Raw genomic sequence first — 249,869 nt, 5'->3', positions numbered from 1 at the left:
TGTATGGCTTGTATTTTTGGTATCATGTTTAAGAAATCCTTTGCTATACCAAGGTTATAAAGATATTGTTGCAAAAGTATTAAAGTTTGCTTTCCCCAAGTATGTCTTTAATCAATCTGTAATTGATTTCAATATATGGGATAAGGTAAGGATCAAACTTCATCTTTTTTCACATGAATCACTAATTGTTCCAGCAACATTTATTGAATATGTAATCCTATGTCTGTTATAGATTAAGTTCTCCAAAATGTATGGATCTGTTTCTGGGCTTATTTTGTCCTTTGTTGCATTTGTCTATCTCAGCATCAGTACCACACTAGTTTAGTTCTCATAGACTTATTCTAAGTTTGATGGCTATGGGGATAAGTCCCCTTCCTCATTCTTCTTCTTCAGGAATGTCTTGGCTCTTGTCAGCTCTTTATCTTTCATATGAATTTTAGGATAACCCTGCCATGTCCTTTGAAAAATCCTATAGGGATTTTGGTTGAAATTTTAATGAGTATATATTCATTTGGGAAGAAAAAGATGTTTTCATTATTTTGTATTTCTCATTATAAATATGATATATCCCTGCTTTTATTTATAGTTTATTTTATGTACATCAATAAAGTTTTTTATTTTTCCATACAAAGAATGCTTATCTTTTGTTAAACTTATTCCTAGAGATTTTTGTTGGTATCTGGTTTTGTTTCACACTTGTATTTCCTGATTCATTGATGCATGTTGATTGTGTATTTATAACTTTGATGAACTCTTAACAGTTTGAACAGTTCCAATGTAGACATTATCTGTGTTGCCTGTAAACATTTTAGTATTGCCTACTATCTGCAAACAACAGTTTGTTGTTTCTTTTTTTTTTTTGAGACAGAGTCTCGCTCAGTTGCCCAGGCTACAGTGCTGTGGCATCAAGCTCACAGCAACCTCAAACTCCTGGGCTTAAGCAATCCTTCTGCCTCAGCCTCCTGAGTAGCTGGGACTACAGGCATGTGCCACCATGCCCAGCTAATTTTTTTCTATATATTTTTAGCTGTCCATATAATTTCTTTCTATTTGTAGTAGAGACGGGGTCTCCCTCTTGCTCAGGCTGGTCTTAAACTCCTGAGCTCAAATGATCCGCCCTCCTGGGCCTCCCAGAGTGCTAGGATTACAGGCGCGAGCCACCGCACCCGGCCTGTTGTTTCTTTTCAATCTTCATTTCCCTCTCTCCTTCTTTTTCTTATGGCATTGGCAAGGACCTCCGGAACAATGTTAAATGGAGGCAGTAATAGAAGGCTTCCTTTTCTTGCTCTTCTCAAATGAAATGTTTCTACTGTTTTACCTTTAATTGTCAGGTTTGCTCTATATTGTAGGTAGATACATATAAGAGCAATTTTGAAGTTCTGGTTCAAGAAGAAAAACAAATAAAACATTCGGTATGAGCCACAAATTGTATATATTAACTTTGATTCTTTGAAGTTGGGAGAAATAGATATGAAATTCACAGGAAGCCCTAATATCTGGAAACAGCCCAGGTATCTAGGGGAACAAAACTCACCAAGGACTCTAACTATAAAGTATCAAATAAGTATTAATTCAAGTTGGTGAAGTTTGGGGATTAGAAGAAACTCTAGTGCAGAACACCAAAAAGAATCATGGAGAAAATTCTGAGAATTGTGTGTATTATATTTCAGAGTATTTATAACTGTTTTGGAAGTGTTATATAATCAAGGATATTTTATGGCTAGAGAAATTAAAAATAACTAGGGATGGCTTAGAAATTAGCCCTAATAAGAGAGAAGTGGGATGGCTTTCAAATCTCTGTAGATTTTTGGTGGTAAAATTTTTCCTGCACTTTTACAGACACCTTGGACATTTTGTAAAGTAGTTAAGTGATCATCTCCTAACTTCTTTCATATTGGCTCATTTTCTCCCTTTACTTTAGGTACCTACTTTTCGGTCTTTTGGTAATCTCTGACTTTTCAAAATTATCTTCCTGGTTTCTTATTTAGGCCTGTCTTTCCCCTTTAATTCAGCATGTCTCAAACTAGAAATTCTAAAGAAAAAAGAGGTTCCATAACTAAATGAGTTTGGGTAATACACTGTTAAGCAAAATCCAATAGCTTACTTCCCTGCAGGGCTTCCAGACCCTTCAGTTTTCTGATGTGCATTGTGAATCTCCAAAAAGGAAATATAGCTTGCCATGTTACCCCAAGTAATACAGAACGCTTTCTAATGAACACCTAATAACACCTCATGTAACCCAGTTCTTTAATCTTCAAATAGAAACTTCCAGTCCTTAGCAATTTTTTCTTAGTGGAAAACATGTTATGTGCTGTCTCATTACCAGATTGTAAACTCTTAGGGAAGTTACCTCAAAGTTACCCAATCTTGTCTATATATTGAGACTCAGGTTCCGCCTCTCTCCTAGGTCCTGGAATGGACACCCAAAAGTTCATGTTCGGCAGACTTGTGCTAAACAGTCTCATTTAGCCTTCAAGATCTTTTTACTACACCTCAATTCAACTACTTGTGATCATGTATATTTTTTATTTCACTGAAGTAGCAATGCTGGAGCTAAAAAGATGAGTAAGAACTAGTCTTTGGTAGATTTAATGGTAGTATCTGGGTGAGTTAAGATTTCGGGGTGTCAAAGAGGAAACTGGTAAGAAAAAAAGACGGGTGCAGATAGTAAATTAGTGAGCCAGGGGAATGAACTGTATGCAGTCGGGCTTTCACGGCAGCCCAGGACTAAAATTGGCACTGGTGTGCAAAGAAGAGTGAAACTCAAACAACTGAAAGGTTATTTTGAGGCCACCCACCAGGCCTTAGAAGCACTGTAACTTTTGGTGTGATGTTGAAAGGACTGCACCCTCCAGGCTGTGGAGATGGGCCTGGAGAAGCTGTGTGTTTGATGCTATTAAATTATTCTGTGACGTGGACTTTGAGGTCACTAGGGCGGGGGGAGAAACGTACCCTTGGCGTGGCAGAGCTTTCAGGTCTAAGCAAGCCGGCCTCTGCCGGGGAGTCAACAGAGGGAGCAGAGCAAAGCTTTGTTTTGCCGTGGCCAGGGTCCCGCCCAGGTTCCGTCTGCACGTCGCAGGAGACCACCTGGCGCCCGGGACGCCAACGGATGGGCCTCCCTTAGCCGCCGCGGCTTCAGCGCGCCCCCGATTCCCCGCAGGGCAGGGCTTTCCTTGGACGGCGGGCAGGGACGGGCCGCGGCGGTCGGCCCGGCAGCTGCGGGAGCTCGTTCTGCTCTTCCCCTTGCAGGTGCGCGAGTGGCGCGGGCGCCCGGGGCAGGCAGGACGCGGAGAAGGGAGGCGCCAGCCATGCCCGGCCCGCAGCTTCCCGCCCCGGCCTCCCGCCCGCCGCCCCCGCGGGACGGCCAGCCGCAGCCCCTGTGAGGAGGAAGAGGCGGCGGCGGCGGAGGAGGAGGCGCCGCCCCCTTGGCGAGCTCCCCGACCTGGCGGCCTCGGCAGGACCCATGGCGGACTCCTCGCCCGCGCGGTCCCTGCGGGAAGGCGGCCCCCGCGCCCCGCGGCCCTCGGCCCACTCGCCACCGCCGCGCTCGCGCTCCGGCTCCGAGTCCGAGGAGGCCGAGCTGTCGCTGAGCCTAGCCCGCACCAAGACCCGCTCGTACGGGAGCACGGCCAGCGTGCGGGCGCCGCTGGGCGCCGGCGTCATCGAGCGCCATGTGGAGCACCGGGTCCGCGCCGGCGACACTCTCCAGGGCATCGCGCTCAAGTACGGAGTCACGGTGAGCGGGGCGCGCCGCCGCGGCCCGAGCTGCCAGCTCCAGGGCGGGGGGGCGGCGCGGCTGGAGGAGGGGAGGGCAGGACTTGGGGTGTCGAGAAGGCAGCCGTCCGCCCCCCGGCGGCGCTGCTCCACGCGCTCGCTCGGCGCGCTGCGGGCGACTGCAACGGCCGCCAGAGCTGGTCCTGCGGCCAGAGGGGCGGGCCGCCAAGGCTCCCTCCCCAGGTAGCCGCGTCGAGTTCCCGGTGCCCTGCCCAGACTCAGACCAGATCTGTCGCGTGAGCAGGGCCAGGGAGGACTAGGGCTTTGGCACCACCAGGAGCCACAGTCACCTGATTTTGCAGTCCCGAGCATGCTACAGTGTATTTACTGAAAGCCAAACTGAGGTGAATTTTTTCCTCTGCATAAACAAGCTCTATGATGAGTCAGGAATGGTACAGTTGTACGTACTGGATGGTTCTGGTTCTATCGATTATGCTTTATTTAGAAGTGAAATTACACCCCTGGGCTCACTGGCAACCGTGAATGTGACACCTGTCGCTAAGCAGCAGCCAAGAACTGTGGTCTAGGTGAGCTGGAGGGCTGTGTTTATTACAAATTTATAAGTGTGTGTGTCTTGGGTGTATTTCATTACACCTTTAGGAAGAACATGGAAACCTGAGGGAACAAATTGTTTCATTAAAATTACTTATAATTAACTCCGAGCTATGTGATGGCCTTTTTACATTGGAGTTCTGTATCAGTTTTCAATGTTCTTTTCCTGAAGCACCTTAGACAGCAGTGGGAAGAAAGATGATCTTATCTATATCTTTCTCTTAAAGTGAAACTCTTTCTGGCCCTTTACCCAATGAGAGAGACCGAGATATCTATTTTGCATATTTGAGGGGGTGTATGTTTACCTATCAGGCCCTTCTATCATTTAAACGTTGTGAGAGCAGGAACGTTGCTGTGCAGTCATGTACTGACATTATCATGCCCTGGAGAGCCCCATTCTGCCCTCCTGGGAGTTCTCTAAATGTGAACAGAGCCCTACAGTTCTCCATGTGCATTAATGGGGCCTGATTTGGGTCAGAGCCAGAGGAAAGTAGAGTTGGGAAATATTAGTAGCTACCCTCTGCTGAATGCCTGCTGGGTGCCAGGCATCGCATTTGTCCTGTTTCATCTTGATCGTATTTAATTTGACTTTCACAATAAGCCTAGGAGATAGGTGTACTTAATCTTTTTACAGATGAGAAGGTGGATGAGAGGTGAGGATATTTTCCAAGTGTGATTATTTATTGAGACCATCTTGAGTGAACACAGTGATAAAGCATTTGCTTTTCTCTAGATATTACTTCTGATATCCACCCTTATTTTTATCCTGGTTACTGAAGAAGGAAGGTCTTTTCTGTTTTTCATGCATCATCCCTATTAGGCTGGGGTGCCTGTACCTAGGAATCTATGATATCCATAGGAGTGTTATTTCCCATTGTCTCTTCTTATGGCAAACTCTCTGCAACCCACAGCGTTCTGTGGTTTCACTTTAGTTGCCTATAGCTCCTAGACATCTGCTGCTGAAGACTAAAACTGCAAGATTTAGTTTGCGGCTAGTTCTCAAATCTCTAAAAGACAACTGCCTTTACTGGTGTGTGTTCCCTGCCCCCACCAGCAGTGGGTCTTTACACTGAATTTCATTTAGGTTTAGGGTTGGGCACCTCTATCATAGTAAGAGGCAGCTGAGGAAGTGAGTCTGGGAAACAAACTATTTGGGCTGAGTTGAGAAACTATTAAATAAATACAGTTCAAACCTCAAACATGAACTTGACTGGCTGGAGTTTCCCTGGCTGTGTTTATCTCCACTGAGACATTAAGGCCCCTTCCCTAGCTCTGTATTCAAGATTTAGCTATTGCTTTTTCAGTGATCCTGGCTACTCCCGGTTGGAATCACGCGTCTGGAGGAAAGCGACATGTTCCAGGCTGCCACTGTCAACTTTTTGTTTAGAAATCCTGGAAAAACCTCCAGAGAGCAGTAGAGGAACTGCAAGTGTGAAGGAGCCAGCCCAGTGGACTTTGCTGTGCATCAACTTTTTCTTTGTCTCTGCTTCTCCCAGACAGCTCACCTGTCCTCTCTCCTCTCCAGAGGCCACCTCACCCTCCCAGTACCCTCAGTTAGTTCCTATCCAGTTTTACTCCCAGGGTTTTCTCTTCCTCTTCCAATTAGCTGCTAAGCCAAGTTGTTGCTTTAACATTTCCCCTAACAAGTGATCTTGCTGAGAAAAGGTGAAATGATCACCATTTTTAGGAGAATGAGCATTGTGAGTTAGAAGCTGAAGTATTAACATATGTAAACCTTTAGTGTTTATAACTTTAGCCCCTGCTGCTGGTGGAGGTTGTTGACCCTTGCTAGGTCAAAGAGAAGAGAACTGTAAATAGTGCCACCGCAGGCGAGAGGTATGGTGAAGTAGACTTCGGTAATTTGGGGTTTTAGTAGATTCTCATGTATTCTTTTTTAAAAAAATAGCTTTATGGAGGTATAATTACAAAATTCACCCTGCTTAAGTGCATAATTCAATTATTTTTATTAAAGAGAGTTGAGACAGCTCTCTGAGTTGCACAACTCAATTTTAGAGAAGTTCCATCACCCTGAAAAAGGCCCTGTGTCCATCTCATTCCTCTCATTCTCTGTTCCCCACCTCAGTCCCAGGCAGCCACCAATCTCCTTTATCATTTATAGATTTGCCTTTTCTGGACTTTTCCTATAAGTGGAATCTCCTATACTCTTCTAAGACAGCACAGAAAAGGAAAAAAGCCTTTTTCCCATGAGCACATGGCAATGCTGAAGTGTGACTGCCACCAACATCTAGAACATAACAGGAGACAGATGTGGGGGTGAATCTTGGGAGAATCATTTAATTTTTTTTTCTGTAAAAATAATAATAGTCTGTTTTCTATAAAATAATAATCAAATGGGAGTTGTATGTGTATATGAAAATGTCCGTAAGCCACACAGTACTGTGAAAATGTTAGTTATCTTGAAATGTTTTTGGAAGGGCTTGTCTATTTTAAGGAATGGAGAGGAAGAAAAAGAAGTTTTGAATATTGTATTCACTGTTAGGTAGGTGAGCTAATGATGCTGGCCCAAGTGTCTTTTTTTGTTTTTTTCCTTAATAGCTACTCTTGTGAACCAGGTCTCCTTTGGGGGGAGTTCTCAGCCATGCCCAGTGGCTGGTGTTGAGATACCTTCTAGAGGGGAAGTTTTGCAAATTCCCTCCAAAGTAAATTCACCTTTACAAAAGTGTATTTACAGGGGAGTCATTTTCAATAAGTTGTTTTTAAATTATTGATGGCACTCATTCTGCCGGATTTTACCATGACTGACCTTGTGGCCATCTGTTAGCTTTCACTTTCCTTATTCAGTAATCTGTTTCTTAGTGACCAGAGAGTAAATTTGTATTTCAGTGAGTCATGCTGTTCAGTCCTGCTTAGCTGAGACTTGGAAATGAAAGCATGTGATTGATGCGGCCCCTACCCCTACTCCTCCGTCTCTAAGAAACAGAGGGTAGTTCTGCATCACTTTGAAAAGGGCACCCTTTCTAGTCTCAGCATTCACAGGACCTTAGGAAATATTGAACAGAGATAGGTAGGAAAGCTGTAGAGTTTTCCAGCTCTTCCTTGGTTTGGATCATGACTTTCCTTATCTTTATGTGAGGTGAAATTTCCAGAACAGTAGACACACCTATGGTCAGATAGAAGTATAAAACATTCCAAAGCAAAGGAAAATAACATTTCACCATTTTGGATCCTCCATGGTTTCTTGTCTGTGCTACCGCGGTTACCTCCATAAATGGGCTTCCTGTGTCCACTAATGCCTCTTGTTAATCCATTTTTCCGCACAGCTGCTGGAATGATCTTTAACTGTAATCAGATCATGTCACTCCCTTCCTTCATCCTCCAGTGGCTTCTCATCACATTTAAAATAAATTCCAAATTCCTTACCTTGGCATCCAAGGTCCTGCCTGGCCTGAAGTTTGCTAATTACTCTCTGTACTTCAGCCACATGTTTTTTTCCTGCTCTGGGCATTTGCTGCTGTTCTTTCTGGCTGAAATGCTTTTTTTTTTTTTTTTCCTGGCTCTTTGCACGTCTGGTTTCATACCATAACTTTAATAGAAGTAACAGAGTTTAGAGCCTATGCAGTTGGCCCAAGCCATTGCTTATGAAAAAGAACAAGTTAAGATCAAATTTATTACCTTTTGAAAAAACATTTCAAAACCTTTTGTCACAGGGCAATGACAACATATTATTTATCCGGGCTTGTTTATGTGAAATTTTCTTTATTTATTCTTAGTTTAGGGGAAAATTTTTATTTTTTTATTTTTTAGTTTTTTTGAGACAGGGTCTTGCTCTGTCACCCAGGCTGGAGTGCAGTGGCATTATCATAGCTCACTGCAACCTCAAATTCCTGGCCTTAAGTGATCTTCCTGCCTCAGCCTCCCAAAGTGCTGGGATTATAGGTGTGAGCCACTGCACATGGCCAAGAAAAAAATTTTAATGGGAGAAAATTCCTACTTCCTTCCTTCTCATTTGCTGAATACATGTTAGCATCTGCTCTTACTTGTTGTTTTCTTGCTTTTAACCAAACTTATAATAGTTGCTAACATTTTGGGGTACTTGTGTGCCATGTGTTGTTCTTAATACTTGACATGAATTAATGAATGTTCATATTGTGAGGAAGGAACTATTACCATCCTTACTTTATAGATAAGAAAACAGAGAATGATTAGAAAGTGGCAAAGTTAGGATATGAACCCAGAAAGTGTGGCCCCAGAGCCTGTTCTTTGAACTCCTACCTTATATTAAACTCTTTTACCTGTTTTCACCTTCAGACTCAAATCTTCCCTGTTCTCATATTGGTTCCCACCTTGATGGGAACAAGCTATGTCTCTATGTCCCTGGTCTCCTTGGTGCTACCATCCTGTGTGTCATCTTTGAATCCAGACCACGAGGGTCAACATATACCTGAAATGTTTACTAATGACGTTGAGATGAAGAAGATGTAGCCCCTGACTTTAGGAAGCTTGTGGACTGGGTAAAAGGGCAATCTGTAGTGAATCAACATGTAGTAGTAAGTACAAGAGCTCGGGGGAGCCCTGCCTGTGGAATCCCTGACCACACTCAGTTTCTGACTCAGTCAGCTTGTCTTTGCTCAGTATCTTTGGCCACTTGCCTGGCCTTAGTGGCCTGTCATGCTCTTCGTTCAGGGTCCCAGCAGGATGCAGATAGCACACTCAGAGGATGAGGCCGAACAGGGTTTAATGAAGGGACATTGACAGAGTGCGAGCAGGGTGTAGGGAACCAGCAAGGGATGGTGAAGTTCCCAGAGGCTAGCTATGGCAGGGAGATGTTACTCCTAGGCCTGAAGGCCAAGGGAAGACTGGCCAGATCTGGAACCTTGGATGCGGGGGTCCGGGGGGGGGGGTGCCTGACAGGAACCCTGGCCACCAGTCACAGTGAGGTCGTGCTGCTGCGGTTGGAATACCAAGTACAATCCCAAGGACAAGGGGCCTAGGGTAATGCAGTTCTTGTTATAAATGGTCAGCCTCCTAGGGTTTAGAAGCGGTTCAAAAAAGTGGGGAATGGGTTAGGAGGTGAAAGGAGGTTTAAAAAGAGAATAATCTGTCTTGAGTTTTCTGCAATTGATAAAAAAAAAGAAAAAGAAAAGGAGAATATACAGCCTAACAGACAATTTTTACTACCCATTTCTGGTTACTTCCCTGGGTTCATCTTCTATGCCTGTTCCTCTGGCCTGTTATTAATTGATCTATGTATCCGTCCAAAGCACTTAGTGTGTATAAGATCTTTGTCAGACCAGGCAGGCTATAGAAATAACCAGTTCTTGCTCTGAAGGAATTCGCAGTGTACTCTTGCTGTTCCCAGCCCTGCTCAGCAATTCAGATCCTAAGTGTTCCCATCTCTTTCTGCCCTCCATCATTATTCCCAGGAAACAATGACTATTAGCAATCACAGGCCCCTTCCAATAAGCATTTCAAAGGTCACTATGTCAGCAAGGACTCTTTCAGTTACAAGTGACACAAAACCTAACGCAAATTGGCCTGAGCAAAAAACAAAAAGAAAAAAAAACCCCAAACCCCAAATGGAGCTTATTTGCTCCCGGAACCAACCGAAAGGTCTGAGCGTATTCTGGCTCCAGGCTGTGATCCAGAGGTCCCCATGACTTCCTCCAAGCTAGCTTCATTATCAAGTTCCACACGGTGGCAGGATGACTGCCAGCATCTCCAGCCCACCTGCTTCCAGCAGAAAAAAATAGAGAACTTTGTCCCTGACAGACCCAGCAAAAGTCTCCTTGCATGTCTGAGTGGTTCTGAGATGGGACTGTGACCTATCACGAAAGCCAGGGTGCTGTGATGCTTCAAAGGGCAGGACTGAGTCACCTCTCACCTGGAGCCAGGGGAGCTCAGTGCCGTTGGAAGCTTGTGCAGCAGGAGAGGAGCTGGCTGCTGGCTGGAAGAACTAGGGGTGCCACAGGCAGAACGGATGGAATATATCTGAACTTGCTATGGGCAAAGCGTTCAAGCTGTTTAACCCTTTCAGGTCTAAACCTAAACTAGAGCAGAAATACTTGAGATTTTTAGATTTTAATTGAGTCTCTAAAATGCTACTGCCCATGTTTATGTTCTCTGTTTCTCACGCTGCCTTTTCTCCTTAAACTAGAACACAAAAGACCATCCCTTCTCTTTTCTTTAATGTAGTATCTGTTAAAGGAAAAAAGAAAGCTGCGTTTGTACTATTTGCATGGCTTCAGCTTATAATAAGGCAGGAGAAACAGGGCCCATTTATATGACTATTGGTCTTGCAGGCTTTTTGAAGTAGAAATATAATTTTTTTCACTCAGAATTAATTTGGCATTAAAGGTTCCTCATAATGTGGTTCCATTAGTCATGTGCTTTAATCTAAGTATTGTATGGATTTTAGAATCAGACAGAAATCTCAGTTCAAACATTTAAAGAGCCATATGTACTTTGTCAAATCAGTCATCTCTGTGGGCCTTGATTGTTTTATTGGAAAATGGAGAGTAGTAAGTATTATCCACTGCCAGGCACTCTTCTAACTACTTTCTTTCTCTCTCTTTCTGTATGTATATATATGTACACACACACACACACACACACACACACACACACACAGATATATGTACACACACACACGGACACACACACGTGCACACAATATTTTAATATTCTCTCTCTCTCTCTGTATATATATCTCCTCTATGTGAGTGTGTATATAAACTCTCATTTAATCCTCATGACAGCCCTGTGAAGGGTAGATGATATCTGTGTTACACATGAGAAAATAGGCTCTGTGAGTGACAAGCTCATGTTCATACAGTCTGTGTTGGTGGGGCTGGAATTTGAAGCAGACCTGTCAGATTCCAAAGCCTGTGTGTTTAGTTATTGCACGGCACTGTCTTGGTTACAGACTTTGCAAGAAGAAGTTGTGGTGGAAATTAGATGCTACAGCGCATGTAGAGTGCCTGGCTTGGTGCAGGTTCCAGGCTTGTACAGTGGAGAAGTCTGTAGACAGATTATAGTAGGGTGTGATGAATATCAAAGTAGACATTTCTCCAACAAACTCAGGACCAGCACAGTTTGGGTCCTGTCTTCACTGACTCGTGTTGTGGACTTAGGCATGCCCCTGAACTCTCTTGAGTCTCCGTTCCCTTATTTGTAAAAAGCGAGATGATAAGTATCTAGACGCAAAACTGTTATGAAGCTTAAGTGAGATAATGTATGTAAATTCTACTCCCTCTTTCACCCCCACTTCCCTTCCCCATCTCAGTGGTTTGGGGGAGGTATCCACAGGCTATAAAAGAGTTTGAAGTTATAAAAGCCGGTATTAAATTCTAGCTTCTTCATCAGCCAGTTGTATGATGAGTCCATGGTACATAATCTCTGTGAGCTTTGTTTCTTTTATTTGTGATGTGGATCTTCAAGTACCCAGTCTATAGGGTAGAAAGAATGAGACACTGTGTGTACAGTGCCTCCACCTGCTTTCTTTACCTGTCCCACATCTACCCATTCTTCAAGGCCCATCTGGAATCAACAGAATCAAATTAGAACCACCACCTTCTTTGTGAGGCCTTTCTTAATGCCTGCAGCCCTGCCTCCATCACTCTTCCAAATACTGGTACTTACGTCTCTGCCACCTCCTGTATCTGTTATATAGTCAGCCTTCTGTATCCACGGGTTCTGTGTCTGGGGATTCAGCCAACCTCAGAAAATATAGGTAGGCACACAGTGGTTGTGCCGGAACATGTACAGACTTTTTTTCTTGTCCTTATTTCCTATTCAATATAGTATGACAACTATTTATACAGCATTTACATTGTATCATGTATTATAACTCACTAGAAGTGGTTTAAAGTGTACAGGAGGATGTGCGTAGGTGATATGCAAATAATATGCCATTTTATATAAGGAACTTGAGCGTCCTTAGATTTTGTTATCCAAGGGAGATCCTGGGACCAATCCCCCACAGATACCCAGGGATGACTGTATTCGCCAAGCACAATTCTAGAGACATGGGAAGCACTCCATAAGTGAAATTGTAGCGATAATATTTGTTTTAAGTTATATAATAGAAATGTTAAGACAAGCATGGAATTTGCTAAGTAAGTGCTAAAAATTTTACATTTTTTAACTTCAGGGATTTAAGGCCACTGAGGTTAAAAGCTGCCTTGTTGGGGAAATAATGTAGTGTGGGAGATTAGTCTTTCCTTTTTTGAAATTGGGAAACAGTATTTCCTGACATCTCTTGAAATAACTAGGACTTTCTGGGGAGGTGACCACACTGGAATGAAGAATCTCAAATCCAGAGACAGTATTGATACATTTTACTCATAAATATTTGTAGTTCTGTGTTGTATAACAAACCCTACTCCTGGACTTGCTTATGTTAACTCTGTGTTTCCTTTTTTATATTTTAGATGGAGCAGATTAAAAGGGCCAATAAACTGTTTACCAATGATTGTATATTTCTGAAGAAAACTTTGAACATCCCAGTTATATCAGAGAAGCCTTTGTTGTTTAATGGACTTAACTCCATTGATTCTCCAGAAAATGAAACTGTTGATAGCAGTTTTTCTCATGAAGAAGAACCAGTGGTAGCTGGGGAAGACCTCCCTCCTCCCAGTCCTCAAGAATCTGATGTTCAGCCCTTACAGCCTGAGGAAGTATCAGCCAGAGATTTCCTGCAGAGACTCGATTTGCAGATTAAGTTATCAACACAGGCAGCCAAGAAACTAAAAGAAGAGAGCCGGTAAAAATACCCTGGTTCTAATGTCAGAGGCTAAATAAATTACTATTAATATGTCCTTGCTAGGCCAAATCATTCTGTCTTTCTTTTTTCCTTTCCTCCTTTCCTTCCTTTCCTTTCCTTTCCTTTCCTTTCCTTTCCTTTCCTTTCCTTTCCTTTCCTTTCCTTTCCTTTCCTTTCCTTTCCTTTCCTTTCCTTCCTTTCCTTCCTTCCTTCCTTTCCTTCCTTCCTTTCTTTCCTTTCTTTCTTTTTTGAAACAGAATCTTGCTCTGTCGCCCCAGCTGGAATGCAGTGGCGTCAGCCTAGCTCACAGCAACCACACACTCCTGGGCTCAAGTGATCCTCCTGCCTCAGCTCCCCAGATAGCTGGGACTATAGGCGTGCACCACTATGCTCTGCTTTTTTTCTATTTTTAGTAAAGATGGGGTCTCACTCTTGCTCACACTGGTCTCAAACTCCTGACCTCAAGCAATCCTCCTGCCTTGGCCCAAATCTTTCCTTACTTTCTTTCCTTTTTTGCTTTAAAATCTATGTTTTCATTCTAGAAAGACATTTTAAATATATGAAATCTACCAGAGGAACTGTTTGCACAAGGCTTTATCTGTTGCAGTGCTTTTGTCTCTGTTATTTATTATAAAAAGTTTGCTGCTTTGCTTTAATAGCATCACTATCCAGCTAGCAATTCTGGATAGCAGCCAAGTAAAAGCATCTCATTGACACCTTCAAGGGCAGTAGTGCCCTAGGAAATACTTGTAAAATACTGATTCTTAGAAAATTTGTCAGACCTTGTCTGTTATTTGTTACTGGGTAGTCCCTACTTAAGATCTCATGTGAGCTTTTTTGTTTTTTAATTTGGTACTAGGGCTAACCTTTCTCTCTCCTAAAAAATTGGTTTCCTTCTTCCATTAAGATTTCAAGAAGGCACAACCTACTGTGTTTTTCCTTTTTTGCCCTGGCTACTGAGAAGCTTGCAACTAAAATTGATACCCAGGTTCAACTACTGTAATATTTGTTATAGTTAATATATTGGTTTCCTTCTATTTTCCTTAGTCCTGATTTTTTATTTCTATTTTATTCATCTTGTTATTATATTTGTATGCAATTTGTTAGAGGTACCTCAAATCCTTTTGAGAAAGAGGTGGAATATAAAAACCATAAACAAATATAAATATGAATATAATGTAGTCTACATTTAATATATTTAGATATAATATAAACAAATTAGATATAATGAACAAATACCATTATTTTTTTCAGTAACTGAGACACCAGTAAAATGGAGACAATAAGGTATTCCTTATTGCATGAAACACCAAGCCTTAATAACTTTTTGTGTTCTGTACAACTTTGAAGGCATGCACAATATTCTAAGTTGATATACTCTTGCCTTTCTTTGGCAAGTGTAAACACTGATTGATGCTGTATTTCTTTTTTTCAGAAGTGAAGAAAGTCCCTATGCAACTTCCCTCTATCACAGTTAGGTGATTCGGGGGCATGACTCAAACCTGGATTAAGATATGGTTGGACCATGAAGGATGCAACAACTGAAGACTCAGAAGCATCCCTTCTGGATTCCCATAGTGTACATCTTAAAATCATAATTTACCTACTACAATTGCACTGAAGTGATTAGTTTCCTCTGGCTTTCTATAAATTTAAGTCTTTATTATGGCATGATGGCAAAATTGTATCCTCAAGCTCATCACTTTTGTAGGTGGTGGTAGTTTTTAGACTAGCTTTTGTAAATACTGGTTGACATAAAGCATCAAAGACTATTTATATATTTAAGCTAAAAACAATGTTTATCTCCTTATGAAATCCTAATTATGTGAAAAACATGGTTGCTGTTTAAGTGATGCTGAATTTGCTGTGTGTTTATAACTTAAGTGCTATAAATATATATTTCGATATGTATTACATATTCTGTATTAAAATAAAGAACCAAATTTTGTCTGCTATTTTGTAAAAATAAACTACAAAGGTCTGAATGAGAAAATAAACTATGTTTTCAAATTTGAGTCTTCATTTTTTTTGACAAATGGGAAAATAATATTGATTTTTAAATTATATATATTAAGTGGTGACAGCTTCTCCGCCACTGTAATGGTTTTTATTATTATAAATGCAATTTTGAAAAAAAGTTTTAATAATCTAAAAGTAAATCGTCAACAGAGTAGTGCCAGCTAGAAAATAATAATAAGAAATAAAATAAAATAAATTACAGTTGATTTGCTTTTAGATTATTAAAGCTTGGAATTTTAATTGACCTAATGTATTTCAGATATAGTCAAAACATGGAATAGGATCAAAAGGACAAATAAACAATACCATAATCTGACACATTGCTGAATTCTAGTTTAGATTTCATTGCCAAGTCATTTTATAGAGTGTTTTGTAGTCACTGTACTCATTTGAATTGAGAGTTAGATTTTTATTCACGTACTTTGTCTTGCCTTTATTATATGTATAGCTTACAGCAGTAAACTTTAAGCAATATATCATCTACAATTAAATATTTATGTGGTCTTGATTTCTGTTCAACTACTAAGATAAATAAATCTTTGGACTTCTACAAAAATTCCCCATATTTACCCCTTACCAACATCCCAAAAAGAGTCTGCTATCTGTGGGGCAAAAAGGACTTTTTTTTTCCTTTTTTCTTATTTTTTAGAGACGAGATCTTACTACATGCCCAGACTGGATTTGAACTCCTGAGCTCAAGTGATCCTCTCACTTCAGACTCCCGCGCCACTGTGCCTGGCTTCCCTCTTCCTGTTCTCCCTTTTTTCCTCTTTTCTCCTTCTCTTCTCTTCCTCTTCCTTCCTGTCTTGTTTTTCCAGGTCTTCCATTAAGCAGGAAACAAGTGCCCTTAGGTGTTAATACAGCAGAGCTTGCAGAACCAGAACTGCACACACCCAATCCTTGAGACTAACCAACAGGGGGTAGCTGTCTGTGTCTTGCTGATTTTTCTGTTTGTTCATAGCATAATCTCGAGTCTTTTTTTTCTCATGTTATTATAGCATCTTTGCAATGGGGTGCTCTCTTGATCATGCTTTGCTGCTTTCTTGTATGCACTACTACCTGAACTGTGGGGAGTTAGTTGGAAGAGGAGAAAACTAAAAGAAAAAAATAAATAAAGGAAGAAAAATAGTTATGTATTTAAGGCTCAAGCAAGCCTCTGCAGAGGCCTAGGAACTTTTAAAAATGTAGAGTTATCATGCTGTTTGCCATAAAATGATTGGAAATTTGAGAGTAATCCAGAAGATATAAATCCAAAGACACTATCCAAAAGATGTAACATAAGCTCAAATCTGAAATTACGACATCTCAATTTTTTTTTTTTTTTTGAGACACAGTCTCACTCTGTCCCCTGGGCTAGAGTGCCATGTCTTCAGCTTAGCTCACAGCAACCTCAAACTCTCCTGGGCTCAAGCAATCCTCCTGCCTCAGCCTCCCGAGTAGCTGGGAATATAGGCATGTGCCACCATGCCTGGCTAATTTTTTTTTTTTTTTCCATTTTAGTTGCCTGGCTAATTTCTGGCTAATTTCTTTCTGTTTTTAGTAAAGACGGGGTTCTGCTTTTGCTGAGGCTGATGTCAAACTCCTGATCTCAAGCAATCCTCCCACCTCAGCCTCACTGAGTGCTAGGATTACAGGTGTGAGCCACCACATCTGGCTCTCGAAAATTTTTTTCTGAGTGGTTTATTTTTGCCTAACGTCTCTCAGCAATTTCTAGCCAAAACATCACTCATCTTCTTTTTTTTTTTTTTTTTTTTTTTTTTTTTGAGACAGTGTCACTTTGTTGCCCGGGCTAGAGTGAGTGCCGTGGCATCAGCCTAGCTCACAGCAACCTCAGACTCCTGGGCTTAAGCGATCCTACTGCCTCAGCCTCCCGAGTAGCTGGGACTACAGGCATGAGCCACCATGCCCGGCTAATTTTTTTGTATATATATTTTTAGTTGGCCAGATAATTTCTTTCTATTTTTTTAGTAGAGACGGGGTCTCACTCTTGCTCAGGCTGGTCTCGAACTCCTGACCTCGAGCGATCCACCCGCCTCGGCCTCCCAGAGCTAGGATTACAGGCGTGAGCCACCGCGCCCGGCCTCATCTTCAAGGTATTATTGACTTCGAATTCTTTGTGGCCACAGCTGAACTGTACCAGACAAGAGTACTTCAGTCCCTACCTTGTGCAGAGAATCACTGTGGAGGGGGCTGAGAAACAAGAAACCTGGGTTCCAGTCCCAGCTTTACCACTTCCTGGCCACATGAGCTTGAACGTATCCTGTGCTCTTGTTCCGTTTGTGAACTGGTTTCTAAAACAGGACTGATCATCTTCCTTTCGTCTTGGTTATCGATAGAAGCTAATGAATGCCAATGTCCTTTGAAAGCAAGTAAACTCTCCAAATAAATTTCTTGTTTTTAAAAATATTGCATAGATATTTAGATACATTACAGGAAAGTGAACCAATAAAAAGCTTTAGTCAGAGTCAGTTTATTGTCTGATGGAGAAGCAGCCTGTTTGGACATGGCTGAAGTAGAGTTAGTCATGTTATCAAAGATGACTCATTAAAACAATCTGACTCACTGTGCTTTGGCAAGTGTTACTTGGGAGAAGGTGTTTTTAGTTCCCTCTCCCCACTCACCAATGGGCACTGACTTCTCTAGAACATACTGAGTTTAGTTTGGTGTGTCAGGCTTTGGTTTTTGTTTGTTTTTGCAACTCTTTGGAGAGGACAGAAAAGAGCAGCAGCAGTCCCCGACCTGTGAAAAATGACAGCCCTGTGAGTTCCCTGGTCCTTACCAAAGGTGCCGTAGCCTGGAAGGGCGTGCAAGACGGCAGTGTAGGTAGAAGGCTGTTTGAAGTAGTGACGGCTAATACACGGAGCAACATGTTATTTTTACTATTTTAAGCAAATACATAGAAAAATATTTATGTAATTAATTTACACTGAATAATCCATTTTCAAAGCATTCTTTGGTTTGGGAACAGTGACCGTTAACATTTCAAGAGGACCTCAGGCCACTGTGTGGTGTTTGCAGGGCCGAGTTTGTGGTGGTGGCTGAGGAAGAGGAGTTGCAGGGACCTGAAGTTCATTAACCTCTTCCTCCAGGGAAGCTCCTTTATCCACTTTGGTTCACAGGGAAAGAAATGATTTTTATCTCTTTCTACCCTACTGCCCGGCCCTTTGCTCTCTGTCGAGACACCTTCACTTGGGTCAAATCCAGTTTAGATGACGGAGATCCGGCATACATTTTTACCTTGCTTTATGTAGTGTTTATGACCTCACTTGTCTTCTTAGTACATAAATACCCTGTTTATAAGTAAACTCAATCTCTGGAAACTCACTAATAGGAAATTTTAAGAGCAGGGGGAAGTTGTTAATAAACCCAACACATCCTATGCCTATTTTTTAGGTCCCTTTGTGTGCCACTGGGCCTCATAAAGAGCTAGCTAAAAGGAACAGCCAAAAAAGCAGATGGCCCTGCTCATGCTATGAGGCTTTGCGTAAATGGGAATTTATTTCAACTCCCCAAAGGGATCTGCTAGTGGAAACATCTTGTTACAGCCATATTCTACAGGGTGCTTCAGTACCTGGCATGCTTTCAAAACAGAATTCTTCAGGGAGTGTGTGTGTGTGTGTGTGTGTGTGTGTGTGTGTGTGTGAGAGAGAGAGAGAGAGAGAGAGAGAGGGAAGAAGGTTTAGTTTTAAGTTCAGTCCATTGGAGGCTTTTCCAAAGCAACATATCTGATTATAAAATGTACATCTATGAGGAAATAAAGATTCTATATACAAAATCTCAGCTTGCATACAACTTTACTTTTCAGATAGTTTGTACGGCAAGAAAGCTATGTTTTAAACCACTTCTAAAAGGTTAACTACTGTAAATTCAGCACTTTCTACTGATCCTTGGGTCAAAAAAACTTTAATCACAGAATTAGAAGTGTTTTAAGCTATATTATGTTTTCTCAAACAGTCGAAAGACTCCTGGATCTGTTGCCATTTTTACAGGCTGCTGTAAATGCGCTTGATGGCCTTGGCTTCTTCCTTATCAAGAATGCCTTTCTCCACATACGCATCAGCTTGTTGGTTGATGAAGTCCCTCATCTTTGAAAGGTCATAATCTGGAAAATATTATTAGAATGTCAGGAGCAAAGATGAGGAAAGACCAGTCCCGTTACGGTGATTACCATTAACTGAGAGGCATTTTGTACGATAACACAATTACCATTCCTCGCCTTTCACACTGGAAAACACTTTAATTCTTGGCATCTACACTTTACAGTTTGGAATGATGTTTATGTGTATTATATTATCTCATCTGCTCTTCGTCACAACCCTGTGAGGTATTCAGGTGGGGAGTACCATCCATTTGACCAAAGAGGGAATCGGCTCATGATCAGGGCTTTGCAAACTTTAACGTTTACACCAATCACCTGGGGTTCTTGGGAAGTTGCAGATTCGTATTCAGTAGGTCTAGGGTGGGGGCCCGGGTTTTGCATTTTAAGCTCCCAGGAGATGCCAATGCTGCTGGTCCGGGAACCACACTTGGGGTAGCAAGATCCTAAAGCTTAAGTGCCTTGTTCAAAGTCACATAGGTAGTAAAAGTTATTATCAAAACCAGGTGTTCTGACTTCTCGAACTTGTTAACACCAGGTTAAGTACCTGTGGATGTGACAACCCACATTTTTTTTTTCCAAATTAAGAATTACCTTGATTACTTCATGTTGTTTGAATGGTATGCATAGAGCAAAACGCCAACTGTAACCTTTTAATGGCTTCTCTGTCCCACTTAAACAAAATCTATTTAAATCATCAAACCACCCACCCAAAGTAAAGAGATCCCCAAGTAAGGAGGCTGCCTCTGGCATCTTTCTGAAGGCTTAAAAAAACTCCACATCTTTGTTTGATTCTTTAAGTACTATATGATTATAATTGTAAAAGACCAGAACGGAGCCCTGCCTCAGTCAGTCTGTAAAGGGGAGAGAAAGGAGGGACGGTGGACATAAGAGCGCAGAGGGATTCGCAGGCACCGTTAGCCAGCCTCAGTGTAATCCGAACCTGGGTTGCTTGGGTATTTTTAAGTCCCTACACAAAAGGAAAAAAAGCATGAAGGACTCTCCACAAGCACTAAGTGTTTACTATATCAAGGTGAGCGAGGCTTAGAGAGAGCTCGTTCCCCTCAGCCAGCAGGGCACTTGCTCCCCATTAGGGCACGGCTATGATGACTTAAAGAGAGAACTCCCAGCATTGGGCACTTGACAACCATCATCTTATTTGCACCTTACAAAACCCCACGAGGTATTGTGACATTATGTTGGGGCACTTTAAGTCTCAGGTAACAGAATCTCTCTCTTTGACCTTCTCCTGCCCTCCTTTCACCTGCCCAAGGCAGGATCTCATCTGAGTGTGGGTCTGTGGGTCACAGGAGCCTCATCTCAGAAAGGGTCCTGCCCCAAAGTCTGGGGGAAGGAATGCTACACAGAGTCCAAGAAGAATCTGAACGGACAGGGCTTGGCGGGTTTATATTCTACCCTTTTTGTCCAATCACATTTCTACACGGTTATCAATTGCACCTTTTCAATGAAGTCTCCATAAAAGGCCCCAGAGGACAGGGTAAGGGAGCTTCCGGATAGCTGGATACGTGGAGGCTGCCAGGGAGGTGACTGAGAACTCATCCATGTGCCGGGAGGGTGGAGTGCCCCAACTCCACAGGGGGAGAAGCTCGCGTGCTCGGGACCCTTCCAGAGCTTGCCCTGCGTATCTCTTCATCTGGCTGTTTATTTTCATCCTTTAAAATATCCTTTGTAATAAACTGATGAACGTAAACTGACTTCTGTGAGCTGCTCTAGCAAATTAATCGAACTCAAACAAGGGGTCATGGGAACCCCAACTGGAAGCTGGTCGCTCAGACATTCTGGAGGCTCAGATTCGTGACTGGTATGAACAAAAGGGTGGTTTTGTGGGACTGAGCCCTCGACCTGTGGTTTCCGAGTCTACGTCCAGGTAGACAGTGTCAGAATTGCATTGAAATTGGAGAACACCCAGCTGGTGTCTGCTACCGAATTGATTGCTTGCTCGGTGTGTGGGGAGAAGCCCTCCCACGTTTGGTCACTGAAGTCCTCTGTGTCGAGTGTTGTTTTTTCCACACCCCCAGGTAAGCATTAGTATCCCCATTTCAGAGACAAAGAAACAGGACAGAGCGGGTAAGTCACTTGCCCAGGTCTGTCTGTAGTCCCTGCTTGCCCATTCTACGGCCTTGCAGTACTGAATGTTAACACTGGCTCTTCAGTAGTGGTTGCGGTGTCAACCAATTCTGGGACAAATAATGGGACAAAAGGTAAATTTCCAAGGATAGATGTGGAGAGGTACAGCAATTTGAATGGACAATCAGGCAAATATTTTGCTTTCTTTGGAAAGGAAAAACTGTATCTTTATAACATGGGGATTACTCTGTGCAGTGGGAAAATCTCTCAAAACAGATAAAGGCTGGGATTCATTTTTTTAAAAGCACGCTTTTTTGTAAAGGCTGCATAAAGATTTTATCATCCTTACTATCACATCACATGGACCTCCCTTTTCTGGGTTTGGGAAGGGGATTTAGGCCACCCAGACCCTGACAAACGAAGGTTATTAGCAGCACTTAAGAAAGGTCAGAACTGCTAGTAAGTCTTCCTGTTCCTACAGCTGCAGCTACTGAGCAGCCCCACGCCCTCGATCCCCACAGGCTTTGAGAGATGACCCAGGGTCCAGCAGAGCACGTATGAGGGCAGTGGGGAAAGAGCACCCTGGAATAATCTGGGGAGAAGAAATGCTGACACCAGAGCCCTGTCCCCAGAGTTTCTGATTTAGTGCTGCCGGGGTGCAACCTGGGCAGCGGGATATTTAGACGCTCCCCAGGTGACATGGGTGCACTTTATTGGGAAGCATTACTCATCTCATTTGAAAGCATCACTTTGCAGCTGCTCTGGCCACACACCTGGGAATCATGCCAGACTCCTCCCTCTCCATGGAGTTCTAGAGTCCCTCCCTTCTTCTTTATTTGCTCTGCCTTGCCTTGGTCTAAGCCCCACCATTTCTGCTCCAGATCTTTGCCTCCTTATCTTTCTCCTGCCTTCTGGAGGTTTCTCTTTTCAATCTGTAGTCCCACTGCTGCCAGATGGATTTCTCAGTTCTTAACCTAATTAGGCCCCCAATTAGGCTCCCCTGGCTATAACCAACCTCCTTTGCAGGGTGCACAAGGGTCTCCTGGTGTGGCCACTGCCCACTTCCCAGCCCTTTTGGCTGCTCCTCCCTGCAGACACCCAGGTTTTTTTGCAGAAATGAATGGCTCTGGTTCCCAGAACCACCCCTCTCTTTTGAGACTTCATGGGTACCCAGCGTTCCCTCTGCCTTCATCTCTCCTCACTGGGCACATTCCTCCTTTCCTTTTCCAGCTAAGGCCTTCCCGTGGCCCTTTCTCCCAACTCTCTCTGTCCTAGTAAGAAGATCCACCCCGTCCTCTTGCCTCTTTGGCACCACTACACCTATGCATGACAGCGCTGAGCAGGGCCAACCAGAGCTCTGCTGACACTGCGAGCGTCTTGGGCGGGCCGCACCTGTCATCCCTTGCATCTCTGATGCTCACAACAGGATTTGGTTCTGGGTTTCGTCTTATGTAAGTGAGCGACTGCTTTTGTGATTGCAGGGTACATTTAATATGTGCTCAGAAAATGTCATTGTTTAAAATATTCCAAGAAAACGGGGGTAGATAAAATAAGGCTGACAAAATGTCGATAATTATTGAAGATAGGCAATGGGCACATGGGGATTCATTATACTATTCATTCTACTTTTGCTTGACATTTTGCATAATAAAATGTAAACAGAAAAAAATGCCTTTGCTTGAAAGGCTGATTTGAATAATAAGAGAAATGGTGGTTCTGTTCCCCTCTGCATCTGAGAGGTGACTGGAGTCTTTTTGGGCTCCGAGGGGAGACTTTAGAACAGTCAATTTGATTGTGGGAATCTTTATATACAAAAGCCCCTGACAAATGGTGAAGTTTGCAGTGTACAACCACAGTAAGTCCCTACCTTCTTTATTTCCCTTTTTGTCATGTTTCTTCAGCCATTCAATATTCTTCCTGATGGCTTCCAAATAGGCTTCTGTTTTCCCTGGAAAAGGCAAGAGAACCATATCAAACACTCATAAAATAGCACTGCATCTCTTTCTAAAGACCACATTTATGTTCAAAACCACAAATACCGGACTTATGGAACACTTGCAAGGTGGTGTCCCTAACTGGGTAATGTGCATATTTGAATGTGTATATATATATGTGTGTGTGTGTGTGTGTGTGTGTGTTTGTCTGTGGGGGGTGTATGTGTCAAGGAGCATTATCCACACACACAAATAAATACAGTTTGATGTCCTGGCAGAGAAGAGTTTTGGTTCAGTTTACTAGATAGGTGGGTCCCTACAATTCTCAGATTGGTTCATTTCTGGTTAGGGATGGTTATTCCAAACCAAGGCGCGTTATCAGGTCAAGGACTGAACCAGAGTGGAAGATATTTAAAGACCCCATCGTTTCAGTTAAAAATCTAAATGTGTGGCTTTGTGTAAGCAGTTCTATAAGTCTTCTGCCCAATCCTAGGAGGGGATGTGTAAAAACTCAGATCAAGAAGTGATCAGGCCCTCACTTCAAGGTTTGGATGGTGAACTTTAGAACTGGTTTACTCCCTTGGATGTTAAACTCTCCAATGGGCCTCAAGCGTGGCTCGGGAATTCCCGGCATCACAGAAACACCTACTCTATGATGCCCTTTATCTGCTTGGTTGTCTGTAAGTGGAGATTATCATCAGCTTAGAAATGAGGAATCAGAGAGGCTAAGTGACTTGGCTAAGGTCACACAGGAAATAACAGCTGGAATTTGGACTCTGGTCTGCTTAGTTTCTCCTACCTACATTATTTGAAAGATAAGGCCCCATCTTCAGACATGGACACTAATGCCTTGTTCTTTATCAAAGAAATCAAACATCTACTTAACCAGGTGAATCCTTAAGGCTCAGAGTGTCAGTACCAAGAGATGTGGTCTAGGGAGTACAAGCTGGCTTTTAAAAAGAGGCTTGCAAAGTCCAGAGCCTCTGCAGAAGCAATGGCTGCGAAGCTCAGTGTGGTGACAACCCAGTCTGAGCCCCCCTTGAGCCCTGTTACCTGCAGTCTACTGCGCACGCTTCTTGGTTGAGCTACCTCTACTGTGTGCTCATTATGTGCCAGGGGCTGCACTTTGTGCTCCAAAATCTGTTATCTCTTTTATTCTTCACAACAACCTTTAGAGGCAGTCCTAATATTATTCCCATTTTACAGGTCAAGAAACTGAAGCACAGAGAGAGAAAGTAATATGCTGAAGATCACATAGTAGAGCCAGGCTTGAACCCGGGTGCATCTGACTACCGTCCATGTACAATAACACTGCTCTAACAGCTGTTGATGTTCCAGTTTCCATCATTGCATTTACTTTCCTGTGCATCTTTTTTCTAATCTTGAAGCCCATGCTTAGCTCACCACCAAGGGGCTCCATGTTATCTGGTCTCTAAAGAAGCACAGAGACTCTCTCCTAAGCGGAAAGGTATAAATGGATGACAGAAGTGATCCACAATGTTTATCCCCTATTCACTCCAATAGTCTGGGTGGAAACAGCCTTGATTTCAGTGGCTTGTTTTCAAGAATGTCAGAGCATGTGAAGAACAATATCCCCTGGCTGATGTTATGATATAACATTACAGCACAATCAGTATAGAGATTTTCATTGTCTATTGCCTGTTGCGGAGAAGATTAATTGGATTTGGTGACATAAAAACAGTGTTTTCTGTTTAAAATTAATTCATTTAGATAAGGCATTTTTAACATGCATTGTGGGTGGGGGAGGTGGGAGGGGAAGGTGGGGATGTGTAAATTCACACCTAATGTGTGAGGTGCATACTGTCTGGGGGGTGGGCACAATGTAGCTTTGACTCAGCCGTGCAAACGCAATTTATGTGATCATAGCGTTTGTACCCCTGTAATATTCTGAAATAAAAAAGTTAAATAAAGTCAAATTGCATTAACCTTTATAAAAAAGATAAAGCATTTTGAACAAGGAAAGAAATCATAGTGTAGACTATTTCTATATAATACAACTGCATTGTTTTTAAAGAGCTTAAAGCAAATTAGTGATCCTCATGGGGTTTGCTTTAATGAATAGATAATGATTTGTCACTAGCACATTAGGTAGTTAGGGCTTCTGACACTTTTGAGTATGTCTGAAAATAGTCTCCTTTAAATAATTTTAAGCATTTTTTCCACTATCTCATCCATGATATTGTATCACAACGTGATGAGCTTACTTGAGAAAAGCAAAAATACAGCTTAGTCTCTGTTAAAATACTGCATTAAAAATTCTGAATTAAGACACTAAAAAAAAATTATGAGGTTTTTATCATAGTGTAGCAGACATTCCTCACTGTCATGCCTCCCTCTCTCCAGATATGCTAATGATGGACATGCTCAACTGATGATGGATAAAATGGGTAGATCAGTGCATCAGCTTCCTTGTTCCTCAGGCGTGTTCTATCTTCAGTTCCCCAGAGGTCTTCAGTGGCATTGAGCTGAATGGCCCACAGCGGAAGCCTGCTCATTAACACATCTTACATTGGCTTCTTTCCTTTCCCCGTCTCATGTACCTACCCCGCAGTGGTACTTCCTGGGGTCACCTCCCAATTAAACTCCTTTAAATCCTTCTTTTAGGGTCTGCTTTGGAGGGAACTTGACATAAGCCAATTGGAAATAGAGGTCTCATCATTACCTTGTTAGGTTGCTTTGTGCTAAGGAACAAATTACGTATAAAAATGGTGTGGGATTTTAAAAATATGAAATGTATGAAAAGCAAATGTATTCACTATACTGACATTATCAACCCACAACAAAGAATGAGTTTACTACAGCTTAAAGAAAACTAGACTACAGTCCATTAAGAGACTAGTATCTTATGGGTCATAACACATGTGATAAGGACAGTCTCTCTGATTTTAAATGGAACACCTCATCACCCTCATCCTCCTTTTATGCTTTATTTTTATCCAAAAGAAGGTGATTTCTTATCACCTTCTACTGTATTATATAATTTGTTTATTAAGTTTATTGTCTTTATCCTTTAGAAATATCTTGTTTGCTAATGTACCCTCATGCCTAGAACTAGGACTGACACATAATAGGCCCTCAATAAATACTTATTGAATGAGTAAATGGATGAAGGCTTCCTATACAGAAGTCAAATTGTAATTAGAAGTATGCTCAGTGAGCATGGAATCCAAAGTTGGGAAATCTATGCCATTTATCTCTCTTTTTTCAATGAAAATGAATTGTTTATTGGAAAGACTTGAAATTTAATGGATTGTGAATCTAAGTAATATGTACATGAGAAACAATTTAAAACATAGATGTGGTAGACATACTATATCCACATGTCATTTATTCTTCATAGAACTCTCTGAAATAAGTATCATTGTTCCCATTGTCTTTTTCTTTCCTTTCCTTTTTTTCCTTTTTACCCCATCCCTGGTGGCAGGTAAACATTGTTCCTATTTTACTTATGAAGAAACTAAGGCTCAGAGAGGTTAAGTGACACATTCAAGTGGGCACAGCTAAGTAAGGGTCAGAGCCTGGTTTTGAACCAGATTGAATCTGGAGCCTCTAGTGACTAGAGCTGGGTCAAATTCATGTTTTAGACTAGAGGAATTTAGTGTCTGTTGTTATCAAACTGGCAAACAAGGAAGTGCTTATTAACCTTCACTGCACATTAAAATCACTTAGCCACATTTTAAAAAGTCCAATGTCCAGGTCGCTCCTCAGACCAATTAAATCAGACTATCTGGAGATAGGGACCAAGCATCAGTATTTTTTAACGATCCTGAGGTGATTCCCGTGTGCAGCAAAGTTTGGGAACAACTGCCACCAGTATTGAGACTTCCAGGTAGCTACAGCAGCACTCACTGGTAACAATGGGAATAACAGCAGGTGTTCCTCTGTGGCTTGGAGAGAAGCAGCTCGTTCCTATTTACTTTTCTCTAGAGCTGTAAAGCTAATCTTTTATTTACACATGTGCACTGAAAACTTATGAGTCTACTTTGGAAGGCTGGACTATTTTTTCCCTAATTTATTTCAGCTTCCTTTGGAAAAAAATAGCTCATGGCTGAAGTAATAGAGCACAAAAGCCTTAAAACATATGCCGAAGCAGATGGGAAGACAGCCAGAGTCGAGATGCAGCCCTGCTTTTCTGGCTGTTCTGCTTTTCTACATTGCAAGGGAAATATCCGTTTTTATACATAAATTTGTCCTGAACCTAATAGGTTGTTCTGACCACCCACCTCCCACTCCCCTGCAACAAAAGTGTACAAATCAATAGGATTAACCTATTGCATACTGGATATACTGAAGATATTAAATATTCTAAGAATATTTATAAAATTAAGTTTGATATAATGCTTAGAATTATTGTCAAGACTACATGATTACAGTTTTGAACTGCAGAAAGCAAAGCAACTGATACTGGCATTGTGGACACCAACATGGGCCACAGAGCCATTCAAGAATTTCTGTATAATGATGCCATTTCACATGCCTCTAAGATGCAGCATGGAATACTGGAATAGCACCCGATTGAGAGTCAGGGGACATGGGTTCAAGGCCCAGCTTTGTCACTCTTTGACCGTGAGATCTTGAGCAAGTTACTTCTTCTGGGCCTTGTTTTGCTGATTTATAAATTAAGGGGTGAATTCTAAAAAAGAGATTCATGGTTTGCACATATGGGAAGAAATTCTCCCTTGCTATTCTTGAAAAACCCTTGTCTTCCATGCCTGTGCTTAGCTTCCGGCCTACTCGCTGACTCCCAGGGGAGAAGACTGAACTCACTATTTTTGGACATTTCCAAGAATGCCTTGGGACTTGAATGGAAGCATAAATTTTCTTCTCTTATGTTGCTTAAAACATAAGAGCATTCACATGAGTTAGGTAATTTATTATCAATGTCTTAATGAAACAGGCTAACTTTTCTGGCTCCTGTAAAAAAAAGTGGGAGAATGATGGGATATTTACGTGAAAGTTATCTTAGAGATCTCCTTTTTCAACCTAACTGTATTATCTAGCCACAAACTTGACAAATGAGTCAATTTTCTGGCAGTGGAATAAGTTTATGAGTGTTATAATGTTTATCTCATCCCTTGGACAATTTTAAAAAAAGACTTTCAGTGACTCACAGAACAGACGTGAATGAGTAAATATCCAACTGGCAAAAAGAGCCACACTTAGATAATGGAATAGTTTTTCAGCAGAGATAGGATGATTAAAAACAAAAACAATAAAAAAAGGATAATGGAATAGTTTTAGTTTTACTGGGTCTCTAGAGAGCAATTTACTTGAAAAATTAAACAAACTTATAGATTTGGTTGGAATTAGAACAAATTGTATTTTGTTGGCATGTCTCTAAATTTAGGAATAATTATGGAATCATTCAAATAAATGCACCAATTAGAAATCAACATTTAAAAATATTATTCTTAATGTGAATCCCTATAGAAAGCAATAATTTAAAATAGTCTAAACTATATTCAAAGGTGAATTCAAAGGTGTCATTTTCCATCATTGGTAATGAAATTGTTTTTTTACATTAAGCCTGAAATGAGATGCATGTAGACATACTTTGTAAATTGAACATAGGGTAATGTTATTATTATTGTTTTACTATTGTTCCTATTTATATTCCTCACAGGACCCAGCACATGCTAGGCATGGTTAATAAATATTTGCTGTAATTAGATGAGGCCATCATCTCCTATCGCAAGACAAAATGAACTATCAACAGATATGTCTGCCAATGGGTCCTGCTTATAATTATTTCCTTAAATGGTTTTAGCTGGGCCATTACCTCATCCCTTGTTCTACTCTGTAATGTTCTCCAAGTTTCTCTCCTGGAGGGATCACATTCTACACACGCCTGGCTCATCAATAAGTGGGATGTGCCTGCACATATGTGGCCTGTGTTGTCCTTGGCTACACGGGAGTTAAGAACTATTCTCAGTCATTTCAAAGCTTGCTTGAGTCCTCAAAGGCAGGTATGGGTTCTTCTATTCCTTCTGCTGCTGCTTCCTGAGCACGGTGCCAGACATGCCATTGGAATAAATGTTTATCACTGAATAATGTCCCAGGAAACCCAGTCAACCCTGCCTTGGCCGGGTGTGGTGGCTCACGCCTATAATCCCAGCACTTTGGGAGGCTGAAGTGGGAGGATCATTTGAGGTCAGGAGTTTGAGACCAGCCTGGGCAACAGAGTAAGACCCCATCTCTACAAAAATTAGCCGGGCATGGTGGCATGCACCTGTAGTCCCAGCTACTCGGGAGGCTGAGGTAGGAGGATCCCTTGAGCCCAAGAGTTCCAGGCTGCAGTGGGCTAAGATCCATGCCACTGCTCTCCAGCCTCGGTGACAAAGTGAGACCCTGTCTCAAAACAAATAAACAAACAAACAAACAAAAAAAACCTACAACCCTGCCTTCACCCACATGGATGCTTTAATTTTTCTACCTAGAGAAAAATGGGCATTTCCTCACTGAGTTTTATAACAACAAAGCCCCTGAAAAAAGTGCAATAAAGCAACTGTGAATACAAAGATCTATGTCTTAGTATGTCCTTTTGGGGATTAATTTATTTTTTTCCAGAAATGTCAGTCCTTGGCTTAAGCTCAGTTTGTTTTTTTTCTAAACTGTATTAGAATCAGTTGTCCTTATCCCAGAGTAATGGGTCAGGGGTAATATGAATAAATTACATCTCTAAATAATCGGGGGACGGGATTAGTTTTAACCCCAAATTCCTACCCTCTTCCGGATGTTTCAGGAGATCCATCACAAAGAATAACACTAACTGGATAGAGTTTTACTCTTCTCTCTCCCCATTACTATCTGATGGAAATCCTAATGAAAAGTAAAAACCACACTTACCGTTAGTCTCCAAACACTCACATCCTAAACAGGCAATAGAGGAGTTACCAAGAATTACCTCCTTCATATTCCATTTTTTACATAATGTTTTTTAAAAGAAACAAAGAGACCTGTTAGTACCCATTCCTAGAGATCTTTGCACAGCTATGCAACAATATAACACGTTGTTTTAAGCACTGAGTATGCTGCCCCAGCAAGTAAAAGGACCTGGCGCATGGCTTGCTGTGTTCTGGGGAAACACCATCCTTACACGTGGGTTGCTCCCAGAGGGGACGCTTGAGGCATGCTGGGTTTCTGTTGCAGTGGGCTGTTGTGTTCTGTGCTGCCAGTTCCTGGTTCTCTGTCTCAGGCCACAGGCCACTCTTTGCCTGGTTAACTATTTTTAAAAAGCTTATCACTCATCCTACACTTCACATTCATTAGGACAAAACAAAACAAAACAAAAAACTCCACAAATAAGAAGTGTTGGCAAGAACATGGAGAAACTGGAACATTTGTGCACTACTGGTAGAAATTTAAAATGGTGCAGCTGCTATAGAAAACAGCACGGTGGTTCCTCAAAAAATTAAAAATAGAATTACCAAATGCTCCAGTAATTCTACTTCTGGATATATACACAAAAGAATTGAAAACAGGATATCAGAGAAATTTATATACCCATATTCATAGCAGCATTATTTACAATTGCCAAAATGTGGAAACAACCCAAGTGTCTATAGACAAATGAATGGATAAACAAAATATGGTATATACATACAATGGAGTATTATTCAGCCTTAGAAAGGAAGGAAATTCTGACACTTGCTACAACATGGATGAACATTAAGGACATTATGCTAAGTGAAATAAGCCAGTCATAAAGGACAAATATAATACTATACGATTCCACTTATGCGAGGTCCCTAGAGTAGTCAAATCCATAGAGACAGAAATTAGAATGATGACTGCCAGGAACTGGGGGGAAGAGGAATAGAAAATGATAATGGGTAAAGAATTTCAGTTTTTTTATTTTTGTGGGGGTGGGGAGACAGGGTCTTGCTTTGTCACCCAGGCTAGAGTACAGCGACATGATCATAGCTCACTGCAGCCTCCAACTCCTAGGCTCAAGGGATCCTCCTCCCTCAGCCTCCTGAGTAGCTGGGACTACAGGCACATGGCACCACACCCAGCTAATTTTTCTATTTTTTTTTGGTTTTGTTTTGTTTTGTTTTTTTCTTTTTTCTTTTTTTTGTTTATTCCTTTCTCCAATACCAGCTGCTTTGCTAAAATTTTTCTATTTTTTATAAGAGACAAGGTCTCACTGTTGCCCAGGCTGGTCTCAATCTTCTGGGTTCAAGTGATCCTCCCGCTTCGGCCTCCAAGAGTGCTAGGATTACAGGCATGAACGATGGTGCCCAGCCCAGAGTTTCAGTTTTTCAAGATGAAAAGAGTTCTAGAGTTGGATGGTGGTGATGGTAACACAATAATGTGAAGGTACTTAATGCACCCAAACTGTACATTTAAAAATAGTTAAGACGGTAAATTTTATGTTATGTGTATTTTACCACAACTTCAAAAAGAAGACATTAAAAAAACAGTTCACCATCCATCCAGAGTAAACCTACGGTTGAGTGGAACTATCAAAACAGCATGATGGGTCTATAGGGTCCCCAAACATGGTACATATGTCACCAGTTCTACCTTCCCTTGCTCATGACAAACATTATTAATTGATCATTCCATTACTCTTTCCTCCTTAGTCCAGATACAACATTATAACCTTTCTCAACATAGGCTACTGCCAAACAATTGGAGTGGATACGTCAGCTATGCCAGTGTAGGAGAAAATTGTGATGGTCTATGAAATCCATGCTAGAGAAAAGTCCAAACAATAAAAACTTCACAGGATAGGCAAAATCAGCATGGACTTGATATATTAAAGAAAAAATTCTTTTTTAGTCCTAATTCAAAAACGTTCCAATAGCTAAAATTGAAGCAGTGTCTGCCACTGCTATCACCACTCACTTGAACCCACATAACCCAGGTTCCGACCTAATTATATAAATATTCTCTATGAAAAGGAACCAGAACTCCTTGAGAGAGAATTGATTTCAAGTCTTGGGAAAGGAAAATTCAGAGTGGGTCTAGAATATCCTGTTGTTGCCAGAAACGAAAGATTATGTGTTAAAAGGACAAAACAGAAACTTAGGGAGCTCCTACTGCCAATTTAGACATAAAATCACCATCATCAACAACTGGAACAACTTAAACAACTGGAAAAAGTTAATGTAAAGTATTAACAAAGGTAGTAGCAATATAAAAGGGAAATATTTTGTAATTTTTTGCTATTATTGAATTTCAAGATATTAAATGCACAGCTAGTTTGTTTCTTTTCTACTTCATATACAGACATCGTTAATCATGGGTCTATTATCAAGTATGAATATGAACCTGCTTCTATTTGTGTAAGCAGGAGAGATTGGGTGGGGAAACTTTAAGTGGGCCAAGGAGTCCCTTCGAAATTAAGAGCTACACCATGAACAAGATCAGCCCTTATAGTCTCTTAACAAGAAATAAGCAAAGTTCATCCATTCATTGCCACCGATGGTTATACATAATAACCAATGAAAAGCACCCCTTCTCCCCCAAGAGAGCAATGACCCACTCCCTCAGCTCCCATGGAATAATCCCTGTGGATGAACTTACCAATGAGACACTGGTAAGACATAAGTAAGGTTCCAATTATTAATACATCAAAGAGGTCAATATATCATAATGACAGAAAAGCAAGGTAGGTTCAAGCCATCTATTCACAAATTCTGGTAAAGACACTGAGTTTCAGTAAAAGAATATCTATTTGAGACATAGGGATGTAAAATTTCCACACGTAACTAGCACAACTTTGTAATAAAAGGGGCTTGAACTACGGAACCACGTAACCAGACCCCACATTCTGACCTGAAATCAAAGGGTTAACAATTTAGAACTTACAGACTCATTGACAGTGAGTCTCTTTTTCTTTGGGGGTCTGGTAAATTTTCTAAAATCCTGGGAATATGTAAATCTTATATTGTGTAGATATATATAGGCTATTTAAGGAAATTTGATATATATAGTTGCAATCACTGGTTAAATAATTCAGGAAATAATTCAGGAAACTTGCTTTGTTAAATTCATAAATTTTGATGACCCTGCTGAATAAGTAGTATGTGACTATTCAGAGTGTTAAATAAGTTTAAAGAAATATTGCTTAATAAATTCTTAAGATTATAAATTATACATTAAACAACACACAAATGGTCATAAACATTCCTCCCCAAGCACAAAAGTCCATTGGACACTAAAGACCCTCAAAAGACGAAATCAGTTTGCCATCCCAGGAGACTCAAGACCATTAAAAAAGATGACTCTCCAAATAAAAGTACTACATGCCAAATCTTTTCTATACAGATCATGCTAATTTCTCAGATTTGGTGGGGCTTGCTCTTTGGATCACTGTAACTTGATTAGTGAAATCTTTTGCTTCACCAATTGCATTGCTAACCTAGAGCTGTCAAATTTGTACCTTTTGGTTCATCTGTCTTTCCTCCTGGGTTGGAGTTACCATCTTTTGTAGAATCCTTCAGGGTTCCATATTCTTTTTCCATCTTAGCAGCTTCTTCCTTGGTACTGTCTGTTTCTTCATGACTCTTTTCTGATGGTGCTGTAATCCAATTACAATGTTGTTATAACCCTATTTCCTATCTATTAATTAATTCCTCATGTAGAAATAAACTTTATCGAAAAGGTACAATTAGAGGTCAGATCATTTTTTTGAACTGAAAGGATTCTTAGTGATTATCTCTAGTCCAACCCTCTACCCCCACTACACAGAAGAGGAAACTGAGACCCAGAGAGGGGAAATGTGTGTATAAAGTCACCCACTGAGTTAAAAGAAAAGCTGGCCAACCCTCAGCTTTCTGGATTCTGACTTGGCGTTCTTTCCCTTCTCCCTTAGAGAGTGGCCGTCTATTACTCAGTAACAGTCTATTAGCACCTAAGGTTTGGGGCTATGGCAAGATTTCTTTCCTTCTGCCCCTTTCTTCACACTCTCTTAACCCTGGTAACTCTAAATGCAAAGAAGAGGCTTGGACACTTGCTGTCTGAAAGGGATAATGCTTGCTTACTTCCCACTTAAAAATAACGACATTTCCTTCTAGCAAATCATGTATTGAATTAAAAACCATAAACCTTGAAGTAGGTAACCACTTGAAAACAATTGTAATGCATCCCTGCAGCCAATAAAATATTTGGAATCTCAAGCAGTCAAATTGTTTTAATGTTTTTTTTTATTTTTGAGACCAGGTCTCATTGTCACCCAGGCTGGAGTGCAGTGGTGTGATCATAGCTCACTGTAGCCTCAAATTCCTGGGCTCCAGTGATCCTCCCATCTCAGCCTCCTGAGTAGCTGGGACTACAGGTGTGCACCACCACGCCTGGCTAATTTTTAAAATTTTTTCTAGAGATGGGGTCTTGCTATGTTGCCTAGGTTGGTCTCAAACTTCTGGCCTCAAGTGATCCTCCTGCCTCAGCCTCCCAAAGTGCTGGGAATACAGGAGTGAGCCACTGTGCCTAGTCTGTTTCTTTTTTTTTTATTATAGAAAAAACAAGAAAGAAGAAAGACAGAAATCAGTTATTATTTCATGAAAAACATCTATTAGTGTGCTGTGGTATATGTAGAGATGCATAATTTTTTTCACAGTTGTGGTATGAAATTTTGAAGAATGAAGAAATTTTGTTCTTTGCCTTTGTCATTAATATCATTATGGAAGGATGTTTGCAGGTTATTAAAAACTACTTGAAAACATATTTAAAGGGCCATATATTATATCACCAAGAATATGTACATAATTTCTGTGATAGGGACAAAAACTAAAGTATAAGAATTTGCAACTTGCAATCATTTCTCTTACTGCTCCATCCTCCACCTTGAAAGGAGGCTCCTTTGCACACCTCAGTTCCGTGGTGTTTGCTGTGCTGGGCAGGGTGATGGGTGCAGATGCAGAAGTGAAGAAACCAAGAGAAGGGGGTAAATCACACTACACTGGGGCACAGAGCATCCCAAACGAGAGAGAAGACTTGGGAGGGGAGAGCAGAAAGCAGGGGAAATGGGGTAGACAGATGACCAGGGACAATAGTCTGGAGAAGTGATGACCTAGGGAGAGAAGAAGATATCTAAAAGAGAATTTTAGGAAAGATTGCTCAGTTCATGATGTAGCCCTTTCTTTTTGACCTAAGACTCTTAGCTACTTCCTAAGACTCTTCCGTAAAGATCTACATTACTTTTCAGTGTTTTTTGGGGGTCAGATTTCTGTACTATGACTGGCCACAAAATAGCCAGTGTTACACCTAATTAATCCTATGTTGGATTTAAGATTTTAAAACTTTTTGAAATCTGTAACTCTTTATTAATGTTTATTGAAGTTCATTATTTATCACTCAAAAGGGTTATTCTTCTAAAAGCTAAAAAAATTAGTTAAATAATCAAGTTGACTGATGAAGAGCTAAAAATAAATAAATAAATACATACATTTTTAAATTAGTTAAATAAATCATACCTTGGAAAAGCTTACTTTTGTTATCAGTAGCATTTTTTTCTAGTTTGTTTTTAGTCTGAAGGGCAATCATTTCATCCAAGTTTTCTGAAGGAAGGAGGGAAAGAAGTATAATTTTATTCCCTGAGAGATAATATCAAACTTTTACTAAAAACATCTAAATCTCACCAGAAACATCACAATAGCAATTCCAAAATATTAACACTGCTAGTAAGATGCTTTGACCTTGGATTTTATCTCTCAGAATCATAGATTCTCGGAATGGAAAGGCATGTAATTTGAGATCCTCGAGTTCAGACTCCTACTCAGCTAATTGCAGAAGTCCCTTTTACATCTCTGTGGGCACTGCTGGAACACATTCAGGGTTGGGTCTTAGCATGGACACCTGTGGTTTTGGCCTACTCAACACCGTGTAGAAACTGCACCTCGATTTTCCTTTGGGAAACCCAGCCCTCTCGCACTCTCAGAACACGTGACTCCAGTGATGGCAGAGTAACGCAAGCCTGACCAATCAGGGTCTTCTATGAACCTGGGCTCTAGTGATTGGCTCAAAGAGGAGCATATGGCTCAGTCTAGGTCCATGAGACTCAGTGCTAGGACTATTGGTAGAAAGAGGCTCTCTTTCCACTGGGAGTGATGCACTGTGAGGATGCAAGATTGGGACTGCCCCACTATCTTGTTCCCACAAGGGGCAGCCTTTCTGGAATGAATCAATGTACAGAAGGTTAGAGCTGTGAGATAGGAAGAGATCAACTCCTTACACTGGTGGAATTCACAACCCCCCTGCGGACTTTTAGTTACATGAGGCAATAAATTCCCTTTTTGCTCAAGCCAAACAGTTGGAGTTCCGTCATTCAGGGCCCTCATGAATTCATGAGAGAGCCAGTTCTACTGTTAGGTAGTCTGAAGGGTGAGAATTTCCCTACTCATATTAAGCTGCAATCTGTATCCTTGTCTTTGTTCTAATTCTGCTCTTTGGAGTAACATCATATAAGTGGTACTAGACAGGAGTCTAGACTGTGTGACTTCCTCAAGGTAGACAATAGATTAGAATCTAGACTCTTTGTACTTGGTTATTCAACCAGCCACGTATCTTCTTTGAAATAATGACCATAGCTGGCAACCTTTGTAATCACCAGGCTCTGTGGAGACCAGAACAGAAAGGCAGGTCACTGCTCGCCACTGGCTCAGATGGGAGGAGGGGAGGCCAGTCAAGCCTCCTCTCTCGTGCTGCCCTGAGCCTTCGGGGGTCTGAGGGTGGAGCTTCATGGCAGCAGCAGTCAAAGCCAATGTGCTTATACAGAAAAATTCTTAAAAATATAACTCATATTCTGATTGAAAAAGTGATACATTTTGGAGAAAATTAAGAAAACAGAAAATTATTTTTAAAAAAATCACACTTATTATGCCCAGAGATATTTTGGTATGTTTCCTTCCAACTTTATTTCTCTCTATATAATCTCCATTTTTTAGCACCAAAATTGATATTATATTCTAAATGGCTTTAAGCATTCAACATTTTGTCATAAACATTTCTCCCTGTCACTAGTCTATATAAACAATATTTATATTATATATGTAATTGTATACATAACAAACATACACAATTATTTTAATAACACAAACATTTAAGATAAAATTTAAATAGCCCATCATAAGAAAAATAATTTATTTTAGATAATCTTCTCTTCTGGAATATCTAGCCTATTTTCACAATTTTACTCATATAAACCAATGTTGTCCAATAGAACTGTCTGCAATGATGGGCATGTTCAATTCTGTGCTGTTCAATATGGTAGCTACCAGCTACATGCAGCAAGTGAGCACTTTAAATGTGCCTAGTGCAGCTGAGAAACTGGATACTAAATTTTATTTAATTTAAATAACAATTTGTATTTAGTGGCTACCACGTTGGACAGCAGAGCTATAAATGGTAGTGGGAGTATCTATCTGCCTTGCACATAAGCCTTTGTGGAGTCTCCCACTCATTTCCATGGGATAAATGACTAAGTGTGGAATTTCTGAGTCACAGGGTATTGATACAAAACAGTTATTTATCTGAAATATCTTTGATGTACTGTTAAAGGAATAAAGTAAGCCACATTTTTATTATGAAGCACTGTGTGTAATATAAGCCCATATTTTGTTAAATAAGATAAATGAAATAAATGACATCATAGGTATGCACACACACACATACTTACACATAGAGGAAAACATCTGGAAGGTGTCAATATTGTGAGTGATTTTCACTTCCTTTTAAACATCTTTTTGCATTGAATGACTTTTTAAAATAAATATGCTCTTTTGTAATCAGAAAAAGCAGGAAAACTTTTTTCATGTAGAAAAAAATGGGGCTCATACAGAGCAGTCCTGGATTACCCTATCTTATGAGATTTCCTCTTCTATTTAATTCCCCCTCCCCTATCAGAGCAAGGGGCTGTGAAGGCATCTTGCCCCAAATATATTAAGGATAAATGGCATTTGTTGATTCACTAAACCAAGCAGGCAATCAAGAGGCTTTTTTTAAAAAACAAACAAAAATTGAGCACTTGCAATGTGTCTAGTACAACCTGAGAAACTAGATTTTGTTTTATTTAATTTTAATTAATTTAAAAAATAACCTACATGCAAAATCAAAGAATGTCCAAGTTTATCTATAAAGTTCAAGGAATAGGGGTTTGCAAACTTTTTCTGTAAAGGGCTAGGATAGTGAATATTTTTGGTTTTTTGTAGGCTGTATATAGTCTCCATTGCAACTATTCAGCTCTGCTGTTGTAGAATGAAAGCAGCTATAGACAACACTAAAACAAATGAGCATGCCCGTGTTCCAATAAAACTTCATTTGCAAACATTGGAATTTGAATTTTATATAATTTTCATGTGTCATTAAATGCTATTCTTCTTTTGATTTTTTTCCCCAACCATTTAAAATGTAAAAGCCATTCTTAGCTTACATGCTCCACAAAAATAGGTGATAGACCAGATACGGTCTATGGCCAGTAGTTTACCAGCCCTTTTATTGATAACAAAGTCCTTAATTTAATTTAATTTTGTTTTATTTTATTTTATTTATTTTTGAGACAGAGTCTAGCTCTGTTGCCTAGGCTAGAGTGCAGGAGAATCATCATAGCTCACTGCAACCTCCAATGCCTGGGCTCATCCTCCTGCCTCAGCCTCCCAAGTACCCGGGACCACAGGTGCGCCATTATGCCACTATGCCACTATGCTAATTTTAGAGACGGTCTTGCTATGTTTCTCAGTCTGGTCTTGAACTCCTGGCCTCAATTGATTCTCCCACCCTGGCCTCCCAAAGTGTTAGAATTATAGGTGTGAGCCACAGTGCCCAGCCTCAAAGTCCTTCATTTTATAGATACAGAAACTGAGACCCAGCAAGGAACAGTGCCTTCCCCAACATGACAGAGTGGGCCCATGGCAGAGCTGGGACCAGGAGTCAGGACATCTGATGCCCAGGCTAGTGCTCTTTCCTCCTCACCCCCCACAGACCTCCAAGAGAAAATCAAGATTCTTAGTCCCAACCTTCCAAACAAAACATAATAGAAAAAACAGTAGTTAGTCAAATTTTAATAAAATTGTCTCCATGGAGATTATTAGAGAATGCTAATAAGACAAAATATAAGCGTGAAATGTTTGTACTCAAGCCAGATCTATAACAATAAAAAGTTGAAAATCTCTTTTTTTTTTTTTTGGATGTTTATTTGTATTTGTATTTATCAAACCAGGAAATACTGGTTACTCAGATGATTTGGACAGTTTTGGGGTAAATTATCAAACTAGTGAGGTAATTATTGCCAAGTTCCTAACTTACTTTGAACAACGAAAACTACCGTAGTAAAAACAAACCAGACAGGATTCTCACCAAGGTAGGAAACACCTTCTTCTGGAGATATTGTGCCATACTTTACCATCATCTTCACAAAGTCAATCAACGTTTTCATGATAGTAATCAGTGTTTCTTTCTCTTTTGCCTCTTTTTCTAAATAAAAGAACAAAATAATTTAAAGAAAACTGGTGGAGTATAGCTTCATCTTTTAATGTCAATTTATAAGTAAAACATGTTATTGAAATATTTCTCCCTACATTTATACCTAAAACCTTTATCTGTCTATCTATCCATTTATTTATTTATTTATTTTCAACACAAGGTCTTGCTTTGTTGCCCAGGCTGGAGTGCAGTGGCACCATCATAGTGGCGCCATTACAGCCTTGAACTCCTCAAGCGATCCTTCCTCCTGCCTCAGCCTCTGAGACACTGGGTCTTCAGGTGCATGCTACTGTGTCCAGCTGATTTTTATTTTATTTTATTTTTTTAGAGATGATGTCTCGCTATACTGCCCAGGCTGGTCTTGAGCTTCTGGGCTCAAGCAATCCTCCCACTTCCGCCTCCTAAGTTGCCGGGGTAACAGCCGTGAGCCACAACACCCAGCTAAACTCATATATATTTAATTTACAAAAAATCTAAGACTTGATTGGAAATACTGGGCAATGTATACCTATACCAAACTTTTTCAGAAATGGGCAATTATAACTTCTCCAAAAGGGTTTAAGTTAATCTAAAATATTTTACTAATAGAGTAGATGATAAAGAGATAATTTTCAACCTGAGATAACATGAACCCAAAAGGAAGGGTAGAAGATTGACAACCCAACAACTTTTCTCTACACAGCTGGTAAGTCTTTGAGGGCAAGAACAATCTGTATTCATTAATGAAGCTTAATTTTCAGAGTTGAAAATAAGAACACATAGATGTTTTTAGTTTTTAAATGAAAGATTGACTTTTTAACAGTAGTATATATTACTTTTTAACCTTTATTTCATTTGAAAGAATATATACAGAGAGTAAAAAGATTCCAATAGTTCAGAAGTAAATAAAAGTGAAAAGTAACATTCTCTTTCTCACCCCGCACCCCTTATTGCCTATAGGTAACCATTATGAACAATTTCTTGGGAACCCTTTGTATTTGACATACTGTTCTGCATCTTGATGGAACAAAATGGCTAATTTGATGCCATAGTAGCTGAGTAAATACTTTAATTATCAAATCAGAACAAATATATTTCCATTTTTGAAGAAAAGAACAAAGATGCTAGAGGGGAACCCATTTTCTCTATTCTGTTAGCTGCCATGAAGGATTTTCTGTAAATACTCCTAGCCTTTCCCCCAACCCTTTCATCCTTCCCGCCCCCTACATATGTGGATGGTAGGCAATATCCACTCATCTACACTTCTCAATGGGTGGGGATTTGGAATCTTTTTTCTTTCCACTTGCCTGGAATGGTAGATGTCTAGGACCCAAGATACCTGTTTGCTCTGCAGACTCAAGCCATCCCTGGGATTGGCTTCTAAGATCTAGACCAAGGAGCAGGGAATGAGCAAGCCCAGTGTTGGCTCTCACTCTAAGCTACATTCTATATCTCAGTGCTTGTCAGTAACAGATAATATTTTGTTTTTCTACCTGCTTTATTATTTCTCAATTGGTTCAGACCATGGTTGATAAAGACAGGTACTAGCGAAGACCTCAGTGTAAGTATTTAAATTAAAATTCTAGAAAAATAAAGGCAAGAAGGAATGAGGTGAAGAAAACTGAAACATAAAAACAAATAAAATAAAGACTATCCCATAAAGTAGAATTTTCAAAATGCCATCAAAGTCACAGGTTGGGAGGGAGGAAAAGTGGGAGAAGAGGTAGGGGAAGAGATCTTGGAAAAGAACTGGTAAATAAAAACTTCAGCTATCACATTATTTGCTCAAGGTCACATCTGTATAAGTATTTGGCATCATGCTGGTGCTCTTCACTGATGAGAAGTGACTCACCAGGATGACAGAGGTTCTGAGCTGGGCATCTGCCAGCCCATGGGGCAAGATGGCTCAGAACGGACCCTCAAGATGTACAAGCCCTGCGGACACCAGCAGAGGGGCCGGTGCCATCTGGCCAATGTCTGAAATTGAAGCCTCAAGGATGTTCTCCAGAAATGAAAGCTTACTTTAAGGTCACTTCTTGGGGGTGGGAAAATAGATTACAACTAGAAATATTTACATAAATGTTCAGTCTGGGGCTGAATCTTTGAACAGGGAAAGGAAAAGTCATTAAGGCAGTGTAGGACATCTGTTTGAACAATAACAACAGCAATATTGTACATTTATTATCCTTCTTGCAGGTTAACCAACAATAATCATGAACTGAAATCCTCAGTTAACTCTGTGCACACATGAGCAAAGAGATTAGGACACATTAAAGACTTTGTTTTCAAAAAAACCAAATAATTTCCCAAGTATGTGGGGCTCCTGGCCTCCTCCTTTAGTCTAATGCTCTTCACTGTAACTCATTTAAAGGCTGAAACTGAAACTGTCTATAAAGCAATTTCTTGAATAATTTAAAAAAGGATGAATTAGGTTTCATACACTGTTCCCATTAAGGGAAAAAAATGAGTAGAGCCTTTTAAATAAAGATTCCATGCAAATGGCAGGATTTCCTTCCTGTTTTTTGCATGTTTTTACCACAACATGGATGAGCCTAGAGGACATATGCTAAACAAATAAACCAGGCACAGAAGACAAATACTGTACAACCTCCCTTATATGTGGAATCTAAAATAGTCAAATTCACAGCAGCAGAGAGTAGAATGGCGGTTGCCAAAGGATAGGGGGAGAGAAAAGGGGGGAGATATTGGTCAAGACATACTAAGTGTCACTTACACAAGATGAATACATTAGCATGGTGACCGTAATTAACAATACTGTACTGTATGTTTGAAATTTGCTAACAGGATAGATCTTAAGTGCTCTCATCACAAAAAAAAAAAAAAAAGGAAAAAAGAAAGAAAGAAAAAAAGGAAGAAAATTGGTGACCATGTGAGGTGATGGATATATTAATTAGCTTGACTGTGGTCATCATTTCACAATATACACTTCTATCAAAAACATCAATTGTACACCTTAAGTACATACAATTTATATTTGCCAATTATACCACAACAAAGCTGAGAAACAAAAAGAGCTTCAATAAGAACTGAGGCTGAACTGGGTCAGCTCAGGGACACTGATTCATCTCCATATCTGCACAAGGCCCTTTCCGGCACCTGTACGTAGCACATGTTCAATAGCTGTTTGTTGAACAAATAAACGAACCCTCTGCTAATAAGAAGATTAAATTATCTAGAAACTCCACCTTTCCTGATTATCCTTTCCTAAATATTTCCATGACTAGTATTTCTCTTTCAAAAAAAAAAAAAATCAATGTGACCTGTTTTTCCCCAAGCATACAGTGTATGTCATTGAGGATTGCTTTTAGAAATTGAAAACAGGAAGAAAAAAAACCCCACCCACACATTTCCTAGAATTACTATTTCTGTTCCACATGGTCAGAAAACACAGTGGGTACCTGAATCAATACTTTTCAGTAGTGCATAGAAGTTTGGGAAATACTGGAGTTCCTCAAAGTTGTCTTCACTGTAGGTTTTAGTTCTCCTTTCCAAGCCATTTGTCAAGGTTAAGGTGTTAGATACTGTTTCGTCGTTTTCCCCATTAGTAAAACCATCTTGAATTGCTGCCACTGGAGTCTGCAGTGGGAAAAAAAAATCAATAAAAAATAAGCATTTTGTTACAACTAATGAAACTCCAGCTAAATTCTTTCCCCTGTGATGCCCTTGAATGGGAAGTGCAAGAATGCCTCCTCCTTTGCAAGATCCTGCAGGTTCAAACCTATTTCTAGGCATGTGCACTCTAATCATATAGAAAGGTCATTGGGGCTTAGAAAAAGGTGCTCTTCCCTGAAGACCCTGGCTCCTGCTCAGGGGAAAATAGACAGGGAATTTCTAGGTTCCTGCTCTGGCCAAGTTCACCTCCATAAGTTCTCATAAGTCTCTCACAGAATCTACCGAGAGGGATGGTGCCAGGATACAGAAAAGCCTGTCATAATGTCTAACACCAGCAGAGAAGTCACACTTGGGAATTTTGGGGTGGCATTTTAAGGGCTGTCTGGATGGATAGATACACAAGATCTTTTCTCCTAGACACCATCTTTGTTCAGTGTTCCCCATCTGAGTGAATGGTCCATTTTCCATTGAGTGAACTAGATAGAAATCTAGGAGCCTTTCTTCCCTCTTTTTCTTTCTTTCCTCCCATTCAATCCATTAGTAGCCTTGTTGGCCCTAGATTCAATATTTATCCCAAATTTGTACATTTCTCTCTCTACTATCCCACTTTAATCCAAGCACCCTTCATCTCTCATCTTCCAACTGGTACACCATCCGCCTTAAACCTATTCCAAATACCACATCTTTTACATTGTAGCTAGTGTTATCTTTTTAACAATCTGATCATGTAACTTCTTTGCTTAACATCCTTCAGTGTTTTCCCATGGCTCTTACAATAAAGATCTGAACCATCTATGGCTCATAGGCTCTGCATGGTCTGGCCTGGGTCCATCTCCCCAGTCTCTTCGTTCTTTGTTCTCTCTGTGCCAGCCACACTGTCCTTGTTTCAGTTGCTTGGATACTCCACACATCCTTTTCTACGTGCTGCCTCTCGTGTTCACAAGTTAACTCCTATTTGACCTTCAGTTCTAAGCTCAAGTTACTTCCTCAGGGAAGCATTCCCTGAGCGTAAGTCCAGGACAGGATTCTTCTTTATGGGGTCTCACAGAACTGTGTTTCTGTCCTTAGAGCACTTAATGCAGTTGTAATGAAAATACATGACCGTTTAAAGACCATCTACCTCTTCCACTAGACCTTAAGCTTCACAGGAACAGGGATTATATTTTTTTAAATGAGCATGGTATTCCCAGTGCTTAGTATATAGCTGGTATTCAATAAATATTTGCGGAAAGACTATTTCATTTGTGTTTCATGCACATTGATACATTCAGATAACATGAGTAAACAGATCAAGCATATGAACGTTTTAGAGATGGGTGAATGGGAGCATGCACTGGGAGTGAAAGAGGATGAAAATAGCTGTGTCAGTTTTAGTTCAAACCAGTATGCTTGAGTGAAAGCCACGAGTTCTTGGATAAAGCTAGAAAGTTTTTTTAGAGTAGGTGAATCTTCAAAAGCTGTTTAAAAAAGATGGCAACTGGTGGGGATTGGAAGTGGGGAGAGCAAAGGAGAGTTTTTAGGCTATCGAGTAAAAAATGCAGACCCAATTTCTATTTTCTAGCCTCTCTAAAACAGGACCATATGCCTATATACTCTTGCTTTGTATTTGAGACAGGATGTTGGAGGAGATGCAGATCCATGGGCCTGGGTGCTCTGGTGAAGCAAATCAAAGGAGAAGTGGGAGCGTGATACCCTCCTAGGGTCAGCTTCATCTAGTGTTAAGAGAATTCAAGGTGAGGAGAAAGGTTTCCTTGGTTGATGCCAAGGAAAAGATGAAGAGGCAAGGAGTCCAGAAGGGGAAGGAAGGAGAGAATGACTAGTCTGGGTGAAGTGTGACAGATAGGCACCTAAACCAACAAGAAGAGGAAGGATTAGGTAGAAGAGCACAGCCTGGAACAGACAGGCAGCATCTGGCAGCTAGCTCTGGGAAATGCGAAAGCTGGGGTGGCAGAGAATCAGATCAACCCACTTCTTTTTAGGGATGTGGGGACAGATGATGACATCTACTGTGAACAGATATTGGATACCAAAAGAGCTGTGAGATATTTGGTTCCAGTACACTGGAACTGTACAAATGGTTGTTATTATGTGATATTGTTACTTCACATAATTTTATGTATTATTTTACTGTGTGGTGTATTAGAAGATACAACCTTTACTATATAATAGAATATAACATGTAATCTTTTAGTTATTTTCAAAGTAGAGTTCATTTATATCTTTTAACTTATTGGTATTTTATGAATATACTTATTTTTTTGGTAAGAGATGAGGTCTTGCTATATTGGCCAGGCTGGTCTCAAACTCCTGACCTCAAGTGATCCTCCTGGCTTGGCCTCCCAAAGGGCCGGTATCACAGACATAAGCCACAGCACTCAGCCTTAAACAGGCTAAAAATGCCACATACCCCAGATACTTTTTGGCACCAAGTAAGGTATTAATTACATGCAGATACAAGTATACACACACACACACACATATCCATGCACACACATATCCACACATACACAACATACACATGTACATACCACTTTCTCTGGTATTTTTCCAGGCTGATTCTCAGTCTTGCTTGTGGGTTTACTGGGATCCTGATCATAATTGTTAGCTTCCTTTGAGATTAATTTTTGTAAAACCTCTGCTACTTCATCTTCCAGTGTGTGTGCCTGGCTTTCTGTGATCTATTAGAAAGAAGCAAAACATATAACTGCTATTCCCAGTCTTGTGACTTAAAACAAAAAATCAGGACTAAACTCCGTAGTCGAACACCTATTTTTAAAACAGCAACCTTCCGAACCCTCTTTCAGACAGCCCCAGCTTATGCCTCCACTACATGCTGGCCGTTTTAGTGACTGCCCAGCACCCCTGCAAGTGTCTCTGGGCCCACGGTCCGTCCTGTTTGCTGAGACCCACGGAACACTTGTTTTGAGAAACACCCCAAGAGTTGCTCCTCCACAGCTTTGGTCTTAGGTAACCTCTGAAACTCCACAACACTGGCATCTTAGTAAATCCTGTCAGGGCTGCTCAGGGTTGAGGAGCAAAGCTGAGGTGGATTCAGATGGGATCACTTAGAGGTTCTCAAACACACACTGCATGCCTTTGCTCGTGTTATTTCCTTTTTGTCACACACATGCCTCTTACCTCTGCTGGTTATATCCTAACCATCCTCCTAAGCTCACTTCAAACACCTCTTCCTCTGAAGCCTTTCTTTACTGCCAATTGGATATAAGCTGTTCTCTGGCACACTGAACTGCTCTACGGTTCTTAAGCAGCTTGCATTATGGGCGTGTGTGTACTTGTCTAGTTCTTCTGACAGACTATCAACTCCTGGGGGAAAAGAATTATTCGTTACTTGTCCTTGAAACCTGTGGTGACTAGAATAAAGGAGATGCATTATAAACACCTGAATCAAGTGGCTTGGCTTCTTGGCATACTCCAAACTGTACTAAGAATTTGATTTACTCTCATGCATATGACTTACGAGGCCAAGATTCAGCAATTTAGAAACAATCTTGTCAAACACTCCTCTGTCATTTTCCTCATAAATCCTCGTAGCAATTTTATGGACAATGTCTTCAGCAGTTAAAGGAGTTCCATCTAGTTGATGAAGGCCGTCTGGATCATCTAGACACAACAACCACAATTCCAAACCATGGTGATCCCAGAACTATTTTGTGCATCATATTATATTTATAATCTATACTTTGCTTTTGTACCCTCAGATATGTTTGAGATCATTTATGGTGGTGCTTGGTCTACATAAACTCCTGGTTTACAATAAAATTGATCTTCAACTTAACAAGCTATTTAAGATTATAATGGAAATTCTGAAAGATTCTTGTGTGACTACAAGAGGAAAGAAGAGCTGAAGAAAATACAAAAGTCCTTTCATTTATTATTATCACTAATAATGCAAACAATATTATACTTTTTATTTACATAGTATACCATATTTATATAGTATGTCATATTATTCAAAGCACCCTTCTATATATTATATAATATGATATCCCATTTCCATACAAGGAGTAGACTGTTGGGTTGTATTCTCATGTGTGCTCCCTGTGTAGGCAAATTCTTTGGGGTAGGGGAGAAGAAACTTACCTCACACCCAGAATCAGAGAGTGTGTACTGAAGATTTGATGATGTACCTGGAATAAATATTTACTTTTAACTGAACATGTGTCAGAGTGCCTTTATGTAAGGCAGCTCAATGTGACTAGCCCCGTTCTCCAGAGAATGGGGAAATTATTTTATGTGCCTGGAATTCAAATTTTTAAAATGTGGCGACAGATCTGCACAAAGTAATATGTAAATCTCTGCAGAGAAACATGCAAATATGTATCCTTGGCTTTCCTGGGAATGCATTTGGCAGTCCTACTTCAGACTATAGCAAGGGACCATCCTGAGGGAAAGGGTTAGTGCCAATGAAGCTTTGCACCACATCCACAGAGAACTTTCAGGAATCCATTAGTCTTCTCCAATCTATACCATATTGAATGGATCAAGTTTACAAGGCACTTAACTCCCTGTTACCTCTAGGCAAATTGGAAAGGTCAGAATTTTAGATCCAGTGATACCTCTTGTTATCTGTATATCCTCAGACCACTGTAAAGGAGAATAAGGGTATCTATTTCATGGGATTGTTATGAACATCAGATGAAATAAGATGTAAAAGCACATTTAGATTGCAAAGTACTATAGGAAAGCTGATATATTATTGTTATTATGTGCAGTGGATTTGTATTTCGAAATAAAGGAACTACAATTATCTTCTAGAGGAAATGGAAATTGACTCCCCGGCCAGATTCCGCCCAAATAATCCTCATCATAGTCACTCAAAGAAGGAAGGACCTAGTATATCTATTCTGAGCCTGTCCTTTTTTTCCATGGCTTTGGGGATTCAGACAGGGAATTTCTCCCATGGCCTTTCTCCCACACTCTGTGGAAACGGAGGTATATGCAGCCTCAGGCGGAATATCTTCTTCTTGTTTGGAAAAAAGCTTAGGAAAAATGAGTGGGGCAATCATACACAGAGGACTGAAAGTTCTCCATCAGGATGTAATTGCTGAGCTGTGGGCCAGCCCATAAGCTCTGCGCTTTTGGAGCCCTGAGTACCAGAGTGGCAAAGGAGCAGGAAAGCCCCTAAGGAAAATAAATAAATAAAAAACAGTTCCCCTCCTGGCTGGCTGAAAATTGGGTTCATCATCTATTTTTCAGGAACAGAGACTATGGCTTAGGCCTGATTTTTCCATTTGTGGGTTGCAAGTCAGGCTCTCGGGAGTACGTGGAGCAGAAACTGCCCCAGTCTGTGCAGAGGTGGAAGAATTTATTTCTCTTCCCACTTATCCCTCAGGATCTGAAACAGGAAGAATACTGGTTGTTTGCTAGAGCTGGAAAATAACTGAGATGACTGTTTTTCAGTTCATTTACTTCACAACAGGGAGGATGTTGGTAACCCACTGAAGAAATAGCCTTTCTTCTCTGCACTGCTGTATTTTCTTGAGTCAGGTAGTTTAGGTCTCCCCTAGCAGAACTTTCCTGGATGGGGTCAATAGTGGAATACTTGACTACGGCTCCTTACCTTCCACTGCTTTCCCTTTGCTCTTCTAAAATAGACAGTATCACTCAGAATGACTTCCCTGCTGCTCGTGAAAGCATATTTCACCCTCCCTGTAAAAACCCCAGAGGGAAGCCAAACATAGATTCGACACTTACAACTTTGGTTAAGCAGCCACAACATTCTGAGTGGATATCAAAGGGGCTGTGTCCCAAGTCATCATCTGCCCAGTTATGTTTTGAATTCCTAGTATCTAATAGAGCACTTGGCATTCATTTGTTTAATAAATTTTTTTTGAAGTCTTACTATGTGCCAGATACTGGAAATGGAGTGATAAATAGGTTAGGCATGGTCCCTGACTACACAGAACATATTGTCTAGTTTATGGTCTGATACATAGTAATTCTCAACAAATATTTGTCAGGTCAATGCACCTGTAGTCCCAAAGCACTACTTTATAAAAGAAACTTGGAAAAATCCTAAACCATGTATACAATAGAAAATACTGAAAAGGAGAACTGAGGGACCCTGATAGCACAAGCCCATTTGGAAGTTTCCTAAGGGCGAGAGTACGTCTGGGAATGCACCCTGCAGAAGTTAGTCTACTTTACACTCCCTTCTGGGATGAAGACTACATGCTTCTGATGTTCTATTCAGTTTGGTGGTCCTAAATCCTCTGGTCCCAGGATTTTCAGGGCATGAGGGGAGACCAGAAGCTTATCCATAAACATCTCTCCAAGAACCTTCGCCCAGCTTCTTTGTGATCGCAAGTAGAGTTAAATGACTCCTAGGGCAAACCTAAACACATCAGGACTAGCACTTGGTAGTTGCAAACGTATTTGGGATGGTAATAAAATAGTAAACAATTTAAAAATTAGTTACTCAAGTTAGTGGTCAAATCCTAAACAGATCTGTGTCTCTCTGTGCACATACAACCAATCTGACCAATCCAGTCAAACATTGCACTATTTCTTCTTTTATTAAATCAAATGGTCAGTTTAGTCAAAGTGGTTGAATCTGTTTTGTATGTGGTTATAATCAGTGTCTCTTTATTTCTAGTCCAAATATTTTAGGTTAAAAAGTAGAATTGAAAATTAAAAAAACAAATTGCCCTGAGTAGCATGGAATATGACATGTGTCAAAATATAAACCATTGCTGCCACCCCATCTCATAGATATACAACACACTTCTGAACTCTCCTCAGGCTGTTATGTACTTTCAAAGTCCAAGTTAATTGTCCATTGTTTTCTGGCAGAAATAATCAACATGATTCTCCTGTAGACATGGAACAGAATAAAGACACAGAAAAAAGCCTGTACATTCACCCCTAAGCACTGGTCCTCGGAATAGAAAACACTGGCTTCCTCAATGTCTAAAGCGTTTCATTTATTCCCTTATGTAGTCTTTCATTTGTTCATTCATTCATTTGTAAATTCATTATATGAATTCATGAGCATCTAGGCTCTGGGGCTACGATGTCTTCGTTCTTGTGAAGTTTTCAGTTTAGTTTTGGAGAAAGACATTAATCATAGGCAGTCACACTTAGGAAGGTAAAATTACCAACTGCATTAAGTGACATGAAGGAAAGTAAGAAGATTTCTATTAGCTCATGTGTGCTGGGTGAACCTAGAAATGCAGACATGAACTAGTCCATGCAAAACTGTGGAAGCCACATTAAGGATGTTTGTTTTTAGCCCAAGAGAAATTATAATCTACTAAAAGGTTTTATGAAAAAGAGTTGCATGCTCATATCTGTGTGTTGAAAAGACCACTTTGTCTGCCACATGAAGAATGAGTTGAAAAAGGTAGACAGCAGTTGCTGGGAGAATTATAGATTTTGCTATAGTTCCAGTGAGACATGATTAGCGCTTAGACAAGGGTGGTGGTGATTTGGGATAGAGAAAAAAACAATTGAGAGATAAATGAGAGGTAAAATTAATAAGATTTGGTGGATTAAAATTTGAAAAGTGAGGGAAAAGAGAAATAGTTTGATCCTAGATTTTTGTCTTGAAAAATTGGGTGGGTAGTAGTGCCTTTCCTAAAGAAAAAGCCCTCTGTAGGGGCAGGTTGTGAGATGGACAGAGATAAGTTTGAGGTGCTTCTGAGACTTCCAATGGAAGATGTTAAGTGGGTAGACAGATAAATAGGTCTATAGCTCAGAGAAGTCTGGGCTAGTGATATGGGACATCAGGATATGGATGTAATTGAAACCATGGAAAGGTTAGAATGATGAAAGGAGAAAGGATATGGCTAGAAGGAGAACATTGAAAAGCAAATAGTGGCTAATTCATCTTTTGGGGGGGTATTTTATTGATCAAATTATTTGAAAATTATTATATTTTATTTGTACTAATTGTTAAAATTAATTGGAATGTTAAAATGAATTCAATAACAAGATATAAATAGATTTTTAAAAATTTTTCAAAGCATCAGTAAGGGAACTTTTAAATGGAAAATAAAATTTGGGATGCTGTGGAACAGGGGTTTTGCACACTATCAGTAAATTTGGGCTTTACCTCAATTTTGGAGTTGACTAATAAAAGATTATGAGTGTATAAGAGATATTTTTAAAGTATAGGACTTTCTCTTAACCTATTATGGAAAACCCCAAGTTAGAGAAAATAGGTAGCAAAACAGTTCTTTTTTTCTCATTTACCTTGAAATTTATGATCCAATCCACTCTTAGTAGAATCATAATCATCAGTCAGTCTTCGATTCTTAGTTGAATCATCTTCTACATTCAATTTATTATCAAATGGGGAGCTTCTTATGGATTGTCTGTCTTTCTCAATTTTTTCCTTTTCTGTTATTGCCTTTAGCAGGTTCAAGTTATCAACAAAAGAATAATTGCTTTCACCTGGCTTGTTTTCTGGAAGAAAAGCCCCCAAACCCAACATAGCCATTTTAATTCAGATTTTCATAGCCTACATTATTTAAATTAACATCACCAGGATTTCTTTGTACCTGGAGGGTATGTGTTTTTAATCTTGTCTGCTTCTGCTTCAGCAATCTGTGAAACAAATAGGACATAGACCAGGTTTAAAATCATTGCTCCACTACTTACCAAGTGTTAAGAGCCGAATGATTTAATCTCCATGGGATTTAGTTTTCTTGTTTGTATAATGTAGATAATAATTCTTATCTCAAAGCATTGTTATAAGGATTAAATGAGATAAAATAAGGGGAAGATGCTCTATAAATATTAATTCCTTTCTCCTGTAATATTGGTGAAACATTAATCTCTGGTTAATTAAGCAATCTTACAACAAAGTGGGTATGATGTTAAGCTCACTGGGTTATTATACAGTGAGCTCTATGTTTCATACAGAACTCCCTGTATATAACTATTAGAGCACAGAATTTACCAAAATTAGATTTCCCATACTAATTTCTGACAATTTTACTATTTTTAAAATTTTAGTTAATATTTCTTTAAAAAAACTTTACTTTTTTTTTTTTCATATCTCAGCTGTGGGTAGACTGTCAATTTACTATTAAGCTCCTGAAGTTTATATGTTCAAGATGACTAAAATGTCATTGCATAATTAACACTAAGTAATAATAACTAAAGCAAAATGAAATAGTATTTATAATTTTACTTTTGACCTACCTGTTCATTCAGAGGTCTTTCTGCACTTAATTCTCTATTATGTAGAGATTTGTCTAGAACAAACACACACAGATATAAATTTAATTGTGTGTTGAAAAGATAAAATATGTCTCATTAAATAAAATCGTCAAAAAAGAGAAACAGATATTTAGAAATATTTTTGGATGACTATGAAACCAAATACATATTAACAAAGATTATCAAGACTATACAATAACAATAATTATCAATGTTGCTTTGTTTATTATCTCAGTGTATTTCCTGAGTTAATATTGCAGAATCACACTTTTTTTTTTCTGACCAGAAATCTAACATGCAGTTCTAACACTTGGCTTACCAGCTATTCACAACTAGAGAGAGCATAATTTGGATTAGTATTATAAATAGAATATCTGAGAAAGGTGCCAAACCAACTAGGAAAAAATCCAAGCCACTTTAGGTAAAAAAAAAAGATCTCCCTTTCTCAAAATAAGATCTTTAAAAACCACTCATGTTATTGTTTTATCGTTTAAAAAGTAAAGAAAAAAATCTGTCTCCCGTCTCTAAATTCAAACTGCTTTCTCTGTCAGTGTTCACGGATATGATCTGATCATTTCCTAGGAGGCAGCGTGATTTACAGCTCACGGATTATGTCACGCTTTACCTTTTCGTGGCGAATAGAAGGGAGCCGGGGAAAGAAAAGTGTCCGCATACCTTGGCCGCCTCCCGGTTTGGGGAAAGCTTGAAGCGGGCTAACGTGGAGCACCAACACCAGAATGCAAGTGCCGGTCCAAAGGAACCCCATCCTTTCACGCTCCGCTTCCGAAATCGCCGGGCGCCGGGCTCCCGCCGCTGAAGCTTTTGTTATGAATGAAAAGGAGGCGTGGAAGCAGGCAGGGCCGGGAGCGCGGCCGCGGGGAGGCAGAGCGGCGGGCCCTGGGCGGCCGGTGGGGCCGGCGCCGCGGGAGCGGAGGGCTGCGAGGGCGCGGCGGGCGCCGGGGCCGGGGCGGCAGGTGAGGGAGCGCTGTCCGCGCCGCGGGTGCTGAAGTTCCTGTGACGCGCGGCGGGCCGCGGGGCCGCCGGGGCGTCGCTTTCCTCCGGCTCCCTGCTGGAGAGGAAGTGAGCGAGGAAGCGCATGCTCCGTGCTGGCCAGAGGCGGGAAGGGATGGCGTCAGAGACTCCAACGCCACTCCAATCCCCCGGGAATGGGACGCGGGAGGGGCGACAGACACGCTAGCGTGTTTTCTCTGCTGCAGTCGCGGGGCTACTCCTGCGCTCAGGGTCAGCTGCATTGCCGTAGGCCAGACATAATTGTCATCACCTCCCAAGTAAACGTCCCTTCAAGGACCAAATGCCTCCTCTGCCTGTGCACCTGTCAAGGAGACTTAGATAACCTTGTGCAAAGAGTTCTGCTTCGGGATTCTTCTGGGGGATCTGCTCCAGAATTCCTTCTTTCCATTCCACTTCTTGTACCTAAAAAGTAGATATAATTCTAATATTCTTGGAAAAGCCCTGCCTTCTGTGATTTGTATTGACATGCTGAGCATTCCTTGATGCTCCTGTGGCTCAGCCCTACAAAGTCTTTTGAATTAGGAAATTCAAGAAACATTCTTTCAAATAGTCAGATTGCTGCAACACGTCCTCACTCTCCTAGATGCTGAAACAGAATGACAGCAAAAATCATTGCCTGTTCCCCTAAGTATGAGCGTTCTCATCAGTCCTGAGAATAGCTGAGCAGCAATGGTCAGTTTCATTCTAAGATTCTCCTTTTCCCACCAAGTGCAAAACTTCCCCTTCACCACCACCCCCACCACACGCATGCACACACACACAAGTGAATTAGCAAAAAAGCAAAAAACCAAAAACAAACCCGCTGCAGCTCTGTAAAACTGTTTCCTGGGATTTAATTATGCCTAAGGACCTGGCTGTTCCAGGGGTCCTTCAAGAGAGGGGATGGTCATGAAAACCATTTTTCATCATAACAAAGTCAGGGAGGTGCTTCCTGTACTCTGAGAATATGTATTCCCAGAAGCCGAAGGTTGTTGCATACAAAGAGTTATCAAAAGATTTTAAATAATGAATACAAGCAACATCAATGTGAACAGGGTGCTGAGTAAGCTCTTCTGATTTTTAAACAGAACTTGGACCCTTTCCTTTGGACTGCAGCATGCTGGGAACCAGTCTGAATAATGACCAAAGAGAAGGATTCAGCACAATCAGGCCTTTGATTTCTGCACCCTGCTTTTCAAGGAGCAGTTCAAGTACCTAAAAACAAACAAACAAACAATCAAGCTGACAAACAAATCTCTCTCTTTCTGCAGATTTTTGAGTTTGGAAATTACTCAAATACTTCCTTTAAGGATCTAAAGAGTACTTATAAATCTAACAGCTACTTCAAAGCAAATAGCTCTTTCTTGGCAGTGATCACATAGCATTATTAGCCCACTATACTACATTTTTAAATATTGTCACCTTTTAAAATCCCAGGTTGAATGAAGAGTAAATTTCCTTAGTTTCCTCTTCTTTAAAACAGAGATGGCAGGCTCTGTTTACCTCACACTGTTATTAAGGAGATCAAATGGGTACATGTTTTGAACAAGTCATTCTGATGCCAAGAATAGTTTTTGACACAATCTAAAAAATAAGCCATGAAATGCTTTCAGCCTTTATGAAACATTACCTAATATTAAGTGAAACAGCCATTTATTGATCCTGAGTTGGGAAACTCACTGAGACTCACTCTCTCACTGACCTAATCCCTCAGCTTCACTTTATCCTTTGTCTCATTCCTGACTTACCTCTCCCCTCAATTTAGGTTTGCAGATGGGAGAAGCTCAGGATGGAATAAAGGTAAGAGATGGCTATTGAGTTCCTTGCATTGCTTTCCCAAAAGAAAAAAGGTATTTTACCTCTCTCTGCCATTTGGACTCAAAGTGATTGTGTTAAATGGACACTAAATCTAGAAGCGTGTTATGTGTCTGATCAAATGAGCAGTGGAGCATTGAATAAACTGTAAGACATGAATTAGTTTACATGCTTCAGACTTATGGATGATCCCACTGGACTTAATATAGGTCTGTGAATGGAGTAATCCTAAATTGCATTTATTTATTCACTTATTGAACATCTGAAATGTACGAAGTATTGAGATAGTTGCTGTGTATACAAAGATAAGTAAGACACTAGTCACTGCTAGTTTTATAGCCTAATAGAGAAAAAATACCATGATTATAATCTAATTGATATAATTATTGATAAAACGATTTAAATATTTGATTCTTATATGTAAGCGCACTATAGACATTGAATAATATAAAAATGTATGTTGAAATTACAAGACAAATGGTATTGACACAGAGCAGATGATGATGAAATAGACAATATACAATGCGCACGTGGCTCAATTGTGGTGTGCTGATTGACTGGTGGAGAATATGCCTTTTGAGTTGCGTCTTAAAGATGCAGACATTTCAAGGATGTTTTCATTTGTTACAAAAAATAATATATTATTTATTGTTACATATTTAATTATAGAAAATTTTAAACACAAAAGGAGAGAAAATATTAAAATGAGTACCCATGAACCCATTACTCAGTTTCAATAATCATTAACTCATGAGAATTCTTTTTATATTATATCTCCAGCCACTTCATACCCCCAATGGATTATTTTCCTATAAAACCCCCAGACTTCATGTAATTTCATCCATAAGTATGGACATATACTTATCTAAAAGATGAGGATTATTTTGCCCCAACATTACTGCAATACCTTTAACATATTCATAATAATAATGCTACCTTAGTATCATCAAATATCAAGTCAGGGTTCAAATTTCTCTACTTGTCTTATACCATAAATTTTTTTACAATTGGTTTGCTTGAACCAGGGTCCAAACAAGGTCATGCATTGCATTGGTTGGCATGTGAGAGACACATATGAATGTAAGACTGGAGAAGCAGATGTTGCAATGTTTTCTTTGACTTTCCAGATGTGTTAATTGCTTCCTCAGGATACTGTGCTCACTTGCAACATAGTGTGTATCCCATTGTGCTGCTTTCTGTAGATGATTCCTTTCTCTATATAATAAATATACATTGAAGGAAAAATTCTGAAAATACAGATAGGCAAAAAGGGAACAAATCATCTGATGGAGATAACCAATGCTAACTTTTGGTATGTCCTTTTGGCATTTGTTTTTTTCTTTTTTTTTTTTTTTTTTTTTTTTTGAGACAGAGTCTCACTTTGTTGCCCAGGCTAGAGTGAGTGCCGTGGCATCAGCCTAGCTCACAGCAACCTCAGACTCCTGGGCTTAAGCGATCCTACTGCCTCAGCCTCCCGAGTAGCTGGGACTACAGGCATGCGCCACCATGCCCGGCTAATTTTTTTGTATATATATATTTTTAGTTGGCCAGATAATTTCTTTCTATTTTTTAGTAGAGACGGGGTCTCACTCTTGCTCAGGCTGGTCTCGAACTCCTGACCTCGAGCGATCCACCCGCCTCGGCCTCCCAGAGCTAGGATTACAGGCGTGAGCCACGGCATTTGTTTTTTTCTAAGAAAATATTTTAGACGTGTATTTATAAAGCTGTATCTCTCACTGTAATCATAAGCTTACATAACTGGCTGTCTACTCCATAAACTGTTAATTTCTCAAGAGAAAGGATCTTTTCTTACTCATCTTTGCGTTCCCAGCCTTTCTTACAGTGTCTGAAATCCATCTGCTTAAATCAATGAACGAAGTGATGGAGGGTTGCCTGCTTACCTTTGGTCTTCAAATGTCAAGACTGTGATGACTGTCTCACATTGGAGGATCATGACACTGTCAGTATGGTTCCCCACTCAGCATTGTCTTTACAAACCAGTAGTCTTACAGAAAACGTGTTTATGAAAGGCCTAAGAATAGAGAGCCTGAGCTGGCAAAGGCCCTCACAGCTGCAAAGTTATAGGAATGGGCCTGTTGCCTTGAAAGAGGCTGACACAGGATACCTGCACTAGAGCTGGCTGCTCATACAGCTCAAAGGAGAAGTGAAAGTGAAATCTGCAAATTCACCATCAGAGGATGGTTGAAATAATCAAGGATAATGAAAATGAACAAATAACAAGACTACAACAATCCAGAAAAGCAAAAGCAGAGAAATGAAAAGAAAAGGGGACTGGGTGCAGTGGCTCAAGCTTATAATACTAGCATTCTTGGAGACTGAGGTGGGAGGATTGCTTGAGCTCAGGAGTTTGAGATCAGCCTGAGCAAGAGCAAGACCCCATCTCTACTAAAAATAGAAAAACTATCTGAGTGTGTGGTGCATGCCTGTAGTCCCAGCTACTTGGGAAGCTAAGGCAAGAAGAATGCTTGAGTCCAGGAGTTTGAGGTTGTAGTGAGCTATGATGATGCCACTGCATTCTACCCACTCTACCCAGGGCTACAGAGTGAGACTCTGTCAAAAGAAAAGAAGGAAGGAAGGAAGAAAAGAAAAGAGTACACGAATAAGGAACACAGGTCCAAACAATGGGATGTTATAGGCTATCTACAGAGTGAAAAGTGTCAAAACTGAATCTGAGAGTAGGTGGGAGGAGAAGGTATTAATAGCTAAGCGAACTTTCCTTGTTCTCTTAGCTTACTTGTACCGAGGTTGAATCAGATTGGGTCAATTACCTGCCCCTGGGGCTGTGGGAGGAGGATGTGAGATGCTGTGTTAGAAGGCTTCCTCCAGAGCCACAAGGGTAGAGTGGTTTCCCAGAAGGAATCGGGGTGAGGATATAAGGCAGACAAAAACAACAGATGCTCACTATGCCATAGAATACAGTATTAAAAATGCATTAAGCATTATTGGGCAAAAGTATCATATTGCGTATCAGCAGTGTGTTTCCTATTATAAAAAGGGTGTGTATGTGTATATGTGCATGTGCACATGCTCATACATAGAAATTTATCTGGAAGTTTATTTCCCAAAATATTTACATTTTTGCCTGGCTAGGATTTTTCTTTGTTCATTAGGCAGTTCTGAATTCCTTGAATTTTTAACATTGAGTACATATTATACTGTTTTATAATCAGAAAAGAAAAATAAAGTACTATAGTCCATATAAATAATTTTATATACCACAATGCTTCATACTCCACTGTTTTAGACATTTGTAATAAACTATTTTCTTTGGGATGTGATAATACATTGTGATAAGGTCAGTGGAAGGGAAATTAAAACCTGGTGGGAGGACTTTTTTGTCTTCTCTGACACGCTGCTACTACTTGAATGCCACTCTAAAGCATTTTTCACAGTGCATTGTCATTACTTATATGTTCTTTTTACTGTGACCTCCTTGAGGGGAGGGGCTGGTCAGAACTCATCTATCTCAGCGCCTAGCATAGAGTAAAGAGGTCATAAACATTTGTTAAATGGGATCTCATCATCTTATGAATCTACTCATAGCAGTTCTCTTACATGAGACTTGGTACCTTTTTCTCGAGCCACAGGTGTACTTCAAGTGGCCACACAGCACGTATTCCCCATCCTTCACTTGTCCATTCCTTCACTTCCCAGGGGCAATGCTGCCAGGTAGTCTTGGGCATGCTTGAGGTGAGCTAAGGCTTCCTAAGTGCTCCTCAGCTTAGTACCTGCCTTCTGCCCTACCAGGCCCTGTAGCTGGCCTCTGTGGCACTAGGAATTTGGAATAGGTGACTATTCCAAATAGTTCCAGTGGTGCAGGTGTAGGTGTCAGGGAGAAGGGAGAAAATGGGTAAAACTGGGATTTCTTTCTGTAGCATCCAGTCTTAGAGGATCTGCTAAAATACTGAGAGGATGTGCTCCCCTGTGGATTTTTTTTTTTTTTTTTCAGAGACAGAGTCTCACTCTACTGCCCAGGCTGGAGTGCAGTGGCATGATCATAGCTCATGCAGCCTTGAACTCCTAGGCTCAAGCAATCCTCCTGCCTCAGCCTTTCAAGTAGCTGAGACTTCATGCACATGCAACGGTGCCTGGCTAATATTTTTATTTTTTGTAGAGATGTGATCTTGCTATGTTGCCCAGGCTGGTCTCAAATTCCTGGCCTCAAGTGATCCTCCTGCCTTGGACTCTCAAAGTGCTGGGATTACAGGCATGAGCTATTGTACCTCGCCATGAAAAGTTTATAAATGGGCAAAACAGTGCCATAAATTGCCTCAGAATACATACATATCTAGGAAAGGTATAAAGGACTGCTCCTGGAAAGGACAAACACCACGTTGGGTGGGGAAGGGAGTTTGACTAGAGAAGGGGGACTTGGGGCTTCAGCTGTGCTGGTGATAATTGATTCCTAAGTGGAGAGGTCTGTAAATGGGAGGTTATTATTCTTTATTCTTTCTAATGTATCTTCAACATTTCATAATAATTTTTTAAACAGTTAGTGAACCAAGTTTTATAATAGCCAAATCCACACTTTCTGAAACTAGTAAATTAGAACAAAATCAGCAAATCAATGTCCCCTCCAACAAAACATGAACTGATCCCATATTGAATCCAGTTCTAACTGCTGGGCAAATACAAAGACATAACAGCCATAACCTGTGCTTTGGAATCCAGCTATTTGAAGACAAGCCAGTCAAGTATGTTTCTTTTTTGAAGCAACTAAATGGCTCCTGCCACATTCTGGGAAATATTAATACCTGCAGAGGATGAAGAACAGAGAATGAGGTGGGATAAGGAAAAATTTCAGGCAAAACATATGGTAAGACACTTGGCATGCATTCATTTGATAAATGAGTGGTATGCTGGCTGGGGACAATCTGTCAGAGTAGAACAGATTGATGATTTTGTTTTTTGTTTTTTTAGAGATGTGGTCTTGCTATGTTGCCCAGGCTGGTCTTGAGCTCCTGGCCTGAAGGGATCCTCCCACCTCAGACTCCCAAAGTGCTGGGATTACTGGCATGAGCCATTGTGCCCAGCCCCTTGTGGAGCTTCACAAGGTGCTAGTCATGCAAAGTGTGTTTGGCTTGCATGAAATCAAGGCCATTCTTGACTTCCTTAGTGAGTGCGGTGGTGAGACTGGCCCTGAGTGAGCTGCTCCAAACTCTTAGAATTGTTGGTCAGGACTATCGGGATTTCTGAGGAGGAGAGAGTATGTACCAGAAGCTTGACCTCTAGCTGCTGGGAGACACCTCCTTTGGTTTGTGCAGAGATGGCGAAGCAGCAGGTACACCAGGGTCATCCTTCCTGGGCATCTGAGGCCAGATAGAGGACGAGGTGGCGATGGGCACCACATCCACTCACCCATGTCCAGGAGGTCACGCAGATGCTGATTAGTACACGGGAGTGTGGCAGGGCTAAAGGAGTTAGTGACTCTGCCCAGGGGAGGGGGCTCCGTGAAGTCATCACTATCTGGGTCTCTTGTGGCTATTCCAGTGTGACAGAAATTGGCATACCTCTCTCATGAATCATAATGGGCTTGGAGCATGAGATTTTCTACCCCACATTTACAGTGAATGAACAAGACGGGCAAGTACCCAGAATCACATCTTAAAGGAAGGCATGATTGGAGTTGTGATAGATTGCATAAACTGGGTCAACAAGGCAGGGGTGCAAAATGCCTTGGATTTGCTTTAAAATACCCCAGGAAAAAAAACCCATACAGCTAGATAAATAGATAAATAGAAAAAAATAATATTGGCCATTAGTTAATAATTATAGTATCTGGGTAATGAGTACACAAGGGTCCAATATACTATCGTCTCTCATTTTATATGTTTGAAAATTTCATAATAAAACCTTTTTTAAAAAGGTTTATTTTAAATTTACTGCTCACCAGTGGAGAGAGTAGTAAGAGAGACAATTTTTTTTTCTTTCCTCTTCTTTCTCCCAAAGGTATTCGAAAATACAATTAAATATCTTCCTCAGTGGAACAGAAAATCAATAGCGTTGCTCTGGCGCTCCAAAGGCCATGGTCCAGCTATCCCCGTGAGCCTGCTGCTGCCACAGAGACCCAAAGTGTCTCGGCTGCCAATTCCCCTGCAAGATTCGTGGTGCAATTAACAAACATTGGGCCAGCATTTCTTGCCCAACACTGCATAGGCATAATTAGACAGAACTAATGCATTGTGAGAAACTGAGAGTGGTTACTGGCTCTCCCCACCCCTGGGCATGGAGCAGCGGGTAGGAGAGGAGTGTGAGAGTGCTCACCTCTTCCCAAGTGGAGGATAAGTTGACCCCTGCAGCGTGGGGTGGGAGGTGGAGAGGAGGAACCAGCAGTACCTTTTTCTTTGCTGCTCTGTGACCAGTCAGACCTCATTTCTTTCCACTCTCCCTTGGCCCCTGAGCTCCAGCTGCACTGGTCTCTGCTGCTCCTGACGTTGCCAGATGTACCTCTCATTGGAGCCTTCGCAGTGAAAGTGACCTCCTTCTCTGCCTGGAATAGTCTCCACATGGCTCATTTCCGCATCTCCTCCAAGTCTCAGCTCAAACGTCACCCTCTCAGTGACGGATTATTTAAAATTGCACCCTCTTCTTCCACCCCTGTACTCCCAACCCCATTACCTTGCTTTGCTTTTCATTCTCACTTGCCACTTGTCTCTTTCAAACATACCGTATAATTTATTTATTCACCTCTCCTGAGTGCCTATAATGGTCCCTGGCATGTAAATAGTTATTGAAAAAATGGAACGAATGAATGGAGCTCAGAGGCCTGTGTTTCTCAGTGTCCATACATTCAAGATTTTTTCAAGTCAGTCCTGGTTTTAACTATGTTACTGCCCATCTCTCTCTATTTCCCCTTCCTCCTGCCCTATACCTCCATCCCTCTGGTTCATAATTTAAAGCAACCAGAGTGATCTTTTAAAAATGTGAGTCTGATCAAAGGTAAGGGTGGAGTTTAGGCAAGGCAACACGGGAAGGTGCACCCACCTGTGCCTACTCACAGCCGGGCGCCATTCCCACCTGAGCCTGAGCCTGGAGTGAGAGCTGTGCAGAAGGGCCTTCAGTACATGGTGCAGCCAACAGGAGACAAATAAATCTCCTGACTCAACTCTCGGCCCTTTCTCTCATCTCCTACCAGTAGTCCCCAGTGACTGTACTCAACCAGAAACCAGAGGGCGAGGGAGACATGAACGCGGTCTCAGAAGTCAGCCTTCTTGGGCACAGGGCGAGGTAGTGGATGGGGCGGGGAGGGAGAAAATGGAAGATATCCATTTTTTCTCTTCCCTCATGCTGCTCCAGTCCCACAACCTTTCATATTATTCCCAGACTATGACAAGCTTTGCCCCAGCTCAGGACTTTTGCACTTGCTCTTCCTTCTGCCTGGAGCGCTCCTTTACACAGCTCCTTCTCATCCTGGGAAATGTTTCCTCCTCAGAAAGACCTTCCCGGATCGGTGTCCTCACTCAAGTATCTTTTATTGCATCTTCCTATTTCTTTCTTTCTTAGACTTTATTGCAACCTTTAATAAATTTATTTCATGGTCCCTCTCCTCCTCTAGACTATGCAAGCTCTCCTAGGGCAGGAACTTTGTCTATCTCGAATTCCAACACCTGGAACAGAGCCTGGCATATAGCAGGCACTCAGTAAATATGCAAGTGAATGAACAAATAAATGAATAAGTGAGAAAGTTTTAAAAGAAAATGAAGGCGAACTGTCCTACCAGGTATTAAATTATAAAGCTACAGTAACCAAAACACTTTGACTGTGGCACAGGGATAGAAAAAAATAGTCCAGAAACAGAACCTCTGCAATAGCTTCCTGATTGGTTTCCCTGCAATGCAGTTATTTAGTACATGATACAAGTGGCATTTAAAATCAGTAGGAATGGCCGGGTGTGGTGGCTCATGCCTGTAATCCTAGCACTCTGGGAGGCTGAAGCTGGAGGATTGCTTAAGCTCAGGAGTTGGAGACCAGCTTGAGCAAAAGCAAGACCTCATTTCTAAAAAAGTAAAAAATAAAATCGGTGGAGAAAAGATAATTGTCTTAGTCTGTTTTGTGCTGCTATAACAGAAAACCTGAGACTGGGTAATTTATAAAGAATAGGAGTTTATTTGGCTCACAATTCTGGAGGCGGGGAAGTCCAGGATGGAGGGGCCGCATCTGGTGAGGGCCTTCTTGTTGCATCATAACATGGAGGAAGGTGTCACATGGTGAGAGAGTATGCGAGAAAGCCAAATTCACTTTTATAACAAACCCATTCTCCAGATAGCTAACCCACTCCTGTGATATCCATAATCCATTCATGTCATTGTCACAGAGCCCTCGTGACCTAGTCACCTCTTAAAGGTCCACCTCACAACACCCTTGCACTGGGGATTACGTTTCAAGCACATGAACTTTGGGGGGCTCATTCAATCCCACAGCAATAATTAATCCAGAAATAATATTTATATAATTGGCTAGCAATTAAAAAAATAACAAATGTATTCCTCACACCTTCCTTGAAATAAATTATCTGCAGATCAAAGATTTAAATGTGAAAACATGAAAAAAATATGAATACTTTTATAATCTTGAGAAGAGAAATTCTATCTAAACATTACAGATAGAAACATAAAGGAAAATAATGATTCAATATCTAAAATTGATATTTTAAAAAATGGCAAAGGTGTATAACAAGTTTGAAAAACTGAGCAAAATACCTGCAAAAATTAATTTCCATAGTATATAAAAAGCTCTTACAAAGCACTGATAAAATAGAACAGTCGAAAAGAAAAATGGGGTAAGGACACAAATAGAAATTCAAAAATGGGAAAGAAATCCAATAAGTATATAGAAAACAATGTTCAAAATCACCAATAATTAAGAATGCCAGTAAAATAAATATAAAACATCATTTTTTATTTTTCAAATTCGCAACAATTTAAAAGATTGATAACATTGAATGTTGACCAGTATGTTAATTTCTTGTTGCTGCTGTAACAAATTATCACAAATTTAGTGGTTCAAGATGACACGAAGTTATCATCTTACAGTTCTGTAGGTCAGAACTCCAACACGGGTTGCACCAGGCAGTCCTTCTGGAGACTCCAGGGGAGAACCATTTCCATGCCTGTTCCAACTTCTAGAGGTTGCCACATTTACAGGCTCATGGCCGTTTCCTCCAGCTTCAAAGCCAGCAAGTTTGCTTCTCCCTCTCACCTTCTGGAGTAGTCCCATCTCCCTCTGGCCACAGCCTGAGAAGGTTCCCTGCCTTAAGGACCCATGTGATTAGACTGGGCCTACCCAGATAATCTGGTATAATCTCCCCATCTCAAGGTCCTTGACTTAATCACATCTGTAAAGTTCCTCTTGCCATGTAAGCTAACATACTCACAGGTTCCAGGTATTAAGGCAAGGACGTCTCTGACTGGGGTTGGGGTGAGGTGGAGGAAGATGTATTATTCTGCCTATCATGGCCAGGATGAGAAAAATAGACATTTCATTTGGTTTTATCCAGAAATCATACTTTAGGCATGTACTTTAAGGCAGAGTTACTCAAATCATGTTCTGTAGATCATTCTGTAAATGTTCTCTTAATAAAAATAAGGATCTGTAGAAGATTCACATTATACATTAGCATGATAAAGTTTATGAGGTCTACAGTTAAGAAACAAAAATAAAAATCTTTTTTTTAACATTTTCCCAAACTTTTTTAGCTATGAAATCTATTTTCTTGCATAATATTGGTTGACATTCAATTACTAAGAGTAACAAATCAGACCAAAAAAATTACTAAAAGTCAAAATGTGATTGAAACTTTATAGTCATATATGTGAATATAATATGTGTAATCATATACATAATATGATAACAAAGGATTATGCTTATATTTTGTCTGCTCAGCTGGATTGGGTTTTCAAAAGAACATTCAAAAAGAAAAATTGGCAAATAATAGATACAAGTGGCCAAAAATTTATGAAAAATAAATCATCTAATGAGTAATAAGAGAAGTGCAAAGTTTCAAAAGAAGACATCATTAGTTTGCTTTCAAATTTAAGAAAGCTTTTTCCAAAAGATAAATTCTAGGTTTGGCAAGGATATGGGAAAATGTGTACCTAAGTATACCCTTCTGGTGAGAGATTAATTGGTATAAGCTTTTTGGAAAGCAGGCGGGTTATATAAATCAAAAACCTGAAAAATATATATGCCAGATGCCTGAGATGAAGTCGGTTTAGCAGTTTCACTTCTGAAGTAATCAGAGAATACCATACAGTGGTAGAAAAAATGAGCTATTGCCACATGCAACAACAGAGATACATCTCACTGAAATAAGTGAGATAAAGAGTGAGAGAAGCCAGACACAAAAGAATGCATACTGTATGAACTTTATTGTGTGTAAATTATACTTGAATTAAAAAAAAAAACAAAACACTAGCACATATTAAAAAAAGACACAGGACCCTGCTTGAAGTGATCCCTAATTACCAAACTCAGGACAATTTCAGCATCAAAATAAATAATAACTGTAGTGACAGAGAGAAACATAGTGGACAAATAAAAATCCATGAATCCACAAAGTATACTCAAAAAAGGAGGTGGGTGAGGAGAGGCGAAATTCTTCTTGTTTACAGAAGAATCCAAGCTAACAAATAAGTAGAGAACACTAGAATTAGAAACTCACTACCCTGCAACCCCGTATTGCAAGAATTAATGAATGCTTGAATACTTAAGCGAAAAATTATTTGGGAACAGAATATTCACAAGGTTCCAAAATATCACCCCACAGATGACTTGCAAATTATGAAGAGGAAACATACCTTTACAATGGAGTGACTTGGCAGTTACCAGTTTAGTTTGGTGACCAAACTCAGCATCTGTCATATGGGACAACTCAACATTATGTGCCTCTTGATGTGATGCAAAATTAAGTATACAAGCAACACTATCAAGTATTCATACCTCTGCCACAGATGCTGATTTCTTTGGTCTGGAATAAAACCTGGGCATTGACATTGGACGTCTTTAAAAGGTCCCCAGGTGATTTTAGTGTGCAGTTAAATTCGAGAGAGAACACTAATTTAAATATTTATGAGGTAAATATTGAATATCTCTATGAATTATTTTGGAATTGCATATTAGAGTCTGAATGAAATGAGCTGCAGACAAAACACAAGAGCAATGGAAAATTACCTTCCTGATTTTGGTAGTCTCTCAGCCAAGCAATCTTTTCCAAAAAATCCTTTCCCTTCTCTTTGCACTATCATAAACTTTTAAATTAATATATATCTTTAAGTCATGCCATAGTAAGAAACTGCAAGTTAATGGAACAAGAAGTTTCTACAGATCAAAGATAGTTAAGTATTACTTAAGGTTTGTGACATAGTATTTTAATTTTTAAACTGTGTGTATTTAGAAAGTAGAATAGTGGTTGCCAGAGGCTGAGATGAGGGGAGAATAGGGAGTTATTGTTTAATGGATTTAATGGGTTTGAGGTTTACAAGGTGAAAAGAGTTACAGAGATGGTTGGTGATAATAGTTGCACAATACTATGAATATAATTAATACCACCAAATTATAAACTTCAAAATAGTTAAGATGGTAAATTTTATGTGTATTTTACCACAATAAAAAAATTGGAAAATGTGTGTATTTGTCTTGTCACTGCTCAATATGAACATTATCATAAAAGAAGATTTTCCCTATTCAGGTAACTTGTGACCTGACAGATTACTGGCTAGTCATGAGGAAATAAACGGTAATATGCAATTTTACAATGCAAGAGTCAGGCTGTCACCACATGTTGTATGATTCTATTTATACAAAATATCCAGAATAGACAGATCTTATAGAGATAGAAAGTGGATTAGTGGTTGCCCAGTTCTGGGGGGTGGTTGGAAAGTGGGGGGATGCCTGATAAGGGATACGAGATTTCTCTTTGGGGTGACAATGTTGTTCTGAAAATGATTATGGTGATGGTTACACAACTCTGTGAATATACTAAAAACCACTGACTTACAGAATTGTATGTTATTTAATTATATTTCAATAAGGTTGTTATAAAAAGAAAGAATCAGGCTGTCACTATGTGAATCTAGGGATCAATCGTAGCATCACAAATAGTGGAAGGGCCAGATATCTGGACATCCTGCTGTGATGCAAGTTGAAGTACTTCTGGAATAGTCTTATCAAATAAATGTTTATTTGGATCTAGTAAAGCCTTTAGACCTAAATTCCAGGAGCTAGAGGAATAAATTCTATGTCTCCCTGAGTAAGCAATGAGACAAATCCAGAAGGTGAAAACTTACACCAGACTGTTAGTAGAAGAGATTACTCTTTTAGCCTCCTCAATAAGTCACTGTCATGGGAAGACAAGTTTGGACTGAAACTGTTCCAGATTTCATAAGACTTAAGCAGATGTAACGAATGCAAGGTGTGGGCCTTGATTGGATGCTATTTTGAACAAACTGCTAGAAGAATATTTTTGTGGAATTGGAAAATTCAGATATGGAATGGATATTTTATGATATAAAAATTATCCCTAATAATTTTACTAGGGATTGTGGTTGTATATCCTTAATGTTTAGAGATGTCTACCAAAGTCTTTAGGGGGTAAAATGTCATGATGTCTGTAAACTTCTAGAAAAAATATAGATGAAGCAATTATGCCAAAATCTTAATCATTGTTAAATCTAGGTGAGTATGTGGGGGATCATTTTACTATTTCCTCTCTTTTCCTTAGCAAAATTAATTTTCATTAAAAATTGTAAAATCTACAATAATAATCCAAAAGAATTACCCAAAGATTTTTCCAAGAGATGTTTGAATAAATTAAGGAATATAGATAACTTTTAGCAAATCTGAGTTCTATATAAAAGTACAGGTGCTTATCAACTTTTACAGTAGATGTGTATATGATAAAAATGACAACCCAAATATTATTGAATTTTGTATTGCATTTCATAGAACACTGTACTTTCTAAAATGAAGAGAATTTAAAATATATATTATTAAATAATTTTTATACCTATGCAAAACTTTTTATGCACATAAACTCACGAGTCAGGGAAAAAATCTACATTGTATTATGGTTCCTGCATTGGGATCAAAATATGGCAAATTATATATGGCCACGTTATCCATGTATAAAAGTTAGAAGCCTTATATTCATGAAATCCCAACAGAGGTCAACAGATGACAGTAGGAAAAAAAGAACTTGTTCTGAATTTTCTGACATACTAGTCTAGTGTTTCCTAGTCCACTTGCCTCTCTTGTCCTGTCCACTCAAAGATCTCTATTTCATTTATGGTATTTCTTATCATTCAAATGATCTGGGGCAGCAGAGATACATAGTCAGATTCCTTCAACAGGATCAGCAGCAAATCACAATTGAGTGGCTATTTTATCCTACTTCTGGTCAAGCCATCATTAGCGACACTCAAAGACAGATTTACTGTGAAGCTCATGAAGCTTCCTTAAGTTTGTACAAGTCCCAGGGGAAAGCCTTCACTATTGTTCACACAGCCATGTACTTTTGTAAAGTTTAAAGAAGTCTTTCAAACTCAATTGGTTAAGACCTTTGTCTTTGTACTCTAATTTCCCACCAAATTTCTCCCCATTTTGGATGTTGGGTGAATTTAAGTGGCTCATGGTCACTTTCATGTAAAGTTAAGTTATTGCTAGTCTAGTTGATATAGGAATGGATTCCAGGAACACACCTACTGCCAACTGTGCCAACTCATCTGCTGTCCTGGCATGAAGGTACAGGCCAGAGATCTTAGCACAATATGAATGTGTCCTACAGCTTCTGGCACCAAAGTAGTATGTCAATGGCCAAAGTTGTGATGGAGTAGCTTGGGGATGATCAATGCTGCCGCCAAGAACAACTCGAAGAGCATGCAGATGAACTAAATACTCCAGTCTGAAGACAAAGAGTCAAACTGGGTAAAAATCCACCCAACTCTATGCTGCACACAAGATACATACTTTAAATACAAGGACATAGAAAGGTTGAAAGTAAAAAGATAGAACCATACTGAGCCCAAGTCAGTATGTAGAAAACTCTTCTAACCATCAGAAGTGTAAAATTAAAAATGGAAGATTTAGTTTCTAGTCAAAATGAAAGTTTTTCCTTTCAAGAATATACTTGATAATGCTGTATAAATAGTTTTAGGTACATACCTTTTCTCTTTTTTGATAGGCATCTCACATACTAGATTTTATCAGAATTCTTGTTTTTGTGGATCATAAATCTGTAGCAATACTATAAACAGAGAGTATGCCTGTGTGTAAAATGGTATGTTTGAAGCATCTCAACAATCAATAATAAAAAATACATTTTATCAACATGCTAGAGGAAAGACTGAATCTTCTATTTTCTCTATAGAAATTGATATTACAAAATCAATGTCATGTGAGAAAGTTTGTGGCCAAAAATTATGGGGAAGAAAGGTATCATAAATCTATGTTAGGCAGTTAATGAAAATGTTATGCCATGTTTTTGGATTTGTGATATTTTGGTATTTGCCAGCTTTTCATAATCTGTATTTTGTTGTGGTTTGCCTTCCTGTCCAAATAAATACTGACCTTTTCCAAAGAAGACATACAAGTGGCCAACAGGTACATGAAAAAGTGCTCAACTAACTAATCATCAGGGAAATGCAAATCAAAAACCACAATGAGATGTTATCTCACACCTCTTAGCATGGCTATTATAAAAAAAATCAAGTATTGGTTTGGATGTGGAGAAAAGGGAACCCTGGTGCATTGTTGGTGGGAATGTAAATTGGTTCAGCCATTATGGAAAATAGTATGGAGGTTTCTCAAAAAATTAAAAATAAAACTACCATACAATCCAGCAATCCCACTTCTGAGTATATACCCAAAGGAAATAAAATCACTATCTCAAAGAGCTATCTGCACTCCCATGTTAATTGCAGCATTATTCACAAGAGCCAAGATATGGAAACAACCTGAGTGTCTGTCAGTGGAAGAATGGATAAAGAAAATGTGGCGTACATACCCAGTGGAATTCTGTTCAGCCTTAAAGAAGAAGGAAATCTGTCATTTGTGATAACATAGATGAAACCTAGTGACATCGGGTTTCTCACCTTGGGAGCCTTCGCACGTGCTCTTCCCTCTGACTGGAAATCTCTTTCCCGGGCTCTTTGCCTGACCGGCTTTTCCACTTTCAGGTCTCAGCTGAAATGCTTCCTCTAAAAGGGGTCTTTCCTTATCCCACTCTAGTTAAAGTTGTTTTTCCCTGTTCTCTATCATATCACCCTATTTCTTTCACTTTTCACAATCTATAGTTATCTTATCTTTTATATCTAAATATTTCAGGAATCATCTCTAAAATAGAAAGACATTTCTTATGCACTGTCAAAGGACAAGACCACCACCGAATACCAGAAGCACAAAGCTGTATGTGTTACCTACTTAAGTCAATAGGTGGTATGCTGGGCAGGGACAATCTATTGGGTAGAACAGATTTATGATCTTATATATGGTTTTTAAAAAGAGTGTAGTTCAGAGATCGGTGGATTTTTAGAGGTGGGATTGTGTTTTTATCAGCTGTGAAGCAAGGTTACTCAAATGAGCCCGATTCTGATGGTTTGGCATACAGAAACATGTTCATTGGAGTAACTCCCAAGTGAATGGCTTTCAGATGCGAGAGACTTCACAAATGGATTGGATTGCAAATTGGATTGAGGCAAATTGTCATGGATTGATTAAGTGGGTTTAAAACCTGTTCTGGTGGTTATTTGTTACTGTTGACCTAAAAGGAAGAAGCTGAGGCAAAATTAATATGAAGTTTATTTGGGCCAAGGTTGAGAACTGCAGCCTGGGACACACTTCCAGGGTTGCCTTGGAGAGTGCTCCGGAGAACAAAGGAGAGCCTTAAGCTTTTAAAGAGAAAAGGACAAATCAGGAGAGGGGGCGATTACAAAAGTTGTTCATCAGAAATTCTCATTGGTTTACAGAAATAGCATTGGCTAGTGATTGGCTATACACTGTTGAACTATTGGGCATATGGCATTTTATGGCTACTCAGAGTAAGTTAGTCTAGAGCCTGCACAGCAAGTAGCTGCAAGAGGTAATTATCTAGCTTCAGGGGGACTGAGAAGTGACTGCTGTGACATTTTAAATGGCTTTCAGGGCTGATAATTTAAAGGCGCTCACACTTTTCAGATAAAAAGATTTTTTTTTTCTTTCTCATTACCATGATTACAGAGCTGTCACTTATTGATTAGGCAGGTTTAAAAAGGAGTTATGGTGGCTACTTGTTACTATAGCTTCAGTACAATCTGTCTTTTCCTAGGAGTGTGGGAACTTTTTCTGTTCTCTGCCATTATCACACAATGCAATTAACAAGAATCCCTTAATATCATCCAATACAGTACTATCTTCAGCGTGATACACAGGTGATTCTTGTCCATAAATCATTACCTGTCTGTGAAGAAATGTGTAAAGAAACTGAGGGTAAGCATTTATAAGTAAATATAACAATTTCACAGGATAATTTTATGTCTACTGACTCTAACAATAGTAAAAATGGCCTGTTGTGCTGACTCATGCCTGTAATCCTAGCACTCTGGGAGGTGGAGGCAGGAGGATTGCTTGAGCTCAGGAGTTCAAGATCAGCCTGAGCAACATAGCAGAGACTTCCTCACTACAAAAATAGAAACATGAGCTGGGCATGGCGGCATGTGCCTGTAGTCTCAGCTCCTCAGGAGGCTGAGGCAGGAGGATGGCTTAAGCCCAGGTGTTTGAGGTTGCAGTGAGCTATGATGATGCCACTGCACTATACCCTGGGCAACAGACTGAGACCCTGTCTCAATCAATCAATCAATCAATAAAAAAAAATAGACTTTGTTTGTTGTACATCTTTCTTTTACTTCATTTTACTACTAATTAATTTTTATTTTATTTTACAAATGTAATTGTCTGCAATAATTTGGGGTGAGGGAACTGCTCCTTCACCACAGTTGGAGAAACACTTACCTAATGCCCAGCTCATATTTAAATTTTTCCAGTTGTTCCCAATACTTTCCCAACACTTTTTTATTTTTTTGGAGATAAAGTTTTGCTCTGTTGCCCCAAGTAGGTGCAGTGGCATCATCATAGCTCACTGCAACCTCGAAGTCCTAGGCTCAAGCAATCCTCCTGCCTCAGCCACCTGAGTAGCTGGGATTACAGGCTCAAGCCAGTGTGCCTGGCTAATTTTTCTATTTTTAGCAGAGATGAGGGGTCTCACTCTTGCTCGCTCAGGCTGGTCTCAAACTCCTGACCTCAAGCAATCCTCCCACCCTGGCCTCCCAGAGTGCTAGGATTACAGGTGTGAGCCACCGTGCCCAGCCTCAATATGTTTTTTATAGTTGGTTTGGTCAAACTATTTGATTATATTAATAATATCTCTTACGACTCCTATAATTTGGAAAATCCTCCTCTCCTACCTTCTCTTTTTCATGCCTGAAAAAACTAGGTCAATTGTCTTGTAAAATTACCTTCCCCCAACCACCCTATGCTTGTTTGTTTGATTGCTTTCTCAATATTTTTTCCCAACCGTGGCTTGCTTTTTTTATTTTCTTAACAGTGTCTCTTGAAAAGAAAAAGATTTTAATTTTGATAAAATCCAATTTGTTGATTTTTTTCTTTTATAGTTTGTTATTTTTGAGTTGTACTTAAGATAGCCACAGGAAAAAATAAATAAATAAATAAACATTTAACCTTATACCATACACAAAAAACTTGAAATGAATACCAGATCTAAATGTAAGATTTGAGAGCTATCAAAAACATTGTTGTAACTCACTCCATGAACCCCTACATGTTTTTTATAATCCTTTCCCTTAACTAACTACTTGACCCTTTTAGTTGTTTCCCAGAAATGATGGGCTTGAATTCCTGGCTTCAAGTTATCCTCTCACCTCGGCCTCCCAAAGTGCTTGGATTACAGGCATGAGCCACCACACCTGGCCTGAAATGATAGATTTTCTACAAGACAGACGAGTTGAGATTCTGAAGTCCCCAGGGCAGAGTTCCTGATGCCAAGATCCCCCATCCTCTACAACCTGCCCCCAATACATGAGACACACTGAGGCCTGCCCCAAGGCATGTGGCCCCTCCTTTAAAAGCCTATAATCTCCCTTACTCTGGGAGATGGATTTGAGGCAGCTTCTCTAGTTCTCCCCTCCGATAAGACGTCTACTGTATTAAAGATTCCTTTCTTCCTTGGCAATCTTCTCCTTGTCTCAATAATTGGATCTTTTTGCAACGAGTAACTGGACCTAGACAGAAATCCTCTTGTGGTTTCGACAACACTGTGATCCCAAGACATTTGGTGGTAGAAAACCCCCATACTCTTTCAGCAGTCCCTGCTGAAGGTGAGACATTTACTAAGGTTGATTTATGCAGTGCTTTCTTTAGCATTCCAGTAGACCTGGAGAGCCAATACTTGTTTGCCTTTACTTGGTACTGCTGCCAGTATAGCTGTCCCATCGTGCCCCAAGGTGGAGTGAGAGCCCCATCTATTTTTCTCAAATACTGAAATCTGACTTGGCTAATGTTATGGGGATTTACACTCATCCAATATGTGGGTGATCTCCTTTGCTCCTGAATATGCAAACTTATTTAAGAGATAGTATGCATCTCTTAAAATGATTGGCATCTAAGGGACATAAAGTTTCTAGAGAGAAGCTCCAATTTTTCCAGACATAGGTAAAATACTTAGGACATTTGATTTCTAAGGAAGGATTGCTCATAAACTTTATAGACAAAAGGTATCACTCCCCCACCCCCACTTTCTACCAGAGAGAACAAAGGTTAACCACTGAACACAACTTTAGACCTTCATGGGCCTAGAGATGGCCCATCTACATTAATAAACTTTACTCACTACCCTTTATTTGCCATTTATTTGCCTTTCCACAACTTGCCTACTCTAGAGACTCAAAGTCCTTTTCCTTTGTCTTTTCACTTCTCTAAAAATGTGCTATATAAGCTGAGATCCAAAGCCACTTCTTTGAGAACTATTCATTCCTTAGATGTCTGTCACGTATATTTGCAAATATACATGTTAATAGACATCTGTTTATTTTTCTCTCGTTAATCTGTCTTTTGTTATAGGGTCCATTGCATATAAGAACTTATGAGAGTTGAGCAAATAATTATTTTTCCTCCCCTACACATGATTGTGTATGTTGAAAAACCAATGGATTCTATTTTTTTTAAAAAAATGGAACTAAGTGAATTTAGCAAGATTGCAGAATACAAGATCAATAGTTGAAAATTTCTTGTGTTCCTATGTCGGTTGGCCCTCCCTATCCATGGAGTCTGCATTCATGGATTCAACCACAAACAGGTCAAAAATATTCAGGAAAAAAAATCCACAAAGTTCCAAAAAGCAAAACTTGAATTTGCCACATGCTGAGACTATGCTGAATCACATGAATGACGTGATGTTTAGGTGTTACCATTGGGCACTTGTCCCCAAGACTGCATCAGAAGAACGAGGACAAGTAGTTTGAGGAAAAGGAAAGAGTTTATCAATTTGCTGGCAACTGAAGAGGATGGAGACTCTTAAAGTGCCATCATCCCACCTATAAGCCGAAATATAGAACTTTGAAAGGGAGGGTTTTCAGCTTCAGGGTATTATTGTTTAACCACAGTTGATGGTTCTGATCGACTCCATCTCCAGATCAACACAGTTCCATTGAGCCATCTCCTGGACCCATAGATTTAACACAGTCCTAATCAAAATCCCAGTAGGCTCTTTTGATACACTGATTCTAATATTTATATGGAAATGCAAAGGAATTGAATAGCCAAAACCATTTTGAAAAAGAATATAGTTGGAGTTCTTACACCACTTGAGTTTGAGAATTACTGTAAAGTTATATAATCAAGACTATGATACTGCCTTAAGGCTAGGTTAATATCAGTGGAGCAGAATAGAGAATCCAGCAATAGACCCACGGTGCCAAGTCAATTCAGTAGAGAAAGGAAAGTCATTTTAGCAAATGGCACTGAAGCAATTGAATATGGGTATCAAAAAATTAAATCTTAACTCTTACCTCACTCCATGCACATAAACTAATTCAAGATGGATAATAGGCCACATGATAAAAGCTGAAACCATAAAGCTTTTAAAACTGTACTGTTCCATACCGTAGCCACTAGCTATGAGCACTTGAAATATGGTTAGTACAAATTGAGATGGGCCACAAAAGTAAACTAGACACTGAATTTCAAAGACTCTGTATGGAAGAAAAATAATGTAAAAATCTCATTAATCATTTTGTATTGATTACATATTGAAATGATAATGTGTTAGATATATTGGGTTGAATAAAATATCTTATTAAAATCAATTCATCCATTTTGTTTTACTTTTTTTTAATGGGGCCACTAGCAGATTTAAAATTATGTATATAGATAGGGTCTATGAGCCATGACACTCCAGTAGTGATGAGCATGTCTAATGCAGAAATTTTGGTTTCTAATATCACTCTTCAATAAAAGGAATCAAGGCTCCTTGGAGAAGTAGGTGATTCTAAGACTGGGATAGGAGATATACAAGATGAGCCTGGAGCAGCATCTTGCAGCACCAGAAAGTAAGAAAGTGCTCAAAACAAACAAACAAACAAACAAAACAGCAAACAAACAAATCTACATCAATTGGCCAGGCATAGTGGCTCATGCCTGTAATCCTAGCAGTCTGGGAGGCTGAGGTGGGAGGATCGGTTGAGCTCAGGAGTTTGAGACCAGCCTGAGCAAGAGCGAGACCCTCATCTCTACTAAAAATACAAAAAATTAGCCGGGCATGGTGGCGCATGCCTGTAGTCCCAGCTACTCCGGAGGCTGAGGCAGGAGAATCACTTGAGCCCAGGAGTTTGAGGTTGCTGTGAGCTAGGCTGACGCCACGGCACTCTAGCCCAGGTAACAGAGTGAGACTCTGTATGGAAAAAAAAAAAATCTACATCAATGGGGACACAAAAGCCAACTGAAAGAGCTCCCAATGGCCAAAGCGGGAACAGAATGGGGGAGGAATGACTGCCATAAGGCAACCAGCAGTATTTGTTACTCTGTGTCATAACTTGGATTATGTTTGATATAAAACTTCTCCCACTGGATATCTGAACATTTATTGAGCTCCTATGATGTGCTGGTGCTGAGACTATGATGGTGAACAAAGCATGGTCCCTGCCCTCAGGATTCATGGGGAATTAGGAGCTCTGGTGGAGAGAAGTGGTACTAAGGTAAGTAGGAAAGAAAAACTCAAGAGGTGAGGAGGTTAGGGGAAAGCATGTCCAAGGCAGTAAAATAGAGATAGTTTGAGCATTCATGAAGCTTTGGGGCCTTCCAAATCAGGAACCAGGCCACCTTTCCTCAGCATGCACACACAAGGTTGTCCTGAGGTGGCAATATAACTCTCACTACAAAATGATGACCTAATCTTTTATAGTACCAATAGATATTATCATCTTTAATTATAGACAAAGGTTCAGTGAAAGGAGTTTTGTAGTCTTTTGTAGAACTCTAGATGTTGTATGTTTTTATGGGGGCTGCCTGGGATTCACTTTACTGCTTCTGAGGCTGTTCTTTACACTTCAAAAAAAATTATTCTGACTATTCATATCATCATTAAGGGAGAAAAGGTAGGGAAGATAGGCCTACACTTGTGAATTCTTACAAAGTTTATACTGGAGCAGCAGCGACACAAGATGGCAGCCACCACGGGCTCGAGTGTAAAAGCCCCTCACAATTTCTGACTGTTGGAAGAATTCGAAGAAGGCCAGAAAGGAGTAGGAGATGGCACAGTTAGCTGGGGTCTAGAAGATGACGAAGACATGACACTTAAAAGATGGACAGGGATGATAATTGGGCCCCCAAGAACAATTTATGAAAACCAAAGATACAGCCTCAAAATAGAACATGGGCCTGAATACCCGGAAGTGTCCCCTTTTGTAAGATTTGTAACAAAAACTAATATGAGCAGAGTTAACAGTTCTAATGGAGTGGTGGACCCGAGAGCCATATCAGTGCTAGCAACACGGCAGAAATCATATAACATCAAAGTTGTCCTGCAAGAGCTTTGGCAACTAATGATATCTAAAGAAAATATGAAACTCCCTCAGCCGCCTGAAGGACAGTGTTACAGCAATTAATCAAAAAGAAAACCACAGTCCCTTCCCTTTCCTCTTCATTTTATTTAAGCAGTCTTCATTTTCCATAGTAGTAAATTTTCTAGATACCTCTTGTAGACTTCAAAGTACTGGAAAGGAAGCTCCCATTAAAAGGCAATTTATCTTAAGATACTGTAAATGGTGCTAATTTTTTGTCAATTTGAAATATTTAAGTTGTGCTATAACAAGTCATCCTGTCAGGTATAACCACTGTCCATGTAGTTGAACTTCTGGGATCGGGAAAGTATATTTAACTGGCTCCCATCATAACTGGTGGGGCATGTCTAACTCAACTGTGAAGACACATCACACCATCACCGTGCTGCTGATTACATGGCCTGGGTGTCAGCCTTCTCCCCTTCCCTCTCTCCCGCCTCTTTCCCTCCCTGCAACAGCCCTCCAGCTTGGGGCTTGTTAGAGAAGATGTGAAGGTTTCAGGTCTCAGCCTGTGGGAATACTGTTGGGTGTGTGGGGTACTTTTCCTGCATCCCTGGATTCTTTTTTAAGTTTTAAATGATCCCCCCTTCCAAGACATCATCCCCTCCCAATTCTCCTCCACTCCTGCCCTTGGATGAAGCGTAGATTGTAACCCCTTCGCTCCCCTCTGAGATTGGCCTTCAGTGGGGAATTCAGGGCTTCCCCCATATCTGGTCTCTCCCATCCTTATGGAGGAGTGCTGCCTTCTCTCTCCTTCTCAAGTCCATCTTCGCACTGTCAGCGCCCTACACCTTCCACTACACTTCTGTGCTTTGGCCAGAAGCCATCAGGTGAGGTTGGAAAGAGTCTCTGACCTCCCTCGTTTAGTTTGAGAACTGCATTTATTCACGCCACCAGCCTAGGAAATGAATATGGGGTCCTCAGCCCTGCCATCGCCTGCTGTCATCATCAGCTGGTGCATTTTTTTTAGCTCTGGTTTTGATAAGGGGAAAAGAACAGTCACCAGGGTTACTCAGACCTGCCAGCTCTCAGAGTCCTTGGTGGTTAAACTTGGAGAAAGCCCACATGATCCCTCTGAATTGTTTTCTTTTCCTGTCTTTGCTTTTGCTTTTCAAAATTGAAGAAGTTTTAAACAGGGCTCTCATTTGTTCATCTCTGCAATCCATTGGAACAAAAATAACCTTGAATTTGGTGCACGCTTTGGTTTTGGCACTGCTGCTTCTCACGATCCTCAGCAGGGGATCCAGAAAGAACTGGGTGTGCACAGCAGATCCTCGAAATTCTCAGGCTTGACTTCCTGGCAAATTGCTGTGTTTTTCCACTTTCCGTTGAGGACCGCTAAATGCTGAAATGTGGATGCATACCGAATAAAAGCAATTCATTGTATAAAAAAAAGTTTATATTGACAGCTACATACATAGGATTAGAAAGGAATATAACAATATGCTAATAGGTTATGTTAGTAAAAATATATGTTATTTCTTTTGTCTATTTCTAAAAATTTCTATCTAAATATTTTAATAAGAAAAATCAACATTATAAGCTTTAAAAAAGCTATTTGTTGTGGCAACCCTAAAGTAAACTTCTAAAATTACCATACAACTGTACTGACCTAGTATTTGCCAGAACAATACTACCTTTGTCCATTCACATGACATTGTACATCACTTTATAAGATTGGCTTTATATGGAAAGTACTCTTGAAATAGCAGAAAATACTTCCTTCCTCCTGATATTCTGCCAACATTTAGGAAATACTGCCACCAGGTGGATGGTAGAAACTTAGCTTTGGTCCCTTGGTCTAAATGTAGCCTTCCTGATACCTTTCTGTTGACAAAGAAAATCAGAATGGATTGAGCAAAGTGGGGATGTGTGTGCGTCTGGGGAAACGTTGGGGGCTTGGGGTGAACCGGGGTGGAAAGCTCAGACAGTTACTCGTGTATGTGTGAGCCAAGGAGGAAGATGAAATCCCAGCTAACAGGACAGCTGAAGTGGAAATCTTGGAGAGACTGAACTGTACATCTAGCACACTGAGTAATGCATTTTGATTCCAGTTTTAGGATCTATCCTAAGGAAATAATCATAGATGTGCTAAGATTTAACACTAATGTTGCTAAGACTTAATGCTGGTGTTTATCATGGTAGTTTTTGGAGGTTTTTTGTTTTTTGTTTTTTGTTTTTTTTTTTAAGACAGGGTCTCACTCTGTTGCCCAGGCTGGAATGCAGTGGCATCATCATAGCTCACCACAGCCCCAAGCTCCTGGGCTCAAATGATCCTCCTGCCTCAGCCTCCTAAGTAGCTGGGACTACAGGTGTGCACCGCCATGCCTGGCTAATTTTTAAAATTTTTGTAGAGACAAGGTCTCCCCTTGTTTCCTAGGCTGGTGTTGAGCTCCTGGGCTCAAGTGATCCTCCCGCATAGGCCTCCCAAAGCGCTGGGATTGCAGGCATGAGCCACGGCGCTCAGCCTTTGTGGTGGTTTCTTTTCTTTTTTTTTTTTTTAACTAAACAAAAACGAGAATGTAAATATCTGGTGATTGAGAATTCATCGAATAAATAATAATACATCTGTACAATTAACTATTCTTTGACCATTAAAGTGATATTTAAAATGTGCAATGAAGCTTGGAGCAGTGGCTCACATCTCTAATACCAGTGCTTTGGGAGGCAGAGGTGGTTTGAGCCCAGGAGTCCAGGAATCGGAGGCTGCAGTGAGCTATGCTTGCATCACTACACTCCAGCCTGGGCAACAGAGTGAGACTCTGTCTTAAAAACAAAAAAAAAAAGTGAGGCCGGGCACAGTGGCTCATGCCTGTAATCCTAGCACTCTGGGAGGCCGAGGCGGGTGGATCGCTCGAGGTCAGGAGTTCGAGACCAGCCTGAGCAACAGTGAGACCCCGTCTCTACTAAAAATTGAAAGAAATTATCTGGCCAACTAAAATATATATAGAAAAAAAATTAGCCAGGCATAGTGGCACATGCCTGTAGTCCCAGCTACTCGGGAGGCTGAGGCAGGAGGATCACTTAAACCCAGGAGTTTGAGGTTGCTGTGAGCTAGGCTGACACCACGGCACTCACTCTAGCCAGGGCAACAACGTGACACTCTGTCTCAAAAAAAACAAACAAAAAAACCAAAAAAAAAAGTGTAACGAAAGGGAATGTTGTTTATGATATAGTTTTGAATGCAGATTAGAAAGTAACATATAACATACACAGCTAAAAAACTACAAGGGTATGCATAAAAATATTAATAATAGCCAATAATAATTAACATGTATACAATGCTTACCATGTGCCAGGCAAATTAAAATATTAATAGTTATCTTAGACCCGCCCCTTCCTCTCTTCTTCAATTTAGTCCTTCTAGTGTTTCCCTCTCCTTTCACTCCTAGCCTTTCTCGGGCCCTAGACCCTTTTGAAAGTCTGGTGGAGCATATGGACTCCAGAGGACATTTTAAAACACATACTATAAAACACAAAGCATCAACAGGAAACCAATTACATTGAAATATGGTTATTAAAATATCTAAAAATCAAATTTGTAATAGTTTTTTATATGTGTACACACAAATACTTCCTTGTTAATGCATTAAATAACAAGGTATAGTAGGTCTAATAATTTCTAAATATAGTCATAAACGATATTTTGAGAAAATTGCAACAACTCTTGTATATAAAAATATTTGTGATTTCTACTGGTGACAAAGTCACAGTACTGCCAAATACTACTGTATTTTGTTGTCTATATTCATGATTGAAACAAACGTTTAACTGCAGCTAAAGCTTAGAGAACATAGATGTATTTTTGTCCTATCCTTGGGATGTAGATTAAGAACCTCTGCTCTCCAGTCTATTATCCAGCCAGCTGTCACATCATACCATCCCTTTTTCAAACCCCTAAATGTCTTTCCATCTCACTTAAAAGTCAAAATCCTTACCCCAACAAGATCCAGCCTGAAGTTCCCTTTCTGATTTCACTCCCTGCCATTTTCCTACCAGCCTCCCTCTCCCTCTCTGCCATCCAGCCACACTGGCTTCCATCTGCTTCTCTGAACACAGGCCAACCACAGTCCCCACGCAGGGCCTTTGCTCTTGCCATTCTCTCTGCCAGAATATTTTCCCCTTAGATATTGGTAGGGCTTGCTCCCTTATATTAGGAATCAACATTTTCCATAAAGGGCCATATGGGCTCTCTTGCAACCACTCAAAACTACTGTGATAATGCAAAAGCAGCCACAAAGAATACATAAATAAATGGATGTGGATATGGCTCAATAAAACTTTATTTTGGGGCACTGAAATTTGAATTGCATATAATTTGCACATCACGAAATATTTTTCTTTTTAAAAATTTCTTATCAACCATTCAAAAATATAAAAACCGTTCTCAGCTCTCAAGCCAAATCAAAACAGATGGCCAGTCAAATTCGGCCCACCGCTCACAGTTTGCTGATCCCTGCCTTGCATCACGCAGGGGTTTGTTCAGACGTCTTCTGTTTGGAGATGTCTGCTCTGGCCACTCTTTCCCACAAGCCCCTCCCTTCTTTTCTCTCTATTCCTTTACCTGGCTTTGTTCTTCATTGAACTTCTCTGGCCCTAACATATATTTTTACTTGTTTATTTTCTGTATTTCTTCTAGAATGTAAGTACCATGAGGGAGGGCCTTAGTCGTTTCCTCTGCTGCTGTACCCCCATCGGTATGATAGTGCTTGGCATCACATTAATGTGCATCAGTACTGGCCATGTCTGTATGGATCTACTTATTAGAATTAGAATTTTTCTTAAATCGCAATGGCTAGAATTGAAAATTATTCCCCAGATACAGTATGAATCAATGCAGAGTAAAATTAAACAGTGCTTCTTCTTCTTCTTCTTCTTCTTTTTTTTTTTTTTTAAGACAGGGTCTCATTTTGTTGCCAGGGCTGTAGTCCAGTGATATCATCATAGCTCCCTGTAACCTCAAACTCCTGAGCTCAAGTGATCCTCCTGCCTCAGCCTCCCGAGTAGCCTGGCTAATTTTTATTTTTTTACTTTTTTGTAGAGGCGGGATCTTGTTATGTTGCTCAGGCTGGTCTTGAACTTCTGAGCTCAAGCGATTCTCCCACCTTGGCCTCCCAAAGTGCTAAGATTACAGCCATGAGCCATCGTGCCAGGCCAAATACTTCTTTTAATGCAGTAGTTTTTATAAACCTGTGTATTCAAATTGAAATTTTGGCAAACCAGATTACTTGAAAACTGTACTTGTGAGTGATGCTTTTTGAACTTATATCTAATTCTCTATATCTATATTATTGTGCTTCAGCCTGTGCTTCAGCCTGTTTAAGTTTTGTGCTTCAGCCTGTTTAAGTTATTTTGATTCCATTAGCTTTTGCATTGGTCATCCTGGCTGTCTGCAGGTTTGAGAATTACACCATCAGTGTCTTTATCCAAACCTTTTAGATTAAGGCAGAATAAGAGGCTGACTGCTGTGACCTCTCTACATGGCCAGAGCACCATTAACCCAGACTTGTGGGATAAATTCTACGGGTGATCCATCAGGCCAGGGTAACATCGACGTTCTCCACACAGGAACTGGAAATGAAGGCAAGGAGGAATTTCAGATAATTTCAACTAAAAACCAAAAGCTGTGATATGAAAAGCATATCCTTAAAGAGGGAAATACCTAAGATTAATATTAACACGTCTAAATAGAGGATGTGTCCATCACAAGGGTGTGGACTCAGCGGTGGAGAAACAATGTTAAGGGAGAATCCCTGAGGCGAATGCCGGCCTTACCAATCCAGGCTGATGTCAAGCCTGCTCATAGACCATCTCTGTTGAGAGTTGAATATTTGAATCATCTAACAAAACTCCCGTCGATCTGATTCTTCAGACACTTTCGGAAGATTCAGCTTCCCATGTAATAAACCAATGGGGAGAGAATAGGCTGGTTAGACTGACCCCATTGTCTGGGCCACCAGCCTGTTCTATTTCTCTTTGAAAATTAATAAAATGGTGCTCTATTCCAATGTCCATCAGCAAAATATATTATATAAAATAAATATATATATAAATATATATAAACTATATAATAAAATATATTATATAAACTACCATATCCATATACAATGGAGTACTGCTTAGCAGTAAAGAAAAATAACAAACTGTTGAATGAATGAATGCATTTCAGAAATATAATGTAGAGCATAAGAAGCTAGACACAAAAGAATGCAGAGCATGTAGTCTCATGTATGTAAAGTTCAAGATCAGGTAAAACTAATCTATGGTGGTAGGAATCAGAATAGCAGTTTCCCCTGGGAGGTGGAGGTATTGACAAGAAGGGAACACAAGAAAATTTTCTAGAATGATGGAAATAATCTATATCTTAGTCTAATCGATGGTTACAACAGTATATACATTTGTTAAAATTCACTAAACTGAAGATTTGTACGTTTTTCTATGTGTAAAATACATTTTAATATAGTATTGTTAATGTAAAAAAGTGGCTGGTTTTAATCATTAGTTACTTGCGAACTTTGTAAACACAAAGAGATTGAGTTTCTGAGTTGGCCAGGCTGAGGTCAGAGCCTCAGCAATGGTAAAATTCTATAAAAATTCTGCCATTCTAGAGAAGTCTGTTGGGGCCTTGGCCAGCATATACATTTTGGTGTAATAATCAATAGGGATTTTGTCAAATTTCTCCCTGAAACAAAAATTGTCTGTGGCATTAGTTTATGCTACTGAAAAACAGACATTAAATAAATTTGACATGACTTGTTCTTAGTGAACCCTTGTTGGCTCCTGATAAATACGTTCCTTTTTTAATTGCCACAAATTATGTTTCATTCTCTATTAAAGATTTTTCCAGGTCTACTAGTTTGTAGTTTTTGATATCCACACTATTCTCTTCAGAAAATTAACACAATATTTGCCTGAATTAAACCTTCTGGCACCTCTCACTAAGAGGCAAGTTTGAGTCATAAAATGTATTTGCTTTTTTACGGAATTGGAGAGAAATGTCCTAGAGAAGTTCATTAAGGATCCAAAGATAATCTCTTTTTTTAGGTAATCAGTCAAGAACAGAGATCAAATAGTTTTGCTTCCAAGTTAGACAGACTTGGCTTATTTTTATTTTTATTTCTGTCTTCTTCCTTCTTCCTTTCTCCTTCCTCCTTCCTCCTTCCTCCTTCCTCCTCCTCCTCCTCCTCCTCCTCCTCCTCTTCTTCTTCTTCTTCTTCTCCTCTAGGGCAGGAAAGAGAGACCTGGTTTAAATCTTAGCTCATAAATGTGTCACCTTATGCAAGTTACTTAACCTCTTCAAACCCCATTTTCCTAATCTGTAATAAAGGAATTGCTATAGCAATTACATGAGGATATTTTTGTAAAGCACTTAATGCAGCACCTGGCAATAGTAGCTATCATCATCATCATCACTGGGAATCCTAGCTAGCCCCTCACGGACTGATTTCCCAGGGCAATACTTTGTGAACCACCACAGAAGTTCCATGGGCCAAAAGCTTAATCTCTTTCTGCCAATTGCTGGATTGAGTTCAGAAGGACCAATTTGTACACCAAATTCACAAAAAAACTATTTATTCCTTTATAATGACAAAACATAGCTATATCATTATGTTCTTTCCTTACATGTATAATAAGGAAGATAAATTATCTACAAGGTGGTTTGATGCAGGATCATTGTTCTTCCACTGGAAACACTTCTTCCCTCCTAACCACCTAACCGGGTTATACTGATAGACATGCCAACAGAACTGCACTCAACAGAAATCACACCACGGGCACTCATTTAGACCTTTCTGCTTGGTGTAAATTATCTCCATAGATAGTTGATCTTACCTATTACATGTTCATTGTTATCATTTCATTTTTGGAGGACATCTTAATCTTTAGGCTTTGGAGGTACATCATTGTCTCTAATTGTTCATGCTTTATCTTTGGCTGACTTCAACAATTTCTTACTTAAAGACTAGCTCTGAAATACCATGCCTTATACTTGGATAAGAAGGTAATGAAGGGTGAGAAGTGGGAGTTGAAGGATATAATTTTACTGTTTTTCTGTTCAAAATGTCTTTGTGTATTTATATTCTTAAAAAAAAGACATCAAAGGCCAGGCACGGTGGCTCACGCCTGTAATCCTAGCATTCTGGGAGGCTGAGGTGGGAGGATTGCTTGAGCTCAAGAGTTTGAGACCAGCCTGAGCAAGAAAGACCCCATCTCTACTAAAAATAGAAAAATTAGCTGGGCATGGTGGCACATGCTTGTAGTCCCAGCTACTTGAGATGCTGAGGCAGGAGATCGCTTGAGCCCAGGAGTTTGAGGTTGAAGTGAACTGCGATGATGCCACTGCTCTCTAGCTGAGGTGACAGAGTGAGACTCTGTCTTAAAAAAAAAAAAAAAGAACTAGCAGGAATTTCTCAATTTACAAATTCTGAGAGGAGAAAACAAGGAAGTTTCGCTGCTTCAACCAAAAATGTTTATTAAGTGCTTATTCTAGTGTTGGGCATAGACACTAATATAAAGTGCCACTAGCCTCCAAAGCTCAGTGAGGGCTGAGACTCTGTGTAGTCCCAGGTGCTAACAGAGGTCCTGCACCAAGTGAGGAGCTCAAATAAAGTTTGTTGAATGAATGGGACAATAAATAAGAGGCATTTGTAAAAATCACAAGACAGGATAAATGGAGGCTTGTTTACCAAACCATGAGAAGCTAGAATCAAGGCCTACCCCTTGACATTTAGGAGGTAAATTTAGGAGAAATAAAAGAAACACAAGATAAAATGAAAATAAAATACAACAAAGGTGAGCAAAAACAAAATAATCCCAATCTAAAGCCAAAAACAAAGTCCTTGCCCTCCAGCACCACTGAATCCAATATTGGAGACTGATCCTTATTTAAGAAAACTGGGATTAGGCATTCTGATCACATAATTTATTAAGTGAAATTTTATCATTATAAAAAAATATATATACTGTATTTGCCTGAGAAGGGTCAGTGACATGGGCACCTTTTCTGTTGATTTCATTAGAAGATAGGAACTGGATAATATCTTAAGTTTCTATGGAATTCTCCAAACACGCAAGGCAAAAGAGAGGTGCCATTTTTTGAGCACTATGTTCATAGTAAATGTTGAATAATTGGTCTGTAGATTATTTCCACCAGCACTCTCACTAGGCTTCATAGTGTCTCCTTAGTGATACAGATGTGTGTGTGAGGAGAAATTTCATAACGATTATTATTTTTATAGTTAAATTTGATCTGAAACACTTATATAGCACTTATTCTGTGCCAAGCAGTGTCCTAACTGGTTTATAGGTGTTAATTTATTTAATTCTTACAAAACCCCATGAGGTAGGTGCTATTATCACTCCTGTTTTACAGATTAGAAAATGAGGGTATGACATGGTTAATTTGCCCAAAATCACATAGTCAGCAAGCAGTAGGTCTAGGATTTGAACCTAGCATGTTTCTCTAGTCTTTGTGCTGACTGCCTCCCACTTTGGATTTTGTATGCTAAAAAACACCAAAGAAACCCTACATTGGCCTACTAAATCAGAATCTCTGGGAGTAGTAATCCACGATCTTGGATTTTAACAGGCTTTCTAGGTGATACTTCAACAATTAGCACCAGTCAATGCACTGACATTTGGGAACTGGAGCCCTAGGTTCCTCTTGCTTCCTCTTGCCACCGCTGGCCAGGCAACCATCATGACGTGGTTCTTGTTGCCTATGCATCTGCATCAACCTTTTAGAATGGGGGTCTGCAGCTTGGAGAAAATCCCAGAAATAATACTGAAGCACTCCTCTAGAAATTCTGCAACGCTACAGCTTTTGCTAGCACATAGAATGATATGGTATGGAAAAACCTGACATTGACAATTCTGAGTTGAAAAGTTATTTGGTGGAGTTGAAGTCTAAATAAGAGAGAGTTTTGGGAAATTTTGACCAGTTTATTTTGCCTATATATACATATATATTTTTTGGTGTAGGCTCAAGAGAGCTAAATGTGATAAAAATCAAAAGAAAGCTTTCAGTAAGTTTAAAATAAATATCCCAAGTAATAATAAAGCAATGCCTCATAGTTTAATTGGCAGTTATTATTCTTTCCTTGTGGTATATAAAATAATGGTGTATCTTAGAATCGGTGACATCTTAGATTAGATGAAATACAAGAGATGTTTCCTTAATCTTTAAGAGTTACCCTTTGGTTCCTGATAAGTGAATGAGATATCAAAATTCCTTCTCAGTAAACTTGAACTCTCATTTAGACAGAAACCAGAACGATGAATTAAAAGGCGAAAAGAAATGTTGTGGACCCAAAGAACTAGATGGTATAGTCAAGAATACTCCTTCATGTCCATCCCTTTCTTTCATAGAATTCTGATTTGGCTGGGATGTTTGAGATGGGGGTGTGATGTGGGAAGTTGAAGGACAGAAATAATAAGTGGTTGATCTGAAAGGTTATGTACCAGAGGTGTAGATAATTTATTACAGGGATGGTGTGATTATTCCAGAGTGTTTAGCTCATGATGCTGACTCCTCTCAGGGTTCAGGTGGGATCCTATTATGTTAATATCATCAAGTCTATATATTGAGATAATCTCAAACTTACTTTGCTCCTATGTACACAATTAATTCATAAACCCTTGCCAATTTATTAGTCAGAGTCTAAGATAAAGAAACAAGACAAAACAAAAGCAAGAAAAGTGTTCAAAAGCTAGCCTATGATCAGTTATCACACAAACTCACTCAGTTGTTTTTTTAAAGTAAAAAGCTATCAGAGGCTGATAGGGCAGAGAAGGCACCTTACTAAGGGTGTGAAGTGCAGAGAATCTGAAGCCACATTTTATTTTGCAGCTTGAGAATAAGCAGAAAGTGTTGTATAGGAATCATTGGCCACAGACCAATGGCCAAAGCTCTAATAATTGTTTTAGTTCCATAAAAGCAATGCGATTTTTGTTCTTTAATGAAAGAATTTTAGTAGTATAGGAGTATAGAAGTACACTCATCGTGTAATGGGTGGAGAGGCAGCAAGAAACCACTACTGAAGAGACAGCACAAGGAGCAGGCTTGGGAAGAAGGAGCCAATTCAAGTAAACAGTAAATGAATACCAATTGGATTCCTACAGAGATAACAATGTAACCTGCTGCTCAGTCTCTCTATAAGGTGACTGGCCTTCTCTCATCATACCTTGCTCCTTATTGCCTCTATTTTTGCATATGCTCCTTATACTTCTTTGCCTGGTGAATACTTCAAGATCTTGACGATTTAGGACTGATCAAGTAAAATGGAAGGGCAAAGAGAGGGTTTATAAAAAGCAGTCATTTCGTGAACATTCAGAAAAAAAAAGAAAAAGGTAATTAGGCACTTGGAAAGCCAGAATTAGAGTCAACTAATTCCATCATTAATGACCTGCTCTCTGCTTCCTGTTGTGCTCTACTTTGTGTCCTGCAGCACAGCCTTTTCTGTTCCTCTGCTCCATAGTTTGGCCTGCCCTTGTGCTCACTTCAATCCCAACTTTACAAGTTCTTTCAAGTCTTACTCTCGCCATTATTCAACTGAGGATCTCTGGGTCCTAATTTTACGTTCCCAGCTCAGAAAATCTGATTGGTTCAGCCCAGCCTCTATGTTGGTTTTCATTTAAATAGACGTATAGTCTTGATCCAAGACTTGGTGGGGATCAGATGGGACAAACATGGTCAATTAGCAAAGTATAGACGGAGGCAATTTCAGAGGGTGCATGATTTGGATTAGCATCTCAAAATACGTCTACTACATTTGGCATAACTAATCATTGCTCTGTACTTCTTAATACCATTATCAAATTGTAGGTGACTGTATGGTTTTTGTCTTTTTCAGATTTCATTAGACTCTCAGCTCCTAGAGGGCAAGATTTAGCACCATATGACCTCAAAGTGCTTCTGTTTCTTCATTTATTAAAAGGGGTTAAAAAAAGTACCTATGCCATTAAGTAGTAGTAAGCATTAAAGATAATATGCCCCATAAACATTAGCTATTAGTATTATTATCTATTTTTCTTTGTAGCTTCTTTCTCCATATGCCAATTAGGAGGAATAAATGGTTCTCAAAATTTTTTTGTGTGTGGTCAAACTGAATTCTGAGTAGGGAAGTCATGAGTGGGTTTTCACATTAAGGATACATGGAATCACTCCTTTACTAAGAATAATTTTAATTGTGCTATTTCAGTATTCCATTTTGTACATACCACACATTTATCTTCTTAAGGTAAAGCTCTTATATAGTGTATATAAATTATATGTTTACCTATCTTTAATATGTACTAAATAAGTTCCTGAAATCAAGGGAAGATATTTTTCTGCTTTTGCATTATCTTTGTAGCCTAGAGTCTTGTTTGGTGTCTGGAGTGAAGAAGCTCTCAGCATTTAACTAATATCTGAAGATCTAGTTTTGAGCTCATACTCTAGCAGGACTGTGGATAGCAATCTAAGCCATGAAGTGTCAAGAAAAAACATTCAAGACTTGGAAACAGGCAAAAGAAATTATCAGTGAATATGTCCCTCCAGTGAAGGATTGGGCATTATCTAGGGGAACTTTGAGGATTATCTGCTTCTATTTGATTGATTTGCCATTGAGTAGGCTATTTTAAAACACTGAATGAGTAGAAGTTAAATTTTAGAAAACTGATAGCAATACAAGTAATTCATTTTCATAAGCAATGCAAATGAACTTTGTCAGGTGGAGAATATAGGTCAAATTCTCATTTGAGCTAGTTTAACATCTTACTGGTTTCTTCATCAATGAGCGAGTTGAATAAAATCTTTGCCATAATTTCATCTTATATTTGCATATGAGCTGTGCTGTTAACTCTTTGAAAAAGTATACTTTAATAGAAATAGTATTATAAATCCCATAGTGGAAGCACAAAGATTTGTGGGAACACAAGCTGGAATTAATTTATTTGATATCATGGGAAGAGAAGATTTTATCTAAGAGGGAGCTGGGATTTGAAGAAAGAGTTGAATTGGGGTAGAGTTGTGGCTGGGGGAGAGGAAAAGGGAAAAAGACTTCTAGGCAAAAGAAACTGTATATATGGTGGGTCTTTTGGATTCCACTAAAACTTACTAGGCTTTAGAATGTCTACTCCTTACCAATCACTTTTCAAAGGTGGTGAGATCTGGGGATTGTAGGCCTTCTGACACTGTTGTGGGGCTATGGAAGTCATCATCTGCTCCAAGATCAAAAGCCCAGCAGGGACCATTGACCCCTTTGGGTATCCAAACACATACTCCATATAGACTTATCCAGGAACCCACTGGGATGCTTGTCTTTTAAACAAATTTAGACATACATTTTGTATTCATATTGAACATTTTACATATAAGTGTGTGCAAATTATTGTATTTTAAAAATATTGAAATACACTCCATAAAACCCTTACATCCTCATTTAAAATTTAATTCTGCAACAGGAAAACTGACATAGAATACACAATGTTATTCTGAGCATGGTTTCCTAGTTTCTTAATTAAACTTCTTCATAGATTTAAGGGAAGGCCACTCTTTGTTTAAAAATCTAAAATCATTGTATGTTTTCTCAGCATAAAAGCAATTCATACATGTTTATTGTGGAAAAATTGAAACCAAATGTGCACAAAGATTGAAATTATACTTGTTTATTATTCTACCAACTAGTCATGTGACTATTAACATAACTTCCAGATCTTTTTCTTTGTATACACATATGTGGGGTTTGTTTTTTCAATTTATAAAAAATGGCTCTTTCTTTCTTTTTTTTATTGAGGTGAAATTCACATAACATAAAATTAATCATTTGAAAGTGAACAATTCAGGAACATTTAGTACATTCACAATGTTGTGCAACCATCACCTTTATCTTGTTCCAAAACGTTTTCATCACTACATAAGGTGACCCATCCATACACATTAAGCAGTATTCTCCCTTTTCCCTTCTTCCTCCAGGCCCTGGCAACCACCAATGTGCTTTCTATCTGTATGGATATACCTATTCTGAAAATTTCATATAAATGGAATCATATAATATAATATGTGATCTTTTGTGTCTGGCTTCTTTCATTGGGTATAGTGTTTTTGACGTTCACCCACATTTCAGCATGTATCAGGACTTTATTTCTCATTACAGCTGAATTATATTCTATTGTGTGCATACAGCACAATTTATTTATCCATTCCTGTGGTGGTGGACAACTATTTTGTTTTACAACCTTCATTTTAAAAAAATGCTATAAAAAGCTGAATATAACCTGGACATTTTCTATACTCTTGCTTTATGTATGGAAGTGTTAATGGTCACAGGAATATGCCTATATAAATATACTTGCAGTATTTAAAACTAGATTAAAAGGAGAATCAATTGATAACTTCTGGTTTTTCTGGTTAACACTGAATGCACACAGGCACGCCCACATGCAGGCATACACATACCATCAACACCGTCACCAACAAGAGCAACAAGAACCAAACACTGGAGCCAGAACTTCCTGTGCTTTCTTTCTTATTTTTTGCCCCCAGGTATGAATTCTTTTACACAAGAGGGGACACCATTTCTTCACTGCGAACAAGTGCTGATTTCCTTCCCCTGTCACTTCCATTTAGGGATGTGGGGTCAGGAGGTCCAGTCCTCTGACCATCCTGGCCCATCCCTACAAGTATTGGCTAGTTCTTGGTGATTTCAGTACCACAATGGCTGATTGTTAGCATGACTGATTTTTCTCTTAGCAACCCAAAGAACATAGCAAGTTCATTTTGCTCTCTAAGTCTAGGACCAGATCAATTTGTTCCTCCCTCTTTAAAATTGTATTTTGTTCATGCACCATGCCAGCAAAATTAATTCATTTCTCCAGATGCACAGAATGGTCTGTTGACTATGTAGCAGGCCATCCCTAATTTAATAACTAATTTCAACTTTTGTTCTTATCCCTTATCTCAATGCCAGTAGCCTTCTATCCCCACAATCACCATCTGCCCCTCCCCACAAGAAGTAGATGTAGTATTTTGTTTTTTGAGGCCTTGGAAAGTTATCTGAGTTCTAAAATATTTGCAACATTTTCACTAACTAAATTAACATAATGTACTCCCAACACAGTTAATAACTACTTGGCTTAATAAACACTTCTTGAGTTCCTACTGTGTTCCAGGCACTTTGCCAGGCTCTAGGAATTAACACACACACATGCACACACACACACACACACACACACACACACACACAATAGCTAAGTGTATGAGTTAGGATTAGAAAAAACTCTAACAGAGACACAAAAAAATACTGGCCATTAATACATACAAATAATACAGAAGTTTATTTCTATTTCATGTCAAAATCCAGATGTAGAAGCCCAGGGCTGGGACCCAGGGGGCTCCACAATTGTCTGGGACTTAGTGGAAAGCTTCCAATTTTCCACTCTACCATCCTTATGCTTATGCTTGCCATCCTTATGAAGGATGTATTGGACCTTCATCCTCATGCTCTGAAATGGAGCTCCAGGCAGCCAGCACATCTAGTTCTAGGAAAACAGGATGGAGGAAGAAAGGATGAAGAAATAAAGGGTATGATAGTGACCTTTTAAGGAAAATTTCCAAAAACTGTATTTCTGCTTCAGCCAACATCTCATTTATCAGAACTTAGCTACATGACCAAGTAGCAGCAAGGTAGGCTGGGAAATGTAGTCTTTATTCTAAGCATCTATTTCCCAGCTAAAAACTGGGGTCCTAATGAGGAGAAAACAGATAATAGAGAAGGCAATCAGAAATTGTCAACACGGTCCCTGCCCTCTAGAAGGGCAAGGAAGGGAATACTGTAGGAGTGCATAACAGAGGAATATAATTCACACTGTGTGAAGTTTTCCAGAAATGGGGGCCTCTGAACTGAATTTTTAAGGAAGAGTAGAAGTTAGATAGGCAGAGTACGGTGGTGGTGATGATGATGGTGAGGGAGTTTCTGGATAGAGGAAGTAGCTGGGATCTAGAGGCTTGAAAGATCAAAAGAATCACTAGTATTTCACTGCAGTTGGACTATGTACTTAGAGAAGTGTTGAAAGATGAAGTTGGAAAGGTAAGCAAGGGTCAGTTCTTGCCATGAGTGGTCTACTCTATATAATAATTATTCAAATGACAAAATGTTTTTAAAAATTAGTTCCCACTTAAGTTCTCACTTTAAAGAATTTATAAAAGCACTAACCAGTGATCTTTAAGGAAATAAATTATTTTTGTAGAGTGTATTACTTTTCACAGTATGATCGTAAATAGGTGCCTGAAAAGACATATATGAATCACTCTTCTCTACAAATCCTCTAGGATGATCGGTCTTCTCAGATCCTAGCAATGAAAGAATCTGACTTGATGAAAACTTACCTTATTCATCTGCTTATAAAATTCATAAAGATTTACCCTTGCCCCAGAAAAAATATTTAAAAATTGCCCTGTGTCCAATGTACCCATATTAGAAATAAAAAGCCAAACGTATGAGTGAAATAGCTAAGAGTCTGGGGTGTAGTCACCAGGAAGACAATAATTTAATGCTGCCTTTAGCAGAGAAAGACATCATAACAAATATGTGAGTTTTTCCATCCTATAAGTGGCATTCTTATCTAAAGCAAAGCGAAATAACAAATCAGAGGCCATAGAGATGATCAGAGGCAGAGTTTGGGTCTGTGACATAGATTGTTTATAAAGATGGCTGATAATTCCTCCTATTTACAATGTGACTTTTCTGTGCCTTTCAATGAAAGGTGGGATTTATCTTCCCAGTCCTTGAATCTGTGCTGGCTGCTGACTTGTTTTGACTAAGAAATGTGGTAGAAATGACTCTGTGTGTGACCTTTAAGACTAGGCCTGAGACTGCCCTGTAAAAAGTCAGTCCTGTGGAGGATGAGAGGCCACATGGAAGGGAATTGAGGCACCCCAGGCAACAACTAGCATCAACTGCCAGATATGAGGCCAGCTTGGACCTTCTCCCCCAGGCAACCCCTCCAGTTCAATATAGCTACATGAGTGAGCCCAAGTGAAACCATCAGAGGAACTCCCCAACCAATTCACAGAGCATAATACATAATAATAGTTGTTGTTTTAAGCTAATACATTTCAGAGTGGTTTGTTATACAGCAATAGATAACTGAAATAGGGTCATTCCTGTGATATTTTAGATTAAAATGCATTACCACTTTAGTTTATGGCTTGAGAAATTTAATATTTGAATCATATAGATAGTTCAACAATGAAGAACTGATAACAGATATATCAAAGATCAGCATTATGGTACTCTAGATTTATGAGTAGAAATTCCAGTTACCTTTGTAGGTAAAAATAATGACACAAATGATGTCTCTTGATTTTTTTTTTTTGAAACGGGCTTGCTCTGCTGCCCAGGCTGGAGTGCAGTGCTGTAAACACAGCTCACTGTAGCTTCAAACTTCTGGGCACAAGTGATCCTCCTGCCTCAGCTTCCCGAGTAGTTGGGACTACAGGTGTGCACCACCATGCTCGGCTGAATTTTAAAAAAATTTTTGTGGAGACAGGATCATGCTATGTTGTCCAGGCTGGTCTTGAACTCCTGGCCTCAAGTAATCCCCCAAAGTTCTGAGATTACAGACATGAGCCACTGTACCCGGCCTCCCTTAACTCTTCAAGGTAAAATCCTTGAGTCCCTTGGTGTGGTAGATAGCTTCCAAGATGGTGCTTCATAATTCTCACTTCCTGGTGCACATTCTCTTGGGAAATACTCCCCCATACTAAATTATGATTGGCTTGTGTATCCATTAAAATATGGCAGAAGTGATGTTGTGTGACTTCGGAGGCTAGATTATAAAAGAATTGGCCGTTTCTACCTTGGCCTCTCTCTTAGACCTCTTGCTCTTGGAGAAGCCAGCTGCCACGTCTTGAAGAGACTCACACAGCCCTGTGGAGAGGAACACATAGTGAGGAATTGAGGCCTCCATCCAACTACCAGGCTCAACTTGCCAGCCATGAGAGTCTGCCATCTTAGAAGCAGGTACTTTAGTCTCAGACAAGCCTTCAGATGACTGCAGCACTGGCTGACACTTTCTTAGATAGCTTTATTTAGAGTATAATTTATTTACCATAAAATTCACTAATTTCAAGTGTACAATTCAATGATTTCTAGTAAATTTACTGAGTTGCTCAACCATGACCATGATCTAATTTTAGAATATTTATATCATGCCAGAAATATCATACCCATTAGCAGTTACTCTCAGTTCCACCTTCATCCCCAGGTAACCACTACTCTATTTTTTATGACTACAGGTTTGCTTTTTCAGAAAATTTCATACAAATGAAATCATATAATATGTGCTCTTCTGCATCTAGCTTCTTTTATTTAGCATCTAGTTGACATTTTGACTGCAATCTCATGAGAGAATCTGAACCAGACTCTCTCAGCTAAGCTGCTAATGAATTCTTGATCCACAGAAACTGTGAGATAATGAATGTTTATGGTTATTTTTGTCCACTACATTTTGGGCTAATTTGTTATACAGTAATAGATAACTAGTACACATGGGTATGTGATATTGCTGGGAAAATAAGTCCTTCTGATGTACAATGTGCCATTAAACCCAACCCCAAAGGTACAACATTTGTTACTATTAAGAGTTGTGGACATGATAAATTATATCTTGAAACTGTATTCCTATATTTTGTTAATAATACAAAACTACCACTTTTCCTAATTTTAAAAAGAAAGCCATTTCCAAATCAGAAGAAAGAATCTCTAATTTATTTTAGTCTATGAAAAAGTTTGGATGAACAAGGGAGAAAAGAAATTGTGGACAGTCAAAAATGTGGTCCAGCTATCCTGTTGGGTACTAAGGAAACCTGCTATATTAGTCTGGAATGAGTTTTGGTTGATCAGATGGGGCAATAAAAGGCTCAGCTGTAATTCCAGGAGACTTAACTAGCCAGTTGCAACCTTGAGATATAGCTAATCAAAAAGTCATTTAAAGCAGCGGTCCCCAACCTTTTTGGCACCAGGGACTGGTTTCATGGAAGACAATGTTTCCACGAACTGGGCCCAGGGGGCGGGGGATAGTTTCAGGATGATCCAAGTGCATTACATTTATAGCACAGTCAAACCTCTCTGCTAATGATAATCTGTATTTGTAGCTGCTCCCCAGTGCTAGCATCACCGCCTCAGCTCCACCTCAGATCATCAGGCATTAGATTCTCATAAGGAGCTTGCATCCTAGATCCCTTGTTTGCGCAGTTTACAGTAGGGTTCATGCTCCTATGAGAATCTAATACCACCGCTGATCTGACAGGAGGTGGAGCTCAGGCAGTGATGCAAGCAATGGGGAGCGGCTGTAAATACAGATGAAGCTTGGCTTGCTCACCTCCTGATGTGCGGTCCAGTTCCTAACAGGCCATGGCCTGGGAGGTGGGGACCACAGATTTAAAGGATTCATAAGGGAAGAGAGGACCAGGTGCATGCAAGCTTTAGATTTTGAGTTTGATGCTGAGGAGAAGAAGGAAGAGCCTCACAATTTCACAACTGTGTGAATAGGTCAAAACTTCATAGAATGCTGTAAAACAAGAGTGAAGTGTGAAATGGTTTAAATAATGTAGAATTAGTAATGTTCTTGGCAATGATTTGTTGTTTAGTGATGATTTTGACTCAGTTTCTAATTCAAAGATTAAGTGAAATCATTTAGAATCTATTGGAATAGCAACAGTTATCAGGCTTTAAAAATATTTGAGCGTAAAGATTAAAATCTTTATGACACTTAGAAACAGTGTTCACTTCTTGTTATATGGTTGTTTTTGCCAAAACATTAGTTTCTGTAACACATATTCAATTTTTCTTTTATTCAATATATATTAATATTTGGTAAAATATTTGCCTATATGTATGAACATAACATTGGAATTTCTTGAAATTTCTTACTTTGCTGTAAAATTTGTTCCAGTTTTTACTGAAATGTTTGTCTACATAAATTAAACCTTCATATAAATGGATTTATTTAAATTTATTGTATTTAGCTGCTGGCTTTATTTATTTATTTTTTGCAACAGAGTCTCACTCTGTTGCCTGGGCTAGAGTGCTGTGGAGTCAGCCTAGCTCACAGCAACCTCAAACTCTTGGGCTCAAGCAATCCTACTGCCTCAGCCTCCCGAGTAGCTGGGACTACAGGCATGTGCCACCATGCCCGGCTAATTTTTTCTATATATATTTTTAGTTGTCCAGTTAATTTCTTTCTATTTTTTTAATAGAGACGAGGTCTCACTCTTGCTCAGGGTGGTCTTGAACTCCTGACCTCGAGCAATCCTCCCACCTCGGCCTCCCAGAGTGCTAGGATTACAGGCGTGACCCACTGTGCCCAGCCTAACTGCTGGCTTTATATACATTTTTACTGATACATTCTGTGTCTGTGTGTACAATATAGGAATTCTCCCAAATTTATTTGATACTGTGACATGTTTTCTAGTTGTTAGTACCAAGATGCAGCACCAGTATTTGCCTTCATAGTTCTTTATGTATAGCATGGGGCTTCATTTACTGATCATTTTTGTTTTGTTTTATTGTTTGCTCTGTTTTCAGTATATATATAAGCTATGTAGCTCAGTACCTTCATTCATGGTCAGTAGTATATAATTAAATATACAGAATCAGTGATTTCCTAGAACTCAGTATACTGTACAAAGTTTACTGTATTTACATGAACATGTAATACTTCCTTCCATAAAACCACCATGAAATCATTTAAACATTTTCAAAATAATGAAAGGTATTTCTTTATCCCTTAATTTTTTTCTTACAAAATTGGGTACTCTTATTCACTTTCAAATATTATATGTTGTGCTTGCTTCAGCAGCACATATGCAAATCTTATATGTCAGCAAATAAAGTATTATGATTCAGGTACTAGAGAAAATCAGAAAGCTACTTGACTTCAAAGATCTAAGGCAATACTAGAGGAAATAGACAGACAAACAAATACATTGCTATGAGATATGTGATATGTGTGTTTTACAGAGTGTTTTGTGTGGTTAAGGAAGGTTTTACTGAATAGGTGACTTATGAGATAAACTGTGGTTTTTCAGGTCAACAAGGGGATAGAGGGCATTTCAGACGGAGCAAAGAGCATGAATAAAGGCAAGGAAGTATAGCATGCTCTGGAAACAGCATTAGCTTAGTGGAGCTGGAGCCTAGTGCGTGTGAGGAAACAGCCTGAGATAAGGAAGGAAGATTAAGCAGAAACCAGACTGGACTGGGTTGTCAGCCAAGCTGAGTTTGGACTTTAAACTTTAGGGTGTGGGGAGCTTCTACAGGATTTTATATAGAGGAATTTTTCCTTTAAAAAGGTTTCTCTGGGCCGGGCGTGGTGGCTCACACCTGTAATCCTAGCACTTTGGGAGGCCAGGGTGGGAAGATTGGTTGAGGTCAGGAGTTCAAGACCAGCCTGAGCAAAAGAGAGACCCTGTCCCTACAAAAAGTAGAAAAATTAGATGGGCATAGTGGTGCACGCATGTAGTCCCAGCTACTTGGGAGGCTGAGGCAGGAGGATCACTTGAGCCCAGTTGTTTGAGGTTGGAGTAAGCTATGATGACACCACTACACTCTAGTCCAGGTGACAGAGTGAGACCCTGTCTCAAAAAAAAAAAAATTTTTGGATAGATCGGAGGGCAAAAAGATGGAAGGCAGTCAAACCATTTAGTAGGCTATTACGGTAGTTAAATGAGAAATGATAAGATCTGAAATGATAGTAAAAAGCAGTGGAGATGATGATGAGGGGCATGAATTAGGGAACTTGATATAGGGAAGTGGGGAGAGAGACACGCCAAAACTGGCTCTGAGATTTCTAGTTTGGGTGATTGTGGGAACAGTTATGCTGCTAAATGAGAAGGAAAAGGAAAATGCCCTAGGCCATGGGGAATTATCTTTGATTCCTCCTGCTCCTTTGCACTAAACAGATTACGAACCACTGCCAAATCTTTGCCTCCAATCTCCCCCACCCTTCACTTCATGCTTCAAAGTAATCTTCCTAAAGCATCTCTGATTATATACATTTCTGCTCAGAAACATCTGAAGGACCCCCAACTGCATGCAGAATGAAATCTGGGGCTTTCTGGTGGAGCATTCAAGACTTCATATTCTGGCAGGCCAAGGAAATAAAGACAACTTGGATACTTTTATCTCTTGTTAGCTGTTATTTCCCTTCCCCACCGTCAAACATTAGTCTTTGTTCTTCTAACACATCTTGTCCACTGTTTTTGAATGCCGTGTTTCTTATCCATCTCAGTCTGTCAAAATTCTACCCAGCGTTTATGTCAGGTTATAACACTTTACCCGTTCCCTTAGTCAACACTATTCTTCCTCTTTTGTGGTGCACAGACTTTCATATTCAATTCTAACACTTCTGGCGTTCCGCCTGGTTTTACAGATAGTTGTGTCTTGGTATCTCTTTTTCTTGCCTCGTGACTTATGCACTGTACGGGCTAAAAAAATTGCATGAATGACCTGGAGCAGGGATCTGATCTCTCTACTAACCACTCAAAGTTTAGCAGACAGTCTGGAAAATCAGGCGATTCTGTGAATGCATGACATCACCCATGGAAAAAAAAGAAAAAAAGAGTCCAGAGTCACTTGTCTCTGGGGGGACTTTTTGCTGTCTTGAATAACCGTGACACAAGGTGGGAGCAAAATAATTTGCTGTCAGGAGAGAAAGGCTTCTCTGACAAGTCGCAAGATGCTTTTATTGTTTATGTAAAATAAAATATCTTATGCACTGAACTTCTAACAGGACTGAAAGGCTCTAAGATTTCCTGAGGTGGAATTTCCCAGTGCTTAGTGTCCTCCTCCTGAGGTCAAATGCACTGACCATTATACACTGGACTCTGGACTAGATTAAAACACACAGCAAAACAGGCGCGCGGCCCCGGCGTCTGCCGGCTGCGAGACCCCGCGCGACCTCCTCGCTACTCCACCCCGCCCCGGCGGCCGCAGCCCCAGAGGCTCCAAGGGAACTCCCGCACGTCTGCGCGCGCAGCCCCAGGACGGAGGGTCGGCGCGGCGCGCTCAATTGCCCTGGAAACCACTGCGCGCGCACGCGCAAACGCCGGGCGGGGAGGCCTGAGCTAAGCGCTTAGCCGCGGGAGGAGGGCTTTACCCTACCACTCGACCGCCGCTCCCCGGCGTTGGGCGCGCGCGCTCCGCCCTTCTCCCTCGGGCGGAGCGTCCCTCCCAGCACGCGCCCGGCTCGCGCGCTCCCCCAGGCGCCCTCCCCCGCCTCACACTCACCCTTGCCCTCCTCCCTCCCGCATTTGTGCGCCGGTGCAGCAAGCAGTGGGAGCATCCGGGCATTTCCGCAGCTGAGCGGCGATCCGGGCGGCGGCGGCGGCGGCGGCGGCGGCGGCGGGGGCTGCGGTCGAGGATCTCCCATGGCAGGGATGAGGCGGGGGGAAGGCGAGAGGGGAGCGAGGCGTTAAGCCGGAGCCGCCGCGGGGCGAGTTGCTGAGGGAGGCGGAGGGGGAAGCGGCTGTCGCGGCTGGAGGAGGGTCGGGCGCGGGGCTCGTCGCCCCTCTCGCGCATTCCTCTGTCCAGCCTGGGCTCCGGAGATGCATCTGCATCAGGTCCTCACCGGGGCTGTCAACCCTGGAGACAACTGCTACTCCGTGGGCAGCGTCGGGGATGTCCCCTTCACGGTGAGCGGCGTCTGGGAGCCCGAGGGGGGAGAGACCGGGGTCCAGGCATCGGGGCAGGGGCCCCCTGTCCGGGGCCCACGCCTCCCCGGGAGGCTGTGAGATGTTGGTGGGCCCCACCCGCGGCCCCCTTGCAGCCTTGGGGTTTAGTTTCCTTTGGGGGCCACAGGACTCTGCGTCCTGCGGCTAGTGTAGGAAATTACCTGTCAGGGGAAAGCATTAGGAATCCACCGCACTGCTCACCCTCAGCAAACGGGCCCGGGGTGACAGGACTGGAAGGTACCTCCTGGGGCAGCCTTTCGGTCTGCGGTGGAGGAAGGTGGTTGCAGCTGCTGAAACCCCAGAGCGTCGGTTTTGCACCTGCTCTCGGCGTGGAGGCGAAGAGATTTGGTCTTCGTCTCGGAGCGTGGAGGCGATGCTGCGCCTTGGCTCCCCCTGCCCGTTGTGCTAGGGCAGCGAGGAGCTACTGGAGTCTGTGGCTTTAAACCTGACCCTGTGTATCTCCTGATATGCGGGATCTTAATTCCAGCACGAAAATAGAAAAATTCATCCTCTGCTCCCGAAAGACTTAGAATTGAAAGGTCAGAGTAACAGTGGCCTGGCGAGCTAGCTTATTTATCAGGAGGTCGCAGTTTAGCAAGCATTCTAGGTAATATTTTAATCTATTTGTAAGGTAGGCTGGGTTTTTTTTTTAAGGCAATGGGAAAATTTTCTTGTTTGTGCGAGGAAGTGTATGTAAACATAACATTTTAGAACGTCCTTAAATTCTAGATGACATAGACATGTTTCTCAAGGAGATTGGACTCATTAGTTCTTTTTGAGAATGGGATGTTGAAGCCCTAGAGCTTCTTTTACTCATAGGCAGACACCCATAGGGTAACATGAGTTCTGTTTTTAAAATTAAATTTATAAATGGTCCTTATTAGAAGGAACTGTAGGCAACCAGACCTCTATCAAATACACTTTGTTACTGATAAACATTCTGCTTGATAAAATTGGAAAATGCATAGTGGTATGCTTTTTAGACAAGGGGGAGCGCTTTGATCTGATGTCTGCTTTCCAACAGCATGGTTTTAAAACTGCAGAAAATAAAAAAGCTTCAGCAAACTGCAGAATCATTATGTAGCAGTGCATTCTGGAACAGAATTTATCTATTTTTTAATGTTTTGTGATATATTAAAAATAACCCCACAAGATTGCTTTTTGGCCATTTTAATTTTTAAATGTAGCCAACTTGGCTTTTCTCCAGTTTAGAATGAACCCTTTAAAAACAGAATTTGCCTGACTTATATTGTTACACCTATCACTGTCAACGGTGCCATCTGTGTTATGTGTACACGTGACTTGATCTGTATGGAATTGAGCTTGGATTTCAAACTGTGTGGAGAATCTTTGGGGAATAGAGAGAAGAAATTTTTCTGTTCCCCACTTCTGTAGATAGGGAGGAAGTTCCCCAGGGTTAGAAGAACAGGCTTCTTCCATCAAGAAACAGGTCTGGATCCTTTGGTTGTGGAGTATCTTCCCACTATAATGGTGGTGGTAGTTTATTGTTTCTATCTAAAGTGGAGTATTGTTTCACTGCGAAGCTAGTATATAGAGCTAGGCAGGTTCAGATGCAGTCTAGAAAAGCCAGTGTAAGAACTGTTAGTGCTGTGCAGGTGTGATTCAGATCTTTTTCCACCTCCCTAATTCAACCTGTCACCAAGTCTAGCTGACTCCCTGCAGTATCTATCAGATTTACCCCTTTTCATGTCCTTAGTCACCACCTTATTTTAGAATCTTATTTGTATTACTTAATATAAAAGCTTTCAAACTAGATTTCCTGACACTCATCTTTGATCACTTCAGTTCATCCTCCACACAGCTGCCAGGATAATTTTCTTCAAATACCATTTTACCATATCACTCTTGGCTTAAGAATATGTAGTTGTTCCTAATAGCTTTATTAGGAAATTTGAATTGGTCAAATATTCTCCTGCTATCTTTGACTTTATATTTGATTAAATGTCCTCGCTTACCTTGGCCCCTCTGTTACATACTGATCTTCTTACTTTAGCCTATATTTTTATGTTGTAACAACAGAGTCCTTGCTTTTCATCTTCCCAAATTCAGCTCAAAGTTTACCTGCTGTAGGATGCCTGCCTGTGACAGTTATTTTGGCCTTCTGGCAAATGCAAATACAAACCCATTTTGCACACCATCTCATTTTAATACCTTAGTTTTGAATGCAGTGATCCAGTTATAATTTTGCCATGAACTAGAAATAGACCTTTTGGGCTCTATAAAAAACAGATTTGCTTAAAAATAAGTGAGAACAAGCTGTTTGCAAGCACTGTGGAATCAACTAACAAATACCTGAATGCCTATATTTGTGTAGTAAAAATAAAAATAAAAAGCAAAGCTCTGCTTCATAGAGCATGCCACTTGATTTTTAGAGCAATCAAATGAACAAGCTAGGTTAGATGACTAAAAAGGGAAAAAAAGCCAGGATTGGAATGAAGGTCTTGTGACTTCTCATCTGGCGGGCCTTTCTTGGTAGTATGTTTCCTTCTCAGAGTGCATGCTCTGAAGAGTGTGTATGTATATGTGGGTGGGTGGGTGGGGGAGGCCTTCTGGACATGGTTGGTTTAAAAGGAAAGACTGTCTTGTAGCTAGCCAATGGTTCTTAGCTGATGGTGTATTTCATGATAACTTGGGAACCTTTTAAAAATAGGATAGATTATTTCAGAGTCTATAAACTGGTAAATTTTGTTTCTTTTAAAATTTTTTACTTTGCTAATTGACTTTCCAATAATATAAACTGATAAATTTTGAAGAATGGTATTGTTCTAAAAGGAATTTGAGTTTATGACATTGTAATTGAAAAATCGTGTCTTATGTATTTCGCTGTGCATGGTGGGTGGTCTGATTGGCTGTGAATGACTGCTTGATGTCATCATGTTCCAGTTTGTGCTATATTGACATGATGGTGCAGTTTGTAATGGACAGTCCCAGTTGATGTATGTAGTTTTATTGGTAACATGTAAGCTATGATGGTTTTCACTTGTGTTTTGGTGGTTAACAGCTGTTTTTTTAAACAGTCAATTGTGATTTTGTAAATATAGTTCTATATGTCATGTTTTAAAATATCGCCTTTTGATCATTTTGTTGTTTTCAATGTAAGGTCTAAGTTCTGGAAGTTATCCTGCAGTAAGTCAGATCCTGGGTAGTCCAAGGAGATGATCTTCTACCATGTGTGAGCTTTATTATACTTTATTTTGCTATTTAAGACATTTCTAACTACTTTTAGATAAGTGAATGTTTTGAGACTTTATGCAACAGATATTATAAATTTCTCATTATATATGTTGTTTATTTTTCTGAAAAGTAGTCCTTAGCTGCTTTTCACTTTTCTGTAAATATTAAAATATTAATTAAAATAATGATGGCACATGATGATTCTTAATTAAAAATTTTCACCATTTGGCCATAAGGCATGCAGACTACATTTTCAGATGTTTATGGGCAGTTGATGTTATTGCAATTTGACATGAATTCAACACATTGATCAAAGTTTACAAAAATTTGTAAGTCATTTCCATTCTTATGGAATTTATAATATATTGGCAGAGATTTAAAGTGATGTACATAATTGTAACATAAGGCAGGTGGAAGAGATCTTATGTAGTTAGGAAGATAAAAGGTTTCACAGAAGATTGACATTTGGAAAGGCAAGAACAACAGAAGCCAAGGAATGGCGTAATACAAAGGATAAATTATTGAGTGAATATTCTCTTCACAAAAGTGATTTAACTACAGGACTTCTTTATTAAATAGCAGACACCCTTAGAATGTTCAAAAATATAATTTGCAAATGTTACCCATAGGTTTTTAGGAGAATATATCTGGTATTCTGACATTTTTTCATTTTTGTTATTGATTTTGTTTTTTATTAAAGAACCATTAAAAAATTGATAATGAAAAACTGTCCATTTAAAAATTAGAAGTTAGGCCGGGCGCGGTGGCTCATGCCTGTTATCCTAGCCCTCTGGGAGGCCGAGGTGGGTGGATCGCTCAAGGTCAGGAGTTCGAGACCAGCCTGAGCGAGACCCCGTCTCTACTAAAAATAGAAATAAATTATCTGGACAACTAAAAGTATATATAGAAAAAATTAGCTGAGCATGGTGGTGCATGCCTGTAGTCCCAGCTACTCGGGAGGCTGAGGCAGTAGGATCGCTTAAGCCCAGGAGTTTGAGGTTGCTGTAAGCTAGGCTGACGCCATGGCACTCACTCTAGCCCTGGCAACAAAGTGAGACTCTGTCTCAAAAAAAAAAAATTAGAAGTTAATGTTATATGACCTCTTTTTTGGCATTTAGATATGGGGTTTTTTTTTTAGATTTGTTTGTCCATGTTGAGAATGAATATGTTTTAATTGTACTGTATTATAACATTTCAGTTCTAGAATTATGACACCACCAAACTTTGAAACGATCAACCTGTTTATAAATTTAGTAAATGTTTGTTGAACACATAGGTGTGGTAGGCTTTGTGGGGATTAAAAAAAAAAAAAGAACAAAAAGACCTAGTCTTGATTTCAGGGAGTTTATTAAAGAAGTTTAGGAACCTGGTAATCTTATAGGAAAGTAAGACATGTATCTAACCACAGCAGGCCAGCTGTGTGGTATTACTAGGCACTTCAATTCTTATGGGAATTCAGAAAGAAAACAAGATCCTTTTTGGCCAGAAGAATTAGGGAGTTGGACAGAAAAGTACTTCTGTACTGGCTGGTTATGACTATGGGTAACAACTCATACACCTATTGACAGCTATGCTGAGAGTAAAGGGAAAGACAAGTCAAGAATTTAGAATGGACTTGTTTTCCAAGAGAAGTTGGACTGTTCTTGAAGTGTACCTTCTTGTTTATTTAAATTGATATATTTCAAAGTTTGTGGGCTTGCGCTTAGTGCTAGCCTGTATGTGAAGGTGAGGTTATATAAGTTCTTACTTATGTTCCTGTGTTGATTATTAATTAGCCTTCTTGCTGTGGTGAGAAGACTCCTAGCAACTACCCATAAACTCTGGTAGGGTTCTGAATAATGCCTAACCAAAAAATGGGGGGACAGACGCCAGCTACTTGTGTAATCTTGATTAAATCATTTAAACATTTTTAGGTCTTTCATCTGTAAAATGAAGTTCTTAAAGATCTCTTTAAGTATTTAGAACTTGATTGAAAATTATATGGACTTCTCTAGAGATTTCCAGGGACCAAAAGAGAAAATGGGCCAGAAACATAAAGTGTTTGAAGATAAACATAAAGTGTATTAAAGTTACAGGTCTGGAGTCTTTGTTGTATATTGCCTATCCATTTGTATTTATAAGACTGTTGATCAGTCTTCACAGTCAGGGAGCCTGACCCCCTTTCTGGCTAAGTAAATAGGCCATTCAGAGCATTTATGAAGTAGTGGGTCTAGGAGTGAGTCTTCTTTGGGCTCACAGCTGAGAACTTGGCTCTTGTTTATGATTGTGTCCTCGGCAGCTGGCAGGTAATAGTTGCCTGGGACTGTCATAGTACACTATGGGGTGGCAGATAGGGCCGATGTGATGGTGTTCAGGTTGACCTTCGGCAGCACCCCTTCCTCCAATATCTTTACTCCTTTACTTTCTGTTCTTAGGATTTGGGGTATTAAAAAGATTACTTTAGAAAATTTTCAGATTATCTTAACTTGGATCTTAGGAAATTTTTAGAGCAAATCAGAATCTCAATATTTAATTATCAAAAAGAGCACAGGATATTGGCTAACAACCACAGTGGCATAGTGGAAAAACAAGTCATGCCTAACCAATATAATTTCCTCTATGATACAAAGCAAAGCAGTATTTAAAAGGGGATAATAATAGAGAATATCTGCAATTTGGATTTAGTAAGGCTTTTCTAGCTTGTCAATTATTTTTTAAAACAAGTATGGAAGCCAGATATTTTAGTAGAAATTTTAGGGTTTCAATCTTTTTTGAGTTTGTAGAATGCTTTTGCATTGTTATTAGTGCTGTAGAACACAAATCCATGATGTAAGAAAATAGGCCCTATTATTGAGGGAATAGGTACAACTTATACAGGTGGTTTGGTTATATTTTCTATCTCTTAAAGATAGCTCATGTAACCCTAGGACTTGATGTAGATATTGTGAAACCAATTGCCTGTACCTGATAAGGTTTTATTCTCAACCTTATCATTTCATGATTGCTGAGAGCTTTTTTAATGCTTCCCACCTCTGATCCTAAACACTTAAAAGAAGTGATAGGGCAAGGCGCGGTGGCTCACACCTGTAATCCTAGCACTCTGGGAGGCCAAGCCGGGTGGATCGCTCGAGGTCAGGAGCTCGAGACCAGCCTGAGTAAGAGTGAGACCCTCGTCTCTGCTAAAAAATAGAAACAAATTATCTGGCCAACTAAAAATATATATAGAAAACATTAGCCGGGCATGGTGGCGCATGCCTGTAGTCCCAGCTACTCGGGAGGCTGAGGCAGGAGGATCGCTTAAGCCCAGGAGTTTGAGGTTGCTGTGAGCGAGGGTGACACCATGGCACTCACTCTAGCCCAGCCAACAGTGAGACTCTGCCTCAAAAAAAAAAAAAAGAAGAAGAAGTGATGGTTATCTTATATCTCTCAGATGGAAAAGTCAGTAGGCAAAAAGGGTTCAGCTGAATAGAACTAGGCTCCTCTAAACATTGTACATGGTAATTTGGTGGGGTGATATTTTAAGGGTATAAATAATACCCACATAAATGGATTATCATTGGAGATAAGTTCCTTTAGGTCTATTTTCTTCACTACTTTTTTTTTTTTTTTTTTTTTTTTGGGACAGAGTCTGGCTCTGTTGCCCAGGCTGGAGTGCCATGGCATCAGCCTAGCTCACAGCAACCTCAAACTCCTGGGCGCAAACAATCCTTCTGCCTCAGCCTCCTGAGTAGCTGGGACTACAGGCATGTGCCACCATGCCCGGCTAATTTTTTCTATATATGTTTTTAGTTGTCCAGATAATTTCTTTCTATTTTTAGTAGAGACGGGGTCTCGCTCTTGCTCAGGCTGGTCTCAAACTCCTAACCTTGAGCAATCCTCCTGCCTCGGCCTCCCAGAGTGCTAGGATTACAGGCGTGAGCCACCGCGCCCAGCCCAGTATTTTCTTCACTACTTCTAAAAATTGTGCTCCCTTGGGGAGTGATAGCTTTTAATTCATACTAAATTGTTGTTTTCCTCCTATGGTTTTAGGAGAAATCCATTGATTCACACTAAATCAGTGATATTTTCCTCCTGTGATTTTAGGAGAAACCCAGGAAACTGGAGACCATAAGTGCATTTTGTAAGTGGTCATCGACAGATGCAAAAAACTCATAAAAATTTAGGCTTAGACTCAGTTCACAGATACATGTAGCTCATATAGTAGCTATAGTTTAAGAGCAAAATGCCAGATGTTTTCTTAGGAGTAAATGACTTTGGTTTTGTGCTAGCAACTTCTTCACATCATCTCTGGCCTTGACTGTATCTATACTTAAGAGGATCTAGTCAGGAGGAGGTAATTAAATTATTATCATGTACACAACACATAACATCTTCCATCATTCCTTTTATGTGGATGAATGGTTAGTGTTTCCAGGAAAGGCCACGCCCTCCATTTATACTGGCTGTTCTAAACTTGGGATGATTTTTTTTCCCTCAGGGGACATTTGGCAATTTCTGGAGACATTTTTGATTGCTGTAACTGGAGGGTTTGATACTTGTGTCTAGTGAGGAGTGGCCAGAGATATTGATAATCATCCTGTAATGCACAGAGCAGCCCTCCAGGATGAAGAATTATCCAGCCCAAATGCCCGTAGTGTGAAGTTGTGAGAAACCCTCATTTATCCCCTAGGATTCCCATCCCTCCTTCCTACTCAAGGGCATGGCTCAGCAGTTTCCCCTTTCTCTCTTGTAAAATTGCTTTTTCTGCTCTACTGAAATTCTTCATTTAGCTCTTCCAGATTTGCATATCCAACTATTTCTTTGGCATCCCCTTCTTGAATGTCTAATAACTATAACAGAGTCCCCAGCCTCATAACATTTTCCTCCTTCAGCCTTCCCTAAATCAGTAAATGGCAACTTCATTTTTTTAGTTCCCTTGTAATCTATCTTTTCTATTCCATTTATATTGCATATTTAATAGCAAATTCTTTTGGCTACACCTTCAACATGCATACAGAATCTGACTACTTCTCACCTTCTCTGTTGCTATCACCCTGGTCCAAGACACCGTCGTTTCTTTCCTGGATATGGCAATAGGATCTTAAATGGTCCTCCTGCCTTTTTTGTCTAGTCTGTCCTCCTTCAGTTTGTTCTCAACTTAGTAGCTAGAATGATCCTGTTAAAATATAAATCAAATCTTGTCAGACCTTGTACAAAACTTTCAAAAGACCTTTTTTTTTTTTTAACTCAGAATAAAAACTCAAGTGCCTTCAATGCCCTTGATTGTTATTTCTGTAGCACCTGGAATAGAACCTGGTACAAAAAAGTACTCAATAAGTTAGTAAATGGAAAGGGCGCTTAGTGTAATACACAACATTCTTACAGTAAACACTGTGATCTTTTTATAAGGCTATTTTTATAAAACTTTTTGATATAGCAGTGGCATTAAGTCATATTTAGAAAAATCAATTTTATAAGAAGGGGCAGAGAGAGCTGATGTAATACAGTCCAGGTGTAAAGCTCTGCTTTTGGGATTAATCCAAGGATATATATTAATGTATCAAGAGGAATTGATAGACTCTATGCCCATCAGGCAGTTCTCAAATTTTCCTCAAATTTTCCTTATGTTTTTGAAAGACTTCCATATATAACAAATTGGAAATTAACTTGACATACCTGGAGTGTAGAGATTCTGTATTTTAAGAGTTTAAGAATTATATGTTGTATCAGTCTGGTAGGGCTGCTGTAACAAAATACACAGACTGGGTGGCATAAACAACAGAAATTTACTCTGGGAGGCCAAGGTGGGAGGATTGCTTGAGCTCAGGAGTTCGAGACCAGCCTGAGCAAAAGCGAGACCCTGTCTCTACTAAAAATAGAAAGAAATTAGCTGGACAACTAAAAATATATATAGAAAAAATTAGCCAGGCATGGTGGCACATGCCTGTAGTCCCAGCTACTTGGGAGGCTGAGGCAGGAGGATTGCTTGAGTCCAGGAATTTGAGGTTGTTGTGAGCTAGGCTGATGCCACAGCACTCTAGCTGGGCAACAGAGTGAGACTCTGTCTTAAAAAAAAACAAAAACAAAAACAGAAATTTATTTTCTCACAGTTTTGGAGGTTGGAAGTCCAAGAGCAGGAGTGTCAGCAGATTTGGTTTCTCTTGAGGATGTTCTCCTTGGCTTGTACGTTGCCCTCTTGCTGTGTCCTCATACGGCCTTTCCTCTGTGTGCATGCACTCTTGGTGTCTCTTCTTCTTCTTATAGGGACACTAGTCTTATTAGATTAGGCCATACCCTTATGACCTCATTAAACCTTAATTACCTTTTAAGGTCTTATCTCCAAATACAGTCACATTGGGGTTAGAGTTTCAACTTATGAATTTTGGGGGAACACAATTCAGTCCATAACATGTTTTAACAATCAGCTGAGCTGGGCCTGGAATTGAAAATTGAGGAAACTAACAAAGACGTATGATTGATGTGGCTGCCCTGTTTGGTGGTAATTCGAACTCAGCTGAAGAGTACTCTTGGATAGAAGCGAGGTTGTCTCAAAGTAATTTTAGGACTATGCTAATATATAGGCAAATGGACTGTTCAAACATGGCCATGATAATTTTATGCTGGACAGATTTTATATAGATAGAATCAAAAGTCCAATTTGACCATTAAAAGCAAAAAGCAGAAACCATAAAGAATTCAGATTTTATTGTTTTAAAATTAACATAATATCTGCATTGTAAGAAACTTATGATGCAAACAATGTTGAAATATAGAAAGTAAAACTGAAAGTTTCCTATTCCCCGAAGAATTTTGATTAGTATAACTTTCTGGTTGTCCTTAATTCAAAAAATATGAGTGCCTAGGCATTGTGCATACCTTCCAAGGTAAACTAGCTCCTGAAGTGCATCGTTGTACAAAAGGACATGGTGTATGTTGTTATTAGGTGTAAATTAGCTAAATTGGGGATCATCTACCACAGTGATGATTTTGGCTTTAAAAGAATTGAATTGTAGCCTTTCTTTTAGGCAGTATTTAATAGTGTCATCTGTATATGGTTGGTATATAGAAAACAAGGCAATTTTTTTTAAGTGGTAGGATTAATGTTTATCTTGTATGTTAAATTGGTACATGAACTGAAATCTGTTTACAACTTAAATCTAGTCTATTACCCCTTTATTTTATAGATGAGAAAACTGATACTCTTGAGAAATTAAATGATTTAATGAAGGACACATAGCTAGAACTGTGGCACCATTAAGACTGGAACCCAACATTCCTGTCCTTATTTCCCTGTTTAAAATTTAAAAAGTAACATATACCCTTGTAGATAATTTGAAAAATGCAGAAGAAAGATAAAATCATTTATAATGGCATAATGCAGAGAGAGATAACCCCACTTACCATTTTGGTAAATTGAACTGAGGCTTCATGGAGAAAGCTTATGTTATTACTGATTTTAGGATGTTTACCTGTACTTTTTTTTTCTTGAATGAGTTTTGGGTAGTTATTTTTCTAAAAATGTATTCTATTTTATGTAGATTTCTAAAGTTATTAGTATAAAGTTCACCGCAACATCTTAATATCTTTTTAAAGTCTGCAGCATCTGTATTGCTTCTTTTCTCATTGCTGTCATTGGTTATTTGTGCCTTCTCTTTTTTTCTTCTCAGAGGTTTGTCAACTTTATTAATCTTTTTAAAGAACCACTTTTAGCTTTACTAGCTTTCTCTATTATATATTTTCTATTTTAATAACCTTTATTCTTATTTCCTTTCTTCTATATTATTTTGATTGATTTTGCTATTTTTTCCCCTAACTTATTGACATAAATGCTTAGCTCATTTCAGTCTTTCTTCCTATTATATGCATTTAAGAAAATTTGGTTTTTGTATTTGTTATGCCTCTAAAAAAGGAAAACAAAAAAGTAAGTTTTCCTCCAAGACCTACATTATCTGCATTCTACAAAGCTGATTTTTAAGTCATAAATCTTTAAGTAATTTAGAAATATATTTCTAAATTTTTAAATATATGGGACTTTTAAAGTTATAATTCTGCTTACTAATTTCCAGCATTGCTGTATTGTGTCCAAACAAAATACAGTATATAATTCTAATCTTTTTAAGTTTATTGAAATTTCAGTTGGTCAGTTTTTATAAATGTTCCATTGTGCTTAAAGAAAATATGTCCTCTGCAATTGTTTTTTTTTTTTTAGAGCAAGCTGAGAATTCCAAATGCAATTGTTAAGTATAGTGTTCTACATATGTCTTTTCAGTGAAGTTTGTTAATCATATTGTTTAAATCTTCTAAAACTTTACTGCTTTTCTGTCTGCTTATTCATTCTAAGTTACTGAGATATGTGTTGATTTCTACTATAAATATGGATTTATCACTTCTTGTAGTTTTGTTAATTTTTGTTTTATTTATTTGTGCTTACAAATTTAAAATTCTATTTTCCTGGTGAATTGACCTATTTATCATTAAGAAGTAATCACTCTTTTTAAAAAAATTTCTTGCAATGCTTTCTGTAATCTACCTTATCTAGCATCAATATATCTTTATCAGCTTTCTTTTGGATAGGATTTATGCAGTTTATCTTTCTTCATCCTTTTCCTTTCAACTTTTCTGGATAGTTATGTTTCAGATCTCTGTTTTAAACACAATCATGTGTTGCTTAACAACTGGGATACATTTTGAGAAATGTGTTGTTTAGGCGATTTTCTTGTTGTGTGAACATCATGGAGTGTACTTACACAAACCTAGATGGTATATAGCCTATTGCTTCTGGGCTAAAAACTTGTGCCATATGTTACTGTACTGAATACTGTAGGCACTTAGAACACGGTGGTAAGTATTTGTGTATATGAACCTATTTAAACATAGAAAAAGTCAGTAAAAATACAGTATCATAATCTTAAGGGACCACCATTGTGTATGTGGTACATTGTAGACAGTGCATGAATGTATAATGTAGTCAGATTTTTAAAAATTCAGCCTGACAATTTTTGTGTCAACTAGAACTTACAGTTCATGTATACTTAATGTAATTACTGTCGTGTTTGTGTTTAAATCCATCCTACTGTGTGCTTTCTATTTGTCCTCTTTGTTCTTTGTTCCCTTTTTGCTCCTTTCTTGTTTCTTTTGAAATCAATATTCTTTTTCATTCCATTTTCCCTCTTACAGTCCTAAAATTATACACTCTGTTTCCATTCTTCTGATGGCTACCCTAGAAATTGCAATATGCATTCCTAATTTACCATTTTACTTACCATACCAAAGTCTTATGAGGTTTTATATTTCTTCTAGACAATACAAGCATCTTCTTTATTGTTTTTTACATCCTTATGTGATAAGTCTATTTATTTTTATAAACCCTGTAAGACAGTATTATTATTTTACACAGTCAATGCTTATTTAGATTTACCTACATGTTTACTATGACTTTGCTCTTTGTTTCTTCTGCTTCTCTCACTTTCCATTTGAGATCATTTCTTCCTGGAGGACCTCCATTAGAATTCTTTGGTGTGGATCTATTGATGTTGTAATGTTGTCTTTTATTTGTCTAAAAATGCCTTTATTTTGTTTCATTCTTGAAAGACAGTTTTGCTAGGTAGAAAATGGCAGTATTTTCCTTTCAGCACTTTGAAGATACCAGTCCTCTTGTCTTTTGGCCTCTACTGTTCTGTTGAGAAGTCAGCTGCCAATTTAACTGTTGGTTCTTGGAAAGTTATATTTTTTCTCTAGCTGCTTTTGAGATTTTTTTCTTTGTCTTCCTGAAGTTTTGTTTTGTTGGGTCTATGCATTTTAAAAAAATCCAATTTGGGACTTTCGAGATTTTCAAATCTGTAAATTGTTGTCTGTCATCAATTCTGAAAAAAATTCAGCTGTCATCTCTTCAAATATTGCTTCTACCCCAATTGACCTCATAAGACTAATATAGTAAATATTAATAAATATATTTTAGATTTTCTGACTTTATTTCTATGCCCCAAACCATTTATTCTGTCTTGTTTTTTCTTTTCTTTTATTTTTTCTTTTTTTTTTTTTGAGTCAAAGTCTCGCTGTGTTGCCTGGGCTAGAGTGCAGTGGTATCATCATAGCTTACTGCAACCTCACACTCCTGGCTCAGACAATCCTCCTGCCTCAACCTGCTGAGTCGCTGGAATTACAGTCAAGTGCCACCCCACCTGGCTAATTTGTAAAATATTTTGTAGAGATGGCATCCCGCTATGTTGCTCAGTTTGTTTTTGAACTTCTGGGCTCAAGCAGTCCTCCTGCCTTGGCCTCCCAGAGTGCTAGAATTACAGGTCTGAGCCACTGTACCTGGCCTCTTCTGTATTTTCTATCTTTTTATCCTTTTGTGCAGCATTTGGGATGTTTTTTTCTAATCCCTTTGCTAATCCTCTCTTCAGCCATGTCTAATTTTCTGTGAAACCCATCCTTAAATTCTTAGTTTTGGTAGTTACACTGGTTCTTTCATGAGGTCTTATTTCCTTGTGTGACTAGATGTTGTTGACTATGTGTATTCGGAAAATTACTTTTAGGATGACTTAAGGCTCAAGATGATGGACTCTTACCCAAAAGGAAATTTTAATTTACTTAAATCGCATGCCTCAGGATTTTACTGGTTTGGGATGACATTAATCCAAGCTCAAGGCTTGAGGTTTTCAAACCATAAGGGGGTGGGGAACTTCTAGGTCCTTAAGTGTGGCCTTTTGACTGAATCCAAATCTTAACAGAACAAATCCTTTTATTAAAAGGGATGCAGAAGATAAAGATGAAGCTTTTTTTTGCCTCCTTTGTTGCTTAAAAAAGAACAGTCTTGAAATCATAAGGCCACAGGTTCCTCACCCCTCAGAGTGTCTCTCATATTACATGGATTAGTCTTCAAGATTTTAGTTTAAAGTGTGGGGTGGTTTATCAGAATTCTATCTTTTGGCAGATCTGTGCTTTCAGTTTTGTTCCCCTAGAGAGACCATCAAAATGCAGCTCAGGTTTACCCTGTCTCTTTTGTTTTTTTATTTTTAAATTTTTTTAGAGATAGGGTCTCAGTCTGTTTCTCGGGCTGAAGTGCAGTGGTACAGTCATAACTCACTGCAGTCTTTTTTTTTTTTTTTTTTGAGACAGAGTCTCACTTTGTTGCCCAGGCTAGAGTGAGTGCCGTGGCATCAGCCTAGCTCGCAGCAACCTCAAACTCTTGGGTTTAAGAGATCCTACTGCCTCAGCTTCCCGAGTAGCTGGGACTACAGGCATGCGCCACCATGCCCGGCTGATTTTTTCTATATATATTTTTAGTTGTCCAGATAATTTATTTCTATTTTTAGTAGAGACGGAGTCTCGCTCAGGCGGGTCTCGAACTCCTGACCTTGAGCGATCCACCCGCCTCGGCCTCCCAGAGGGCTAGGATTACAGGCGTGAGCCACTGAGCCCGGCCCTCTCCCTGCAGTCTTGAACTCCTGGGTTCACGGGATCTTCCTGCCTCAGCCTCCTGAGTAGCTGAGACTACAGGTACTGCCACCATGCCCAGCTAATTTTTAAAATTTTTTTGTAGAGACAGAGTCTTGATATGCTGCCCAGGCTGGTCTTTAACTCCTGGTCTTAAGCAAGCCCCCCAAAGTGCTGGGATTACAGGCATGAGACGTTGCGCCCAGCTACCCTCTGTCTCTTTTAGATTAGCAGATACTATCAGGACAAAGTGGCTTTCACTGCTGAGCACAGCCCTGTATATTCTCCTTTTCTCCTAGTCGTTGGCCCACTAATTCCTCATTTTTTTTTCTTTAGTTCTTTGATACTAAGATGTTTTTATATATTTTATGAAGTTTTTTTTTTTGTTTTGTTTAGGTTTAGACCCTGTGGTTCATTTTGAAATAATTTTTGTATAAGGCATAAAGTTAGATTGAGGTTTTTCTTTTCCTTTTTTTTTTTTTAGTGTATGAATGTCCAATTGTTCCAGCACCATTTGTTGAAAAGCTGTCATTTCTCTAATTTTTCTATTGAATTGCCTTTGCATCTTTGTCAAATATCAGTTTGCTGTGTTTGTGTGGGTCTATTTCTGGAGTCTGTGTTCCACTGATCTATGTGTCTATCCCTTTGCCACAATGCCACTTTCTTGGTAACTTACTTTATAATGAGTTTTTTAAAATATTTTTTCTCTTTTTAAGAAAGATTCAGAACATAGTAAGTTTTATAATTGAGTAGTGTAATTCCTTCAACTTTCTTTTCTTTTTCACAATTGTTTTAGCTATTCTGGTTTCTTTACCTTTCCATTTAAATTTTGGGATCAGTTTGTCTATATCTATTAATATAACAGAAATCCTGCTGGGAATTTGATTGTCTTTCTGTTAAATCTGTAGATCAACTTGAGGAGAATTTACATCTTTATAATGTATGTTGAGGTTTCCAATTATGAACATGATATGTCTCCGTATTTATTTAGATCCTCTATGATTTTTTGTCATCAATGTTTTATACATATAGATCCCATACATATTTTATTAGATATACCGAAGTATTTAATTTTTTGGAGCTATGTTAAAATGGTATATTTTTAAAAATTTTATTTTCTAATTGTTCATGGCCAGTATATAGAAATACTATGATTTTGTGTTTTGATTTTGTACCCTATAACCTTATTAACTCTAGGAATTATTTTATTTTTTGGAAGTTCTTTGGAATTTCCAATGTAGACCATTCATTCTAGTTAACAAATTGGACATTTTGATTTCTTCCTTTCTGATGTATGTGCGTTCCTTTTTTTCCCTTGTTACTGGCAACACTAGGTTTTGCAGGTTTTGTTTTTTGTAGATGTCCTTTATAAGGTTGAGAAAGTTCCCTTCTATTCCTTATTTGCTAAAAGTTTTTATCATAAGGAGATCTTGAATATTGTCAAAGGTTTTTTTGCATCCATTGATATGGTCATGTTTTTTCTTTAGATTATTAATATGTGGATTACAGTGATTGAGTTTTGAAAATTGCATCAGCCTCATATTACTGGTTTAAGCCCTACTTTGTTGTGGTATATTATTATTTTTATTTGTGGCTGGATTTGATTTGCTAATATTTTATTGAGCATTTTTGCATCTAGATTCATTAAGAATATTAATGTATATATTTTTCCCTTGTACTATTTTTTTGTCTGGTTTTGATTTTGATAACGTTGTAATGCTAGTTCCATAAAATGAGTTTGAAAATATTTCATCCTCTTCCATTTTCTGTCAGGAGTATATGGAATTGGTATCATTTCTTCTTTAAATCTTAAGTAGAGTTTGCCAGTGAAAGCATCTGGGCCTGGAGTTTTCTTTTTCAGAAGGTTTTTAACTATGCATTTGATTTCTTTAATAGCTAAAGTACTATTCTAGTAATATATTTTATTTGGGGTATGTTTTTGTAGTTTCTGGTTTTAGAGGAATTAGTTTCTTTCATCCATTTCATTTTTGTAGATGTATGTGCTCAGACTTGTTTATGGCATTTCATTATCTTTTTGATGTCTGTAGGGTTAGTATTGATACTCTTCCTTTATTCTTGGTATTAGTAATTTGTGTCTTTTCTCGTTGTCTGTCTTGCTAGAGGTTTATGTTACATTGATCTTTTTCAAAGAACCAGGTTTTGATTTCATTCATTCATTCATATTCTCTGTTGTTTTTTACTTGTCAATTTCATTGATTTCTGCTCTTGTATCTATTATTTCCTGCCTTTTACATGCTTTGGATTTGTTTTGCTCTTCTTTTTCTAATTGATTTGAGACTGTTCACTTAGACTTTGAGTATTTTTCTATTAGTCTTCTTCACATCTTTGTCAGATAATTTCAGTGTCTGTGTCTTGATTGTCTTTTCCCTTGCAGACTGAGATTTCCTTAGTTCTTCATGTGCTTAGTAATTTTGTATTGTATCCTGGAAATTTATTTTTTATTATGTTATGTGATTCTGGGTATTGTGTAAATCCTATGGTGAATGTTGATGTTTTTGTTTTAGCAGGAATAGATGTGGTTAGGTTCAGGTCGAACAAAGTTTTGACCAGCCTTCTATTTCTATGGGTTGTAGTTTCAACATGTTTTGTTTTCAAAATGGTTGTAGTACTAATTGTATATACTGTATCCTGTGTGTGTGCCACCTATTGGCTAGTATGGGACCCGGGTAGTAGTGCCTCTCCTGTAGTTGGTTGTCAAGGTCTTTGCTCTGCTGTTTAAGGTAAGATCCATGGGTATGCATCATGGGGATGAGCCCAATGGTTTACAAACCAATTTATTGGGTCGCTTCTCTGGGTTCTTTCCTTCTGTGATTTCCCTGGTACTTTCTGGTTTCCTGGGACTCCTCTTTGTGGTTCTCTGGCTGGAAAGTTGAGACTTTAGTTACATTGCTCTACACTTCCTGTAACCGTTACCTGTGTTCAATGCCAAGTAGCTATAGGGAAAGAAAAAAGTAATGTAGATTCACCTCCCTCTCTTGGGATCATAGCTCACAAGAGTAGAGCTGTGGGGTTATCTGGGGCCTGGGTTGTGGGAAAATGAAGAAAAGAAAAAAAAAAAAGGGAGAATTTTTTTCCCTTTTTTTGAACATTGAGTGAGTCTCTTTCCCATTCCTTGAGCCAAAAGTAAATTGATTCCCCTGGAGCTCTCTTTTTTTGCTTCTTGGTTTCATTCTGACTTGAGTCCAGATTGGTAGACAACAGAAGAGTGAAAATGGGAAACTCTTTGCTGGTACAGTGGACTTCAAACTCTGTTCTTTCCTAGTTCACCTGATACCATTTTTATTAGGGTCCTCAAATAGCTATTCAATGCATTCTGTCCATGTTTTATGACTGCATTAAGTATGAGAGACATCATTTATTATGGTTGCTTTGTCTTATTTTGAACTGGAACTCTGATGTCATTTTTCATACCATCAAAAAATATCAAGGACTTAGCAATAAACCTAATGATGCATGTGTAAGAGTTTTATGGGAAAAATTAATAAAACTTTATTGAGAGACTTAAAAGGAGATAAATACAATGTTCATGGACTGGAAGACATACTACTGTAAAGATATTAACTATTTCCAAGCTAATTTGTACCTTTGATGCATTGTCAATTAGAATTTTAAGAGGATTTTGTAGGATTTGACAGAATAATGCTAAAATTTTATGGAAATAGGGTCAAGAATAGATAAGGAAATCTTGAAGAACAATAAAGTAAGAAGACTTCTACCAACTCAAGACTTTACAAAGTTGTAGTTGTTAGGATAGTGTGGTGTTAGTCTAAAGACAAATACACCAAAATAAACACCAGAAACAGACCCACACATTTATTGATGTTTGATTTATATTAAAGATGACATGGTAGAGTAGCACAGAATGGTTAAAAGCTTAAAAGTTCAGAGGGGTCTCAGAAGTGATCTAGCCAAAATCTTTCATTTGGCTATTGAAGGAAACATCTATAGAAAGATTATGGTTTGCTCATTGTTAAAGTCAGTGTTAGCACTTCTAGGTTTTCAGGAATGTACTCTTTCTACCATATTGCAGGTATTAGAAGTTTAATTACAATTTAATAGTTAATCATTTAAGTAAACTTTTTGTGAACACTGTTATGACCATCTTTCTCAAAATAGCAACATTTAGGTTAAATGGTTTTCTGGAAGTTTCTAGTAGTTACAAAACAATTCAAAGTTGTCATAAATATTACCTATTAATATTGCCATGTATTATATAATATATACTACTTAAAACTCTTTCATATGTTAAAATGTGTTAAGAACAAATTAAGAAACAAAATATTGAGTCACTTGAAGTATTTTCTCTATCTATAATTTAATGTCCAAAAAATGTTTGCCTTATTTCTTTAGAAGTAGTAATTTTATTTTATTTTTTTTGAGACACAGTCTCACTGTGTCGCCCAGACTGGAGTGCAGTGGTATGATCACAGCTCACTGCAACCTCTGCCTCCTGGGCTCTAGTGGTACTCCTGGCTCAGCTTCCCAACTAGCTAGGACTACAGGGGTGCACCATGATGTCCAGCTAATTAAAAAAAAATTTTTTTTTATTTTTTGTAGAGGCAGAGTCTCACTAAGTTGCCCAGGTTGGTCTTGAATGCCTGGCCTCAAGTGATCCTCCTGCCTTGGGCTCCCAAAGTGCTGGGATTACAGAAGTAGTCATTTAAAAAAGTAGTATTTTACTTCATTATTCTTTATGAGGCAAATTGTTATATACCCCAAACTTTTGAGAAAAAAATTTGAGCCTAAAAGATGACTCTAGGTTTTTACATGTGTTGGCCAGTCCATGGGGCTTATTTTTATAGTATTACTGTGGTTTCCTTTAAAAGTTTTTGATAATTAATATTTTGAGTGGTTTATTAGCATTGACATATAAAATAGTTATTTGTAAGAGAGAGGATTTTTGGTTTCTACTTTTAGACTGACCTTTTAATGAGGATGCAGGCAAGCTGGAGATAGAGCTTGTTTTGTAATGGTTAATTAGAGCAAATTAATTATTGCATATTTTGCTTTTCAAGGTCTCATTTTCCTTTCAGATGTTACTGGCATCAGTAAACAAATGAACATGTTTTTCTTCTTTTTCCAGAGAATAGAAATAGGCTTAGTTTGGATTGCAAGTATCTGTTTCTGTTTAGCTTAATACTTAGAAATTTGTTACAGCTCCATCTGTTATGGTAGTAAATTATTAAAATTGGTGAGTTTTTGACTAATATTAAAATTTTATTTTCAAAGTTTAAATCTAAAGTTTTTATTTTTATTAAAGAAAGTCTTAGATCATTTGCTTTTTGGGGGTTAGGAAGAAATTAAAAATTATTTTCTCTTTTACCATTTAATCATAAATACTTGTAATATTTTCTTAAATTTTCTTTTTCTGGCCATAGATTTTTGTTTTTATATGTTTGTATTTAAGCTTTGTCTTATGTTTTACTCAACATACCACTCTCAGCTTTGCTTTTTTATACTGCTACTTTTAAGTATTCTGTTAATTTTGCATTTCCTGATATGGGTTGTTTCTACAAGAACAGTCTCTTTGGTTACCACACACAGAGTCATTTTTAGATTATTTCCAACATTGCTTCACTCATCATTAACTTGGTTTAATTTTTTGCTGTAAGATTTTTTTTCATACTATTTAGTTTCTTTTTCATTTATTTATTTTGCTCATTCAGCACTCTTGAGTGGACTTTTGGCAGTTGGAATGACTGAATCCTGTCAGTAAAGTGTGTTTTCAGTCATGTGGAAAGAAGAACTTCTTATTCAAATGCTGTCCCCTTGCTGTTTTTCTTACTGGAGTGTGGCCTTATATCCGAATGACAGGAATTTTATGTATCTTGGGGATGGTGGTGGTGGGCAACAGATGTTTGTTTTTGTGTAGAAACTTGTAGAAAAACAAATGGACCAACAACATGAATAGTCAGTTTGCAGAGAAAGAAATATAAATGGCTGATAAATATATGAAGAAATGCTTGACTTGCCTTCTAATAAAAACACAAATTAAAACAACAGGGAGATGTAGGTTTTGTTGGGTCAGAAAGATTAAAATATTTGATAATGATCCGCGTTAGTGAGGCAGTTTAGAACAAGTACTTTTATACATATGGGGTGTATAATTTTTTTGGAAGGCAGTTTGCAGTGGCAATTAATTTTAATCACTTATTCAGTGTGTTATTAGAATAATATCTTAGAATGTATCGTATGGGTATAATTGGACACACATGCATACTATATATGCCTAGGTGGTCATTGAAGCATCATTTGCATTAGTGAAAGAGTAGAAGCAACCCAAATTAATTATGGCAAAGCCACAAAATGAAATACTATATAACTATTAGAAGAATGAGGCAATTTCTTCTTTGCTGACAGGAAAAATTTTTCAAGATATATTGATAAGTGAAAAGTTGCAGAGTTTGTGTATAGCATGATCCCATTTATGTTAAAAAAAGATTTATAAAAAATATACTTTTATATACTGAACATTTCTGGAAGGGTTCATAGATAACTGTTACGTGATTGCTCCCTGGGAATGAAGTGGAATAGTCAAGGGTAACAAGGTGACTTCATTTTTCTATTTAATTTTAAAATTTAGTATATGTTATTTTCTCTGTAAAAAAGAAAATCTTTTTACTGAAAACATTAAAATTAAATATTTTGAATGCTTTATTTAACTTGCAGATGGTTTTAATGGATACGTGATATATGAAATGTCTAGCTTAATTAAGGACCCATTCTATAAATTTTTAATTCTGAGTGTGTCATAAGGAGTTAGGATTTTAATTAGGTGACTAAAATGAATAGAGAGAATGGATGTTTTCCTGGAAAATGTTTGTTAATCTGTGTTTTGTCTTCTTGTTTGTAAGATTTTTTTCATAGGTCAACATTGGGCTCTTAAGACTATTTTCATAAGATGAGTTGGTACAACCCAGTAACCATTAAAGCCCAAATAACCCCCATTGAAGAATTTAAATGAATTTATGTAATGAACCAATAAGGAGAACAAAAATTAGAGCAATAGAAAACAAAATGATAGAAGGTGGTCATTAGTGAAATGGGGGGAAAAAAAAACCAGTATAGAGAGACCTGAGTTTGTTGGATGGTATGATTATTTTCAGTTTTTGCTGCTATAAATAATGCGGCAGTGAATATCCTACATATATTTTTGGCACACTTTTCTAAGTATACTTATAGGGTAAAATAGGGAATGTTCAATCAAAGGGTATATTATATTTGAAATTTTGCTAGATATTACCAAATTATTTTATCCATGAAGATTCTAATTTATTATAAAGTCTTGGGTGGGACCAAGCAATCTGTATTTTTAACAAGTTCCGTAGGTGACTTTGATGCAGCTAAAAAAATGGCAAGATTCCCTACAGCTAAGGAGAATGGTACATGTCCTCTGAAAAAGGTCAGGCAATTCTGGGTATCTAGGGAAGAGTAAAAAGCCTTTTTGGTAACTGAGCAGTAAGAGTGTATTTATCTATAGTAGTGGTTGCTAGGCATGGTCCATCATTAGAGAAGCAAGTGTACTATTATTTATCTGGAATATTTTATGTCTCTTTGATATGTAGGGAAAAAGACAAAAGAATTGTAAGGACCTGAGTTTGAACACTTTCCACTTACTGTGTAATCCTAGACAAATTAATGAACTTAGAATTTTTCTTTATGCAGTGATAATATCTACCTTTCAGGTTTGTTGCAAAGATTAAAGAGGGAGTGATACAACATTTATCGAATACCTCATCTGTCTTCTGGTAGTATTTTGTGGATAACTCTGACATGGCTCTTTGTCATTTAGTTGTGATTCATGAGTCACCTAGTCATCACCCCATTAGGCTGACTGGGACCACATCTTGTGGTTTTGTATTTCTAGTCCCTAACCCAGGCCTGAGACATGGTGCACTGTTCTGTTTCTTAAATAAGTGATGTGGGTTAAGTATTATGCAAATAGATTTTCTATTTTGATTTTCACAATTATCCTAAGAGATAAATATTATTTTTTCTATTTTACCATAAGGAAATGTTCAGGGATCTTAAGTAACTTATTTAAGATAGCACAGTATGGCATAACCAGAACTGAAACTCCGCATGTGTGATTTCAAACTAGATAAAATCTATGCTTTTTCCATCAATCCACTTTGCTGAGATAATGATATAAGGCACTTTGGAAATTGTGAAATGTCATTCAAGGATAAGATTATTTTTGTTAGGTTAGTAATATAATTTTAAAGATTAGTGTGGTGACACAAACATTTCTTCTGCATATACTCAATATTTTCTTTCCGTTTAGCTTTCCTGAATGCATGGTATAGTAAGTCTGCCTTGCCTATAAGAATATAAGTGATCATTTCCTCCTGTGAATGATTTTCTCCATATTTCCCTTGCTTAAAATTCTATCTTTGCTTTCCCTTGGGAAACTTTTTGATATTTGTAAACACATGGGTTGAAGATGGTTTATAGTAGTTACAACAGGATTTTGATAACAGTGGACTTTTTTTTTTTTTTTAAGACCAGTCAAGTGCAGTAGTGAGAAGGAACAGTGGAAGTTTTAGTAACCTATGTTTAGCAATGCTTGTCTTCCTATCTGGTCTTTATCTTCATTTCCCTCTTTCATTAGCAGCCATATGTGGACTTCTTCAAGGCATAGTTCAATAATTTAGATGTCTTCATGTGCCAGTCTTGGCTTTTGGATATCTCTATTTTGTAGGACGTGACTACATTGCTTAAGGGTGTGGAAATAATAGGGAAAACACCACCTCATAAATTTTATGTTTATGTTGCCTTTAATGGGGCTTTTTTGGTTCTTTCTTTCTTTCTTTCTTTCTTTCCTTTCTTTCCTTTCTTTCTTTCCTTTCTTTCCTTTCTTTCCTTTCTTTCTTTCCTTTCTTTCTTTCCTTTCTTTCTTTCCTTTCTTATGAAGAGTCTTTGGGTGACATAATGGGGTTTTTTTAAGTTGAGAATTAGGTTGTTAGGTTGTTTTTATTAATAATATTTAATCACAATTAGACTTTGGAAGAAAAAGAAAAATGTTCCACCCTCTGCCCCTTTTGTCATCATAAAATTCACAAAGTTGCAAAACAGGAATAGCATACACCAGGAAGTGTGGCAATAGGAAGAAATGTGTGGCTTTACTCATTTCAGATGAGCAAGGGAATTTTCCAACAATTTCATTCCGTGTTATAGTTTATTTTCCAGACCATACAGGGACATTTGCCCAATATTTTGTACAAATTAGTTTATTTTTTATTTTATTTAACCTTTTTTTTTTTTTTTTTTGGTAAAACCACTTCAGGTTGGTTTCCTTTCTCCCTCATACCTGGTGAAGTTGGGACTGGTGGGGTGGGGGGGCATGTGGAGGCAGACTGTATCATGGATACACTTGAGCAATTGATGAGTTTAAGTTTAGCCCTTGCCTTCGTGCATACAATTCTTCCTTGGGTGTTCACGTCTATTTAACTATCTCTGTAACTCATGTGGAATTGTGTTGGAAAATGCATTGCTGATTTCTGTCTTGATCTTTCTTAAGCCTGGTTTGAACGCTGGGAATATAGTTGCAGTCTTCAGTGTCTTATTATTTTCAGATGGAGCTTTTATACTTTAGGGTTTACTGAGATGAGCTTTGGAGGGAAACTTTAAACAGAATGATTTATGACTTGCAGGGATAGAGGCTGCAGTGTTTAAGAACTGGAAGAACCTTTTTCCTATTGGTAATAGTTGTTGAAGGATAATGCGTGAAATAGCATCAGTTTTTTAATGTGATTTTTAATGTTCTTATTTGGAAACAGATATTCTTATATTAACTATTTTGTAAAATGTGCAAGGTATACTTTACAATGGCAATACAATCTAAGATAAAATATTATATAATAATATTTTAAAAGTTATGTATCTTACATATCATAAAACTTTTCTTTTTAGGCATATGGATCAGGCTGTGATATTGTTATTTTGGCAAATGATTTTGAATGTGTGCAGATCATTCCTGGTGCTAAGCATGGAAACATCCAAGTCAGCTGTGTGGAGTGTTCTAACCAACATGGAAGAGTAAGGGATTTAATTACTTTATTAAATGTCATTTTTAAATGTGTTTAATAATCTCAATATTCTTATCCTTTTATGCAAGGCTTGCCTATAGTTTCTTATTAATATACCTTGCTTAGTTGGCTATTGATAGGAGTTGTAAAGTGATAGGTTGTATATAAATTGTAAAGTGCCATTAGGTTGAAAATCTGATAATTGTTAGGTAGGTCTTCAGAGATCTGTAGGCCTTACAATCCTATGTGTACTGATATTTTGCCAATTGTTAATTCTAGCAGCCATTAAGCCAGTAGAGTAGAAATAAACTTTTATCTTCTATACCTAGTACCCCTTATCTCCCCCACATATAATCAAATTTTTATTAAGAAGTTTAGCAAATTGTTAATGTCTAATATAATGCTTGCCATATAGCAGGTGCTTTGTAAAGTCTGTTAATTCAATAAAAGTTTGTTGAGTGAAGAATCTTACAGTTTATTCATTCAGACTTTAAAACAGAGAGTTTATTTTGAAATAGTTAAAATTTCATCTTACGTACCTCTCCCTCAAATTTTCAAGCATGTGTCAAATTTTGGTTGCATATAAAGTAAATATAGCATATTTGCTGTATACTCTAGCAATTCAGTAAGGCCAATATCATGTAGCAGAGTTGAATGTCTCTACAAGAATATAGAAATGAGATTTTTACCTATAATAATTGTAATAATTTAAGTAATCTTAGTGTTCTAGAAATTGTTCTTCATTGGGTAACAAATTTTATGAAGGATATGTTAAATCAGAATATTCATGGTGATAAATAGTAATCATGCAAATTTATACTGAATGATAAATCATGATTATTATACCATTTCTCCTGCCCCATTCTACTGCCCGTATCAAGCCTTAATATTTGTGTATATGTCCCAGTACTTTACCATCCAGTGATAGATACACTTGACTCCCGTATTGAAATATGGGGTTTTCTGGTGTTTCCTGATATTCGTTTCTTGCTTTTCTGATTTTTTTTCAGATTTTTTTCCCCCCTAAGAATTGCTTACACTTATTTTAGAAAACACTAAGAGTGTCAGATTTCTCTCATTAATTTTTCATTGCTCTTCTCTCTAGGCCAAGCAAGGTAGCCTGTCTACACTTGTATGATAGTTGTCAGAGGTGAATTTAATAAATAGCTTAAGTCCTGGTGATAATCACAATGAACCCATTCTCTGAGAATAAAGTTGTTTTTTTTTTTTTAAGATACCTAAGACATTGGTATTCATAACCATGGGAAGCAGAGCAACTTGTGTTTCTACTTTTCCTTACCAGGTTTAATGTAAAGAAGGCAAAATTGGACATCTTTATTGTCTTTATTGCCTCTCCTTTTAGACCCTTTATCCCCAATCTTTGTGGCGATAACTTTCATGTTTGTGACTTTGTGTTAGTCTGTTATAAACATTCATTCATTCATTAACATGTTGAATGGGGTCATTCACAATACTTTTTGCCTAAGTGTTATTTGAAGTAGCTTCCCCACTACCATTGTGGATTAAAAGTTTTTTTTCTCTTAGAAAGAATGTTAGGTATTAGGCAATAGTTATAAATCACTTTTTGGCATTAGAGTGCCTTAAAATCACAGTAGACCTTTTTGGCAGGCTTTAAAAGAATATATACCTAATTTAGTTTTATTAGGTTAATTGGTATACAGAGGTTACCAGAAGGTATGGTTTTTGGTCTGTCCCGTGTGGTTGATTACCCTCTTGCAAGAGGAGGATGAACTGGGAACTGGCATCCAAGAAATTATTGGAAAACAGGCTCTGGTAGCTTCTAGGAACAGAGGGATTTATGTCTCTTCTTATCAGGTATGTGACCTGAAACAAAATCCTCCTGGTCCCCCATTCCCTAGCTTAAGTCCTCTGGAGATGTCTGTATCAGCTCTTTTCCCCCCAGGTGCAGGGAATGACTTCCTGATTTCTCCTTAGTCCATTTTTTCTATTCCTGCTTCTAGATGGTTTCCCAACTGGGTTTTTCTGTTTGATGGTATGATTAATCTGTTTTATTTGATGTATCTTTAAGACCTGTTACTAATATTATTTTATGTCTTTCTCTATTTTTCATGGTTTTTATATTATTTTCACTGGATTATAAAGTTTCTAACAAAGAGATATGCCAATGAAGTGTATTTTTGTTAATAAAGTTATTTTTATATTAAAAATGAAATTCTTATGCCTGCTGAATTTTTTGATAACAAAAAGACTTTTTTGCCTTTTATTGCTGTATTTTTTTGGCTTTTGCTTTTTTTTTTATTTTAATAGATTTGGGGATACAAGTTGAATTGTGTTATATGTGTACATTGTATAGTGAGAAGAGATTCAACTCTAATACACTTCCAGTTACATTTATGGAAGGAAAGAAACCGTTAATACAGTATTGGGATCGTATTTATGTAATTAGTTTATACATTATTGTGAAAAGGAGGTTATCTTTATTTTACCTTCTAAATATTAATGCTGTGTTTATTCTTTTTTAGATTGCAGCTTCATATGGTAATGCTGTTTGTATTTTTGAGCCTTTGGGCATAAATTCTCATAAGAGAAACTGTGTAAGTATTAACTGATAGTAGAACATTTTTAATATCTAGTTAATTTTAGAGTCCAGTTGATAGTAATAAAACTTAGTAATAAAACTTAGTAGCTGAAAGTGTGCTGGAATATCACTGTAAAGTTGGACTGATCCTTTTCATTCATTAGGGATATATCCCCAGACCTTTTAGAAACTCATGTTTCTAGAATATTGCTAATTGAGATTAACTGTGTTAACGAAAACCCTAGTTTGAATTACTTTATTTCTTGCTTAGATTACTAATCTATAACTGATAGCTGATTTCCTATTCTCAGTCTACTGCCATGCCTCTTCTCAATAGAGCAGATCATGACGCTTCTCTGCTTGAAACTCTGTAATGGCTCCATATTTCTCTCAGATAAAAAGACTTCTCCCCAGCACCATGCCTACTACCACTAGAGTTCATCTTCTACTATTTTGTCCTCTCTGGTTCCACTCCAGCCACACTGGCATTTTTACTGTTTCTCAGTTACTTTCCCTCTTAGAGCCTTTGCATTGGTTCTCTTTGTAATGTTCTTCCTCCAGATACCTCCAAGGCAAGGTTAGCTGCCACAGATCCTTTAGGTCTTTGCTCAGTAATACCTTCTCAATGAGGTTTTACCTTGACTATCCTTTTAAAAATTGCAACTTCTACTCCCCTTACCCTTCCATTTAAAAATTTTTTCCATAACACTTATCTTGTTTATTTATGTATTGTTTATTATTTACAATGTAAGCTCCATGAGGGTAGGAAGCTTTGTTTCTTTTTTCACTGATCAATCCCAAGTACTTAGAACAGTATCTGGAACATAGTAGGTACTTCTAAATAGTTGTTGAATGAAGGAGTTAGGAGTTTAGATAAGCTCACATCTCAGATAAGTGGTCAAACATACCACATTGAGAACTGTCCAGATTCATATTGGGTGTTATATTTTATCTTAATATTCAGAAAATCCAATATGGTTGGAATTATCAACCCCTTTAAAATTATTACATGCGTTAGAACTCCACCATCACTCACAAATAAACAAAAGGGCAAATGCTAAATCTGAATGCCAAGGGTGTATATTTATAAGTAATTTTTTGAGTATACTTTTGAATAAAATGGATTAAAACAAGTGGTTTTGGTATTTTTTCATTAATGTGTATATTTGAATATTTTTTTTACATTTCCAAAAAAAGTATAAATTAAAATGTTAGTCTTAATATTAGAAATGTATTTATATATTAAATATTAATATATTTCATAATAGTATTATGAAATAGAGATCAAATTTTGGACTTAAGAGTCACCTAGAACACATACTAAATATTCAGATTCCCAGGCCCCATTCCCCAGATTTCTGCTAAATAGTTGGTCCACAGATTATGCTCTGAGGAACACTAAATCAAAGAATATTAAGGTTGTCTGTAGGCTGGATGTGGTGGCTCACACTTGTAATGCTAACACTCTGGGAGGCCGAGGTGGGAGGATTGCTTGAGCTCAGGAATTAGAGACCAGCTTGAGCAACAGTGAGACCCTGTCTCTACTAAAAATAGCAAAAGTTAGCCGGGCGTGGTGGCATGTGCCTATAGACCCAGCTACTCGGGAGGCTGAAACAGGAGGATCACTTGAACCCAGGAGTCTGAGGTTGCTGTGAGCTAGGCTGACGCCACGGCACTGTAGCCCGGACAACAGAGTGAGACTCTGTCTCAAACAAACAAATAAAAAGGTTGTCTATAATTTGGGAATTATTTAATTATTATTAATACACTAAAATAGATTTGTTGAGCAGTATTTAAACTACTGTTGTAACTGTTGTTTGGTCAGCAGTGGTAGAGTTTAAAAAAAATTTTCCCTGATTATGAAATATAAAATTATTTTTGGATAATGAAATGCAGGTTTTGCAGTTGTATTTTAAAATTCTGCCTCTAAGTTTTCAAGAAACCTTGCATAAATTATTTAATTGTTAAATATTTTAAAAATATTGTAAAGAGGAAGGGTATTGCCATCTTAAAAATTATTTGTTCATCAATTAATATATAATTTGCTTAAGGTAACATGGCTTTACATTGCACTATGCTTTCACCAAAAGACATTTTATGTTTATGTGCTACAAAGAAATATGTAAACTTTTGTTTACTGTATTTTGTGGCAAAGGTCTTTGACTTTTAAACTTTAAATCAGCTTTTAGAATAAAATATTAAAAAGAATGGAAGTTATTCAAATATAATATAGATGAAGTTTGTAGAGTATATAATATAGTTCACATCTGTTGACTTTTTGGGAGATACCTAGTTTTCTTTTAGACATTGAGTCATGGGATCATGATAATTTACATTTCTTTCTAATGTGCATTTATTTTGTTTTAATAAATATTTATTAAACATCTATGTACCAGTCATTACAAACGCTGAAGATAATAAAGATTATTATGACATAGTTTCTGCCTTTTAAGAGTTGTAATTTAATAGGAGAGTCAGACATGTAAACAAATAATAGTTCTATGTGGGCCAGGTGTGGTGGCTCACGCCTGTAATCCTGGCAGTTTGGGAGGCCGAGGTGAGAGGATTGCTTGAGGTCAGGAGTTCGAGACCAGCCTGAGCAAGAGTGAGACCCTGTCTCTTTTTTTAAAAAAAATAAGAAAAAAAAATTCTATGTGATAAGTGTTACAATGGCAGAATGTAAAAGTGCTATGGGTGCTTCCAGGAAGTCAGAGAAGGCTTCACAGTAGAGGTGATTATTTAGCCAATCTTAATGGGAGCATAGGAGTTTGCAGATGGAGAAGTGAGGCAAAGGATATTCTAAATATAAGAATGTATATATAGACATGGAATGAAGCATGAGAGAACAAACTTTGGGCATATCAAGGAGTTCCGTATGGTAGAATAAATACTAGTGGAACCATTGAAAGTTGTGTTAAAAACAGTATATGAAAATAATAGTGAAACACTTGTATCTTTGTTTCAGATCATAAAGTCTTAAGTTAAAATGATCATGTGGTAGTGTTTTTGGATATTATTTTAAAAACATATCTTTTTCTTTTTTTTTTCCTCTACATGTTTCAGCAACTCAAATGTCAGTGGCTTAAAACTGGGCAGTTTTTTTTGAGTTCTGTGACATACAACTTAGCATGGGACCCTCAAGGTATTTAGCAATTATATTAAGAAATTGTTTAAATTAAATATTTGTTTTAAATGTATGATGATTACAATGTGATATAGTCTCCCATAATAAGAAAAAATGATCAGTATTATATTTTCTTTTTGTTGATGAGTGAGCATACTTTTTTCTTCTTGGTATATACTACTTTGTACAATGCTTAATTTATTATTAGTTCTATGGTTTTTTTCACCCTGCTTTTGAATGTTTTATTTCAAGAAAGAGTGATGATTTGTTAGTTAACATGTTCTTTACTTAAACTGTAAATAAAACAGAGACCCAAAACACTCCACCTTGTTTTATCATTTGTATTTCAAAAAATTACTGTCTTTGCTTTTGAAAGATTAGAAACCTTTAATGATAATGACTCTTGTCTCTTTTTCCATTCACAATTAATGAGGATTATTTTTATACAAATTTCATTAATTTGTAGTTGTGCCTTATATCCTGAAAACATTTTATATTATATAAATACCAGAGTTTTAGGGGTTTTTTTAATTCTACTTTTGCTGTTACTTTTTTTAAAGACTTGCTAGGTACACAATAGTTCTTTGCCAGTAAGTTTTTTGTTCTCAAGTCTTCCTTAAGAACTACTCTTTCTTTCTAGAGGATTCTTTTTTTCTTCTTCTTCTAGAGAAGCATTTTTAACTGACAGAATTACAGATCTAAACAGAAGCCCATGTGCATTTCTTTCCTGAGATAATCCTTGCTTATTCATCAGAACATTCTTTAATTTTCAGATAACAGATTATTGACAGCAACTGAGTCTGTGCAGTTGTGGGCTCCTCCAGGAGGTGATATTCTGGAAGAGGAGGAAGAAATTGATAATAAAATTCCTGTTTTAAATGATTGGAAGTGCATCTGGCAGTGCAAGTTAGTGTCTAACTCTGTGCTGTATTCATTAATTAAAAACAAATGCTTTCTAAAATGTTCCCTTTCACAAAGATCTTTATTTTTTCATGGTACCATTGCATTTAGAAGCCTAGAAAGTAGACTTTTTCTAACTAAAACCCATTTATAATGTCATTCTTTAATCTCTGCTACAGTTAATTCTTTTAAAAAAAAGGACAAAAATATTTTCATAGTTCTAGCCCCAGGAGTTGAGTTGACAGGGTTGGCACATAAGAATTACTCATTAATGTATTGAGATACGGATGAGGAAGGGGAAGATGTGGTGAAAATTGCCAGCCACTCTTTCAAGCGGAAGGATGGCTGTACCATTAACATTAATATAGATTATGTGAAGGGGACCAATTAGCCAGGGAAGATGGTGAGCACAGCTTTTAACGTGTTATATTTAGGATGTTGGTGGGACATGTAGGTGGAAATACACTGTATGCATGTTACTTACATTGTTCGTTTCCCAAAGTCAATGTCGGATTTGTTTTAATTAATTTATGCTTTTAGCGAGGTGAAATATTTTATTTACATTTTTAGGGAGGCAGAAACTCTCTTGTTCTGAGGATTGTGACTTTAATGTTATGAAAACTCTCATCTTGACTATTTATGAATACAGTGTACCAGACTTAAAAAACGCTAACTGTTTAAATTTGTCTTTTTTAGAACCTCAGTATCTGTACATTTGATGGAATGGTCTCCTGATGGTGAATATTTTGCTACTGCTGGAAAGGTAAAGGACCAAGCAAAAAACAAACAAAAGAAACAAATAAAACAATTAAAAAATGTTCCTTATTCATTTTCAGTTTTCTCATCTGTAAAAGTGGGATAATTCTCTGTAAACCTGGCTTGAGGAATGGTAATTAGCGTTAGTAAAAGACCTGGTATGTTCTCCATAGGTAGTAGGCACTTGGGAAATAATGCCCATTATTATTACTCTTAATTGACCTCAGCTCACTTACATTTTTTAAAATTAAGTTTTGTGTTTAAAGATAGCATAAATGCATAATTTAAAAAGTAAAATAGCACTGCTGGATTCACAATGAAAAGAAGCACTCCGTGCCTTGTTATTCCCACTCTTAATTCCTGTGTCCGGGAGGTGGTTATTTGTCAAGTGGAATATTTTGATATTTCTGTCCATGTTCCTAATAACTTGCAGGTGTTCTTGTTTCCTTATTTTTTTCCCCCTAGTTCTATGTATTATTTCTTGCCTTCCTCCTATGGAAGCTGAGACTTTAGCTCTCAAGTTGATGTCTCCAACCCCATCTCCACATTTGACATGTACACATATTCACTTCACTTCCTCCTTGTTTCCTGATGTCGGTATCTCATGATTTGGAGTAAATCAGTCTTACTGTTCACATTATTAAGATTGTATAAAATATTCTTCATAATCAGTAATTGCTTTGGAGGTAATAATTACTTTGTTTTACTGTTTATGCTTCTCTATATACTAATTTATCCCCACAACTGCTAATAGACTTTGAATCTTCTCTCAGTTTAATCCCACATAGGAGGTATCCTGGAAATGTGTGATGTGTTCTCTTTGCTCCAATCTAGCATAATTGCTCTCCCAGTCTAAAATAGCAGAGCTATCACTTTGGGATTTTCTTTTACCAACCTCAGGAAATACTCTTTGCCTCTCTCCTTTATCAAATTCCCTATTTCTTGGAATCATTTATCTTCTTCTTTACTTGTTTTGATGGAGGTATCTTCCAGTAGGTTCCTGAGAAAAGGTGAATAGGAAAGAACATTTTTGAGGCCTTACATATCTGAAAAATTTTTTCTTCTGCTCTTCTGCTTGATTTTCCTGGGTATAGAATTGGGTTGAAAATCATTGTCTCTCAGAATTTTTTTCAAAATTTATTTTTTATTGATATATAATTGTACATATATATAGGGTACATGTGATATTTTGATACATGCATACAATGTATAATGATCAAATCAGGGTATTTGGGATATCCATCATCTCACACATTTATCTTTTTTTGTGTGTTGGGAACATTTCAAGTCTTCTAACTATTTTGAAATAAACAATAAGTTACTATTAACTATAGTCTCCTTACTATGTTATTGAACACTAGAACTTATTAATTTTGTCTAACTATATGTTTGTACCCATTAAACAACCTCTCTTCGTTGCTCCCCCCGTAACCATTATTCTACTTTCTAGCTCTACAAGATCAAATTTTTTAGTGCTCCCACATATGAGTGAGAACATGTGATATTTGTCTTTCTGTGCCTGGCTTATTTCATTTAACATAATGATGTCCAGTTCCATCCAAGTTGTTGTGAATGACAGGATTTCATTCTTGTTTTATGGATGAGTAGTATTCCATTATGTGTATGTATTACATTTTCTTTATCCATTGATTCGTTGATGGACATTTAGGTTGATTCCATATCTTCGATATTGTGAATAGTGCTCCAGTAAACATGGGGGTGGAGGTATCTCTTTGATATACTGATTTGCTTTTCTATGCATAAACACCAAGTAGTGGAATTGCTGTATTGCATGGTAGTTCTATTTTTGGTTTTTTCACGAAAACTCTATACTGTTTTCCATAACTGCTGTTGCCACCACCAGCTCTCAAGTAAGCTGCCTAAAGGCCCAAGGACTGGTTTGCTTAGACCCACCACCACTGGCACCCACATATACTGCCTGGGGACCTGAGGACTGGCACGCCTAGCCTGCTTTCACCACCAGTTATGCCCGAGAACTGGTCTGCATGGTGTCCTTGTGCCAAGCAAAGCCTTGCTACATCCTCTACTAGTAACTGCAGCCTAAGCCACTGAGGAACTCACAGACACCACTGACACTGATTACAGGTGAAGAAATTGTATGGAGACTACATAACTGTGCCCACCCAGAATAAAAAACAGCATGCTACCCAACGAACACTATAGATAAATCTGTACAGAAAGTCTTTCCCTATGGAAGCCATTCCATAAAATTGGAAGAAGTGACTGTTACACCAGAGGTGCAGGTATCAATGTAGAGACATAAGAAACATAACAAGGAAACCTGACAACTCCAAAGGAACACAATAATTCTCCAGTAACAGATCCCAACAAAAAGAAAAGCTATGAGATTCCTGAAAGAGAATTCAAAATAATGATATTAAAGAAAACCAGTGAGATACAAGAGAACACAGATAAGAAATACAAAGAAGTCAGGAAAACAATTTATGATCTGAATGAGAAATTCAACAAAAAGATATCATAAAAAAGAACCAAACAGAAATCCTGTAACTGAAGAATTCAGTGAATGAAGTAAAAAATACAATCAACAGCTTCAACAGTAGACTAGATCAAGCAGAAGAAAGAATTTCTGAACTTGAAGCCAGATCTTTTGAAACAACCCAGTCAGGCAGAGAAAAAAAATTAAAGCCGACATGACATATGGGACACCATCAAGCAACCAAATATTTGAATTTCAGGTGTTTCGGAAGGAGAAGAGATGGGCAAAGGCATAGGAAACTTAATAGCTGCAAAATTATTGAGTCTTGTGAGAGATACAGACATCTAAATACAAGAAGCTCAAAGATCCCCGAATAGATTCAATCCAAAATGGTCTTCTCTAAGGTAGTCAAACTGTCTAGGCAAAAAGTCAAAGTCAAAGACAAAAAGAGAATTCTAATAAAGTGTCAAGCTCCATATAAGGACATTACCATCAGGCTAATAGCAGATTTCTCAGCAGAAGCCTTATAGGCCAGGAGAGAATGGGATCATAATTCAAAGTACTGAAAGAAGAAAACTGTCAGCCAAGAATACTATACCCAACAAAGCTAGCCTTTAGAAAGGAAGGGGAAATAAAGTCATTCCAAGATACGCAACAATTGAGGGAATTCATTACCTCTAGACTGGCCCTACAAGAAATGCTTAAGGGAGTCCTAAATCTGGAAGCAAAAGGATGATACCTATAATCATGAAAACGTATGAAAGTATAAAACTCAGTGGTAGAACATATATACAAATGAGAAAGAGAATGGAGTCAAACTTTACTGCTATAGAAAATTATCAAACTGCAATGATAAACAATAAGAGAGGAAGAAAGGAACAAAGGATAGACAAAACCAAGAAATAACAAAATGACAGGAATAAATCCTCACCTAGTGATAATAACCTTGGATGTAAATGAATTATATTCCACACTTAAAAGATATAGATGGCTCAGTGGATAAAAAACATGACCTATATGTCCTGTCTACAAGAAACTCATCTCACCTGTAAAGACACACATAGATTGAAAGTGAAGGATTGGAAAAAGGCAACTCCTTGCAACGAAACCAAAAGTGAGCAAATGTAGATATACAGTTGACCCTTGAATAATCTGGGTTTGAACTGTGCAGGTCCACTTGTGTATGGATTTTTTTCAACCAAATGTGGATTGAAAATACAGTGTTTACAGATATGAAACCTCATACAAAGGGTCAGTTTTTTGTATACATGAGTTCACAGGGCTGACTGTGGGACTCGAGTATGTGAAGATTTTGGTATACATGGTAGGTTTTGGAACCAATCCTTCATGTATACTAAGGGACAACTGTGTATCAGATAAAATAGTCTCTAAACCCTCAGGATTTTTAAAGTCATAGTTTTATTGCCTTCTAGCAATATGTTGCTGTTGAGAGGTACAGTGCCAGTATGACCACACTCTCCTCATCTCCACCTATAGAGATTTTGTAAGGATTCCCTCCTAATCCCTAGCATTCTGAAATTTCATGATGATGTCTGTGGTATCTATTTCTAAGGGATAAAGATTTTTTTTGTGCAGACTATTTGGTGGACCTGTTCAATCTGAAAACTCATGTCTTTCAGTTCTGGGATATTATTTTATATTAATACTATTTCTTTTGTGTTATTTCCTCCTCTTTCTAAATCTTATTCAGGTGTTGAGTACTTTTACACTAATTCTCTAACTTACTACGTTCCCCTCTCCTATTTTCTATCTCTTCATCCTTTTGTTTAATTTCTGGAAGATTTTTCAGTTCTAACTTTGAACTAAATTTTCCTGCTGTCACACTTTAATTTCCAAAAGTTTTTTTCCTTATCCTCTGAACGTGTCTTTTTAAATTATAAAATATTTTATAAGATGTATATATAAAACATATGTAATAAATAAACAGATACTCATGTACCCTGCTACTCAACTTGAGACAAAGAACATAAAACTAATGGGAACTTTATCTTCTTCTTTGCATTTCTTCTGTCCCCTCCCACTCCAGGCAACCAGAATCCTGCATTTTATATTTATTGTTTCATTGCTTTAAAAAATATTTTCACATGTATAAGTTCCCAAATAATATAATATTTAGTTTTCCATAGTTTTAAAATTATAGGAGTTTGTGAGTTTTTTATGACTTATTTTTTATACTCAACTTTATATTTGTGAGAGTCATCTATGTTGATGCTGTAGTTTGTTCATCCTTCCTGGTGTGTAATATTTCATTATATGAATATACTGCAATTTATCCATTCTCTTGGTGATAAATTTTTTTAATAAAGGTTTTTGGTTTCATAATGATACAGTTAATGTTGGTGTATCTCTCTTGGTGCACCTGGGCAAAATTTGGATACATATTTAAGAGTGAATTGTGCATTTTTACTATTATGAAATAATTCTAAATTGTTTTTAAAAGTTTTTTTACCCAGTTTACACCTCCACCAGCAGTACATGAATGTTATGATGGCACTATATTCTTACAATACTGTATTCTAATGATAGTGTGGCTTTAGTTACATTTTCTTCATTACTATTGGATAAGAGTATCTTTTCCTTTATTTATGGGCCCTTGCTGTTTTGTTTTATGTTTCTTTTTGATTTGAGGGAATTCTTTATATATTTTGATCGTAGTCTCTTGTCAGTTATATGTGTTGCAAATATCTTTTCTTAGTTGTGGCTTTCTTTCTCCTTTCCTTATGATGCCTTAAATTAAAAAAAATTAATTTTTTTTAAGTACAGAGAAAAGTATAATGAACTCCTGTGTACCCATCACCCGGCTTCAACAGTTACTACCCATCCAGTCTTATTTCATCTGTACCACCCTACTCCCAGTTGTTTCATTTTGGCTTATATACCTGATGTCATTCATCTGTAACTGTTTCAGTATCTATTGTTAAGGGATATAGACTTAAAACATATCGACAGTATATGGTGGGTTAAATGTAGTTTGGATCTTATTGAGGAAACTCTTTCTTATTCTGATGCTATTAAAACATTCTTTTTTATTTTCTTCTACAATCTTAACATTTTAATCTCTTATAATTAAGTCCTTAATCCAAGTGGATATTGTCTCAGTACTGTTCTTTTCCATTGATCTGCCACGCCATTTCTTTTTTCTTTTTTTTTTTGAGACAGTCTCAGTCTGTCACCCTTGGGTGGATTGCAGTGGTGTCATCGTAGCTCACTGTAACCTCAGATTTCTGGGCTCAAGCGATCCTTCTGCCTCAGCCTCCTGAGGAGCAGGGACTACAGGTGGGCTCTACCACACCCGGCTAATTTTTCTATTTTTGGTAGAGACGGGGTCTCGCTTTTGCTCAGGCTGGTCTTGAATTCCTGAGCTCAAACAAGCCTCCCGCCTCAGCTTCCTAGAGTGCTAGGATTACAGGTGTGAGCCACCAAGCCAGGCCTACCATGCTGTTTCTGACATGTTTTAGATAATGCTGCAGTGAATGTACATGTCTATTAGGCACTTATATGGATTTCTTATGGATTCTACTACTACTATACATAGTAGTAGAATTGTTGGCATAAGATTATATGTATCTTTTATCTTAGTAGATTATGCCAGTTTTCTAAAGTTAATATACTCATTTGCACTCTGAGTAATAGTATACAGTGGTTCCTGTTGCTCCTAGTCAACACTGATACAGTCAGACTTTAAACTTCTGTAAATTTTGGTAGATGCTGAGTGCCACCTCATTGTAGTTTTAATGTGTATTTCCCTGATTATTAATGAAGTTAAATCCGTTTTCGTATGTTTATTGGGTATTTGGATGGCTGAGGCAGAAGAAAATAACTGGGCAATTCCGTTATCCAGCTTTTAAATGGTTATTGGTCTTTCTTATTGATTTGCAGGAGTTCTTTATTCTGAATAGGAGCTCTTTGTCAGTTACGTGTTTTGCAAAGAACTTTTTCCAGTCTATTACTTGCTCATTCACTCTCTTAATGGCATTCTTTTGATGACTAGATATATTTAACTTTAATATCAATTTTTTCATTTAGGATTGTGCTTTCTTAGTCGTACTTAATAAGTTTTTACTACTCTGAGATTCTGAAGATTTTCCAATATCATATGATCTAGACCAGAGTTGCTTAAAGTTTTTTTATGCTGTGAATCCCTTCTGAAATCTAGTGAAGCCTATAACCTTCTTCACAGTATGTTTTTAAAAGCATAAAATAAAATGCATAGCATTACAAAGGAAAATAAATTATTGAAATACAGCTTCAAGATATTAAAAAATAAATTTGTGATAATAGACATGTACTTTTTAATTAATGCAATTAGTAACAAAAAATTATAGTTAAAATATGGGCAAGTTTAATTGTATTTAACTATTGTATATGGAATTAAACTTCCGTATCTCACTTTACAAGGTGAGAATGGACTTTCCAAGAGCAACACAATCCACATGAGGCTTTTTGAGTTAATGTCAAGTTGTAAGAGCATTCAACTTTACTGTTATGTGGCTGAATAATTATTTGGCACAGAGGTAGTTGCTCAATAGTTGCATGAACATTATAGACAGGAAGACTGTACAACATTATAGACAGGAAGGCTGCAATCATGTACAGTTTAGTAGCGGTTCCAAGAACTAACAATTTCGAAGTAGAGATGAATATAAAAATTATTTTGTGATATGCAGCAACTGTCATGTAATATGAAAACATCTGTAATTTCTGTTAGATACAAAGTCGTATGTACTGCTGCTAATATTACTTTGTTGAAGTGTTTCTTTCAATTAGCAGTTATGAAAATAGAGAAGTGATTTTTTTCCCCATTCAAATTCAAGGTACCTTTAAGTCTTAGTTTTCTTGGTTTCTCCAGAAGCAGATCCTGAGACAATGATTCTAGTGTAAGTGATTAATATGTAGAGTGATCACATGAAATATATTAGATTTGAGGCAGGGATGTGAAGGCACTTAATGTAGGGTATACTGCATGGTAATATACCCTGTATTAAGTGCATTAACAAGTTTAAATCTCTGGGTATTCTGAGAGCCAGTGTTCCTTGCATGAGTCATGTTCTTCACACAAATCAGTCATTGGCTGAGGGCAGGTGAGGGCTGGGCATCAGTTCTTAGCACTCAGAGCCAATTCCTAGAAAACCTCAGGCAAAAAGCTATAGATGCTTTCAGTTGAAACTGGCATATCAGAATGCTAAGGCATGATGGGATGCAGATGATTTAGCAAAAGTATCTTTTACATCTTGAATTCTATCCACAGGACCTTTGGGTCAGAGGACCTTAGGCTGAGAACCCCTGGTCTAGAGTCTGGACATTTATGTTTTATCTTTCATGTTCTGGTCTAAAATCTATGTGAAATAATTTTTAGGTATGGTTTGAAGAAGAAGAGGTCAAGTTTAGTTTGTTCCTCATGGATTTCCAGTTGTACGCAATTTATTGAAAAATCTCTTGTTTCTCCATTGCTCTATATTACTACCTTTGTCATAAAATCAAATGTCCATATTTCTGTGAGTCTGTTTCTGGGCTCTTTTCTATACTTCATTGGTCTTTCCTTGTACCAATGCCACCTGTTTTAATCGCTATAGCTTTTAAATTAAGTCTTGATATCTGGTAAAGCAAGTCCTTCCATCTTGATTTTCTTCTTTAAGATTATCTTATCTGGTCTCAGCCCTTTGCATTTCCATATGAATTTTAGAATAAGCTTCAAACAGTTTACAAAACAAAAAGAAAACCTCTTACAATTTAGATTGGGATTGCATTGACTCTATAGGTCTGTTTGGGGAGAATTGACATCTTTAAGATATTTAGTCTTCCCATCTATGAACATGGTATGGCCCTGTTGGATTGTGTTAGATCTTTTATTTTCCTCAGTAATGTTACAATTTTCTATGTAGAGCTCCCAAACATCTTTTTTAAGATTCATTCCTGGGTATTTGATATTTTTGATGCTGTTATAAATGGCATTATTATATAAATTTTATTTTATAATTGTTACTGGTATATAGAAATTCTTCTGTAGATCCTTTTGGATTTTCTATGTACATAATTATATTATCTGTGAATAATGAGAGCTCTAGTTCATCTTTTTTAACTGTCATGTGTTTCAAAATTCCCGCCCCCCCCCCCCGCCCTTTTTTTTTTTTTTTTTTTTTTTTTTAACTACAGTCTCTGGGACCTCTAGATTAGTATTGAATGAAAGTTGTGATAGTAGGTATCTTTTTCTTGTTCCCAATCTCAAAGGGATACCTTTCATTGTCACCATTAAGTTGTACTGTAGATGTTTGTGGTACACACATTTTTTTTTTCAGATAAAGGAAGTTTCCTTCTATTGGTAGTTTGCTAGAATTTTTAAAAAATCACCAGTGATGTTGAATTTCAGCAAGTACTTTCTCTGAATCTAATGAGATTATTATGTTTTTCTTTTTAATCTTTTAGTAAGATGAAATACATGGACTGATTTTTAAGTGTTAAACCTTATGTTCCTGGAATAATCCCAACTTGATTATAATGTATTATTCTTTCTGGATTTGGTTTGCTTATGTTTTGTTTAAGATTTATGATACCTATGTATGAGAGTGAGATTTGACCAATAATTTTTCATTTTTTTGTAATGTTCTCGACAGATTTTGATGTTGATGTTATGTTGGTCCCATAAAATGGGCTGGAAAGTTCCCTTTTATTTATACTATGAAAGAGTTTGTGTAAGATTTGTGTATTTTTATTCTTAAGTATTTTCTGGTGAAGCCATTTGGAAGGAGTCTTTTTGTGGGATTCAGTTTTTTACATAGTTATAGGGCTATTCAGATTTTCTGTTTCTTTTTTATGTCAGTTTTGGTAAGCTATACTTATCTAGAACTTGTCAGTTTTATCTAAATTTTCAAATTTATTGGCATAAAGTGTACAAAACACCTTATCTTTTTAATATCTATAATACCTGTGTAATGGTTTCTTAGTCATGTTTGATCGTAATTATTTATGCTTTCCTTCTTTCTTGATTCATCTTACCAAAAATCAAAGAACTGACTTTTGGTTTTGTAGAACCTCTGTGTTGTATGTTTTTTTTTTCTGTTTTATTGATTTCTGTTCAGTTGTTCTCTCCTTCTACTTTTTTTTCCACAAAACTCTTTTAGGTAGATGTTCATCCTTTTTTGTTTCTATTGTATACATTTAACACTATAGATTTCCCTCTAAGGTTAGCTTTGGTAGTATCCTACAAGGTTACTTTAATTCCACATTTCAATATGTAGTATTTTCATTATTATTCTAAACATAACTTTCCTAATTTTTATTGTTATTCATTATTTGATCCATGGGTTGTGTAGAGAATGGATTAGAGTTTGGTTCAATTATTTTGAGGGGAGAGGTATATGGTGCAGGAGGAGTTCTTTATTGGTGGTAACAGCTTTTACTTTGTATGATTAAGTAAAACAGTTTGTAGTTAGAATAATAACTACTAGTACTGTTATAAGAACAACTACCAATTATTGAGAATTAGGTACCAGCTACTATGCCTTCAGAAAGCCTTATGGGACAGGCAGTATTCTTTCTGTTCTACAGAAGAGGAAATGGCAGTTTAAGGACTTCCCTAGAATAAAGAGCTAGTATTAATAAAAAGGTAAAGCTGGGATTTTAGCCCAGATATGTTGGATATCAAAGTGCCATAATCAGTGCTTTTGTATTTGACTGAGAAAATATTTATGGACTTGTATTTGTGGGGATTCTTTGAGGCCTGGGTAGAGTGTGCATTCTTCCAAAAAAGGTTTATGTAGCTTCTGTCAGGCACTCTCAATTCAGAGTAAATTCTCAGCTTGCAAGTTGTTATGCTACACATAGAGTGTGAGTTTGGTTCTCATGTGGCCTGTTTTACATTTATGAATTCCAGGGGGAAACTGTTTCTTTCACTTCATCCAGGTACAGACTGATATTTTTCCTTGCCATTTCCCTTTTCAGAGAGGATTTTTTTTTACTGATTTCACCCTTCCACTTAGGGATAGTTTTTAGGGATTTTCTTGGCTTTATGTAGGTGCTTCTGATTTGACTTCTCACCTTGCAGAGACTCTGCTTTATTCTATATGGATATTTCAAACAGAAGCTCTGTGCCACTGGGTATTGGTGGATTCCCTTAAGACAATCCGGTCACCTGCTTTAGCATTTGTTTTTTATGGTTTCTTGTCTGAGAAGATAGATGCGATCAGAAGAGAACTTTGATAACCTCCCGCCTCCTATGTATGTCTGTTTACCTGCCTGCATCTGTGCCTATATATATTCTGCCTTCCCTTGTGTTGCTGTGGATGAACTGTCTGTGCTTTTATATAGGGCCAATTCCTTCACTTATATACTAGGTCTCATTTGCGTTTACTAAGGGACATCACTATTGCAATTGCTTTCTCTCTTCAAATCAGTTTTCCCTTCTCTACTAGGTCATCATACTAGCATATGTTATAGATTGAATGTGTCTCCCTGAAATTCAAATATTAAAGCCTTATCCCCCAATGTGATAGTATTTGAAGATGGGGCCTTTGGGAGTTAATTAGGGTTAGATGAGGTTATAAGGGTGGGACCTTCATGATTCGTGCCCTTGTAAGCAGAGACACTAGAGAGCTTGCCTTCTTTTGCCTTAAGGACACAGTGAGAAGGTAGCAGTCTGCAAGCCAGGAAGGAAGCCCTCACAAGAACTCCATATTTGGACCGCAATCTTGGAGTGTCAGCCTTGAGAACTGTGAGAAATAAGATTCTGTTCTTTAAGTCACTCAGTATTCTGTTATGGCAGCCCAAGCTGACTAATAAGCATAGCATATCAAATGTGCTCTAATCTCGCCCACAGTGAAACAAACAACAAAAATGACAAAACCCTCTCTTTTCCTCTCAGCTTCTGCCATTTTTCCCTGCCCACATTTTTCTCCGTTTTTAATTGAGCCTACTGACTACCACATCTCTGAAACTGTCATCAGAGACTTCCTATTACTGAATCCTGTGGTTAGTTTTTACTTAACTGATCAGCATTTTACGTGGTTGGTTACTTCCTCTACCTTGAAACAATTTATCCACTTGACTTCCAGGAGACAGCATACTCTCTTGATTTTCTTTTTCTTTTTTTAATACAGTTTTCTTTAGAGCAATTTTATGTTCATAGCAAAACTGAGAGGAAAGTACAGAGATAGCCCATGTCCCATATACTCTCTGCCTGCAACATGCATAGCTTCCCTCACTATCAACATCCTACACCAGAGAGGTACATTTGTTAAAATTGATGAACCTACATTGACATATCATCACCCAAAGTCAGTACCTTACCTTAGGGTTCACTCTTGGTGTGTATATTCTGTGGGTTTAGATAAATTTATAATGACATGTATCTATCATTATAGTATCGTACAGAGTATTTTCACTGCCCTTAAAGTCCTCTGTGCTTTGCCTGTTTTTAACTCTGGCTGCCCCTGCTTACTTGATGGTATCACCCTGTATTTCCTACTGTTACATGTTGGAGTACCCAGGGCTTATTTCTTAGACTTTTCCTCTGACTATACTCATTTTCTTGGTAATCTCATCTAGTATTATGGTTTCAAATGCCATTTAAATGCCATTTTTATATGCTGATGATATTTAAATTTGTATCTTTTGCCTCTCCCTGATCTCCATTCTCCTAACTCCTCAGTCTACTCCCCCTGATGGCTCTACCTTTAGAATATATCCATAGTCTGCTCACTTCTTTACTACCTCCACTGTTATAGTCTGGTTATAAACCACCATTATTTTTCATTTGTATTATTGTATTACATTTTTAATTGGTCTCCCAATTTTTGCTGCCCTCCTGTACAGTCTGCTTTTAAACCAATAGCTGGAGTGATCTTTTTAAAATATAAGTCAAATCATGTCATTCTTCTGTCCAAAACTGTCAGAAGGTTTCCCATTTAGCTGGGCATGGTTGCTCATGCCTGTAATCACAAATACTTAGGAGGCTGAGGCAAGAGGATCAATTGGGGCCAGGAATTTTGAGACCAGCCTGGGGAACATAGTAAGACCCTGTCTCTACCCAAAAAAAAAAAAAAAAAAAAAATGAGCCAGGTGTGGTGCATGCCTGAAGTCCCAGCTACTCAGGAGGCTGAGGCAGGAGGATCACTTGAGCCCAGGAGTTTGAGGCTGCAGTGAGCTATGATGGTGCCACTGCACTCTAGCCTGGGTGACAGCAAAATCCGATCTCTAAAAAAACCCAACCAAACAAAAAAAGGTTTCTCATTTCATTTACCAAAAGCCCAAGTCTTCATGATGGCTTACCAGGCCCCACATTTATCAGGACCTGCATCACTTTTTGACCTTATCTCCTGTTACTTTTACCCTTGCACGCTGTTAGGCCTCATTCTTGTTCCTAAACAGGCTACTCATGTTCCCACCTTAGAGTTTTTATGCTTATTGTTCCCTCTGCCTATAAAACTCCTTCTGTCAGAGTCCTGCATGGCATTTTCCCTTAATTTCTTTCTCTCTTTTTTTTTTAACCTGTAAGGAAAAAAATATCTGACTTATTTTTTTTGTTGTAGTTTTTGAAGAAGATACTCCATCTGTAAATTTAAGTTTGGTTGGCCTTTTTTAGTCTTTCTACTCAATATTTTGAACACTTCCATTTTTTTCTTTTTGTAGTGCCTTTGAGCTTCTTCTCTTTCTTGTTTTCTCCTCTCAAATTCTTGTTTCTTAACAGCACGCTTAGCTTGTACCTGTTCATATTCTTGTGCCTTTTTTTTTTTTTTTTTTTTGAGACAGACTCTCACTCTGTTGCCCAGGCTAGAGTGCCGTGGCGTCAAGCTCACAGCAACCTCAAACTCCTGGGCTTAAGCAATTCTTCTGCCTCAGCCTCCTGAGTAGCTGGGACTACAGGCATGTACCACCATGCCCGGCTAATTTTTTTCTATATATATTTTTAGCTGTCCAGATCATTTCTTTATATTTTTAGTAGAGACGGGGTCTCGCTCTTGCTTAGGCTGGTCTTGAACTTCTGACCTGGAGCAATCCTGACCCAGCTCGGCCTCCCAGAGTGTTAGGATTATAGGCATGAGCCACCGCGCTTGGCCTCTTGTGCTTTTTGATTTGATGTTTCCTTTTGATTTTTCTTCAGAATATTAGAGGACTTGACTGTCTTGCCACATTGTTTTTCTGGCTGAGGCTGGTCAAAGCTACACTGATCTTCAGGCAGAGGCTGGTCAACTTGCTCTTCTAACAAAGGCTGGTCTCCTTTCCTTAGTTGCTTCCTGCGTCTTTCCTCTTCAGATAAGTAGAGATATTTCAGATGATCTGGGTATCAATATTTGAATTGGGATTCCTGTGATGTTTGAGCCTTCTTTTTCCTCCATAGCAATTTCTTATAATTTTGCTGAATCTTTGGTTTTCTTTGAAACGCAAAGCCTTGTCCCTCGTGACCATTCCCCATGAAGGCTTGTGAATAGTTAGGCTGCCATATCCTCTGTTTCACATTCTTATTCCTGAATCTGACCAAAGAACCCCCTTCTCCACGTGCCCCAAACCCCCCTTCCGCCACCACTGTGCCAGCCTCACTGGGGCCATTTCCACAGACCCTCTCTTAACTTCTTAAATGTCACCTTCTCAGTGAGGCTCTCTTCTAAAAACCCTTTTTAAAATTGTATCCTCCTCCCACTGTACTCTCTATTTCCTTTGCCTGCCTTAATTTTACTCATAACATTTATCACTAAAGGCCGGGCGCGGTGGCTCACGCCTGTAATCCTAGCTCTGGGAGGCCGAGGCGGGTGGATCGCTCGAGGTCAGGAGTTCGAGACCAGCCTGAGCAAGAGTGAGACCCTGTCTCTACTAAAAATAGAAAGAAATTATCTGGCCAACTAAAAATATATATACAAAAAAATTAGCCGGGCATGGTGGCTCATGCCTGTAGTCCCAGCTACTCGGGAGGCTGAGGCAGTAGGATCGCTTAAGCCCAGGAGTCTGAGGTTGCTGTGAGCTAGGCTGATGCCACGGCACTCACTCTAGCCTGGGCAACAAAGTGAGACTCTGTCTCAAAAAAAAAAAAACAAAAAAACATTTATCACTAGGATGCTGTATTAGTTTTGTTTTATTGTGTAACAAATTATCATAAACATAGCAGGTTAAAACCACACATTTATTATCTCAGCTTCTGTGGGATAGGAGCTGTCATGGCTTGGCTGGGTGCTCTGCTCGGGTATTATAAAGGTTGTAGTGAAGATGTCACATGGGTTGAATTCTCACCTGGAGGCTTGACTAGGGAAGAATCAGCTTCCAAGCTCACTCTGGTTGTTGGCAGAATTTCTTTGTAGCCGTCTGACTGAGGGCTTAGCTTTTTGCTAGCTGTTCGCTGAAGGCCTCCCTCAGGCCCTAGAGGATGCCTGTAGTTCCTTGCCATGAGGGATCCCTCTCATTTCCCCTCCAAAATAATAGAACTACCTAAATAATTTGGCTAAGCAGAAATTAAGGAGCCAAAGAAAAACAGGAAAAACAAATATAGCTAAAATAAATAAATAAACTGGAAGCGAAAACTTAAACTAGATTTTAAAAATAAATTAAAAACAAAGTTAAAAAGCTTAATATTTCTGGATAGGATGTAGTTGCATGAATAATTTTCCCTGATATCTGAGAAGCATGGGCTAATAAAGGGAAAACATCAGAATCACAAGAAAAATAGTTTGAAAAATAATATAATTGATATCTTTGATCTCTAAAACTAGGCAGTTGCTTTTAAAGCTTTGGCTCTTTAAAAATTAGTACCTCATTACTCCTAAAATTTGACTATGGAAAAACCCATAGATTTGTTCTTTTTGTTACTTACATTTCTTAGGATTACCACATACTAATGAATTAATAAAGTCATTCATTCCTTTGATTTAACAAGTCCTTAGTAAGTGAAACTATGGGTAATTTAATATAGGACCAATTCAACGTGATCAGAGAGCTGCTCTAGAGTCATCGTGGAATGCAGCTTTACAGTATTCCCAGGTATTCATTCTCTGACATCAGCTTGGATATTGTGTACGCTATGCATCATTTGGAGCATGTTTTCCTATTACCGTCTTCCAAATATCTGCCTTACTAATAATATAAACAGTTGATCATACATATGTCATATGTATGATATACCATATTCTTATAATAAAGCAAGCTACAGAAAAAATGTTAAGAAAATCATAAGGAAGAAAAAATATATTTGCTAATTATTAGGTGGAAGTGGATCATCATAAAGTCATCATCTTCATTGTCTTCATGTTGAGTAGGCTGAGGAGGACCAAAAGAGGTGTTGGTCTTGCTATCTCAGGGGTGGTAGAGGTAGAAGAAAATCCATGTGTAAGCAGACCTGCTCAGTTTAAACCTGTGTTGTCCAAGAGTGAGCTGCACTTTAACATATATATTGTCTAATGTATTATATTTTCATCGTTGAACTGGTTATAAGAAAAGGCATTTCAGAATTCTAGCAATCTACACTTGTAAGGCAGATGACAATCTTTCATAGTTGTATTCACATCATGATAGACTCCCTTTATGTATATGTAGTTGATAGTACATTGTTGGAGGAAAAACTAATTTGGAATTATACCTGAAATTAACAACCTTCATGCACATGTTAAGCAAATCCATATGGAACACATCCATATACCCTGAACTTCTGTGCTTTGACAATCTTGTGATGAAGATGACAGAAAAGGTTTTTGTCCTCATAGAACTTTACTTCTAGTAAGGAAATAGAAAAAAAACATCAATTATTAACAAGAGCTATCCAGAAAATTAAGACAAGATGATGTAGTAGTGTGACTGGGTGTCTATTAGAGAGGGTGATCTTTTAGAGATAGTTTTACTGAGGAGATAACTTCAAACTGAGAGTTGAATAATGTGAAGGAGACAACTGTGTGAAATTTGGGGGAAAGTATGTTTTTGGCCAAGGGAACACAAGTGCAAATGCTCTGAGATAGGGATTAGCAGGGCTTGTTAAAGAACAGCATAAAGCTAGAGTGTAGTGGCTAAACCAAAGTTTGAGACGTATCCAGGTTGAGATGTCAAATAGGATAAAATAGTCAGGAATTCTCTGGAGAGGTCAGGGTTAGAGATACAGAGTTTGAATTCATTAGCCAAAAGATGGTGTTTAAGGTCCTAGGCCTGAGTGAAATGAACTAGGGAGAAAATGTATGTTAGAGAAGAGAATGGTATTCAGGATCAAATCCCAGGGTCCTTGAACCTTAAGAAGTGGGGGTGGGAAAGGAAGAGAAGCCTGTGAAGGATGCTGAGGAGTGGCCACTAAGGTAGAGGAAAACCAGGAGAATGTGACAGAGAAATTAAGAAAAAGATTCAATGAGGGAATAGCCAATTAATTCTGTCAAATGACCTAGAACACATGGGAGAAAAGTTTGAACATGTATAGATAGTACAGGCCTAACTATGCATAAATTAAAATATAAACTTAAACTGTTGTGCAATCATAGGATTTTAGTGATCTTAGCAATCATAGAGGAAGCTGAGGTTTTTAGGGATAAAGTCTACTTCTCTCTCTGCTCCCCCACTGCCATTACTCTTGTTAGCATCTTCTTGGCTGTGGGCCTTTACAGTAGTCTCTTAAGTGGATGCCCAGCAGCTATCCTCTAATCAGTCGTCTCATAGCAGCCAGGCACCTGAACATACCACTCCTGTTCATAATCCTTCTCTGATGACTTCTGTTGCTCATAGTTGAAGATCATAGACCTCACCATGGTCTGTGAGGCTCTGCTGTATGCTGTGCCTCTCCAGCTTCATTCCCACCTTAACGCCCCCCACACTGATGGCCTTTCAGGGCCTTGAGTATGCCAAGCTCTTTATTGCTGTCCAGTCTTTTTATGTGCCATTCTCTGTGCTCATTCTTTCCTTTTCTTTGTCTGGCTATCTTTTATATCTTTTATCCTTTAACTCTAAATATCACTTCCTTAAGAAAACATCTGATGTCCCAGGCAAGATCAAATCTCCTAATTAAATACTTTCCTAGTACCCTCTGCTTCTTATTTGTAGTGTTTATCACAACTACAATTAAAACAATAATTTGTATTCTTATTTAATGTTGTTTTCCCTTGTAGAGAATAAGCTCTATGGAATTAGCAAGTATATTTTATTATTTCTGTCTCCTCCTGTGCCCCAACTAGATTCCTAGAAGTTCACACAGTGGCTGCATTCAATAAATAGTTGTTATTTGAATGAATCTTGTAATGATTTCATAGTTGTACAACCAGATAATAGCACATCATCATAATCCATTTGTATGTTGCAGACTGATTTTGTTTTTAAGTCGTTTTTAAGTCTGAAAATGGTCTCAAAGCCATTGAATTTGCTCAGAGTGAAATTAGGTTCTTTAATAAATCTGTATCTGGACATGATCAAATGTAGTATAATAACTGGTTCTTATGAGATATACTAAAAGATGTAATTAGATTGAATTAAGAATAGTATCAGCCAGGCATGGTGGTTCATGCCTGTAATCCTAGCACTCTGGGAGGCTGAGATGGGAGGATTGCTTGAGCTCAGGAGTTCGAGACCAGCCTGAGCAAGAGTGAGACCCCTGTCTCTACTAAAAATAGAAAAATTAGCTGGGCATGGTGGTACGCGCCTATAGTCCCAGCTACTCGGTAGACTGAGGCAAGAGGATCATTTGAACCCAAGAGTGTGAGGTTGCAGTGAGCTAAGATGGAGCCACTGCGCTCTACCCGGGGCAATGGAGTGAGACTCTGTCTCTGTCTCAAAAAAAAAAAAAAAAAAAAGGCCGGGCGTGGTGGCTCACACCTGTAATCCTAGCACTCTGAGAGGCGGAGGCGGGTGGATCCCTCGAGGTCAGGAGTTTGAGACCAGCTTGAGCAAGAGCGAGACCCTGTCTCTACTAAAAATAGAAAGAAATTATATGGCCAACTAAAAATCTATATAGAAAAAATTAGCCGGGCATAGTGGTGCATGCCTGTAGTCCCAGCTACTCGGGAGGCTGAGGCAGTAGGATCGCTTAAGCCGAGGAGTCTGAGGTTGCTGTGAGCTAGGCTGATGCCACGGCACTCACTCTAGCCTGGGCAACAGAGCAAGACTCTGTCTCAAAAAAAAAAAAAAAAAAAAAGAATAGTATTGATACAAACTACAGGATGCTTACCCCTCCCTAAAAGAGACAAATGAACTGTTACAGTACCCACAAAAAATGTAATTTCTTTTCCATATTCTTTCCTTTTTGTAGAGGATTTTCCTCATACATTCATTGTGTTTCTGACTTTCTGTTTGTGTCAGTTGTGTGTTAGAGCTGCCTAAACTTTGGGACTATTTTAGGATGTATGGTCTTTTGACAGAGTCACTTGGTACTTTAAAAACTATTAATGACCCATGTAAAATAATGAGTGAGTATTCATTGTCTGAACATCTTCTGAATACTTAAACTCTCATCCCTAGTGAATTTGAAAGATGCCTTTGTGCTTCAAATAAAAGCAATAAGACTAAAAGCCCTTCCCTTTAAATGGGGCAGCTAGATTTTGAGCTCCTCAAAGGTGGTTCCCCTCTGTTTATGTACTCCAAAGTGCCTAATGTCTTTTTTCTTTGAATTTTTGTTACACATAGCTTTAGCAATTGATTATTGAGTATTTTTTTTCACAGTATTAGTCATGTCCCCCTAAGCTTCTTATATACAATTCTCCTAGGAGCTAAGTGTTTCATAATTCCTTATGGAAAGAATGCTTTACTGGTAAGGATCCTATGGAGGTTAAGCAAACGTGTCTTGTATTTAAAAAGCTTATTTCTTCATGTTTTTGAGAAGAGACCACACATAATCAAGATTTTTCTTGATAAAAAGAATAGAAACTAACTTTGGGATGTTGGGGCAGTTTTTTTGTTTTTATTTTATTTTTTGCACAATCTGTTCTGCTTCTGTTAATAAAGCCAAGTTTGTCTGACTTGATAAAAACAGATGGTCACTGTGTGGATCTCCCACTAGAAGGCATTTTCCACCGCCTCTGCTAAACATGGCAGGATTTCTGTTCAGGTTTTGTGGGACTCAAATCCAATTACTTCCAGGATTTTTAATATTATAGTTCATTGAGCACTTTTTGCTGGTAAAATCTATTTACTTTATAAATGTGGTAAATTAAATTTTTCTTAGGCTTAAGAATATTTTAAATTTTTATCTCAGCTTAAAGTCAAGTCTTACTTATTATAGAGCCTTTTCTTCCCACAAGACATACCTAATTAAATCTTCAGCTCAAGAATTGCTTTTCTTGGGTTTGCTTGCTGGGAGGTGTTTATTGGAATTCTATTTGTTTATGTTCATAAAATTTATATCAGAACACTTGTTTTATAACAATTGGCTATTTTGTAAAATTGGCAAATGATTTAAAATACACTGTTTTCTTGAGAAAACAAGAATATTGTTTTGAGTTCTATTACACAGTGTGGTGAATATAGTTAAGAATATTGTACATTTCAAAATTGCTAAAAGAGTAAATTTCAAGTGTTCCCACTGCAAAAAATGTTCAGTGTTTGAGGTGATGGATATGTTAACTGGCTTGATTTATTTAGTCCATATTGTATTCAGAAATTATAACATCACTTTGTACCTCATAGATTTATACAATTATAAATTGTCAATTTACAATTAAGAAAACACACAACATTTTCTCTAAGGGAGGATTATGCCTTTGAGTGAAAAAGCTTTCCAAGGGCTGGGCTTTCCAAGGGCTGGGATGAGATGATTTCTTAAGGAGGGTGATTTTGGCAGGAAAGAAAGGAGAGGGCTGCAGAGTGTTCCCGGCAGCTTTTCCTCCTCTTGAAAGTGCTTTGGTTATTTAAGGATTGACTTAACCACCTTTTTTCCCTTGAAAAATGGAAATATCTTTACCGTTTTTAACATAATATGAATTTAATATAAAAAACATGCATAGAAAATGAAATTCCCCTGCCAAATAGCTCAGTGCCCCAATAAAAAGGTCATTGTTTTCTATTAAATATATATCCTTTCAGAATTTTTGATGCTTTTGTAAACCACACAGAAATGTGTGTGTAAGTTTTACATATGCTCAAATGAGATCAGGTTCTTAACCTGATGACTTAATATATTATAGATAGATTGTCATGTCAATACACGTATATGTGTATTTTTAAAAGTAACACAGTTTTCAATTATATGAATAAATGTACTATAATTTGACATAACTAGACAACTATTGATGAACATTAAGTGGTTCTGATTTTTTCTATTGTTATTAAAAATGAGCATTCTTATACATAAATCTTATTTTTTTCTTTTAAAATTAACTTTATTGAGGCATAATTTACATAAAATAAAATATGTATTTTAAGTGTAAGGTTCAATGAGTTTTGATGAATTTAAAGACCCACGTAATCATAACCACCACTAAGGTATAGGACATTTTCATCATCTCAGAAGGTATCCCTTTTACTTCTTCCCTCACTGCCATCCCTGGTTCCAGGCGGTAGCTCCTCTGCTTTCTATCACTGTTTATTAGATTTGTCTTTCCTAGAGTTTCACACTAATGAAACTGTGTAGTATGTATTCTTTTGTGTCTGGCTTCTTGCACTTACAGTAATGTTTTTGAGATTCATCCACTTTGTTGTCTGTATCAATAGTTTGTTCTTGAGTTGTATTCCATTTTATGGGTATACCACAACTTACTTATCCTTTCATCTGTTGATGGACTTTTGGGTTGTTTGGAGTTTTAGACTAAAATGAGCAAAGCCACTGTGACCATGCATCTGCAATTCTTTGTGTAGACATTTAAGAAAAATTCTCATGGGTGAAAAACACCTACGAGTAGAATTAGTGGGTCATATGGTACTTTACAAAAAAGTGCCAAACTCTTTCCAAAATTGTACTGTTTTGCATGCCCACCAGCAATGGAATAATTTCAGTTGCTTCACTTTCTTGCCAACATTTGGTATTATTTGCCTTGTTAATATTAACTGTCAACCTTTGGTATTATTAATCTGTTTCTACAGAAAAGCTTGCTGAGATTTTGAGTGTGTTTACACTGAATCTCTATATATCAGTTTGGGAAGAATTGACATCTTAGTAATACTGATGCTCTTAGTCTTATTAATATTATGGGGATACATCTTGGTAAACCCATCCTAAGTTGAAAATATCACAAGTCAGTTTTCGAGGAGCATACTTAATGTGTATCGCTTTAGCACCATCACAAATTAACAAATTTGGTAAGTTGAACCATTGTAAGTTAGAGACAGTCGGTATTTGGTGTTCAGGTCTATGAACATGGTATGGTATATTTCTCTATTTTGTTCTTCTTTAATTTCACTTAACAATGTTAAGTAGTTTTCAGTGTACATATCTTGTGCATAATTTATCTTCCTAATGTAAAAGGTATTTTTTAAAATATTCCATTTCCAATTGTTAACATATAAAAATACAATTGATTTAAAAATTTTGATCTTTAGTCTTATGATCTTATTAGTTCTAGCAACTTTTTTGAGTAGATTCCTCAGAATTTTTTATGTATATAATAATGTGAATAAAGACTACTTCTTCCTTTCTAATCTTTGTCTTTTATTTTTTTTCCCTTACCCATTTTATTGCAAGTACTAGGACCTGTAGTATAATGTTGAATAGAATTGGTGAGAGTAGATATCCTTATATTGCTCCCAATTTTATGGAAAAGCATTCAGTTTTTCACCATTATATGTAGCTGTAGGTTTACCGTGGATGCCCTTGATCAGGTTGAGGATATTCCCTTCTATTCCTTTTATTCCTAGTTTGCTGAGAGCTTTTTTGTTTTTCCCATGAGTGAATTTTTAATTCTGTCGGTTACTGCTTTTTCTGCATATATTGAGGTGATCGTATGAGTTTTCTTTTTTTGTTCTGTTAATATGATGAATTACAATGATTGAGTTTTCAACTGTTAAACTCACCTTGCTTTGCTGAGTAAACTCCACTTGGTCGTGATTTGTTTTAATTTACTGCTGGATTAGGTTTGCTAATAATTTATTACAGAGTTTTGAATCTGTGTTCATCATTAATTTGTAGTTTTCTTATGTCCTTGTTTTGGTTTTGGTATCTGGGTAATAATGCTGGTCTTATGCAATGAGTCCTTTTCCTCAATTTTCTGAAACAATTTGTGAAGGATGTGTGCTATTTCTTCTTTGTTTAGTAAAATTAATCAGTGAAGCCTCTGGATCCAAGTTTTAGTTGCAGTTTTAGGTTTGATTTTTTTTTTTTGAGATTTCAAATTTTGAATTGAACATCTTTAATAGATGTAAGACTATTCAGGTTTTCTGTTTGTTTTGTCAATTTTGGAAATTGTATCTTTCAAGAAATTGGTTCATTTTACCTAAATTGTGGAATTTAGTGGTATGAATTATTCATAATATTCTCTTCTTTTCTTTTTTTTTTTTTTTTTGAGACAGAGTCTCACTTTGTTGCCCAGGCTAGAGTGAGTGCCGTGGCGTCAGCCTCGCTCACAGCAACCTCAAACTCCTGGGCTTAAGCGATCCTACTGCCTCAGCCTCCCGAGTAGCTGGGACTACAGGCATGTGCCACCATGCCCAGCTAATTTTTTCTATATATATTTTTAGTTGTACAGATAATTTATTTCTATTTTTTAGTAGAGATGGGGTCTCGCTCAGGCTGGTCTCGAACTCCTGACCTCGAGTGATCCACCCGCCTCAGCCTCCCAGAGTGCTAGGATTACAGGCGTGAGCCACCGCGCCCGGCCTCTTATTTTCTTTTAATGTTTGTGGGATCTCTTTCATTCTTGATATGGGTAATTTGTGTTTCTCTGTAAATATTTTTTAATCACTCTGCTGGAGGATTATAAATTTTATTGATCTTGTGCAAAAATAGCTTTTAGATTTACTGATTTCTCTTTACTTTTTGTATTTTATTTAATTGATTTCAATTCTTCCTTACATTTATTTACAGTGAGTTCATTTATAGTGGGTTCCTTCTATCTATTTATAGTAGGTTCTAGTAAAAGCTCACTTCTATTACTAAATGCTTAAGGTGGAAGCTTAGACCATTGATTTGAGACCTTTTTTCTTCTCTAATATAAGCATTTAAAGCTATAAATTTCCTATGCACTGATGTACCTGCAGCCTCCGATTTTGATATGTTGTGCTTTCATTTTAATTCATATTTTCAACATATTTAAAAATTTCACTTGTAATTTAGAAATTTTGTTTAGCTTTCAAATATTTGGGAATTTTAAGCTATCTTTATGTTATTGATTACTAATTTAATTCTGTTGTGGCTTTAGAGTTTCAGGCAGTAAGAGATGAATGTGGGACTGCTTCATTTGAGAGGGAGACTGGTGGGAATGGGAAAAGGGGTTGGATACCATCTGCTTGTCGGGCTCTTTGCATTTCTTTTCTGACTTCTGAGGGGCTCTGAGGTACTGCTTGGGTTTTTGTGGTATACAGTCTGAAACCACTGCCATAGAATGTGCTGTAAATGTGTTTACATGAAAATGATGCAAAGATGAAGAAGGTACTTGGAGGAAAGCAGCTAGTACATCATTAAGTGGTTGTTTTAGATTAAGCACTTTAAAAGATTTGCTGTATAATTAAAATATCCAAACAAATGAAGCATTAATGGAAACATACATTTTATTATGCAGTATAAATTGAGAATGAGTACCAAGATAGAAAGAACAGAAGTTTTTGTCTAGTCCAGATGAAAATATTTGGTCCTATACACACTTTTCAGAATATATAATTTCAGTGTTTCTTAGAGATTATATTTTTGCACACATGGTGACATTTATTGTTTCCCTTAACACACTCTTCATTATTGGTTATAAAGCTCTATAATGCAGATAGTTTCTATTAAAGAAAATACAATTAGTAGGCCTTTAACAAAATTGTCAGAACTAAGTAGAATGATAGAGTCAGTGCCGATTGTTATACCTGTAATATTTTAAGTGGGCATAGAGGTGGTTCCTGACAGCTACCTAAGTGATTTCTCTTCATTCAGAGTAGGGATCACAGAACCATGTCCCATGAACTAAGAATGGTTTTTACCTTTCTAAAGGGCTGTAAGAACAAAGTGAGGAAGAATCTGTGTCACAGATGAGTGTGGCCCATGAAGTTTAACTTATTTATTATCTGGCCCTTTACAGAAAGAGTTTGCTGATTGTTTATGTCGAGCAAGAAACAATTCAAATTTAAGAGGGATTTCACCATTATAGACCACTTCAGAAAGGAAAGGACAGTAACAATTACTGTTAGAGTAACATGGACCTTTCTTATCGTTTCTTAATTAACTTACCCAAGGGGCTATCCTCAGAATCTTTTCTCTACAGTGACCTATGTATATCTAAATGGGGGAATTTGGCATTAGTCTACATTTGAAAAATACCATTACACAGAGAAGACTTATAGTGAATAAACTGTCCATTTATTTTTCAAGAATAGTATTCTTTAGAGTAATAAATTTCACGTTAGGTTTGGTATTATACTATGTATAGGTCTCACATTAGTTTGTAGATACAACTTAATTTTTAAAACTTTTTCACATCACTTCAATTTTGAATTATATATATACAAATTAATTTTATATTGACCTCTGTATTTTGCAGGATGATTGTCTTTTGAAAGTATGGTATCCTATGACTGGTTGGAAGTCTTCAATTATACCTCAGGATCATCATGAAGTGAAAAGGAGACAGGCTTCTACTCAGTTTTCCTTTGTTTACTTGGCACATCCCCGAGCCGTGACAGGTTTTTCATGGCGTAAAACTAGCAAGTATATGCCCAGGTAAGATAAATGTATCACATAACGTTAGTTTGTATGCTTATATGTTTATAAAATAATGAAAATAAAGTCCTTTTCTTATTGACATGGTCATGATTAATAGTATAGGTTCTGGAGTCAGGCTGCCTGAATTCAAATCCTACTGTTGTAGTTAAGTTCGTGAACTTTTGACTAAATTTCTTAGGCTCTCTATGCCTCAGTTTTTCTCATTGTAGAATGAGGACAGTAATAGTGTCTACCTCAGAGAATTGTTGTGAGACTGAAATGTGTTTGTGTGTGTGAAGTGCTTAGTACAGGCCTTTGCACATACTATGTGCCAGGCGGGCAATGGAATTGTTAGTAGTAACTGCAGTACTAGAAGATTCTAGCAAGAAAATGTTTACAAGTTACAGGAAACCACACATTGAGGGTTATTAAAGCACAGTAATAAACTGACAATAATATGCATGGTGTTAAAGCATATAATATACAGTGAATAAAGTAGCTAGGTTGTGTTTTTTTCTTTTTTTAACTATTAGGGCTGCCAACAGAACTTTCTCAAAAGATTTTTTATTATAAGTTTTTCCTCATTGTTATGGCATCTCTTAAAGATATTTGGAAGATTAAATAAACTGCAAAACAGCTCATACAAATGATTCCTGTATTATAAACAGGTCTAAAAAAAGCTGTTGGGCACTCAGGAGGCTTGCTTAGAAATCTATTCATTCTTGAGGGAGGTTATTTCAACTACTAAATATATCTGAGAACTGTTTACACCTGATATGAAATACAGCACACATTATAGAGCTGCTCAGTGAATGATGACTTAGTAAAGTAAAAGGAAAATTTATATATTTTCAGAATCCAAATAAAAGGTTTATTCTGCTTAAGTTATTTGCATCTATTGATAACATTTGTAAAATACTTTACTTTTGACTCAGATTCTGTGTAAGCATTTTTTAAGGGAGAATGATTTTTTTTCTTTTATAACAGTTAAGTCACTATAGCTGCTTGATGTAATGCCATTTTTACTTAATAGAAATTGATTTATAGTTTGAAATGATATTCTCCTTAGTTTTATTGTGAAGATGCTCATTTGTTTACATATCATAACTGTTTGGATTATAGGAAAGATAATATAAAATGATGGCACTACTGCCATCAACCAGATAGTTTAATTACATTTAATGGTCTTTATTATGATCATTATGTAAGTTGGAATTATTAAGTTTTCTTTTGTTGTTTGTTTTGTTTAGAAGAAACTAATATTCTTCCAGCGCCTCATTTTCAAGCAGCACATGTATAATCTGGCATTAATTTCTATTTCCTTTTTCAAGGCTGTTTCCTGGTTTTATGATGGTCACAGTGATACTGTGTCTGATTTCAAGCTCTTTGATTGATTACTTTGTCCCATACAGTGTTTTGTACTAATGTCATCTTTATACATGAATAACCAAATATTAATAGCCTTTAATTAATTGATGGCATTGATATTCATAGTAATCTCTATTTATTTCTCTTCATTGTTAGGGGTTCTGTCTGTAATGTGTTATTAACTTCATGCCATGATGGTGTGTGCCGGCTCTGGGCAGAAACCTTGTTACCAGAAGACTGTCTTTTGGGTGAACAGATTTGTGAGACTACCACTTCCAGCATTGCCAGTAATCTTCCTCATGCTGGAAGACATAAAGACAGAATACAACACGCTCTTGAGGTATTATATTGTTTAAGTTTTATCTTTGAAATGAATTTTGAAGATATGTGAGTCTGGTGGAAATTCATAAGCTAACATACAGATGGTACACATGGTATATGTAATGATGAAATTAGTAGGAATAAATTCTCATTTATGCTTGTACGACTACTCATTTTTTACCACTAAGAAGCCAAATACAGATAGTAATGCTCTCAGACATATATTGTAGGTAAACAATATAATTTTAATTCCTTTGTTTTGCATGTCAAATGTGAAAATCTGTAGGAGTAAGTAGCTTTGATTAAAGCATGTAAAGGTCCTTGAAATTAGTTGTAATTAAAAATATTTTGCTTTTGTTTCATGAGGATTAAATTTTATTTTTATTGTTCTAATTAAAAATGACTATTTTGTTCCTTAAAATTAAGATAATATTTTTTAGGATATTAGACACAAATGAACTCATGTACTTGTTTTGCATGGTTGAATATTTTGAAAGTGAAATAATTTTTCTAATTTTTAAATACAATATGAGATAAAAGTAGTTTATAAGAAATTACATTATTTATAACATGTAGTATAAACTATTATGTCCAATATGATTAGGAAATAAAATGAGATAGACACATTATTCAGAATTACCAGGAATGATTTATAGTAAACATAGATTACTATATTCTTATGACTGTTTTTATTATATAAGAAATATATGCTTATTCTAAAGTTAGATTAAGAAAAGGAGAAAAAATACAGAATTTATAATCTAGCTATTCCAGTTATGTGTGTATATATATTTTTATTTATTTACAGAATTGAGATCATATTATACAACAATGCTTTATAACTTGTTTTTTATACTTAATATGTTATAATCAGCAATATATATTACTGGTTATACTTTTACATTATGTATTTACATTAACATTTTAATGGTTGCATAGCTAAAGTGGCTTTGCCGGAAATGTTATATGAATTTGATAGGTTAAGGAGGTGGTCCTTAAAAGTTTTATTTAAAGTAGGCTGCTCTGATACTGTCTGTGATTGGGCACTATTTATATGTATTTTTCAATGTTCAATCAAAACCACAATGAGATATCACTTATCTTCAGTGAGAATGGCCTTTGTCAAAAAGTCCCAAAACAATAAATGTTGGCATGGATGTGGAGAGATAGGAACACTCATGCACTGCTGGTGGGACTGCAACCTAGTACAACCTCTGTGGAAAGCAATATGGAGATGCCACAAAGAGATACAAATAGAACTACCATTTGATCCAGCAATCCCATTACTGGGTATCTACCCAAAAGAACAAAAGACATTCTATAAAAAAGACTTCTGCACTCGAATGTTTATAGCAGCACAATTCACAATTGCAAAGATGTGGAAACAACCCAAGTGCCCATCAATACATGAGTGGACTAATAGTATGTGGTATATGTATACCATGGAGTTCTACTCAGCCACAAAAAGCAGTGGTGATCTAGCACATCTTGTATTATCCTTGATAGAGCTGGAACCCATTCTACTAAGTGAAGTATTCCAAGAATGGAAAAACAAGCACCACATGTACTCACCATCAAATTGGTACTAACTGATCAACACTTAGGTGCACATACAGTAATAACATTCATCAGGTGTCAGGCAGATGGGAGGGGGAAGGAGGGGATGGGTACATACACACCTAATGGGTGTGGTGCTCACCGTCTAGGGGATGGACACGCTTGAAGCTCTGACTCACAAGGGAAGATATATGTAACCTAAACAGTTATCTTTTATTTTGATGCTGAAATTTAGTGGGACAAAGTGCTTAATTTTTAACTAGATGTTTATAATCATTATGTTTATTTATGGAACATATTTTATCTTCAAATTACATAGGAGCCTTTGGAGGCTAAGTGCTTTTAGACATCTTTGCATTCTCCATTGTATTGCTTTTTAAGTATTTGTTAAATTAAATTACTGATATATAAAATAAAACAAAACTATAAGTAAACATGTAATCAGTGATTTGACATATTTCTACTATCTTTTAATAATGTTGTTAATTAATAATGTTAAAATAGTTTCTAAAAGAAAAGGCATGACTTATGAGCTGCTTTGATTTCTGACATCCTTTTCTATAAAACTCTAAAAAGCTTGGTCTATATAATTGTATGCATTCTTAAATTATACCTTTTTGTTCATAGGAGAAAATAACCAGCCAGTATTAGATCAGTCTTGCCAATCTAATTTAAAATAATGGTAAAGGTCAAAGATCTAGTGAAAATAATTTGATAGACAGTTTGGACAAGCAGGTCTCTAATGCCCATCTTAACCCTATTATCAAAGAAATAAGCAACTCCATGGCAGGGAAATCAGAGGCAAGGAACACACCATTGAACTAACACTGTTTTCTACACGCAAAAGGATAAGGGCTGTAGAAATTGAAAGGAAGGACCAGATATGTGGAGAAAAACTTTAATGGAGAAAGAATTGATGACATGTTGCACTTTATTCAATTGAATGTGGGGAGCAAAGGAGAATAATTATTATGAAGTGTGGTATTGGGGGTGGGTTAAGTTACAATATAAGGAATTCCTGTGAGGTGGAGTTATGATGTGGAGAAAAGATCATGTTAAGAGTGACATGCCCCATGTCCAGAATAGTCCACATGCTCAGTTGTGCTAAAGAAGAATTTTTACTACATAGATATGAAGGCTGTCCAGAAAGTGTCCAGCCATTCTTAGTAAAAATGGTTTACGTGACATTGCTGTAACCTGGCAGCCAAGGAGAGTGGACTGTAATATGCATGCGTGAACAACGATGACTTCACTGGACTAGACAGTGGGGCGCTAGACACAGTTGAGTGAGCATGTGTACTGTGTGGCCGTCACATACGAAATAACTGAGCCAGTAGAGCAACAAACCTGCACCAAATTTTTTGTTAAGCTTGAACATTCCTCTGCGGAACCCATTGGGATGATTCAGAAGGGTTCAGGGATGTTACAAATGAGTGCTGCGCAAATAAAAATGTGGCAAAAATGCTTCAAAGATGGTTGAAAATCTGTTGAAACTGATCCGTGTTCTGGAAGACCTGCAATAAGCAGAACACTTGAGAATGCTGAACGTGTACGGGTAAGGCTAAGAAACACTAGGAGAACTGTGGGAGGTCTCAAAGTGCCTCCTTTGAAGGGGAATGGGATGTCATTGTCCTGTGTATAATGTTTCTTTTATGTTGTATCTTCTTCAATAAATGTCTCTATTTTTCATATTACATGGCTTGATACTTTCCGGACAGCCCTCCTATATCTCAATTTAAAGAAATCTCATAGGTCAACACTTTGATGAGACTTTTCCTGTTTACTCTTATCTGTATTTTTGTTTTGTTTTGTTATTCTTTATTTTTATACCCTGTTTTCTTCTTTATAATAGAGATCATATATTTAATTGTTTAGCTAGCTGTTTAGTTCGAAGTGAGAATTTTGGGAGACAATATTCTTCCTGGTAGAAAGATTCAGGAATTTTTTTTATTTTTTATTTTTATTATTATTTTTTTACTGTTGGAACTAGTAAATCCTATTTCATTACTGGGATATCCTGAAAAAATATCTTTGGACCTCCTAATATTAATAGGGTTTTTATTCATGTTTTGAAGATACTATGGATAAGTATTTTTGAGCAACTACTTTTTGCCTTGAACTATAAAATTTACAAGAACTGTAGAGAATATATCCAGAATTATTCTACTGTAATAAAGAAAGCTTTTTCTAAAGTGATCAGTTTTACAGAGAGAAAAATATTAAAATCCTTAATAATCAAGAGTATTTTGGTTGGTGTTTATTAGACCTTCCAGAGTTGATTCAGCAATTATTATTCTATTTTAGACAATACACCATTTGAAAAATTTAAGGAAAGGACAAAGGAGGTCTTCTGTTCTTGTAACTCACCCTGAATTAACGCCTGACCAGATGGCAACACATGAAGTTCAAAGACACATTTCCCACCATGCAAATGCACTGTGTCATTTTCACATTGCAGCAAGCATCAACCCTGCCACAGGTAAAGTATAGTAAAGTTTTATTTCTTATAAATATGTTGAAATCAGGTAAGTAAATAGAAAAGTGGGGCCACTTTATAAACTGCTTATGTTATTATTCCATGTTGCCTTTTAAAATACATCTGAATTGGAATAGGAATATAAGGTACCATTTCTTAAATTGGGACTATGGGATTGTCAGAGGATAACTTCAGTAAGTATTATTGAGCATCTTTGTTTGTCTAGAATATAACAAGAGTCCCAGTAAATTAGAGTTTTAGTTGAACTTGGTATCACAAATGGTGGCAGCCTGGTTAATTAGCATTAATTTCCCTCCCTTAATATTTTAACTCTTATTCTTTCTCCTCAACTCTTCTTTATAAATTTATCTAAATATATTTTTACAAATTTTTCTTTATATTTCAGCATCTTGTTTTCCATGTCTGTTTTGTTTTTTTTTTTTGAGACAGAGTCTCACTCTGTTGCCCGGGCTACAGTGCCATGGTGTCAGCCTAGCTCACAGCAACCTCAAACTCCTGGGCTCAAGCAATCCTACTGCTTCAGTCTCCCAAGTAGCTGGGACTACAAGCATGTGCCACCATGCCTGCCTAATTTTTTATATATATATATATATTTTTTAGTTGTCCAGCTAATTTCTTTCTATTTTTTTAGTAGAGACAGGGTCTCACTCTTGCTCAGGCTGGTCTCTAACTCCTGAGCTCAAACGATCCACCCTCTTCGGCCTCTCAGAGAGCTAGGCTTATAGGAGTGAGCCACTCAGCATCTTGTTTTCTACCCCTGTAGACTTTCTTGTCTTATGCAAGGGAAAGATATTTTTTCTAACCATGATATTTTCTTTTGCCCTTTTCCCCCATGTGGCTGAGAAGTATTTTGAGGCAGTTTCTATGCTGGCAAAAGCATATTTGAGAGTTTCTATTTAAGGGCATTATGTTTTCTTTCAGTGTGAAAACATATGAGAAAGACTATAAATTTCATATTACATTGCTCGTAAAAAAATGTATTCATATAAAGTTATAGTTGTATGTTATTGTAATGGAAATCTGTTGCTTCAGAGGGAAGAGGGTCTTATTTTTAAATGTTTGTTGGTGTAAAGATGGTATTCAGTAAGTAGAATTCCAAAAGGATGATCTTCAACAGTGACTCTAGATATATGCTGTCCTATACAGTAGCCATTAGCCCCATGTAGCTATTTGAGCACTTGAAATGTGGCTAGTCTGAATAGAAATTTGCTGTAAAATACACACTGGATTTCTCAAGACAGTATAAAAAATAATGTGAAATATTTCATTAATAATTTTATTTCATATTGATTTCTTGCTGAAATGATAATATTTTACATATGTTGAGTCAAATAAAATAATTAATTTTACCTGTTTCTTTTTGCATTTTATAATGTGGCTACTAAAATATTTAAAATTACCTATGTGCCTTGCATTTGTGGCTGGCATTATATTTTTCCTGGACAGTGCCGTGCTGGCTGATTACATGTTGTTTTGCTTGTATTATCCTTTCTGATCTAACATCTTAATTGTATTCTAAGAATTTCTTTATAATATTAACTTGTTTTCAATGTGTGTGTGGTTTTAGAGTTTTATAAATTTTTCATGTTCTTAAACTTTTCTTGAATTTCTGATTGAGATGAAGATCTAACTTCAAAACAAAATGTAATTAGTGATAGTTTGCAGTAAATTAAATACGTATAAGGAAGCTTGGCCTTTTAACTATATGCACTGTCCTAATCAGGTGGAATAGGATCACAGGATTGTTTCCTGTGGATAAGCGTTCTGTCATGTCATTTGAGCCTAGGCCGTTGGGCCTTGTCTTCCCCAGAAGACTAACCTTCACCTTTTAACCAGTTTTATTAATACTTATCCTAATTTACCTACATACTATTTTAAAAATCATTTTGTTAAAAATGTTTAACATGCATTTATTGGCACTGCATATAAATATAACATTTTGGTTTACCAAGTTGATTGCCAAATGCAAATAATTTTATATTGTTAAGTTTATTCCTCTTCACCTTTCTTTGGGAAAATTTTTGAACCTTCAGTAAAACTGAAAGAATAGTACAATGAATATTCATATACCACTTAACCCAGATTCACCACGTTAATGTCTTATATATGCTTTTGTTCCCCCCCACTGTCTGTTTATATATATGTCTTTGCTCCCTCCTCCCTTATTTTTTGGCTGAGCCATTTGGAGGTAAAGTTGTTGATGACATTACCCTTCAGCTCCTAAATATTTTATATTATCTAAATATTTCAGAATGTATCTTTTACTGAAAAGGGGATTTGCCTCCATAACAATAATACTGTTATCACATACAAGGAGCATGGATAAAATAATGTCATGTAATATATTGTTCATATGCAAATATCGATTCTTTTTTAAATGCATCTGATTGTCATTTTTCTTTAAACTCCTCTTATCTAGAACAGTCTCTAAGTTGTCAAAAAAAGCTGCTCAGTCTCGAAAAATTGTCTCTCAGTTGTCTTTTAGAATGTCTTACAGTCTGAATATTTTTTCATAAGATTTAGGTTCAACATTTTTAGCAAGAATACTATATAGGTGATATAATGTTTTATAGGATTCTTAATTTTCAAATCCTATTTTATATGATTTATTTCATTTTTATCTCAAAACCAGAACTATCATCCAGGAATTGGAATGAAAGAATAATTTAGAGCATTATTTAACATTGATATTTATTATAATAGGATACTACTAGAATATTCTGTGCATTTTATCTTTAGACTTTTTGCAAAGGACAATTTTTTTCTTTCTGTTAATGAATTATTTATAATATGGATTGAAATTGAGATTAATTTTTTGATTTATACTATTGTATGTGAACTAATCTGTAACATGAATTTCAGTTACCCTAAATGCAGAAATTCTGCTGTATGTAGAAGTTTGCCTGCCTTCCTGTATTCTTTCTTGACATTATTTCCCCTCAACTTTTTAGGAAAGTTTCAAACATTCAGAAAATTTAGAAGAATAGTACAGTGAACACTTTTATATCCTCTACTTAGATCTGATAATTGTGAACATTTTGCCACTATTGCTTTATTCTCTGTCTCTCTCTCTCTCTCTCCCTCCTTCCCCCTCGTGTGTGTGTCTGTGGTGTGTATATGTGTGTGTGAGTGAAATTTTTTCTTAATCTTCCCAAAGTAAGTTACACATATCATGGCATATTACCCTTACATACTTTAGCAAGTATTTCCTAAGAATAAGGAAATTCGTTCGCATAATATTGATATTGTTATCAAACCCAAGAAAATAAGTAATTTCATAATATCCATTATCTAGGTCATATTTAAACTTGTCTAGTTATCTCTTTTATAGCTACTTTTCTGCTTTATCTCTCCATTCCCTGCCCTGAAACTAGGATTCAGTAAAGGTTCATACATTGGCATATTTGGTTTTTAAATTATTAATTTAATTTTAGATAAGTCTATGCCATTAGTTACTTACATTTACCATTAAATTCAATTAAAGTTTTTATAAATCCTGCTAAAATTACATTGACTTATTGCACCTTTTCTGTGTAAATATAGATTAGTCATCATAAACATATGTCATATTTTTAAAGAAATTAAAAATTTATATTGAAATTTTATCTTTTTATTTCCATAGATATTCCAAATGTCTTGGTTGGCACTGCATTTAATGTTGATGATGGAAATGGCGGTTTTGTAGTTCATTGGTTAAACAACAAGGAATTTCATTTTACATCATCTACTGAAATATTTATGCATCAATTACGAAAACTTTCTGAAAAAGAGGTAGATCATGAAAGCGATGATGCGGACAGAGAAGATGAGGAACATTCACAGGAGGAAAAAGAGAGGGGTTTACACATGAAATTAGACCATGGTTTGTATCTTGTGTTCAGATTTTTCTTTCTCTAAAACTAACAACTTTCTGTGGTACCACTTTTAGTTTGGAATTCTTCCTTCCAGCTCTTCCTCCTTTTTACATTTCTGTTCATTCCACAAGTATTTAGTGACTACCTACCATGGACCAGGTACTGTGCCAGCTTCTGCAAACATCATCTTACTCTATATGTTTTGTCATAACATATTATTAATACTTTGAGTAACATATTACTTTGGAAGCCATATGCTTTTATGGGGAGTAGATTTTGCTTATGATAATAATGATAGTTTGAATGAAGTTTTGAGTTATCCACAAGTAAGAAATATAATAATTTTCAATTCAGACAAAATAGTTTTCTTCTTTGTTTTTTTCCCTGACCATATGTTGGAAAAGGGTTTTATAGTTTCTAAAGATAGTATACCATTTATTGATAGTATGTAAATGAATTTTTATAGTATTATTTAATGTGTATACTGATAAATATATTTTCTGGTTCAGATTTATCCTTGGATAGAGAATCTGAGGCAGGTACAGGATCATCAGAACATGAAGATGGAGAAAGAGAAGGAAGTCCTAGAACCTATTCACGACCTAGTGTACCAATGCCACTGCCTACAATTCTGCTTGATCGGAAGATTGAAATGCTGCTAACTGAATGGAATAAGAATCCCGACATGCTTTTTACAATACACCCTGTAGATGGTACCTTTCTAGTGTGGCATGTAAAGTATTTGGATGAATATAATACTGGAATATTTAGACAAGTCCAGGTATATTTTATTGATGAAGGAATTATTACATTTTTTGAAATAGTAAAAAGAAATACATGCTATGTAGATTTAGTAGGTTTTTAGAATTACTAAAAAATTTTGTTTTGATAAGCAACTGAGAAAAGAATACTTGTTCTTGCTTCCAAAGTGGATCAGTGACCATAAATTTTGCAAAATTGGTTAGTTCGAAGAAAATGAATTTGGCTTTGAAATGTAATACTGACTATTTGAATATATATGAATTGATTTTTCTGGGAATTCATAACATTTTGAATATAAGAAATTACCCTGAAAATATGACTCAGGATGAGTCTTCCCTCACCGTCAGTTTTATTAGCTAAATCAAGCTACCTTTATCTGTTATTTTTCTCAACTTTATTGCTAAAAGGTTCATGGCTGTGGTCATTTTGATGTACAAGCTAGGCACTTGGAACTTACTTTTTCTTTAGTCTTCTCTTAGGCCATGAATAGAGATATGATATTACATAAATAGAAGAAAGAGATTAGACCATAAAGAGGTTGAAAATGATATTTTTTGCTAGGAAGCTGAGACTTGGTATTTTGAAAATAGAAGTGTTTTTGGAAGACTATTTTTGAGAGGAGGCAAATTATTTACACTGAATCATATAATTGTGTTTTTCAGGTTTCTTTTTCTTCTCGGATTCCTGTTGCATTTCCCTCTGGTGATGCAAGCTCTCTCAGTAAAAATATCATGATGTATGCCTGTATAAATGCTACAAAAGATTCTCACCACACTCTCTTACACCAAGAGATGATGTCTATAGACAGTCCTCACGGATCACAGCCACACTGTAGATCACACAGTACAAATATGAACATTTTAGCTCCCACAGTAATGATGGTCTCTAAACACATAGATGGTTCTTTAAATCAGTGGGCAGTCACTTTTGCTGATAAATCTGCCTTTACCACTGTTCTGACCGTATCTCACAAATTTAGATATTGTGGTCATCGATTTCACCTCAATGACTTGGCATGTCATTCAGTTTTACCACTGTTATTGACATCATCTCATCATAATGCTTTGTTGACTCCTGAATCAGATTGTCAGTGGGACTCAGACAATAAGTTAAGTAGATTAATGGATCCTGTAAAACATTTGAAAGGTTCCTCGAAACAACCTCTTAGAAATGCAGCAACCCGTACATTTCATGACCCAAATGCAATCTACAGTGAACTTATTCTGTGGCGTGTAGACCCAATAGGACCTTTGTCATACACTGGAGGAGTATCAGAATTGGCTCGGATTAACTCTTTACATACCTCAGCCTTCTCTAATGTGGCTTGGCTTCCAACTCTTATTCCCAGTTATTGTCTTGGTAAGTGTTCATTTTATTGTAAAATTAACAAAAGCCTTTAAACTACTGTTTGTTATACACAAATGGTTTATATTTGTCATTATTAAGATGATTTTTAATGAGTATTCAGAATATAGGCATGGGACTTATTCTTAGAATTTTTAGAAGTTTTTAATCTTTTCCCTCATAATCTATTTTTCATTGAATTTTTTGTTCATAATTTTCTGTCCATTCATGTGTCTGTTTAATTCTGATTCTAGACCATGGTTATGCCTAAAAAGAAAAGCATGAATATTTGTTTCTCGTACTTCAGCCAATAATAAAAATAAACTACACATTATAACCTAAAGCTATTATTTTCCTTTCTCAGGAACATACTGCAATTCTGCAAGTGCTTGCTTTGTTGCTTCTGATGGCAAAAATCTGAGACTCTATCAAGCTGTGGTAGATGCAAGGAAATTACTAGATGAATTGTCAGATCCGGAATCTTCAGTAAGCATTATAATAATCTTTATTAATATATCTAAACTGATAAGGAATTCTGTTTTTACTTTGTATAGGACCTTTATTTGTTGGTTGCTATTTAGGGAGTAAGCATGTGTTCTGGAATCTGTATGACATACATATGACAATTTACTTTTTCTTATTTGTTTCTAAGTATATGAATCAAAATTTTAGTCTACATATCACATATCAATATATTTTACATATAAAGAAATAAAAATGATGTTTTTTTCTAAAATGTTATTTATTCCTAACATTTTTCAGTCTTTGTTTCGATTAATCTTACTTTGCTCAAAAAAAGATTTTTTTTTTTTTTTTTTTTTTTTTTTTTTTTGAGACAGAGTCTCACTTTGTTGCCCGGGCTAGAGTGAGTGCCGTGGCATCAGCCTAGCTCACAGCAACCTCAGACTCCTGGGCTTAAGCGATCCTACTGCCTCAGCCTCCCGAGTAGCTGGGACTACAGGCATGAGCCACCATGCCCGGCTAATTTTTTTGTATATATATTTTTAGTTGGCCAGATAATTTCTTTCTATTTTTAGTAGAGACGGGGTCTCACTCTTGCTCAGGCTGGTCTCGAACTCCTGACCTCGAGCGATCCACCCGCCTCGGCCTCCCAGAGCTAGGATTACAGGCGTGAGCCACCGCGCCCGGCCAAAAAAAGATTTTAAAGCATATTTACCAAGCTGTATGTTTAGGCTGGAAAATTTGAACTTTTATAAGCTTGTTTCACCATTTAAAAAAGTCCTCTGGTTAGAATATTTTATCAGTGGGTAGGAGTATCTTATTCTTGTAGTTCTGTACCTGAACAGGAAGTCTTATAAATTAGTTAGTATCTAGATTTGAACAGTGAATTTTCCATTTACTTGTAAAAGCTTATCTCTTTATAAAACAACTGTTCTAATAAAAATGTTTTTATTATTGAAAACCAAAGACCGTTTTTGAGCATCTACTATGTGCCCCTAGATGTGTAGGGGATACAGAGTATAAGTTTCAATGTCTGCCTTTAAGGAGCTTTTACTTTGATTGAGGAGAGAAATTATTAATGGAAATTTAAATAACAATTTAAGACAAGAAGAGGTGTCTAAGGATCGCATTTAATTATTTGTCAAAATGATGGTCAGAGAAGTGTTGCATAATTCAGAGGAGAAAGAGATCAGATAGATTAAGGCAGACACAGAAGTCTTTATTAAGGACAGTATTTGGGGTTCGTTCTTGATGGATGGATAAGATTTAGAAAGATATATCCTTCATCTTTGCCTGACTTAGAGAATGGCCTGAAAGTAAGTGTGGATACAGGAAAGTACATGTATGCAGTTTGTGCCAGACACAGTGAGAAAACCATTTGTACTAGAGCCAACGGTTTGGTAGAGAAAGTCTAAAAAAGTAAAATCATAGAATTGGAGTTGGAAGGCACTTTTAAAGGGCATCTAGTCTAACAAGCCATCTTGATGCTTTATTCTCCTCTACTATATTCCTGCCAATTTGTCATCTGGCCACCAGTGAGGGAAACTCAACTCTAAATGCAGCTCATTCTGTCTTTGAATTACTCCCACTATTATATTGAAATTGTATTTGTTTTCTCTAAATTCTACTTGTTAGTCCTAGTTTCACTTAGAATAAGTCTAATTTTCCTTGTATATGTGAGCACCTCACTAATTTGAAGACAGCTGTCTTGTAACCCCTGAACATTTTTTCCTCAGGCCAGACCTGTCCTTCTCTGCCCATCAAGTTTCTTTAATTGTTTTACATTTGAACCTGGTTACTATTCTGAGCAGGTTTCAGTTTGTCTCTACTCTAGGCATTGTAGGATGACTAGAATATAGCAGTATTATGGCGTCTCTCATTAGATGCTATTGTGTTTTGGCAGTCACTCCATATTCTTTGTATGTAATTAATTCATGTTGAGCTGACTCTCAATTAAATATCCCAAAGTCCTTTTTTTGAGCTGGTAAGCCATGTGTTCTCCATTCTATATTTTGTGCATTTGAGTTTGGGGCCCAAATGTAAGCCTATTTTCCCTATTATAGTTTATCTTGCTAAGCTCAACTTAACAGTCTAATTTCTCAGGATCTTTTTGAATCTGGATTCTGTTATTGAATATATTTATTTATTATTGCTTTATGCCTTATATCACCAGCCTATTGGATGAAAGTTATCTCTAAGTCAGTTATCTAAGTCAGTTATTAAGATGTTATATAAACAGGACAGTTCTGAACAAAGAGCCTAGCAGTATACATTTGAAATCTTTCTCCATTTTTATTATCTGGAATATTTCCCAACTTGTCCCAGGGATTTCCATGAGGTACCTTGTCATGTACTTTGATAAAATAAAATACACTTGATCTACCAAATCTTCTGCAGTCAAAGAAGGAAGTCAAATTTACATGAGATGATTTGGTTTAATATATAATATATATTTAATGTATATACCTTGACATCTCTTGATAACTAAAACATTGCACTAAATAGACATCAGCTTCCTTGATCTGGCTTACAGAAGTATGTTGTTTTCCTTTTTGAAAATTGGAACATTTGCTTGTTTTTAGTTTTTTGCAATTTATAGCATTCCTCATGATTTGGGGGACTCAGTATTATGGTTCCATTTCATCTCCATTGTCAGTTTATTAGCTACACTTTCTATTTTTGTTTTGGTGATTCCTCTAAGATTTGCAATATGAATATGCATCTTTAACCTTTCACAGTCTATCTTCAAATAATAATATGCCACTTCAAGTAAATGTAAACAACTTACAACATTATCCTTCCACTAACCATTCTCTTCTCTTTCCTTTCATTCTAGTTTTCAGCATATGAATCCTATACATGTTTTGTTAGGTTTACACTTAAATAAGTATTTCATTTATTCTAGTGATTATAACGGTATTATATTTTTAATTTTGATGTCCATGTAGTCATTGTCAGAATATAGAAATACGATTGATTTTTTTTTTTTTTTTTTTGAGACAGAGTCTTGTTCTGTTGCCCAGGCTAGAGTGCTGTGGCGTCAGCCTAGCTCACAGCAACCTCAAACTGCTGGGCTCTAGGGATGCTCCTGCCTCAGCCTCCTAAGTACCTGGAACTTCAGTCGTGAGCCACCATGCCTGGCTAATTTTTTGTTTCTATTTTTAGTGGCTGGGCTAATTTTTTCTATTTTTTTTTTTTTTAAGTAGAGATGAGGTCTCACTCTTGCTCAGGCTGGTCTCGAACTCCTGAGCCTAAGCAATCCTCCCACCTCAGCCTCCCAGAGTGCTAGGATTACAGGCGTGAGCCATTGCGCCTGGCCTACAGTTGATTTTTGTATGTTTATCTTGTATCCTCCAACCTCACTGAACTCATATATTAGTTGTAGAAGTATTTTTGGTAGATTTTTGGGGATTTTCCATGTAGATAACCATCTCATTGTAAATGGGAACAATTTTATCTCTTCCTTTCTAATTTGTATGGCTTTTATTTATTTTTCTTATTTTATTGCACTGACTAGCCCTTCCAGCACTGTGTTGAATGAGAGTTATGAGATTGGATGTTCTTACCTTATTTCCATTTTTAGAGGGAAAGCATTCAGTCTTTTACCATTAAGCATAATGTTAGTTGCAGGTTTTGTGTAGATGCTCTTTAGCAAGTTGAGGAAGTTTTCTTCTAGGTTTTTTTATTTTTCTTGGTATGTTCAAAGAACCAGCTCTTTGTTTCATTGACCTCTTTGTTTCCTTTTTATTTTCTTATTTTTATTTTCATTGATTTCTGCCTTTATATTTATTATTTCCTTCCTTCTGCTTGCTTTGGGCTTTTCTTTCTTTTTCTTTTTTATTCTTTTTTTAGGTTCATGAGGTAGGAGCTTAGATTATTGATTTGAAACTTTTAAAAATTTTCCAATGTATATATTTAATGCTATAGATTTCCCTCTCAGAAAAAAAAGAGATTATTCTGAGGCTTCTACTTTGTGATAGTGGTTCCACTAGCTGTGGTAAGATATTTATGAAGTATTTAGGATGACTTAAATTTGGGTCATATTGAGTGTGAAGTGACTGTGGTTTTAGATTCCTAAGAATGGTTTTAGATAAATGTGTTATAGGCAATTGGAAATAAATTCCTAATGTTTCACATAAGGTACCAGTATACATTTGAGATTTATTATTACAAAGACAGAATTTGAAGTCATTAGATCTCTAAAGGCATTAGTGATAATTTATGTTCATAAATGCCCAATCATCAAGAAGAGATTTATGTTTAGCAAACTGTTTATAAAGACAAGGATTAAGATATTAAAAAAAATTTCTATCCAAAATATTGAAGATGCAGTTGTTTTGTTGTCCAAAAATATAAACTTTTGAATGCTTTGCGTAGTGATACTAGATCAGTGAGATCCATTGATTCAACAAGTTTTTAGTAAATACTTATTGAGGTATTCTACAATTAAATAAGGGAGAAGTCTGGTGTTGAAAGATAGGGTCGTGTAGTATGTGCTGCTATCACTAAAAAAAAGCTTTTAAAGTGGGAATAATCTAACATGTAATTTGTTTTCACTCATTAATTTATTCAATCTTTAATTTTTATTGAGGATTTACTGTGCATAAGCTATGGTACATGAAAGAATAAATGTGCCTATTATACCAGGTGCTAAAGAGTGTTAAAATGAATAGAAATAGATGCTACCCTCAAGGACCTTATATCTATAGGGTTACATAAATATGTACATATAATATGTAATAAATGGTAAATTGGAAGAAAAGGCAACCACAGGATTTGGAACTTATTAATATTTAATTGACCACTGCTTAACCAGCTCCAGGTCACTGAATTCATTGATGTTAAGAAGATGCATGTCTTAGGGAATAGTATTCTAGGCTTTGTTGATTCCACAATTTGAGTTGTAACCTTAATAATAATAGTAAACTCTTATGTAGTTATTATTATGTGCCAGATTCTCTTCTAAATGCTTTACATATATTAATTCATTTAACCTTCCCAATAACCATAAGAAGAATGTAATATTATCATCTGTACTTCAGAGATGAGGACAACGAAGTACAGAGAAGCTTAATTACTTGTACCAAGTAATGTACCAAGTCAGATAGTAATGGTAGGGCCAGGATTTGAACTCAGGCAGCCTAGCTCTAGAGACCAAGCTCTTTACACTATGTTGACCACCTCTCAAGAGCCAGTTGCCTTTGTTTCCAAACTTGCATTTGTCAAGTTGTACACATTATTATAATTTTATAATTTAATTAAATATATCAACTGATGAAATGTGAGTATAGAAAATATGAGTATTTTTATAAAAATAAATGTTTCAGAAGGAATTTTGCTAAAAATAGTTTTTAAATTAAGTCTTGGTGAGACAACTGTAAAAGATTCAGGGGGAAATTGTTTTAAAAAACACTGCACTCAGATTGCTTTGTAGGTGTCTTTAAGTTTTTAGTCCACTTTGAAGAACTGAAAAATACATCCAAGGCCTTAAAGGGGTGGCATAAGCAAGAAAGACCTATAATTCCTGTTAGCAGACCCATACTTAAAGGCCTTACTCTGTACCAAAATACCAATTATTTAATGTATATTTATGGTTTAAATAAAACCAAATGTTTAGTGTGTGTATATATATTATTTAAAAAATGATTCTCTTGGGTTAAGTGACCTCGTTGAGTAATTTATCTCTTCCCTGTACCAACTGTGTCAGATAAGATGGTTTTTCCTGTACATATTAATAGAAAGAATATTTAATCCAGATAATGGTGGTTAGCAAAGACTTTTTGGTGGAGATGATAGATGAGACTAATAGGTATGAATTAAAAGTGAAGGAGGAAAAGAATATTTCAGGTAGAGATAATAGCAACTAAAAATACACAGAGGTGTAGGAATGTACACAGTAAACTGTAAGTAGTTTATTGCAGCCATAGCATAGAATGTAAGAAGCTGTGGGAAATAGCTAAGACTGGATAGGAAGGTGGAGGCTAGATTGTGAAAAAATTTCTATTGTTTTCTTTATGATTCTGCTCTGCTTTCTTATAGTCTATTTTCAACATAGGAGTCAGAATGATGCTTTTAAAATGTAATTCAGATCATGTTGTTCTTCTAAGCCAAAGTCTGTACAGTGACCTATAAGACCTACCTCCTAACCCCCATATTCCCTCCCTTTACCTCTTGATAGTGTTATTTTTACTGCTTTTCCCCTTGCTCATTTTGGCTCCAGCCACACTAACTTCCTTGCTGGTCCTGGAATATGCCAAACACTTTGCCATCTTAGGATCTTTGTACTTACTGTTCTCTTAATGTTCTTCCCTCAGATATCCACATGGCTTATGTTCCCACCTCCTTTGGGTCTTTAGTCAAATGAGGCCTTCCCTGACCACCCCAACCCAACACTTCCTGTCCACTTTCCCACTTTATTTCGTTAGCACCATTTGACGTAGTTATTTTCACTTATTTGTGTGCTTTGTCTTTCTTCATTTGATGTAAGATAAGGGTAGTGCTGTATCCCCAGTGCCTGATACCTGATAAACACTCAATAAATGTTTGTTGACTAAATGAATAAATTATTGAATATCATGCAAAAGAGTTTTATTACCTATTGAAGGCAATGAGAAGCTATTCTACCAATTTGTACTTCATCAGCAGAATATAAGAGTATGGGTTTTCCCCGTTCTCTTTTTCTTTCTTCTATCAAAATCTTCACTATTTTGAACTGATATCTAGTTATTTTTTATTTGCATATTTCTTATTACCACAGAGATTTTTTTTTTTTTTTTTTTTAGACAGAGTCTCACTTTGTTGCCCAGGCTAGAATGAGTGCCATGGCGTCAGCCTAGCTCACAGCAACCTCAGACTCCTCAGCTTAAGCGATCCTACTGCCTCAGCCTCCCGAGTAGCTGGGACTACAGGCATGCGCCACCATGCCCAGTTAATTTTTTCCATATAGATTTTTAGTTGGCCATATAATTTCTTTCTATTTTTAGTAGAGACAGAGTCTCGCTGTTGCTCAGGCTGGTCTCGAGCTCCTGACCTCGAGCAATCCACCCGCCTCGGCCTCCCAGAGTGCTAGGATTACAGGCGTGAGCCACCGCGCCCGGCCATTTTTATAAAATATTTTTATTGGCTACTTGTATTTCCTTTTTAAATGGCTTGTTCATATTCTATGCGGGATATAGTATTTACGTTGAAAAGCAAGTGTAGGAGGAGAAGCAGCACAAAGACTTTTGCATTTGATGAGGAAGAACACGTGGGTTGAACTTCTTCAGGGAGAGACTATCAGTACTACCTTGACTTAGTCTGTGGATCAGTCAGGGTCTGGGTGGGACATAGATAACACACTCAATAAAGGTTTAACTAAGGAGAGTTTACAGAGGTGTGTACATGGTTAACCCATGGGTGCACTCAGTGTCTAGCAACAGGATGAAGCCATTATCACCCTGTGGTAAGTAGAATAAAGATGTGTGTGTACTAATCCCCAGAATTTGTGAATATGTTACCTCACATGGCAAATAGACTTTTCAAAGGGGAATAAAGTAAGGACCTTGACATGTGGAGATTATCCTGGATTATTTGGTTGGGCCCCAATTTAATCTCACAAGTCCTTAGAAGCAGAGAACCTTTCCTCACTGTGGTAGAGAGATGTGACAAAAGAAGAATGGTCAGAGATAACATTGCTAGCTTTCAAGGTTAGAGGAAGGGGGCCATGAGCCAAAGCATATGGATAGCATCTAAGATAGGCTTACAGGTGTGTTCAATTTGTAAAATGATAATGTTTGTGTTGTTTTAAACCACTAAATTTGTGGTAATTTGTTGCAGTAGCAATAGAAAATTAATATGTATCCTCATGCCTAGAGGGATAACAGAGAAGTAACAGTGTACCAGAGCCTGGTGAGAGCTACAGGCATGGAATGGGAGCTGCTTGTTGGGAGAGGTAACCATAAAAGAACACAGCCACTTGCAGAACTGTGGGGAGCAGGGGGAATAAATACCTTGACTTCGCTCTCTTTTTCTTCTCTCCAGTCTCTGGCCACTGCCTCCCATTGACTGTGTTCCACCTGAAGCAGAAGAGTGTGTGGGAGTTGGGTGATATAGTTAAGAGCTCAACCTCCTGCGGGCACAAAACAACACAGTAAGGGTGGAGACGCGGTCAAGGTTAGGAAGCAGATAAAGAATAGCCGGCAGAGTCTACCCTTTCTGCTACTTAGCATGTATTCCTGTTCTTTATTTAGATGAAGAAACATTTATCTACAACACAGGGAATTCTCATTAGGAATTATATCATTGTGTAATGATGCCAATTCAGTCATAATCCTGCTTGGAATTTGAATTGTAGTTGTTGCTACCTACCATCAGTACTTGTCACAGCAGGGAAAGTGGAAAAAAGGAACAGTTAACGTAAAGGAAAGCTGTTATAGTCCCTGCTTTTATAGATGGTCACAAAGCCTAAGTTTCATAATCGTAGCTTCCTTCTTCCATCACCAAATTCCACATTCCCTCACACTTTGCCTGGCACCTTGCTGGTTTAATGTTTTTTTAAATTGTTATTTTTAAACCTGGTGAAATGGCCTAAACATTCCCCCAAGATCCAACTCCTGTCTCTTTTGGGTTGCTGCTGTTTCCTATAGACTTATTATAGGTTATGGGAGTGCCACAAATTATTTGGGTTCCAGACCTAGTCTCCCTTGCCCTCATTTTCTAGTAACAAGCCAAGATCAGTCCCTCACCAGTCACTCTTCTCTGCACATTGGTTAAACAGCATGAGTTTAAATAGTCAAGGGCCAGTCTCAGATATCAGTATAATAGAACTTTGATTATGTTCCCTGGTGGAAATATTATACTTCTTTCTTGAGCACTAGCACCCTCCATACATATTGAGCCCAAGATTATGGGGACAGGAATGAAAAATTCTGTCGGTAAGTTATTAAGTGTAGTAGTGAGAGAGGTTACTCCTACCTCCACCTTTTGGTTTGCAGTCCTAGGTGTTCTGGCTGTGGAGGAAAAAGCATCTTTATTGGTCATTAATTTAGACATATAACTGCCGCATGGAGCACAGCACCCCAGCTGCACAGGACATTATCCCCTGGCTAATGCTGTAACATCAAGAGGCATTTTGGCTGTTCTGTTAAGGCAGCTGCTGCCAGGTGAGGAGCCTCTGGGTAAGCCTAGTAAATGTTGTGGGAGTAGACCTATTGCCATATTTCTTCCAGCTAGGCCAGGATTAGGGTGAGTGATGGACTCACCTTGGGTGCAAAACTTAAGGGTGCACCAAAAAAATTATTAATCATGGTAAATAATATTTTAATATAATATTTTTAAAGAATCAAAATTAGTGCAAAAACCCATGATGAACAACATGAACAAGTTTTAAGTAAAGACAGGATCCAGTAGTGCCATAATGAGCTATATTGGAGCCTGATGCAAAAGGAAAATGTGCACCTCTATGATACAATGTTTCTGAATTGTTTTCAGTGGTTAATTTTTTCCCAGAACATTAAAATACTGAAAAATGTAGAGGATTGAAAAGTAAGTGTATTAAAACTTACAACATTAAATTTAAATATTTATACCAAAACCAGAATTGATTATAATTTTACTTTCCTGGCTTTAATGGAAGAAACTCTTCAAAAATATTATCAAAATTTGGCCAGGCAAGGTGGCTCATGCCTATCATCCTAGCACTCTGGGAGGCCTAGGTGTAAGGATTGCTTAAGCTCAGGAGTTCGAGACCAGCCTGAAGAAAAGCAAGACCCCGTCTGTACTAAAAATAGAAAAATTAGCCAGGTATTGCAGCATGCGCCTGTAGTCCCAGCTACTTGGGAGGCAGAGGCAGGCAGGATCCCTTGAGTCCAGGAGTTTGAGGTTACAGTGAGCTGTGCTGATGCCACTGCACTCTACCCGGGGTGACAGAGTGAGACTCTGTCTCAAAAAACAACAACAACAACAACAAAAATCTTTTTCTTATGTCATTTTCAGTTGAGCATTTTGAATTATAATAAATGAAAGTAATTTTTAAAGTCTGTTTGATGAATATAAAGCTTTAGTAAGAGATAGAAATATACTTCCTGAATCTGAAATAAATGAAAAAAGGAAAAAAATTGGAAATGTACAAATTACCAGATGCAATATCAATAATTATTGGAAAAGTATATATCAAATAAATATTAAGGAAATTATAGGCATGTGTATGAGTTTTCTACTGCTGCTGTAACAAATTACCACATACTTAGTGACTGAAAACAACACAAATTTATTATCTCACAGTTCTGAAAGTCAAAGTTCTAAAATCAAAGTATTGGCAGGACTACATTTCCTTTAGAAGCTCTAGGGGAGAATCCATTTCCTTCCCTTTTCCAGCTTCTAGAAGCCACCTGCATTTCTTGGCTTGTGGTCTCTTTTAAAGCCAGCAGCTTAGCATTTTCAATCTTTTATCCCCTTGGTTCCATCCTCACATCTCTTTCTCTGAATCTGATCCTGCTGCCTCCCTCTCATAAGGACTCTTTTGATAACATTAGGTCCACCTGAATAATCCAGGATGATCCCCACACCCAAAAATTCTTAATTTAATCACACCTATGAAGCCTTTTGTCATGTAAGGTAGCATACTCACAGGTTCCAGGAGTTAGGATGTAGACATCTTTTGGGGGCCCATTAATCTGACTATTACAGCACACTAATTCACATGTGAAAAGGAGATATGAAAAATTAACTGAAGTATCTTTAGATTCTGAATTTTTAAATGGAGAAAAGTTATGTGGCTGTCTGGTCTACAGAAAGCAGCCACTGACTCGGCTCTTAAATATTCTGACAATTTAAATCCTATAGAAATTTCATCTGAAATAGTTTTAAGTGGTATACAATTTCAGTAATTTATAATGTAAAGTCAATATTGTGTTAGATCTTCTAAAAATAATTGCTTACTGCAGTCTTATTCAAATTTAGAAGTGGACTTGAGAGTTCTTTTTTAAACAATTCCAGTCACAATGTCATCCTGCAAAAGAGGTTTGAGTAAGCCAAAGTTAATTAAAAATTACTTAAGATTGCCACTTCATCAATAGACATTGTCAAACAAGGTGCTTCTCTATATTGAAAACAAGATAACCAAAGAAGTAGATTTTGAAAATATTATTGATGAGTTTGCTTCTATTAAAGCCAGGAAAGTAAAACTATAATTAATCCTGTTTTTGGCACAAATACATTTAAACTTAAAATAATGTTGAGTTTTAATTCACCTATTTTTCAATTTTTCAATATTTTTTAACTAATATTCTGGAAAAAAACTAAACATTAAAAAAATACATAAAAACGTGCAGTTTTCCTTTTGCCTCAGGCTCCATCAAGGCACTATTGGATTCTGTGTTTAATTTTTTGATATTTTGTTCATTATGGATTTTTTGCATTACTTTTGGATTATTGAGGTTTTTGGACACCCCTTTAAATTTTGCACCCAGGGTGAGTGCTTCACTCACTTCTCCCTAATTCCTGTATTGTCTTCCACTGTTAAATGAGTTCCTTGGTTGGAGGTGAAGTTGAGTGAGATGCTACAGTTTGCATAAGGCATTTGGTAAGTCTGTTAGTTGTAGTGCTGGCAGAGAGTTGTGGGCAGCAAAGGCAAATCCTTAGATGCAATGTATATCTATTCCTGTGAGGAGATTTCAATCTTGGGTGCATATTGGAAGCACCTGAGGAGCTTATAAAACTCCTGATGCTGGGATGGTACCCCAGACCAATAAATCAATTACTGCAGGTGGGACCTAACCATCAATGATTGTTAAAGCTCTCCAGGTGATTCAATGTGCAGCCACAGTTGAGAGCCATTGATCTGCAGCAGTACTTCTTAAATTTTATTATCCACATGAATCATCTGGAGATCTTGTTAAAATACAGATGTCTTAATTTCAGGGCTTAATAGTGCATTTATAGAAAGCTTCCTGTTGCTGCTAGTCCATTGACTACGCTATGAGTAGCAAAACTTTATTGTATGCTAGAGAAATTCCAGCATTTTAGCCTCACAACTGTAGGCCACAGTTCAGTCCAGATTTCAGTTAATAAACCCAGTAGAGTGTTAACACCATTTCTGGGTGTCTGAGTGAATACTTTAAATCCTGATTCTTGGGTGAATGTATCCTTATCAATAACTCGAGCTCTACCCAACCACATATTTTGTTCCTCTTCATCTAATAACCCTAGAATCTATTCCCATACATATCCTCTGGAATCCTCCTGATAAAAATTGGAAAATTCCTACAACTCCAATGTATATGTTGTTTCCTCCCTGACCTTGTATCCCTAGGCTAAGCTGGGATCTAACCCCTGTTACTGGCCTGGAGGCAGTGAAAGGTAGTGGAGGTGGGTGCTGAGGAGAATGGGCATCTCCTTCTGAGGCAGTGTCTTCAGATGAAATTTCTGAAAGGTTTTTATGCAAGAGAAGGCTGGTTGGAAGCTGGGAGAGGGGATCTGTTTTTTTCACAGAAAGATTTGGGGGTTTGTGGGTTTGTGGGACCCAAAGTTAAGCTTCATGTGTTAGTTCAAAAACCCTCATCCCAAGAGACTTCTTCTCAACCGTTACCCTTACCTTCAATCTGGCAGGGTTGTACTTTTAAATGGCATTGCACATCTGCAAACCACCTACTCAGGCATTGGGCCAGATCCTCAGCCACATCTGTCTTGTGCTTAAAGTTTGTAAAAATGAAGACAACATGATGGAAGAAATAGATACCTTGAAGTTATATGCTATTTATATAAAGACTATAGATTTTTATAATTGCTTAGTTAACTTAGAATGAGTATAGAAAGTTGAAATACTTCTTCTTTGAATGTATTAAGTGCCATTGTGAATATTTAGAGAGGGCCTTTACTGTCCAAGGTGCTGTAGCATGTTGACAGTAGATTCAGAAGTTGTTGATCATTAACATTTTGTGTTTTTTATTTACAGAAACTTATTGGAGAAGTGTTTAATATTGTGAGCCAACAGTCTACTGCTCGACCTGGCTGCATTATTGAACTCGATGCAATAACCGACCAAGTAAAAACATGCTTGTGAATTGGTGATATTAATATATTTTATCTCAGAGTTTTAATGTATATGATATATTTCATTCTCAGAATAATTCTCTTGTTTGATACCAAATACTGCCAACTTCTGTAGATTCTTATAGTGAAAATCTAATGATTTAAGAATTATTCTCCAGTTGAATTATATCTGTAGCTTTGTTTCCTGTTTAAAGGAAATTTGATTCAATTAAGGAAACTATGACCCTGATCTCGAAATGCTGAGAGAAGGTAGAGTGCAGCTGCATAGAGGCTTGGATTGGGGTTTCTCTTTTTATATTATTACTCATTTGAACTCAGTAGAGGGTGACCTCAGCTTCAGAGTGTTTGCCCTGTTAGACCCCATGTTGGGTATTTTTATGAGGTTTCTTAAAATACAGATGAAAGTGGATCAAAGTACACATTTACCTTTTAATCACAGCCCTTTGTATAGTCAGTATTTCTCCCTAGCTACTACCTGTGAAAGAAAGAGAAACCTTTTCGCTACAGGGAGTTTATAAAACCCATTTTGGCCCTCAGGATAATTATTTCTTCAGGATTATGCTTATGGATTAAGGGGTAGAACTAACATATTCATTCAAAATATAAAAAAAGATTAGTTTGGTGAGGAAGTTACCAATATTTTTAAACAATGAAATGAAGAAATAGCCAACTATATTTAAAAACGAGTATAGAGTTATGTAATAATTTTCCATGGTGCCCAGTACATTCTATTGGGAAAATGTAATCATTTCCACTAATGTAGAGAAATTAGCACATCAGCTCTTGGTAACAAAACTGGGGCTACCACATTCAAATTACTAAGGCCTCTTAGGAAATCCTTAACTTTTTTATCCCCAAGTGCCATGCCTTGCTTCAAAATCAACCTGTGGTTTCCTTTTTTTACTCCATAGGGATCTGGAAGAAGAGTTGGCTTCTTTCCCATAGATACCTTAATTTTTAATGGCTGAGTTGTTAAATTCATCCCTTACGTTAGCCCCTTCTGTACTCTTTAGGATATTAATATAGTACTCTCACCCAGCAATTTTTTTACTTCATACTTCCTGAAGATATTTTTCCCTCTGACTTTGGTGGCTATCTTTAATACAAGGGCTGGTAAACTGTGAGCACTGATAAATGACTTAGGCTTATAAATGATAATGTTTAAAACGCATCCTAGGCCGGGCGCGGTGGCTCACACCTGTAATCCTAGCACTCTGGGAGGCCCAGGCGGGAGGATCGCTCAAGGTCAGGAGTTCGAGACCAGCCTGAGCAAGAGCGAGACCCCATCTCTAGAAAAAAAAAATTAGCCAGGCATGGTGGCACATGCCTGTAGTCCCAGCTACTTGGGAGGCTGAGGCAAAAGGATTGCTTGAGCCCAGGAGTCTGAGGTTGCTGTGAGTTAGGCTGATGCCACGGCACTCTACCCTGGACAACAGAGCGAGACTCTGTCTCAAAAAAAAAAAACTCATTCTAGGTTTGTTCCCAGTGTGTTGTATGATTTCTATATCCATAAAGACACTACCCTTCCCTTTTGTTTCATTTTTTTCTTTTTCCCTAGGGGAAATGACCTTCTATACTATGAATGTGAAGAGATTTTTTTATCTTTCTGCCTGGAGAGACATAAAAATACTCTATAACTTTCACAAAAATTCTGTGGCTCAACTTAATATTATAGTCCTTTTATTTTCTTCTATGATGTAAGGAGGCTGATTTTCCTTTATTCTCTAAGATTATAGACTATGCATCCAGTGCCAAGATAATCATAACTATTTCCCTTTCTTGAAATCTGTGGGTCAACCATCTAATCATCTTGACACACTTCCATAATAAGTTTTTGTTTGGGTCTAGCCTTTTCTTGAATTCCAGTTCACCTTTAGGGTTCTAAGTTGCCCTTTGTGGTAGTCTTTACTCTTATCTGTTTTGTCCAAAAACATGATCATGTAGCATAGCAGGTGACAGTGATGTTTCATCCATCCTTCAAAAGAGATCCTACTTATCTATGTGTAAAAATAGTTCTCTAGAGATGTGATGTCCCTCTGGCTGTTATATCTATTAGAGGGGTATCTGTTAGTTCTGTAGTAAGTCTAGTGTGCCTTATATAGTTAGCATAGCCCTCCCCAGTTAGTCATGAATCCTGATGCTTTGGACTCAGTGTGTAGTGTGGATCACTTAACACTTAACTGCTTTTTTAATGTTGTTTTTTGTAGGGTTTTTTTTTTGTTTGTTTTGGGAAGAAAACCTGTTGATTTGTTTTTACTGGAGTTCTTCCATTCTGCTATTGGCTTTAGCACCTTTAAAAGTAATTTTCTCGACAAAGATAGTTTTAATTATTTTTTTCTGTTGCTTTTTTCTCTCTAATTAGTAGACAAAGAATAGAAATTGTTAGAGAGATATTTATTTTTTCTGCATTATTGTTGGGGAAGTGGTGGATGGGAGATAGGGAATTTCAAAGATAATAACTCATCTTTTTTTCGTATTTGCAGTGTGGCTCAAATACACAGTTGCTTCATGTGTTTCAAGAAGACTTCATTATAGGATATAAACCACATAAGGAAGATATAGATAAAAAGGAAACAGAAATATTTTTTCAGCCATCTCAAGGTACTTTTTAAAAATAGTCTGAATTTACTTACCATAATCCTAAAAAAAAAAAAAAAAGATTTCTAAGCTTTCATTGAGTATGGATCTTCAAATGTCATCACTCATAATTTTTGGTAGATACTCCAGTTCTGTCAAAATTGCTTGTTTATAGATGAAGAAGGCATGTGGATGATAATTACATTTTAAAAGACAGTTCACTGACAACATAGACTTTTGCTGAGAAATATATTTATGAACCCTAGTTTATCTTAAAAACTAATTTTAATTACTCAATTCCACAGTTAAATTATTTTGATTGATAGTAAATTCCATGTGGTACCATGAGGAAGCCAGTTAATTTTAGTATAGGTTTAAGGAAGTTCCCAGTAAATTGCTACAGTCCAATGATGAATATAGAGTGTCAGATACCATGTCATGTGGTACGCTAGAGACCTCATGGATACGGAGAATGAAAGATACCACCTCACAATTTTCCTCTTTGAAGTTCAGTATTTCTTTTCTCTTTTTTGTGAAAGAAAGTAGTTTCTCCGTAAGCCCTTTAAAAACAAACAATATGTTTAGTTTAAACTTTATAATTTAGTTTAAAATGTATCCTTTAGAAATTATTTTATTTTTTAAATTGACAGATAAAATTGTATCTGTATAACTATATACATATAACTTTATAATTATAAAACCATTATGTTCTGTTGGAATGAAAAGACAGACATATGCTACTTTAAAAATTAAGTTTCTTTGATGAATACTTTTTTAGTTTACAAAGTTTCCAGATACTTTATCTCAATTGGTTATAGATTGACAGTATCTAGATGGACATATTTAGTTTTCTTGGTATAGGTTTTACCACAGAATTATGTATAGACATGCAAGGAAACTATTTCTACTGAATTTGTAATTTCAGATAATTTCCTTTGCTTTAGTGGAAAATGAGAATGAGGTCCCGTCTCCTATGAAGTTTAGCTCACATATCTTTTTACTCCTCAGACTAATAATTTTTTTCTTTCATGTATATTTCTTCATATATCAGAGCTTTTCTTAATATATTAGCTATTTAGTTATCATGTTCAGTTTTATTTCACTATCACTGTAACCAACAGTACAGCTTTATAGATTTAAAATTTGCTTTTTTCTAGTATTTTACCTTTATCTGGGTTAAACTTTTTAACATGCTTTCTAACAAACCTAGCTATCATTTATCATTACATATCAACCTGCTAGAAAACAATGCTTATAGATAAAGTTGGTATTTTTCTTTATAGTATTTTCAGTTGACAGACTTGCATTTAAATTTATTTTTATTTTTCTCTTTTGATATTTCTTTATAGAACTGCTAGATAAGGCCAAAAGATTTTTTTTGTACTTTCTTGGTTGTCCTTTTTAGTTTTTGTGTGAAGTTCCTTTGTGATGTATATTATTGCTGATTTTTATAGCTATTTTCTTAAAGGACTTGATGCGTATATTTCTACTCTTCCCTGCCCCTGCCTTATTTTGTACTTTGAGTTTTAATTAAAATTTACTTTTTTAATTAAGAAAATGCCAAATATAGACAAAATTAGAGTATATAGTTAAATGAACCTACACGTGCCCATAACATAGATTGAAGATTTTAAGATTTTTATCATACATGCTTTATCTACCCTTTTTCCTTTCTTTTCTTTTTCCCTCTGAAATATTTTAAAGCAGATTCAGCCATCGTGTTGTTTCACTTCCATATGCATTTCTAAAAGTGATTTCCTTACATGTTTGCAATTATCAGATTGACAAATTAACAAAATTTCTCAGAATCATCCATATTTAACTAATTCATTTTTACTTCATTCAGTTGTCTCAAAAATGTTGGGTTTTTTGTTTTTATATTTTTAATTGTTTGAATCCATATCCAAACAAGGTCCACACGTTGTGTTTTCATTGTCTGTTGAGTCTTTTAATTTAAAGTGATCTTGCTGTATATTCACATATTATACCACTGACTTATTTTAGAGCAAGTTATTTTTTAGGACTTCTCTGACTACTTACTTGTGATATCATTTAAACTTTTTCTTGTCTACCACATTTCCTGTAAAGTGGAAGTTAGCTCTGCAGACTTGATTAGATCTTGGTTCAACTTCTTAGGTGATGCTGTGCACTTCATATGTATCACACCAGAAAGAACATAATGTTTGGATGTCTCACTTTTAGTGATATGAAGATTCAGAAGATTCATTTGGTGGCTGCATCATGGTTTGCCAGCAGTCTTTTATCTCATGGTTTCTTCCATTGAGTATTTTTTATCTTTAATCAATTATTTCATTAGGGATTGCAAAATCATGATTTTCTAATTTTACCAGCCCTCATGGACAGCATCTGTAAAGAAAGCATTCCCTTATTAAGTAGGGCAATTATTGGGTTATTTTGAAAAACAGTTATTTTAGGAAAGGCGGGGTAAATGATTAGTTCTTTCCCTTTAATTGACAATTTTAGAACATTAGAATAAGGAGTTTATGCCCTACTTTCCTCCAGTGGTTGCTGATGAATTTTTTGTTGTTGTTTGGCTTTTTTTGTCTTTTGAATTTCATTATGAACTCATTTAAAAAAAAACTCTTTATGAACCACAATAACATATATACAGAGAAGTACTCATATAACTCATGGATTTTCACGTACATTGTATATTTTAGTCAGTTTGCAATCATTTTTTTTTAGTGCTTACATTGTCCTAAATAAGGCTAGTAAGGACCATTTCACGTTGGTCCTGAGTAATTTTGACACAACTTCATTATTCTGATAGTTTACTTTCTTTCTGACATAAGATACCCCAGGCTTATCTTGTAGATATCCTTTGCAAGAATGGAGTCATCCTTCCAAACTGCTTCTTTTAACAGGGAATGCTATTTAGAGACCACAATTTGAGCTCTAGCAGTGCTCATTGCCAATGAGTTGTCATTATAATGAGTTTTCATTTTTAAGGAAAGTTTTTGTTGTCCTGTATAGGTCTCATTTTCATATATGAAGAACATAATTGTCAATAGGAAAAATGATGTCTACAAATATTTTTTCTTTAAAAAATTGCAGGAAATGTCTACAGATTCTCTTCTGCATCCCACTACTGCCCTCTGCCCATGACTTAAGATTTTTTTTTCTTTTTTTGGGACAGGGTCTCACTCTGTCACCTGGGCTAGAGTGCAGTGTAATCCTGTTAGGATTACAGGCATGAGCATGAGCAAGAACAAGATCCCATCTCTACAAGAAACAGAAAAATTAGCTGGGTGTGGTGGTGCACTCTTGTAGTTCTAGCTACTCGGGAGGCTAAGGCAGGAGGATCACATGAGCCCAGGAGTTTGAGGTTACAGTGGGCTATTCTGATGCCACTGCGGTCTAGCTGGGGCAGTGGAGTGAGACCCTGTTGCAGAAAAATGCTATTGTATTATAGAGGACAGGCAGGGTAAATATTCATTTCCTTCTTTCCTTTTAATTGTCAGTTTTCCAAATAAAGAGTGAGTGCCCCTGTTACTCCAGAGGACATGCATTGAGGCTGGCTTGTGCTCTTGTGTGCTTGCCCTCACCCTCTCTCTCTCTCTTCCTTCTGTTTCTTCTCTTTTTTCCTCTTTCCTTTTTTTCTTATGTGCCCTCTTTTGGTATTTTCATGAACTCATAGTTTTTTATGTAGTAAATATGTTTTAATAAATTGTATTCATTTTTATTCTTTGATGCTCAGATTGTCCCATCATTGACCAGTAGGTATCCTTTCATATTGGCTTTTGTACATTTGACACAGCCTCGTTAGTCATTGATAGTTACCTAACTCTTGGCACAAAATTGTGTGAAATTCCTCTTAACAGTCTATTTATTCTTCCCTTTTCCTCCCAACTTCTGTGCACATCAGGAGGTGTTTTTAGCTTTTAAAAAGTGTTTTTTTTTTAACCCTATAGAAACATATTAATTTATGTATCTTTTTCCTTTGAACAATAGGATATCGCCCACCACCATTTTCAGAAAAGTTCTTTCTAGTAGTAATTGAAAAGGACAGCAATAATTATTCTATTCTGCATATGTGGCACCTTCACCTTAAATCTGTGCAAGCATGTTTAGGTAAGTAATTATATTACGGTTTTATACAGAGATGATGTGAAATAAATTCATTTTATAAAATATGCTTTAGGTTGGCTAATTCTTTAAAATGAAGTTCCGGTAAACTATTAATATAAATTGAATTGCTGAATTGAAATGTGTCTTTGGCAAACATTTAATTACAGGGTCATAAATCATTAATGAAACTGGTTAATCCTAAGAACAAACTAGTCTATGGGCATATTAGGCATACTGAATACAATAAAAGCTTGATTTTTATTTTTCAGTGAATATTTATTGAATGCCTGTTGTGACTCTATTCTAGATGCTGTATTTATAAATTTAATTCTGTCCATAGAATTAATATTGTATTTTTTGTTGAATAATACATATTGCCATCTGATATAGTGTACATCAGCTTTAACACCATTAAGGGAAGCAGATTAGCTATTTGGTAAAATCTGATTGAGCATTTCAAGCTTATAATAAATAGAACTGTTTTTGTAGAACATTAAGAAATGTAACAGTGATAAAAAATTATTTCAACCATTCTTTTGCTATACACATTCAGATTAATCTCTTAATAAATTAGGAAATTATAGTATGAAGCAAAGAAATTAATCCTAGATTTTTTTTAAAAAACAAACTTTATTGAGAGATAATTGCTAAAGTGAAGAACCGCACAGATGGCTATATCAATCTCAATTTATATAACATTTAATATTGTGAACCAATAATAGGTACCTTTTTGTTCACTTTGTATTACACATTGTCACATGGCCCAGTGAAAAGTTACAAGTTCTGACTGAGCCATGAACTGCCATTAGAACAGCCAAATGATTTAATAGAACTTTTATCATTACTTAGTTGGGCCTAATCTTCTTGAGGCACCAGGAATTAAAAAATTCTTTCAGAGTCTTTGGAATTAATTCTTGGCATTATATGGGTTTCATAGAAATGCAAGAGTAGGGGATCTAAAACCAGTTCTTCAAGAAGAGCTTCTTAACACCAGAGAATATGGTATTTTCTAAAATCGGGCACAGAGCCAGGATGGTTCTAAATAGATTTATAGAGGTAGTAACAAATCCTATTTGTTACTACAGGAGTCATGTGCTATCTTCTATCCCCACTACTTATGAGGGAGTATCCCAGTGTTGTTGCCCTAAAGCCAGGGCTTCTTAGAGTTGCTAGCCTACCCTGTTTGTGACAGCAGTAGAAATTCACAGACAATGAGATTATGTTATAGTGACGCAAACAAATAATATGCTCTTTTTGACTGTGATGGAGAGCATCCATCTTTTAGTTCTGACATTTGCTACAGATTTAACATAATATATGTTGCTGTTCACAGCTAACACTTGAATATATCAGAGTGTTGAATATCCTATCAGAGGATGAAATGATTGGCTTGTATTAGATAGAGAAGGAAATACGTTGAATATCTTCTGGGTGCCGGGCACTGAGATAGGTGCTTTACATATGTAAACTAGATACTATCCCCAATTTACTAATGGAATAAAGTTAAGTAACTCGACCAAGTCCCAGTACATAGTTTGTCATTATATGGGCCTTGTTGACTATAAAGTCTTTGCTTTTTTTCCTGCTTTTATTTTCTTTCTTAGCATGAGATATATATTAGAAAATTACTTGGTTTACAGGAAGAGAACTGAAGAAGTTCAACCTTATTTCACTGGTGAGAGAGTAGTGAGAGATGGTGAAGTGCGTTGCTTAAGGAAACACATCTAATTCGTGATAGACTACTGATTCAAGTCTATAGTCTTAAATTTCATATTTCTTACTGAGTGGTCTGCCATTATAAGATAGATTGACATGTTTAATATGAAAACAAAAGGGGATTGATTATTTTCCTTTGGATATTCTGGTGCTCCTGGAGGTGTATAAAGCAACAAGACATTATCCCTGCCCTTGATGAATACTGCCATAGTCTGATGGGGAGACAGACAAATAAATAAATGTGATATAAAGTATCCCTCCCGTGTAACAGAAGCACAGATTACTGAATCTGCTTTGAGATTTACACTGTAATATGAAAGCTGGAAACTCTTTGGAAGAAGATGAAGTCAGTATGCCTTACAAAGCTAGTCAACTAATACTATCTTAATCTTGTTTGGAACTTTTATTTTTTGTGCTTGTTATTGAAATCATTCTCTTGTTTGAGCATTTGATAGGAGGCTGGTATTCTAGTGTCTTCTTTGCCACGAATTATATGACCTTAGGAAAATCATTAAGCTCTCTTAGGGTTAAATTTCTTCATTTATTAAGTAAAGGACTACATTGTTATTTCTCAAAGTTTGATTCATGACCCATCTATTTCAGAAATACCTGGGCTGATTATTAAAAAAAAAGAGGAAGCTAGAAACACAGGAATTAAAGGGCCAGAATTAGAGTTGCAGTTCTGTATGTCCTTCCATTTCTCCTCCTCCTTTGCCTCCCCCATACCCAGGTCCATAAAGATTAGAAGCAAAATCCTCCAGACAACTATTAGTTTCACTTATGGTAGTTCTCCAGGATACCTAGAATTTAATACTACCTAAATATGTAACTAAAAGAAGGATTTATTTTTAGATATAAATATGTATACATGTGTGAACACACATTCTATGAGAAACACACACACACAAAAGAAATGCAGATAACTGGGATCTACCCCAAATCACCTGAGTCAATGTCCCTGTGGTTAGGCCTGGGAATTTGCATGTTAACAAATTCCTCAGGCTTTTAATATGTTTTAAAGTTTGTGAAAACACTGGACTACATAACTTAAGGTTTTTTTCTATAATAGCTTTTATATCTTGTGGTTCTTCCTTGACAGTATTCCTGTGATGGAATTGTTGATGTTAATAAAAAGTAAAATTGTACAAAAAAATTTATTAAGGTAATTAAGCGAAATTTTGAAAATTGACTCCATCTCCAAAGTACTTTATACAGTTTTCCCAAATTGATGCATAATAATTATGTATATTTATAGGGTACATGTGATATTTTGATATATGAATATAATATGTAATGATCAAATCGGAGTATTTAGACTATTCATTACCTTAAGTATTTAACTTTTCTTTATGTTAGGAACATTCAAATTATTCTCATATAGCTATTTTGAAATGTATAATAGATTATTGTTAACTATAGTCACCCTACTGATCTATCAAACACTAGGTCTTCTAACTGTGTGTTTTTACTCATTAACTTCTCTTCACCCACTGCCCACTTCTCAGCCTCTGGTAATTATCATTCTATTCTCTACCTCCATGAGATCAACATTTTTAGCTCCCACATACGAGTGAGAACATGTGATACTTGTCTTTCTGTGCCTGGCTTATTTTACTTAACATAATGACCTCCAGTTCCATCCATGTTGCTTCAAATGACAGGATTTCATTTTTTTATGGCTGAATAGTATTCTGTTGTGTATTTATACCACATTTTCTTTATCCATTCATCCATTGATGGATGCTTAGGTGGATTCCCTGAGTAGTGCTGCAATGCTGACTTCCCTTCCTTTGGAGAAATACCCAGTAGTGAGATTGCTGCATCGTTTGGTATTTTTAGTTTTTTGAGAATTGTCCATACTGGTTTCCTTAGTGGCTGTACTAATTTACACTCCTACCAACAGTGTATAAGAGTTTTCTCTGTATCCTTACCTCCAAAGTACTTTTAAGAAGCCATGTTTCTTTTTCTTTTCTTTTCTTTTTCTTTTTTTTTTTTCGAGACAGAGTCTCACTCTGTTGCCTGGGTGAGTGCCTTGGCATCAGCCTAACTCACAGCAACCTCAAACTCCTGGGCTCAAGTGATCCTCCTGCCTCAGCCACCCGAGTAGCTGGGACTACCAGCATGTATCACCGTGCCCAGCTAATTTTTTCTATTTTTAGTAGAGACAAGGTCTCACTGTTGCTCAGGCTGGTCTTGAACTCCTGAGCTCAAGCTATCTTCCCATCTTGGCCTCCCAGAGTGCTAGGATTACAGGCGTGAGTCACTGTGCCCAGCCCATGTTTCTTAAGTGACAATAAAATAATATTCTAGTTCATATGTATAGTGATGATAGTAATACATTTCATGATTTCATAATTTATTTTTAAAGCTAAAGCTTCAGAAGGTGTTTCATCTGAGAGTTTGCTTCCAGTCCCTGGGCAGAAGAATATAGACTCTTCTCCAGAAACCTCTCCTAGTGTGAGCCCCATGCCACATTCTTCATCGATTGCCAATCTTCAAACTGCTAGTAAACTTATTTTGAGTTCTAGACTGGTATATAGCCAACCTCTTGATCTCCCGGGAGGAGTTGAAGTAATAAGAGCAACACCTTCAGCAGGTAAGGTAACTTTAAGACTGGTCAGTGGTAGATCAGAGTGATAAAATGGATGAACTCTTCTGAAGTATGTGCTATGTTGACATTGAAATAAAGATGTATTTTCTGGTAATGATATATCTGTTTAGAAACATGTCTTTGTTAGAAATAATTTCCTATGATAAATGTAATCAGCCTGACAGAGTAGTGTAAATATTTTAATATGAGATGTTTTTCCTACACTTTGGAATATCTTGATAGTAAAATTTCAAAGAATAAATATATATCATTTGTGAATCACTGAAGCTTTTTTTTTTAAATTTAAAGCTTGTGCTAATCATGTCTTACTTTTACTAAGTACCTTTGAACAAGGATTTGGCATACTTGGGGGAAAATTTTGCATAAAAAACTAGTGTGGCTGGCCTAGTATGATACTGACTTTAGCAAAGTGGATAAGATAATTTGGAGGGTAGGACTGGTAGCTGTATTTAAAATGACCTGCCACTTATGGAATTCTAACTGGAGAGTTTCTAGAATAGTGTTTTTGGGGGACCACAGTCGGAGTTTCAAGACGGTTCCAATTGCTGGTAAATGTTACTGAGTATGGGTGTTCTTTTATTCATCCCTATGACAGGTTTGCATTCACAGTTGTAAAGATCACATTGAGAGGAGTATACTCTGGGCTTCTGTGGTAGGTGCAGATCAAGGCCAGTTTTTGAATCTTTCAAAATATTTGAAAGGTTTGGGTTATACTCAAAAAAGTTTATTGGAACTCATGATAATGAAATATAGTTTACAGGGGCTTTATACAATGCTTTCAAATGTCCTGGCAATAACATTCCAAGGGAAGTAGTAACTGATCCCTGTTAATAATATTTAGATGGAATAGGCTGAGATGGTTAAGTAGTTTCCCCACTGTTACAGAGGTATTGATGGACTGGAACTTGAATAAAGGTCTTCTGACGTCAAATCTTAATCACTATGTCCCCTTATCTTATAGTTGACAGTAGATGGGCATAGTCTTTGGCAGTCAGGAATAAATATAAGGATTCTGGTTCAGTGTTAAGAGAGGATGAATTAAAGCTGGTGACAAGAGTGAAATCTATTGGTGTGTTTGCTGTCTGAAAAAAATTTGATGGTAGGAGTATATGTGGGGTCTGGATTAGTTGAGGGAAGGTTAGGGGCATTTGAAGGGCAAATTATAATGATCATGTAAGCATCTGTGAGGAAAATTACATAGTATGAAAGTAATCAGGCATGTTATGGTGAAGGCATATATAAATTATGGCAGATAACATTTATTGATTAAGGATTGACTTGTTTCATTGCTCTTGAGTTTTACTTTGTTTACCTCATTTAAATTTAATTATTAAAAACAAATTAAGTGATTATTGCATATTTTTATTTTACTGATGGCTGTTGAACACTTCTATAGATACTGTGGCTAATGGACATTTCATGCAGGACTCTAGTTAAGAGGAGGACTGCATAGTTACTCTGAAGAAGCTCGCAGTGGCTTTGATCACAGTCTAAAATTTGATTATTAGTATATTATTTATGGCTTTATTATTATAACTATCTGTTTTTTCTTTTTTAAGGGCATCTGAGTTCCTCTTCAATTTATCCAGTGTGCCTTGCACCTTATTTAGTGGTTACAGCTTGTTCTGACAATAAAGTACGCTTCTGGAAATGTTGTATGGAAACCAACACAGAATGTAATAAAAGTGATGAGAAAGAAATCTATCATTGGAGGAAATGGCCCTTGATGAACGATGAAGGAGAAGATAATAGCAGTACAGTGAGCATTGTGGGAAGACCAGTTGCTGTTAGCTGTTCATACACAGGTCGCCTTGCAGTGGCTTATAAGCAACCAATCCACTACAATGGTTTTGTTTCTAAAGAATTTTCCATGCATGTTTGTATATTTGAATGTGAATCCACAGGAGGGTCAGAATGGGTTTTAGAACAAACAATTCATCTTGATGATTTGGTTAAGGTTGGGAGTGTACTTGATTCAAGGGTCAGTGTTGACAGTAATCTGTTTGTATATAGCAAATCAGATGCATTTTTGAGCAAGGATAGATATCTTATTCCGAATATCAAGCATTTAGTACATTTGGACTGGGTGTCAAAAGAAGATGGCTCCCACATTCTCACAGTGGGAGTTGGTGCTAATATCTTCATGTATGGGAGGCTTTCAGGAATTGTGACTGAGCAAACGAACAGTAAGGATGGAGTAGCTGTCATTACTTTACCACTAGGTGGTAGTATCAAGCAAGGAGTTAGGTCAAGATGGGTTCTTCTTAGATCCATAGACTTGGTATCTTCTGTTGATGGTACACCTTCACTGCCTGTTTCTCTCTCTTGGGTAAGAGATGGAATATTGGTGGTAGGAATGGACTGTGAAATGCATGTATATGCACAGTGGAAGCATGCTGTGAAATTTGGAGACACTGAAACTGATAGTCCTGATGCAGAAGAGGCAGCAATACAAGATCATTCGGCCTTTAAATCTAATATGCTGGCGAGAAAAAGTATTGTTGAAGGAACAGTTGTTGCCGATGATGTTTTTTGTTCACCAACTGTAGTTCAAGATGGTGGCTTATTTGAGGCTGCACATGTACTTTCCCCTACTCTTCCACAGTATCATCCCACTCAACTGTTAGAATTGATGGATTTAGGGAAAGTTCGAAGGGCTAAAGCCATTCTCTCTCATTTAGTAAAATGTATTGCGGGTGAAGTTGCGATAGTTAGAGACGCTGATGCTGGAGAAGGAAGTAAGCGACATCTTTCTCGAACCATTAGTGTAAGTGGTAGTACAGCAAAGGATACAGTCACCATAGGAAAAGACGGTACTCGAGATTATACTGAGATAGATTCTATTCCTCCGCTACCACTATACGCATTGCTTGCTGCAGATCAGGATACATCCTACAGAATTTCAGAAGAAAGTGCAAAAATACCACAGAGCTATGAAGATCATACTGAAAGTCAACCAGAGGATCAATATTCAGAGCTGTTTCAAATCCAGGATATAACAACAGATGATATCGATTTAGAGCCAGAAAAGAGAGAACACAAATCAAAAGTAATAAATCTTTCTCAGTATGGACCAGCTTACTTTGGCCAAGAACATGCTAGGGTACTTTCAAGTCATCTTATGCACTCAAGTCTACCAGGCCTTACCCGTTTGGAGCAGATGTTCCTTGTAGCTTTGGCTGATACAGTGGCTACCACCAGTACAGAGCTTGATGAAAGCAGAGATAAAAGTTACTCAGGTAAATATTGTCACTAAAAATTTATAAAATTATCATTAATAGAAATTAATGATTATCTTGTATTATCTGTAGGATGACTCACTTACTGAATTGCAGTCTTACTTTCAAACTCTGCAGGAAGAAGACCTCCTTAATAGATAATTACTATTACATAATATGCTTAGGTGTAAAAGAAAAGACAGTTGAGGCAGACATATGACTTCATGGATTTGTGATATCTGTGTGCATTCTCACATGTGTTTTTACACTGAAACCTTTGTATGATTTTGGATATATAGTCTCTTGTTTTTTCAAACAGATTGATTGCTATGGTTTTATTTTTTTCTTTGATAATAATGGCCCATTTGTTAATTTTACTAGAGAATCATGAGTCTTATAGGGACATCATAGGTCATCATCCCATTTCTAGTCACAAATAACTTTTTACAATTACCTAATTTTCTCCAAAAAGTCTCTTGAGAAAGAGATTTCCATATATTTAATGTCATATGTGTCTTGACATTTTCTAGTTACAGAATGAATTGTGCCTAGTTCATTCTGTAACTAGAAAATTTTGGGCTGCCTCCTGAAAGTAGTTTCCATTCTCTTTTATGCAGATGATTGAAGGTAATGGTGTTGATTAGATATGATGACATAAGCAAAGGAAATGGAAAATTATTGATCATTCTTTCAGTGATTCAATAAATATTGTGGAGGAGTGAAGAACTGCTATGTGCCGGGCACTTTATGTACTTTATCATATTTAATTATCACAACAATCTTCTAGTAGGTAGCTATTATTATATTTAATTTTATAGGTGAAGACACTGATCTTTAGGAAATTAAGCAACTCTTCCAAGAGCACATATGCATTAAGTGGCAGAACTGGGGTTCATAGGTGATACAGTGTTGCCTCTAAGCCTGTACTCTTTTACCGATTTCATAAGATTTCCAGATTTGGGGAAAAAAGACTGTTCCCCAAAGCCAGCTGGAAAATACCTCTTCATGTAGGTTTACATCTTTTATAATATATCTCCAAAGTTTTCTCTTTTGCAGATTAAAATAACTAGAGACCTTAGAGGGTTTTTTCCTGTGACCTATTTTCTAACTGTTAATTGAAGGAAAAAAATAGACAACCATTATGAAATCGTGTATAGTAGAGCGAGATTTTTTTTCCTGCAGAATAGCCTTAAGCTTTTGTTGCATACTTAGTATATATTAGTTTTTACTCTGGGACATTAAGAAAGTAGGCATACCATAATCCATGAAGAAGACTTTATACTTTCTGATACAAAACTATATCATTGGCTAAGCAATATAAAAGCTTATCTTGGTCAAACTGGACATTCATAAGGTAATAAGGAAAGAATGAATGTCTCCATTTTACAGGTGGGAAACTGAAGCTCAGAGTTTAAATAAATTAGTTGCACATTTCAGTAAATGGAATGTAGGTAAATGAATTCTTCCATTTGTTCAAGTGAGATGACTTACAGTCATTCTTGACTCTGCTTTCTCTCCATGTCTAGTCCATTGGCAAATGCCGTCAGTTCTATTATATCCAGAATCCAATCAATTCTCTCCACTTCTATGGTTACTACTCTGGTCCAAGTCACTGTCATCTCCTAACTGCTTCATCTTTGATACCTCAGTCTGTCCTTCACTTAGGAAGCAGTGATTCTTTTAAAACAAAATCACATTAAATCTCTGCTCTGCTCAACATACACCAGTGGCTTTCCATCTCACTTTAGAATAAAAAACAAGATCCTTAACAGTGGTCTAAAAGGCCCCACACGATCTGCACTCATTTCTGCTCTACTACAATTCTCTTCTTCCAAATTTATGCATGGCTCATTCATTTACCTCCTCAGATTTCTGCTGACATGTCATCTTGTTGGAGGGTTCTTCCTAGCCTCACTACATAAAATAGAATCCTCTTAATCCAGCACTGCCCAGCTCTCAATCCTGCTTTATTTTCCTCCATAGCATTATTTTCCACATATTATTTGCTTGTTTATTGTTTGTCTCTGCCTCCTAAAATGTAATAATCTCCATGAGAGTGAGACTTTGCTTTATTCACTGCTGAATCCCCAATACCTAACTAACATGTGCCTCACATGTAGTAGATGCTTAATTTGTTGAATGAATAAATGGGTGAACAGAGATAGGTAATGGGAAACGGAATGGGGACTTGAACTTTGGCAATTTAAGAAAATGTATTTTCTTCTGGAAAATATTATTTGATTCTACAGTCTTTGGGTACTTCCCAAGTGTCAGTTATTAGGCTGGGCGCTGTTAATACTTTTGTATTGCTTTTATCCAGCAGTGGTGGTAGTTTTGATTAAACTTGCCATGCTTTCATATCTTTGTTCAACTTTCAACTAAGTGGAATCAAATTTGTGTAAGTAAATTTATGGAATCAAGGTTAAGGTTGAACTTAACCTTCTAATACTAACTAGCCTGGGGAATCAAATTTTAAATCTTTAATGGTAAAGCTAACCAGTGTAGAAAGTGTTACTGTTTAATTATATAACAAATAATTTCACATTAGTTGTATTATTCCTGTCTTTAAATCTCATCTGAATTTATGTAGGAAATATTTTTAAAAATCGTATCGAATTTAGTATAGTTAATATACTTTTTATTGGATTTCAAGATTTCTTTCCTTTTATTTATTGTGAGTAAATATAAATGCTGTTATTATCTGTTCTGATAGGTAATTGTATTTTCCCAAATTATTTTTCATTTAGGATTTTTAGTATTCACATTTTTTTTGGAAAGGTATGATTTTTTTGGTAAAGGTATTAAACTGTTCAGGAAGGAATACACTGAAAAATATCTTATATATTTTGTTTAAATTATTGTCACTAAGTTTAATGTTTATTTTATAACTTATTGGTTTGTAGCCTCTTGTATTCTTTTTTCCTTAAACATACTTTCTGTTTAAATTACAGGAAGAGACACCTTAGATGAGTGTGGTTTGAGATACTTGTTAGCTATGCGCCTGCATACATGCCTTTTGACTTCACTGCCTCCTTTATACCGAGTGCAGCTACTTCATCAAGGTATTCCACTCATTGTTTGAACCTGTGCACAAATTTTATTTAGTATTGAAGCAGTGGGTGTTTTCATGTCTGTGTGTAAGCACTAGGTGAGTCATTATATGCATGCCTATCGCTGGCCTTAAGATATTCCTGTCACATAGTCCCACTTAGCGTTTTTCTGTGTATCCTTCAGCTCTATTCTGTGACTTTTGCTCATTTGACTCAATTTCTTAGACTTTACTCACTAAAGTTATAGTAGTTGAGGGAATAAACATGGTATACCTGAGGTTGTAACCCAAAGTGGCCCTCTACAAAGTAGCCCTGAGTCTCTTTCTGATGCCTTTTCTTTAAAAATTAAGTAAATTTGCTTTACAACATGTTATTTGTATTTATTTTAATATAAGCAATATGTTTTAGTTATTTACCAGCAAGTAAAGTTGATGTTTCAGGAAGATCTGCCATATTGAGACAGTGGATTTGCATACTTCCAGCATACTGCCACACCCTGATTGAGACATAAAGGTTTATATCAGCCGCCTTACTTATAGATTAAAAAATTGAAACTATAGAATTTAAAGTGAACTGCCTAGGATATAGGACTATTTATTACTAGAGTTGGAGTTAGAATCCCAGTCCAGTGCTCATTTCATTAGACTATATTGCTTTCAAAACCAGCATCCTGGACACAGCCCCATAATATATGCATTAGTATTGCAGAACCTAGAATACCAGGCTTAGTGGACTGTTACTCTTATCCATAGCATTTACTCTTTAATGTTCTTTGAAAACATGATTTTAAACAGCTATCTAATATTCTTTCTTTCTTTATTTATTTTTTTTTGAGACAGAGTCTTGCTCTGTTGCCCGGGCTAGAGTGAGTGCCGTGGCATCAGCCTAGCTCACAGCAACCTCAAACTCCTGGGCTTTAGCGATCCTACTGCCTCAGCCTCCCGAGTAGCTGGGACTACAGGCATGCGCCACCATGCCCGGCTCATTTTTTTTTTTCTATATATATTTTTAGTTCAGCTTAATTTGTTTCTATTTTTAGTAGAGACGGGGGTTTCGCTCTTGCTCAGGCTGATCTCGAACTCCTGACTTCGAGCAATCCACCCGCCTCGGCCTCCCAGAGTGCTAGGATTACAGGCATGAGCCACCACGCCCAGCCTCCTATCTAATATTCTTTTATGTGTCTAAACTATATTTCATCTACCCAATCCTTTATTTTTGGAGCATTTAGATTTTGCTGTTTTTTTCCCATTTGAATAAATGACCTTGTAACCTTGCACATAAATATTTATGTATATTTCTGGTTATTTCCTCATGTTCGTTTTCTAGTAGTGGAATTGCTGAGTCAAAAGGTGTAAACATTCTTAACTCTTGATAAGCATTGCCAAAATTCTCTTCAGAAAGACTGTGCTCATTTACATTCCCAGAAATTTGATGATGCCAAAACTCAACCCACTGCCAACATTTGATACTGTCATTTTAAACAATCTGTGCTATTTGGATAGGTTTGAAAAATGGTACCTCAGTGTTCTTTTAAATTTTAGTTTTAAATAATAGTCAAGTGGTACAGAATCAATTAATGACAAGTTTCTACATTGCCTAAGGAAGATCTAAAACACTTCAAATTTCTAAAGTTTTGTCAAATTCCATTTTCCTTTTGACTACAGTTAAAATATTGGAGATGAGAAGTGACTGGTGTTGTAGGTGATGATCCTGGGAGCAGTTCTCAGGGAGAAAGTTAAGTAGCCAGTACCTAGATAGAAAAGCTAAGAAGAGCAGAGATAAACTGCAAAGAATAGCCTGCCATTGATAGGTAAATAAAAATAAGTACCTGTTGGTGCCCCTGTTCTTTTTCTTCCCTAATAACTTTTTCACCTCTAATACATTTTCAAATACATCCACTGCTCTCCTTATCTTGTTTTCCAAACCTAATTCTTCTGATATGCCTGTGTGCTTTCTTGTTAATTCTTAATCATACCAAAATTTTAATTAATTAACTTTAAGGGTATAGAATATATTTTATATTGTTCTTTTATATTGCAAAATTATACATTTTTGTATTGCTATATAATAGTTTCTAAATCAGAATATCAGTTATTTGACATAACTTTTTCTTATATCAGATGAAAATTTAAGTAATGAGAAAATTAATCTGCCTTTTATGAAAAACTAAATTGATGTTATTAAATTTTGACCATTATTTTTCCTAAATTTGTAGTGACACTCAAGACTTGTTGCATTAATGTTGTGATACAATTTCAAACACAGTTGTATGTAAGTGTTAGCAATGGGAAATTAAAAAGATTTAAGATTGTTATTCAAAACGATCATAATAGTTTTTTCTTCTATACTTTCTAAATTGTGAAGCAATAATTATTAGAAGAGCTTTAAACTACATATGAAATCTATATAGTAGTTTACAATGAAAATATTATGTGTATTAATAATAATGTTGATACTTTAATAGCATTGAGAAGCCTGTGTTACAATGTGCCTATCATTTACCTCAGATACTTCTTTGTTTCCTAAATGGGTTCATATACATAGTTGCTTGGACTAGTCTGGCTTCTTTCCAAAACTTTTCAGGGTTCTTCCCAGCATTCCCATTGTCTGTTACCATCTATTCTCTGTGGTTCACATCCATCTTGTTTCCTTTTCACCTGCTCTAAATAGAGGGTTACCAGTAGTCAAACTGTTGATTTGTACTCAAAAGTCTGATGTTGTCTCTAAAGATTTTGTTGTCTCTACACACAGCCTATATCCCTGTCAGTCTTCTCCCAGAGTCAAAGGGTTTGCCCTATAGCATCAGTATTAAGCAGTTTTAAAGTACTTTCAGGCCCAGGCACGAAAGGCAGAGGAATGTACTTTGTGACTGTAACTTATCACTAGTACTCCCTGGAACTCTCATGAAGTTTAGAGCTTGCTTTGAAGTGATATTTAGCTCCATGGGGAGAGAAGAATGGGGCAGTTTTCAATATTCAATACGAAAGCATGTGGTCCTCACGCAAGTGGCACTGGAATCAACACCCAAGCACGTGGGCCAAGTGCTTTTAACTTGACTGAAATTTTCACTCTTGATAAATTTGGTGTGCACATGTGAATTACTCAGTATTCAAGTATCTTTCTTTCCAATGATTAAGTTTTAGCGTCTCTATTTTTGTAGGGGAAACAACAGCGAATATATTATTTGGAAAAAAGAGATTTGGGTTTTATGTCCTGTTACTGATCTTGTATCCAGAAGCTTATAGTGTAAAATCCTGAATGATGACAACTTCCTTTCATTCTTTCTTTCTACTTGAAAATTCTTTCCAAAATGAATGAATACATGACTGCATGAAAGATTGTTTTTGTTCTTTTTTTGATATAGTTACAAAGGTTATTATTTTGTATTTCCAATTTAGGTGTCTCTACATGCCATTTTGCCTGGGCTTTTCATTCTGAGGCTGAGGAAGAACTGATTAATATGATTCCAGCAATTCAGAGAGGGGACCCTCAATGGTCTGAATTAAGAGCTATGGGAATAGGGTGGTGGGTAAGGAATATTAACACACTTCGAAGATGCATTGAAAAGGTAACTTTATTTCATTGTATTTTGAAGTTGCATTTTTAAAAAAGTCTTTTCTTAAAAGAAGATATTATCATCCAGAAAACCTATAGTGGGGAATCAGTTTGTATGTCTTGAGATCTTAAGAATTTTTTAAATAAAATTTTTTTGAGATTCCAAAATTTGACCTTTATAAAAGTTTCTTGCTATATAAACTAAATTTATAATATATCTATGGAATAGCAATATTATCTGTTACTATTTGAAGTGTGTCCTACTTTAAGAAAATACAAAAGTCTAAATTTAGAAGTAAACTTAAGTTCTCATTCACTATTTACATTAGGTAGAAAAATCATTCTTTTTATATAAAGGATTTTCTGCATTGCTAGTTTAATAAGTAGCAAATTTCCTTTGCACACTTACCATACCATTCAATAAAAAAAATTTTTTTGAGAGGAAATCGGTTTTATTTTAAAACTAATTATATACACAACATATTGATTTGTGTGTACTTGAGGAACATATCTGTGGCAGCAAGTGAAATATGCTATAAATTTCTTAAAGATGGTTTTTAGGAATTAGCTTTCTGGTAGATTCCTTTTAGAAAAAAAATTTTCAATTTTGTATGTTAGTGGAAACTGAAAGTTCTTTCAGTGTTGCTGAAATTAACCTTTACTGAGAACCTACTGTGTACCAGGTTTGGTGCCAGTTGCTTTTCATAAATTGTTTCATGTAGTATTTTCAACCCCATGTTATCATCTCCATCTTACTTACACATGATGGAACTAAGACTCAGTGAGGTTAGGTAACCAGTCCAAACTCCAGTCATTTATATTAATAAGTGTTAGATTTGATCTGTGCCATTTCTATCAGGGTTAGGAAAGTGGAATTCTTATTCATATTTTACTTTTAGTCCATTGAAATTTCCTGGAGTACAGTCAGTGGTACTATATTTGTGAAGCATGCATGTATTTCTCCCAAGGATGCAGATACCTTTCCTATGTTACTCTTTTACCATCATAGTTCCTCAATTTTAATGTCAGAAGAATCACCTGGCAAAGTTATTTGAAATGCATATTCCCCATCCCTGCTCAGAGATTTTAATTTCTTAGGTTGGTGGTAGGGCTGAGGCTTCTTCATCTTTATTAGCATCCTGTGATTCTGCTGTACCTGGTTCTTAGATCACATTTTGAAATATGAGTGTAAAAGTGTTATTTTTCTGCTACATGTAAGGCAGCCAACAAGGTATCCGCATTTCTGTTCTCAAAATAGGCACAAATGTAAGAAGAAATTTATTCCCACACCAACTAAGAAATATGGTTTCTGGTGTAGGGAAAGTTAGTTGTTATAGCATATAAATAGTACAGTAGCTACATTAATTTTTTTTATATCCCAAAGCAGTAGAAAAAAAGAGGACATATTTTATCTGAAATGTTTCTGCTGTATGCTACAAAGATCTCTTTACTTTCTTGTCACCATGTGTTGTCATTATAATTATTTGTGATAGAAACACATGATTTATTTCCACAGGTAATTTATTTCTTAAAATTAAATCAAAGGGATATGTATACTTTTGCCTTGAAATATAATAAATCTTTAGCTCAATATGAATAAAAAAACCTCTAAAAATGATTGAACACTTGAAACACTAAGTTAAATGATGGAGGGCAGAGGAAATAATAAGAAAGGAGAATCAAATAAAAGAGTATTGCAAGTAAAGCATTTTCATGATGCAATTTTAGGTATCTTTTCCCCTTTCTTCCACACCTCAGTAGCTTCCTGCTTTGCCATCAGTCAGTGAGAACTAATAAAACATCCACTTTTTAAAAAATTGTTATGCCTCTCAACTTAGTGATTTGCAGAGGCTACCTCAGCATCTTTGAAAAATAAGATACAGTCTATATGTTATTGTATTACGAACACCATAATTACATACAATATTACTGGCTTAATAGTTTTTAAGCTTATACAGAGTTGATTGGCTCTGTATAAATTCAGCAGCTTTGGTTATATATATGGCTCAAAGGATGTTATCAGTTATTATACATGGAGAATTATGTACTTATTAAAATGTTTTCTCGTGGAATTACTAAAAGAAGAACTAAAATTTGTAGGCCTTTCAAAATAAAGAAGCTTCAACATTGTTTAATTACATGCCAGAAAGTATGTGTCAATCCTTCATAATTGTCGAAAGCTTGATTGAAAAATACCAGCAAAGTATGTTTTTAAACATATATGTTTAAAAAATACGGGAACATTTATTTTTGTCTGTAGTTTTGAAAATGTATGTTTACATGTATATGTGTATAATTGATATTTATTCACAGATGTATGTATTAGTATTAGTTGAGAGAGCCTTCAGTTGTGAAATCACATATACCATAGATGTTAGCATTTTAACTTTTATAAAACATTAAGTAATGTAATATGTTATTTGTTGAATGTTGAATTTTTAAGAAAAATATGTATTGAATATTCAGCCGCCTTTGTTGTTGCCTCTGTTAGTTTTATTACTACTATCTACATTCTAATCCCCTTTTTCCCCTTACTGTGTAACCTTAGGCAATTCACTTAACCTCTCTGTCTTAATCACCTCCTGGCTTGTGATTCAGTAAGATAAATGAAAAGTACTTAGTACATGGTAAACAGTAAATGCTAGCTGTAATTACTATTTTTATTGTAATTACTGGCATGCAAATGGTTGTCTCCAGGAGCATGTATTATAAGCTACTGGAGATTGTGGAGCAGAACCAACTTTTCCTGTCTCCATAGTTTCTATTAGCTATAGAAAGCATTAATTGTTGATCAATTGATTGCAATTCTTTTATCAAATAGTTAATTTAATATTTTCTTTTCCATTTAGGTTGCCAAAGCTTCTTTTCAAAGGAACAATGATGCCTTAGATGCTGCATTATTCTACCTTTCAATGAAGAAGAAAGCAGTAGTATGGGGTCTGTTTAGGTAAGTTGCCTCAACATTTAACATGATTTAATGAAGTGAAGATTGTGCTGCGAATCAGAAATGTAATGCTTTTGAAAATAAGGTGTATGAGCTTGGTCAAATCAACTTTATTCCTTTGTGACTTGGTTCCTTTATCTGCAAAAAATGGGTAAAATATCTTTTTGACTTAATCTAAAGGGTGGGACATTGTTAAAAAGTTGATGAAAGCACTTTGGAAAGTAAAAATACTCTTGTTTCCTATTTGTGTATATATAAGGCATTATAAGCTTTTTTTATTAGAAGAAGTAAAGATAACAAACTTGATAACAAATACCTGTCAACTGAAGTTATTCTTTTTCTTTTAGATGTATATTTGAGTTTTTTAAATTTTTTATTTTTATCCATTCTGTGAAGAATTAAAAATATTTTCAATTTGGTTTAACCACTGATGTTTGTGCTCGGGTTTCCAGGTCACAGCATGATGAAAAAATGACAACATTTTTCAGCCACAATTTTAATGAAGATAGGTGGCGTAAAGCTGCTTTGAAAAATGCTTTTTCTTTACTTGGAAAACAACGCTTTGAACAATCTGCCGCTTTTTTCTTGCTAGCTGGTTCATTGAAAGATGCCATAGAGGTATAAATAAGAAAACAATCTATAAAATACTTGTAAGACAATTGAAGACCTGTAAAGGTCATAGAGGAGATTGTAATTTTTTGTCATATGTAAGGATAGAGAATAACTACAGAGGTTGCTGAATTTAAACTAATGGCACTGTGATAAATGAAAATATAAATAAATTCAAGGGAGAAACATAAATGAAAATTTCATATATGGCACATTGCATTTCAAGATAATGTGTAAAATATATGAAAAAAAGTTGAGAAATGATTTATGAATTTCTTCCTGACCATCTTATGATTCTGAATTATTTAAAGTACATAGGTCACAACCTCCTTATCCTGTCAGAAAGGCAGATAACAATATGTTCTTTTTCTTCTAAATGAAATTCATAGATAAGGAACTGAATTTTCAGTTTGTACTATTTTGTAATATAGTTTGTCTTAGATATTGGAAAATGAATGTGAGGAGATAAAACTTTGTATTTTTTGATATATCATCCTGGCAGGTGATTATGGGAGTGGTTACAAATGTTTCTGTTTATTTATGATATCTTCCTCTTAGGTTACTTACTATCATTGTAAACAATACAAATAGGTAAAGGAATAATGGAATTGGAAATAGTGTATGATTTAAAAATAGGAAATATCCAACTCAGTGAAAGTACTTTATTTTATTTTATTATTTTTTTGGAGACAGAGTCTCACTCTCTTGCCTGGGCTAGAGTGCTTGGCGTCAGCCTAGCTCACAGCAACCTCAAACTCCTGGGCTCAAGCAATCCTTCTGCCTCAGCCTCCCAAGTAGCTGGGACTACAGGCATGCGCCACAATACCTGGCTAATTTTTTCTATTTTTAGTTGTTTGGCTAGTTTCTTTCTATTTTTAGTAGAGACGGGGGTCTCACTCTTGCTTAGGCTGCTCTCGGAACTCCTACCTCAAGCAATCCTCGGCCTCCCAGAGTGCTAGGATTATAGGCGTGAGCCACCGCGCCCAGCCAAGTGAAAGTACTTTAAATTTAGAGATAGTAATTTTTTCACAGTTATCCCAGGCATATGAATATTTTTGAATAACAAATGCTTATAATTTTAAAATGGGGAGTTTAGCTTAGAAAATAATCAAGTGATTAACTGAGAGATGCTCATATTACCTGAGTGACCTCAAATTCTCAAGATTAGCAGTTATATTAGAATATAGGCTCCCAGAGAGTATGAATACAATATGTGGCTTTATTTCTTAAGTTATTTGCTATGTAAATAGGTCTTTTAAAAATACTATTACTTATGTTTAAATGGAAGTATAATTGGAAATTAAGGAGAACTCATGTACAAATTCAAATGTCGTGCTATTTAATTTAAAAATGAATGTTCTTAATTTAAATCGACCTAAGTCTGAGATGATACTAATATATTTTGTTTTATGCTTATTTTATAAATGATCTTTCTAGGATTGAAGCTACTAAGTTCTAGCCTCTTACTACTATTCCTTAATTTCCCATCAGTCATTTAACTACCCTTCACTGTGTCAACCTTTGGACCCGCCTCCCCACCATGAGAATATAAATGGTAGATAATTTCAGGGTATTGCCGGGATATTTCATATCTCCAAATAATTATCATTAAGTAAGATAAGTATTTCTTAATATTTAAACTTGCAGGTATGTCTTGAAAAAATGGAAGATATTCAGCTAGCCATGGTTATTGCCCGTTTATATGAATCTGAATTTGAGACTTCATCCACTTATATATCCATCCTAAATCAGAAGATTTTGGGTTACCAAAAGGATGGCTCAGGATTCAGTTGCAAAAGATTACATCCTGATCCTTTCCTGCGTAGTCTTGCTTATTGGGTAATGAAAGATTACACCCGAGCCTTGGACACATTATTGGAACAGACACCAAAAGAGGAGGATGAACATGAAGGTGAGACATTTTGTGGGTTTCTCTTTTTTAAAGGAATATAATTTAAGAACTAATGTTCACTTAGATTAAAAAAAAACATTATCAGATTTACTTTTCAACTTTGGGAAATTATTATCAAAATTTCTTGTGTGGCTGAAGGATCAGCCACTATTCGTAATTGCGTCTAGCATTTTTGTTGTCATAATTTGGGTAGCACTAAGAAGACTTGATACATGCTTTTTACTCTCACAGTTATATATTAAGGTATATAAGATAGGATTATCATTCTATTTTAATTGCATATATATTAAACAAGCATACAAAATGTTTGCCACATTCTACAGCTCTTTCCCTGTAATAATATAGCCATTTTTTTTTAAAGTAGAAATTTTGGGCCAGGTGTGGTAGCTTATGCCTGTAATCCTAGCACTTTGGGAAGGCGAGGTGGAAGGATTGCTTGAGGCCAACATAGCGAAACCCTGTCTCTACAAAAAATAGAAAAAATTAACCAGGTGTGGTGGTGTGCATCTGTAGTCTCAACTACTGAGGAGGCTGAGGCAGGAGGATTGCTTGAATCCAGGAGTTTATGGTTGCAGTGAGTTGTGAGCCTGGGCAACCAAGTGAGACCCTGTCTCAAAAAAAAAAACAAGTAGAAATTTTAGCTGTTACACATATTGGTTTGGTGCATGGGCCTGGAAAAACTTTATTCTTATGTGGTAAATTTTCTGTTAGGATAATTCTTAGTTATCCTAAATAATTTAGATTTTTAAGGCTGGCACCTAGAGGATATTTATCAGCATTATTTGCAATAGTAAAAACTGGAACATTTTAAGTTTTTGTCAATAGAATAAATTTTAATATAACCATACTGTAGAAAACAGTATGTCATTAAAAAACTAAGGTTGATTGACATGTTAATATGTGCTGTATTATTAAGTGAAAAAAGATGGAGAGCACTGTGATTCTTGTTGCATTTTATATGTATACGTTGTACATACATGTGCTCAAGTGTGCACACACATGCTGAAGTGTGTGTACACAGGTTGTGTCTGTCTCCTGCATTTCCCTTCGTTGTTTCTTGGAATAAAGCACAAGTAACTAAATAGTGGTTATTGGTCACAGGCTACCTTTTGGGAATAAGAGTGAGGAGATCTAACCTTTTACTTTTCATTTTATACTTTCTATAGTTATAATTTTCTGATCTTATATTTTTACTACTATTTATTTTTAAATGTTAAAAGATGTTACATGAGTAAAGAGAGTAGGGCCCAATTTTTAATTTCTTTTTTTTTACAAAGAAGAAATATAATATTTTCATAAATATTATTAAAATTTTTAAAGGAAAGGAAATAAAATCTTAAAAGAAAAAGAAGTATCTGAGTTATCCTGGTAATTTTAATAAGATATGCACATTTTTATAGAAGGAAGGTTCTATTTATTTTCTAATGATTTCCAGGTCAATATTTAAAAATTTGGTGTTATGAGAAATTTCAAATATATTTAAAAGAGAGTATAATATAATGAAATCAGTGAATTCATTACCCAATTTTAATAATTATCAACTTATAACCGAACTTGTATCATGTATACTCCCACCCATTCCACCCCCCCATTCTCAACATAGATTTATTTTGAAGCAGATTCTGACGTATCAGTTTACCTCTAAATGTTTCAATATGTATCTCTAAAACATAAAGACTCTTAAAACATACTCTACAGCTAATTGATCACAACCAGTTACAGATTTCTTTGTTCCTTCTCCAGTCCCACTGTTTCCTTTGAATAGCCTTGAAAAAAAAAAAAAAGCACATACCATTATAACAAAATTTTATTGGCAATCATCAAATACACCTTCAAATTTCCCTGGTTGTCTTATAAAATCTTAATCGATTAGGATCTAAATAAGGCCTATCTATGTATTGTGATTGGTTGAGGTGTCTCTCTTGTTTACTTTAATCAATAGATTCCTTCTTCCTTTTTGTTCTCCTTACAATATGTTTTTTTTGTTTTTTTTTTTTGTTTTTTTTTTTTGAGGCAGAGTCTCACTCTGTGGCCTGGGCTAGAGTGCCGTGGTGTCAGCCTAGCTCACAGCAACCTCAAACTCCTGGGCTCAAGTGATCCTACAGCCTCAGCCTCCCAAGTGGCTGGGACTATAGGCATGCGCCACCATGCCCAGCTAATTTCTTCTATGTATTTTTAGTTGTCCAGCTAATTTCCTTCTATTTTTAGTAGAGACAGGGTCTCACTCTTGCTCAGGCTGGTCTAGAGCTCCTGACCTTGAGCCATCCTCCCGCCTCAGCCTCCTAGAGTGCTAGGGTTACAGGCGTGAGCCACCATGCCTGGCCCTTACAATATGTTTTTTAAAGAAGTCAGGTGGTTTTATCCTGTAGTTTCTTGCATTTTGGATATTGCTGATTGTGTCCCTGTTGTTTAGTATGTTTAATATGTTCTTTAACATGTTTATTTTTTTCTGTGTTCTCTGTATTTCCTATAAATTGGTAATTAAGATTCTAGAGACTCTTAACCACATTTTTGGCAGATATATTTTATAGGCGATGTGGAGTACTTCCTTCAGGGGATTTGTAATGTTGAATTGTTTTGCTTTTTGTGGTATTAGCCGTCAGTGATCACTACCTAGATACTTTATTTCATTAGTGTTTGCAAAATAATAAAATTCTAATTATATCATTTTATCCTTCCTTTATGAGCTGGAATATGTCTCGAGAGTGCAATTTCCCTTAGTGACTGTTTGATTACTCTGAGCTCCAGTCATCTACATAGTAAAGAGAGCATAAATGCTTGACTCTTTATTTACTAGTTTCAAAATAGTGGGTTGGCTTCCTGGCATCCTATAAAGGTGACCAGTTAGCTTTTTTTTTTTTAAATACATTGCCACCCTAGAAAAAAAATTTTTTTCCTTGGGGCCACAGTGTTTTATTATGAAGGTAGAATGGAAACTTTGAAAACAAAGTGATCCTTTCTCATTTAATGAAAAATTTGTTGGGTTTTTTTTGTATTATTTTCTGTGCATGAATTATATGCAACTTGAAAAATAGTTTTTGTGGCTCCCAAGGTGAAGAGACGTGTGAGTTACATATACTTCACAAGGCCCTGGGCTCAAAACTAGCATGAGTTAAATACAACTCACATGGAAGTTAGTGTGGAAAAGGTTATTTTGAACCCACAGATTTAGATAGATTTGCATTTGAAACCTTTGTGGTTTGTTTTTATGGATGCTCAGCTTGTCCCATCTGAAGTGGGAACCTCTTCAAGTTTCTAAATTCTTTTGGCATTATTTCTTGATAATTTTCTTGGTTTTTGGTATTGCAAAATCTTTTAGGCTCATCTTGTACATTTCCTTTCCCAGACCTGGAAATGACCATTCCTCCAAAGACTGCTTCCTTTTAGTGGGAAATAATATTTAAAGACTATAGTTTGGGCACAGGGATCCTCTTTGCTATTGATTAGGTCATCATTTCTAGACTATTTCAATGAATGGAGCTAGGAAATTTGTTCTTCTTGAGAATTTAGGAGTTTACACTGAAATTTCTAATTCACATATAGATTACAGAGTTCTTAGATTTCAGATTTGTGCCTTATAATGAAAGGCTTGGTTTCTCATGGCATTAACATAATTATTTGCTACTTATATATGTATAATAGTTTCAGAATAATAATACAAATATTTTTCATGTTAACGTGATTACTAAGAACAGCTTAAGCTTTTGTTTGCAAGTATTTTTGTTTTTATGATATATTCTGCTAAGGATGTGTAGTCAAATTATTTGTTTTAAAGTCACTTTTTGTAGTTCATCCCATAATTCAACCGTAGTTGGTTAGGCTACCAAGTTGATAGACAGATTTATTTAATTTTGCTTTTGCTTTTTGTAAAGTACTTTTTAAAATTTAATTTTCTTTTAAAATAATATAAAATGTTGATGTGGTTTAAAATAAAATATATAAAACCAAGGTATTTTCAGAGAAATCTAGCTTCTTCCCCTGTTTTACTGTCCCTTGTTAGTGAACCAGATGTTTTTGGCTTTTCTTTCCATTTAAAAAAAGCAAATATGCATATAAGCAAATACACATGAATGTGTGTTTGTATCTCCTCTCCACTTTTTTAAATAAAAGGTAGTCTACTATACGAAGTGATTCCCATCAGTATAGAGTGATGTCCAGAATACAGAGACGATAAACCTTTTTACTTAACGTTTCCTGAATTTTACTTTATCCTGGATATCACTCTATATTGATGGGAATCACTCCATAGCATATTGGGATATTTAAAAATCTCAGCTGTATAGTTTTAACGACTGCATGGATGTAGGGTAGTTTAACCTAGCTTAAGTTAATATTTATATTGCCTTTATTTTTAAGAAATGCTGACATTGTATGCTTTTGTAATGCAAGTACAGATTAACACAATTCTTTATTATTGTATCTGTTTGATTTCTGTAGTTATCATCAAATCTTGTAACCCAGTGGTGTTTAGTTTTTACAACTACCTTCGAACTCATCCTTTGCTTATTCGAAGAAACCTTGCCTCCCCTGAAGGAACTTTGGCAACCTTAGGTCTCAAAACTGAGAAAAGCTTTGTTGATAAAATTAACCTCATAGAAAGAAAATTATTCTTTACCACTGCAAATGCTCATTTTAAAGTTGGATGCCCTGTTTTAGCCTTGGAGGTACTCTCCAAAATTCCAAAAGTAACCAAAACATCTGCCTCACCTGCAAAAAAAGATCAGCCTGACTTCATTTCTAAAAAGATGGGTGATACACCGTCACAATCAAAAGCTCTGAGTGATGGCAATGGAAGTTCTAGTATTGATTGGTCAAATGTAACTTCGTCACAGTATGACTGGAGCCAGCCAATAGTAAAAGTTGATGAGGAACCTCTTACTCTTGATTGGGGTGAAGATCATGATAGTGCCTTAGATGAAGAGGAAGAAGATGCTATTGGTTTAGTAATGAAAAGTACAGATGCCAGGGGAAAAGATAGACAAGAAGATCAGAAGTCCTTAGACCCTAATATGTTATTGACTCCTCAGGAAGAGGATTGCCTTGAAGGTGATACTGAAGTTGATGTGATTGCTGAACAACTAAAATTCAGAGCTTGTTTAAAGATCCTTATGACTGAACTAAGAACACTGGCTACAGGTTATGAAGTAGATGGAGGAAAACTCAGATTTCAACTCTATAACTGGCTTGAAAAGGAAATTGCTGCCTTGCATGATATATGTAATCATGAATCAGTTATTAAAGAATATTCCAGTAAAACATATTCCAAAGTAGAGAGTGATCTTCTAGATCATGAAGAAATGGTGGACAAACCAGACATTGGTTCCTATGAGCGCCACCAAATAGAAAGACGAAGATTGCAGGCTAAACGAGAACATGCAGAAAGACGAAAGTTGTGGTTGCAGAAAAACCAAGATCTCCTGAGAGTGTTTCTTAGTTATTGTAGCCTTCATGGGGCCCAGGGTGGTGGTCTGGCCTCAGTAAGGATGGAACTCAAATTTTTACTACAAGAATCACAGCAGGTATGAACACTACTTTTGTTTTCAATCTTGGTTATTTCAGTGATTTCAATAGCTCTTCCAGTTATAGCTTAGTTCTTTTTGCTAGTTAATCTAAGTATGTTCATATTGTCTGTTTGTAGGAGGCAGATGTCTGTGTGAGTCATCTTATTTTTTTTTTTTGCCAACTTAAAAGGAAAATGTTTATGTAAGTTAACCCATCCCATTTAAAGTAAATTTGCTATGTTTAACTTAATTTTGAAGAAGAAAAAATATATACTTCCCCTATTAATAAATCACATCAAATAAGTAGGAAGTTTCAATAACAAGCCTGTCAATACATTGAAACTCCTTTTTATATTAAAAGTTAAAATGAAAGACAAATCCAGATTGAACATAGTTGATTGCAAAATATAATGCAATTTTGAACATTTAAAATTATGAAAATACACAAAATTGATGGGCAACACAACTAGGCACTTATACATTTTCCATTACGTGGAGAACACTAAAAATTTCTCTACTTTTTATCCATATCAGATAAATGATTTAAACCAAATGTTTGCTTTGGAAAGTCTTAACTTAGGATCTCAGTAGTATAAAAAGCAATAATTTTTCAGTCTGTAAACAGTAATCGTGTTTTTTCTCCTTTCCTTTTTTTCAAATATCAATTTTTACCACACAAAAACAAAACCAAAAAACCCATACAAACCAAAAACAGCAGCATATGTGAGTCTTCTTAGACTAAAGTTTTGGTAGTTAGGAAGAGGCTTAAAAGCTTGAGTGCATACTTGTGTCATGTGCATCTTTGTATCTTCTGCATCCAGCATAGTACCTGGTACATACTGGATGCTCAATAAATTTTTGTAAAATGAGTAAGTAATTGAACATATTGCTTTTACACAGTATTTATCACCAGTATTTTTGCCAGATAACTGTTAAGGTTTTTTTCCTTCATTTTGCACTACTTTGAAAAAAATAATTCACTGTCACCCGCAGGAAACTACAGTAAAGCAGCTCCAGTCTCCACTGCCATTGCCTACCACCCTACCTCTGCTTTCAGCAAGTATTGCTTCGACAAAAACAGTCATAGCTAATCCTGTATTGTACTTAAATAATCACATCCATGATATACTTTATACTATTGTTCAGATGAAAACACCACCTCATCCCAGTATTGAAGACGTGAAGGTAATGTAAAGTTTATGATTGTTTGATATTGTACACACTGAGAAGGTAAATATGTTATACTTGTCTTCTAATTTGAACTTAGAGGAAATATTTTAAAGTGCTCTTAGGTGCTACCTTTCTCATTCCTGATGAGTCAGTTCAAAACTATTTGTCCAATGAATGTAATTTAAAAATAAGCATTCCTCTTATTTCTGGAAAATTTATTGTGTTCCTTTAAGATAGGTAAATACCTTTTTGGTAATCAAACTAATTTTCTAGACAGTATTCTTGCCACTTAATATTCACGTAGACCTTCTATTCCCCTTAAATGAACCTTTAAGTTAGAAATATTTATGACTGTTTACATGCCAAGATAATATGAAGATATAAGTTGGGGAGTACTTGGAAGGGAGCCATGATTGATTAGAAATTGTCCCAGAGAAAGTGTCCTTATTACTGTTTCCTTGATGATTGTGCTTATTGGAAGCTGTACAATAGTTAGAGGCAATCAGAGTTTTGGAAGAGTTAACACCCCAAATTAAACCTATACTCTATGCTGAGATATGAAAAATTGATACATTCCAAAAAGTACTAGGATCAGACTTGCACTGTGCCAGCCTAAGTGTACTTGTGCTATGCTTTTTCCAACTCTAGTGGCTGAGGCACATTTCAGGTCCCCAGTATTCTTATTTTTTACTTGTTTTGTTTGACAGACAGGTTTATCTCTGGTAGTACATTTTTCTGAAGGCCTGGTCATATCAACATATTAGGAACTTCTAATCCATAGTGTGAATTAATCTATATCAGTATTTTAAGCAGGGATTTACTGCTCACATCAATCCATTAGAGACTTCTAATCTATATTTGTGCTTCTAATCCATGGTGTGGATTAATCTATATCAGTATTTTAACAGAGATTACTTAAATTGTTTCTTAGATGAATATGGAAATGTATATAAGGATATGAATATAAATTCTAAGTAAACATTTCTAGTTCCTAGAAATTTAGATAAGGCTTTCAAAGAGTAATCTGGATAAGGCTTCTAAAGAACATGAAACTATTTCTGAGGTACTTACAAATTTTAAGATTTTATGAGTCTGAAAATGTTGATTCAGTATGGTACTTCAGGTTGTAGTTTTTATAGTACATGGATAAATTTTAAACTTTCTAAATGTAAAATTCTAAGATTATCCCTTCTCAATGAATAGCAGGTAAATTACTTGCTTTCTGGAAAATCAGCCATTTCATACAGTGATTGATATATTTACTAAACAGATTTAAGTCATTCTTATTAATAAGGTTAAGTCTTTATTTTCATCAAAGGAAATTTCATAAGGCAAACTTAAATAAAAGCTCTGAAACTTCTACACTTATTTTGGTTTTGCTTTTTTGAATATTACTATTTAAGCTACTCGTTAGTAGGCTAGGACAAGACCCAGTTAATGCCAACATTGGCACTTTGCTCAGGGCCTGGTAAATGGCAGGCTCACAGTAAGTAAATATTGATAAAGATGTGTCTGAAACAATCAGCTTTGTTGTGGGCATGCAAATAAAGGTGGGTGAGAGTTATTTTAGAAGTTCTAAAGCACAGTTAGTAGTTTCATATAGGATCTAGTCTTATTTATAATATTGCTAGTTTCCTGGGTATTTTCTGATTTTTAAGATATTGCTGTTATGTAGAAATGTTAGTATAAAATGTAATTGTGGCTGTTTTGGTTTTAGGTGCACACACTTCATTCACTAGCAGCATCACTTTCTGCATCAATTTACCAAGCATTATGTGACAGTCATAGCTACAGGTAAAAAAAAAAAAAAAAAATCACCCAAAATAGCATTAATACAACAAAAACAACTGTTCCAGAGCTACATTAAGTTTCTATTTCCTAGGTACTGAAAATCCCCAAATATGACTACCATGTATATTTTAATAGATGAGTGAGAATCAGAAATAGTTATTTGTTTACTTGTCACCTAGTAACAACAGAAAAAAATAGAAAGTGACAAATAGTATATGTAAATTATCATCATTACCATCTTTTTTGTTTTTAAGAAAAAAGAGTTTACTGTCCAAAATAATTTCTAGTATGAAATTTTCTAATTTTTTTTCCTTAGGAGCTGTTGCTTTTTACATTGGATTAGCTTCTACTTGTTTCACTGGTTTTCAGTTGAAAGAAAAAATACTTTTGAAAAATGAAAAAGTTCTTTCCTAAAATCGAATTATTAAAATTAATTTTATTTACCCATTCACAGATAATGTAAAAGTCTTTAGAAGTGATATCAATTAGAAGTAATGGTTTGAATTTTTCTAAAAGTCAAATTTGCCTTCATCAGTCTATACTGTGCACTTTAATGACTAGGGCAATATAAGTAGTAAGATAATGAATCACTTGGAAAGATGGCTTAGATTTAAATGAATTATGTTAATAAATGAAAAGTTTGTAATGGAGTCACATGAAATTCACATTAAATATGTATAGCTTTTTTTTTTTTTTTGTAAATTTAGCAGCCTTTTGTGGGAACATTTGATATTGAATAAGGAATTACTCTCCCAAAATGGCCTGTACTCTGATTTAAGCCTAATTAAGCCATATCTAAATAACTCCAAAGATTAGAAATGTAAATAAATAAGGAAAAACAAGTTGATTTATTTGACTGTTGTCATCTAAATGATCAAAGACAACTTGATATCAGTCACTGGTTAAAATGGCACTAAATGAGAATTCAAATACATTGTTTTTAAATATGTTTTTTCCAGTCCTTGGTCTATGATTTACTCTCAGTGACTCAGCTTTACTTTCTGCTTTTATATTTTCCCCAACTTCACAAAGATAGCCATTATAAAGAGAGAAGTAAATATTTAGGGACATTTGGCTTTAGGTTTAGGTATTTCTAAAATATGATTGTCTAGATTTTACTTCATATTTTAATTTAGAGGTAAGCTTGCACAACTTTGCCGAACTAAGAAATGAAGCAAACTCATACCCTGAAACTTTCTACCTGCTATATCCTAATACCAACAATAGTCTTCTTACCTCAGACTTTAAGAAAATGTATGCAAATAGAAAAGATTTTAAAGTATTAAGTGGCATCTGGAAAAGATTTTAAAGAATTAAATGTCATCTGCCCAACATAGAAAAATTTGGTATTTGTTTTAAAAAAACTATCAATAAACATTTATAAGTACTTTTAAGAACTTTCTAAAATAAATTTTTTATTAGAATAGTACATTCATTTTTAAGAATTTTTGTTTTTTAATAATCATCTAAAATAGATGATGTACACAAAGTGCAATTATTACCTCTCTTAGAATGATAAATAACTGAACCTGTTTGTTTCAGCAGTCAGACAGAAGGAAATCAGTTTACAGGAATGGCTTACCAAGGACTTCTTTTAAGTGATCGTCGAAGACTAAGAACAGAAAGCATTGAAGAACATGCAACACCAAATTCTTCTCCTGCTCAATGGCCTGGTGAGAATTTAAGTGATTTTTTTTTTTCGATCTTCTATTTGGTGTCAGTTCCTTTTTAAAAAGCTACTTACTGGTTTTCTGATTGTTGCTGTTTGTGGATTTGGTGAATGGTTTTATATTTGTTTGTTTTTGATGATATTTTCTGCTATGGATTAGGAATTCTTTTTTTTTTTTTTTTTTTTTTTTTGAGACAAGAGTCTCGCTCTGTTGCCCGGGCTAGAGTGAGTGCCGTGGCGTCAGCCTAGCTCACAGCAACCTCAAACTCCTGGGCTTAAGCGATCCTACTGCCTCAGCCTCCCGAGTAGCTGGGACTACAGGCATGCGCCACCATGCCCGGCTAATTTTTTCTATATATATTTTAGTTGGCCAGATAATTTCTTTCTATTTCTAGTAGAGACGGGGTCTCGCTCTTGCTCAGGCTGGTCTCGAACTCCTGACCTCGAGCGATCCACCCGCCTCAGCCTCCCAGAGTGCTAGGATTACAGGCATGAGCCACCGCGCCCGGCCTGGATTAGGAATTCTTAAGTACTATAATATTGTCTGAAGACTCAGAAAGTTAAGGTTTCAAAAACTAACTGTCTTAACCAACATAAAAAAGCAAGGTCTTAACATTCTTCCTAAGGGTGAGCACATCATCTCTTTATTATCCTTAGAAATTCTGAAGTAGAGTCTTAGCAATATCACAGACATAGCTTTACACATATATCAGAGAAAATACGGTTATTCTCAGGAATGTCAATTTATAAAGATTGAAGTGACCATTCTGGGGTACATATATCATGCAGTCCGTCAGTCCTTCTCTTTCCCTGGTCAGCCGTCTTTCTCATTCTCCACTTCAGTTATTTCAAACTTTCTCCACTCCTTTTAGTACCTTAAATGTGTATTTAAAATTAGTGTAAGTATAGGTTTCTAGAAACATAGTGTTTTCATTTTAACTTCTTATTTTGAAATAATTTCAGAATTAAAAAATATTGTAAAAATAGTATAAAGAATTTTGTGTAACATTTCACACATATTCCCCAAATGTTAACATTATACCATGCCTGCTTTATCATTCTTTCCTTCTCTCTCTCTCTCACCCACTTACTATGTGTGTATGGCGGAGTGTAATTTTTTTCCTGAAATATTTGAGAGTAAGTTGCAGACATCAAATCCTTTTCCATCTAAATATTTCAGTGTGTATTTCCTAAAAACAGACATTCTCGTATATATCCGCAACACAGTTATCATATGTAACATTTGAATGTTGGTACAGTACTGTTGTCTAATCTACAGACCTTTTTCAAATTTTACCAGTTGTCTCACTAATGCCTTTTTCTGGTCTGTGTAACGTTTAGTTGCAATATCTCATTAGTCTCCTCTAATATGGAGCAAAGTTCCTCCATCTTTCTCTTTCATGACTGACACTTTTAGAGAGTACTGACCAGTTATTTTTTAAATGTTCCTCAGTTTGGGCTTTTCTGAGTTTTTCTTTTATTTTTTTTGAAATGGAGTCTTGCTCTGTCACCCATGCTAGAGTGCCAGGCGTCAGCCTAGCTCACAGCAACCTCAAACTCCTGGGCTGAAGTGATCCTCCTGCCTCAGCCTCCCGAGTAGCTGGGACTACAGTCATGCACCACCATGCCCAGCTAATTTTTTCTATTTTTAGTAGAGACAGAATCTCGTTCTTGCTCAGGCTGGTCTTGAACTCCTGAGCTCAAGCTGTTCTCCACCTCGGCCTCTCAGAGTGCTAGGATTACAGGCATGAGCCACTGTGCCCGGCCCATGTTTTCTAATTTTTTTTAGTTGCCTGGCCAATTTTTTTTAATTTTTAGTGGAGATGGGGTCTCACTCTTGCTCAGGCTGGCCTTGAACTCCTGACCTCAAGCAATCTTCCCACCTCAGCCTCCCAGAATGCTAGGATTACAAGCATGAGCCACCATGCCCGGCCTCTGATTTTTTTCTTAATGTTAGATTCAGGTTATGTATTTTTGGCAGGGATACCACAAAAAAGATGTGCCGTTGTCCCTTGTCAGTACAGAATATCAAGAGGTACTTGATATCAGTTGGTCCTATTACTGTCCCATAACTTTGATCATTTGGTAAGGTGGTTTCTGCCAAGTTTCTCCTTTGTAAATTGACTATTTTTGTCTTTGTAGTTAATCAGTATCTTTTGAAGAGATAGTTTGAGACTATGTAAAATATCATACTTTCACCTGTCACCTGCTAATTTTAGTACCTAATGATGATTCTTGCCTGAATCAGATATTACTGTGGGGTTATTAGGTGGTGATTTTTCTAATTCTATCATTCTACTTTGTAGTTGAAATTCTGCCATAAGGAAGAGCTTTCCTTTCTCTATTTATTTGTTTTATTCACTCATTTATTATATCAGTATCAATTAATGGATTCTTTGTAGGCTATAAACTATTCCTGTCATTATTTATTTTGTCCCTCAACTTGTGGAAATATTTATTTTTGCAGCATATAGATACATAATGTTAATTAAATTGCAAATTTTAGTGTTTTTTCCCTCTGGTGCTATTTCCTGATATGCTTCTTATGATATTATATACTCTTACAGGTGTGAGCTCACTTATTAATCTTTTGAGTTCAGCTCAAGATGAAGACCAGCCAAAATTGAACATTTTGTTATGTGAAGCTGTTGTTGCTGTTTACTTAAGTTTGTTGATACATGCTCTTGCTACAAATTCCTCCAATGAATTGTTTCGACTTGCAGCCCACCCATTAAATAATCGAATGTGGGCTGCTGTTTTTGGAGGGGGTGTGAAACTTGTTGTGAAACCTCGAAGACAGTCAGAAAATATTTCAGGTAAGAGAAGTTTGATACCAATAATGTATGTAAATGTAAATAATTTCTAATGTTAAAGATTTTTTAATGTTTTAAGAAATTTTATTTTGAAAATCAGCGATGTTTAATCATGCTTGTTAAGGACAGTAAATAACTAAACCCATGTTAGAATAAAAATATAGTTTGTTACTTTTATTTTTATATTAATAGAAATAACATTTTTGAGGATGATTAAGCAGGACATGTTTGAAGAGGTTAAAAAATAAATAGAGGAAAGATAAAGATAACTAAAGAGACAATGTTCAGGAACAAGGCCATAGAAAAACTATAGTTCTTTTTTTTTTTCTTTTTCCTTTTTTCCTTTTAATAGAGACAGGGTCTTGCTCTGTCAGCCAGGCTGGAGTGTGATGGTATGATCACGGCAACCTCAAAACTACTGGGTTCCGGTGACCCTCCTGCCTCAGCCACCTGAATAGCTGGGACTACAGGTGTATGCCACCACGCCTGGCTAATTTTTTTAACTTTTTGTAAAGATGGGGTCTTGCTGTGTTGCCCAGGTTGGTCTCAAACTTCTGGCCTCTAGCCATCTTCCCACCTTGACCTCCCAAAGCATTGGGATGACAGGCATGAGCTACCACCCTCAGTCTAGGATAGTTCTTAATTAGAGAAAGAAGATTTAAATAAATTCTCAAAATCTTTACATCTTTCTCTATGACCTTTACAGAGCATGCCATCAGTTGGCTTCAGATTAAGTTTATGGTTACATATAGGATAGTTGTACATGGTTTTTAAATTCCATTTTCTGTGTGTTTCTTCTGTTATGGACCAGAATATATTTTTCATTCTCCTTTTTAAGGTGGTAGGATATGGTGAGGTATAGACTTATTTATGCCACTTGAAAGGTTTCAATTTTGGTGCTGAAACATAGAAATCATCTTAATTCATCCTTAGAAATGGACATATTACAGATCAGGAATCAGTGGCACAGAGAGTTTAAGTGACGTAAGTTCTAACCTCTGTCCTCACTGCCCACAGTTCAGTTAAGTTCTGCATGAGTCAATGTAAGGGAGGTGATCTCACCAACTCTCAATGCTTCCATTCCCACTGTATGTGAAGCCTCTTAATCTTTTTCTTCCTACCTAGTTGTAGTCCACTTTTAACTTAAAAAGTTTTCCTCCCAAATCTCTTCTTTCCCTTCCTGAATTTTCTGAGTTTTATCTGTGGTAATTTTATCCATCAAGTCATCATCTATGCTTAAAACCTTCCAGGAAACATTCAAGTTTACATTAATTCATTCACTTAACCCCTACTATCTGCCAGGCAGTGGTCTAAGCTTTAGGGATATGGAAGTGAGCAAAACAGACACATCCTTTACCCTCGTGATATTTATATCTAGTTAATTTATACAATAAATTTACATAATAAATAATATTTCAGGAATGACAAGAACTGTGATAAGAAATACATCAGAGTAAGTGGAAAGAGAGTAATGAGGGAATGGGGGTGGGATCAGTTTAGTTATGGTAGTCAGAAAACATGTTTCTAATGAGACAGCATTTGAGCAGAGCCGTAGGGAAGTCAGGAGTCATACCATGCAGATTATCTGGGGCCAGAGCATTCCAGGCAGATGGAGTGGTGAGTACAAAGCAGTAAGTGCTGAGGCAGAACTGAGTTTGGCTTTTTCCAAGAACTGCAAGGAGACCATCATGGCTATCATCAATGAGGATGGGAGGTTGGGTGGGTGTTGTAGCAGGTGAGCTTAGAGAAGTAGCTGGGGGTAAGGTCATTTAGGGCTTCATAGATCATGGGAAAGACTTTAGTTTTTGTTCTAAGAAAGATAGGAAACTACTGAAGGGTTTTAAGCACAAGATTGACATAATTTGATTTAGGTTTTCGGAAGACCCACTAGGGCTGCTTTGTGGAATAGACTGTGCAGCAAGAATAAAAGTAGGGAGCCTGGGTAGGAGGCTATTGTAAGAGTTCGCATGAAAGATAATTGTGGGTTACCATGAATAGATAAACAAAATGTGGTATATGCATACAGTGGAACGTTATTCTGTCATAAAGAAGAATGAAGCACTAATAAATGCTACAATCTGCATGAACCTCAGGAATATTATGCTGAGTCAAAGAAGTGAGACACAAAAGGTCTCATATTGTATAACGCCATTTATAAGAAATATCCAGATTAGGTAAATCCATAGAGACAGAAAGATGGTTGCTGTGGGCTCAGGGGAGGGAGAAATATAGAGTGAGTGGTTATTGGGTTCGGGGTTTCCTTTTGGGGTGAGGAGAATGCTTTGAGACTAGATAGAGGTGGTGGTTGAATAACATGTAAATGCACTAAATTCCACTGAATTGTGCACTCTAAAATGGTTAATTTTATGATATATAAAATTCACCTCAATGAAAAAGAGAATGGTGGTTTAGCCTATGGTGGTAGCAATGGACAGAGTAAAAAGTGGTCATATTCTGGATAAAATTTGAGGTGAGAGCTGATGAATTTGTTGATGAATTGTGCGTGGGTAAGGGAGAAATAGGAGTTAAGATAAAGTTAACATTTTCCGTGATGGGGAGTTTAGGAGAGGAGCAGGTTGACTTTTACTTTCTGATCCTCCCATATATAATTATTTTCTGAATCCTTTTGATATTTCTTTTATGTATCCTTCACATCTAATCCTTCCTCTAGTTTTTAGCACCCACCATACTAGTTGAGGCCATTCTTATGTCTTCTTATTCCATCTTCCTCTCTGATCAAACAAAGCATACCTCATCATGTGGTTAAAGCTTAGGAAGCTTTAGTGAGAACGGTTTAGGAAGCTTTAGTGAGAAGGGCCTATAATGTTAGTTCCCAGCTTCATGTCCACAGGCTGGGACCTAACTCTAGACTTTGTTGTTGTTACTCCCCTCCTTGACTGCTGTCTAGCAAGGGTAGTTTACCCAAACCTGCTTTGGTCATTTGTTTATGTTGTCCTTTCCCATCTTCCCGTTGAGCTTCTGCCCTTCTTTTAAGGCACACTTTTATATCCTACATATACAGTGACTCTTTCTTGAACCACATAGCCAGAAATAATCATTTACTTGCATTAATACTTATTGGATATACCATTTATTTAATACATTGTATACAGAATTACTTTAATCCTTATTGTGTACAGCACATAGGCTACGTCATGGCAAGGGAGGCTTTAATGCTTTATCCGCATCTGCATCTCTGACATGACTGCTGGAAAACTGTTGCAGTAATTAGAAAAGTTTAGAAGCACAGATAGAAGTAATTGAGTCTCATCTAGAACATGGAAAGAGTAGGATGAAAAGAAAGGTTAAGTGTATGAATTAATAATGGAAAAGAAATGCTAATTTTTGTTCTTGTATCTTTATTCAGCACCCCCTGTTCCCTCTGAAGACATAGATAAACACCGTAGGAGATTTAACATGCGAATGCTGGTTCCCGGAAGGCCTGTAAAAGATGCTACTCCACCACCAGTGCCTGCAGAAAGACCATCTTACAAAGAAAAGTTCATTCCTCCTGAACTCAGTATGTGGGATTATTTTGTTGCAAAGGTAAGGAGTGTGAGGAACACAGGCTTTAGTTTACGTGTGTCTATTTTACTAACTCTTGTGTATGTATCACACAGGAATGATGGGGTAGCTTTTGGATTGAGTCACCATAGTTTAGACATTTAATTTCTTAAGTCCAGAAACTGAATAGTCATAGTAAACTCAGGGATGATAAGATACTTGATGATTTATGAAACAAAACTAAAATCATCTGGGACTTAGGTATAAACCAGAAGTCAGCTTATTAACATCCAGTGAGCATCATCTTTTTCTAGTGACTGGAATACTTGTATCTACTGTCTAGGCACCCCTCTTCTGACTATCCGTAATTCCTTGGTCAGCATGGAATTAGAGTAAAAGGAGATAGATAGACATTTGGGGGTTTTATCAGGCCATGGTGATACCCCATGTCATATGTCTGTTTTCCTGAGAGGAAAGAAAACTTCTCTGGGAATTAGAGTACTCACAGTGACTAGATCCATTGTAACCCCATTTCATACCATGTTGATACCTGCTTTTCTGTACTTTTTTTTTTTTGTTGTTGTTGTTTTTGCTCATCACCCTCCTTCTGTTGATATTTCCCTCTTTAATATGTTAACACTGTTCTCACCTTGCTGTGCATGCATATAAGGGAATACATCTATAATGCCTCTTCCCATTTTTACATTTTTATTAGATCTCATCTTAGAGTTCTTAAGGTGCTGATCCCACTCTGTTTTTGGTAGGCTAAGCTGATTTTTAGAAAGTTTTTCAAAGTGAGATTTGAAGCTTTGTTTTGTTATCTACAGACTTTGATTATGCTGGTGGGTCTCAAAGTGTGGTCCAAGAACCAGCAGCATCAGCATCTTTTGGCAACTTATGAGAAATGCAAATTCTTTTCAAACCCACCTCAGACCTACTCAGTCGGAAACTCTGGGAATGAGAATCAACAATCTGTATTTTAACTCTAGATGGTTCTGATGTGTGCTAAAGTTTGAGAACCACTAGGTCAGGCAAATTGTGAGTGCAGATTTCCAGGTTTACATTATATCAGGATCTCAGTTTATACTTCCAGGATCATTCTGGCTTGTCCCTGGAGGCTGCTGATGGAGTTGCATTTAATTGTATTTATCTAATAAGCCAGGGAATTAATAAAATCTTTTAAATATTTATAGGCAGTTCCTACCCCTACATTTCAATTTAAAATTTCCCTTTGCGATTATGAAAGCCCATTACATCATGAATGTGCATGATGACAACACTAACATTTGTAATGTGCCAACTTAATTTTTGATTTCCAAAAATGTTTCTTCCTGAAAATGCGTCAATATAAGTTTTGAAAATTCGGGAAATGTAAAAAAAGTTATAAAAAAAGAAATTAGCATTCATCTACCCAAAGATAACTGTTAACACTCTGGCAAACTTGCTTCTAATCTTTTTTCCTCAGATTTAAAAATAGCTGGGCCTGGTGGCTCATGCCTGCAATCCCAGCACTTTGGGGGGCTGAGGTGAGAGGATCACTTGAGGCCAGTAGTTTGAGACCAGTCTGGTCAACACAGTGAGACTTTGTCGCTACAAAAAAAAAAACAAAGTATAAACACACACACACACCCCACACATATAATTGATCACTATATTTAATTTTAAATTTGTTTTTTTCAATTAATGTTACAAGATAATTTCCCATACCATTAAAAACATATATAGCTATCATTAAAAAACCTTTATTATGAAAAACAAACATAAACAAAAGGAGAGATAATACTATATGAATCATTATCTACCATCATCCAGCTTCAAAAATTATCAACTCATGGGCAGTCTTGTTTCATTTATACCTCTACCTGCTCCTTAGATTGTTTGGAAGCAAATCCAAGAATCATGAAATTTTATTCATAAATATGTCAGTATTCATTTTTTAAAAAGAAGTGTTTTGAACAGAACTATGCTAGAGTTATCATACACACAGACACCCACAATTTTTTAATATTATCAAGTATTAAGACAGTGTTCACATTTTCCCAATTGGATCTTAAATGTTTTTGTACAGTTGGTTTGTTTAAATCAAGATCTGAAATAAAGTTCACACATTGCAAGTGGTTGTTACATTGTAAGTCACTTTTTTTTTGGATATGTGTGCGATTAAGAGAAGGGTGTGGTGATGTTTGTTTTGTTTTACTTTTTTATTATTATTATTATTTCAGCCTATTGTGGGGGTACAAAAGTTTAGATTACGTGTATTGCCCTTGCCCCCCCCCACCATAAGTCACTTTTAATCTATGGGTTCTACCTCCATCTCTTTTTAAAACTTACTTTTTTTTTTTGCCCCCAAAAGAATTTGAGCTGTAGAATTTCAGAATAAATTTTGGTGATGGCATCCCCATATTTTGTTCCTCTAAATGTATTCCTCTGAATTCCGTATTTCCTGTGAAGTGAAAATTACACCCGATTCCACTTTGATTGGGTAGGGAAGAGGGAGTATAGGATTAACTTCATGGGTGGTTTTGTGTATTTCAGTCAGCAAGCACTCTTTTTGTGATGTTAGTTGTTGATTATTCCCTAAATCCATTATTTTAGTGGGAGCTTTAAATTATGATAATATAATCCTGTCATTCTGGAATATGTCTACCAAACTAGTTACACTGAAGTACATTTTGAATGGGAAAGACAGAATAAATGCTTTATTCTTCGCTTTTATGTACAGTTTTCAAAATGATCCTTCAGAGGCCAGTAAGTTTTGTTTTACTTTTAGTTTTGTTACGATCTTATGGATTTAAACATATTTTATATGGACATTTTGATTTAAGCACATTTTATATGGACATTTAAAAGCATATTTTATATGTTTTAATCCATTGCAGCTGTTATGCTTATGGGTGCTCAGATTATCCCATCTTTGCCAGTGAGACCCTCTTCCAGTTGGCTCCTGAATCTTTTTGAGACTATTCCACTAGTCTTTGAGTTTCCTTATTTTCTAATATAAATTACTTATTTTAATATATACTAAATAATACACCTAGGCTAATCATACACATTTTCCACCCCAGGATGGGAACAATCATTTCTACAAAAAACCTGGTTCTTTTTTGTGGGAAATGATATTTAGCAACCACAGTGAGATGCTGGGGTGCTCATTCTTACTGGGTTTCTAGATAAGCATCAATTCTAATGACTACATACCTATTCAGTTTGATGAATATGCATGGTTAATCATTTGCCTATCAGAGATTTGATGTATTTATTTGTCCATTTTTATAAATAATGCTGAGATGAATATCTTTTAAGATAAATCTTCTTTATGTTCTGATGATTAAGAAGTAGTAGGTCAAAGAGTATGAACTTTAATAAGGCTTTTGACACATATTGCCAGATTACTTTCTAGATTACTAATTTGTACTCTCTTGAGAGTAGTGAGAGAGTACATCTGACTTTACCCTCATTAGCATTAAGTATTCCTTTTTTATTTTTGTTAATTTGATAAGTAATTTTTTTCCCTCTTAGTGACATTAAAATGTTAATGATCTTATTGCCATTTGATTTTCCAGTTTGAGGTATTGACTGTTAGTATTCTTAACTGAATTATCTTTTGGGATTATAGTGTTTTTCCTTGTTTTTGTTTGGATTTTTTATTTATTACAGATATTATTTATCTTATACTTTTTCCAATTTATTTGATATTTAATTTTGTTTATTATGTTTTTGATGCATATAATTTTTTAAAGTTTATTTAATCATATCCATCTATACTTTCCCTTGTGATTTATTACATTGTTTTTAAGCAGAGAAAGTCTTTTCCACTAATAAATATGCTTACTTTTTATTATTTTCTTTTCTTTCTTTTTCTTCCTCCTCTTTTTTAACTTTTAACTCTCTTGTTTGTCTAGAATAAAGTGAGGATCAGACAGGATCAGACTTCATCTCCCTCTTCATCTCCTATCCACACACAATCTAACTAGTTCTAGCATCATTTAATCCTTCCTTTTCCCCCTTGATTTAAGATGTTATAAATTCTTATACTATTTTTGTACTATATTTTTGCATCAATCAATTGCTAGAGTGCATTTTTCATAACTACTTATTTTAATATACACTAAGAAATACTACCTTTTGTTTTAAAAGATTTCTCAGCTTGTCTGTTTTTTCTTCCCTATGAACTTTAGAATCATTATCAAGTTCCAAAGAAGGAAAAGAAATTTCCATGAGAATTTTTATTGAAATTACTTAAAACCTATATAAGTTAACTTGTAATGAATTATAGTTTTTATGCATTTCAGTCCCCTCAGATAGTTTCAGAAGGGTTTATAATTTCCTTCACTGGAGCTCTCTCACAGTTTTCATAGTTTTTCTTTGGAATTTTATGTTTTTCAATGTATCTTTTTCCTTTAGACTTTTCTAACTTTTTATTGCTGATATATAAGAAGAAAACTATTGATTTTTAAAAATATGTGTTATCTAGCTACTCCATTATTTTATTGAATCTGAGAGTTTTACCCAGTTATCTTGACTTTTGTAGGTCTAGCATCATCTGTAAAAAAAAATTATTACTTACATTGACCCTATTTAAAATGTTTAAAGTTAGAACAAAAATAATTATATATTTTAAATATTTATATATATCTAAAATATATAATATATAAAATATATGCTTAAATATATTTTATATGTTTATAAAATTATATATTTTAAAAATAACTTTACCTTTTATTGCAGCCATTTCTCCCTTTGTCTGATAGTGGTGTTATATATGATTCCGATGAAAGCATTCATAGTGATGATGAAGAAGATGATGCCTTTTTTTCAGATACACAAATACAGGAGCACCAAGATCCAAATTCCTATAGGTAAATAAGACTTTTTTTTTTCTTGTTGCCTTTTTTTGGTAGAAAATCCTGATGTTATTGATTTTAAATAACATTATTACCATGAATTTATTAAGGAACTGACTTATCTTTTCAGGTTATGAATTCTGTACCTTTGAGATCAATTTCTAGATAATTTCCTTCACATTCAGTTTCAAAGAATAGCTTTCATGCAGAGTGCAAATACAAACATTTTTAGTGAAAAAAATATGTAGTTTATTGATGTGCTATTAGATTTTAACATATAATTTATTGACGTGCTCTCAGGTTCTGTGTGACTGTGTGGTAAATAATTTTTCCACCAGGTAATTTTCAGATATTGCAAGGATGATTGATATATTACTGCATATCTTTTATTTTTGAAGACTACAAAGGTGCTGTTTTTTTATAGCAAACTTCAGTGACAGCTTTTTTTCTGAGTTGGAGATTAGGTAAACAATTGACAAGGAACATCACTATGCTTCTTCTATGTTTTTAATTTTCAATTAAAGAGAATGTTTCCTTTTGCCCCCCCCCCCCCCCCAACAGCTGGGCTCTTCTACATTTGACAATGGTTAAGCTAGCACTTCACAATGTCAAGAATTTCTTTCCCATTGCTGGACTGGAATTCTCTGGTAAGTTTGGAATTTGAAAATTAATGTTATTAAATATAATAAATTACCATCAAGTTTTTCTTTACAAAATCTGTATAAAAGGCCATTTGGTACTTTAAAATATTACATTGGAGATTTTATAAAGTCTTGTTTATTTTAGGCACCAATCTATAACTTTATAGCAAGAATTACTGTGTACATAGAAGATTGAAAGAGCAGGAAACCAGATTGGGGAATCTAGACATTTCCTCAGCTTTTAGAGAGCTGGCCTTCTGTTATTTTCAAAGCATTAGGTGTCCAAACTGTATTAGATTGACATTTTCACATTTTTTCATATTTCCAGAAGTCTTGGCTCTAAGATTTTGCATTTTGTGAATAGGTGGATGACGATCAATATTTTTTGTTAAAATAAAATGACATATTCTGTCACCTTTTAGAGCTGCCTGTAACATCACCATTAGGTCTTGCTGTGATTAAAAACTTGGAGAACTGGGAACAGATCCTGCAAGAGAAAATGGATCAATTTGAAGGTCCACCCCCTAACTATATCAACACATACCCAACTGACCTTTCAATAGGAGCTGGACCAGCTATTCTTCGAAATAAAGCAATGCTAGAACCTGAAAATACTCCATTCAAGTAAGAAAGCTCTTATAATGCTGATGAGAGTGTAGCTTGGTTTAACTTTTCTGGAAGATAGTTGGCAAAATATGTCAATAGCCTTCAAAAAAAATTTATAACTTTGAAACTGCAAACCTATTTTTAACAGTATACTCTAAAGAAAACATCAGAAATCAGGATAAAAGTTTTTTTCCCGGTATTACCTATAATTCAATAGGCATATCACTTGTATAATCAGGAAAATGCCTTTATCGTATTACTTTATGTATTTTTGTTGTTTTCAGAACTCTTACAGAAATTTTTTTGGGTGATAACCTACATATGCAAACAAGGTGCTACTGACTTTTTTCAGTAATTTAACAGTAAACACATTTTGGGTTTTTTTTGAAATGTTGATCTTCTACCTCCCATCTAGGCCCCTTTTGATAAGCAGCATGCTTTTTTTTTTTTGTGAGGCAGCTGCCCATGAGTATTGCTTATAAGCTTGAAAGAACAAGGCTTTTTAGCTTATTAGGTTATTAGAAATGAAATCTGTGACTTTATGTTCATTGGTGATATGCTTTAACCAGAAGGACCAACCTAAAGTATAATTTAAAAATAAAAAGAGATTCATTTGGCTCTCAGCTTAACTATTTCATTCCTTGTAGCTAGAGAATTAATTGCTAGATAAAGGAATGATTTTTAGAACTAAAAATAAATTATAAAATTTTCTAGAGCAGTGTCTTCTTTGTAATAGATTGTGGAAGTTTTTAAAAAAAGTATCTGAAAATATGAAACACATTTTCTATGGACTATAAAATAGTGTAATATGTTAATTTTTTTAATAGGTCCCGAGATTCTTCTGCACTTCCAGTGAAACGACTTTGGCATTTCCTTGTTAAACAAGAAGTCCTTCAAGAGACGTTTATTAGATATATTTTTACTAAGAAAAGAAAGCAGAGTGAGGTATCTTGAGAAAAATCTTTTCTGTTGCAATTTTTCCTTAGTTTACCGTTTTAATGATTTCAGTGCTTGGTGTATTTTGAAATTTTCTTTTTGGTAGAACTTATTTTATTAACTTTCTTATATCATGGGTAATAGTCAAGGTTTACCAAATTATAGCAAACTTCTTTTAAGATAATACCTTACAATTTTCATTTCATAGCAATGAAACAGCATAGGTCACGTTGTATAATCATGCAAAAGTTGGTACTTCCTTTATAATATTTGTCACTGGGCCTTTACATGTAATAAACATGGTGGTAGATGATTTGAGGACTTTAATATATAAACAAGTGTACTCTGTAATATGATCCTCCAAATATCATTTAATTAAAAATACAATATAGTCCTTTAAAAGCATTTTATTTATTTAGCATTTAGAAATGAAGAGGATAAACACTGGAAGCAACAAATTCAGGATAATTTTGTGAAAGAATAAACTATAGAAATACCAAATACAAAATGAAAGGAGATTGCTCTTACGAAGTGTGGCAGGTTCTGCATTGCATGGTGATTTTTAAGCTAGTATAATTAGCAACACGATATCAGACATGGTTCAAGAAAAATCACGAGTTTGGGAGTCTGGCAAATATCATCTGCCTTACAAAAGGAGGGTTACGAAGACCTTTGATAGGAGCATTTCAGTCTGGCCATTTAATGAGGTGTAATAAGCAGTTTGAAGAATGTTTAGAGTAGAGTGATAACTAAGAATTTGACAAACATAATCTATGAGAAGAGAAAAAGGAATTATATTTCACTTAGAAAAGTGACAACTGAGAGAGACAGTCCATATGACTCAATTTCCCAAGGTAAATATATAGAACTGCTTCTCAGTTTTTTCTCATACCTAGGGCGGCAGAGCCTACCATATTCATTCTTTTAACTAGTCACCGCTTACCTGGATAGTAATTGTGGTAAGCCCTTGTAAACAGTCATTTATTTTCTCTATGGATTTAAAAATTGTATATTTAAATGAAGAAGTGGAGGAATGGACTATAGAGATTCTTTTGAGTCCTATATTATTATTATAAACTTTTTGATAACAAAAGACACTGATGGTAGTGAAATTATTGATGTCAGCCTTGTTAGGGAAATCACAGAGCCAAGTTATTTGCCTCTTTAATTTAAACCACTGTGTACAGCATCTCCTATAGTGATACAGAGTCCAAATTCCATAAAATAAGATATAGAAATCTAAGAAATGAATTTAAAATAAAAGATTTTTGCTCAGTTATGGCTATGTTATTCACAGAAAGCCAGTTCACTGAACGATCAATTTTCTGAGTGTTCTTCAAACTATTAAATTTAATGATTTATCAAAAATATGTTTTAGCTATTCATAAAGTTTATAGCAATTTGATTTGGTTGGGTCATCAGAGCTTTAGAGTGCTGTGGGAATCCAGGTGTCTTCAATTTCTTGGACTCTCACACTTTTTCCCTTGAGGACCTTTTCTCTCCCTGCTAGTTTACCTCTTCTTTAATGAATGAAGTCTCTCTTCCATCATGCCCCTCAGTCTCTTTCATTTTCCTTCTGGCAGAAGGGTCCCTGTGAACAGGGAAATGGGACAGAGATGAATTGAATATTTCTTAATGTGTCAAGCAAGCATCAGTTGGCTCCAGGGAAGGGAAGTACATAACTGGGAGTTGGGATGGAAGAATTTTTTATCATGTACCCTTTTGAATTTGAAAACATTGAACGAAATTACTCTCTTGTCCAATGCTGTCCAGTAGAACTTTCTCTGATGATGGAAATCTATATCTGTGCAGTCTAAGATAGTAGTCACCAGCAACATATGGTTATTGAGCACTTAAAACGTGGCTAGTGTGACCGAGGAACTGAATTTTTAATTTTAGTTTCAGTTAATCTGAATTTAAATAGCTACATATGGTTAGTGGCTGCTGTATTGAATGGCACTGACTGCTGAAAAGTTGTTTTCATTACAAAAAAAAAATCATGAAATAAACGTTAAGGATGTTAGGACAAAATAAAAACTGGTCACTAGGCTTAGAAATATGCAAAATTTATTTAAACTACTCATCTAATAAGAGTGCTTTATGTTTATAAATTGTTAAATAGGATTTTAGTAGTCACTAAACATGGCTATCTGTATGACTTCTTTCCCATGCCTCATTTTAGCAAAGATTTACTTGTAAGGAGAAAAATCATATGATTACTCATGTTCCTTATGAATAAGAATGAAATAATTATCAGTACTTTGAATCTGTGTTTAGAAATAAATAGCTTTAGTTTGTATTTGAAATCAACCCCTGTAGGATAGGAATTTATGTAGTACAGAATACATCTGCTCATATAAGTGGGTTTTGTTTTTAGAGGTGACAGTTTAAAGAACCTTAAGTTACATACTGGTATACAAATAACTAATTTTTATTTTGAAATAGCTTTTATGTTTTCATGTGTATGTGATAGTCATACTAATTTTGCCCTTTTGGCTTTCTGTTGTGTTTATCTGAGATGCCATTGTTTTACTGAGTTCAATTTTTTCTTAATTTTGAAAATTCATTTTTATCATCTTTAAGTGATGGAGTGGCCATTTCAGCTTGAAATTTTTCATTCTTTTTATAATTTCGTTCCATGCATGTGTTTTGTATTTGTGACGGTGTGGTGTTACTTAGTCTGTAGAAGAACATGTGGAGCAGGTCAAACAAAACCACGTAGCAGAAGATTGCCACATCAAGGTAGTATTCCATGCTCTTGTATGTAGCTCATTCTTTAAAGTTCAAGGATCTAACACCTGATCTTTAGTACTAACCGTGACCTGCCCAGCTGGCTAACCATTCAGAGAACTCATCGCTCCTGTACCACCTCGGTGGCCTAGGGGAGGAGATGCTTCCCTGTGTCTGGCTTGCTCTACCTTGCCATTGGTTCTTCTCTTTCTTGCTCCCTGTTCCATCTTCACTTCTGTCACTTTTCCCAATCAGTTCTTAAGCATGGCTGTTTTATCTTTGCTGCTTCTTGATTCTACCTCCTCTTTCCTTCCCATCACCTCTGACCCTCAGCCATTGTGCCTTCCTCTCATCAGTCTCCTTCATTCCTTTCTGACTATTGTCCTCCTGTCCAACTTCTCCTTTTTTCTCTCATTACTCTTATTTCAGAGTGCTTCATCTCTTGTATGGTTTCTTTTTCTATGGCCTTTCCTCCACTCTGTGCCTCTTAATGTGTACACGTTCTTTTTGCAGAATATTTGCATACTTCTGAAAGAGCTAAAAGAGATAAATTACTAATGAAAATACATTAGCCATCTTTTGTGAAAGTTAATCAGTATCTTATAATCACAGTGGAAATCTTTATAATTGGGGTGATTACAGGACATAAGAGAATTTAAGGAAATTTTCCAAAGCTAATTTTCAACACACTAAAGTTACTCTTACCTTTTTTCTTCCTGTTGATGCTACATTTTCTTCTTATCCTACTTTTAAATTTTGTGGGCTGTGCATATCTGTATATAGAGCACCAATTAAAACCGCTGACAAATGTTTTCTAGGTTGAAGCTGATCTGGGCTATCCAGGTGGAAAGGCAAAAGTTATTCATAAGGAATCCGATATGATCATGGCATTTTCCGTTAATAAGGTAAAAGCTTTAGTCATTATAAAGAATATACTTCTTTTTAGTGAAACTGCTTAAATCATTGACTGTGCTTTTGCCTTGTAGGCAAACTATAATGAAATTGTTCTGGCTTCAACACATGATGTTCAAGAACTTGATGTTACTTCTCTACTGGCCTGTCAGTCATACATATGGATTGGAGAAGAATATGACAGAGAATCCAAAAGGTTTGTTTCATAGTCAATTTTAAATGCAGTTTTCTTCAAAAAGTACCCACTTAATGGTTATGCACATAATTTGAATTATCTCAAAAAATATGTATGTATGTATAATCTTTCTCTTCATTTAGGTAAGAGACAAGTGTAATTGGTTTGGCTGCCAATAAAAGGCTTTGCCTACATTAATGAATAAATTACTCTTCTGCCATTAAACCCTGCTCTATTCGTAGTGTTTCAATCAGAATAATCCCTGACACCAAAGCCTAATGCTGACAACTGCCACTTTGACATTTAACCCCAAAGAAATGTCAGGAATTACACAATATTTGGTAAATTTATCTGATCTGGATAATTAAAGCAAAACATAATATATACAAATATATTAATTAGACTAATTGATGAGTTACATTTACTGAGTAATCATACAGTGATCTTTTTGATTATCACCTGATAAGAATACCTTTTTTACAGATAAAAATGTAGACAGCTTAACTTTTCATTAAAGCTATGCACACTACACCAGGAATGTTTTGTAATACTTCACTATTTGGGGGGTTTCTCTGCCATGTTTGCTCTCCCTTTTGCTTTTCTCCAGACTCTTAGAAATTTTATTTGCTTGGGAATGGTGCCCTGTCTCCTAGTTCTGTTGAATTCTGTCCTTTGTTAGTATATAATATAACTAGGCTTCAATATCACATTTCAGAGTAGATATAACCATGTAATGTTATATATCCCATCATAAAAATTACTTTCACATTTTTATGTGATGATAAATTAGTATATTCCAAGAAATCTTTAAACTCAAATTTCTATAAAATGTATTAATTTGATACATGGGATATCTGTACTTGAAGAGAATATAGCTTTATATTTGATCACAAAATTTGTATTAAATGCTTTAATACTTTAAAAATAACATTTGTTTCATCTCATACAGCAATAAAGTTGCCCCCAAACATTAGCCTAAATTTATATTTTGCCTAAACAGAAAAAGTTAACCAGTACTAAAATTGGCTATGATGACAACTTGTACCTAAGTTTTCCTCACAGATATTTATTTTGTGTTTAAATAATGTCCTCTGGGTAACATAAGAAGCTCTGTAAATGGAATTTGTGTTAAGAGACAATAGAACTTTCACAGTAACAGCTGAATGTTTTTCACAGTTCAGATGACATTGATTATCGTGGTTCCACTACAACTCTTTATCAACCCAGTGCAGCATCCTATTCAGCAAGTCAGGTGCATCCCCCTTCATCTCTGCCGTGGCTGGGCAGTGGACAGACCAGCACTGGAGCTAGTGTGGTACGTTGCTTACTATTAGGTATGGTTTCTGGATAGAGACTCTCGGAAAAGTGAGCTGAAATCACTGACATAAAAATGACCGTAGAGATCAGGGTCAGTGACCAGTAGATGCACTGTGATAGTAACAGCTAACATTGGTTGTGACTTTCTTTGTGTCAGGTGCATGGTTTTTATCAAAACAACCTTAGGTGGTAGGTGCTATCATTACCTTCCATTGTCTTTTTATAAGTGAGCAAACTGAGACAGAAAATGGCAAAGTTAAAGAGGAATTTGTGTCTCCTTATAGTGTTTGAAAGTACATCAATGACATTCCTGTTAGTCACTGTAGTCGAAGGGGTCTCCTAATCTTCTAGTCTGAAGAATCTGAAGGTATTCCTGATGGTCCTCAGGGAGGGGCACTTGGAGGAGAGTTCCCCTCATCACTAGATGAAACCGCGTGGTAGCCTCATAGCCCAGGGCTATACCAGCAAGTGACTGTGCTTCCTCAACCTGTTCAGACAGGTGTTCTATGTACATGGTCAGAAAATCAATAACAGAGTTTATCTCAGCAATAATCAAGTTGTAAGAGAATAAATGTTATCAGAATTAGAGGTGCCCTGAAGCTTGTCCTTCCACCTGTCTTCTGAATACACAAAATAAATTCATTTTTAAATTATCTTCTTTTAAAGCTTATGAAAAGGAATCTACATAATGTTAAGAGAATGACCTCACATCCAGTTCATCAATACTGTAAGTATGCTCTCTCATGTTGAGGTTGCTTTATAGAATAGAATACACCAGAAGTCTTTAACTCTTTAATTTCTTATTTTCTGCTTTTCCTCTTGTGTTTTCAGATCTTACAGGTGCTCAGGATGGCAGTGTACGAATGTTTGAGTGGACTCGACCTCAGCAACTTGTCTGCTTCCGTCAAGCTGGCAATGCAAGAGTTACCAGATTATATTTTAATTCACAGGGCAACAAGGTTGGTTTTGGGGGGTTACTGCTAAATTCATCTGAAAATAATTGTGGATATTTAGGAGTAAATGGTTGATAAAAGTACATATAAAAATTTTCAGTGACTCTGGATTTAAGCTGAGCAGGCAGTTTGTTGGAGCCTGCTTATATACTGCCTTTTCTTCCAGTAGAAGAATAAATCTACAAAATTTAGTATGTCTTAATCTACCTAAAGATACTTAACATATTCTGTGAGAGTAGAAAACTGCCTCTGTTGAGTGTGTTGGTGATGAGCACAGTCAAGTGTTTGAGAGAAGCCTTCCAGTTTCTTACTAAATTCTATTACAGAGGTTTGGAGGAAAACAGTGAAATGGGGTTGGAAAAGCAGTTAAAAGGTGACAGGAGGCCGGGTGCTGTGGCTCATGCCTGTAATCCTAGCACTCTGGGAGGCCGAGGTGGGAGGATCGCTCGAGGTCAGGAGTTTGAGACCAGCCTGAGCAAAAGGGAGACCCCATCTCTACTAAAAATAGAAAGAAATGATCTGGACAGCTAAAAATATATATAGAAAAAAATTAGCCGGGCATGGTGGCACATGCCTGTAGTCCCAGCTACTCAGGAGGCTGAGGCACAAGGATTACTTAAGCCCAGGAGTTTGAGGTTGCTATGAGCTAAGCTGACTCCACGGCACTCTAGCCCGGGCAACAGAGCGAGACTCTGTCTCAAAAAGAAAAAAAAAAAAGTGACAGAATTTTTAGCACTTGGACTTTCTTGGGAACTATAGCAGCAAAAACATAGCTATAGGCAGAAAGTTTAGTTGGGTCTGAGTGTATCTCCTTTTCATGTGTTTTTAACTTTTGATATGGATACTAAGAAGCTGTGTGTAATATTTACTTCATTCTTACAGTGCGGTGTTGCAGATGGAGAGGGTTTTCTGAGTATCTGGCAAGTTAACCAAACTGCATCAAATCCCAAACCTTACATGGTATGTATCACTCACATTCCCAGAGTGCATACGGAGAGAACACTTCCGTTTATGACATGTCTGTGTCAGACAGTGAATCTCATTGGTGGTTCTGTTGGGAAAGGGACAGTTCAGTCCAGCAGCAACACCCATCCTTGCCCTAGTTTTAGACTGAAATGACCTAAAAAACAATCTTACTTTTCACCTTGAAGGGAAATCATTAAATTAGAAAAATTTCAGGGGTTTTCCCTGTGTGTGGTCTAACTTAGGATATGTTTTACCATTTTGAATACACTAACTTTGTAATGATAGAATTTTGTAGCATGTATGTTAAGAATCAAACAGGTTCTGAACACCTACTCCAACTTGCTCCAGATTTTGCTTACCAGATTATAAAATAACCAACTCCAAAGGGTCACTTCATTTATTAATCCAAATCACATTAAAATACTTGGTGATAAAAACAAGTATATCTTTATTTGATGGAGGTGTGGTGGGGGGAGGGAGGAAGTCGATACTATTCTGTGTGAAATTTCTGGCTTCACATATATGGAGGGAGGCTCAGAAAGCCTTAAACTTAAATTTTCTAGACTATACACATGTTCTTATGTATATATTCTTCTTAAATTATACACTATAGACTGGACTACAACATCTTCACAGAAATGAAAGTAGTCTTGGATTTTTCCTTTTGCCTTCAGTGAGATCTATACCATGATAATTCTAAACAGAAAAATGTGCATTTTATTTAAGATATCCTGACATCCTCCTTTTGGGCCCTCACCTCCAAATTCGTATTTATTCACCTGGTACAAGAAAAGGCATTCCTGGCTCAGTAAATGGTTTCCCATACTGCTGGAACATCCTCAGGATCCTTTTAGCAGCTGTAGACCTGTGGAGTATTTGTGGGGCCACCTTTGACAGCGTCTTTATTATTGGGATAGCTCTTCGCCTGGGGGTGGGGCAGGGAGCACAGAGGTGACAAGGAGGTAGATGTTTATATTTAGAGTACGAAGTTAATTTGACTTAAGTCCCTCGTACTACTGCATAAGACTAGATGGGTAGGTAAGTGTTTTCCTCTTTGGGTTGTTTATTATGATTTATATTTATATTATTTAAGTTTATTAAATGTATTTGAGGTCATTAGTACTAAAATTGTTTGATTGGGCTTTTAATATAATTGAAGGGCTTTTAATATAATTGAATGGCTTAAGTTCATGTACTTTGATGTTCTGTTCTTACATAATCTAAAAAATATAACCTCTAATTCCTTGTTTTTACCAGTTTTCAGTTTTAAAAAATTATTGGATAATAGCAAATAATGGTTACTATCACTTATTTTTTATTCTAGACTGGGTTTTGAAAAGCTGTTCTTAGCTCATGCTATGTAATATTAGCAGAACTGTTTTTACTGTACCACATTTTATTGGATGTTTAGATAACATCAGTTGCACTTTGTTTTCCATAGAGTTGGCAGTGCCACAGTAAATCCACAAGTGACTTTGCATTTATTACCTCTTCGAGTCTAGTTGCCACATCTGGACAGTCCAATGATAACAGGTAGGTTGACAGAGAAGCAAAACAAGAAATAACACTTGAGGCAGAAAAGTATTCTTGCTAGAAAGTATGGGTTTCTTCTATTTAGTAGGGTTTTTCCACCCTGGAATAAAAAACTTTTTCTTTGTTACGTAATTCTTATCTCAGAAGGGTTTTCCTTACCAAAAAGAAAAAAGCAAAAACAAAAATTACTCCTAAAGTAGTTTATCAATAAACACATATAATTTTTATGTTAAAGCTATTCACTTTTTTTTTTTCATTGCTTTTAACACTCTTAGGTTCTTCAGAACTAACAAGCATCTGACACTCTTTTGACTCATTTCTTTGACCCCACACTGTTTTCATTGGCAACACATGCCCGTGAATAACACCTCTTATTTCCCTGCATTGGTTGCACCTGGAGATAAAGAAGCATCCCTTCTACTTAGAAAGTTATATCACTGTTTCTTGTGATGGCGGATACAGAGACAGGTGGGACCCTGTCAGACTGTGTAGTTTGATGAGGATAAATCTTAGAGGAGGTGTGTACCCCCAGTCCCTGCCCATCCTAGTTGAGAATCACTGCTCTATAAATATGAGTAAACAAAAAAGATTGAATAAGCAAAAATATTTGACTTGAAGACAGTTTGTCCCTGGTGATGACTTAAAACAATTATTTATGATATATTTTTGTTATTTTTTCTCCAAAAGAAATGTATGCCTCTGGGACACATTAATATCACCTGGAAACAGCCTCATTCATGGTAAGTGAGTTAATTAAGGTCTGGTTTTTAATACACTATGAATGAATGTTTTCCTGCTCTTATTTCAATTAATCCAGTGAATGTTTACTGACAGGTTGAAAATGAAGAAATATTTAGAATGAATGACTAAAAATTCTACAAGTTAATTAGAATGTCTGTCTAGCTTCCTTGCTGAGGTAAATATGTATGATAGGAATCCAGCTAGCTTAGAATAGTCTATGTTGTTTGTATTCTATTCAGAAAATATGGTATGGATACTGGTGATCCTCATAATGCTATATAAAAAATTAGTTTCAAAGTATTCATCGAGCTCAGTAGAAGAGGGGTATTTTAAAGAATCAAACCGAGCCATAAAACAAAGGTTAACCTTATGCTAAGAGCTATTAATAGAAACATAATACCATTTAAATATTTCTTTTGTTTAAGACAATATTTGCCAAATTAGTGTCCTAATGACCTCTCTTCCACATAACACTGCCCCGAAAATCTTCCATGCTCAAATAAGTTTGGCTTAAACGAAGTTAAGTAGTTTTTTTCCCCCCACAGGAAGGTTTCTCAGTCTTAATATGCTGATGTGCATTTTGAAAGATGTAGCTGTTTCTCAATTTTGATTGCAAAATTATTTTTTCTGTGAATGTTGACATTCCTTAAAGATTTGCCACATCTTAATTTGAGTCCCTGATCATATTAAAGTGAGGCTAGATTGGTGGGTAGGTGTGCCACTGGGAAGCTTGGTCTTCTCTGCATGTTTGCTTCTATATACTTCTTATGAGGCAGCATCACTTAGAAGAAGGAAGTTTAAACTTCCAGCCCTATGTGTGTGGGTGTTTCATATTGAGATTATGGATGAAAAAGGTTTTTTCTGACATCACTTAGCATTTTTCCTTATACCTCAATTATATGAGTATACAAAAATTCAGTGACTTAATGTACCTTAGAATGAAAAATGCATCAGTAATTTCTATGTTATTTAAATGCAGATTTAAACAGTATCAGAATGCCAAGATAGAAATTGTTCTGGAAAGTCTCTTGATGTTTTTCTTCTTCAGGTTTCACATGCCATGATCATGGTGCCACGGTACTTCAATATGCACCAAAACAGCAACTCCTAATTTCTGGAGGTCGGAAAGGATATGTGTGCGTTTTTGACATCAGGCAGAGACAGCTAATTCATACATTTCAAGCACATGACTCAGCCATCAAGGCTCTGGCTCTTGATCCCTATGAGGAATATTTTACCACAGGTTCAGCAGAAGGTAACATAAAGGTGAGTCTGTACAAGAGGTTAGAATGTGCTAAAAATTATCTTTATCTGCTATCAGCACTTACTGGAAAAAGAAAACAGAAAACCACCACAATGTCTGAAATAAAGCCAAGCTTCATGGAGATACTGAATGTCTCTTAACACTCTGCCTCTACCCCACCCCTTGCTTCTGTGTGGCTCTTTCCAAATGGCTATGGTCTAGAAAACCAGATAATCAGGCTCATTGGAATCTCAGGTCATTGAACAACTTAAAGAACTCTGTTTTGAGTAGAGTGTATGACTTTAATTAGTGCATGGGGGTTTTTTTGTGTGTGTGACATTAAAACCTTCCCCACTCTCCCCACTCTGACCCTCAGTACTTGACTCTTGTATGGTTGAAGTTTCTAGATAAATGAGATAGTACAGATTGTCCTCAAATTATGATGGAGTTACGTCCAGATAAACCTACAGTAAGTTGAAAATATCAGCAAATTGAAAACGCACTTTTGAACTTACGGGGTTTTCAACTTACCATGAGTTTATCAGGACATAACCCCATCCTAAGTCTGTATGCATAGGAGTATACTGAATGCATATCACTTTCGCAGTGTCATCAAGTTGAGAAATCAAAGTTGAGAAATCGTAGTTGAAAAATCGTAAGTTGAACCATGGTGTGTCAGGGACAGTTTGTACTGTACTACTTTTATATTGCCCCAGAGCCTAGCTAAGCATTAGGAACATGTAATTGCATTAACTCATATTTAGTTGAATTTAAGATGGGTTATATAAGGTTAATATGAAACTCCAAGAGGATGTGAGGAGAGACATTTGAAAGAAAGATTAAGGACAGTGAGTGAATCATGTGCGTGGTATCATTTCCCAGTTAGATAAACTCTAAGGAAAGAGGCAGTGGATGGGTAAGTTGAGCTTCAGTGAGATCAGATGGGCCAAGGGAGGAGAAGTGAGGACCATGTTTTTGCTTTTGGGTCTCTCTTTTAATTTTTCTTTTCCCTCTTTGTTTTAAACTAGGTTTGGAGATTGACAGGCCATGGCCTGATTCATTCATTTAAAAGTGAACATGCTAAGCAGTCCATATTCAGAAACATCGGGGCTGGAGTCATGCAGATTGACATCATCCAGGGCAATCGGATCTTCTCCTGTGGTGCAGATGGCACGCTGAAAACCAGGGTTTTGCCCAATGCTTTTAACATCCCTAACAGAATTCTTGACATTCTATAGACTTAAAGATTGGGGTTTTATTTTTATATATACATTTCAATTAAAAAACACTATAGTAATCATTAGGCAAGTCTGCTTTCCAAGCAGTTACCACATTGAAAACAATACAGAGAATCTCTGTGCAGAATTTGAATCTGATGCAAGCCGAGTGTTGTGCTGAGTATTGGCTATACAGGTTGGTAGAGTGAATGCGCATGTACCTTGTTAAAATGCTGACATTCTAAAAACGTAAAATCAACCCTAATATTGTATGAAGGGTAGCTATTCTTTATAGCATTTAGCAAACCTGATTCAGAAAATATTCACAAATTAGTAACTTGAAACAGTGAGAAGGACCCTTATACCAAATTAAGGAGGAAAACGTTGGTGATTCAGGTTTTCCTTCCTGTTCTTATCACTGATTGAAGCATGCCTGCAGTCTCCTTCTCTATGGAATGAAGGATAGTCATAAGGCGTTAAGAGCTCTAGACCCCCAGAAAAACTTTCTTAGCTGTGAAGCAGTGCACAGTGACCAGTTCTCTGCCGTGAGAGGTCATTTCCATTCTTTCCTGCTGAATATTTTTCCTGTTAGTGTTTATACTGAGCTAGTACTGTAATTTGCAAATGAGTGCAAATTAAATGCAATGTTTTCCTCACAATTTGCACATTCACATTTTTTGGACTGCTAGTTTTTCTATTTAAATATTTGCCTTCATGTTAGGAATGTAATATGTGAACATGACATATTTGTAGTTAACCAAAACACACCTTCTTAGTCCAGTTTAGTATTTTTTCTTTTCATGTATTCAAGGTTAAATACCCACAACATTTAAGGCTATGTTGAAACTACACCAATAGAGCATTTCATGTCATAATTAAAATGAATGTTAGGCTTTTTGTGGCCAGTTAATAGTTGATGAGATTGGTGATATTTATTGCCACAGCCTACTGTATAAACTATGCAGAGTTAAACATTATTTGCTTGTAAAATATTAGCCAATGTTGTTATATTTGATGTATTTCCTTGGTTATGACCAAAAATATGTTCTTGAGATATTGAAACTAATGTCTGTGTGTTTAATGTTTACCAGCAAATTGTCTCATCATGTTAATGAGAATGTTTAATGCCTGTGCAGTAAACAGTAAAATATAATGGCATAACAGTACCTTTTTCTGAAGATGATGTGATGTCCAAGCTGTGAAATACATATGTAAAAGAAGAATAAATGTTATTTGTTGGAGTTTTATCTTAGTTTGGTCTGTTTAAATATACTGGTATGGCATTCTTTGATACTGTTTTTTAACAGGTGACTTTTAATTTCATAAGAAGTTTAACTGTTAGGGAATTTTTAACCTATTAGGCAGTTTATTCATTCACAAATATTTACTGAGTACCTTATATACCAGAAGCCATTCTATTATAGGAAATAGAATACAGTGGTGACCCAGACAGAGAAGACATTCAACGTTGAGATTTAGTTGGTAAGAACTAACCTCTCTGTACCTTCCTCAGACACATTTAAAGTTGATTGAATAACTTTCTACCCCAAAGTCAAATCTGAGGCTTGGCTCTTAGCTTGCTCCTGAGTAAGGGAGGTCAGAGTATGCCCACTGACAAGATGAGCCAGAGAAATGAGCTTGTGAGAGACTTTATTATCTCAATGCCTAAAGCAAAACTGGCCCAAGTTACCTGTCCCGGGGCAGGATACTTTAATCTTAGTGCTGAGACAGTGAGAGTTTTCAAAATGAGGGAAGAAAACTTCCTCTGCCAGATAAAAGCAGTACTAAGACTCCAGGTTTACCCTCTTGCTTGAAACAACTAAAAAATTTGATGAAATATATAAAAGAATGGTTCTCAAGACATTAGACATGAGGTAGGGTAGGACAGTGATCGCCGAGATGTGAGCATTTTAATTTTCCCAACTTCTTACCTGGAGAATGCTTCCAGGCTGCGGGCACTGAGGGACCCCAGGTGGAGCCTGATGGTCTCTCTGAGTTGCCAGGATAGAACTGGGAGTCTGGGGAATACAGTGTGACTAGAGTTTGCAGGCCAGATAAGGCTATGGGTGTGCAGAATGTCCTTCTCAAACATCAGCTGAAAATGGCCTAGTGTATATGTGAGGAAACTACTGGCAGCCGTGAAAAGAACTGCCTAATGGGATTAGGGTTCATTAGGTAATTGTGTAAATTTAATTACAGAAGCTGGGAATACAGCAGTCCCCTATTTTCTGTGGTTTTGCTAACCAAGGTTTTAGTTACCTGCAGTCAATAATCCAATAATTGATGAGTACAGTATAACAAGATATTTGGTGGAGGGGGGAGACCACATCCATATAACTTTCATTACGGTATGATTGTTCTATTTTATTATGGTTGGTAATCTCCTACTATGCCAAACTAATAAATTAAACTTCATCACAAATATGTATGTACAGAAAAAACATATAAAGTTTGGTACTATCCACGATTTCAGGCATCCATGCACTGGGGGCTTAGAATCTATCCCCCATGGATAAGGGGGACTACTGTAGTTCCTGTTCTCACCAGTCAACCGGAAAACCTCGTAATTTATGAGGCATCAGGTGGACTACTCAGAAGGGGTTTGCTGCAGTTGTGAGACAAAATCAGTCCTAGGCTAAACACTGCCGTGGCCCCCCCCACCCAAGAAAGCTAAAAAGGAAATGATCTAACTGTTTCCAAAATAACAAAATTATCTCTCAGAATAAAGCTCCAGAATATTTATAGGAATACAGAAATATCTAGCACTAAACAAGGTAAAATTCACAATGTTTGACATTCAATAAAAATTACAAGGCATGAAAAGAAATAGGAAACTATGAACCATAAGGAGGGGGGCAGAATCCATGAAAAATGATCCAAAAATAGCCCAGGTGATAATTATTAGACAAGGATATTAGGATAGCTACAATAATTGTATTTCATATGTCTAAGAAGCTAGAGAAAAGGTTCAACATGTTAAGTAGAGACATGGAAGACATTAAAAAGACCCAAATAAAACTTCTAGAAATGAAAACTGTAATGTTTGAGGTGACAAACATGCTGGATGGAATTCATAGCAGATGAGACATTGCAGAAGGAAAGATTAGTGAATATGAAGGCACAACAATAGAAACTATCCATGAAACACTTAAAGAGAAAACAGTGGAACAAAATAAACAATACCAGTAAGCTCTGGGACAACTTTAAGCATCCTAATATATGTGTAATTGGAGTCCCTGAAGGAGGAGTGTAAAGAAAAAATATAATTGAAGAAATAATGGCCAAATACTTTCCAATATTGATGAAAACTAAACCACAGATCCAAGTTTGATGAAACCCAAACACAGAAAACAAGGGAATTACACAAACATGTCATAATCAAGTTGTTTAAAACTAGTGATAAGGAGAACAAGAAAACAGACACATTACATACAGAGAAACACAAAGATGACAGCAGATGTCTTCCATAAACAATGCAAATGAAAAGATAGTGGGGCAACATCTTTAAAGTCCTCAAAGTGGGATGGAGGAACTGTCAATCTAGAATTCTCTGCTCAGTGAAAATATCTTTCAAAAATGAAGTTTAAATAATAGACCTGCAAAAGGTAAAAACAAAATTATCACCACTAGAGCTGCACTACAAGAAATATGAAAGGAATGTAAACAAAGTCCTTCAGGGTGTGGTGGCTCACGCCTGTAATCCTAGCACTCTGGGAGGCTGAGGCAGGAGGATCACTTGAGCTCAGGAGTTTGAGACCAGCCTGAGCAAGAGTGAGACCCCATCTCTACTAAAAATAGAAAAAATTAGCCAGCGTGGTGGTACACACCTATAGTCCTAACAACTCAAGAGGCTGAGGCAGGAGGATCACTTGAGCCCAGAGGAGTCTGAGGTTGCAGTGAGCTAAGATGACACCACTACACTCTAGCTGGAGCAACAGAGCAAGACTGTCTCAAAGAAATTTAACAAAACGAAGTCTTTCAACCAGAAGGAAAACGATACCAGTTGGAAATACAGGTCTACACAAACAAATGAAAATTACCAGTAATAACTACATAGGTAAATTATATACAAAGACTTTTTCCTCATTATTTCAATCTCTTCTAATGACAGCTGTCTGTTTAAAGCACAAATAATAACGTATTATATTTACAACATACAGACAGGTAAAATGTATGACATCATCAGCACAAAGGCCAGGAGAGGGGAAATAGAAGTATACTGTTGTGAGCTTCTTACACTCTATGTGGTGTGGTATATCACCTGAAGGCAGAAGGTGATAAAGATATACACTATTTTAGGGGAGTTTGGGGAGTGTCATCAGCAAGATGACAGAATAGGACTTTCCAGAGCTCATCCCCTCACAGAAACACCAGTTTGAAAAACTATCCACACATAAAAATAAATACCTTCACAAAAGCTAAGGTAACCAGGTGAGAGATTACAGCACCTGAGTATTGCACAGAAATGGGAAAAATGTAATGAAGAGGGTAGGAAAGACAGTTTCACATTACTCACGTAACCCTTACCCCAACCCCAGGCAGCAAATATGGAGAGAGAAGGCGAGGGTAGTGTGCACCAGAATGGTGCCTTGGACCCTAACACTGAGCCTTCCCCACTAAAATTCAGAGCTGGACAGGCCCCCATTCCCCAGACTCCAGGATGGCACCTGTAGACCAAACCTCCAAGATCGTCTGGGTACCAGGTCTGATCCTGAAGCCCCAGGCACACCCAGTGAACTCAGTCTTTGCAACAACCTCCAGGCTTGCTCCAGACTGGTCCCAGTATGGGGCCAGCCCCAACAGACTCAGGCTCCACGCTGGCCTCAAAGACTCACTCTCTAGGCCCATCCAGCAACAGGCAGGCCCCAGTGGACCTAGGCT

At 36.9% G+C, this 249,869-nt stretch overlaps 3 protein-coding genes and 2 pseudogenes across 6 annotated transcripts; 3 read left to right on the top strand and 2 right to left on the bottom strand.

The window, feature by feature from the left end:
* Positions 1 to 2,961: 2,961 nt before the first annotated feature.
* On the top strand, positions 2,962 to 15,063 carry LYSMD2 (LysM domain containing 2). The gene is made up of 3 exons (XM_045529266.1): positions 2,962 to 3,736; positions 12,717 to 13,048; positions 14,484 to 15,063. The coding sequence occupies exons 1-3, from the start codon at positions 3,464 to 3,466 to the stop codon at positions 14,524 to 14,526; spliced, it is 648 nt and encodes a 215-aa protein (XP_045385222.1). The 5' UTR covers positions 2,962 to 3,463; the 3' UTR covers positions 14,527 to 15,063.
* A 3,781-nt stretch (positions 15,064 to 18,844) lies between these two features.
* On the bottom strand, positions 18,845 to 53,338 carry SCG3 (secretogranin III). The gene is made up of 12 exons (XM_045529257.1): positions 53,105 to 53,338; positions 52,412 to 52,464; positions 51,766 to 51,811; positions 51,458 to 51,670; positions 46,722 to 46,864; positions 45,772 to 45,921; positions 43,030 to 43,207; positions 39,506 to 39,622; positions 35,629 to 35,712; positions 33,597 to 33,734; positions 23,119 to 23,199; positions 18,845 to 19,169 (listed from the first exon to the last, which is right to left on the bottom strand). Exons 1-12 carry the CDS (start codon positions 53,193 to 53,195, stop codon positions 19,051 to 19,053), a joined length of 1,413 nt encoding a protein of 470 aa, XP_045385213.1. The 5' UTR covers positions 53,196 to 53,338; the 3' UTR covers positions 18,845 to 19,050.
* Positions 53,339 to 76,977: 23,639 nt separating this feature from the next.
* Positions 76,978 to 77,421, top strand: LOC123622708 (annotated as a pseudogene).
* A 23,406-nt stretch (positions 77,422 to 100,827) lies between these two features.
* Positions 100,828 to 246,226, top strand: DMXL2 (Dmx like 2). Of its 4 annotated transcripts, none has more exons than XM_045529227.1 (44): positions 100,828 to 101,047; positions 125,612 to 125,737; positions 128,232 to 128,303; positions 131,351 to 131,429; positions 132,185 to 132,317; positions 133,008 to 133,074; positions 158,091 to 158,269; positions 159,776 to 159,959; positions 163,802 to 163,976; positions 167,617 to 167,856; positions 168,358 to 168,629; positions 169,273 to 169,969; positions 170,319 to 170,440; positions 183,348 to 183,437; positions 185,929 to 186,046; positions 189,995 to 190,114; positions 194,196 to 194,423; positions 195,998 to 197,677; positions 200,608 to 200,718; positions 204,105 to 204,274; positions 207,111 to 207,208; positions 207,658 to 207,823; positions 209,462 to 209,726; positions 214,164 to 215,245; positions 216,221 to 216,412; positions 218,115 to 218,191; positions 219,734 to 219,861; positions 222,425 to 222,673; positions 226,038 to 226,216; positions 230,903 to 231,033; positions 231,580 to 231,665; positions 232,082 to 232,283; positions 233,093 to 233,210; positions 235,881 to 235,943; positions 236,750 to 236,836; positions 236,918 to 237,039; positions 238,195 to 238,333; positions 239,002 to 239,062; positions 239,167 to 239,294; positions 240,171 to 240,248; positions 241,696 to 241,787; positions 242,475 to 242,527; positions 243,577 to 243,794; positions 244,800 to 246,226. In XM_045529227.1, the coding sequence occupies exons 1-44, from the start codon at positions 100,961 to 100,963 to the stop codon at positions 245,007 to 245,009; spliced, it is 9,174 nt and encodes a 3,057-aa protein (XP_045385183.1). In that variant the 5' UTR covers positions 100,828 to 100,960; the 3' UTR covers positions 245,010 to 246,226. The 4 variants fall into 4 exon arrangements, with proteins under 4 accessions (XP_045385183.1, XP_045385175.1, XP_045385199.1 ...); XM_045529219.1 differs by having other exon boundaries at positions 219,731 to 219,861; XM_045529243.1 differs by lacking the exon at positions 235,881 to 235,943.
* On the bottom strand, positions 146,052 to 147,087 carry LOC123642978 (annotated as a pseudogene).
* Positions 246,227 to 249,869: the final 3,643 nt, after the last annotated feature.

Source organism: Lemur catta, chromosome 1 (assembly GCF_020740605.2).
Source record: "Lemur catta isolate mLemCat1 chromosome 1, mLemCat1.pri, whole genome shotgun sequence".
NCBI lineage: Eukaryota > Metazoa > Chordata > Mammalia > Primates > Lemuridae > Lemur > Lemur catta.
The sequence above is the reverse complement of the archived record's forward strand: the minus strand, read 5'-3'. Positions and strand labels throughout refer to the sequence as shown.

Excerpts from the sequence above, each read along its gene's own strand:
- SCG3 (XM_045529257.1), bottom strand. The coding sequence starts at position 53,195 with ATGGGGTTCCTTTGGACCGGCACTTGCATTCTGGTGTTGGTGCTCCAC. Across the intron at positions 33,735-35,628 it reads CAAAAGTAAGCTTTTCCAAG|CACCATCAGAAAAGAGTCAT; the intron begins GTATGATTTATT and ends ATTGGATTACAG. Across the intron at positions 19,170-23,118 it reads CAAAAAGGGAAATAAAGAAG|ATTATGACCTTTCAAAGATG; the intron begins GTAGGGACTTAC and ends AATATTTTCCAG.
- LYSMD2 (XM_045529266.1), top strand. The coding sequence starts at position 3,464 with ATGGCGGACTCCTCGCCCGCGCGGTCCCTGCGGGAAGGCGGCCCCCGC. Across the intron at positions 3,737-12,716 it reads CGCTCAAGTACGGAGTCACG|ATGGAGCAGATTAAAAGGGC; the intron begins GTGAGCGGGGCG and ends TTTATATTTTAG. Across the intron at positions 13,049-14,483 it reads AAACTAAAAGAAGAGAGCCG|AAGTGAAGAAAGTCCCTATG; the intron begins GTAAAAATACCC and ends TCTTTTTTTCAG.
- DMXL2 (XM_045529219.1), top strand. The coding sequence starts at position 100,961 with ATGCATCTGCATCAGGTCCTCACCGGGGCTGTCAACCCTGGAGACAAC. Across the intron at positions 204,275-207,110 it reads TTCGAAGATGCATTGAAAAG|GTTGCCAAAGCTTCTTTTCA; the intron begins GTAACTTTATTT and ends TTTTCCATTTAG. Across the intron at positions 209,727-214,163 it reads AGAGGAGGATGAACATGAAG|TTATCATCAAATCTTGTAAC; the intron begins GTGAGACATTTT and ends TGATTTCTGTAG.